The sequence below is a fragment of the Marmota monax genome, unplaced genomic scaffold (genome assembly GCF_021218885.2).
Source record: "Marmota monax isolate L192 unplaced genomic scaffold, Marmota_monax_Labrador192_F-V1.1 WCK01_AAM20220418_F8-fsc00065, whole genome shotgun sequence".
Taxonomy (NCBI): Eukaryota; Metazoa; Chordata; class Mammalia; order Rodentia; family Sciuridae; genus Marmota; species Marmota monax.
Window position 1 is genome coordinate 3,355,715 of NW_026694038.1, and position 288,358 is coordinate 3,644,072.

Sequence of the window (288,358 nt, forward strand, 5' to 3'; positions counted from 1 at the left end):
GTGATCTTTGGATTAAATATTACATGAAGCATAATTTTGAAATCATAAAAGCATCTAAGAAGAAATGAACAATGAATACTATGTGGGCAGTATGACATAAAAATTAATTTCTCAATGCAAATAATTTTGCAGTAATAAATGAAGTAAATAGAAAGAAAATATGATGATAGGAATGCTGGCACTACTGCTATTTAAAAAAAGAAAAAAAAAAGAGGTATGTCACCAAAGGGCTCAGTGAAGGTCACATCAACATAAGTGAAAAAATTGGTTGTGATAAAAAAATGGGACATCCCAGAGTATGTGATATATTCAAAAATCTTCAAGAAAATTGTGAAGATATTTCACAACACTGACAGTGTAAAAGATAAAATGTGGGAAGTTGATCCAAACTAGAAAGAAATAAAAAATTTACCAAGACACAGAAAGGATCTGTGATAAAAGTTATATGATGAAAAGGTTAGAACTATTGAAATTATTTTTCAAAAGATTTTTCATAAACATTTTAATTCTCATTTAAATTACAATGCATCAAATACATATTTTACTGTTTTAAACATTTTTGTTCATTCCTAACCTATAGTAACAGAGTTTTTAATGTTTTGATGCACTTTCTATAAGTACTGCAACTCAGAAAGCAAAGTAAGTTGGCAGTTAATATGCTCCAGTGATTATCTCCCCACAGACACACAGATGTGAAAGACTCTCAGGACCAAATCACCTTCACAACAGCTAAGGAAATCAGGTCAGAGACTATAGTGCCTGCTTTTAGAATAATGAATTCAAAAGGTGCATTGAATAAGGTAAGAAGAAAAGAGTGATCATGCCAAGTAGTCCTGTGGAGAGACACCTGTTGCTGGGAAGGGAAGAGAGAATGAAGTCAGGTTTTAGACTTGAAACCCAGGACCAGACCTCCCATGGTGAAATCTGGTACTGGGAAAACTCCAGACCCCTGCTGGAAGTACTGGATGGACCAGTGCCACTGAAACCCAGACAACACTGAGTGCATTCCGCGACTTTGGGTGGCAAAGTGGGAAGAAAGACTGTACTTGCTGGGATCTACCACAAGGTTTTATCTTGGAGTCCAGTGCCCAGCCCACACTATTTCTGGCACAAATAATTTAACATTAACGTTTTTTTATTTATTTTCTTTCTTCCTTTCTTGTGGTTCTGGGGATCTAACCCAGGTCCTATGCATGGTAGGCAAGTGTTCTACCTCTGCACTATATCCTCAGTCCCTCATGGGTATATAAGGTTCACATAAGTTCCCCTGACAAGAGTAATCTTTAAAAAAACAAAACAAAACAAACAAAACAAAACTATTCTACTTGTAGAGCACCTTCTACTAGGTCAATAAGGATTAAAGAACAAATCACCCGAACTTCTTGCCAAAAATTCTCCATAGTATACACCATATCAACTCTCAAGACACAAATTAAATTGTTATTTAGTGATCCTAGCTTTGCTGAGATAATCTCATCAGATTTATATGGGAAGCAGACATAGAAGTTGTAATATGACCTATGTGCATAATCACTCAATTAAATAAAATTAAATGACTGGCTTCCATGTTGAGTAACAACTTGTTGACCTGATGGCTTAATTTGTGTAAAGACTGAATTTGTATATAAATAGCCACACATTTGTTGATGGTATTGCCATGGGCATTAGGGAGCTGGTCTAAATATGAATATCTTCAAGATTTTATTGGTATATACAGGTTTGTTTAGATTTGATGTTTTTTTTCTTTTAATAAATGCAAGTTTAAGTGCTAGTTTAGAAATTTGTTGAGATCCATTTAATTTATTGAATATTTTGTTCTTGTGTGTGTGTGTGTGTGTGTGTGTGAGAGAGAGAGAGAGAGAGAGAGAGAGAGAGAGAGAGAGAGAGATTAAAAGAACAAAGACTCAAAATAATCTGGAATTATTTCAAATAGGCATCTACTTTTAGTGTTTTTGTTTTTCTTTAGGGTCCTCTTTTTGTAGCTTAATTTTCTTTTTAAAAATCTTCTATTTTATAACAAGTAGTCATGAAATATGTATACATTTATGACTATTTTTAATATTAGGCTATTGTTGGATATCTTATGTAACTGTGTGTGTGTGTGTGTGTGTGTGTGTGTGTGTGTGTTTATCCTTTTAATCATACCACATTGTCTGGGAGTAAGTTTCAGGATGTGTTTATTTCTGGTTTTCACTCTAGGGGTGCAATATAGTGCAATTTATAAGTTACAACTAAATCAAAATTAATCTCTTTTCTTTCTTAAAAAATGAAAATAAGTCAATTAAAACAAAGGCATTGAGTTTTTTCAAATAGCATTTAATATTGAAAAACAGCAGGCTTTAAAAACTTTAAAAACATAACAAGTGAACATGAAAAATTGACTGAAATGATCTATAAACTGAATAAGGAAGTGAGTGAAACTACCATCTTGACTGGAGAAATCATTCTGTATGGTAATAAGTATGCATGTTGAATGAAAAAATAAAGATAGTAAATTTGGGATCTCAACTTGTTCTTTCAAGTTTGTTGTGTATAGCCCAACATAGAAACATAATACTAAATGCAGTTTAGAGAAACAAACAAACAAACATTGACTCAGTTTTAGAAGAATTTTTTTCCCAAATATAATTTCAGCTATGTATGTAATTTAGGGGATAAATATCTAGAATGATTATTGGTAAAAATTTTCATTTGTGTATTTTCTTGGTATTACTTAAGAAGTATCTCTGTGTTATCTTTTCAGTGTTTTCCTACATTGGAGCAGAAATTCAGATATTAATTAACCCTGTGAATTTGCCTGAAAACATGGCCCCTGGAACACAACTCAGTCGGGCTTATGATAAAGATGTGGCAGGAAAAGCAGATGCATATCGCTTTCTGAATAAAACAAAGGATTTTGTCATTGATGCAAGTAAATGAATATTAGCATTTGTATATTTTTATTTATTTTATATTTATTATTTAAGATTTAGGCTTAAAAGAAAATGACTTAGTTATACTCAAATGACATATTGAGTTTTTTGGCATACTTTGCTTTAGTTAATATCTCTAAAGAGATTTCAGATTCTTGCTTTGCCCCTAACTCATGGTGTTCTACAGTGTTTCCAGAAAGAAGTCAAAGTTTTGTTCATTGTTAACCTGAGAGTCACCTCCTTCTTTTCAGGGAAAACAAAAACAAACAAACAAACAAAAAAAAACCAGCCTTTGAATAATAGAAAAGATGATCCAGTATATATACTACTTTCTAGAAAAACAATTTAAAATATACTTTGGCTAAGTGAATTGCAAACCTCCCCTCCGCCTCCGAAGTGAATGAACTAGCCAAGACAGGGAGAACTCATACCTGGTCAGGTAGCTGGCAGGGTAGACTATCAGTGGGTGGGTGAAAAAATAGATCCGTTTCCCTTACTTATAATTAAGCAGATGATAACTCTAAAGTGAGATGTATGCTAGAACAACTGTTTTATTTATATTTCCTATACCTGTTATGTATACATTGATTTTTGTACCATGCTCAGGAAATGTCAAAATATTGCCTGCTATGATTTTTATAAATTTAACATTTTTGAAAATAGCACTATGTCTCACTGGCCATCAGCCAGTGTCACTTCCCTAGAATGCTTTACTGGTGGCTGAGCACAGTAAGAATAAGGCCCCTGGTTCCATTTTCTGCAGAGATTAATTCTAACGTTTGCCAACTTGGCTGTTTCCCTTCCTCTCCGTCACTCTAAACCTCAAATTCAGAATAAACCTGAACAACCCTGCTTCCTTGACTAGTGATACTGAAAACCTTCCCCGGGGCACAGGATTTCTGATTCCTGGTGGTCAGACTGCAATAAGACTCACCTCCCTAGAAGCTGATTGCCTGCCCTCTAGATCCAAGTCTTTTTTTTTTTTTCATTTCTTTTTGACCTTGGCTAGAAGTGATAAACCATGGCCTGGTTCCCAGATGAATCACCCTCCTCTTTGCACACCACTTCTTTAATACTAAGGAAATGTCTCAATCTGATTCCGTGGAACTCGGTGCCCCACTCTGCCTCTCATCTTCTGGGTAGTTGCTTAGGATGAAAAGCCACAAATTTGCATGTATCCTCTCCCCTATCCTTATCACCATGCTACTCAAAGCTTCCTTTCCTCTAACTTGGCCCGGTATTCTCTTTGCAATGTTATGCCCTCTGAAGTACCATTTATAAATCGATAAATACAATTTTTAAAAATTCCTTACTTTTGCAATCTATTTCATGACATTCTCTACCTCTTGGCTTTAACCAAAATTGATCATCCCAAGGGACAACTGCAGAGGGCCTTAAGCTGCTATTCTTCCTTCTCCCACACACATCTTGCATCTCTGAGTCAGGAAGTGGGGAGTCAGCATGCTTCTTACCCTGCAAAGCTGATTCCTGACCACTGTTCAGACATTTTTTGGGAAAGATCCCTGCTCATTTGGAGCTCTGGATATTTGGCTCCTCACCACACTAAACTAATCACTCCCCCACAAGCCCTGGGGACTTGAATGCATCCCTCACAGTGTTTCTATTTCAAGTTCTGCCACCATCTCATATGTTACTATGATGTTCACCCTCTGTCCTATCCAGCACCCCACATATAAGACCCTTTACCTTATTCAGTGTAAATCCTGTACCTAAATTCCCATGTCTTTAAAATTAATTACCATTTACTTACTCTTGTGGCTGCATCCAGAACTTCAGCAACCAGAATAACCATTTTTGCACTCTTACTTCAGAATCTCACTCTTAGGCCTCTTTCAGCTCTTTTAATTTTCAGTTATTACTATAATATCATGTTGCCATTATCTCTAAGGTCACCAGTTCATTGATTTATTTTCTTTCTTTCTATCATTCATCTCTTCTCTATCCCCTGATTCTGATCCATCTTTCAACTCCTCCTTAACATTTTATCCTTAGATAACCTGCCCTGTGGTTCCTCTTGCAAATTCTCTTCTGGAAAATTCCAGCATGAGATTAACCAATTGTTAATGTTTCCTGCTATGCTTGAGCTATTGGATATTCTTGGAGAAAATCACATGAATCAACATGTTAACATGTCAACCAAAATGTTTTCTGGACATCCTTCAATTTTTTTTTAAGTCAGAAAAGAATATTTTCTCTTTTTTACTTCTTCCCTTCTCCTAATCTTTAAGTAGTCTTTTAAGCCTTTTGCATTTCAATAAAATCCACTCTTGCCAAGTGTTCCATTCCTTCTCCTGTCTTCTTTTTGACTTTTTATAGAATATCTCACTTCTCATTAGACTAGATAAATATCTTTAAAGAGTTCTGTACAACACTTTCCCCTCCCACACCTCTCATTTATTCTTCTATGATGTTCAGAATGAATTGTGATAGGTTACCTCATGTTACCATACAGAACAATCCCCTTTATTGGTAAACACAATGCCATATTTTGTCCTGATCACATATAATCTCTCTTTAAGATTTGGAAGTGAAAAAAATCACTCCCTACTTTTTGAAACACATTCATATTTAGATTGCTTTTTACATTATTTTATGCAGATTTTCCCTATTTATCACCTTATCTCCTTTTCCTGTTCTTCTTACTTATTCTCCTTCTTCTTATATTTCCTTTGTTTAATCTGTACATGTTTGCAGGGTGTGATTCAGGGCTATTTAGGTTTCTTTGTATTTATACACTGCACATTTCACCTTGCATCTATCTTGACTAAAACCACACCTATGTATACCTTGACTACAATTACAAAAAGATTCATCTGATCATACACACACACACACACACACACACACACGGTTCAAATATTATGACTCAACTCCAGACCAATGTCTCTACTTCATAGATATATTTTCAAACATATTAAATTAAAGTGTTCAAATCTAGACTCAATAATGCTGCTTCTACTTTAAACTTTGTGTGAACTTTATAAAGTTCACCACTTTCCATTAAATATTTTATATTTTAGTCAAAATATATATTTCTTAATGCAAATTTTTCTTCTTTCCCTGGGTCTTTCAATATATTTTCTGCCTCCTTTTCTCCTGACCAAATTTTTCACATCACTATCAATTATTAGTTTGGAAATAATTCCTCCCAAGTAACCACAACATCTACCCTGCTCTCAACACTGCATAAAATATTCCTTTTTGTATTTTTAATCCACTTTATTTAGCAGCTTTATTTCCTTGATTGTACCTCTTGAGCCCAAGGACTGTGCCTGATTCAGTTGTTTTCCCTGTTTTATTAGTGTCTATCCCTATACCAATAAATTCATGTCTGCATTTCCAATTCTTATCCCACCACTTTGAATCTGCATTCCTCCCTTATCTGTCTTAAGAGACTATGTAATGAACTCCTTCAAAACATGTGGCTTTAAACAACACTGAGTTGGCTAAATGATTCTTCCCCTGTTCTTGCTTGGGTTCATTCTTAAGTCTAAGTTCTAAAGATCTGATTAATCTCAGGAAACTACAGGTTTGTTTCTGAAATTAATGTACCCATGTCATCTAAATTAATCTGTTTCCTTTTAGCTTCTCTAAGGTGCTGTGTTACCTAGGTTTCTATCAGTGTGAGAAATATCTGAGATAATTCAACCTGTAGAAAGTTTTATTTTGATATTTGAAAGCTACAATCCATTCTTGGTTGGTCCTGTTGCTTTTAGTCCTGTGGCAAGGTAGTACATCATGGTGGGAGTACACTGGTGAGAAAAACCTCTCGTCTGATGGCTGGTAAAAGAGAGAAAGAAGAAAAGACTGGAATAAAACAGTCCCCTTCAAGGGCATGCCCCAGTGACCCAAAGACCTCTCACTTGGCTGTACTTCTTAAAGATTCCACCATATTCCAATAGTACCAAGATAGAGAACCAATCCTTGAACACATAGGACTTTGGGAGACATTTAAGATACAAACTGGAGTAGAAACCATAGCCTTCTGATGCTATTCCTGGTGGCCCATCTACAATATCCTGAGACTACACTAGCACTGGGAAGATAGGTTCCACTTAATAACATACTGTAGAAATGTCTTCCTTTGATAGTTGGTGCTTCTAGGCCCTAAATGGTTCTAGTTGTTTCTAGTGTGCCACAGCTTATTTGGTACATTGTCAATATGGGTACTGGGACTTTTCCTGTTATATCTTCATACCAAACTATGGAGCAAAAAATCTTTCTTGGGGGTTAAAGGAGAACTATGAGACCATTCAATCAAGTTTTAGTTCCTTTAATCAGTCTAGAGAAGACTCACTAGGAGACACCATGTTAAACATATATCAAATGGTCGATTCTATTAATATTCCCTTGAGGTTTGATTCAATACCTCATTTTGAGATAGTTTCTTGAATTATGTACAAGGAATCTATAAGCTCCATTTCAGTTTGAAAAAAGGTTCAGGTTGGGTTATGCTGGTTTCTTGTTATGTCTTGATTTGACTTGACTCTTATCATTCCATAAAGCGGAAAAGCAAAATTTATATAAATTTGTAGGAAATTTATTTGTTTCAGGGAAACTTGCTTTTTTGTCTTTATTAAATTCATTATAAAAGCATAATTAGTATATATTTTAAACACACATTGCTACTTGATAATAGTGAATTTCTCAAAATACAGAATAATTTTTTTCTAATTCAGTAGATTTTATGACTCGAAGCTTTAAAAAAGCACTACAAATATTTCATCAACTTTTAAAATAATTTATTTACTAATAGTTTATAATTCATTTTAAAATGTCCAGATTTAGGAGGAAGGGAAATGGGAGGTACTGTAGGATGGAATTAACCAAATTATGCTATGGGCATGTGCAACTATATCACAATGAATCACAATGCTATGTGTAATTATAATGCACTCATTCAAAATTAATTTTTAAATTTCATATTTAATAGAATACTTATATTGCTAATAGTAACAAAATAAAAACTTTCATTTTTATCAGTGTCTATATTTTTCTTCCTTTCATATATACCTTTCTTGTCTTAACTGGTTCTTTTACTCTCAGGTGTTAGCCTAGTCCAGTATGGAATTGGTTACTGTTGCAATCAGTAGCACAAATAATCATCTTTTCTGACAGTATGCCTCCTTTGATAACAGAGAATTCTTGCCAAACCTGTGTTATAATTTTATGGTAAACTCATACGACTAAGGAGGTTAGATATAAAATAATATTTTTTGCTCTTTTAATAAAAAGTAGACATGAATGTACTCACAATATGATCGGTCATTGATGGCCCCTGTTGTCTTTGGCAATGATTTTCAATGAAAATATTTGAGGGGAAAATACAGTTGATTAAGAATGTGTGTCTAAATTATAAAACAATTTGAAAAGAAAAGAAAACTCTAGCTTTTGCTATCCTTTTGCATATTTGAATACTTTTTAATGAGGTGGCTAAAAATTAAAAATGCAGACTAATTGCATTCCCAGCTTTTAAAAATTCATTAAAAATTCATATGATGCTTGTTAATTGGGTAATATTGGTTAGATCATGTCATTTCTGATTTACATTCATTATAAAATGTGTAATTATAACACCTTTTAATATGTAAAAGGTATGTTTCTTAGACTGATGATAATTATAATTTTTGGATTATTTCTTTACTAGGTTCTGGTGTAATCACTTCTACCAAAATTTTTAATTACGAAACTGATCCAATAAGGTTTCTATTTATAGTTGATACTGGAGGACTCATGAGACGTGTTCTGATTATTAATATCATTGATGTTCCTGAACCTCCAAACTGTACTGCTGATCCACAGTTTTCTTCAGGCACAGGTATCACACATCATTTTTCTATGTTTACTTTCAGTAGAGGCCAGGGCTACTTTTCATGTAGAGATGATTAGTGAAGTTTTATTATGTATATAATGTGTTTATATAAGTATATGAAAATATGTGCAGACATTCATGTATATAAGAAAACACATTACCCCTATTTCTCCCTATGGAATAGATTGAAAACAGTTTTACTATATAGAAATTTTCACTTTTTGTAAAAAATTAGGGCTTGAATTGAGGGGTGCTTTGCCACTGAGCCATATCCTGGGTCATTTTTATTTTAAGACAGGGTTTCACTTAGTTGCTCAGAGCCTCATTAAAATTGATGAGGCTGGCCTCAACTTGCTATCCTCCTGCCTCAGCCTCCTGAAATGCAGAGATTACAGGCAAGTGCTACCATGCCCAGCAGCCAAGAGATTTTATGTGTGGACTTGCAAAAGAAATAAGTCAGGGGAGACAAAGTAAAAGTTTCACTTTTAGGTAAATTCTAATAAAGGTAGTTTTAAGAATGTCTGTCCTTGTCCAATGGGTAGTGGGAATCCTTTGAAGTATGGTAAGCTGATAGGTATTTTGAGTTGATTTATCTGGTTGGACACAGAGAAAGATTGGAAGGAGACAGAAGTAGGCTGAGTGAGGAAGCATTGCTAAGGGCCAGATAATATATATATATATATATATATATATATATATATATATATATATATATTTTTTTTTTTCTTTTTTATTTGTTATAATTAGTTACCCATGACAGTAGAATGCATTTTGACACATCATACATAAATGGAGTATAACCTCATTCTTCTGGTTGCACATGATGTAGAGTTACATAGGTTGTAGTAAAATATGTAGTATGTTGTGTAGTCATATATGCATATAGGGTAACAATGTCTAAATCATTCGACTATCCTTCCTACTCCTATCCCCCTCCATCCCTTCATTCACCTCTGTCTAACAAAAAGTACCTCTATTCTTCCCTAGCCTCTCCCCCTTACTGTGAATTAGCATCTGCATATTAGAGAAAACAGAGAACTTTGGTTCTTTGGGATTGGCTTATTTTGATTAGCATGATATTTTCCAGCTCTATCCAATAAATATTTTAAGATATGCATATCACCATATCACAAAGCAAAATTGAATACATTATTTATACAGTATTTAAATAATAAGAAAGAACACAAATAGCTAGACAGTTTTCCTGATAAAATTTTCATAGTATAATAGTAGTAACCACAACAAGTATAAATTTTCTTTGCTATTGGTCTATTAATAAGAAGAATGGATTTTCTTTTTGAGGTATATAGAAAATTCCTTTATAGGGTAGGATTTTTAAATAACTCACTATCAGTGAATGACTTTCCTTGCTTGATTAAACAAATGAACTACTCAGAATCTTATTTTGGTTGTAGTCTTAATTTTGTGAATAAAATTTGTCATGAAACATTTAGATTAAAATTTTCTACTTTTTCTGACCATTGATTTCCATGTAAGTGAAGACATTGGGATGAGAGCTTAGTCAAACACATGCCTGATTCAACTGGGACCCTCAACTCACATGACATGCATTATATTCTTTTAGCAGAGTTATAGAGCCATTGTATAAAATACACTTCTTCACCACATAATTCAACAGCATATTTCACACTCCATCATGACTTAAAATCGTATTATTCAAAGTCCTCTTTTCTCTTCCTGTTTTCCCGTGATGGGTAGGCATGGTGATTAGGAACAGTATGGTACTGAGAATGCTATTATGACTGGATTACTCAAATTCATATTTGAAGTGAAGAGAGCACCATGCACGGTGTCATTCCTGTCACTCAATGTGCAATGCAGCAAAAATGCAGCAAGAGACATTCTGCAACAAGGGGGTATATATGTTGCCTGTTAGTATTTTATTTATAAACACTGAAATTCGATTTCATATAGATTTCATGCATCACAAAATATTAGTATTCTGTGGTTTTTAAAAAACATTTATATTTAAAAACCATTTAAAAACTTTTAACTATTTATATTTAAAACTTTAAAACCTCCTCTCAGCTCATAGAGCACATACAGTCATCAGTCTTGATTTGGCTCAGAAAGACTAGCAGAGTAGAAAGAGGAAGAGAAGTTATCAGGTTATTTCAATAATCTAGGGAAGGAATGATAGAGTTTGGCCTAAGGAGGTGACAGAGATAAAGAGAAAAGGGCAGTCTTGAGATATTCAGATAAGAAATTAATCTGATGAGGAATTAAAAAGAAAGCAAGGGAGGACAAATCTCAGAATTGTGATTTGCATGACTGTTGTAGTAAGCCTCAGGTAAGGTAGGATAGCATAGAAGTAAACCAAATTTGAACAGAGAATCCTGAGTTCCCCCTTGAATGTCATATTTGATATGCCTTTGTTATGTCAAAGGAGAGATTTAAGTTAGCAGTTGAGCTCAGAGGTCTTGCTTAGGACTATAAATGTTTTGTAATTGAAACCATGGATTTGGATGAAATCACTCAGACACAATAGAGAATTAGAATAAAAGCAGGCCTAAGGCCAAACCTTGAAAAACTCCTACACTTAATGACGTGGGGAAGAAACTGAGCTTGCCAAAGACACTAACAAAGAGTGACTGGGGTTGTAGTAGAAGATGGAGAGAGTTACGCCATGAATGGCAAAGGGACAGGTTTCAAAAGAGTGCCAGGTGGTTAGCTGGCTGAATTCAAGTCAACCAAGATGGGGGATTACAGAGTTCACTGCATTTAACTGGTGATGAAAGAGAAATGATAACTCATGAGTCTGGGAACGATGTTATGGGTAATAGAAGGTGGAAGACAGAATGGAGCAGATTGGTGAGATTGTAAAGAGAAAACACTTCTGTAGAAATTTGAATGTGAAATTAGAGAGAAAGCAGATCTGTATAAGAATTTCAAGACTGGTGTCTGGTTTACCTCTTTAAAAAAAAAGAATTGTTGCATTATACACACTAGTGGAATTCTTTGCTATGTATTTGCACATCACATAATACAACAATGAAATCTGTTCATTTCTGTTCCCCAGTACTTTCCCTTTCCCTCCCTGATTTACTTCTTTTTTAAAGGAGATGTCTGGGTTATTTTACAAAGGAGAAGAATTGATTTTACTGGGAGAAGTTGAAAACACATGAAAAAGATAGTAGAAAAGAGATGGAATCAAGGTGTAGTGGAAATTAATGAATCATCTATCAATCTAGCTGACCCATCCGTCTTGTAAACTTTTACATGCCCACATTTACAATTTTATTTTATTTTGATGTTTAACAACTGTAAAAAGTCTCAAAAATTTAAATCTCAAAGATTACACTTGAAACACAATTTTCAAAAAAAGTGCTTCAGAGTTGTGGGTCCCAGTTCATTTGGGTGTGTGCCTGACAGAAATTTTCTTGATTATTGCATTTAAAATATAGTACTTCAAAAATATGATCTATTATTCTAAATAATATTTATTATCTCTAGATTTGAAAAATCATAACTGTGAACTGTAAACTTCTTTTAGAAACACAAAAGAAGCAAAATAGGGGCTGGGTTGTGGCTCTGTGGTAAAGCACTCACCTAGCACGTGCAAGGCCCTGGGTTCTATCCTCAGGACCACATAAAAATAAATAAATAAAATAGAGGTATTGTGTCAAGTACAACTAAAAAAATATTTTAAGAAAAGAAACAAAATATTTACCTTTTTGAAGTTTGGACCCCATAAAACAAAATTATTCATTTTATTAAGTGAGCCATATCAAATCTGTTTAAAGTTGACTGTAAAACTAATATAGGATTTTTGTAGATGCAACTCTATTATACTGTGTTCAAATATCACATCCAGGGGCTGGGGCTGGGGCTCAGTGGTAGAGCGCTTGCCTGGCATGTGAGGCACTAGGTTCAATTCTCACCACTACTAATAAATAAATAAGATAAAGGTCTGTCAACAACTAAAATAAATTTAAAAAAACCCACATCTAGTTCCTAAATTAAAAAAAAAAACCCACATCTAGTTCCTAAAGAACTAGAGAAGGAAACAAATTACATTTAAAAATATAACATTTATTCCATTATGTTGCTACAAAAGCATTTTTAATCAAATTTTACTATGATCCATATGTTTTCTGATAACATGTGTAGTTATTTTTCAAAACAAACACAGACATAGCAACCTACTTTCAATAATGATATTTATATATACATTTGAATAAGTAACAAGAATCCTTTCTTCTTTTCTTCCTATCTTAGTTAAATGGTAAGACACCAGATCATCTCACCTGAGTCCTCCTGGTCTTTTAGACCCCTGGATCTCAAGGGCCACTAAAAGCACTTGAGTCTTATAACCACCTACTTTATGTTTTCTGTTCCCTTCTGTCCCTGACCAGGATATGAGGGGATAGAAGGTGTACACTCAAGGATGACAGAACTCCTACAAGAGATTATGGATTATTAAGACTTTGCTGGTTAAGATTTGGAATCTGTATATGGGATTTCACCTGCTTTGAGAACTTAATGGCTGTTCAGGAATCTTGCCAACTTTGATTTTCCCAGACAATTCTTCCAGAAGTACTTAGAAATCTTAGTGTAATTCCTACAGATGTGCAGTGCTCTTTTTTTTTTTTTTTTGCCAAGAGAAGGAAGGTTAACTGTGTAAATGTTGAAGAAAAGTCAAGTAAGATGGACAGTTAGCATCCACTTGGGGTCCATTGGTCTGGCATCATGGAGGCAATGAATAACATTTGGGGAGCAGTTTCTATTTGTAGAGAGAAGCAAAGACTGATGAGGAGATGAAGAAGAATATAAACTGTGGCCCTGAGGGGTAGGAAAAAGACAGGAACATAGCTAGGGTATGCTTAGAATAAAGGATATTTTTGTTTTCTTTTTTTCTTTCCTTCTTTCTTTCCTTCCTTCCTTCCTTCCTTCCTTCCTTCCTTCCTTCCTTCCTTCCTTCCTTTCTTTCTTTCTTTCTTTCTTTCTTTCTTTCTTGGTATTGAAAGGGACTTGAACAGTTTAAATGAGAGGTAACGTTAAGAGTCAAGTACTACAGAAAGAACAGGTGAGACAGCTCGCCACGAACAAGGTGTATTTTTAATGATGAAATTTTCTCCTTTACAACAAAAATGGGGAAGAATATACACATATAAGTAAATTGGTATATCCTGTGGGAAAACATCAGCTATCACTAGTCTAATTGTTTCTTTTTATTCTGTGTGATAAGATGAGAGCTCCCTTGTGAACAGCAAGATAGAAGACAGGGGAAGGGGTAAGAGGTTTAGGGTAAAAGATAAGATTTGAAATAATGGTTGTAAAAAGTTGAAGAGTAACAGAATAGAGATTTGCTTAAGAGATCAGAGTCAAATATAGTCAATCCTCTAATAATTCTCTTTATAACCAGTATATTAGGCTTATTCTGCAAAGTACAGCAAAATCTGATATTTAACCAACTTTTAAAAAAGTTAAAAAAACATTAAGCTCTGTTCTATTTGAGTCAAAAAAGGGGGTTCTGGATACAAGCATATTACTAACACATGATTTACTTCATTCTTTTAAAAAATTTGTATTATCTTAAAATCAATTTTTTTATTGTTGATTTTTTCTTTAAGTAAAATGAGTTTGGGGATGTTTTATTCATTTATGTATCTATCTAACATAAAGCAATTATGGTACACATAACAGAATAGAATTTTCTGTTTTTTAAAAATATAAATATATAAATATAAATATAAATACATATATATTATATATATAATATATATAATATATATTTTATATATATATATATATATATTAGACTCAATTTTTCTGGTAATAACAACAAAAAATAATAAAGCTAACAACAAGCCCAATATTAATATTTTATTTTTTTGCCTTAACTTCAGTTTTTCTGGGTTCTTTCTTGTTTAATACAAGGCCTCACAGTAATATGGAAACTTGAGATTTTGTTAGGATTTGTTGAAATTATTTCTTTATTATTTTTTAATTTACTTAAAGTTTTGAAATTTGGTCATACTCTGTCTTCAGGTTATGCTGAGGGCATGGCATTGGTGTAATGTTATCTCTTCTTTTTTCTATATTGTTTTTGTAGATAATATTGGAAAACATGGTTCTAGGTGGCCACCATCATACTCAGTTACCCCAAAATCTGGTCACTCATTTCAAACATAACTATGTTAGAAAAATTAAATTTTGTTGGGCAGCTTGTTACAATTTAATTTTATTACAACATATAAATTTGGTTCAACAATTTACGTAAGAAATATAAAAATTTTAAAAGTCTTGTTACTCAACTTGAGTTAAACTTTATTTCCAGTTTATATTCCAAATAGGGTATAATGACACACACACACACACACACATACACACATATATTCACAAATAATAAGCCAGAAATCAGAGAAATAATTAATTTAACCTGAATCCTTTATTCTATCTATGTGTATTGTGGGTTGGGATTTTTTTACTCATGGTCAAGGATGTAAAGAGATGTTAAATGTGTGTGAGAGTTGGAGGTAAATCAGTTATCTATGTATCATGTGCTTCTGTTAGAAACAGAGTTCCTCATTGCATGACCCCATTAATCTAGAAATTGGAGCAGTGAGATCTTGTGTGACACTCCCCTGTTGGCTCAGTAAACACAGTAAAGATTGTCAGCCCATATGTGATACTCTTTCTCATGAACCTATAGTTTCTACAGATAGTGCTAAGAAGTGCGGGTGGCTTAAAATTCTGAGATTTTATAGACCCACACCAGGCACATCATTGGTCAGGAACATTGTTGTCAGAGATGGCTCTGAGTAAATTAATGCACAAAAGAAATAGATACAAGGATATACCTCCTGGTTTTGCATATCTGACATCCAAATACCCAGATTTTAAGCAGCATGTTCAGATAAATCTGAATGCAAGACTAAGTGTTAATTTTAAAGACCCTGAAGCAGTCAGAGCTCTAACTTGTACTCTCCTAAAGGAGGATTTTGGACTTTCTATTGATATCCCATTGGAGAGATTACTTCCCACAGATTTATTGAGACTCAACTATATTCATTGGGTGGAAGACCTGATTGATCATCAAGACTCTGACAAAAGTACTCTCCAAAGAGGAATTGACATAGGTATAGGGGTATCCTGCATCTATCCCTTACCTTACTTGGAGCAACCTTAAATGGCTGGCATTTCCTTGCTACAGAAGTATTTGATATGTATTTCAACTATGCAAAGAAAAATGTGGAACAGAGTAAATTATCTGATCTCATAAAAGTGGTAAAAGTGCCACAAGACACTCCTGATGGATGGTCTTAAAGAAAAATCTGAGATAATCTATAACTTTTGTATGTGCAGCACCCTCCCCACTCCTTTTTGCCAAACAATTAGAAGCCTAGGGAGTAAACTCTCGAAACCCTCAAAGACCTCCACCTAGTTCTGAAAATACAGGAGGTATCACAGAGCTTATGGCAGAAGGAGTTGAATTAGCGTTTGTTAAATGATCATCTATGACAGTTTACAGCTTTAAAAAAGGCGAAGGTGGTAGAGCTGTATGCTGGGAAAGAAATGTAGCCTGGCTCCACTGAAGGAAGAACTTCACATCCAAGGGGTTCCCAAAGTTACATTCACTGAGTTTTGTCAAGGTTTTGTCAATGAGATGGGCCTTAGCTTGGAGTTTTTATGATGATATCACAGTACCATTCCCATCACGTAAGCAAAGAAAATTAGAGAAGCCAAGAAAACCCATTACATTGTGGTGTTGGAGTCTGTGATGGAAGAATTATCCCTCAAAGAATCATCTTTGGGGTCTGAGACAGTGGAGGGCATAGTGGTTTTAACAATATAGAAAAAATTCTCACTGATTTAAAGGTCTAGCATAAATGAGTTCCCTGTGGAAAAGAGGGAGCTAGTCTTTCCCTGACAACCACGGAAAATTCCTGAATTCATTTAAGGCGAAAGAAAAGAAAGCGAGTAAGACAACTGAGGGAAGTGCCTCGAGCTCCTGAGGATGTCATACAGGCCTTGGAGGAGAGAAAAGCCATCCCCAGAGAATTGGGAAGTAGCCAGAATTTGGCCCCATGCCCCCAGGAAGGTACCCTGAGGGGTCTGATCTGCAGAGGGTGAGTCTGCCATTGTTGGGGGCCACTGCCCAAGAGGAAATCCCAGAACCCATGGAGGATGAAAGGAGTGAGGAAAGGGGAGGGGAGAGGTTATAGAGAGTTGTAAAGTCTTTTGCAATGAAGCCCAGGATCCAGAGGCTTCTGAGAAGTTTAGCAACCCAGGGGCTGAAAGGTAGGGTAAGTCCCTCCAAGGAGTAGCTTGATATTACCTATTTAAGTGTTTGATAAACATTAAGAAGGAAATGGATGATGCCTTAGTTGAAATGCAGTGGATTGGGGGACAGAACAGAGATTTGATGAACCAGCTTTGTACCTGTATACATAACCAGATTTTTAGGCTTTTTGCTAATTAACTCCAAACTTCTTGCAGTTCGAAGAGTGTCTACAGAGACTGGGGGTAGTGGCTCAGCTTACCATGTGGAAGGACCCGAGTTCTATCCCCAGTCCTCCTCTGACCCCCCTAAAAAAACAAAGAGAGAGAGAAAAAAAAATACTATTAAGCAGATTGTTTGGAGTAGCCTGTATGGTGGCAAGAGGAATTTCACCACTGGCCCATTAGTAGTAGTATTGTGTGAAATTATCTTAAAAAGCAGAAATCAATTAATTCATTTTAAAGTTATAGGGAATTATAGTACAGTGGTTCAGGAAGAAGAATTATGGTTATCAGCAAGAACAAAAACCTGTTTGTAAACTCAGGAGGGACATAAAGCTGACTCGAGCTGGTCATCTCAGCTTTGGACTGAATTTATGAGGTCAAAGATCTTTTTTGGTGTCTGGTCTGGGTCAGCACTTCCCAGAACATCATGGTCTCAAGTCCCCCAGTGTCTTCATAAGAGGAGACACTCTTGTCCTCCAAAGGAGAACAGAAAGGCCCCAGTGCCCACTTCGAGAGTCACCTTTAAGACTAAGCCTCAGACCCTGCGTACATGATTGGTTAATGTGCTTCAGTGCCCAGACATGAGCTGACCTGATGGTAGGTGGTGGAAGAGTTTGGAGGAGAAACCTTAGTAAGATCAGGAAGAAGGGCCCCTCTGCAGTATGCCTGGAAAATGGAACATTGCTGACTCCTGGCTATTTTGATGTTGCTTATTTCAGAAGCAGAATTAAGTGAACAAAACTCCTACATATGACTGAGACAACAAAATACACTCATAACCTGACTTCCAACCTGTTAGAAGTAACATTTTGTAGCCATTTTGCTGCTGTTTGATTTCTGTTAAACATATGAAGCTGAATGTGTTTTATTTTTAATATAAGGCAGAATTAAACTGTCAATACTGTTTGAATCCTGGGATTGGGGAAAATACTTTCACAGGTAAATGATGATCAAAATGTGAAAGAGAAAAAGGCACTATGTGCAGTCATAGCTTCAGAAAACCTCACCTATTGGCAGGTAATTTGTTGCTGATCAAGTGCTGCTTCTTGTGTCTTCCCTTATAATCCCTTCTGTGCATTGGAGCATTCTGATGATAGCACTGGAGCATTCTGGGGAAAAGCTAACTGTGTCATCAGAATAGGTTTCCAATTGAAATGCCAGGGTTCAGCAGGTACCTCTGGAAAGGATTCTTGGTTTTTGTTCTCTTCGTGTCTCAGTAAACCATCTCGGTGCTTGACTCTCAACAATTCGATTTTGCATCACTACCCTAGTATTCTGTTTAGAGTAAAATCTTTGAGTTAATACCAGAGCTCCTTGCCCATTCCAATGAAGATGGCTTAGTTAAGCCTCCCTGTTGAGAGGTGGCTATTAGGGCAGAAAGCCAGTGACTGTGGCATATTTTGGTGGCGGCTAGATTAGACCCTCTGTAAAGGCATAAAGGAAAGAAAATATTTTGTCTCACTTTGGCAGTAGAACTGGGGAAAGAAGTTGTTTTAAACCCAGGGCTCTTTGCATACTAGACAAATGTTAATACCACTGAATTCTATCCTGTGTCCTTTAGTTTTTTTGGTACAGGGTCTTGCCTCATTGCCCAGGCTGGCCTCAGACTTGTGATCCTCTTGCTTCAGCCTCTTGAATAGCTGGGACTACAGGTGTGCACCACTGTGCCCAGCTGGGAAAAGAGCATTTTAACCAATAACCAGTATTTGGAACCTAGTCTATGAACCTCCAGAGAATCCATAGGCCTCCTGGAAGTTCTGTTATGGCAAGACTTCAGTGAGATAAGAACTTGAGCATATGGGGGAGTGGGCTTTTCAACTTCCTTTTCTCTCCTTATTCTGCTGGAGTTTTCAATTTCCGGTCAGAAAATCTACCAGTGGACTCAAATGAAAAGGCTGAGACCTCAAATGTATAACTGATAAGCTTGTGTATGAGTTGCTGACGCATAGGATAGGCCTCTTTTAAAGACTCCTCCTTGTATATTGCTGATTTGTCCACTAAAAAGTCTGTGCTAGTTTACATTTCCATGAGTGCCTGCTGTTATCACACTTGATAGCACTAAGAGGCAGGGAGGAACTCACTCCTCATCTTCACCAGTTTCTGTAAGACTTTCAAGACTCTGCACTCCACACTGACAGCACTTCTTCAGGCTGGACTAGCCCAGACAGTCCAAGAAGAGGACCAGGCTACTACTACTCAACTTGCCATCTTGATGACCTTCAATAAGATACCTTCTCTTGGGAGGTCCTAAGCATCTATTAGCCATAAAACAAAACATTAGGACCAACTCTTTGGAGATAGCTGACCTTGGGATCATTCCCCAAACCTGCTAAGCTTTTTATTGAGACATCAAAAAGACTTCCCTTGTTGGGTATGGTGGAGCATGCTTATAATCCCAGCGGCTCAGGAGGCTAAGAAAGGAGGATCACAAGTTCAAGACCTATCTCAGAGGCTTTGCCAGACCCTGTCTCAAAATAAAAATGGAAAGAACTGGAGATATAGATATATCCAGGTAAAACACCCCTGGATTTAATCAATGTTGGCTAAATAAATAAATAATGAAAGCACAATATACTTTAATTTTTAATACACTATGTTGATTTTTTTTTCTCACAGCTACCTTGGAAATTGCTGAAGACTATCCATTATTTCAATCAATTTATAGAGTGATTGCCACAGATGAGGACTCTGCAAATGGTGATCAGCTGATGGTACGTGGCTTCCATTGTGTGAGATGCATATATTGCTTCAGCAGACAGAGCAATGCACTGGAGATGTTTCTTGGGAGTAGTTGATACAATTTGATAATTAAAGAGCATATAATGAAGTTAGAAATCACTAAAATGCAATTTTAGTGTTAATATTTGTGTTAATGTTGGAAATGGTATTTTTAGTTTCTTGAAATTTATATGAAAATGATAAAGTAACTTATCCTGGAGGTATGGGCTAAGAGGAAAACATCCATGGTGAGGGAAAACTAGCGCTTTGGTTTTTGAAAGCCAATCAGAATGGTTTTACTTTTCTATGTCAATAACACATGTGAAATATAAATTAATATTTATATGTATAGACACATACATACATGTTTCAGTATCCTAATTACTAAGTATTTAACCCAAAGAAACTTGCTTTTCTCATAAATGATTTATGGTTGTAATGTCTCTTAAAGAGTTGGCAAAATAAAAAGAACTCATAACCCATAAAGTTCTTATCTGGAGAGTTTAGTTGTGCACTGAACTGCAAAAGTCAGCACGCTGGCTCTGCAGCTGTTCTTTTTGAACACGTATTGAAGTAGTTTACTACTTCTAATTTAGTAACTCACAGTATGAAGTAATGAAAGCACAATATACAAATGGCAGTGGGACTGTCAGCTGGGACTGTCAGTGGGACTGTCAGCTGGCTGACTGGGCTGTTATGGATTTACCACTATTAGTGATAAGATCCAGGGGAAGTCACTTAATCTCTCCTGCCCTTGGATTCCACAATTGTAAGAGATTTTTTTCTCTCTTTCCCTAACCTTCAGTAATGTATTTGCTGTCAGTCAAAGTATTCAAAATCCCTGTGGAATGCTCCAAAAAATTATTTTGTTGTAGACTAGCTGATATAAAATTGTTAAGAAACATGAGATCCTTTCCATTAGATGATATATTTTCAAAAGATTAAAAAAATAACTTATAGTTCAGTTGAAAATAGTTATTTCTAGCTCTGCCATTTGCAGGAACATGAGAAGTACCAGAAGGTGATTGTTTTAAAATTTAGTGTTTTGAAAAATAATTATATTGTTAAGGATAGAATGCAAATTAAATTGAAAAGAAATACACAGAAGTAATTGAGCTTCTTTTTTATTGAATTTTTATCTCATTTGTAGCTAAAATTTACTATGTTAAATTAAGGAAAGATTTATCTGCCTCTCCCTCACCTCAAAGGTGGTGTCAAATAAATTGAAAGTAAAATGAAGAACATAAAATATATCACAAATTGCATATTCAAGTGTATGAATACTTGAAATTCATTTATACTCATAATTCTTGTTTCGTTTTGTAAAATTTAAAGTGATGAGTTTAATTATGTGTTATTCAATCAAAGGTGCATTAGTTTGAAAAATCAGAATTATGTATATTTTTAAAATTTTCTTAGAAAAATGTAGAGTGTTGGGCAGCTCTATTAAAAAGTAGCAGATGTTTCCGTTGTGCTTATAGGCTAAACAACTGAATTATTTTTTCAGTACTGTGGATTACAACTTATCAGTGATTCTGATACTAACTATATCATGAAGAAAAATTGAAATTAATTATATTTGCTATATTATTGTATGCTAATAATCTTCTATTTCCTTGGTATATTTTATTTTTCTAGTACACCATTGAGACACAGTTATCTGGACCAAAGGAAGGAGCAAATTCTTTTGGAATGGATCCTATAAGTGGTGTTGTTAGCTTGAAAGGTGGAGACCCCCTGGACTTTGAAGCTGGATATCATGTAATTAATATATTTATTTATTTTTCTATAGAGAGTGAAAGGGATTTTTAAAAATAATTTTGAATCCTTCATGAAAAACTAAGTACATTTTTATTTTAAAGAAGGGTAGTGTTTTCTGAGATTCACTTGAATTTTTACAGCTAACTAAAAGTCTAGATCTGAACCTTATTGTTAGCAAAACATACTGATTGTGTCTTGACCTTTTAGATTAAAATTTAAATCCTTTTGCATATCAAAGGAAATGGAGGAAACTTAAAATGGTCAAGTTTTCATATTGAAACTGACTATTCATACCCTGCCTCACTTAGAATATTAGCCAAGGTAGGACCAAGTATAAGCCTTATGATGAACTTGAGACTAACACGGTGGGAAAGAATATTTCTGGTAGTTCTATGAGAAACATAATGTAAAGAAAGCATTTTGAGGATGATTTTTTTTTTTGAGTGAAAAAGGATATGTAAGTAGGAACAGCTGATTGGAAAGAAACCAGCTAAATGGCTATTGAGATAGTCTCTCCACATTAAAATTAGGTGTGAAATTTGAGAAATAGAAGATGTTATTATCATTATCACCATTGTTATTATTATTGTAAAAACATTTCTGTTCTCAGAAATGCCTCCATATGTAATGATTCAATAAGGTGACAGAAGAAAAAGGGACAAAAGGCAAGATGCAAAACATTACAGTAAACATAGAGAATGTATTGCTGATTAGTTTTTTGGGAGAAGGAAGAGATAATATTTAAAGATGATCTCAACATTTTTGTCTGAAAGACATAAATGGAAGAAAGCAGATAAATTGTATTTAAAGATAATTTGGTTTTGTTGAATGTTGGAGTATAACGGAGAGGCCAATTTGACATAGCTTTTAAATAATTTGAGTACTAGGAATACAATATGAGATTAGAATGAGGTGGAAAAGAAATGGAGGTTATGCCTAAGAGCTATGTATTTATGTATTTTTTAGATGTATACTTCTAACCCTCCCCTACCTCAGTTCCACTGCTGCCTTTACTTCAGTCAATTTTCTGTTTAGTCCTTCTTCAACTTTCCACTATGTACCCTAATGAGACCTGAATTACCCACCCAAGAAACTGAAGTTTGGTACAATCACTGTAGGGTTTACCCAACAGAGTCTCGGACATTGTGGGCGGTTACTTAATGTTTGCTCAGGAAGGGCTCATACTGGAACTCTTAATGCCTCAGTGGTGTATTGTTTTTGTTTTCAAAGGGACAGCTGATGATCAGAATAAATTGCTAGGGACTGAGATGTATGATAGGCTGACATGAAATGTATTTGAGATCTGTTAAGCTTCTCAACTCTTCAGAAGTTATAGCAAGTCCTGGAACCCAGAGTAGCTCCTTGTCCTGTGTAGGGTTTACCATCAAATGCATTAGATTTGGGGTTTATTATTGAATCTAAAACTTGTTCATAGTTTTGGTTTAGTTGCTCCTATATTTAGACATATAGTCAAACTATACAGTCCTCTGAGTAAATTTAATGCCATATAAATTGCAGCTATTTTGAAATTTACTACTAACCTAACTAAGTAAGAGAGCCCTTATATTTATTTTAACTACCTGGAAGAAAAATAAAAAGCTATATCTAATTGGAGAGAAAAAGGACAACCTAACAGGAGACACACTGTAAAAATACATGTGTATTTCCAATTACCAAATAGTATATTACAAAGTTTCTAAAAACTCTTTTCCAGGTTTTCCAGCTTGCCCTGAGAGCAACAGATAAAACAGGTCTGTTCTGCCAAGGGACACTAATTATCAAGATTATAGACATAAATGACGAGAAGCCTCAATTTGAGTAAGCATATTTATTATTACTTTTACTAAATAACTAGAATTTAATGCTAGATAAAAGCAATACCAATATTACCAAATTGTCATCCCTGAACACATTTTTCATCTCTTTAGAGACATAATACATTAAATAACAGCTAAGGAAATAGAAAACGAAATTATTGAAAGTGGTTCAGAATGTCAATATGAGGAGTCACATTATGCTGAGGTATAAAGGAAGAACCACATTGGATTTGGTGATGAAGTACGTAGTGTGATAGTAGGAGCAAATGTGACTCCATTTTGTTTTATGACTTCGTCCTGTAAAACAACCATGCCAAGTAGAAGAGTCATGACTGGAGCAAGATGTTCTTTTCCTTTTGCTATAGAAACCTTTAAGAACACGGAACTACCTAATGGGGCATTGTTTCTGTAACTAGGGTAACCAGGCTCTGTTTCTGTAACTGGGGTGACTGGGCTAACTGTAACTGGTTAGGCTTCCCTCCACTTGACTGCACTGTCCTGCTTCTGTAACCTGGCTTGCTTGCATTGGCTAGACCCCCCGAATATCCCTTTTGCGGTTTTCAGGCTTATAAGGAGTGCCCTTGCAATTGTTCGGGGCTGATCAGGGGAACAGCTTTATGTTCTGGTCAGCCACCACCAGTGTGCTTCAATAAAGGCTTGATTCGATTATACATGAGTGGTCTGGAAGTCAGTTCATGAAACCCTGGGACAAAGCTTTAACTATAACAGTAGCATCACTCACTCACTTCCCTTTACTTAGACATTACATTCCTTTAAAGACTTCCTTGAAAAATCTCTCCAATCCCCAGAATCAGTCTTCCCTTTTCTGTAAACTTTCAGCAAACTTAGCATCTCACCAATTACATAGCATAGTAGGTATTTATAACTGTATTGCCTATTAGCAGTGAGATTTTTGAATGTTAGGAGACAAGGCTTAGTCAGGCTTAGTCATCTGTGCATAAACTAGCATAACATATGGTAGATTATCAATAAGTATTTGATGCCTTGAATGAAGGCAGAATGAGAAAAAGATGTAAGTTTCAAAAATGTCCTGGAATGATCAGGGACTTTAAGTATGACTCAAAAAGGTGTGCAATAAAGTTCCCAAAATCAGGGCTGGAGTTGTGGTTCAGTGGTAGTGTGCTTGCCTAGCATGCATGAGGCACTGGGTTCAATTTTCAGCACCACATAAATTAAAGACAATAAAGTCTATCAACAACTATTTAAAAAAAACAGAAAAAATTAGAAGTATTTAAAAAAAATAAAGTTCCCAAAATCATCTCCATGGTTGCTCTAATAAGTTGCAACTTTGGCTACCATTTCATCATACCAGATAATAAGATGAAAATGGCCATATTTATTACCTTATGTTCAACTGGCAACTATTCCATACGTTGGATATCTGGAATAACAGAATTATATAATTCCATTCTGCTTTTCATTTTTCATCTATTTTATGTCATGGTATCTTTGATGCCTGGCAAGGGACCAGAGACTATATTATTGAAAATTAATGCTTTTGCAGAAACTAAGTAACTTTGTGCCACAAATGAATTTTCTCGACATTTGGATAGCTCCGTGACACTTCAATTCTTGACAAGAGGAAGTAGTATTATCACAAATCTAAAACTTTCTTCAAAGTTTGTCACAACTTGCATTTATGTGTGTAAGAATTTGTAAATTTGTAAATCTCCAACTGTTTTTTTCAACTCTGTCTTTAACTTTCTTTAAGGCCATTTCCTCTGGATTCTATTAATGTGACTGAAAAGAAACCTGTAGGAGAAATTATAGCAAGAGTAAAAGCAACAGATCGAGATGAAGATAACAGCATCACTTATTCCTTTAAAACTCAGCAGGAAATGTTTGGTTTGGACCCTCGTGAGTTTTAGATACATTTCTTGGAGCCTACTTTGGTTAAACATTCATTATATATCTCTATACATTTATAGAACTTGGCCTGGTTCAACTACACTTTCAAAATTAAATGTGGAGAAGCACACATACCAAAAACATGGCATTTATAATTGCTATTTTCCTACTGGTTAAAATGGCATTCTTATGAAATAATGGGTGATATAAACTAATTTTTTTATAAGTGGCCATCATTTTTTTTAAAGAGAGAGAGGGAGAGATATTTTTTCAATATCCATTTTTCAGTTTTTGTTGGACACAACATCTTTTTTTTATTTGTATATGGTGCTGAGGATCGAACCCAGCGCCCTGCACATGCCAGGCGAGCGCGCTACCGCTTGAGCCACATCCCCAGCCCAGTGGCCATCAGTTTTTAGAGATAATTAGTACAAAGGCATCTGTGAAATCCTTGCAAACTATATGACACATAAGTCATAGTTATTATCTCAATTTTATTTGTAGAGATTGGGACTTTTCATGGATAATTTGATTAGCATATTTGGTTATGGATAGATTTCTATGTGGAGAAGATTCCGTTTCTGAAATTTTCTTATAGGCTGTTGAGATAACTGATTTTATTAGTAAAACATTCACTATATATCTCTATATAGTGGGTTCAAGCAGACAATCAGAAGTACCAGGGGTACACTGAGGGAGCTTCTTTAATACTCTCTGAAAGGCTGTTCTAACATAATGCTAGAACTTGAAGTTCACAAGGAAAGAAATCAGGAAGAGAAGACAAGTATAAAGTGTGGTAAGTTAAGGGTAGACTAGAACATAGAAGCATCTGATAGACCCTACAAGTAGGGACTGAGACCCACATTGGTTTTTATTGTCTCTGACCTGGGTGTTGTTGGTAGCTCATGAAAGCTGGGGCATTTCATCACAGGGCTGAGCACACATACCTGTTCAGCAAGTCAGAGAAACTGGAAGAACTACAGCAGGTCAGGTAGTTGCAGACTCAGCTAGCTGGTTTACACCAACAGTGATGAAGGGGACCAGCCAAAACATATGTAAGGAACGAAAGGGCTGATGCTATCCTCATCCTTCACATTGGCCAAGAAGCTCCCTTATGACCCACATGAGCCAAAACACACACAATAATTAGAATTGTGGAAAATAAAATTTGGCTTAGAAGAGTTGACATACTTTAGAATCATCATACTGATCAACCAACATTTGAGATCATTCATTTAAGTTCTTAGAGTTATTACCAATTTATGCATCTGTCTTTAAAATGCAAATGTCAGGCTGGGATTGTGGCTCAGGGGTAGAGTGCTCTCCTAGCACACGTGAGGCACTGGGTTCAATTCTCAGCACCACATAAAATAAATAAATAAAATAAAGGTATTGTGTCTACCTACAACTAAAAAAATATTTTTTTAAAAGATGCAAATGTCATTGGGAGAAGAAACTAGCTAAGGACAATTTTGGCAAGACTAAAGCTTTTGAGAGTTAGGAAGACACTCAGGATTAAGCCAGATGATTCCAGAGCAAAAAGAAGGAATTCTGGGAAGGAAGGTAAGTAGGTGGTGGCAGCAGGGATAGTCTCTTATGCTTTGCAAACTTTCTTTAGTTTGATCTTTAAACTCATTTTTCATTTTTTATGCAATGAGATTAATTTGAAAGGCAAAAGCAATGAATGATTAGGATTTCGAAATGTTTTTACTAATTTTTAAGGTTCAATAGCATTAGCAACAATTTATTATTGTAATTAAAATGAAATACAATGGTCTGTGTTTGCTTTTTTTTACAAGTAGTTGTAAACAAATAAATGACAATTTACAAACTTGGAGGAAAATTTGATGAAACAATTTTTAAATATGATTATTTTAAAATATAAGCATACAGTAAGCAGAAGCATACTATAAAATAAAGAAATATTTCCAATGAATGTATAATTGCTAACAATTGTTTTTCTCATTCACAGAAAAATATATCATTAAATAAATTTAAAAATTGTCAATATAAATAAACTAACATAAGCTTACTGATTTGGTAATTCTTTACTTTATTTCTTTCATTAGTTAAAGGTATAATCACTCTTCTCCAGCCTTTGAATCTTGACAACCCAAATAACTCCAAAACCTACCCTTTGGAAATTGAGGCCAGAGATAACGGAAATAATACCAACACTTACATGTTTACAGTTTTTGTGGAGAACATAGATGATCCTATTTCCTGTGACTCAAGTTTTTCAACAGGAGCAGGTATATTACAGGTTAATTTTATTTTAAAAAATATATGAAATGATACAGCAGTAAAATTTAAAAATAAAACCTAGAATTGTAGTTCAAATTTACTTAGTTTTATTAAAAATAATTTAAATCCTGAATACAAGATATAACATGCTTTGGAAAAGAAAACACTATATTCAAATTGTTGTTTTTTTTCTTTGTGTGGTAGATAGAGGATAGGAGAAATGACAAAATTATTCTAAGCTTATCTGTCACATACAAATTAATGTGTAGCTTTAAAAGATGCCAAATACCAGAAAATATAAATAACAAAATATATTTTTCACCTACTATATTGTTTAAGACATAAATATAACAGGAAAAAAAGGTAATGTTATATAGACATTGAAAAATTAGCAATTTTAAGTTCGGATTTTTTAATAACCACACAGAATATTATGGTAGTAAATATTTGTTTTAAAAACTGATTACAATCTTTCTCCCAGAATGTTTCTTAGAGTTTATCTTTGCCAAAATATTAAAACATGGTCAAGATTTATTGCAAAATTTGTAATAAGAATAACTTGAAATAACCAAAATGTCTAACTATAGGAAATTGACCAAAAGTTGATATATATTTTAATGAATTACTGCCTAGTCTTTAAAAATTGCCTTTTAAAAAATAATAGGCATGAGATGACAATGATATACACTTTAGTTTGCTTAATTTTGTGTACAATGATGTCATTGTACATTGTCCCCCCAATAATTATAAACATATGCTATTTTATTTAATCATTTCTTTTTGTATGAGTACAGTAAATTAGTCTGAACATGCCTGATTTTTTTGTTGTTGTTGTTGTTATTGTTTCTGTCTGTTTTGGGTGCTGGGGATTGAACCCAGAGGCACTTTACATTTAGCTATATCCCAAGCTCTTTTCACTTTTTATTTTGAGATAGATTCTTACTAAGTTGCCAAGATTGGCCTCCAACTTGCAATCATCCTGCTTCAGCCTACAAAGTCACACAGTGCCTGGCTCTACTGTTAATTTTTAATGTCTCTTATATTAAAAAACTCTAGCTTTAATTATAAAATTTCAGTGTATTAAGAATATAATAGTGTCATTACATCTGATAGCCTTACTCCTCCAAAGAGAATTACTGGAATCTGTATACCTTTATATATAAAATAATGAAACATGTTCTTATACTTTGTGCTACATAATTCAGAGCCTCATATACTGTTCATTAACCTCACCCTTATGTGTGTTGTTTTTTTTTTTTTCATGAAGGCTTTTTAAAAATAAACTCTTTTAAACATTTGACTGTATTTAGACAATGCACATAACTGGAGCTCTGAAACAGATTGGCTTGATTTAATTTTAGTTGGGTCAGCTGGATCTCAATAATTATATCTGTTCTGCTTGTTCTCCTTTTCTCTTCTGTTTTTTCCTAAACTTAGCCACTTCGTTATTTGTCATATTAAACTTAGCCACTTTGTTATTTGTCTCCTTTTACCTTTTCTGTTTGAGTGCTTGTCTTCCTCTCCCTATTTCTATTAGGAGAAACTGAAAGTTGAAGTCAAGAGGAACAAGGCAAATTTCATTAAAACACTCCTCCCTCTCCCCCGGACCAGTGCCTGTCTATTGCAGCTGTGTAGCGACTTCTCACAGTGTTCCCTCTTCTGTCCACAGAAGCATCACCTTTTGAAAATTCAAAATTTCTAACACACACACACACACACACACACACACTTCTTGCTTTGAGCAAAAACATACCTTCTGCTATGGATACTAATAAATATCTCTGAAATAGGAATTTATGTCAAAGGGATTGTTCTCAGGCTGAAAGAGAAGTCCCCTAGGTGAGCTCTGGCAATGAGCCAGCTTTCCATTTGATGTTTGTGAAGATAGTATCTTTTGGATCACTTTGAAACAATAGGATGTTCTCTGTAATTTCCATTCAGTCTCCCCAAATTATAGTAAGCTTTAAAAAGATACACATGGATCCCATGAAGGTCATTTTGACCTGTTTTCTACCAGACTTGGCTGAACCAACACAAACTGCTCAAGCACTATCAAGATCATGATGCCCTCTTTTCCATTACGTGGGCTGTGTCCTTGGGATGGATGGATAGTAGGGGAAAATTACTTTCTATGAAACACAGGGTAACTAAGTGCCTCTCTGAAAAGGTGTTGATCTGATTTTTAAGTTGTTGGTTTGATACACATGTTCACCTCACTGTGGTTTGTTATCTCTCTATAATTAACACAGAGCAAACCATTAAGTTAGAGAATCTGTTTATATGTGTTCAATTTGAAACAAAAGTTCAAAAAAAAGCTAGTTCCATTTACACAAAAATTATTCCTTAACATCCTTAGAAATAGTCAAATAATATGAGGCTTTTGCAGAACCACCTAATTTATATCCAAGACTGAGACTTTTTGAGAATCCTAGATGAAGAAACTACCAATGATTTAAGTGTGCATGCATCTGTGTTATTTGATTTTGGGGTGAGAGAATCACAATGGTAACATTGGACGTAAAATAAGAAATGTTTGGGGAAATGAGAGTAGCAGTTGTGAAATATTTATGTAAGGTATTTTATTTAGTCCTCAAAACTACTCTGAAGTTGGAAATGTACTTTATCTGCATTGTCCAGATGAGAATACTGATGAAGCAGGAATTCAAGCTCATTTCTTCTGACTTTGCTACCTGGCTCCACATTGTGAACATTATTGGGGAACAGAACAAAAACTTCAATCTTCTAACATATAAGAATCCCAAATGAAATATCTTAGAGACTATCGAGGTTGTACAAGCACTGAGCAATTATATCCCATTCCACACACTAGTCCTAAATTTAAATTTAGAAATATGAATTGGAACTATGTTGATTTAAAAAATACAGATGTTTATGTGAATAAATATTTTTAGTTTTCCGAAAATGTATTAAGAAAACTGCTTGAAAGCCAGACATGGGAGCATAAACCTATAGTGTCAGCACTCAGGAGGTTGAGACAGGAGCATCAGTTGAGCCCAGGGGTTCAAGCTCAGCCTGAGCAACATAAAAAGACTCTGTGAGCCACAAAAAACAAACAAACAAAAACCTGAAGTTGAAATTTTTACAGCATGAAGACATATCACACCCATATGAGGCAAAGAATGTTTGAATTTAAAATTTTGTTCATGATTTTGGTAATTTTATAGGTGTTTCAGTGTCTGTTCCTGAAAATATTCCTGCATCTGCTTTTATATATATGATTCTTTCAAGGGACCCAGATATAGGACAAGAAGTTGAAGTAAGTTTTTAACTGTCAGTTATTATTTTTTAAAAAAATTGATTTAAAAGTGTCTAATTTTTAATCAGCAAAAAGTTATTTCATCAGCTTTTTAACTAAAGTAGTCACCTAATGACAGATTTACACACTAATGAAATGTCCTTTCATTATTTTTTTTTATTCATTTCAATCATGTCATTTCATTGTTATTTTCTTTTATTCACTCCAGTCAGGCATATTTTCTTCTTATACATGTAATTTGAATAATGGACATTTTAGATCTCCCCCTTATTTCTGGTTTCAGCAATAATTCCTAAAGAATAGAAAATTCATAAGTAATAGATGACAACATGGTTACAGCTTAAGAGGAGGTAAAGAAAAAACTTAAGATAATTTATTCATAACTGCATTTTCTCAGAAATTTCTAATGGTGCAATATGACCTAAATGTAATTATATTTTTTAAGAAAACAACTGGATTCTTGATTATACATTATAAATCATATTAATATATTAGAACATTCTGCCTTAAATTTAGCAACTCTAATTCTCCATAGAAGAGACTTACATTGTTTCCCATTTGTTCATAATTGTTGCAAAAATACTGGCTTATAAACATGACTTGAGAATTCAGTTGAAACTAAAGTTTAGAGGAGCAGATCTCTGGAGAATTAAGCCTATATATAATTTTTATGGTGACCCGATTTCAATTGAGGCATTGATTAGCATACTCGATTACATGTTTTGTTCATATGAATTTAGACGGAGAATAGACGACAACACAGGAAAAAAATGAAATTCCTTGTTTACAGGTTCAGATCCTCCATTGTGTGAGTGTGTGTCTCAGGAGGGAAAAAGACAGAAGATGGGGGTCTTATGCGTTTGAAATATGTGGGTTTATGTGGGGGTTTTGGCTATGTGTAGAATTGGTGTTTCCATAAATATAAATTGTAATTATGTGTTTACACGTATATTCCATAAGTAAAATTTATAACATTTGGATTTTATTGCAAAAGTCATTAGGAAAGAGAAACAAAGACTTGGAAGATGATAATTTTTTTAATAATTCAAAACCATAATAGTAAGGGGAGAAACAAAAAAATTCCACAAGAATATTTAGTGGAGTTTATTCTAAAATAAGCCAACTTTAGTTGTTCACTTACAGACAATAAAATGTAAGCCGTTATGCCTGTCAAAATGGCCATTGTGACTTTTTAGAAATGGCATTGGATATCACATCTCCAAGTTTTATTCTTTTTCTTTAAGCCAGAATCTGGATGTAAATTTTTTGTAATTTCGTTTCTCTATGAAATTCTTTTCAAAATCTTTAATATTCATCTTGAACCTGGGCCCAGTTATAGGCATGGGTGACATCAATGTACAGGAACATGCCTATGCCCATAAAATCTTTGTCTCCAAAGCAATATTTCATTTTTTTCCATATAGAAAATCAATACAGAGATGACATCAAATGGTTTCTTCCAAGTATTTTAGTGCATGTACCTCCTTTAGATACACTTCCTGAGTATACAAGAGGGAGTGACATTTTTTTTTAAATTGGAAAAAGCTGCATATGTGAAACTACAAAGTAATTATGAAAACAGTGACAAATATTTACAAAAATGCTCTAGTACTTAAGCACATGAACCAATGGAAAAAGTACAGTTAAAATGCGAAAAGAATGTTCAAATTGTTTTTGAAGTCTGGAACTGAGAGTAGGTTCAGATTTAATTTATGGGCACTGTTTTTACAAACCTAATTTTTATATAGGTCTGGCCAAATATCTGCATCAAAACTGTCAGCTCAAAATTCACGCTTTTTCAATAATGTATTTACCATGTTTGTGTTTTTTCTTTAAGTTTCTAATATTAAATTCTTCAACTAACGCCACTGCCTACTTTGCTTTGGATTCACGTAATGGTGTCATTTCTAAAACCATTGAACCTCTTTTGGACTATGAAACAAATCCTAAGGTGAGACTAAATATAAAATAGAGAATTAAAATAACAAATGCCTTTAAATACTTTTTCAATGAAAAATAATTATTGGAACTTATCTAAATTGAAATAAAAATATACCAAATTTTATGTAATTGCCTTTTCATATTCACATAGATCATGTAGAAATTCTCATTAAGAAAACTGATGAAAAACTTAATTGATTCATCTTACTTTTTACTTAGACCTTTTAAAAATATCTCTATTGTTGTATGTGCTTCTATGGGTGTGTGTAAATGTTGGAAGAGGGATCCTCTCTATATTCAAAAGCCTAGAACTGAGACAATGTCCTGTGTAATTTAATGAGATCATACTTCTTAGTTTTGAATTATCTGGAGAACTGCATCTGTCTGACTTTACTTGATTGTAGAGACCTAACCTCTTTTTTTCCTCATTGTCCTGGTCAAATTTCAAATTTAAAAAGATTGAGAAAGAAAAGTATAAGGAGATGGAGAAACATAATAAATCACTTCTCCCTACCAACTTGTTCTGAGAAATGGAATCATTTAAATTTCAAATGTTTTCCAGTTTCTTAAATAATTCTCAATGATGCTTCCACTAAAACTATCAAGTTTTTTCCCCCCTTTATTCTCTAATCTTACCTAGATACTGACTTCCTAAACTGCAAAAATTTTGGCCAGAACTTTTCTCATCAGGTAGGAATAAAAGAAAAACAAAACAAAACAAAAAAACCCCAAACAAACAAACAAATCCAGCCATTTCTCTAAGACCAAAACATCTGGTTAGCCATTTATAAAATTACTTTTCATTCTGGTATTATGGGCTCTCGTGTCATATAGTCAACTTTGCTGTTTTTCACTCACTCCTAAAGACACAAATTGCCTTGATTATTTTTGTTCTTTTATTGACATTCTGATTTTAATTGCATTGAATTTATAAAGTATAATGGCATCTCATCATCTTTAAACCATCATTGAGAATTATTTAAAATTTGTTTAAATTTTTAATGACTTTATATTTATCCAGATTTTTCATACTATTTGTATAGCATTCTTAGCCACCCTTCATTTTATTGTTAAATATCCATTTTCTAATTGTTCTTTATAGTTGTATAGAAAACTATTGGTTTTTGTTTCCTGATCTCAAAGACAGCAAATCTCAAAATCCTTTTATTGATTCTAATACTATCTTGGTGATTTTTCATTTTTTATGTGTCAACATTCATAAAGGGCTTGTGAAAAATAAAAGTTACTACTTTCTCTATAATCCTTACAATTTTAATTTATTTGTTTTAAGCCTTCCTGTTCTGATAAGAACTTCCAGGGGGGAAAAATGTTCACTAGAAATGGTATAAGAAAGAATCCTTATCTTGTCATGATTTTCAAAAACATTGTTTAAATGGTTCAAATTAGAATGCTATTTGTTGTAGGATATAGTTAATCTTTATTTAATTTTCTTTTATTAAGAGGGTTTTTTTTAAAATCAGGAGTTTGATTTTGACTTATATACCTTTTTTCTCAATTTATTCTAATGATTACATTTTCCTTTTTTCTTTCATCTATTAAAGTTTTAAGCTACTTAAACATATTTTCTACTATTACACCATCCTGTGTTTTAGCATATAACCAACCCCATTTGATATCGTTTTCAATATTGACTGCTAATTCACTTAATTAATATTTTAGTTTCATTTGATGCTTGAATTCTGGCTAGCCCTCCTACCCCCATTCCCCACAGCTGTTTGGACAGTGTTGAAGAGCTGTTCTTCCAAAGGGTATTTACCATTTGACTCTGTGAGACATGCCTCTGGCATAACTGGCCTTTGGGAAATCCATATGTTATTTTCATGCCTTGGCAATTCTCAGAGGAGATGGTTAATGTGGTTACTATTCACCTGTAATATCCCACCCCTACCCCCACTTTTTCTTTCCCCTTACAATATCATTTCAGTAGTATTTTTGAAGGATTACAGAAAACTATTTTATTCTGTACTTCAATCTGATTTAAAAGCAAAATTTCACTTGATCAACTTTCACCTTCCTTTGATTTACATGTCAATCTTCCCGATTAGACATGCTTTCCTACACACTTAAGGTTATTTCTAATCTTAATAAGATAATTCTTATCTCTAGTATATACACTTGCATCAAATAGTCAGTACTTGAGAAATAATTTTTGAATGAAAACATTTAACTTTAGCTACCAATTTCCAATGTTTTGTTAAGATTCAAAACATATAGAGACAACAGATTCATTTGTTCAAAAATACTATTTTTGTTTTCCAAGTACTGTGTTGCAACTCTTACCTTTACTTCTAAGTACCACACATTTAGTTTTCTCCTACTTTTTTCCTAATTGTGTATTTTATCTCTATTTTATACATTTTTCTACCTTATTTCTAAACAAATAGTTTAAACGTGCTTTTTTCTGAAGAATAATTTGCTTAAATGTAATATATTGTTGTTCATACAAATTTTAGAATATCCATATCTGTGATCTTCAATTTCTTCTCACTTATTTAAAATATTCCTGAAGTAGAAAGCTCAAAAAGTTATAATTTTGTGGATTAAATGTATTTTAAAGTACTTTTTGTGTATACATAGAACTTATTATAAAATTAAATTTTAAAATGAAACAAAAAATTACAATCATTCTTTGACTTCATCAAAATTATGTATTACCTCTTTAGACTACACTTCTTTGTTGTTTATGGCATTGGAATGTTACCTCTTTAAATAAAATTTCTATTCTGAAGTTTCTAAAATATTTGAGGCTTTTCAGTCAGTATTTTCTAAAAGTTAGTTGTTGAGCTTCAGAGATTTTTCCCTAAACAATAAAGTTACTTTTATTTTGATATTTTATTTATTTTTAAAATGTATTTATTTACTCTAATTTGTTATAGTATTTTGATATTTTAACAAATTTAAATTTGACGTATTTCCTTATAGTGGTATGCTGAAAAACCATCAAAAATTTAACCTCAGTATCATAACAACTGGGAAGTTTGCATTAATTGCAGAATCTGCATGAGAATACAAGAGATGTTCTTTTCTAGAAATGATTTTAAAGTGTTTTTGGGATGCTACATTTTTATGCTAAGAATTTTTTAGAGTGTTTTTTTTTCTGTTTTATTTTTAAAGAACTTTTTATGAAGGGGTAGATGCATATTTTAAGTACCCAAGAAAAAAAAATAAAGATGTACTCTCTTCTCTTGTTTATTTTAGCATTTCCAGTTTGTAATTGCTGTTAGTAATAAGGAGAACCTCCCTGTGGAGTCATGTATTGGCACCATCACTATAAACATCCAGAATGTTAATGATGAGAGTCCTGTTCTTAAGTAAGCAATGAGTTATCTAAATATTTAAGTGCTAAGATTAAATCACTGAAACTTTTTAAATAGCAGTTAAAATATCAATGTTTTACTATTTCTATTATAATTTTCTTAAAATTATTAGAAATCAAAATTTTATGAACTCTTTGTTATTGATTTTTTTAAATAAGGATTAAAAATCAACTCCATTTCTACTTTGCTTTCAACACTACAAAGAGAAATAATACTTTGGTGGAAAAGATTCTAACATTTGCTATTTTCTTGCTGATTAACTTTAATATGTAAAATATTACAGAAAACTCAGAGATATGTTCATGTTGTGGATCAATGTGGCAGTTCAAGAGAATTTGGGCAATAAGTTCTTGCTGATATTAAAATATTTCCAAACATATGAAATGAAAATGTGATTGCCAGAGTGTTTGTAGAATTTTATCATATGGAAAACAGTATAATTTACTAGTCATTGGAAGGACTGGAGAAAGAGTTTAGGTAAAAAAAAATTGAAAAAAAAAAAGAAAAGAAGAAGAAAAAATATTATAAGATCATTTATGATATGTAAGCATTCCCTACATACATAATAATCTACAAATTATTTAAGACCAGTGGCTTTAAAATGTTACAAAATATGTATCACAAGAAATTTAAAATATTTGTTGTATGACATAGATGAAAAGAGACATTTGTTTATACTGAATGATAGAAAAAAATCTCTTTTGTCCCACAGATACATACCAGATGCACCTATAAATATTTATGAAAATCTGCCTGTTGGAACAATGCTGGTCAAGTTGACAGCAACTGATAGAGACATAGGGGACTCAGTACACTATGAATTTATAGGTACACAAAAAGAATTTTCTATAAATGAAGGTAAAAAAGTTTTGTGGCTAATCATTTCAGAAAGTATAATATAATGTATTTTTCACTAGCTAAATATAAGCCTGATTATCATTCTATTAGGATGAAAACATCTTCAAAATATTTAGCAGTGTATTTACATATTTCTATGAAGTAACAAGTAATCATTTCTTCCTTCTCAGAAGTATGGAAACTCTCAGACAATTCAGATCCATAACAGTATTCCCTAGGATTTTATTGTATAGTTTTCCTCTGAGAAGTAAACTTTCCCATGGAAACCAGAATACTAGTTAACATAAATTGAATATTTATTTTTATATCATACATTCTTCTAGGACTTTGCATGCATAATAACCCCTTTGGGGTTTTACTGTCCTAACCCCCATCTATCATATAACTCCTGGAGAGGAGTTTTAATTTAGCCAAATTCATATGATTAATTTCTTTAGAAGACCTGTAGTGAATTTAATCTGCTTGATTGTGACACTTGTAACTCTGAGTACATCTCACATGACTGAAAGTTAGAAGTTCATGCCTCTAACAATTTAGGTATAAAGTGAGGAGGAGGAAGAAAGAAAAATTTCTCATCTTTTAAAGAGGGTATACACATAATTGGATTAAATATAAATGGTCTACCGTATCAATAGAAAGACCACCATGTAGGGGATCAGAATCTGAGGTTAGGGAAGAAGATGACCCATGGAGGGGTGGCTAGGTATGGCAAGTCACAGTTTAAATGGAGGGGAAGAAGGGTCCTTGAACTGGGTATGAGGGAGATGGCAGCAGAGAAAGGACAGTAGTTTACATACAGGGGGATTGATAACTACATTAAGGAAAGGCTGACACTCCTATAGGAGAGATGAATTATCAAGATAGAAAATGAAAACCATGTGGGTGGGGATGAACCATGTGGGTGGGGATGAATTAAAATTTGAAGGTATCAGAGTGAATATATGCATTTCAATATACATATTTGTATATATGTGTCTATACATAATATACACAAATACACAAAAAGTATTGACATAACTACATGTGTATACACACATACATACATTCTGTACCTGTGTCTACAATAAGATTGAAAGAGTTTAAGAACTCCAATGTCACAATAGCAAAAGTATACTTTGTGTGCAGATACTGACCTCTAAGTCCCATTTCCCTACAAGAGCTCCTTAGAGGAATGGTTCCTTTTGAGACTAGAGCAGTTAAAATATAGTATGAACAAACATGCAAGAACCTACTCATACAATAACAAGGAATGTCAATAAGGTGAAGAAATTAGACAAAATTGGTTATATTTTGGAAATGCTAGGTCCATTGGAATATCAAAATAAATAATCATGCATAGAATCAACCAAGGTGTCCACCAATGGGTGAAAAGATGAGGTACGTGCAGTATATTTTCACAATGGAATACTATTCCATTCTAAAAGAGTTTGCAATCTTGTCATTTGCAACAGCATATACAGAACTAGATATCATTTTGTTAAGTGAAATAAGCCAGAGAGATAAAAGATAGATAATACATGTTCTCAGGTCATAGAGACTTGGAAGGACACAGGATGGGAGATGAAAAGGAGATTAAGAGGTACCAAAAGGTAGGTAGTAGGAAGAATTAGTTCTGGCTCTCTACAGCACAGTAGAACAATCACTGGTCATAACAGTGAGATTTATCACCAAATAATGAGAACATAGGAGTATTAAAGTTCCCCAAACATAAAAATGATTAAGATTTTAGTAGATAAAAATATTTATTACTCTGATTTGGTTGTTATACATTGTATACATATATCAAATTATCATAATGTACTCATAAAGATCTATGAATATTATATATCAATAAAAATAAATAGGGCTGGGGTTGTAGCTCAGTGGAAGAGTGCTTGCCTAGCATGTGTGATGCACTGGGTTTGATTCTCAGTACCACATACAAATATATAAAATAAAGGCCCATCAACAACTAAAAAAAACATATTTAATAAATAAATAAACATAAATAAGTTTATTGTACATTAAAACCCATAAATAAAATGGGACACCATGAGTCCACAGAGACATAAATATGCAAATAAACATGACAGTTTGATGAGGTAGAGGATACTTATGTAGTTTCAAATACTTCTCCACAAAATATATTTTGCACAAGGCAAAACAGTAACTTTGGAATGGAGTAAACTGGCAGATGCCTGCTTAGTCAAGTAATTAAGATGGACATGATTAGTAATGAAACAAACTGACAGAATAAAGTATAACTTCTGTGGTATTTAATCAAAAGCTTTAAAACCTTAATCAATTGAGAAAACATCAGGCTCATCTAATCTGAGGGAAATTCTCCAAAATTGCTATTTTTAAAAATCTTAACCCACTTGAATCAAAGTGTGAAATATGATATATCAAGAACTATATAATCACATGGGGGAAGATGGCGGCGAAGGGAGTGCATTACCCCCGTGTACAATGTCACTGTGCGGGAGAATGACAAGTTAGAAAGGCTAAAAGCTATCTTGTTAGGAATTTCCAGCAAAATTGGGGTGCTCCAAAACCTAAAGGAAGGATTTCCATCGCACGAGGATCAGCTACGGGGGCTCAAACGCGAGAGATTTGTTCGCACGGAGGGTCACGCTGCTTATTCAGCAAATCGACCCATGGCTAGAGTCTGCGGCGCGCTCTGGGAAACGAGGAGAAAGCAACGCAAAGATTCAGCGCTGCAGTTTCCGCAGGCTTCTGCCAGCTGTGCAATCACAGTACTAAGTGCTGAATTCTGGGTTTGAGACAGGGGAAGGAAGCGGTCCAATTCGGTTCTCCACACCGGTCAGACCACAGAGGAAGCCAGCGGCCAACATCTTGGAGAGCTGACGTCACCATCCCTGTTTTCGACTGATCGCAGCTCATTCAGCCATAGAACAGGTAATTTCAGGCTGCCATTTGCCTGCGGCTCGCAGACAAATTACTCAGGCTCAGTGCTGATTAACCCGCAGAAACTGCTTCTTGGAGCCTGCTCCTATCAGAACATACACCGAGCACGGAGCGGCCGAATTCCGGTTCCCGGAACTGCTCTGGCCCAGGGCTAAAGAATCCGCGGAAACTGCTTCTCGGTCTGGGTCCTGCTGAACACTGTGGAGGTAAATACCAACCGAGTCTTCATAGGCAGTGGCAACAGGACTGAGACGGGGCTTGTGAGGGCCGGTCAGGACTCACCCGTTGCTTTGGTCACCCGGCAAAGGGAACGAAATGCTGCCATTCGCATGGGATACCAACATGGCAGAGATCTGATGTCATCAGAAAGCGGCGGAGGAGAGAACTTCATCGATACCAGCGGCGACAGAAACAGTTGGTCTCCTGGTAAAGAAAGTGAGTCACAAACACCCGAGTCTCTCTCACTTTGTCATCAAGCCAGAGGGGCAGAGCAGAGCAGCCGCCCGCTCCTGGAACAGGCCCAGCGGCCCGCCAGCATGACCCCAATTGGAGTAGGGGCAGAGCAGAGCCGCCACCTGCACCCGCAAGGTAGGCAGACCTGCGACTGACCGGCAGAACAGGACCAGTGGTCGGCGGGCGTGGTACACACGTCACCCCAGGTGAAGTAGGGGCAGAGCAGAGCCGCCACCCGTGCCTGAAAGGTAGGCAGACCTGTGACCGACCAGCGGAAAAGGCCCAGTGGCCTGCCAGCGTGACACACACGTCACCCCATTTGGAGTAGGGGCAGAGCAGAGCCGTCGCCCATTCCTGCAAGGTAGGCAGACCTGCGACCGACTGGTGGAACAGGCCCAGCGGCCGGCTGGGGTGGTAGGCATGTCACCCCAATTGGAGTAGGAGCAGAGCAGAGCCTTCGCCCATGCCCGGAACAGGCCCAGGGGTCCGCGGGCATGGTAGACAAGTCACATCAATTGGAGGAGGGGCAGAGCAGAGCCGCCGCCCGTGCCTGCAAGGTAGGCAGACCGCCACCTAACCCTGCAAGAGAGACTTTTCAACTATACAAGAGCAATATAAATATATAGGGGGAAAATTTTTTCAAAAACACAACAGTTTCACCAAGCAGAAAGAAACGCAAGCAATATGAAAAGACAAGGAAAGAAAGGACCACAAGCAATGTAGGTCAGCTCAACTTTAGAAGAGGTAACAGCTGCAGCAGATGGAATGTCAGATAAAGAATTCAGGATATACATGCTTCAGATGATCTGGAGTATCAAGGAAGACATTAGACAGCAAAATCAGACAATGAAAGATCACTTCAACAATGAATTACACAAACAAATCCAGGCAGCAAAAGATCAACTATACAGGGAGATAGAGGATATAAAAAGCAAACAAACAGAAATCCTAGAAATGCAGGAAGCAATAAACCAACTTAAAAACTCAATTGAGAATACTACCAGCAGAGTAGAACACTCAGAAGATAGAACATCAGACAATGAAGACAAAGTATTTCAACTTGAAAAGAACATAGACAGCTCAGCAAGACTGTTAAGAAATCATGAGCAGAACATCCAAGAAATATGGGATAACATAAAGAGACCATACTTAAGAGTCATTGGGATACAGGAAGGTATAGAGGTCCAAACCAAAGGAATGAGCAATCTATTCAATGAAATAATACAAGAAAACTTCCCAGACTTGAAGAATGAGACAGAATCCCAAATCCTAGAAGCCTACAGGACGCCGAATGTGCAAAATCATAAGAGATCCACACCTAGACACATTATAATGAAGATGCCCAACATACAGAATAAGGAGAGAATTTTAAAAGCTACAAGAGAAAGGAAGCAGATTACATTTAGGGGTAAGCCAATCAGGATAACAGCTGATCTTTCAACACAGACTCTGAAAGCTAGAAGATCCTGGAATAACATATTTCAAACACTGAAAGAAAATGGGTTCCAACCAAGAATTGTGTATCCAGCGAAATTAAGCTTCAGGATGGAAGATGAAATTAAAACCTTCCACGATAAACAAAAGTTTAAAGAATTCGCAGCTAGAAAACCATCTCTTCAAAACATCCTGCCAAAGCATTACACGAAGAGGAAATGGAAAATAACAATGAAAACCAACAGTGGGAGGTAGGACAGTAAAGGGGGGGAAAATAATCAAAGAGGAAAACAAACCATGTTTAGTAACAGAAATAAACAAATATGGATGGAAGAACAACCTATATCTCAATAATAACCCTAAATGTTAATGGCTTAAACTCACCAATTAAGAGACACAGGATAGCAGAATGGATCACAAAACAAGACCCAACAATATGCTGCCTACAGGAGACGCATTTGATAGGAAAAGACATACATAGGCTGAAGGTGAAAGGTTGGGAAAAATCATATCACTCATATGGACTTCAGAAACAAGCAGGAGTATCCATACTCATATCAAATAAAATAGATTTCAAGCCAAAGTTAAACAAAAGGGATAAAGAGGGACACTACATACTGCTCAAGGGAACCATACACCAAGAAGACATAACAATCATAAATATTTATGCCCCAAACAATGGTGCAGCTATGTTCATCAAACAAACTCTTCTCAAGTTCAAGAGTCTAATAGACCACCATACAATAATCATGGGAGATTCAACACACCTCTCTCGCCACTGGACAGATCTTCCAAACAAAAGTTGAATAAGGAAACTATAGAACTCAATAACACAATTAATAACCTAGACTTAATTGACATATATAGAATATACCACCCAACATCAAGCAGTTACACTTTTTTATCAGCAGCACATGGATCCTTCTCAAAAATAGATCATATATTATGTCACAGGGCAACTCTTAGACAATATAAAGGAGTAGAGATAATACCATGAATCTTATCTGATCATAATGGAATGAAACTGAAAATCAACGATAAAAGAAGGAAGGAAAAATCATGCATCACTTGGAGAATGAACAATAGGTTACTGAATGATCAATGGGTTATAGAAGACATCAAGGAGGAAATTAAAAAAATTCTTAGAGATAAATGAAAACACAGACACAACATATCAGAATCTATGGGACACATTGAAAGCAGTTCTAAGAGGAAAATTCATTGCTTGGAGTTCATTCCTTAAAAAAAGAAAAAACCAACAAATAAATGATCTCATACTTCATCTCAAAATCATAGAAAAAGAAGAGCAAAACAACAGCAAAAGAAGTAGAAGGCAAGAAATAATTAAAATCAGAGCTGAAATTAATGAAATCGAAACAAAATAAACAATTGAAAAAATTGACAAAACTAAAAGTTGGTTCTTTGAAAAAATAAATAAAATCGACAGACCCTTAGCCATGCTAACGAAGAGCAGAGAGAACTCAAATTACTAGCATACGGGATGAAAAAGGCAATATCTCAACAGACACTTCAGAAATACAGAAGATAATCAGAGATTATTTTGAATCCTTATACTCCAATAAATTAGAAGATAGTGAAGGCATCAATAAATTTCTTAAGTCATATGATCTGCCCAGATTGAGTCAGGAGGATATAGACAACCTAAACAGACCAATATCAATTGAGGAAATAGAGGAAACCATCAAAAGACTACCAACTAAGAAAAGCCCAGGACCGGATGGGTATACAGCAGAGTTTTACAAAACCTTTAAAGAGGAACTAATACCAATACTTTTCAAGCTACTTCAGGAAATAGAAAAAGAGGGAGAACTTCCAAATTCATTCTACGAGGTCAACATCACCCTGACACCTAAACCAGACAAAGACACTTCAAAGAAAGAAAACTACAGACCAATATCTCTAATGAACCTAGATGCAAAAATCCTCAATAAAATTCTGGCGAATCGGATACAAAAACATACCAAAAAAATTGTGCACCATGATCAAGTAGGATTCATCCCTGGGATGCAAGGCTGGTTCAATATACGGAAATCAATAAATGTTATTCACCACATCAATAGACTTAAAAATAAGAACCATATGATCATCTCGATAGATGCGGAAAAAGCATTCGACAAAGTACAGCATCCCTTTATGTTCAAAACTCTAGAAAAACTAGGGATAACAGGAACATACCTCAATATTGTAAAAGCAATCTATGCTAAGCCTCAGGCTAGCATCATTCTGAATGGAGAAAAATTGAAGGCATTCCCTCTAAAATCTGGAACAAGACAGGGATGCCCTCTCTCTCCACTTCTGTTCAACATAGTTCTCGAAACACTGGCCAGAGCAATTAGACAGAAGGAAGAAATTAAAGGCATCAAAATAGGAAAAGAAGAACTTAAATTATCACTATTTGCAGTTGACATGATTCTATACCTAGCAGACCCAAAAGGCTCTACAAAGAAACTATTAGAGCTAATAAATGAATTCAGCAAAGTGGCAGGATATAAAATCAACACGCATAAATCAAAGGCATTCCTGTATATCAGCGACAAATCCTCTGAAATGGAAATGAGGACAACCACTCCATTCACAATATCCTCAAAAAAAAAAAAAATAAATAAAATACTTGGGAATCAACCTAACAAAAGAGGTGAAAGAGTTATACAATGAAAACTACAGAACCCTAAAGAGAGAAATAGAAGAAGATCTTAGAAGATGGAAAAATATACCCTGTTCATGGATAGGCAGAACTAACATCATCAAAATGGCGATATTACCAAAAGTTCTCTATAGGTTTAATGCAATGCCAATCAAAATCCCAACGGCATTTCTTGTAGAAATAGAGAAAGCAATCATGAAATTCATATGGAAAAATAAAAGACCCAGAATAGCAAAAGCAACTCTATGCAGGAAGTGTGAATCAGGCGGTATAGCGATACCAGACTTCAAACTATACTACAGAGCAATAGTAACAAAAACAGCATGGTACTGGTACCAAAACAGGCGGGTGGACCAATGGTACAGAATAGAGGACACAGAAACCAATCCACAAAACTACAACTATCTTATATTTGATAAAGGGGCTAAAAGCATGCAATGGAGGAAGGATAGCATCTTCAAGAAATGGTGCTGGGAAAACTGGAAATCCATATGCAACAAAATGAAACTGAATCCCTTTCTCTTGCCATGCACAAAAGTTAATTCAAAATGGATCAAGGAGATTGATATCAAATCAGAGACACGCCGTCTGATAGAAGAAAAAGTTGGCTACGATCTACATACTGTGGGGTTGGGCTCCAAATTCCTCAATAGGACACCCATAGCACAAAAGTTAATAACTAGAATCAACAAATGGGACTTACTTAAACTAAAAAGTTTTTTATCAGCAAAAGAAACAATAAGAGAGGTAAATAGGGAGCCTACATTCTGGGAACAAATCTTTACTCCTCACACTTCAGATAGAGCCCTAATATCCAGAGTATACAAAGAGCTCAAAAAATTAGACAATAAGAGAACAAATAACCCAATCAACAAATGGGCCAAGGACCTGAACAGACACTTCTCAGAGGAGGACATACAATCAATCAACAAGTACATGAAAAAGTGCTCACCATCTCTAGCAGTCAGAGAAATGCAAATCAAAACCACCCTAAGATACCATCTCACTCCAGTAAGATTGGCAGCCATTATGAAGTCAAACAGCAACAAGTGCTGGCCAGGATGTTGGGAAAAGGGTACACTTGTACATTGCTGGTGGGACTGCAAATTGGTGCAGCCAATTTGGAAAGCAGTATGGAGATTTCTTGGAAAGCTGGGAATGGAGCCACCATTTGACCCAGCTATTCCCCTTCTCGGTCTATTCCCTAAAGACCTAATAAGAGCATGCTACAGGGACACTGCTACATCGATGTTCATAGCAGCACAATTCACAATAGCTAGACTGTGGAACCCACCTAGATGCCCTTCAATTGACGAATGGATAAAAAAAATGTGGCATTTATACACAATGGAGTATTACTCTGCATTAAAAATGACAAAATCATAGAATTTGCAGGGAAATGGATGGCATTAGAGCAGATTATGCTAAGTGAAGCTAGCCAATCCCTAAAAAACAAATGCCAAATGTCTTCTTTGATATAAGGAGAGTAACTAAGATCAGAGTAGGGACGAAGAGCAGGAGAAGAAGATTAACATTTAACAGGGATGAGAGGTGGGAGGGAAAGGGAGAGAGAAGGGAAATTGCATGGAAATAGAAGGAGACCCTCAGGGTTATACAAAATTACATACAAGAGGAAGTGAGGGGAAAGGGAAAAAATAATACAAGGGGGAGAAATGAATGACAGTAGAGGGGGTAGAGAGAGAAGAGGGGAGGGGAGGGGAGGGGATGGGGGATAGTAGAGGATAGGAAAGGCAGCAGAATACAACAGACACTAGTATGGCAACATGTAAATCAATGGATGTGTAACTGATATGATTCTGCAATCTGTATAAGGGGTAAAAATGGGAGTTCATAACCCACTTGAATCAAAGTGTGAAATATGATATATCAAGAACTATGTAATGTTTTGAACAACCAACAATAAAAAATTTTAAAAAAAGAAAAAAAAAGAACTATGTAATGTTTTGAACAACCAACAATAAAAAAATAAAAAAAAAATCTTTCAAAGGGTTAAGGTGGTAAAACTCAAGGGAAGATTTAACAACTTTTTTTAGTTGAAAAAGTTGAAACTGACTAACAACACATGACAATATGAACTGGATCTTCTTTTTATTAGAAAATAGAGACAATCAGTGAAATTTGAATGAGACTCTCAGTATTAAATGTATTGATATTAACTTCCTGATTTTGATGCTTGTATCATGTATATTTTGGGAAATGTACATCAAATTTTCAGAAGATGAGGCATTATGTTAGCAACTTACTCTCAGATTATTCAGGAACAAAAGCCTTCTACACAGGTTTATTTTTATTTAAAATATTATATTATATTTAAAATAAAAATGAAAAAAAATTATAGCTGTTGATGATAGGCAGAGAAAAGCCAACACTTTAAATCATGTTCTACAAATTCCTGAGGAAGAAAACAAAGCAACCGACCCAAGAAATAAAAGTGTCATTCAAGAATACATTCCTAGACTATACCGAAATTTCATCTCACTCCAATCAGAATGGCAGTCATCAAGAATAGAAATAATAATAAATGCTAGAGAGGAGGCGGGAAAAAGGAACACTTTTACACTGTTGGTAGGCTGTAAATTAGCACAACAACTATGGAAATCGATATAGACGTTCCTTAAAACTCAGCATGGAACCACCAAAAGACCCAGCTATAACAATTTTTGGTCTAAAGGATTTAAATCATCACACTATAATAATACATGTATACTCATATTTATATTAGCACACTTTGTAATAGCCAAATTATGAAGCCAAACTAGGTGTCCGTCAATGGATAAATGGATAAAGTAGGTTTTCATGGCTATGAATTTTGAAATTGTTCTTCTATCAGTGTATCAGTTTTTAAAATTTTAAATTAACTATGGAAAGCACCTAGGTTTTCATTTTCTTATATGAAGATTAATTATAATGGTAAGATAGAACAAATTAAAAATTTGATATAAGTAGTACAAAAATCTATTATTTTTTTAAAAAATTGACTCTTTAAGGAAGAAATTTATGTGTCTTTCTTTCAATTTTTGTTTCATCACTGTCATAAAACTTTTAACCAGATCAAAAGCCTATGCCTGAGGGCCAAGAATAACATTCAGAAAAGCTTTATCAAAGAAATATGAAAAAATCTATGTAATAATCATTCATTTACTTTGCATACAGGAGGGAGTAAGATATTTAATTAAACTTAATTTCTCATATTCATGATATTTACTATTTTGAGTAGTAAACCTAATAAACTTTTCTCCCATTCTCCTTTAAAAAATAATAATAAAAAATAAAATTCTACATGAACCAAAAATTTTTAAAAAAGAAAATGTGACATATTTACAATAATGGAGTTTTATTCAGCCATAAAATAATGGAAATTATGTAATTTGCAGGAAAGTACATAAAACTTGAGAACATTATGTTAAGGGAAATAAGCCAACTCAGAAGGTCAAAAGTCCTGTGTTTTCTCTCATATGTGGAAGCTAGAGAGGATAAAGAAAAAAAAAAAGCAAGAAAAAAGATCAATATAATAAAGGGGACTGAGCAAGGAAGAAGGGGAGGGAAAGGGGAAATACTGGGGAATGACTTTGACCAAATATTGTTATCTTTTGTGCATATATGAATATGTAGCAACAGATCTCACTATTATGTGTAATTATACTGCAACTTTAAGAAAACAGGGGAAAAGAATACATTTCCTATAATAAGAGATTTGAAGCTGCATATTACGAGAAATGTGAGGTTCTTGGGAAAATCAACCCAGAATGACTAAATTCGAAACACATTCCAGTATATTATTAGATGTTAACTTAGAAAAGTGTTTGAGTCTTTAGGCAAAAAGACTAAGTCACTTATAAGAGAATGATAATCATACTGTAAACAAACTTTTTTACAATATTTTTTCCATCAATTAATGAAGTAACATACTTAGGAAACATGAAAACACAAAATGAGAGTTGAAAATTTATATCCAGCAAAATGATTTCACAGATAAAGACAGCAGATAAAATTTTCAGAAGGTGAAAGTAATAAAGAAATATTATGCCTATAGTTTTTCCTCAAGAATTCATTAGGGAATGTACTCTAGACAACCAAAATGCTTGGAGAGCTATCAATGTAAGAAATGACATCAAGCATCAAGTATGTGTTTACATTTAGCATAAAAAAACACAGTTTATAAAGGAGACAGTGTATTGTACATGTTACATGCTCTGAAAATGTAGATACAATAAAAATGATTTAAAAAACAGTTCCTAATTAATATCAATTTTTCTTTTTGTTCTTTTTCTCAGTGTACTATCCACAGTTTCACACACATCCACTTAGCCACATCCAAGCCACCCCAATCTACTCTCCGATTTCTGTGCTCATTTTTCCATTCTCAGCCTAAGCTTCACAGTGTACTGCTCACAACCCTCCCGCGAAATACCATCTGATCTACACAGCTCAGGAGGCTTCTCTCTTCCCCTGTCACTTACCTGACTCCCATTCTTCAGAAATCCAAAGTTGTATGTAACTCACTTGGGAGCTACAACAGGTCAACAACTGACCTTTATTTTGTTCCTAGAACTATTTTATCCATGCCATTATTTTAAATCATAAATTATTCATCTTGTGAATGCTGAATACATTTTCATTTGCTTGCCTTTTAGATTCAGGAGAGATCACAATTGCCTATCCTTTGGATTATGAGGATGTAGCCACCCCAAAGTCTTGGGTATTATATATTAGAGCTTATGACAACAAACGGATGCATTCAACAACTGGGTCACTCACAGTGATACTACAAGATGTGAATGACAATCCACCTCAGTGCTCACAGGATATTTACACGTAAGTTACAGGAGCAATTATGTGAGTTTCGGATTTTGTCAAAGATAAAAGAAAGAAATAAAGAGTAACCATCATGCCATCCCTGGTGGAAGCAGAAGCCCTTCATTCTTTCCTCATCTTATTTTCAGATAATATGCAGCTTCTCTTTCTTTTTCCTCACTGAAACAAGTGGATCTGCTTTTATTTGCTCTCAAAAAACAATGTATAAAAACAAGTCTCAAATGCTCTAAAATCTGAAATTCTTTGAGTGCTCACATGATATCAGATTTTGGATTTTTGGATTACAAATGATTAACTCGTATATAGAAAACCTGAGGAAACCATAGAAATGTGTGCTTCCAGCATCAAAAGGTCACCAGGATGGGATTAATGTCAACTACATGCAATAAAATTTAGATAGTTCTGCAAGTGTTGAAAGGGAAGCTCCTGATTCATCAGAATTTTTACTTTAATAGCAGAAATAATATTTTATATGTTATGAAAGGTTTGGGGTAGTTTGCCCTCAAATTACTTATCTTCTATTTTAAACAATATTTTGTGGAAAAAAACGCAGAATATGTACTTGATCATTTTATAGTAATAAAACAGTAAAAAAAATCCAAATATGAAAAAAGTGTCTTTGCTCTGCTGTACTTCAAGATTCAACTTTTATGATCTCATAGAAGTCAGTAGTCAAATGGTGGCTATTAGAGGCTGGTGCAGCAGTGGGAAGGACAGAAAGTACCTGATCGACAGGTACTAAGTTTCAGTTAAATTAGTAAGTACTGGTGTGCTATTGCATAACAGGGTGACTATAGATAATGGTAACATGTGGTGAATTTCAAAAGCTGAAAGAAAGGATTTCAAAAGCTTTCACCATAAAAATGATAAATGTTTGAAGTGACAGATATGTTTAAACATTGCACAGGGTATGCATATATTAAAACATCACACAGTACTCATGAATATGTATCATTTTCATGTTTTTATGTACCAGGTAAAAAATAAATTTAAGGTTCAAAAAGAATCAAGTTTTACTTTGTAAACTTTTTGTCCCTGTTGTTTTGCTAAAAAAAAAAAAAGGCTGAAATAACAAACAATATTTCTGCACACTCTGTAGTAGTTCCCTTTCACTTTTTTTTTTTTTTTTTTTTTTTTTTTGGCAGGGGGTGAGGATACCAGGGATTAAACTCTGGGGTACTTGACCACAGAGCCACATCCCCAGACCTATTTTCTATTTTTATTTAGAGATGGGGTCTCACTGAGTTGCTTAGCATCTCACTTTTGCTGAGGCTGGCTTTGAACTTGAGATCTTCCTGTCTCACCCTGCAGAGTCGCTAGGATTACAGGCTTGTGCCACTGTGCCTGGCTTCCCTTCTCTTTCTATTCCAGCTAGTAGCCTATAGATTCTTATTGAAGGAATATTATAAAATTTAGTTTCCAGAACATTCTTCACGTTAACAAATTAAAAAATTCATCTTTTATTTCATTATTTTTTAGTACTAAGGCATTTTCAATGATTAAATTAATAATACCTTTTGACAACTGAGGAAAACATACAATTATAGTCATTTGAACTCATCACAATATTTTCCACTTAATTGCTGTTAATGAATTAAACGTACATATCAACGGCTAAATTTAATAAGCATGTCCTTGCCTCTTATGGGAAGAACAGCACAGGTTTGTTGGCCATACTGTTGGCACTCCTCCACACTGATTCAGGGATCCCAGTTTGTTCAGTAATTTTGCTTTGCAATGTTATTTCCTTTTTCTCCCCACCACATGGACAGAAGGGAGGGAGAACATGTGGAAAGTACTCCAAATTGTAACTATCTTACCTAGAGCTGATGCACAGTCTTCCTTTGCATTTCACTTGCCAGTAGACTCCATATAAGCCAAGTGCAGGAGCTATAAGGAAAGTGGGACATACAGAGGGAAATATGAATATTGGTCAGAATCAACAGTTCCAGCTCACTCTCCTGTAAATTTAATAGCAAGGAATTCTCAGTACCTTATTTTAAAAAATTAAGACAATGATATGGTATCTGCTACAGGGTACAAATTGTCATTTTGTTCAATAATATATATATATATATATATATATATATATATATATATATTTTACTAATTTGCTGCTTATTTATTCAACATAATAATACTTCATTTCCTTTGGCCTCAACAAGAATGCCAGATGATTTATTATACAATTCTTTATCAACACTATGATTTTCTTATTGGCAAAGTGGTTATTTAAACTGTGAACACATTTTAAAACATCTTTTATGCTAAATATTATCATCTGCATAAATCTTGATTAACATGTTATACCACATTTTTTCCTGTGTTTTACTCATTACAGAATTGAACTTCCTGAAAACATCCCATCTGAAACTCTATTAGTCTCTCTAACATGCACAGATAAGGATGCAACTCTTCCTAATAACAACATAGCTTATCATTTGATTATGGATACTTTTTCAAATAAAACCTTTACTCTCACTAACAATGAACTGAGGGTAAGTATTTTAAAGTTGCTCTCTGAATGTGACCCTGTAATTAACCTTAAATAGAAAAACATTTTATTTTTATTATTATTAAATTCTTAATGAACTACAGTAGTTCAAATAGCTGATGGCAGAATTTGTTCCTGAATTTTCAACTGAACCTGAAATTGCCAACAACATATCTTGCTTTGAGATGAACAATGGAATGCAATTTTAATCTTGCGAACTGAACTAGGAAGGTTACAAATTTCCTTCAACAAATGGTTCTGTGATGGAATACTGTCTACTCCTTTGGGTTGTTTTGGATATATTATGTTGGATATATATATTAATAAATATATAATAAATATATTAAATAACTAGTGAGGTTGGTATATAATTAGAATAATTGTGCATACTTATTGCTATATCCTGGAATATGCAGTAGGTAAAATATTTTACCAATTGGGGAAATATAGATTTTATTTCCTGTAAGTTTTGAGGATAAAGTCATTCAACAAGTTGCTATATCATATATTTTTTAAAAAAACAGGAAATTAAATTATGTACTGTGTTCAACACAGTGATAAAAATGTTGCTTATCTGAACAATTAGCTTATGAACAACACAACATGGACTAGATGAGTGAAATATAAGTAAGAAGTACTTTTTCACTTAGTTTTTATACTGATTTAATTGAAATTGAACTTCTACCCAAGATGCATGTCAAACAAACCCCTATATCTTTACCACTTGCTGTCCCACACTGTGATTGAGGCAGAGAATAATTTTCATGACATTAAAATACTGTGATGTCTTTCAGTTCTGCCTTTCAATCTTAATGCTGTTCAAAATCCACCCTAGCTTTTTTTTGTGTCCCCATTTCCCATGTCCCCTTTTGCACAACCTTCATAATTTGCATTAACATTTCTTTTAGGAAGCCATCCCTGATGTTTCTTCTCTTTCATGTTTGGATGAGGTGCCTCTCCTTGGCTTCTCACAGCATTTTATAGCTCTCTAACCTTGGCACTAATCACATATTTCACCTCTGTTTTCCCAATTAGAGTAAAAGAAGAAAGTTTGTTATTAAACTAGGAGTATGACATATTTGGTGCTGGTTGGATACATATTAATCAAGACTGCATTAATGAATCATAAATAAACAAAATTGAAATTTCAAATCATTTTTAAGCCATTGACAGGATTTAGTAACAAATTATTGCCAAGTGCATCAAGGTTACCTTTTCACAATTCTTTGTAGTAAGAAGATATTGCTGATATGACCAGAATATTAAAATAGATTCATATAAACTATATTATATATATATATATATATATATATATATATATATATATATATATATATATACACACACACACACACACACACATACATATACATATACTGATAATAATGAAAAATAATGTGGTATCAAAATATTCTCAATTAGGAAGGTAAAAATCATGGCACTATGTAATATATCTTTGAATTCTTCCTATTTGGACAACTCTAACAAAAATGAAACAAAATAACCAAAATTATACAAATAAACAATAGCAAAATTATTGTATTGGATATACTCTAATTTTGACTAAACATAAATCCAGTCTCAATATTCACAGAATGAAAACCATTGATTCCCCTACCTTTCCCTGGAGATTGTAGAATATGAACTTCAATTAACTTACTGATATGTGATATAACCCCTTTATCTTTTTCTCCCAATTACTATATGACTGGATTGAATATAATTGCAATTCTCTTAAATGGGATATTAAATTCAAAAAGGGTTATTAAGATGGTTACATGCTAATCTTGCTATAGCAGCAAGGGAAGAAAAGCCAGTTTGTAAAAAGAAAGACAATTTTAATGCTTAGTGAATTAAACATTTATTAGCAGAATATAGAAAGAAAACCTATTTAGTTTTCCAAAAATGCTTAAGTTTTAAGATCACGAAAGACTACAATCTAGAACTTGAATTTTTTAAAATGTAAATGTAGAGGTGATTAGTTCTTTTTACCATCCTTTGGCATGTGTATTATATTAAGAGGAGAAACAGCTCTAGCAGTCATTCAAAATGTGGACTTATAATAAACATCAAAACTTTATTTTAAAATAATGATTACAGCTCTAGTAGATTAGTGTATATTAACTTAAAGTTATCTCAATTAATTAAGGAATGATTTTCACCAGGATACCAGGAATAAATGTATAATTTTAATGTTTAACAGTGAATTACTATTTAATTAATCCAAATGATTTCATATGCAATAGATTTAACTTTTAAGTAAGGTAATGAAATGAATATTTCTCTAAGTCAGTATTGTTAGTCTTGTATTTTATTAGGTTATTTCTCTTTAATGGACATTGATGTGAAAAAATCACCCCATCCTATGTATTTTGTTAGTCATTCCATTCTTAATTACTATTGTCTAAGGATGATCTGATATTTTTAAGATAACATAATTAACAGATTTGCAAATTATGCAGCACAGTAATGAAATGAATCACTGAATCCATCCTTGCACTTCAGAATTACAAAATCACTAACACCAATTTACCTGTTCCCACCCTTCTCCTTGTGAAACTGGAGTTTTGAGAGGAAACTCATTCTCTGACAGGTGGTGGATGGGGTCTGCTAAGATTGCGGGCCTCTGCAGCCAAGAAGTGTTGCAGCTCTTAATATCTGGCCATGCCCTCCAATGTTGCAGCAGACCCCAGAGACTTACCTTCAATTTCTTCTTCTTTCTGGGTTCTTGTCTTGTGAAAGCCTCAGACCAGAATGAGTGAGTGTAAGAGCAGGATTTAACTGATAGTTAGGAACAGAACTCTAGCAGTGCTGGAAAGGACCTGAAAGCAGGTTTTCTCCCTCCAACTGTACTAGTTTAGGTGTTTATATAGTTTTTGGGCCACTGCTATTGGTCCAAATTTATGTTAATTATGGTTTGAAAAGAGTACCAATGTAATTGGTCTAAGTTGATGCTAATTAAGGTTTGGAATCACAAATGCTATTGGTCAGCTCTTGAGCCCCGATTTCCATTCAGGTCAGCCTCCCTTCCATTTTCTTGCCACCAGTCAGGAAGCCACAGGTTGAGGTTCTGGGGTGTTCCATGTTTGCAGGTTCTGGGCAGCAGTACTGTGTGGAGTAGGCTCCTGAAGCAGGGTACCAGTATTATGCCCAGGCCTGGCTGAAGGATGATAGTTTGGCAAGCCTTGCCTCACAGTGCCTCAAGCCCACCACGCCTGTGTGGTGGGGGGCAGGGCTTACTCCTTCAGCCCCACCCATCTGGGCTGCCACTTTTCAGCTCCACTACTCCTTTGCCAGTTCTGGGCAGGGACCCATAGGCCGGCAGCATAGCTTAGTAGCCAGGGAGCCCTGTCACTTATCTTCCTGAGAAAATAGGTATATTGAATTTTGTGTTTGTTACTACCTCGAGGAATTTAGTTTTATCAACCATGTATGTATTCCTGAACTATATTGAAAAGCTTTAAAAGAAATTATATAATATATGCAGATTCATAACTTGATATTTATGTTGTGCTTCTAATGACTGTCTCTATACAGGTCATATCAATCAATATGATTATTATAATGTTCCATATTATTCTTTAATATTCTATTGGGTGATTCTAGTCTTTCTCCCAAAAATGCAAGTTTGAAGTTCCTTCTAATTTTTGCTTATTATGTGTAATATTATTATGAATATTATTATGCATTTCCTTTGGTTCTTTCATGCAACATGTACTCTAGGTTATATCATTTAATTACATGAAGTAGTGTCAAGTTGTTTTCCATATTGGTTGGTTGTATCAGCTTGAACTCTCATCAGCAATGTTTAAGCATGGTTCTTCTTCAGTGCCTTATTTCAATATCTGGTATTCTCATACATATTACGATGTTTAGCTTGTTTGGTAATAAGATTGTAGATCTTTTTATATATTCACCATTGTGTGAATAAACAACAAGTCTTTGGACAGGGTACTTGTATGAACAGGATGAACATGTATTTATCCATTATTGCTTTATTTTCCTTATTGATTTGTATGATGTATTCAAGCATAATATGATATAGGATATTTTCCTATAAATATTTTAACCAATGACCTTCATACCTAAATTGTTGGAAAAACAGGCATTAATTTTGTGGTTTGGAAGTTAGCAAGGAGTCAATTAACTTTTTTTTTTTACCATTTGGAATATTAACTCTCCCAGTAACATTTCTGAAGGGCTCTGCCATGTTATATTTATTTATCCATATTTATTTGTGTGTGCCTTTGATTATCTTCTTATAGTAGTTGTAGTTTTTCTCAATGTTCAATTTATTTCTATTTTCCACATTGCCATAGTATAAACAGGGTGAGAAAAAGCATGTAGTAATTTTGGAGGACAATTACCAGGGTGAACTACTAACTTTCTGACTGATACCTGGTTCAGTGCCATTGCCGTTCTTTATGTTACCTTCCTTTGGCCACTTAGAATGCAGACTACAGAATGTTAACATTGAAAAGGACCTTATAGACCACCTAATATTCTTCTTCATGCACAAATAAATTATTTTTTTTTCTCCCACTTGACTTATTTACAGTCCCTCATTTCTCAAATTCTTGAAACCCAGAATCTTAAGAAAACAATGCTCTTCACCTATGCTTTTCTGTCCCAACTAATCACTTAATTGCTACACATAACTCCCCTGCCTAATAATGCTGACTGGTTTGAAAAACAGTTAATGTGGATGTGGCTGACACATGAAAAGGACCTCAGAAAAGCTTGGAGGCACAGAATGCAATCATATTATTTCCACTCTTCCCTTAGATGGTCTCACAACTAGTCTATTCTATGACCACCCAGAGGATTGTGTGATTATGCATGAGCTGTGGAGGGAAGACTCTCAGATTCCCCCTTACATTTAACATTGTTAAAGATCCTGAAAACATCATGCCTGCCCTGCACATCCTTCCCTGGAGAGTAAAGGGAAAGAGCAAAAATATGAGATGCTTTGACCTCTCTCACAGAGTCAGTCTCAAGTTCTGTTTTTGCATGATTTTGAAGCTTGCAATTCAAAGCTTACTTCTGGGAGATTATTCCCACTAATACTAACCCAGATCTAATTCATTTTGAAAGAATGTTAAGAAAGTCATGACAGCTTCTTTTAACAAATCTTAAATACATAACATAGTAACTACAGATGCTTCTCGACTTATAATGGGGTTATGTTCAGATTAAACTCATCATAAATTGTAAATGTTGTAAGTTGAAAATGCATGTAATAACTGACCCTAAGGAACATCACAGCTTATCAACATAGAACACTGCAGAAAATTGATTGGTTCCCCTCATGATGGGTGTAGCTGACAGAGTTATGGTTAACTGCCATTGCCCAGACTCAAAAGAGAATATCATACTACTAATCACTAGCCCAGGAATCAAGATTCAAAACTTGAAGTACATTTCTACTAAATACACATCATTTTGGCACTACTGTAAAACTCTTGTAAGTTTAACCATAGTAATTTGGAGATCATCTGTGTTTATGAAGATATTGTAGGAAATGGGGAAACCTATAGTAAATGAATCAGTGAAAACAAAAGAACATGAAATATAATACCCTAGTTTTGCTATTATTATACTTGACAATATAACTTAAGAATATAAACTACCCAAATATGTAATAATATTAATTTAAATAAATTTATAGAAGCCTATAGCTATGTATGCCTTGGAATTCCAGAAATGTGGTTTATTCAAATGAAAATAAGCTGCATTGTGAAATAAGTCATGGATTTCACAGAGTTAGTACTAACAAACAAATGTCAACATCTCCAATATTTTTGATGTTATTACATGTTGATATGACAGTATTTTGTATATGTTTGATTAAATAAGAATCTTTATTAAAGTTAATTTCACTTGTTTTTAATTTTTAAATGGGATCCTAGAAAAGTTAAAATCACACATGCAACTTGTGCTTGTGGACCATATTCTATTTCTATTGCACAGTACTGTGTACATCCTCATTTTTCACTTATTTGTCACATCTCTTAGCTTTGGATTCATGTAGTTGAAAAATAGATGTTTAATCAAAATTGTTGTTCATATTTTTCACCTACAGATTGGATCTACACATTTAGATTTTGATAATGCTATTTTTGCAGGAATGCACTTCAAATATACATTGTTTGTGAGGGTTTCTGATGAAGGAAGTCCTGCACTCTCAAGTAAGAAGTTAACAAATTGAAATGTTAAATAATTTGAGTTACATAAAATGCCTAGTATTTTTCTTAGTATTTTATATTTAAAATCTTCCTATGATCTGTTGCATTAAAGCATATAGATTGATATTATATTAACTTATTTACTGCATATGTACTACTATTTATAACCCAGAAGACTAAATTAAAACTGGAACCAGGTTAGATAATAATGTTCAAATGTGTCATATAGAAATTTGCAGTTATTTGAAGATGATGTCAAAGATGAACTTTTCTGTAATCTTTGTGTATTTGAAAGATTTCCAAATAATTTTTTAAAATTCTGCATTAGATAAAATACTAATATTCAGATTCTCAGAGTAAATTGCATTTCCTTTATTATTGACTATATTGTCAGGATGGAATAATATAATCATATTCCAATCATTGAACATTATGTTGTCCATGATAAACTGTGATTTTTAATTTAGAATATATGATTAGTATAATCATACTATAGAACACAGTTGTTTTGACAGGTGTTCAAAAGCAGTTAATAAAGTATTTTAATCTAAATTTAGCTTTAAATGCTCTATAATTTAAAAGGTAAAATTTAATAATGAAACATCAACATAAATATGTTTTGTAATCCAAATATTTAATATTTAAGGTATTAGTAAAACAGAAAAGGAAAATAAAGAATATCAGAGACATGATTACCCTAACTATGTTGTTTATGTATTTTTTTCCATAGCTATTCTTACAATCATTGTAAGGGTGAGTCGCATAAATGAACTGAATCCAGTTGGAACTACATCGGTTACCTTCAGTATATTTGAAAATAGTCCAGTTGATGCACTAGTTGGAAAAATTACATTTACAGATGCAGACTGGCCATTTAACAACTTAAAATATACCATTGTTGGAGGCAATGTGGGAACTCCTCCCAAATTTTACATTGAACCAGATACAGGTATTGTAAAAAAACATCAATCAGTAATAAAAATAAAGAGGTCACATGTGCTCATTTGGAATCTATTTTATATAGAAATGGTGAGAATTAGACCATCTTCAATAAACTCTCTCTTGAATTATGCTGTCTTCACCTTGATGTGTGACATGTATCTGTAAATTCTCAGGTACTATAAGGAAAGTATGGATACTCTGATCTTTGAAATATTGAACTCCAGAAAGTCTGTGTGCATGTATGGCCTATATACCTAATAATGTGACTAAAAGACTATGAAATAACATCTGTTGTGATTTGGCTGCAAAATTATGCTTTGGAAGTATGAATGTATAACTACATTGTTTTGTACTAGTTAATTTCCATTTGTTATTGTAATGATTATATTTCATTTATATAGTTCATAATTCAGCATACATTGAGGATGTTTGGTAATACTGGGGTAACAAGTTTCCCATTATTTTCGTGTCAGGCATGATAAAGCTACTAGATTCACTAGACAGGGAAGTGGAATCACAGTATAAGATAACCGTGAGGATTGTAGACTTGGACAACGATGCCATTCCTGACCCCTTCAGACAAAGAAGGGCTACTGCTCAGGTGACCATCAATGTTCTGGTAAGAATGAGTTACTTCTTATGATGCTATTATCCTTTAGTAGGCACATATTCTTGGGAAATAAAATTAAAGGATGGATGCGAATGGTTTTAGTTCAGTGCCCTCAACATGGACCTAAACTCATAGAGTGATGCAATTTTTACTGTAACAAACAATGATAAAATTAACACTATATGCAAACTAATCAATTTGACTTATAAGATAATTTGATTATCCTATAAATCTGAAGTTAGATAAAGAATGCCTGATACCTCTGGTTGTATTTAAGTTGAAGGAAGAATCAGTCTGTGGATAAATATATTTTCATAAACAAAGAAACTTATACTCTTAGAGTTTTTGGAGGTTGCTCTGACACATTTTAATCTGTTTCTCTGTCTCTCCCTCTGGTTTTCACTGAACAAATATCTTAATATTTTCACTAGTAAAGATTCTGAGACATCTGCTACAGAGTTTCAAAAACATGAAGCAGAAAGGAAAGGACTTCTAAGTGTTTTTAAAATATTTAATGCAAGAATAAATTTGACTTGGCTTGTTCAACACTTACATCAATACAGTTCCATACATTAATTGGTGGAACTGTACAGAAAGAAAAAAATGTTACAGAGAGTGCCAGTTTTTCTTTATCTTATGGTGTTGTTTGCATTCTTTTTTGCTACTTGAGAACAGTATGAATTCCAGCCCTGGATCCTTTAGAAAAGGCAATAACATCTAATAAAAGAAGATTTAAAGCCACAGACATAGTTTAGAGACTGTGCATACTCCTGCATGGTGAACACTTTCATATGTGCTCTTGGTGAGCTAAAATAGTCAGCATTGTCCATGACTCAGTGTTATAATTCCCACCATAGGCCCATTATGTCTGGAAAACACAATAAACCAGGCCAAAATCTTTGTGGAGAGAAATTTAATGAAGTGACTCGAATGGTTTCAACCATGACTCAATAATGTTAGAAGCTAATGAACCTCTTTTCCTTACGCAAGATTCCAAAATAATACACCCCAAGTATACTGAGTTATAGCTCGAGTATCAGTATTATGCCCTTGTTGCCTGTACTACTTTAAACTGGTTATTGCCATTTTCATTTTGTGTGTAAACCCCTATGTTCCAGTAGGGATGAGAGAAAAGTATCTCTTTGTTCTTCATCTATCAAACCATTCAGATTTCTTCTTTTATGAAACTAAAAAGAATTTACACAGGAATGAGTACTGAATTTCTTGAGATGCGGCAAAAACTATACATTTCCTACCATCTTATGGGTGGGCTTAACTTATGCCTGAGATGTCATTATTGAATTTAAATATCTTTTTCTAATACTTTCAAACAAACTTGGGGTGGAAAACCATAAAAATATTTCAGAAAAATAAGTTGAGGTCCATATTCCCCAATACAATGCAGTTGTTTATAAAGTAGACCTTGTTCCCAAAAGGGAACATATGAAGAGAAACATAATAATACAACTTCATTCATAGGTAAGTCTGTGAATCTAGATTTCATCCATAGAAATGAACAAACAGCAAAAATCTGTCTTTAATAAAATAAAAGATTACCCCTTTTATGAACTGACTGATTACACTCCATCTCAAAACCATACATTGAAGCTCTAAACCCAGTGTGATGTCTTTGAGAGTTATTTGTATTTGTGTTAGGATTTTAAAAATTCTTTTTAAAATAAAAAAATAGAATAGAAAACATAACAGTATACTTTGACATATTATACATGCACAAAATATAACTTATTCTAATTAGGATTCCACTCTTGCAGTTGTACTTGATGTGGAGTTTCACTGGTCATGTATTCATATATGCACATAGGAAAGTTATGTCCAATTCATTCTACTGTCTTCCTATTCCCATCGTCCCTCCCTTCCCTTATTTCTCTTTGTCTAATCCAGTGAACTTCTATTTTTAGCATCTGCATATCTGAAAGAACATTTGGCCTTTGATTTTGGGGTGATTGGCTTATTTCACTTAGCACGATAGTCTCCAGTTCCATCCCTTTACCAGCAAATGCCATAATTTCATTCTTCTTTTGCTGAGTAATATTCCATTGTGCATTTATACTACATTTTCTTTAGCCATTCTTCTATTGAAGGGTACCAAGGTTGGTTTCATAGTTTAGCTATTGTGAATTGAGCTGCTATAAACATAGATGTGGCTGCATCACTGTAGTATGATAATTTTAAGTCTTTTGGATATATACCGAGGAGGGCATAACTGGGTCAACTGGTGGTTCCATTCTAAGTTTTCTGAGGAATCGCCATACAGATTTCCAGAGTTGTTGCACCAGTTTGCAGTTCCACCCAGCAAAATGTATAAGTTTACCTTTCCCCCCACATCCTCATCAGCACTTATTATTGCTTGTATTGCCATTCTGATTGGAGTGAAATGGAATCTCAGTGTAGTTTTAATTTGCATTTATTTAATTGTTAGATATATTGAACATGTTTTCATGTATTTGTTGACCATTATTATTTCTTCTTCTGTGAGTGCCTGTTCAGTTCCTTTGCTCATTTGTTGATTGGGTTATTTGTTTTTTGGTGTTAAGTTTTCTGAGATCTTTGTATATCCTGGAAATTAATGCTCTATCTGAGGTGCAGCTGGCAAAGATTTTCTCCTATTCTGTAGGCTCTCTCTTCATGTTCTTGATTGTTTGCTTTGTTGTGAAGAAGCTTTTTAGTTTTTAGTTTGATACCATCTCATTTCTCGATTATTGATTTTACTTCTTGTACTTTAGGAGTCTTGTTGAGGCGTGTTAAGATTTAGAGGTAGATGAAGAGATCATGAGGCTCCATCCTGATGGGATTAGTTTTCTTTTAGGTAGAGACAACAGAGAGTTTACTTTCCCCTGCAAGTGAGGGTCACATGAGAATGTGATTGCCTGCACCCTGGAAAATACCCTTACCAGAGACTAAGCACTGCTAGACCTTGATGACTTCCCACTCTCTGGAACAGTGTTATGGTTTAGATGTGAGGTGTCACTCAAAAGTTCATGTGTGAGACAGGCAAGGTTTAGAGGTTAAATGATTGGGTTATGAGAGCCTTCATCCAGTCACTGAATTAATCCCCTGGCAAGGATTAACTGGGTGGTAACTGCAGGAAGGTAGAGTGTGGCTGGAGGAGGTGGGTCCCTAGGGACTGCCTTTGGGGTATATATTTTGTTCTTGTTGAGAACAAGCTCTCTCTGCTTCCTTGCCATGTCCTGAGCCACTTTTCTCCCCCACACTTCTGCCTTGATGTTCTGCCTCACTTTATGGCCCAAGAAATGGAGCCAGCAGTCTATGGACTGAGACCTCTGAAACAATGAACCCCCAAATAAACTTTTCACCCTCTATTTGTTTTTTTGAGGTCTTTTTGGTCACAGCAACAAGAGAGCTGACTAAAACAAACTGTGAGAGAATAAATGTGTTTTTTTAAACCCTTAGTCTATGGTTTTGTGTTATGGCAGTGTAAGAAGACTAAGACAAACGCCAATCTGTTTTAGCAAATATACAAAGGTTAGAAATCTATAATATTTTTAAAAGATCTATTCCTTGTCAATACATATATAGGTCAGTGAAATACAACAGTAGGTCTAGGATCCACAATATAAGATAGTAGGTTCATGATAAATTATTACATAAATGGGATTAGAATGACTAATAACTCACTTTGCAAAACAGTTCATATAAAAGGAGGTCTGTCCTGTGACACAAAGCAAGTAACAAAAAGGCAATGTGGTTTTATCTGGTCAAAGACAAAAAGTTTTGTACCTATAGCACTCAGGTAAGTAAATAAGTCTTCACACTAATAATGTGCCTGCCTGGATCTGAAGAAAACCAAATCAAGAATATCTTTACCAATGTCAAAACAAAACAAACAAACAAAAATCCAAACAAAAACAATTTCATAGCATGATCATATATTGTCTATTACACCATAATGTACTTGCTGACAAGAATTTGCATACAAAATTGAAGGCTGTTTTGTCTCCTGCAAAGAGCATGATAAATTTCCTTAGAGGATAGTTTCTAAATCATCGCTGTCTTTTCTGTAATTCTTTTGAAGAAACTGTTACCAAACACATGCCCTTTATTTCCAAACTGGAGTACAGCGACTCTCCCGTGGCCAGATGCTTACTTCATTTCTGGAACGTGGAAAGCTCTGTGATTTTCTTTACATCTAAAATAGTAATAGAATCAATGACTTAGAAGCTAGTGTTTTTCTTTGAGCGTGTTTTTAAGAGTAGTCACACTCTTAAACTTCATTCCTGTTCTAAGTAACTAGTCTGAAAGTACACAGTGATGTCCATACTAAATTTACCTGTTTTTATATATAAAACAACTAGTTTGAAAGGAAATTTTTATCTGTTTACTTCCTAACAGAAAGGTTTTAGAAAATATAGAAATGACCATCCCAACAGTTTAATATCTTCTGGTGGCTATTTTTCTCTTGGATGACTTTTTCGTGTCAAAGAACTAGACATGAATCTATTTATCCTTTTCCCGGATGCCTGTTAACCACGAGAGCCGCTATATGTACAAGTATTTAGTGAATTGCCAAATTTCTTTCACACCCGTTGCATGGTATTTAGAGAACAGATTCTTTAGCCATAGGCCTGAATAAGAATCCCAGCTTCAGCCCTTACTGTGGTGATGTTGGACAAGTAACTGAATCTTTCTTGCCTTGTTTCCTCATTACAAAATGATGGTAAGAGTAGTGTCTACTCACGAAGTAGAGATGAGGCTTTAAAAGACTGAATATAGTTCTGGGAATATAGCTCAGTTTGTAGAGTGCTTGCCTTCCATCCACAAGGCCCTGGGTTCAATTCCCAGCACTACAAGAATAAATAAACCAACAAATAAATAAATAATTAAAAACTGAATATTTTTAAAGCTCTGAGTGGTACATAGTAAACCTATACAAGTTTTCCATAAATGAATAAGCCACATTCCATTTCCACAGCAGGAGAAGAAACTAATGGAAATTGTTCTCTTGAATCTACATATTGTATTGAGATTGGATTTTCATCATTTCCTCATCAAAACAAAAGCTACAAACCACTTAAGTGTGACTGATAAACACTTGAAAAATGTTCTTATTTTTTTTTTTGCAAATTATGGAATAAATGCTACAGCATAAAAGTCACAAGCTTAGATATTTTTAAAAGCGCAATGTTTCTTGAATTGTTTATGTTAATATGAAACTGAAACTGTAAATCAATTTCTTTCATGCACTAAATATGGCATAGTTTAAGGAATTTGAAAATATAGCATAGAGAACTAACCTACTACAGATTTTATTTATAAGATCACATTTTGAGAAAATATAAAAAAGAATGCAAGATGAAGGAAACAAAAGAAGAAACCCCCCTCAGAGTTCTAGAAGATAGCCAAATGGAATATCAACTGTTCTTTGTCAGTTTCCCAATATTTTTATATCTCTATTTTGTTGTGTAGATCTTTCTGGTTTGTCTTATTAAAATAATTTTTTACTCAATTTAGTTGTTAAGACCTTGAGGTGAAGATTATTTCTTCTTAGGTATATTTAATCTCCAATAAGCATAGAATTTTATAAATTATTTACTGAAATAAAAGTATATATGAGAAGTATATACAGAAACTTTGAGTAGAAAAAAATTCATTAAGACCTAAGAACTATCTTAGAATATGATAATTTTAAAGCTAGAGAAAACCTTACCAAAAAAAAAACTTTTTCCTCTCATTTTACACAGGAGAAACTTAGATTTATCTTATTAGGTGGTCAAAAGGAATATGATTATTGATAGTTCCAAAATATATAGAGACTAATGTTGAAGTCCTGTCAGATGCTATTTTGTGTTTATCCGATCCTATTTTATTTTCTGTGAACATAGAAATATTACATTTTCTGATTATTTTTCAATGATATGAGAGGTTCCTGACTAGAATATGAACAGAAGCACTTTTCTAAACCTGGCAATAAAAACCCCAGTGCAATTGTTCACTTCACCTTTTCAAGGTGCTTCCCAAAGACCTCCTCCTAAAGCTAGAATCAGTACAAAATGAAAGGAAGGAAGATCTCCAAGTTGCTCCTTGATAAAGATCCTCCAAGGAGAGCTTCCTAATATTTATGATTGTGACATGAGCAAAAATTAACCTTGTCCCAAGTGAATCAGATTTCATATTTATTGGTTACTATAACATGATCTTGTCTCTTTTGCTTCATGCAGAATTTTCCTGAGTTGGATTCCTTCAAATAATTGAAATTCTCACAAATTTCTATGTTTTATATGTCCATGTTTGATAGTAACCAACAACTCTGTTCTAACATCAAGAAAAAACTTTTGTGATATTATATTTTTTTAAGTTTATAAATATTTAATCATTTATATATGGGACTTGTTCTTGTAAAAATCACTGGTTTCAATTTTTATCAGCTGAGTTTTTAAAAACTGATTTTCTGATTGACTGATAATTTTCCAGTATTATTGAATGATAAAATACAGGGTTCAGAGACTTCCTAGTAAATTTTAATACTTATTTTAGCAAAAATAACAACAACAAAAAAAACAGCTTCAATAATAAAAGATAATAATGTGTTTTAAAAACCACAAAAATACTAAAATACCTGCACAATTCTAAACTTTGTCTGTTTTGGCATTTCTTTTATTCCAGCATTAAGTGATTTATGAAATCAACTTCTTGGAAGAACATTCTCTATGATTTGTATCTTCTGTTTTTATTTGGAAGACAGTTATTCCAGGGATAGTGACTCAATGCTATAGAAAGCTATTATAGATGCTTATAAGAAACTAAGATATATCTTGGAAAACACACAAAATTCAAATACCCACCTATGCATATATATATTCTGATTATGACATGAGCAAAAATTAACCTTGTCCCAAATGAATCAGATTTCATATTTATTGGTTACTATAACTCTTTTTTCATATTTATTGGTTACTATAACTCTTTTGCTTCATGCAGAATTTTCCTAAGTGAGAGTTGAGATATACACACACACACACACACACATTTAGAGACAAGGAATTTGACGATTACTTCAAACTTAACGAACATTATGGGATTTATTTTGTATACTATACTTTTAACTAAAAAAGTAGGATTTTGTACTAAATTTAAATTTGAGCAGAATTGATAAAGTACAAACACATGTAAAGCATTTTGAAATAACAATAAGTATACATATTTTCTAAATGAGTATAAGTATATATATATTTTCTAAATGAGAATTCAACTAATATTATTTTATATAAATGAACTTGAAAATAATTATTCAAATGACATTGCAGACTTGGGGATGGTATTTATTTTCTATATCAATTATCTCTTAGTAGTATGTGAATGTTTCTATAAATATGAGAGGTTTATGCACCTATTAGCTCTAACTATTAAATTTTGTCACTCGTATTAGTTTTCTAGAGCTACCCTAACAAAGTAACAGAAACTGGGTGGCCTGAAAGAGCAATCATACATTTTCTCAGTTTTACATGCTAGAAATCTAAAATCCAGATGCCAGCAGAGCCATGTTCTCTCTGAATGCTCAAACAATCTATTCCATGCCCTCTCTTAATTTCTACTGCTGCAGGAATCCTCACACATGCTTGGTTTGTAGAAATGTCAATGCAATGTCTGGCTGTGTCTTCATGTGCTGCCCTCCCTGTGTGTCTGTCTCCTCCTTTTAGGATACCACACTGAATTAAGGGCCCAGTTTGTTCCAATATAACTTGTTCTTAACTTCATTTAATATGCAAGGTATCCTTTTCCAAAAAATAATGATGTTCACAAGTATCATAGAAAAGGAAAGTATAGAACATACAATATAAATTTTTAATCCTCTGATCAAATTTTCAGGGTATTTATTATACATGTACTGTGACTCTTTGGGGAGAATAAGAAATTAGTTTAGAGTTGGGACAGACTCATTGTTCATGGAGCAATTTTTGATGGCATATCTTGAAAACATAATGTTCCTTCGAACATACATTGAGAAATATTGTACAAAATTATGATTAAAATAATTAATTTAAGTGCAATAATATGACTTAAATTACACAGATATTATTTATAATCTAACCTCTTAGACATCTATTTATACAGCTAAAACTTTCTTGCTTTAATTATTTACTATGGTATTCTATATGACAACATTATGGATTAGTTTTAGGGATTTTACTGTTATAATTAAACTAAAAATAAAGAAACCAATGTTTTGGTTGGCACTTGCTGATTTATTTTATTTTATTTTTGCCAACAATTTAGAGTTACATTTTAAAATTATTTGATATTTTTATTTTGAAAATAATACCTATTTAGGCTTTTTCCATGGAGAAATTTCAATTACTTTTGAAACCACATATGTCTATTTTCTATGTCATATTTTAGTTCAGACAATTAAGGAGGACAAATAAAATAGTTAGAATTTAATGGACATAACTTTTCCAAATTACATGACACCTATAAAGGTACCATCTCAAGGTAGAGGAGATCATACATCATGCACATGCATATCATGCAAATGGGCCATAAAAGAGACAGGCAAAATTGTTTGAAGGATATAAAAATCGTATTTTTAAAAAATAAAGTTTATAAAATCTATCAACTAGGGGAAAGCTGACATCCTAAAAATGGATGAAGACAGTTCAAATTAATGAAAGGCTTTATTTATATATGTACTGAAGAGGACCTAGATTGAGAGCAAAATTATGGCTTAAATAACAATGCAAGTACTGGAAGTGGATTGGATATTGAAGAATAGGTGCTATGAGCAGGATGTCTGCCTTATCCATCAAGAACTAATGTTAAGATCCTTTACAGTAAGGGATATGGTAAAAATTTGAAGACTTGAAAAAAGAAGAGAAAAAAAAGATAATAGATGAATGACTGTTTCTCATTTTTTGCTTTCCCCCCAAAACAATATTACGAAACACTCAGAATTATTGTGAAACATTCATAATTTAGCTACTGATAGAATGAATAGTGAAGATTTTTTTTTTTACACAGGAAGAACAAACTTCCCCCAAATTTTCAAAATCCAGGCGCAAGTGGTAGACCTATAACCAGGCGCCTTCTTCAGAAGAGCTTTTCTGATCCTTCTTTTAACCTCTTTGAAGCAAAGATGATTAGCAGTGATGCCATCCAACCACAAAAGTGTTCCTTCATCTGAGGCAGGTTTATATGAAGACCCCTCTCACATTAAAGCACATACCTACCATGTGTAAGGCTCTGGGATCATGCTCCAGTATAAATACATACATACATACATACATACATACATACATCATTGCACTTCATCACATCAATAGAATAAATAAGAAAAATATAAAATCAAATAAAAGAAGCAGAAAAAGCATCTTACAAAATCCAACACCAACTCATGATAAATATCTAAGCAAAACTAGAAACAGAGGAGAACTTCTTTGATTGATAAAGAATATCTACAAAAAACTAAACTAATGACTCATACCTAACAATAAGACCATAGATCTTCTAATGAGAATAGAAACAGAGTGAGGATGTCCTCTCTCATCATTTTCAAAATCATAGTTAATGTAATAAGACAAGAATAAAAAATAAAACAGTTACTGATTATAGATGAAGATTAAACAACTGTCTTTATTTGCAAATGACAGACTGCTCTATTTAAAAGATCTGAAAGAATAAACAAAAGTTTCTATAACTAATAATCCATTATAATAAGTTTTTAGGTGCTAGTTTAATATTCTAATATCAGTTCTTTTCCAGTTTCCACAAGGAATAAGTGGAAAGGAAAGTTAAATATGCAACTTATATTAGGACCCCTCAAAATGAAATAGGTAGGTATAAATATTAAAATATATTTGCAAGCTTTAAGTGAGAAATACTGTAAAGCTCATATGAAAGAAATTTTAAGAAGAACTAAATAAATGGGAAGTTATTCCCTGTTTATGAATAGAAGATTCAGTGTCTTTAACATATCATTTCTTCACAATGCTATCTACAGGTTCAGTGCAATCTAATAAAAATTTTAGCCATTTTTTTATGGATATTGGCAAACTGATTCTAAAGTTTATTTAGAGAGGCTGGAGACCCAAAATGGCCAAAACTATATTGAAAGAGAAAAATAATCTTAGAAGACTAAGAAAAAGTACTGGACTTTAAGACAGTATAAATTCATAGGAGTCAAGATAATGTGGTATTGATGAAAGAACAGACAGACAAGGCAATAAAACAGAATACAGAGCCCTGAAGTAGACCTACATAATGTAGTTAATGATATTTGACAAAGGAGAAAAAGTGATACAATGGAGCAAAAGCAGTTGTTTTCTCAATAAATGGTGCTAACAAGAGGGCATCTTCATGCAAAGAGATAATGTAGACAAAGACTTCATAGTTCTGAATGTAAAATGCAAAACTATATTAACATTAATGTTGGAGAAAACCTAGAGAAAGTTTGGTATGGCACTTTTTAGACCCAACATGGAAAGCAAGATACATTAAAAAGAATTGGTGAACTGGGCTTGATTAAACTTATTTTTTCAAAGAAAGACAATGTTCAGAGAATTTAAACACAAATCACACTGAGAAAAAATATTTTCAACAGACATATCTGATAAGGTACACAAATAATGATAAGACCTCAACAATAAGGAAAAAAACAACTTGAGTAAAAAATAGAAAAAAGACCTGAATAGATACTTTACCCACAGAAGACATGTAGAGCAAGAGAGCATATGAAAATATGATCAACATTATATGTCCTTAGAGCATCATGAATTAAAACAATAATGAAATACCATAACAAATTCATTAGAAGGGGTAAAACCCAAAGCTACGATAACACCAACTGCTGGCAGGGATGTGGAGCAACAGGAACACATATTACTTGTTGGAGGGAATGCTCAATGGTACTGCCAGTTTGTAAGAAATCAACAATTTCTTCCAAAATAAAATGTGTTTTTACTATCCTATGCAGCAGTCATGCTCCTTGATGTTCACCCAAATGAATTGAAAACATGTCCATACCAAAACCTGTACACAACTGTTTATAGCAGCTTACTTGTAATTGCCTAAACTAAGGAGCAAATTTCAGTAGTCGAGTAGATAAACTGTACTACATATAGAATATTGAATATTATTCAGCACTAAAAGGAAATAAGTGATTGACCCATACAAAGACATGGAGAAAACTTAAAAGCATATTACGAAGTGAAAAGAACCAGTCTGAAAATACCATACACTATATAGTCTCAATTACACAAGATTCTGGACAAAGAAGGACTGTGGAGACAATAAAATGATCAGAGTGTTATAAGAAGTTAGGGGAAGGAAGGGAAGAAGAGGCAGAACACAGAGAACTGGTCTGCATAAAACTGCAATGGTGGCTACATACTATCATATTTTGTGCAAACCCATAAAAGGTACAACAGGAAGAGTGGGACCTAATGTAACCTGGGTTTTGATTGGTATTTGTGTCAATATAGATTCACTGATCGTAACAAAGTGCCAATGTGATACCATATATTAACAGGTAATGAAACTGTGTATGTATGAAAACAGGAGTATATGGCCTCTCTCTATACTTTCCACATAGTTTTAATCAGAACCTAAATCTTCCTTAGAAAATAAAATTTGATAACTAGAATAAAAGGAGTACACTGCTTACAGAATAACTTACTTCCAAATAATATTTGTAGTAACAATTGTTTTATTTTTTATTTAGTGCTATTATTAAACAACAAAAAGATTATGAAAAGCATTTTGAAGAATTAGAGCTCTATAATGGAAAAAGTTAGGTTCTTTGCAAATACTTGTGAAAGAAGTCAGCTGGGCATACTATTTATGAAGTTTGTAAATATCTATTTATCGGGGTTTTTACATTTAATGTTAAGTTCACAGTATGCTAGAGACAGTTAATATTGGCTTACAAGTGCTCTTTATTAATGTGTCTTCCCTACTTTTCTTTGAGTATTTTCAAGATTGTTATACCATTTTAGCAAACTCTATAAATTGGATTTTTTTTCCCCTTTGGTAATGGATGTCGAGTCTCTTGTTAAATAGCAGCACCCTAGTGTATCACCACAGGATTCATAAGGTCTCTGAGGCTTGGGATTGAACAGATCTTATTCCTTCTAATTCCATACTCAGTGTGTGGCCCAAGGCATGCCTCAAAAGTAGGATTTAAAAGGTATATGTTGAGTTGTTGAATCTGTTTAGAAAATTAATAGCAGTGCTGTTATGATTGAAAGAAAATGAGAAAATTTAGGACCCAAAGGTAGAAGTACAGTGAGAAATGATGCTAAAATGAAAGGTCAGTAGAGCATCTTTCTTAGAAAAAAGAGAGGGGAGAAAAAAGGTACATTTTAAAAGGATAATTAAAAAATGAAGCTCAATGTCATGTGTTGTATTGGAAAGTAGAGATGTAAAGTGTAAACAAGGTTTGGCATGCCAAAGATAGTGAATCCATAGTTACCATTTTTAGAACAGTATTGTAGCAAAAAAAAAAAAAATCTAAAAGGCTGAAAATTGATGAGTAATTGGATGAATAATTGAACAGTGAAGACAAGTGAAGGAGCCCCTCCTCCTTCCACTTGGGAGGACTGACAGACTTCAGGGCCTCCTGCTTCTTGGGTGGGTGCTTGTTTCCTTGCCCAAAGCTCTGTGTGCCTAATCAGTGAAAGGAGGAACAGGAATTAGAGGGTCATTCCAGCTGGAAAGTTAAAAGTTTTGTGGTTCTTTGAAAATATTCAGAGTAACAGAGAGAGAAGAAAAGATGATACTTGAGGAAGGATGATCATTTTTCCATGTAAAAAAGAATCTGGATATATTGGTAAATAGAAAGGAATGATCCAAAGTAGACACTGGATTAGACTGAATAGTTAAAGGTAGAAAGACATACAGACTGGAGTGAGGAAAGAAATACAGGCAAGGGTACAAAGTCTACGGGAAAGTTGAAAAAATATATATATATATATATTTCTCATGAAATAATGACAGAAATGACCTGAAATAAGGTCATACTCTCGTGTTGCTGCTCTAAATATTTTTATATACAGCATATCTTTAAATTCTTTAAAAATCTAAAAGACAGGAAGCTTTTAATTCCTGTTTTAAAAGCGAGGAATTGGGAGGTTCCCTGCTCAAAGAACATGTTTTGGAAACGGGATTTGAACCCAAAATTATGACTCAGAATGTGTAGGGCAGTAGGCAGAATCTGGATCAAGACCTGTTGAATCACTTACCATATAGATACCTCAGCCAAGATATTTGCTACTTTATGTCTCTTTCCTTAGTCATCAAATAGGCACTGTATTTTGTTTCTATACATGTGACCTATAGTGGTATTATGAATTTACTTAAGAAACTGTGTTTTAGAATGTATTAAGTGTGATAGATATGTATAATGTTTTATGCACAATGGGCAAAAAGTTATCAAAATTTTTATTTTAGGGACTAAAAACTAAAACACTTATTTTCAGATGTCCTCAGTGACTTAAAGTGGATAGGGCCATATACTAATAATGAGAAAAAAATTGTATTGGAAGCAAAAGAAACATGGAAAAGATTTGGACAAATTAATACTGAAGAATCCCCAGTAGTACTACTATTTTTACTCCAGTTTGGTAATGGGAAATTTGCCAGACCATAACAAAGGAAATTCCAGATTATGATTGAGCAGATACTCTGATGTTGGCTGCAGTGCCATTTTCCTTTCTGTCAACATTAATACCATCTTATATTGTTACAGTGTGTCAGACATACAATTGCACTTGCTATGGAAACAGAGGTTTCTCTTGAGATTCTGAACATTAAGACAACAAGAGTGTTGGATGCATACACCCATACAAGAGCTTTTCTTTTTGCATTTTCTCTTTTGTCTTTGGCCAAAAGACAAAAATGCCAAAATGAAGCCTGGGGGGCTGAGGAGCTTCTTATTTTTGTGGCTTCCTTGACCCTGGATATGAGTTTGCTTCTATTTTCAGTGTTTAGTCCACTACTTTGTCTTTTTCTAAAATGCAGTAAATTTTAGTAGCCATGATGACATCCAGGGTGGGAAATATTATTATTACTCTTTTGCTGTTTTGGTTCAAGAATAGTCTGTGTGGGGATAAAAAGACAAAGAGAAAAAAAAATGTTCATGCCCACCCACAACTGAAAAGCCCTCCTAAGTTAAAGTAATTAAAGTCCAGCTTGTGGCTGGAGGTTGTGTGTATCTAAACCCCAGAGATAACATAAAAACGGCCTCCAGGCATCCTCTGAGACAGAAGATGTTCAATCAGATTCCAAGAACTCAAGAACATGTGTTTTACAAGGGAGAAAGCCAAAATACAAACTTTTCTGTAAAAACTACAAATACCATATGGAAAATTGATCCCATAAACTAAGAAGAAAAACATAATAAAGGAATGATTTTTGAATCCCATTATGCCAGTTAAGGGATATATTTCAGTCTTCTATCCTAATTTCCAGAAAATAGGACTGAATCAAAAGGAAGATTTGATGAGTAGTTCAAGTGTCATTTCTGGTTCTCTTAGCAAACCTTATACAGCTGGTTACCTTGTCTTGTTACTTGAAAAAATCAACCAGTTTCAGAGAGAAAGAGACAGACAGACACATCATTAATTGCATTGGCTTCCTGTATTTTTTTGGTAGTTTAGATTAGTGTTAGTTTCCCCTGAAGTAAAGTAGTTGGATGTAAGCAAATTTATCTTGTTTAAGTTGTAGATAGCCTCCTGATGTGTAAAGAGATCAGAGATGCCATATTCTCCATTTGGGATGCTATTTTCTGTATTTGTTTATAAATTATTAAAACAAGAGTTCAGTAGTGAGATCATAAACTACAATTAGCATAAGCTCTTCCCTTACATAAAAATATATTTTACATTATTTTTACTATTATTTCAAATCATGAAGTATGAATAATGACATTTTATCAGATCTTGAATTTTTCATGAGAACTTATGCTTTTCCGGTGGTTTTTAATATTTAAAATTTTACTTTATTCAATTCAAATACATTTATTTTATTGTCTGTTTTAGATAATTCTATCATGTTCTGAAGAACTTTTTGCATTACAGTTTTGCATACTTACCTTTTTCAGGATTTTTTAAAAATAGAAAGCCCATTGTCTGGCTCATAAAATTATTTCTCTCTAGAACAGATTTGCTTTTATTTTTGCTTGGCACTCTGAATATTACATAGTCTTGATCAAATTTTATTAATTGCTTAATCCTTTCATTGAGATTCCCACAGTATGAAAAATAGGGCAAATCTGAACCCTATACCAGAAAAAGCACAGTGTTATAGGTTTTATTTATTCCAAGGAATTTTTGCTTTTCCTTTTTAGAGCCTTGGACAGAGAGAGGTTTTCTGCTCTGCACAGAATGTAGGTAGCTACACTCCTAACTAGAGTGCCATCTCTCACAAATGCTGATTCTGCATAGACTTGTCAGTTTTCACTTCTTACTTCTCTGAGTCTTAAAGTCTAATCCCCCATAGTCCCAATGCAGACACTAGTGCCAAGGTTTTCATTCTTTGGATCTGAGCAAATCTGATGGTGCAAAGTGAACTTGCACCCTTGTTCTGGGTTTCAGTTTTCTCTCCAGTAAGACATCAACAAATTTCCATCTCTTGTTTGTAAATTCAATTCAGTAACCTCACATTTTAGTATTCTAGAGATTTTGTAGGAAAATATTGTGACAGTTCTTTGTGTACAATTCAGTGATCCAAGAAATTCCCAGTAAGTTGGGAAAACATGTTTTCTGGGTGTGTCTGTGAAGGTATTTTTAGAAGGGATCAGCATATGAATCATGGAGTGTGTTAAGAAGATCTGTTCTCACCAAATAGGTGAGTATCATCCAGTCCACTAAGAGTCTGGATAGAAAGAAGGAGGGAGGGGGAATCCTTGCTTTCTCTTCTCCTGCTAGGATATCCATCCTCCCCACTTTTAATATTAGAGATCCTGGTTACACCACATCCCCTCCCCAACATTGGTTCTCAGGCCTTTCCTGGGGCTGATTGACACTATCAGCTTTCCTTCTCCCTGGCCTTGAAGTTTTCAGGAATGGATTAGGTTTTAAGACACATTTTAGTAATGGCAAGTTATCTTCTGATGGAGATATAATAGTCTCTTCTTTCTCTGCTCCTCTCTGCTAAACACATCTATAAATCCTGAACATAACATTAGAGACAACCAAATAGAATTCTGAAAGATTTTAGGAAGAAGGGGAGCTGCACTGGAACCCCAAGATTTAAGGAACAGCATATCAGCACATCATCTCTCATTTCCTCACATAGCAGAAAGAGAAGATCCAGACCTTTCATTTTCTGACCCCCTAAGAAAAACAGGAAGCAGTCCAGGTAGTCTCATTCCTCCCCAGGATGGGATGGGAATTCCTCTGGAAACCACAGGGAAGGCCAATCGTGTGGAGGATGGATCAGGATCTGTGCCAACAATTAGCAGCCATTAGAAGCGCTCTCCCAAGATTCTCCCTGTCTTTTGTGGATAGGTACCAAGGAAGGTGAGTTGAACCTGAGAACATTACCCAACCACTGAATACAGCCAGGCCACGGAGGCTGCTCGCATGGGAAGGCCTGGGATTCCTCTCCTGTTTTAGTCAACTTTTACAGTCCAAAAAGATCTGACCAGAAGAATTTTAGGGAAGAAAATTGTATTTGAAGGCTTACGGTTTCAGAAGTCTTAGTCCATAGAAGGCTCCATTTCTCAGGGCTCAAGGTGAGGCTGAACATCATGGCAGAAGAGTGTGGCAGAGGGAAGTAGCTGATTTGATGACCAGAAAGCAGACAGACTCCTCTCTCTAGACATAAAATATATACCTTATAGCTACACCCCCAATGAACCAGCCACACCCAACTGGCCTCCAGTTAACACCCAATTAATCCCATCAGGGATTAACTCACTAATTATTTTGAGACTATAACCCCATCATTTCTCCTCCAAACCTTTTTGCATGGACTTATGTGAGCTTTGGGGGGACACTACATCTAAACCATAACACATCCCCTACCGAGGGACAGTAGGACAGCAGAAGTCACTGTTAGGTGATTTTTACCACAACAAAATATGACCCCGGAGGTAATCTCTGTCCTACAGAAGCAAAAGAGATGACTTCTTGCTAAAATAGTCCCAAGTCAGAGAAGCTAATTCACTCACGTGGGCCTGAGCCTTCTCTTTCTCATCAGGAGAACATGGGAAAGGCAGAAGTAAGGACGTAGACAGAAGCCTTGGACTGAGAAGCCAGTTTGTCCCTATGGGTCTCCGATTTCCCTCTTGATGGAGGGAAAATGTGCCTAGTTGTCTGATTCGGAGAAAGCCTTTTCCTTTTTTTAATTTATTTTTTATTTGCTATTTTTATTTATACATGACAGTAGAATGCATTTTGACATATCATATATACATGGAGTATAACTTCCCATTCTTGTGGATATATGTGATGTGGAGTTACAGTGGTCATATATTCATATATGAACATAGGGAAGTTATGTCCCATTTACTCAGGGAAAGCCATTTTTGGCAGCACCAAAAGTGAGCACTGGTAGTCCCAGTGGTACCACTTAAACCAAGGAGGCCAGAATAACCTACACAGTTCTGCAAATTAAATTGGTAACTGAGAACAGAGCTCACAGAAAAGCAAACCAGGACCTGTGTGTTAAACCTAAACAGAGTCACTGTTGCAGAAACAAACAAACAAACAAAAAGGCCAGGGATGCTGGACATGGTGGCGCACACCTTATATCCGAGCGGTTTAGGAAGCTGAGACAGGCGGATCACAAGTTCAAAGCCAGCCTCATTAAACAGCAAGGTGCTGAACAACTCAGTGAGACTCCGTCTCTAAATAAAATAGAAAAAATTGGCCTGGGGATGTGGCTCAGTGGTTGAGTGCCTCTGAGTTCAACCCCTGTTACTCCCCTGTCCCCTGCCCCCTGTGCACACACACAAAAGGCCAGGGATGGTGGCACACATCATTTGCCTATTGAGGATAGAAAGTTTGAGCCCATTATGGACAATTTAGTAAGGCCCTGTCTCAAAATAAATAAAGAAGGCTGGAAATTTAGCTTAGTGATAGGGTGCTTGTCTCTTATGCATGAGGTCCTCCATTCCATCCCCAGTACTGCAAAAAGGAAAAAAACAAAAAAAAACAACTAAACGTCTCCTTGTATAAGGAATAAAATGTTCACAATGCAATAGGAAATCACCTATTAATACCAAGAACCAGGAAAATCACCCATGGTGAGTTGAATCAGACGTTAGAATTATATGAAAAAAAATTTAAAGCAGCCGTCATAAATACATACACTCCAATGTATAACTATAAATTACATCAGAGTGTGGGATGCAGCTAAAGTGGTATATGGAAACAAATTGTTATGGCTACATACAGAAAAGACTCAGATTAATAATCTAAGCCATTCCCTTAAGATACAAAAATAACACAACCAAAAACAAAACAAAACAAAAATCCCCCCAAAAACAAGATTGTCAAACTTTTTTTCCAGAGTGATTAGACCATTTTACATGTCCATCAATAAAGTATGAGAGATTCAATTTCTCTTCCTCAGCATTTGGTGTGGTTACTAAATTTATTTCAACTATTTTGACAGATACAAAGTGGTTTACATTGTGATTTTAATATTTATTTTCCTAATGACTGATGATATTCTATTCACTTGCTTATTTGCTTTGGACCATATTGCTTTATCTTTTAGTATAAGAATACTGTGTTTATATGTACTGGTAACTTGTCATTCATATTTATCAACTTATTTTTCCATATTCACTTTATCTTTCAACATTTCTATGTCTTATTTTTTTAATATGTAAGCAATTCTGTGTATAATTCTAAGTTCTACTTTTTAAAATTTAATATTATGGTCTGTATTTTTTAAATTGGCAATTCTGATATATTTATGTTCACTGTAGTTGTTGATACATCTAGATTTGTTCTGTAATTTTATTTGTATGTTTTTAAAAACTTTGTTTATAGTTCCTTTTCTTGATTTTTCTTCTTTTTGGTTGACTGAATTTCTTTCTGCTTTTTCTCTCTACTTATTTCAAGGACGATACATTATATTATATAGTGGCTACTCTGAAAATTTCCTTGGAACTAGTCAGAGTTCATCAAGTAGACAGAAATTCAGTCATATGAACAGGCAAAATGTAATAGAAAGAATTATACTTTAAAAGCACAAATAAGATTATAGAAATCAATATAAATATAGAATTTAAAACTGTAGGACAAAATATTGAATATAAACTTTTAATACAGAGACCTTTAAAAAACAAGAACAACCAGTTGTTTAGTTAACCATGGTGGTTAAGTACAAATGTGCTAAAGGACAATGCTAAGTTTTCCTGAGGCAGCAAGTGTAAAAGAGGAGTCACCACCTCAAGGAGAGGACAATGTGAGCACTGAGGAATTAGGATAGGGCCTCCTTCTCCTAAGGCTGAGCTCATCATCTCTGGAAGAGGGTGTGGCTACCACAAGAGGCTGTGGCCTTCCTATGGTAAAGAAAGGTACCCAAAGGCCAGGGCCTAAGCTGATCTATAGAAACAGAGACAGAACCCTGATGGTACCACTGGCATTACCCAGAAAGCAGTTCAGTTCACTGATTACAGAACAAATCTAGATCTAGCTAAGCAAGCAGGGAACTGCTGGGGAGCTCCTCCGCTGACTTGTTTGGGAACAGCTGAGTGGGGAGTATTACTTGAGAGAGAGAGAAAGTAGTCTGTGAGGGTTACTGGAATCCCATACCTAAATAAAATAAATAAATAAAATAAATAAATATAAATAAAATAAAATAAATAAATATAAATAAAATAAAATAAATAAATATAAATAAAATAAAATAAATAAATATAAATAAAATAAAATAAATAAATATAAATAAAATAAAATAAATAAATATAAATAAAATAAAATAAATCCCATACCTAAATAAATAAATAAAAATAACCCACCCACCCCCACTTAAAAGGAGAATTACACCTTGGAAGAGAGACATCTTCCTGTGGATATTCTGACCCCAAAGCTCTTCCATATTCAAAGCCATGTAAAAGTGTGTTAGCTAGCAAAGAGAATGTTTCAAAGTTAGAAGGGACTAGTTAGTTCCAGCTTCACAAAGCCAGACAAAAATAGCAATTAGAACCTTCAAGACAATCTTTAGATAACTGGCATAAGAGCTGTTATAGTTTAGATCTAGAAGGGCCCTCAAATTTTCATGTGTTCAGAAGTAGATTTGGGGGAAGTGATTAGACCTTTAGACCTCTGACCTCACCAGGGGATTAATCCATGGATGACTGACTAGATTACTAGGAGGAAGTAAGTCACTAGGGTTGTGCCCTGGAAGTGTCTGTCTTCTCTCTGGCCTTTGTCTGTCTGTCTGTCTCTCTCTCTCTTTTTTTCCCCCTCTCTCTCCTTCTCTGTTCCATGTCTGCCATGAGCTAAGAAGCATTTTTTCATCATGCTCCTTTCACCATGTTTCTGCCTTGGAGTCAGGCAACCATGGACGAAATCTCTAAAACTGTGAGACAAAAATGAATCTTTCATCCTCTAAGTTGTTCTTGTCAGGTGTTTGGATCACAGCAACAAAGAGCTAACACAAAAATTTAACAAACATTATTACTGGGGCTGGGGTTGTGGCTCAGCAGAAGAGCACTCACCTAGCACATGCAAGGCCCTGGGTTTGATCCTCAGCACCACATATAAATAAATAAAATAAAGGTATTGTGTTCAACTACAACTAAAAAAAATATTTTTAAAATTTTAGAAAAACAATATTACTAATTTGTAGTGAAAGCTACTCCCAATCAACTTCAGAATCTTATGACCCTTATATTTCCTTTGCCTCCTTGATACACAAGCTATCACTATGTAGTTCAGTTTGTATTTTTAATAGCACAGTTTACTTATTTTTTTATTATCAACACTTTAAAATAGCAATAGAAAATGTGTTCACATTTACTTACATACTGCCTGTTCTATTTGTTTTCCATCCTTTCTTCTATTCAGAATTTTTTTCTTGTGATTTCCCCTTCCCTTGAAATTCTTATATAAATGCTTTTAAAATATAGGAATGTTAGTAATGAATCCCCTTTTATCATAACATTTTACTTTAAATAACATTGAAAGATAATTCAATGGAAACAAGTTAATGGCAGTTATGGTGGAGAAGTCTTGAAATATTACTTCTGCTAATGTATGTTCTTCAATATTAGTTATGTGATAATGTGTCCTGATACAGACTTTTTTTTTGTGTACCCTGCTTGAACTATGCTCTGCTTCCTACACCTTCCTGTGGATCAATCTGTTCTTGAAACTACATGCTCATCATGTTGTAAAACGTGGCATTTTTTTCTTTCTTTTTATTTTTCTTATTTTGTATACCAATTATACATTGTGTGAGACAATCCATTCTATTCTACAATTCTCTGAATTACTCCCTTTTATTTTCTATTTCCTATCATATTCTATATTATTTCTTCCTACCTGTGACTTATCTTCTGTTGACATATTGATTGTACATTAAGTTCCATTGATTATTTTTTATTTATTAAAGTTTTATTTATTTCTTTTGCAATATTCTTGGAGTAATTTTTATAGTCTCTGATTTCTTACTTATTTCTAATAGTCTCTTTTTAGATTTTATACATTCACATAATAATTAAAATATATAAAGCACCTAGAGGTCAAAACTCTTGCTAATTGTTATCAACAAATGCTTATATAATGGGCAACTTTCCTCTATTTGATCTTGCATGTTAATTCATATATGAGTGGTTTAATTATGATAGATTTTTTTCTGATTACTTATAATGCCAACAAGTAATATACAATTCTGTAAGATTATGCCATACATACACATCTGAACTGTATTACCCCTCTTCCTTTTTTTAAAAATTGAGGATGTCTTCTTCTAAAGACAAATTACTTTTGCTTCTGCTTGGAGAAAGGGCTGCCTACTTAACAAAACAAATACTATCTTTTTTCAGAAGACTTCTGAGGTTCAGTGCCCTTAACTTCTTGCTGCTTTAAGTTTTAGGATGTATCCAGTCCTGGGCTTTTCTTGGTTGGTAGGCTTCTCATGGTGTCTTCTATTTCATCACTTGATATGAATAGAGAGCCTACATCTTGGAAGCAAATTTTTACACCTCACATATCAGATAGAATACTAATCTCAAGGATATATAAAGAACTCAAATAGCTAAGCATCAAAAAAAAACCCAATAAAAAATGGATCAAGGACATGAACACTTTTCAGAAAAGGATATAAAATCAATCAAATATATGAAAAAATGTTCATCGTCCCTAGCAATTAGAGAAATGCAAATCAGAACTACTCTAAGATACCCTCTCATTCTAGTCAGAATGGCAGCTATTATGAAGACAATAAATGTTGGTGAGGATGTGGGGAAAAAAGCACACTCATACATTGCTGGTAGGACTTCAAATTGGTGCAGCCAATATGGAAAGCAGTATGGAGAATCCTTGGAAAACTAGGATTGGAATCACCATCTGACCCAGCTATTCCACTCTTCTGTCTATGCCCAAAGGACTTAAAAACAGCATACTACAGGGACATAGCCACATCACAATGTTTGTAGCAGCACAATTCACAATAGCTAAACAGTGGAACCAACCTAGATGCCCTTCAGTAGGTGAATGGATTAAAAAATATGGTATATATACAAAACGGAATATTACTCAGCAATAAAAGAGAATAAAATTATGGGATTTGCAGGTAAATGGATGAAGTTGGAGAAGATAATGCTAAGTGAAGTTAGCCAATCCCAAAAATCAAATGCCGAATGTTTTCTCTGATATAAGAAGTCTGATTCATACTGGAGTAGGGAGGGGGGAGCATGAGAGGAATAGAGGAACTCTAGATAGGGCAGAGGTGTTGGAGGGGAAGGGAGGGGGCATGGGGTTAGCAATAATGTGAATGTGAATAATGTGGAATGTGATGGACATCATTATTCAAAGTACATGTGTGAAGACATGAATTGGTGTGAACATACTTTATATACAAACAGAGATATGAAAAATTTTGCTTTATATGTGTCATAAGAATTGCAATGCATTCTGCTGTCATGTAGTTTAGAAATAAAATCAATTAAAAAAAAGAGCCTTACATGCCGCAAAAAAAAAAAAAAAAGTTTTAGGATGTAAGTGACAGTATAGTCACTGGTCATCTTTAGCAATTACTTGTAAATTTGAGTTCCAATTCCCTTCTCTCTCTTTTTTTCCTGACTATACAATATCAAATTTTTAGATTCATTGAATGTATTAATCATGACTTTTAAATTTAGGATTTACTTGTAGCAGTAGAGTCCTTCAGAACAACCAGTCTAACTACTACCAAAATCAAATTCTCAAATAGATTTTTTATTACTTAAACTTAATAAATACTTGACAGTGATTCTGCTGCAACTTGCTACTTGGAAATTACTAGTATACACAGTCAAAGCATGTAAGAATATTCCGAGGTAAAATTTTGGTATTTTTATAAAAACAATTTAAGAATTATCTACCACTTTTATTTTAATTTTGCCTGAATGAACATCATCATTTTTTCCTGAATTTCTATTTGAGATTTTTAGAGGTTATTTTAGAGATATTTTGGAGCTATTTCAGTGCAAGTTCCAGATGATTTATTTAAAAGTTTAGGTTAACTAAACATTTTACCACACAAATAAAATCTTTAGTTCCCATTAAACATAGCAAGAATTGGAACTCAAATTCTTGGGAATAAACTTATACACAAGAATATATTTATGAGGACAGTAAATCACTCATTTTAGAGTTGTCGTGAAATTTCATTTAAATTAAGTGAAAGATGTTATATGAAGTACTGTTATTATAACTTTTACTGATTTAGATTATTAATGAAAAAATTTATTCTTATATCAGATATTGTAAGTCACCCACAGTAGTGCTAGAAAAAATGACAAAACACTCACAAAATATAATTTTTATTAGAAATTTGTCAGTTTACAAGGAACAAAGTACACACATGTAAAATAAAATAGAAAAAAGCCACAAATCTAAAATATAATTGGGAAATTTTTTAGGAATATTTACCTATCATTTTGAATCTCAAACTCTTAGAATTTTCCTCAAATTTCCAACCATTATTTTCTAGAATTTATTGCATAATTCAGTGAATCACTAATCTCATACATTTGAGCACATCATAATCACATGAATGGCTTGCTCAAAACAGAAATTCTTGGAACCATAAAGACTAAGGAAATTAGAATCCTTGGGAAACTGGGTGTCTTTAAATTTTAAGAATTCCAGGTAATTCTAAATCAGTTTTAAGACAGTAGACTGAATGATCTTTGGCTTGATTCTCCCACTCAAATTACATAAATGGACCCTGAATTAACTGACAGTTGGATTTATTCTTATTTTTAATAAAATCAAAACAATTATAATTATTAATAGGATTTTGAGTGTGTGTACATTAGCCATTTATAATGACTTGAGGTGAATTTCTTCACTATATAGTTCATTTGCTTCTGGTAAGAATTCTTTTTAAACTGTTATGTCCCTGTTTTCTGAAAGTCTGTGATGATTGATTTAGCACACTTATTTTCCAAGTTTTTAATACATAAATATTTTGTCTCAGAGTTTGGGATGAGGATAATCCTTGGCATTAGGCACTAATATCATGTAATAGTGTTTTCTTACAGTTTTTAGAACAAATATCTAAAAAGTATATAAAGACATGATTTTGTTAATAACTAGCCCTATATGAATATTTATATGTACAATTATATGCAAATATAACATAGTAATTATATTCAAATTTAAAGTGTTCATTTGGCAGAGATCATGCTACACAAACACAATCACATTGTGTTTTGTCCAGGCTGGGAGTTTATGAATTAGCTTAATTTTTTGTGTACCACTATACCAAAGTTGCATTTTAGTGTCTCCTTTCTGTCCAAATTACAGTTTATCCTCTTTTCAGATATCACATGTATCCTCAGCTACAAGTATAAGTGTAAAGGAGTGTCCTGGATTGCAAAGGATTGTTTTGAAACAAGAGAAAGCAACTCTATCACTTTTATACAAAAGTCTCTCCTCCACTCATTGTCTATTGTCTTAAAAATATAGAATTAATTTTTTTTCCAATTAGTATTTATGTCGTGGGGTATCCATGTCTTCTCTCTTTCAGTGTCTGTATCTCTGTTTCACTGTTTTTCTCTCTCTCTGTATATATATATATATATATATATATATATATATATATATATATACACACACATGATTATGAATATATATATATATATATAATTACATGTATATAAACAGCTATAAATATACAAATATATAGACTATATATAGTAATACATTCAAAGATATAATATTGTATTTGCATAAACATAAATATAAAAATACATTTATCAAAATCTAAATGTAGTATATTATATATATAGATATGTATGTAAATTCATATATGAACATACACACGTTAAAAAAAAGTGAGAAAACTAAAGATACCAGAGCATGAATATCAATTTAATGGGGAGAAGACATGAGGCATTGGATTTTGAGTAGCTATGTTTTAAAAGCCCACCAGGAATTTTTCTGTGTAGAGCTGCTGATGACTTCTAATACAGATAGCTAAATTTCTTCTAACTTTCAAAGTCAATGAAATAGTTTGGGTTTGCATTAACTAATAATTACATATGCATTGATTTTTAAACTTAATGAATGTATATTTAAATCCTAATTTTGAAGATGATTTTCTTTTTATTATTTATAATGCCAACAAGCCACATATATTTCTGTGAGATTGTGCCAAACATGCACATATGAACTGTATTGACCCTCTTCCTTTATTAGAAAGTGTTTTCCAACTGTTATCACTGGGGCTTCTGCAGTTGAACACGAACACATGGTATGGCACCCAGTTTTTCTATTCTGTGCTTCCCAGTTCTGTCTCACCAAATAGTGACAACCACATTTAGTTTATCTACTATGTCACAGAGTGATTTTGATTATTAATGTTCTAGTTAAAATGAATATATATCAATGTAAATAACAGAAGTTGCCCAGCTTAATGATTTCAACAAGAATGAAGGCAGTAATGTGTATTTTAACCAAAATTTTGAAGAATCATTTATATTATTAAGTAGTATACAAATATAAAAATGACTGTAATGTTCATAGGGTGTAACTATTGTTTTGAATACAAACTTGATCTTGAGAGGTTTCATGCAAAATATAATTAAAATAACATGAAATACAGTGTGATTCTTCAATAGAATTAATCATTTTATGTATTCGAACATATGCAAGTCATCTTGCATCATTGGTAAATTCAGAATTCCATTTTTTTTGTTATGAGCAAACGTGTAGGGATTGATGAAAATATAAAATTCAAGAATTCATCACAAACTAGCATGTGATGTAATATTCTACATATTTGTAGAATACTATATTCAAAAACCTTTGCCATTCCCTGGATATTATTATTATTTAGTTTGCCAGTTTGTAAGAACCAAGATCTTCCAAACACAGTAGGCAATAGGAAAGTCCATTTGTTTGCTCATGAATTTTCTGCAGGCACTGAAGATTCAGGCAAATAATTGACAGTCATTTTCAACTAGATATTAGACTCACACCTTCTCTAAACATTTTTGTGAGAGAATGCCCTATCAACTTATAACTAATCCCCTAATATCCTCTTACAGACTTAATTTTGTTTTATTATTTGTTTTTGTACTACTCTGCTTTTTATAATAAGAATCAGTGTACAGTGCCAATGTTAGCATAGCAAATTATTATCAGAAATTGGGTTAACTTTATTAAGTTTCCATTTAGTATTTTTTATTTAACTATAATTTATACAAGGAAATGGTTCATAGCTGCCCAAATTGTCCGTGAATGTAACTTATTTGTAGTTTAAAAATCAATACACTTTCTACCTTTAAAGAAAATCCGTTCTATCTCCAGAATATAAAATTAAAATTATAACTATATTTTAAAATTTTAATTCCTACACTAATAATAATGGTTTATTAATTTAGAATAAAAAACACAGATGGCTTTGGTTTCTTTATTAAAACCTTAGATTAGTGTGCAACAAGACAGAAATTGAAAATGTCTTTTCCTGTTAGTTAAAGATAATCTTAAGTCAATTTATTTCTCTTTAATTGGGAACAGGTTTGAATGAACTTCCCAGATATATTAGCTAAGTTTGCTTTTAGTTATTTAAATTTAGCTAATAAATATATGTAATAAAATTACAGAGTATGAGCATTCTAGGAGTTTAATAGGTTTAAATTTTCATCACACATAACAAGTAAAACTTTAGTTTTTCTTTGGACTTTGTATTGAACAAATTTCCATGAACTAGTTATACTTCTAATATTTTAATTGAGAACACTTAGAGACATGAATATGCTTTGTTATACTGTAATTGGAGATCTAGTTAGTCAAGGAAATGATGGTCTTTTGCCAAAATTAATTCTGGCAAGCAACTCTGGAATAATATATTAAATCCCAAACCATAAAAACAGCACCTCAGTAAAAAGGAACTGATGATTCAAGGTTGGCAGGGTCTCCCTGTGCTTAATTTAAGGACTAGCTTAAAGGCTGGTCAAAACAATATTGGAAAAGGATGAATTTATCTTTCCAACATGTTCCCAGAGTTCAAAAATATAATAGAGATATCAAAAAGATTGTTGAAAATTACAGCTTTAGAAAATTAGGTCACAAGATGAATTTGGAAGCTATCAATAAATAAGAGCCAAAAATTATAATAGAAATGTTTTTTTTTTGAAAGCCTTTATACAATTTCCCTCTGAGGAATATTTGTTTGCCTGTATTCTCCCTCCTTTTTAGCAATATGTTTCCTCTATCTAGACTTGTTAATTAATTCCTCATTAAAGAACTTAATTTTTGAAGGTAACAAGCTTTATCATACAATTCACAAGTGAGTCCAACTCCATGAAGTCATGACCCTCCCATTTAATTCTCATCCTTGTAACTGTAAAGTGCTTATTCTTACACAGTTCTGGTTGTACCTTCCATTCACATTGTCCTTCCAGTGATGGTACGCTAGAACCTCCTTAACAAAGAACTTAGGGGCCATAACTTCCTTTTTAAAAATTAGTTTTTAAATTTATATATGACAGTGGAATGAATTACAATTCATATTACACAGATAGAGCACAATTTTTCATATCTCTGGTTGTATACAAAGTATATTCACAACAATTCATGTCTTCATACATGTACTTTGGATAACGATGACCATCACATTCCACCATAATTTCTAACCCCATGCCCCCTCCCTTCCTCTCCAACACCTTTGCTCTATCTAGAGTTTGTCTATTCCTCCCATGCTCCCTCTCCTTACCCCACTAGGAATCAGTCTCCTTACATCAGAGAAAACATTTGGCATTTGGTTTTTTGGAATTGGCTAACTTCACTTAGCATTATCTCCTCCAGCTCCATCCATTTACCTCCAAATTCCATGATTTTATTCTATTTTATTGCTGAGTAATATTTCATTGTGTATAAATACCACATTTTTTTTTATCCATTCATCTACTGAAGGGCATCTAGGTTGGTTCCACAATTTAGCAGTTGAGAATTGTGCTGCTATAAACACTGATGTGGCTGTGTCCCTGTAGTATGCTATTTTTAAGTCCTTTGGGTATAGACTGAAGAGAGGGATAGCTGGGTCAAGTGGTGGTTCCATTCCCAATTTTCAAATAAATGGATGGATTCAAATTTAAAAGTTTCTTCTCAGCAAAAGAAACAATCTCTGAGGTGAATAGAGAGCCTACATCTTGGGAGCAAATCTTTACACCTCACACATCAGAGAGAGCACTAATCTCAAGGGTATATAAAGAACTCAAAAAGTTAAACACCAAAAAAACCAAAAAAACCCAAAAAACAAATAACCCAATCAATAAATGGGACAAGGACCTGAACAGATACTTCTCAGATGATGATACACAATCAATCAATAAATATATGAAAAAATGTTCATCATCATTAGCAATTAGAGAAATATAAATCAAAACTACTCTAAGATTAGATCTCACTCAAGTCAGAATGGAAGTTATTATGAACACAAGCAACAAGAAGTGTTGGCGAGGATGTGGGGATAAAGGTACACTCATACACTGCTGGTGGGACTGCAAATTGGTGCAGCCAATATGGAAAGCAGTATGGAGATTCTATAAGTGCCTTTTATATATAACTTTTTAGAGTAAGACACTTCAAAACTAAGTAATATACTTTCGTATACATTGTTTGTGAAAGAGCTACGGAATATTCAAACAACCATTGTTAGTAGTCTGGTCTATCTATTTTATTTCACAAATAAATCAATTGAAGAGAGAGGAAAAGGTGAATGAATGAATAAGTCCAATGGTAATTAGATGACAAAATAAATTTTCTGTGAAGTAACACATTGAATAGATATAGAAAAGCAAGGAACTCTGCCAAAATCCAGTTTTGATTTAAACTAGCTTGATCTTTTTTTGCCATCATAGAATCTTAACCACTTGATATGGGTGTGTGGGGGAGTGGGGTGGAGAGGAAAAGAGATCTGTACCTTGTGTGGAAATTATCCACAACATAATTTAGGGATTTCACTCTCCAAAACAAGAGAACTACATGAACAACTTGTTCCAGATCATATATTTCCTGTTAAACTGGGAAAGTTTGCTCCTGGTTAGGTGAGTAGGCACTTGTTACATAAAAGAAAGATCAATGTCCTAGTGATGGATAAGTAAAGAACAGCATTATTGCCCATGAGAGTCCTTGGTATAAATAGTGTATTTTAATTATCTGAATATTAACATGAAATTAACTCCTAAAGGAAAAGAGTTTTTCTGAAACTTACAATATGACAAGGACAAAACAGCATATAAGAACTTACAATAACAGATAATAATGAGAAGAAATTAATTTTAAGCCTAATAGAATCCCACCTATATCTTACTATATCTATCGATTACTATTCTTCAGTGTGTTTTGGCTTATGCCTCCAATACCCATTCTATATCTAGTTTTACACAGGCATTTTCTCCTACATTTTGTATATATTTTCCCTTTATATTAAAATGAAAAAAAATAATAATTAAATTGGATACTGGGCAATTTTCATTTGATAATCATAGATCCCTATATTAGGTTTTTAAATGCTTTATAAGCAACATTTCATTCAAAATGTTTAAAATACATTAGGTCTATATTAAAAATAAAATTTGATTAGTGAGGGAAAAGAGATTTAAATTTTGTTAATATTTAAGGTAAAATAAGAAGAAGTTATAAAACACAAAAAACACAGTTGCCTAGACTAGAAGAGCATAGGAGTACCTATAAGGGACTATCATTTATATGATGAAAAATGTCCTCTTTCAATTAACTTACACTGTTCAGAATGTCTCATAAGGAACAGAGATTTTTTAAAGTGAATATATAAATAGGTTAGTGTGGCAAAAAAAAATTGTGTGAACTTATTAGCATGAAGCAAAAAGTGTAATAATACTTCAAGAAATATTAGTAAGGGGAATAAGGAATGTACAAGTTGATTTAGGCACTTCATTTTCCCAAATCACAGACATAAAGTGATTTCATTTCACATTCCATTCTGTTACAGTACTTTGGAAATACCTCTCAGACTATCTATATTCTTCAGGAGCAATAACTATAGTAAATACTATAGTAATTACTTTGTGAGAAAACATAATTCTAATGCAGTCTGATTTAATCACAAACAGAAAGTGCTTATCATTATGTTTTGGCGATGAAAGATATCAATGAAGCTGTTACTTTAATAGATTAACAATGTCTTCTATAGTTGAGAGAGAAAAGGGAGATGATGGCAAGTAGCTTATTAGTTTGTATCCTGATGATAGTCAAAGAATCTTAGAATTCTGAGATTCAAACATTCCTAAAGATAATAAAATTCCCTTGCCAATCTAATTGCTGAAATCATCCATTTGTTTGAAATGTAAGTCACATTTTATACTAGATCATAAATTTCTGAAAAACAACAAATTGGATGAATTTATAGAAAAAAAAATCATACTTGAGATAAACAAAAGTAAAACTCTCCAAGAGTGAAATGTGCTTCTTCTTAGGTAGAGATTACCCCGTTTTAAACATTACTCAGGAAACTTTTTGACACATATGTCTGCAATAAAGGGAAATGATTACTGTAGATCACATTGAGCTTTCAATCTATTTTTAAAATTTAAAAATAAAATAAATAGTATGAGTACCTGTCCTAGCAATATTACATATGAAATAGACACTTATTAAGTAAAATATGGAATTCACTGCTGGGAAACTCCAAACAAAAAAGTTTTATGGTAAAACATTAAAATATATTCTTCTAATATAACATAATTAAGATGATTTGTAAAAGTGTGTGCAAACAATATTGTTGAAAGCAAAAATAGTGTACTATAAAATTTAAGTAAATAATTGATTAAATATGCCAATACTTTTGAGATAATCTGAAATAGATAATATCCTTGTATTATAGAATATAAATGATGAGCCTCCTGTATGCAATCCACCACATTTGGAAACTCGGATTTACTCCATTGTTAAGGCTCCTTTTGTTCACCTCAACTGTTCAGACAAAGATTCTCCAAAGGAACATCTGAGCTATTCGATTGTAGGAGGTAAGACAGATTATTGCAAATACATCACTTCTTTGCTATTTTATAAGATACTCATGTGAGATATTTTGTAACTGTTGGAAACAAATTAGGGAACTGTAGTAGTAGCTGAAACAAATTGGGGAATACTTTTAAATAAAAACTTAAACTGTAGAAACAATAATACATAATGTAGTTTTTTGTCTGTTTTATTACCTCATCATTTTCAGGAAATACAAATAATCAGTTCACACTTCGGAGACTGGGTGTTGATCCTCCTTCTCTGGTCATCAGGCAGAATTTCCAGTATGATGTATTTCAAGGGATTCAAGACCCAGTGACTTTCCAGTTGTTTATTGAAGTCACTGATGAATTAGGTGGGAATAAAGCTCGTCAGCTGTCAGCTACTACCACAGTCATAATTCATGTGCTTCCCTGGACCACAGCACAGCCAACTTCTTCCACAAAAACATCTACAACTACAGTAAGCATCTAGTGATAAACTGCAATTCTAAAGTAGTCTGAGTTAGTCATGAACATAGAAAGTGCTTGGGTACTCTCACAGGATTATCCTGATGTTTTCGCAATGAAAGACATAAATGAAAGTTACTTTAGTTCTGCTGAATTCTCATCATCAAAATAAGGATAAATCATTGTAGCTGTTAACTATTAAATTTGAATTAAAGTAAATATATTGGGGCTGGCGATGTGGCTCAAGCGGTAGTGCGCTCGCCTGGCATGCGTGCGGCCCGAGTTAGATCCTCAGCACCACATACAAACAAAGATGTTGTGTCCGCCGAAAACTAAAAAATAAATATTAAAAATTCTCTCTCTCTCTCTCTCTCTCTCTCTCTTAAAAAAATAAATATATCAACGTTAATAATTTTTGTAGGCCTTTATGCCATTTAGTTTAGGATACTTAGTAATTTTGTAGATTCTAAATATAGTATACTTTTCTTTATTTAAGTTAATACTCAGAACAGTTATAAACAAAGCACCATAATAGGTTTCTGAAAATATCTGATAACTTGTTTTCTTGAAAAACATAGTCTCACTAGAGACAAGACATATACTTTGTCTTAGTTCGAGCAACGAAAATACCATAGACTGAGTAGCTGAAACAATGAACATTCATGACCTACCATTCTGTAAGCATGGAAACCCAAAATTAACACAATGGCCAATTCAAGGTCTGCTAAGTCCATTCCTAGGTTCATAGATATCCAACTTCTCATTATGTCCTCATGTGGTGGAGAGTTAGAGACCTTTGAGGTCTCTTTTGTAAGTGTACTAATGCTATTTAATAGAGTGTCACACTCATAACCTAATCATATATAAAGACCTTACCTCCCGATTCGGTTATATTGAGGGTTAGGATTTCAATGTGTATATTTTGAGGGAACACATCATTTAGTCCCTAACATGTTTAGAACAATTTATATAAAGAATACACAGTTTTAAATGATACAAATTATAGTACAATGTTATTTAACTTTGAAATTGAAAATAGGCTTTTTGCTCTAGGAAGCCATGAGTTCTTCACAAAGAGAGGACAAAAATTATGATGTAGTTCTTGCCGAACAGATGAGAGAGAGAGAGAGAGAGAGAGAGAGAGAGAGAGAGAGTCCGTGTGTGTGTGTGTGTGTGTTTGTGTTTGTGTTAATGTAAAGAGAAGAAAAAAATTGGATTACCCTGGGAAAAATATGTATTCTGGGAAATGTTGAGAAGGTAGTGAAGCCAGTATTGCCAGAATAAAAAGGGCTGAGGATATATCTCAGTAGTAAAGAAAAAGGAAGCCCATGATAAACATGTAAACTATTAAACATAGGATGTCTTGACTGTAAAGCTGAGAAGTACAAATATCAATGACAGGAAGTTATAACCATTTCAAAGAAGGAAAGACAAATGCTCCCTGTTTGGTAATCTTTAAAATGCAAATAAAGAGAAAAATCAATTATGCAATAGAATTGGTCTTTTTGATTTCAGATAGGAGGGGTTTAAAGCAGTCAACTAGGCATTCATGTCCATGTCCTCACTAACTTTAGTATGATGGTGTCTACATAACTCAGTTAACCCAAAGAGAGACACTGGAATTAAAAAAGCCTTTTTTGAGCAAATTTCTTCCATTTTTTGACTTCATGTCAAGAAATTTTGTATTAGTTATGCAAAATCATTATAATACAAGTTTTAATATCCTTGGTAAAAAGAAAGTAAATTGGATAAAAATGGCATAGAACTGTTAATTCTCTCATATGCCTAAAAGAAGCAAATTAAAATGATCTCTGTGGGAAAGTAACAATATTCTATGCTTCCAATTACTTCTAACAACTTTTGAATCCTGTGGATATACCACAGGATTGAACACAGCCAGGTAAATTAAAACCAAGAAGTAATACAAACATAAATGTAGAAACACAAATGTAGCGATGGATTATCAAACACAAACCATAAATAATTATGTTTATTAAGTTCAAGAACCATAAACCAAGCTTGAAATCTGACCAGGGTATTGGAGACTGTAAATATAACATAGAATATTTAAAAACAGATCAAATATATCTAGGAACTTAATACATGAAATTATGATAATAAATTCACTTAATAGCTAATTATAAATAGCTTAAGAGACCATGAAGAACTGAAGACACATCAGAAGAAACTGTTCAGCATGATGTTTGAAGAAAAAAGTGATAAAAAATACTAGAAAAAAGCAAGGACATAAACACGAGAAGAACAGTTAGTTTATTTTGATTTGAAATACAAAAGTCAGCACAGTGTCTAATTGTTTTTCAAAACTAATAGGAAAAACAAAAAGAAATCTATATTTAAACACACATAGAAAAGCTGCATAAAGTCAAATATAACATGAATATGAAAATCTATCAAGAAAAAGAGATTTCCGTCAAAAGAGTGTCTACGTAACAGATAACTTTACAATGGGAAGCCAGAAAAATGAAAATGTTCAAGTTGCAAAGTAACTGCCAACCTAGTATTCTATACTGAATAAATGTGTATTTAAGAGTATGTTTATGGCTTTTATATATGGTTTTGATATATCTCAGTTTTATTATGTAGTCTTTTCATTCATTCATTTTTAAATATTCCTATTTTCTTAACTTCTAAAGATACGAGACACTTTCTAGTTATATTTTATTTATCACTTATTTATTTACTTATTTTATTTATTCATTTACTTGTGAAACTGGGCGTTGAACTTCTAGCACTCCACCACTGAGCTACAGGGGAAGCCTTTTTTACTTTTATACAGGGTCTCACTAACTTTTAGAGGCTGGCCTTGAACTTGTGATCATCCTGCCTCTGCTTCCTGAGTTGCTGGGATTATAGATATGCACCACTATGCAGGGCTCTAATATAATATTTAAGATCAGAGATAATTTTAGACAGATTTCAATCCATTGAAAATATTTTAAGACTTATCTTACAACCTAATTATTATCAAATTTTGTACAAGTTCATGTGGACATTTGATGTATGTATGCACTACAGAGCAATGATACAAGAATGATAGATTCACAAAGTTATATTGGACAATCGGTATGGGTATATACAAAGTAGGAATAATCCTCTGCCTAAATCAAGTCCAAATGAATTGTAAATTTAAATGACAAAACTAAATAAAATAACTAAACATTAGAAAGACTATAAGAGACTATCATAATAATTTTGGGATAGAAAAGGCTTTTTCAGGACCAAATTTTTTTTTAAAAATCTAGTGATAAAATTTTTAGAATATTAAGTACCTTCAAAGTAAGAACATCTTTTTTAAGAATGAAATAATGGGAAATCTGATGTTTGCTCCAGGATAATCAGAAGTGGGAAGGAGTAAGTAAAACTAAAAATTAAATCCAGCACAATTTGTGGTCATTAAATTGTGTGATGTGTATCTGGTGAGTTACTATGTTTTTTGAACTGTCGTATACATTTTAGATATCACAAGATAGTTTTAAAATGACAGAAAGGGAAATAATATGATGGCTTATGTACTTTGTTAAACTATTACTGTTTTATGTGGTAAATTGTTCTCCAAATATACCTCATAAATTAAGTACTCTCTTATTCATTAAAACTCTGTTATCTACTTTAGAGCTTTTTGTCACACCTCTTATATACTCAAACTCTATAATTTATGCTTTTAAACATGAATAGTCTTCTGGTCATCACTAAATTAGTTCTCAGTCTTTCTGCCTAGGCCAGTATAATGGAACTTTCTTTCACACTCAACAAATATGTGTTCAAATAATTTTATAAGTCAAGTAAAATTTGCCCGAAATATAGTTATATTGTTGGTGATATTGTAAGATGTTAGAAGAACATTCCAAAGGGTTAAAATATATTGTTTTTATTTCTGGCTGAACATGAACCTTAACTCCCTATTATGAGTCAATCTTCTGCGCTGGATCTTACTCCTTTGGGAGAGATTATTTTAGCCTGTACTGCTACGGGGGGAAAAATCTTAACTTACATTAACACATGAATTTCCACCATCCAAATTCCTGATTAAGAAGGCAAAATCTAGCAAAGCAAAAGGCATTGTAATAAAACATAAATAAATTCTTCAGCAAAATGTGAAAGGAGTTTTAAATTTGTAGTTGAGCTAAGTGGAACTGTAATCCATACACTTCCTTTGGCAAAGTACATTAGGCTTACTAAAAGAGGCAGACCAATTAAGGCTGTCTGGAAATGATTACCAACCTGTGACTTATGAATTTATTTCCAAGGAATAAATGCTTTCCTCCATAAGCCATATGAGCTTTAATGTTTATGTGTGTACTTATATAATGCATACATCTCTGCAGGGACATATATGTGCTTCTCTTGCAAAAAGTATTACCAGACCAGAAGAAACCTTAGAAAGTCTATAGTTCAACTTGACCATTGCGCAGGAAGGAGAAATGATACCAAAGTAGGTTATAACTTCCACCTGCTTGAGAGTGAGTAAACAGACACAGAAGCACACCTACATATTTTAAGATAGTTTTCTAAACATCTAATATGTCTAAAAGCTTATTAAATCTATTACTGATTAGCTATTATTTATAATTTGGAATGTAATAAAATTATCATTTATGTCTCCACCTGTCTATTTACCAACTATATAGTTGAATCTTGGTCTGCCTGTTGGTATACAAATTTGAATAAGTTGGAGAAAAGCTTTGCAGGTATAAATAATAGAATATCTAACTTGGTCTAAATAATAAACATTCTTATTCAGCAAATGGGGGGCACTGTAAAGGCAAAAATTTGAAAACATCTGCATACCAATCTAAGAGAGGTGGACTTTATTTTCCAATCAGGGAGGATATAAAGAGGGAGTACAAGATAAGGATGGCAAGATCAGATATTTCTATATGTTTATGATGTTTGAATGAGGATGAAGAAAACATGAAGGGAATATTGGTGGATGGAGTACATGAACACAGATAGCCTTGTTTTAATAATCCAGACTTAAGCCTTGAAATAAGACTTTCATGTTGAAATGAATGCTACATCTCAAATATACATTAGCAATGGAATTTACCATCTTATTTTGTTTGAAATTGGTGTATTATAATGTGTACTTTTATAATATATCATGGGAAAAAGAATTTCTCTTAAAATTTAGTCATTAAAGTTATAGACTGTTTTATTACGATTATTACAAGGCATATCTTTCAATTTAGAATGTTGAATTAGATATGAAAACATAAAAACATTTCTAAGTGGTTAAAGAACACCACCAGAAATTCATCTGCTTTTAAAATATAACTATAAAAGCCCCTTACAAAAATAGAACATTCTTAAACCAGATTTCTAATAGTGCGTGCTTGTAAATTTTAGAGAAAGGCCTGATGATTAAAAGCTCAAAGTAATTAAAAATGGATCAATTGTATTATAAATATTATAGAAGACATCTTCAGCTGGAGGACAAACTTTTCAACAAAAATTTCTTGTAGGTTCTTGAAAAAGAATAGGGTATCTCATATACTACAATTTGCTGAAAGCATTCCATAAAGACCTTTGTATATTTTACAGTGCCAACTATGGTACTTGATAAGTCAAAAGACTCATGCCATATGTTATAAGAAAGGTATGTGATAGCTCTTAATTGGTAGAGGTGGGGGTTCATGAACTGTTGCAGAATCTGATGAAAACTATAGTCCCTCACTGCAGTACATTGCCCACATATATGGGTGTACACAACTTTATATTACACTTTACAGCTTGTGAAATCCATTCATGGAACCTGGATTATGAAACCCCAATTAAAAATGGGTTTATCAACTACATTTGAATTGGTAAAAACTTTTCCATAAGCAAAATATATTTCCATTAGTGTAAACACTGCAAGATAAGCCACTAACACATAGCTTAAGAAAAAAAAATCTATGTGGAATATTCATTAAATATATTGACATTTGTCAGCCTCTTCTTGACACTAGAATTGGTAAAATAATACCTGACACTTAAAAAGAAAAATAGGAGGAAATCATTTCATCTTAAATGTAGAAACAGTTAAACAAGCTAGTAGTAAATAAATAAAAACCTAAACTAGCTTAAATAAACCGAACCATTATCTCCTGGTTCACCTTAGTCTTTGAACCTATACCTGCTTATTCAGAGGTCAGTCTCAGAGCAGGTAGAGAAGAAAAAAGAAACTAAGTCATCTTTCATGAACTGAATGAGATTCTTCCAATTTTAAATCAAGATTGTAGAAAAAGACAATGAGGTAACTGGCTAGACCTGTTTCCTGCAAACATAATCCCTAAGGAATGATGAATCAAAATTCCTGAAATGATCTGTTTGTAGCAAATTGAACCCATAATAAAAATTCCAGGACTAATGTCCATTTTGACAATATGGAAGACGGCAGAAACTCTAAGTCATTCTAATTTATAATTGTTTTTGACCTTTATTTCAACATGAAAAGTAGAAAGGAGAGAGCCTATAAAAAAATGTCTGTCAATCTTTTCATTGGTTCATCCTGATAACACGTTCATATTTCATGATGTGCATAAGTATAATAAAAAGAATTTTGTCCCATCAGTGAAGAACTGAAGAGGCATTAGGTTCACAGAGTGACAAATTTGTGATTTTTCCATGTCTTTTACTTAATCGGAACTTTAAAGATTAATCCCAAAGATATAATGGCAGCTTAGAGACTCATAATGTTATATGCTTGCTCCACTGTTGTGCTCACTGCACAGGTTCACTACTTTTACAAGCTGGCATTGCCTCATCAAAGAGAAGTCCTTACCATTGTATAACTCATAAACCAATTTGCAATCCAATCTTCCTGGTACTTTGTTCTCAGTCAAGAATTTAGCTAGTGGTGTACTGGAGCAGGATCACTCCAACTAATGGGAGCCTAGTAATGAAAGCCTAGTGCTACTCAGAAAGCTTATGGTTTGATTGTTAAATTTTTGGTAGATTAACATAAGTTATGTGCCTGTAATCCCAGCAGCTTGGGAGGCTGATGCAAGAGGATCTGTGAGTTCAAAGCCAGCCTCAGCAAAAGTGAGGCTCTAAGCAACTCAGGAAGACCCTATCTCTAAATTAAATACAAAATAGAGCTTGGGATGTGGCTCAGTGGTGAACTGCCCCTGGGTTCAATTCCTAGTAACCAAGGGCAAAAAAAAAAAAAAAAAAAAAAAAAAAAAAAACAGGTTATGGTAGAAATATTTATACCATGAAACTGACAAATACTAATACCAGGGTTTTTAAAATTGTATTTTAAGAGTTGGTTTACAAGTAGACTAGTGGGCTTGTCCATATTACTCTTTAGAAGACTCGGGAAGGTAGAAAAAACTTAAAGTTAAGACTAACAAATTCTTAAGTTTAATAGGCAAAAATGAAGCCATGGAAACAGAAAGGAATATGTATTCTACATTATTACCCTTTACTTCAAAGAGTAATTCAGTAGTATGGCTATTTTTAAAGGTCAAAGTACCTATTACAAGTCACAGGTACTTTCTGCCAACTTGAATCTAATCTTTTCTTTTGGTAAAACTACAGCAGAGACTACAGCAATATCTTACTTGTGAGCTGTGATTTAATATCCTCTCTGTTTTGTCAGTCTAGAAAGTGAAGTTCATTGTAGCATCGCTGGGATTAACCAACATCTTTTACTCCTGAACTAAACTCCTCTTGTTCTTTGTCTTTTTCAAATATGATGACTAAAATAGCAGCAGAGGCGCAGCGTTAATAATGGTCACAAACTGATAGCTTACAGAATGATACAAACTCCCATAAGGTATGTTTTTTCCTATTAGCAACCCTACTAACTAGGCAGCAGTGTCCCAAACAGAAATTGACTTGTCCAAATTGTGATAAATCATAAGCACAGCTTAGGTCTGTTTCACAGGCCATGTTTGTACTGCAATTCTACTATTTCTGTATTTCCTAAACTAGATTAATTCATGTACCCCTTTTGAAGAAAAATAAATCTCCCAGACACCCAGCATTGATTTACATTATTTTTATAAAAGGTAAAAAAATATATATTTGATTATAATATCTTAAGGTGTGGAGCAGAAGTGTAACAAATCTGCCTCTTTTATCTCAAGTTATTCCTAAAAATAAATCAGTAAAGAAGATTGATGTAATGGCTCAGTGATGATGAAGATAATACCTTTATGGTTGGCCAGAAATTGGAGGCTATAAAGGAGGTATATTCAAGGGAAGCATGTCCATTTTTATCAGTTCTATCAGAGCATGCAGGACTTATGTATGATGGGATATGATGTATATATTATCCTTGTGTGGAACAATAATAACAGGTCCCTTAGACCTAGGGAAGGGGCTTTTGCTGCATATCTGGAGGCATTCCACTATTCACCTCTGTCTGTAAGTTTCAGACATGGGAACTAAGCAGCTAAGTCAGTGTTATGGTTTGGATCTGGAATGTCCACCAGTGGTTCATCTGTTGAAGGCTTGTATCTCAACACAGAAATGTTCAAACGTGGGGCTTTCAGAAACTGATCAGATCATAAGAGCTCTGACCTCATCAATGAGGTCATCATTAATGAATTAATGAGTCTATGGGCAATAGCATTATTGTGGAAACTTTAGAACATGGGGCCTAGCTGGAGAAAGTAGATCACTATGGCTTACACTAAAAGGGTATTTCTTGTTCCTGCCCCACACTCCGTCCTCTCCGGCCGTTTCATAGCTGCCACATGGTAAGCCTGCTTCACCACTAGCTGCCCACCGTCATGGTAAAGCATTACTTACATTAACCAAGTGAACAAGACCTGAAGTCTCTGAAACTGTGAGCCAAAATTAATCTTTCCTCCTCTAATTCATTTTTCTCAGATGGTAACAAAAAGCTAATACAAGTCACCCTTCTTTCTTTAGGTGTGACTTGGAATAAAATCTCTTTATGACCCTTTAGCCATTTCACTTTCTGCTGTGTTAAGAAGTGACATATTATGCAACTGTATGAGCATTTATTTCTATGTGTATTATGCTGCATTTAGCCAATCTATTTTTAAAGGTTCCATGAGTAAATAGAATCACATTTTATATTCATTTACTTCTTGGTCTTTGTGTCCATCTAACTCCCAGTAGGAAATTGATACAGAATAACTTATAAGAATTATGGAAGGAGGCATTTGAAAAGGTGTGGACAACATTAAAGAAAACCAACATTGAGTACATCAGCCTATCATTTTATAAGTGAAATATATTCTGGATATTGCTACATAATTTTCTTTTCTGACTGTTTAACTACTCTTTTGCATAAAAGTAAATATGTATTCCTGGGTTACTCAATAGCAATGCTAGAATTTATTTTTAAGGAAAATAGTGTCTTACCTAACAAAACTGAGAACATTACTTACACGAGTATCTTATTTGGTGGTTTAACTCATTTAGGAAATAAAATTCTTGTAAATAAATCACCATCCTCCCCCAGTAAAATTGAAGATTGTGCTTGGTCACATAAACTGAACTTCTTATAGAAAAGTCCTACAAAGTGTGATACCTTCTCAAGTTGAATACATAAATATTCCATCTACATATGGTTTTCCTTATGTGGGAAGACATCTAACTTTAACAAGTAGCCAGGCATGAAGTGCAAGTATAAAGTAATGCTCAGTGTATGATGCAGATTCTGAATTTGTATCATATTTGTTACATACTTATACATTTTAGTACATTGATATCACATTTAATACTATTTTTTAAATAGATTTTTTTCAGAACCTAGTATAATTTATTTTAAAAAGTAATCTGAGAAGTAAAAGCCAATAATCTATTTAACATTTTACAACAAATAAAAAGGTTCCATGGCCTTCAGAGAATAATAATGTGGGTCATCAAAGTGGGACAAATCACTAGGATTAAAGAGATTTAAAAAATTATTTTAGATCATTTTATTTTCCTTTATTGTGTAATGTCTTTTTGCTAATTGTTCTGCCATTGTAGAAAAATGATAGTTGGACAATAAATTATTTTAAACTTTTGTCTTTATATTTTAAAATAATTTTCCATATTCTTTTTTCTTTTTTGTGTATTATTTTCATTTGATGACATATTAATTGAATTAGGATCTAGGATGTGAAAGTAAATAATAAGTTTTAGGCGTAATATCAGAGTTCAAAAAAAGTAAAGCAGTTGACCTTTTTTTGATATAGTAACAATGCTCACGAAACACTTTAGACATTAATTTCTAAAACTTTTATCATATTTTTTTCATTCACGGTATCACCAAACCTCTTTATTAAATGGAAATAATGTTTTCAACCCAAAGTTTGAAATGAAAGAAATGGTAACAGTCTCATTTCATGCAGACTCTGTTGAACTAGTTTTTACATTTGAGAGTAGATAATCTCAAGTCCCAAGTAGTATAGCAGGGATTGGCCATGAGAATGAAGTGGGTCCTGGCTCAAATCCCAGCTCTCCCAGTTCATAACTGTAAACCTGTGCTGAGCCATCACCACGCTTGAGCCTCCATTTCCAATTATTAACAGCTATTTCATAAGCCCTCTTAGTTAAATGCCCAATAAAGAAGGCCATTAATCCTTACTAGTATTGTATTAATTGTTGTATAAATGTTAATTCATTGATTGAAGACAGTAATCTATTGTTTAAAACTATTCAGGCTTAAGTGATTGCTGAGATAGTCACAAAACCTCTGGTTCTCCTGCATAGTCTGCACTGAGGGGGGGGAAATATGGCCTGTTTTCTTTATATTACTAATTTTTTTCTAAAGCTTATTTTACAATATTTATTAATTTTAAATCATAATTTTTAGTAAGTTGGCAAAACTAGCATTTCTGCTTAAGTTATCAGTGTTTTATTACTAAAAAGCACTTAACATTTCTTATAGAAGTCTGGTCTATATTTAACTTGAAGTTAAATACATAAATGAATTGGAACTTCTTATTGACAATCTTTTAAAGAAAATCTTCAGTGAGAGTTAAATGAAATAATTGGAATGTCAGTAGAAATAACATAAATTGTGTTCTATTAGGTTATAGCCTTGCACATCTGCTGTGACTCTAATATCCACTGACGAAAGCTGTCATGACAGGGAAGATTATCATTATTGTCTTTTCTGTAAAATATAACTAGTTAAGTAATTAAGGTTATGAATCAAACAAAATTAACTGCACACAGCTGTAAGGAGCTTAGTGCGTGACCAAATGACAGACGGGAAATTCTTTTGTTTTCACTGGTGATTTACCTAATGGTGAGATAAATGTCTGATGACATACAAACTCCAGTGTCCCATCAAAATCCTTAGCCATTTATTTCATCACTCCTCATGATCCTAAAGGAGAGGAGTAACTGCTCAATCATCAAAGTGTGTAAGTATCTTTGTACTGTCTGTTTGGGCAAACCTGCAAGCAACAGAAAAAAAAGTTTCAGCCTGAATTTAATAGCATATTTACAACGGGGGAAAAGGTGCAATTTGTACAATAACATACACATGATCTAAAAATGACGTTCAGAAGGTTTAGGATATAATTAAAATGAATTTAAATAGTTTTTCCTTAGGAGAAAATAATAAAATTAATATTTGAACAAAATTTCCTAATTATGAAATTTGTGTGTAAGCCCATCCATACATAAAATTTCTACATTAAATAAACCCATCACTTGATTTAATCAAATTCAAAGTCTTAACTATTTTTTGCTATGCTGTGAAAGAGAGAACTGAGAGTTCAGGAATTTAAATAATTTTCTCAAGCTTGCAGACTTAGTAGAACCAAAGAGACTGTGAAAGAGACAAGAGAAATGCTTCAGATTTGAGGAATCCTCTGACCAGTTTGATGAGTTGGGAGAAAAAGAGTGAGATGAAGTGATGAATAAAGGGGTCATATCCTGAAAAGATTTATAAGCCATAGTAAGTATAGAAATTTATATCCAATGAATGAAATTGCAAGTCATTTTGACCAGTGCTGTAAAGGTGGAGTAAACAGATGTAGGCCAGACAGTGTAGCAAAATCTGGCTTGAAGAATAATAAGAGAAAGTCTAAGAAAAGGATACTTGAATTTGATGTAGGCCTTTGATGAACAGAATAAAAAGCAAAGATATTTATAAATGATGGAAATGGAGGCACAGATGTGAGATCATATGGATAATCCACAAAGATGAACAACCAAGTGTGTCTAGAGTCCATAAAGCAGGGTGGCCAGATGCAGGGCCAGAAAAATAGATTAGGTAAGTAGATTAGGTAGATTGACAAGGACCCAGAGTCAATGCCATGGACTTTGGGCTTCATTTTATAAATAATACATAGCCAATTTAGATAGTTTCGGAACCGAAAGTAGACCAGCAGAGTCAAGGATTAAATAGAGAAAAAAAGACCAGAGGCAGCAAGTCCAGTCAGGTTGAACTACAAGAAGTAACAAAGAACAAATGCCTTTGTCCTTATGATTATTATCCTCTGGGGGCTCCAAAGAGCTTAAAAGCAATTAAAACATAAGGGAATAATAAGCTATGGAAACATCAAGTGTATGAAATGCTAATCCCCAAATTCAGTTTTTTCAAATTGTTTTGAATCACTGATTGAAAGGGTGTACAGAGAGAGAGAGAGCTTTCGAGCACCAAGCCTGCACATAAAACACGTTTAAATATTTATTCAGTGTATATGATTACTAGAGAGATTAGAATAGCTGTATCTATTGTACAAAAGACGTTATAGAGATCAAATGAAACAAGAGATATGAAAGCTCTTGTAATAAACATGTTATGTAAATATAATCCATTAATATTATATTTAATCCCTGCAGAAAGGTTTTGCTCTTTTTATATTATTGCAGCAACAAAGTAATATCCCCACTTGTCTTAGGCTTTGAAATGTTAAAAAAATGTTCCTTTTATAATAAAAGCTTTAGATATGTTTTGTGTAAGTACATGAGAAAAAGATGGGGAATAATAGAGAAACAGGAAAATATAGCCTTGTTTATCAGACAAGCAAAGTACAAGTGAGGATGATTCTTTCATCCAGCTTCTAAGCAATTTTCCAGTGCCTTTAATTGGCTCTATGGAGCTGAATTCTCTTGGACAAAAACTTATATGATGACTTTTATATGAAAACTATGGTGATTTACAGAACAGTACCTCAACCCTTTGATACAGATTTGATTTTTTCTTTTCTTTTTTTTAATTGATTGTTCAAAACATTACAAAAAAACTCTCACAATATCCTCAGTTTGGGGAGAAGGTAGCATAGAAAGCTGGAAAGAACCTGGTGCTTGAAGATATACAAATCTATATGTGAACATCATTTCTGCCCCTTGGAGCTGTAGAACTCCAGGTAACACACCAAGCCTCTCTGGGCCTTCATTTCTCCTTTGTAAACTGCTGGTGGCAAACACCTCTCTTTCAGAATGGGTATTAAGGGAAACAGAAATAGCTTAAAGACTTGGACAAATCCTGGCACATGGTGGGTAATAATGCATGCCAACTCTACCCTTTGGAGTTGTAAGGCTCTATACTCTATTAAGCAATTCTTGGAATATAGTAGGTGTTCAGTAAATATTTTTGGAAGAAACACTGGTACACATTGTAGTCTCTTTCCTTATATTAGTAATAGTATTCTTCCCTCTTGCACTTGGTAGGGGTATTATTTCTTAAGGAGCTGAAAACAGAGCTAGGTGATTAGGTGGTAATCAGGTTGTCTGTCATCCTTTTCATTTTTTTTTTTATTATGTGGAAATGCAATAGAGTATTATTTACTCAGGAAAATTAAAGTACAGTATTTCAACAAACATTGTGGGAGACTAGTCTGGTTTCTTGATCTTTCTTGTCTAGGCACGCCCCTACCATTGTACTGTAAATAGAATGTTTAGTCATACAATACTTAATCTCTACAACTACAGCAATCAAGAAAGTGATCAGGATTCTTCTCATTGAATCATGTAAATAGTACTATTTCTGCTACCACCACTGTTAATCCTTTTTGGAAAGGTCTGTTCCCCACACCTTTTAATTTCATTTACTTATTTATTTTTCATTTCTGTGAAGCCAGTCTCCTGACTTAAGTTACCTTAAGCAATGGCACATGTGATGCATGTGTTCACAGAATTTATCCTATCTTATGCTGCCATCTGCTGGGAACATACTCCTTAGTGAAGGACGCCAAGTTAAAATCTATAGCGAGCTTTGTGTTAATTACTAGCTTCTTAAGTGGTTCCCCCTGAGATGATGCGGGGGATTCACCTAGGAAAAAGAGCCTTTTTGTGCTTTTATGATAGGAAGCAGAAAAGGGAAACAGTGATCTGACTAATTTTTAAAATAATACTTCACCCTGTAAACATCTTGCTGATTCATTCTACCTGTCATTTAGCCAACACTCCCTTAATGTCTTTTCTGTGCCAAGAGCTGCAGAGAAATGGTCCTTCTTTAATAGTTTACTTCTCAGTAGGAAAATTCAGAATTAAAACTAATAAATATGGTAAAATATTCTAGATGTTACAGTAGAAATAGGAGGAAAGAGAGTGGGTAAGGCAATTCTACCCCCAAAGTTAAGGTTCTTGCAAAAGCAAAGGCAGAGGATGACACTGATATGGAACAAATGCTCACCACGAGGGAAAGGCAGGAAAGAGGGTTCTGGCCAGATCCAATATTACGAACAAAGATATTTATTTCTAAAGAGAACTGTTTGTTTGTCTTTAGTGTAGAAAGAGGAGTTAGTTTGATACTCCTTGTATTTTACTGTATGTGGATTTTTAATTTTTCAAATAAATATCAAGTGAAATATTTTCAATTTTTATATGAAAATCTTATTTTATTAATAAAGAGTAAACAGTGATATATGAAAAAACTCAGAGTACACTATATATTTTTTGTCAATGGCATTGTTAATGTTTAGTAAACATTTCCTGTATTACTCAGATTACTACTTCTGTCTTGAAGAAGATTTCATATTACTGGAGCCCTGATAACTGGTTTCCTGCAGTATTAACTCTAACAGGAGCTCTTTTTATGGCGTGCCTCTATGCTGGTGCATGGTGCCTCTTCAAAGAGTAAGATTTTAGTTTTGCTTCCATTTGAATTTGTTTGAATATCATAAAACACATCAAGAATGGCTTTAAAAGACCAGGATGAAAGTGGAAAGAAAAGGTTGAGATAAATTCACCTATTACTTTTAGTGCTTGGTAAATGTTATCTTTGCTGATAATCGCAACAAAGCTGGAGAGAATAGTACTTCTGTTTTAGATTAGATTCAGGATGTTTTGGTTCAAAAGCTAATGCTCTTTCTCTAAGTGATCAATCCAATGATACAAGCATTAAAAAAACAAACAAACGCAACAAAAAAAGGAAAAAGAAATGAAATTTTGAAAGATACTACAAAAAATACATAAAATTTAGTTGGTACATATGTATAAACGATATTTACCTACCTAAGGATAGATAGAGGTCCTCAAAAGATAAAGAATTGTAAGATAAAGGATTGCAATAGTAACTATAGGAGGATCAAATTCATTTAAAACTTATTACCTAAGTTCTTATGGTTTAGATATTGTGACAGGTGGTCAGAATACAGAGATGATAACAGATAATACCTGCCCTCAAGGAGCACCATCTCTGGTAGAAAGGACACAGGAAAATGAATAGTTACATTAGATTATAAAGGAAAGTGATAGGGGTCTAATTAGGATTTAAACATGTTTCTGCAATATACCTAACTCACCTGGAAGGATTCGGTAAGAAATTTTCATGGACAAAGTGCTACTGAAGCTGGCTTTTAAAGAGCCAATGGAAAAATATAAAAGGCACAAAATGTATTTTAAAGTGATTTATTTTTCTTTTGAGAAGGATAGAAATGGAACATGAATAGGTTAATATTAACTCTACAGTTTTACTCATGTTAGAAAGTAATGTTAGTTACTAGTAAGGTTGGTTCTTATCCTGGAGGATGGAGTGTAGATTCCACAAGGTAATATGGGTTAGCCTGAAAGTAAAAGTTTAGGAAGGACCATAAAGAGGTTGTGACCTTTATATGAAGCGGAGATAGTTCAGTGAATTTAAATTTCTGTTTTGAAGGTGACATATACCTTAGAATATTATGTGGATTTGTAATGGTAGTATCAACTGCCTGAATAAATAATTTATTATTTTAAAAAACAAGCAGTTAGTGAATTAAGAAGGCATAATCAGTGTTTTTATTTTTATTTCCACTTCTTCACTATGAGAAATTCCTGGTCTTAAAACTAGCTTATCATGGAGGGGTCTTGTAGATGTGCTACAACCAAGCATGACAGAAATCGAAGTGCTAAAATACAGTATCTATCAAACTAGAAACTTCTCCCCTGATATCTAATGTCATATATATCCCATAGTCCCCCCCTAAATGTAGAAATGTTATTCTGAAATATTTTTAACATCTAAAAAGCTATTTTCTCAGTTTTGAGGATACCACCCAATTCCCAAATAATTATTTTTATGAAAGTTTTATTAAAATGAAGGATAAAATTATAAAACTAATTTATTTATCCTTGTAAAATTAAGTATACTATATTCATTTTAAAATTCAAAAGAAATTCTTATTAACTGGCATATATTTAATAGATTAAATTTTATTTATTTATTTTTTTGCCTGGGAACGGTTAACTGGGAAGCTCAATGCTAGTAAGATTAAAGCAGGTAACTACATTTGATAAAAAAAATAAGCACATTGGTTTCATTTTGTAAATGTCTTCCCTGTCCCCTACCCAACCTCCTTTAACTTCAGTGTTCCTGCCTGTTCAAGATTATTTCCTCATTGTCACAAACATCAGCAGCATCAACCAAGTCTCACTGCCAAGGATCCAGGGCAGGTACCAAGGTAAAAGCAGATTTGATGTTTTAAAGAAAGAAATTTTAGGCTTTATAAACTGGTCCTAAATACTTCAATAGAGATGAAATTTAGAAATATAAGATTTTGATTGACATTTTAAAAAGTTACATTTAACCCTTAAATTCTTTGTCAATTTTTTTAAGTAGCCCAAGCTTAATTCATCAATATTTATTGACTACCTAATATTATTTCAATTATAGAGGCATACTAGAGAGCAGAATTGCATTTACAAATGCTCATTATGACCTAGTATGAGTTTTCTGCTGCCATTGAATTGGATTAATACTGTTTTCAAGTCATTTAATGATAAGAGGCATAAGTGTCCCAGGGATGAGAACAAATATCATGTTTCAAGAAACCAAATGAAATATATAAACTTTTACTTAGAACAGCATCGAGATCCATTACTTTATTTAGAAGAGATAGTATCTGAGATTATTAATAATAAACACTTCTATTAATCTTAAGAACATAAGTGATTCTGATTTATAATGTCTAGGAGGCTATTAAGAGATACTTTATAGTCTATTTAAATATAGCATTATGTAGTGTTGGCTTACCTATTGATTTATAAAAGAAACCATTGCATCATTTATTATTTATGTACATAACCACTAAAATATATCACTTGCATTAAAGATTCAATAAATATTTCAAAAATTTCTTTAACACTTTTTGTAGGCATGGAAACTCTTTGAGTAGTGTTCCCAAACCAAACTCAAAACCAAACTTGCTGCCTGGAAATCATCAGGTAAGGAAAAAGAGAACTCATGTCAGAGATACTAGAAGTTATTCTTGCATTTTTCATGGTGTCCAGACAATAAAGCATTTGCAAATAAACTGTCATAAGTGGTAACTCATAAATCAAAATGGGAGATTGTATGCACTTCAGTTGAGTGTGGAAGTGAAAATTAAGAAAGAGCTAACATTCTATTTTAAGTGCTTGACATTGGTGACAGTGACGAATGAAATTATATAGCAAGAGAAATCTATATTGATGGTGTATTGGTGAAATGGCTTTCAAATTTCCTTCACTATGTTTTCTCCCTTTTGAAGGATGAAAAAAGGTAGGTTAAATTAAATTGCAAACAGCAATGTTTTGTTGAATTACATGATTAATTTTTATGTAAAACCATATTTGATTCAATGTCTTTGGAGAGGTATTTTCCATTTAATACCAAGGTCATTAGCATATATATTATTCTAATCCATAATATTAATTCAATAGGCATTTATGCAACACTTAACTATCATAGGCCACTCTTCTGATTACTTGGGAGAATCTAAGGAAGCATAAAATATGGCTTTTGCTCTTCAAGAACCCATAAACCAGCTGGGTAGAGATATAAGTAAAAAATTGTAGGGAATAATATATGGTAGTTTTTTTTTTTTTTAATTTTTCTTAACATGCACAGTGCATCTAATCAGCTCCATACGAATTCAGAGAACAGCAAGGTCCTTGTGAGGTAGACCAGTAAGAGAAGACTTTGTAAAAGAATGAGCACTGGAGATATGGTGAATAATTGGTGTGTGTTTATAGATGGGGAAGAGTGGGAAAAGGTTGCATAGTCTTGGCATGAAGCATGGTGAACAAATGCCAACACTTTCACAAAGTTTTCTTCCACTTGGGCCAGTATTCCTTTCTCTTTTGCATTTCTCATACCTGTCATCTTCTCCAGTTCTACCACTCAGTCTAAGTTAAATGCATCTACAGGGCCTACATGTATCTCCTCATTGCTCTCCTACCACATTATTGTTTTCACTTTTGTGCACTAATGGAAATGTCCCTGAAGAACACCACCGTGGAATTTAAGCACAAACACTCTGTCAAAGCTGAGGCTGGCACTAAGTGACTTACCTTTTCTACAATTCTTCCTTGCACAGTGTACATCTCTTTCCTCCTTTACAAATTATTGCCCTTTGGGGTGTATATAATTAGATTTTAACAATCCTTACCTATTTTTATTATCATCCCCTAATCCTTCAGTGACTTTAATTCTTGGCTTCCGGGGTTTTTATCCTATAATACTTCCTGGCATCTTATACCATATTTAACCTTCACAGAAATTATCAACTTTTATCATGGCTGATCATTCTTTTAACTCCTATGTTCTTGCTCTTTTGTCCTTCTTCCTATTCCAGACACCCATCCCTATGGTCACACCCAAGACTGTAACATCATCAATAATCATAACACTTCAAAAATCTAGTGTCCAAATATCATATTCTCTATTATCCAACTTAATCCAAAATACTTAGATATTTATTAATTTATTCCACATCATTATGCTAAAGACCGTGTTTCTCTTTCTTTCTCTATTAGTTCTCTAATGTCACTTTACTTGTCATCCTGATGGGATTTCATTGTTCATCACTGTTACTCTGTTCACATAGAGTTCACTCTTTGTCCTACCATCTCCTTCAAATTCAGGTAAAGAACTCAGTCCTGATTAAAGCAATCTGTCATTGAATCTGTCATTGAATCTGTGGCTGCATTTAAGCAGCAGTGTGTTCCTATTGAAAGTAACACAATTATGTGCTCTGGACTCAGTTCGGATTTATGACCATGTTTTCAAATCGTAGCTCAATGTAATCACATCAGACTATAGATCCCAAATAAATTCACTTTTACCACCTTCAGTGATGAAAATTCACAGCTCTCCTGCTTTTCTCAAATCTTCAACACATCCATCTCTTCTCACTCTGAACTGTGATTTCTTTGCACATTTCACAAACAAAAGACATATCTGATTTAAAAACTCTAAGCCTCTAAAAACCAATTTCACTAACATGCCTGCATCAGTACCATACATTCTTACATCCCAAGTCCAGAGAAGTGTTCCTGTTTCTGGGTATATCCATCCACTCCAGTTATAATTTGGGGACCCACATCTCTGGTCTTCTCATGGATACATTTTCTATGTTTCAACTGCTAGGTTATTTGCATTACCTGACATGACTTAAAATCTACTACTTCTGAAGTACTTCCTCTGACCCCGTTCACATTTTCTGTAACCATCTCTTTTCTGTTACTCTGCAGAGTACTATCCTTTAAAATACTTGTATAAGCTGACTATACATAATTTCTCTCCTCCAAGTATCTACTCAACTCAGTGAAAGATCTCCACATATTCGATACTCCACTGAAATAGCCATTATATAAATTTCCAATGACATATGATTTAGGAGAGGTCTGACCTAATTCTGATTTCTCTATACCTATTGTTATCAAGTCGATAGGAAGGTGATAGAGCACAATCTTTCTAGCTGCCTTGAGAACACTGTGTAATGGTGAGCAGTATTTGGATATGACCTCAGTACAGTAAACTGCTCTGAAACTATACAGAGGCTTTCCGTATGTTTTAAGTAATGACTTAATGAATAATTAGATAAACAAGACAATTATGTTATTCAGTTGTCAGATTTCCTGAAGTTTGAATGACTTTAGTATAGCGGGCCTGTGAATTGCAAAGTAGTAATTCTATTAGGGATTATAAGGTCATTGACAATGTCACTGTTGACATTTAGGAAGACAATTTAGAATAAAATAATAATTGTACATGTTTTCTTCCAGCTGTCAACAGTGTGATGGGCATGTAATTGATCCTGGCAAGAAGCAGAATATGGTATCAATATTTCTATGTTTAAAAAAGTACTTTCTAAACAGGATCAATTTCACAATACTAAGGAGCAGCATTATGGAGTGATTAGTGTAATGTTAAATTTTGATTATGTAAAATATGCTTAACTTAAAGAATTATAAATGCTTATTTTTGATTAAAATTACAAGTACATTATAAGTTGTTGTATTGTTTTTTTTAAAAAAAATATTTATTTTTTCTTTATCACAATGATTCATGAATTGTTGACATACTTTTTCTTAAAATCTATATTCTGAAATTCACAAACCCTATTCTTATGTAGTTTCAAATTCTTTCTCCATATCCGCCATAAATCTCCTATTACTACTTAAATAGACTTAATTAATCACTTTTGCCTGCCAAGACCTCCCTGTTTCTTTCCTAAATTTCTTAAATAAATTCAAACACTACTTCCACAATTACTATGTAATGACACAACTATTTATGGACAATATTGTGTGGGCATGTTCTAAGTGCCAGTCTCTGTGGGCAAAAAACACATTATGTTCAGTCCTCATAAAGCCACAGAGAGGTAATAACATTCCAAATTTTCCCACAAGGAAATAGAGACTGGGAGCTAAATTTATATTGTCAAAATTCCAAATCCTTAGCAAATGAAAATGAGCATAGTCTTCACTATCCCTAGAAATATTCAATCCCAAATACATTTTATCAGTTCTATGAGTATAGCACCATTTGTAGCTTAGTAAATTCGTCACAATGTTTCATGCCTTTATTCTTTGTGAAGAACATCATTACATGTATTCTAGTTATATCACTTTTTCATTTTATGCTCTGACTGCCTTTACCCTTCCTCAACCAGCTAAGTTCTATTTGTAAAACAAGACAGCTTAGACATCAAATCACCTGAAGAAACTTCCTTGAATGGGTGTGTCTCCACTTTGTTCCTAAAACACCATCACATATGATATCATTGGCCTCTATCTTTGTTTTTCTTCTTGGAAGAGAGTGTGAGATATTAATTGGATGTTTATCCCCGCTGCCAAGTAAATATTAGGCACTCCACACATATTTTCTTAAGAGGGGATTTGCTATTTAAGAGATTGCTGGTAACCTTTAAGAAGGTAAATATCTGGGTACAAGGGAGTAACGACTGAATGAAATGAGTAATCAGGTGTAAGCTGTTCTTTACTGAGATTTCCTTGCAGAAGGGGAGAAAGAATAGTAGCACAATATAAAGGGATACCTATAGATTATTTTTGTCCTTTAAAAGTCCTTTTTGACTTAAGAGATAATCCAAAGTATTTAGGACAAAATATTCTTTTCTTAGGACAGGTTAAAACTCACTATCTCTCAGGTATATATGTCTGACTCTGTCTCTTACCTGTATATATGTATAATGATAAGAGGGAGATTTTACTGGAATATCAAATGGAGTTAAAATGGATAAAATTTTGTTCGTATTTTAAAGAGATACAGGGACAAAAAGAGGATTGGGAATACGGAGGGCTATCCTGGTACCCTAAATGCATCACTTAGTTTTCATATAATTTGGAGGAAACAGTCTGTTTCAACTTTCAGTTCCCTCACCCATGAGCTGGAGATATCACTCTTATTAAAAGGTGCTGACATCTGTGTCCTAGTCACAGCAGTTCCCCTTGACTGGGGCTGGGAGGTGTGAAAGGCCTACTTATCTCCCAGGTGATTCCAAGTGTGCATTGGGATTGATTGAGACACACTGCCCAAAGTAGAAGGACGGACATTCAATGTCCTTTTCGTTCAATTGCTCTAGCCCCATTTACAATTGGAAATAGGAGGACCCCATCAGGAGGAATAGGCTCTGAAAAATGTAGGAAGAAGTTAAGCAAGAAGTAGAAGCTTATAGATAAGATTGAGAATACAAGAGCCAATAGGAGGAGGGAGTTGTTCCTCCTGTTGGAACTGGGATTGAAGTGGGGCATCCAAAAGTTCATCTATCTGCAGATAGAGAGAAGTATTATGTCAGGTGAGCTTTGAATAACATAAATTAAAACAAAATAAAAACACGTGAACATTTTTACTACCTGTTATTCATCTTATACTTGAATGAAATATGTAAAATAAAAAAATGTCATGTAGATTTTAAATTTCATATACTACCAGATACAGATGATAAACCTCCTGTATGCCATGGAAAACTTGTCAAAATAACAACTTCATGTCTCCATCAAAATTTCAGGAAATTTATTCAGGAGCAAGATTTTCCAAGACTGCCCAATCCTAATAATTTATCTGAGATGCTTAAAATATTATAGAATTATGGGCCCCACCCCAGCTCTTTAAGGAGAGGAATTTAGAAATGTGTATTTTTAACCAATATTCTGGATTATTGTGAAGACATGAGTAGTTAGAAAACCCTAATTTGAATAATTGTCTAGCTTCCAGACTGATTAATGTACCACTTGATAATAGCACGTGATACCACTATCACAAGACAGAACACTCACCTTAAAATCAATTTAAGAAAATAATAAGGTTTTCTTTGAAAGGCCTAAATAATGTAAGAACAGGGTAAAAAATAAAATAATAACAAAGGCTTGTCATGAAAATCAACTGCCTTCCTCATCACCCCATGTCACCCTAGTACACACCTGCCTCTGTGGCAACTGTAATTGTATACTAAAAGTTAATAAATTATAATCCATGCTATATTGTGGTTATGTAAATCCCTTACTGAAAGACAAATAATATTCAAGCATGCCATTTTATTTGCTATATAATCACTCCTATCAGGAAATACATGTTCAGCAACAATCCCAATACATCTTGTCTTTGTTAAAACATTCCATAAGAGTGTTTGTATTTGAAGTACTGTACTGTTTTATGACAAGTTTCAAAAATTTAGACAAAATATATGCTATAATGTGAAAAAAACAGCAATAAATAAAACTCCTAGAAAATGTTCTACATTCTTTAGATTGCTTTGTGCACCTTCTCTCATGTGTGTCCCCAACCTTAGAGGCCACTGCTATAGTCCCAGAATTATAGGCTCTAAACTACATAAAGGAGGATATTGTTATCAGTAAGATTGAGTCATTATTTTTCCTGCTTTCTATCCTCTGTAATCATGGCATGCTTTGGTGGGCTTCATATATGAAATATGGCTTAATGAAATAAATTTTCTTAATGATCCAAAAATATGCTTTTACTAGTTTTTCAAAAGAATTTTATTTCTAGTTGTACCTATTGTATATAGTTCACGTCCAACATCATTAGTTTTTATTCTTCCAAAGATGTTCCTTTCAGAACTTTCTGCTATCCCCCTGTGCAACCTGAAGCAATTGTTATAATAATCTTGTTTCTATCCCAATATTTTTCTTCACCATACATTCAACCTGGACTAATGTGACCCCAGTAAATATCAATGCTTATTTCATGGGTGTTGTGTGTATGCTGGTACTCAAGGGAAGTTTATCTACAGTTTTATAGTATTCAGTAAAGGAGAGCAAGTGTTCTAAGCCAGTGAAGGCCAACTCCATATACTGTGGTTTCTTCAGATAGAAAATAACTCATTCATCTCTGTATTTATTTACCGCAGTATGTCTTCCATTGTTTCATATCCATGTCAATAACTGTGACTTTTTTGTCAAAAAAATAAGGAAAAAAGATTGGATTAAGTATGCCATGTTTGCTATTAAAATGTTTCATTAATTCTCATCTCAAGAGGAAGAAAAAATACAAATGCTCAAGAAATATATGAAAAAATGTTCAGCATCTCTAGCAATTAGAAAAAATACAAATTAAAACTACATGGAGCCAGAATGGCATTTATCAAGAATGCAAGTATAAATAAATGTTGGTGAGGATGTGGGGAAAAGGGAACACTCATACATTGTTGGTGGGACTGAAAATTGATGCAACTACTCAGGAAAGCAGTATGCAGATTCCTCAAAAAACTAGGAATGGAATCACCATTTGACTCAGTTATACCACTCCATGGTATATATCCAAAGGACTTAAAATCAACATACTACAGTAATACAACCACATCAATGTTTATTTCAGCAAAATTCACAATAGCTAAGCTATAGAGCCAGCCTAGGTCCCCTTCAACAGATGAATGGATAAAAAATATGTGATATATATTCACACAATGGAGTATCTCTCAGCCATAAACAAGAATGACTTTAAGACATTAGCCAATAATTGGATTTATCTGAAGACTGCCATGCTAAGTGAACTAAGCCAATCCATAAAACCAAAGTTTGAATGCTTTAGTTGATATGTGGAAGCTAACCCACAATAAGGGGTTGGGGAATAGAAGTTCATTGGATTAGACAAAGGAGAATGAAGGGAAGGGAGAGGAGATAGTAAAAGAAAAGACAGCAGAATGAATCTGACATACTTTCTTATGTACATACATGAATATACCACAGTGACTCTCACCAATATGTGCATTCACAAAAAACTGATTAAAAATATAACTATAGATAAAGGGCAAAAAGATCAATAGAGGAATAGATCAGGGGCTGGGGGAGGGAAAGCTGTAGTACTGGGGTCTGAATGAGAAGAAGATATATTCCATGCTTTTATAATGATTTCAAAACGGATTCTATCTTCATGTATGACAAATATGAACCAATACAATTAAATAAATAAATATGTATTATACATAAAAATTTTACAATAGGTAAAAGTCGGTCTCAGTGTTAAATACCAAAGTACCTTCCATATGGGAACTTAGACATCTTAACCCCACATAGTGCTCTTTCAAGAAGTTTATGAGTTGTCTTCAGGTCTGGGGATGCAGCTACTCTATTAAATGCTAAATTTACTGTTTTCTCAAATCAGTCTTGCTCTTTCTTGATCTCTACCTGCTTTTCTGCTGCTTAACCCATTTCTTTATTGAGGGGCAATATGATTTAAATATAAGTTTTATAAATCAGTGGATACATAAAACATTACAAATAAGAATAATTTCTACTTTATGAGCAGTGGACAAAAATTCCTACACTGTTGTGCAATTTTTATGTACCAGGCATACATGTATAAACTCATTTCATGTTCACAACAACCCTAGGAGCTAAGTACTTTATTTACCAGTCCCACCTTGTATATGATGATACAAGACAGAGAAAAGTCAAATAACTTGAATAAGGTTTGTAGCTGGTAAATGTGAAAAACAGGATTCAAATCCTAGTGGATTAGAGCCAGAGCCTGCAACCCAACCTCTCTAAGGTGACACTCAATATGTTGAATAAAAGAGTGGCTGGCTGTTTTGATTCATAATATTTGGATAACTGTGTACCTGTTGTGTATATGTTCTGTATCACCTTGAAGATTTCTCCTCTTTCTTAATCTTTCCATGACAAAGTTCTTCAGGGTTTTGGGAGATAAATTCAGTAGATGTTAGTGACAGTGAAGAGAAGAGTTTCTCAAAAAGACATGTGAAGCATTCCAGAGTAAGACAAGGAAATTCATTAATAGAATTGAACAATAAGCAGTAGAAATATAATCATTATGGTTTTTAAAGAAGAATAAAATTAATAATCCAAATCTCCAGCCTCTTTCTTTGTTCATACATTATATATAATCTGAGATGTTAACTATTGGTGAACCTGGTGCCATGGGGTTGATTGTGACTTCAATTATACTCAATCACATTTTCTGAAACTTATCTATAGCCATTGAACCAATGATTAATTGTAAAAGTCATCTTAACAAAATAAATATCAAGTATTATATTTAACAAAATATAAAACATTTCCCTTACCTTTATTGGACAGTTCTTATATTTCCATTATCTAGTAGACATTCAAGTTCTTACAAATATTTTTTTTTCTTTTTTATCACTGACAGGAATGCAATATCTATTCAATTTTCAGACAGGAGAAGTCAAGATGTTGAACAATTAAGAAAAGAAAGTGACTCAAATGGGAAACATTTGACTTTAACCAGCATAAAGGTCACCACGTTATCATGTCACTTTCTTTATTTGAAAAGGTTTTTTAAAAACACAACTTTTTAACAATAAAACAGAATCTTTTTTTTCAACATTGCTAGATACTTTTGTGTAGCTTGTCACATATTTTGATAGGTCTAAATTTCACTTCTGCAATTATGTCAAGGCTTATATGCTGTAGAGATGTGGTTGTTTTGAGTAAAAATTTACATTGATATACTTTCTAATAATCAATGGAAAAAAAACTGAGGATTCCAATTGTGTTCAGACTGTGATTGTATTTAAAAATCACAATTAAGGCATTAAAATAGAGATAATTCATAGAAAATAATTTAGAAAATAAAAAGTTTACCATGAAATAATACAAAATTCTTTATTAGGCTACTCAGAAACTTAATTTGATTTTTTTTTTCCAAAATAAAAATCAAATATTTATTTGGTACATAATTTTATAACTTTTCTTGCTTTTTAGTATCAGAGATTGAACCCTGGAGTGCTCTATCACTGAGCTATGTACCAAGTCCCCACCATTTTTATTTCCTTTATTATTATTTTAATTTTGAGACAAGTTGTCTTTAAATTGCCCAGGCTGGCCTTAAACTAGCCATCTTCCTGTCTTAACCTCCTACGGAGCTGAGATTGCAATAGTTGGGTTCACAAGTGTGCACCACTAATGTCCACTATTTGGGGGATTTTCCATAAACTCCCCATGATATCTTTCTTGCCATACAGTCTTCCAGTATAGCCCTGTTGGGTCATGTGGTTCGGAGGAAGGGTTGCTACTCTTCAGCCTAGACCTGCTAAAGATCCCTTTTTTGCTGTAAGTGTCAAATTTGTCACCATTTAATGTCACTGAATAAATAGATCAGTGTATGATTCTGAGGTGTTATGTTTTTATCTTAGTGGATGGGAAATACAAAATGGAATAATTATCCTTTAATTTAGAAGAATTATCCCAACATATCCCAAACCACAGGAGTTGGAGGTAAAAAACAAAGAAAAAAATTGGTAAGGGCGCTGGCCTTTTCATCTGAATCTTCATAGGGTTCATTTCCACCCTTTGTGTGCAGATGTCTTACCCAGGCCTCCAGCTTTCTTACCATGTGTTGCTCATATGTATAATTAATATAATGGGGTAGATAAAAATGGAACCATATGTCATGTCCAGACAACAATGATCCCATGGAACTACCTTGTGATGGTAGGTGAAAGAATTAACCTAAACCTGAGCAAGACCATAAATATATATCATTGTCTACTTCTTGAATGTAAATCCATTTCTCATATGAATAAAAATAACATACCCCTCAAATCAATGCCCTTATACTATTTACCTGAGGCAGAGATGTTCTCCTCTTGTCAAGTCACTATATCTAGGCCAGCCATGAAACTGGGACTCCTTGGTTGAGTTTGAGGTAGTTTCCTTTCCTCCATTAGGAGCCAAATAATTTTTGTAGAGGAAAGAATTATAATTTAAATGGGGCTTGGACAGGGCCACGACTGTCTTTGAAGTCATTAAGGTCAGCCCTAATCTTTGTCATTCCCATCTATCCCCAGATCATGATGCTGTTTTTTATTTACTGTCCTTTCCAGGGGCAGTTTCAAAAGCTTACATTTGATCTTTGTCACAAGAAAAGGCATTAATGTTGTGTTTTCTGCCAAAAATCATCTCTACTCTGATTATATTTTACCATGTACCTGAGCAGCCTGGAAATATTCACCAGAGGGAACATGAGTTGAACAGGTAGACAGTAAGCTGGACTTGGACTCCATATATTTTATCTGCCCCCCATGAGCCCTGAATCTGAGATCACAGTGATATGTTAGGCCTAAGAATCAAACTTGAACCCTGGGACTCATGGTTCTCAAAATGTCTGATATTCCTTTTTTACACAGATCACTTGCCAGAAGTAAATGACCTAAGATTTCCTGGGAGAAAGGGTAATTATTGCTGAAGTGGGAATTTTTGTTTTTGTTTTTGATTTTTTTTTCCTCCTCATAAGGACTCAACTGCTTTTTTAATTAATGAATTCTGGGTCTTCAAATTAGCTCTGGGTACTGGGTATGAGATATGATTTTTATTGGAGGGACTTCCCTAAATCTCAAGATCACAAATCTTTTAATTTGCTTATTTGCATAAATTGTGAAATACTCTAACACGTTATCCACCAATTGTGCATATGGAACAATGTGCCTTAGTAAGAATGCCCATAGCTCTCTTGTTCAGAACGTGTAGCTGCCACTCTGACCATGTTTCTCATTATGAGAGACATCTTCTTTTGGACTCTTATTTAAGAGCAGGGCTTCTCTCTATTTAGTATCCTATTATCCTCATTGCAACTAGTGTGCAAAATTTTGATAACAACTCTCTCAGCTCTGATTTATGGAAAACAGCATCAACTGAGCCTCTTGATGGTGATGTCACTCATCATCAAACTCCTTATTAATTTGATATTGTAGTGTTCTTTGGATCCTCTTATGAAACATAGTTTGGAGGTGGGTTTTCTGATTTCGTGTAGTATACTTATATTACAATGACATTTATGTGAATCATTTCTTTCCTTCCTGACCATTTGCTATAAAAATTCTGCAAGTCTTACTTCATTTTATGTGGTCCTTTCATTTTTTCCCAAGCTCCAAGGAACATATTAGCCCTGTTCCTTATGGTTTATGCCAGTGTTTTAATTGCCACTGTCACACTGATACATTCTTATCAAGTTTTTGCCACAGAACTTTAGATCTTTCAAATTCAGCACCCTCAGGATTTAGTCCCACACATTCTCTCAAGGCTTCTGCTGGTACATTCTAGCTCAGATCTGCAGAATCTTTGGTGCATGATCCTTCTTCCATGACAGAGTCAGCTTTTCCCTGTTGGATTATATTTTGACTTAATCCTAGTTAATAGCCTGGTAAAAGAATTGGAAGTCAGTCCTCAATTACCTGCAGAATAAATGTTAAAGCATCTTCAAACTAAGGGGAAATCTACTCAATGACAAGGAGAAATGGGTCACTTCTGTAGACCCAGAAGGTACAGAGGAGACTGTTTCAAGTTGATCAAGTATAGCATTCCAGATGCCTTGATGCAAAGTTTCACTTCTTTCCAATCAAGGTCCTGACCTTGGTAGAACAGACCTTCCAGAATTGAGCATTGAATTTTTACTGAGCTCCACACCTCATATAATTATGTCCTGGGCCTGAGCCTGGTTATTTTTGACCTCTGTCTGCTAGAGATGAGAGAGGTGATTCTCTTAAAAATTTGGGCTGCTCAATTTCTTCCCTTTTGTCTTCTTGCCTCCTTTCTCAGAATAGGTGAGAATGACCTCAGTTGATGCATGATGTGTTAGTACTCATTATTAAGAGCAGTCCTTCTCAGATAATGTATTTGTATAGTTGTGTTCGTGTAGAGACAAATTTTTCATTCAAAGTTGATAACCATCAAGAAGATTCCTTGCTGACTATGACCCACATGACTATTTTTTGAATTGATCGTCTCAAAAATAAAGCATGTCTTCTTTTACAAAATGTTTATATTGATGCATTGTAATTAAACATAATAGTGTGATTCATTGTGACATGCATACCCTCCCCTCCTGCTTCTCCCTGAGCTCCTTCCTCTACTCTACTGGTCTCCATTATATTTATTTTTAATGACTGCTTTATAATTAAACATAAAAATGAGATTTACATGTCTTCTTTAGAAAAAATATCTATTTAAGTTCTTAGCCCATTTTAAAATAGGGCTTTTAGGTTTTTTTCTTTCTTTTTTTTTGCTATTGGGTTGTAGGAGTTTTTTATGTATTTTGAAGATTAACCCCTTATTTTCTCTATGATTTTTTAGGTCGACTTTTTGTTCTACTATTGCTTTTTGCTATACTTTTTAGTTTAATGTAGGCCCATTTGTCAATTTTTTGCTTCTATTGCTTATTGGCATAAGATCCAAGGTATTATTATTAAGATCAGTGTTCAAGTAGGTTTACCCAATGTTTTCCTCTAGGAGATTTATAGTTTGGGGTTTTAAATTTAAGTCTTCAATCAATTTTGAGTTAGATTTTGTATATGATTTAAAATAAGTCTCCTATTTCCTTCATTGCACATAGATTTCCAATTTCCCAATACCATTTATTGAAGAGATTGTTCCCCTGTTGTGTATAGCTGGCAGTCTTTTTGCAAGATGATTAAACATGAGTATATGCGTTGAAGTCTCAGCTCTCTGTTCTGTTCCATTGGTCTATTTATCTATCTTTGTGTCTAAATATACTCTTAATTACCGTGGTTTTGTAATATGTTTTGAAAAAAATAAAATCTCTAGATTTGTTATACTTCAAGATTAATTTGGTTACCTAAATCTTTTGTAATTCCATATGACTTTTAGGATTTTTTTTCCCCTCACTTTCATAAAAAGATGCTATTGTGAGTTAGATACAAATAGTATTGAATCTGTAGATGACTTTGGGTGATATAGACATTTAACATTGTCAGGTCCTCCAATTCATCAATGTGGTTTGCCTTTCCATGTATTTGAAACTTTTGTCATTTCTCTCATCGTTATTGTATGGAATTTTCAATATTAAGTCTTTTATAATTATGGTTAAGTTTATTCTTAAGTATTTTAGTCTTTTTGATGATATTGTTAATGAGTTGTTTATTTCCCTTTTAGGTAGTTGTTGGTTAGTATATAGAAAATAAATTGATTCTGTATATTGATTTGGTATCTGTAACTTTACTAAATTCACCTATTAGTTCTAACAAATTTTGTGAAGTGTTTTTAGCTTATATTTTTATGGTACTGGGACTGAACCCAGCATCTTGTACATGCTCTACAAGTTCTATGACTGAGCTATATCATGAGCTCTTTTTATTTTATTTACTATTATTATTATTATTATTGCTACTGGGGATTGAATTTAGGGACACTCAACTACTGAGCCAAATCCCCAGCCCTATTTTGTATTTTTATTTAGAGACAGTTCTCACTGAATTGCTTAGTACCTTGCTTTTGCTGAGGCTGGCTTTAAACTTGAGGCTATCTCAGCCTCCCACCTTTTTATTTTATTTTTGAGACAGAATTTCTCTAAGTTCTCCCAGGGTGGGCTCAAACTTGCATTCTTCCTGCCTCAGCCTCCTGAGTAGCTAGAATTATGGGCATGTGAATCTTGTTACTTTAAGGATTTCTACATATAAGATATGCTATTTGAAAATAATAGAAAACCAAATGAAACAGAGTTTTTTTTAAAAGAAAAACAAAATTGACAAAGCTTTGCTAGGACAAAGAAAAATGGAGAGAAGTTTCAAATAATTAAAATCAGAAAGAGAAAACATTATAACTGATGCCACAGAAAATTAAAAAATCCTAAAAGATTATTATGAACAATTATACAGCATAAATTCAATAAACTAGAAGAAGTGGATAAATTCCTAGAAGCTACAATCTAACAAAACTAAATCACCAAAAAAAAAAAAGAAAGAAAATCTATTTGAACCAATAATTAGTAAGGAAATTGAGTCAATAATCAAAAACTTCCTAAACAACAACAAAAAAGAACAGAAAAACCTGAGAGTAAATGGTTTCACCAGTAAATTCTACCAAACTTTTAAAAAAGAATGAATACCAATCCTTTTCAAATTCTTCCAAAAACATATGAGTCCAGAATTACACTGACACTGAAGCCATACAAAGACATTTCAAGAAAATCACAAGATAAATCTCTAGTGAACACTGATGCAAAAGTCCTCAACAAATATTAGTAACGTCATCTGCACATAAAAAAGGACTATTCACCATGTTAAAATGGTATTTATCCTTGGGATTCAAGAATAGTTCAATATGTGGAAAATAATAAACGCTCTAAACTACATTAACAGAATGAGAGATTTTCCATTTCTTTACTCAGAGAGTGTACCCTGAGCACCTTCTTTGTGACAGGCACTGTGCTGCGAGCTTTTGCATGTGCCAAAAAGACCATTACATATAGAGTCACTGTCAAAAATGACTGTTCTATTTTTTAATCTGTTTTAAACATTTGGTTTTATATGTATTATATAATAAATTACACATTAATATTTATAAAATATGATATGATAATGTTATTTTTAATTTAAAACAATAGTTATACACTTTCATGTTCCAAAGTGATATTTTGATATGCATGTATAACAAGAATCATTAAATCTTGAACTCTGTAAAATTTAGTGAGATTCACAGCTAATGTCTGCCATCTAGTGGCATTAAAAGAAGTTTCACTTATAAATTTTTGATAATACATTCCCTGTATTTTAGTGTGCTACTCCTCAGTTTATTCTTCAGGGATATGTGCCATCACTGGAAGTGGGGAATTCTATTGAATTTAAATTTAGTTGTTTTCTTTACCCTAGTTCTCTTGCAAAGCACCCTCAAATGAAGAAAACATAAGAAAAATTTAAAGTTGTCATAAATCAGGAAGTAATCTATTTTAGCCTGCATCTCATTTGATCCCATAGACTCTTAAACTACAAGTTATCAAACAATCATTTTCCTATCACACATTAACATAAATATATTCTTAGGTTGATGCACCAAATATATTGTTTTGAAAATGTCACACTAGAAAAAATTAAAAACTAGTTAAATATATACTATTTATGGTTCTACTTTTAAAATACAAACATTTGAAAGATTCATTTACCTGGAACTTTTTTTGTGCCTTTCTTTACAATCTGTCCAGTTGCCTTAACTGTCTAACACATACCACAACTTTTAATTAAGCCTTGATCATCCCTAGTCTTCATGCCACTTTTGTGATGGAAATGTTGTCTGCTTCACTGACATAATAGAGTCCATCAGAAACTTGGTCCTGTGCTTTGACTTAAGTACCTCCGCCAGAAAGCATAAGGATTGTAGACTTAGCCCTTTTGTGACCAGTTTGCTTACGACAATGGCTAACCATAAGAGGAAAATATCCTTTGCAGAGAAATAATAAAGATAAAAGAAGGGGTTATACCCCCTCGAGTAAAGCTATAGAGAATAGCAATTTCAAAATATTTCTTCATGTTGCCAGTAACTTCTAAAGACTTTTGCTAAATAGTGAATTACTTTTTAGCAGGCAATGGGAAGTATGCTTCTTTTGTAATACCCAGTTTAACTCTGGAATTGCAAATGGAATTTTGATACCTTACTTATTCTGCTATCAAATGAGGTACAGTCAGAAGGTATGCTTTGCGGGTAGTAGACAATTAAGCAATGTTTGCTAATTTTAAACTGATTTAAATGGCAGTGTCAGAGAAGACAAAATTTAGGAAAGCCATGACAGGATTCTCTCCCTAACCAGATTGGGCTGGGCAAATAAATAGAGGTAACAACAACGACAATGATGAAACAACAAAAGACACTCATTCTGATTTGAATGACATGAGTTGTTTTAAAATAATTTTAAAGTACAGAAATAAATGGATAAGATGCCATTCTAGTACTTGGATACTTTAAAATCATAACCCAAACAAATGTTCTAAGTGTAAGCATATTTTTAAATTTATCTTCATTAGAAATTATGACAATGCATATTAGCATCAATAAAATTCTAAAATCACTTATTTCATATAAGAGTACAATAAAATAAATTTAAAATTTTTGTGAAAGTTCATAGAAAAGCAATTTGACCAACAATCTGTATAAGGATTAACAAATTGTTTGCACTGTTGGCAAAATGAGTCCTAGGAGTGTTATTGATAATGCCAAAAAAAAAAAAAAATAGAAACAACCCAAGCATACAACATTACACCTATTAATGGAATATTCTGGATATCAAGGCATTCAGTATCTCCAGAGGTACTTAAAAATAATCTTATGGAATTGAAAGAGTTAATAATGTTAAGTAGCACAAAATGTGATTTGACCTCTATAAAATGACAAGAAAACGAATAACCCAATCAACAAATGGGCCAAGGACCTGAACAGACACTTCTCAGAGGAGGACATACAATCAATCAATAAGTACATGAAAAAATGCTCACCATCTCTAGCAGTCAGAGAAATGCAAATCAAAACCACCCTAAGATACCATCTCACTCCAGTAAGATTGGCAGCCATTATGAAGTCAAACAACAACAAGTGCTGGCAAGGATGTGGGGAAAAGGGTACACTTGTACATTGCTGGTGGGACTGCAAATTGGTGCAGCCAATTTGGAAAGCAGTATGGAGATTTCTTGGAAAGCTGGGAATGGAACCACCATTTGACCCAGCTATTCCCCTTCTCGGTCTATTCCCTAAAGACCTAAAAAGAGCATGCTACAGGGACACTGCTACATCAATGTTCATAGGAGCACACTTCACAATAGCAAGACTGTGGAGCCAACCTAGATGCCCTTCAATAGACGAATGGATAAAAAAAAATGTGGCAGTTATACACAATGGAGTATTACTCTGCATTAAAAAATGACAAAATCATAGAATTTGCAGGGAAATGGATGGCATTAGAACAGATTATGCTAAGTGAAGCTAGCCAATCCCTAAAAAACAAATGCCAAATGTTTTCTTTGATATAAGGAGAGTAACTAAGAACAGAGTTGGGACGAAGAGCATGAGAAGAAAATTAACATTAAACAGGGGTGAGAGGTGGGAGGGAAAAGGAAAGAGAAGGGAAATTGCATGGAAATGGAAGGAGACCCTCATGGTTATACAAAATTACATACAAGAGGTAGTGAGGGGAAAGGGGAAAAAAAACAAGGGGGAGAAATGAATTACAGTAGATGGGGTAGAGAGAGAAGATGGGAGGGGAGGGGATGGGGGATAGTAGAGGATAGGAAAGGCAGCAGAATACAACAGACACTAGTATAGCAATATGTAAAACAGTGGATGTGTAACCAATGTGATGCTGCAATCTGTATACGGGGTAAAAATGGGAGTTCATAACCCACTTGAATCAAAGTGTGAAATATGATTTGTCAAGAACTATGTAATGTTTTGAACAACCAACAATAAAAATTAAAGAAAAAAATTTAAAAAAAATAAAATGAAAAGGAGTATGAAAGATCTATTTAAATGTTTTTAATGATTATAACTCAAAGGTAAAATTGCTAAAAATATTTTATATGTTTTTATTCCCCCTAGTTTGTAAAAGGGACATGTAACATTACATCAAAACATGAAACTGCTCTTTTTGCAGGGCAGATTTATCAATTAAAGGCAACTTCATAGGGTTCAAACTACTGCTTTAAAATCCAAAACTAAAAAATTATCTTTTTGATGGATGACTATAGAAATGATTTCACAAATCAGAAAGAATAGTAAGGAACATTTCATCCAGATCAGTGGGAACAGCATTTCAAGAGCTAGAGACTATATAAACCCCAATCATAGATTTAGATTTACAGTGGGAATCATCATTATTCACAAATCCACCTTTGATAGTCAATGCTCACCAGGTTCCCTTTTCATCCAAGTGAACTTTTAAACATTAAAGTGTTTCCTCTTGTCTTTTCCCCCTCTCCTGGGATATTCACTAATTATCTTCTTCCAACAACAGAATCAATTTTTATGTGCTCTGGGAATGAAACCAATTATCACTTGGCATATAAAAGAATAAAAAATACAGACATTATAAGCAGTTTATATTGAATTCAAGATCAATGTATAAGTGTGATAAGGTCTGTTTCCAAGAAACATCCCAAAGGCAAAAATTTTTCATCACCAATTTTACTACATAGTTATATTTTATATAATATTTATATTTTACATAAAACAGTTATAATTTTACTACATAGCTATATGCAAAACAATATTTGAATCATGTTCTAAAATTCATCTATATACTAAAATTCATATTCTAATATTCTTTTAAGGTTTAACTTTAGACTAATTCAATGAATGGCAAAAATAAAGTCAAAATAAACAAATATAGCTCTGATTTTCCATACTGTTATAGTTAATGTCAGATATCATTTTACTAAACCATTTCAGTAACTATTAAACACTTTCTTATGGATTGTCTTATTTGGAAATCTTTGTAAAAGAAAAAATAAGTGAATTAATCAAGGCATTTTTTTCAAGGCAGTTTCACCTTACATGGAGTGATAGAAATTGAAAACTCTGGAGTACATCCAGAGACAAAAACCTTCAAGAGATGCCCAGGACTCAACAGAGTGAACTAAAGAGATGCCCTGTGATATAGAGACAATTTATTGTTGCTGTTAATCTATGCTTTATTTCTGTATTGTCAACCAGAATCTAGGTTAGAGTTGTGCATATTTAAAGCAATAAAAAATTTTAACTACTAAGATAGACTTAACATATAAAAAGTTGCATATACTTATTGTGTACATTTTTCTGAATTTGAGGATAAGTATACATCTCTGAAACACCAGACCACAAACACATGAAAAGCAATTGAAATCAGGATCTCAAAGAGACATTTGTACCCTCATGCTCTCAGCATTATTCACAATAGCTAAGATATGGAAACAACTTAAAAGTACACTAGCAGATGAAGGGATAAAAAATGTGGATATATGCACACTTATTCAGTCTTATAAATGAAGAAATTCTTGCCGTTGGTGACGAGATGTGTGGAGCAAGAGAACATTATGTTAAGTAACACAGAGAGCCAAATATGGTATGCTCTCACTTATTTGTGGAATCTGAGTCAAACTCAGAACTAGAGTAGAATGGTGCTTGCCAGAGGCTAGAGGGAGAGAGAATTTCAGAGGTGATAAATAAAGCAAGAAAATTGTAGGAGAGAACTCATCAAAAGAGAAGGGTACAGACTAAAGTAGAGTAGAATGGAGCCCCCACAACTGCAACAACATTATCAATTTATCGAAACCCTAGTGTCTGAAAATTCACTGGCGAGGGTGCAGAGGGGGAAGGGTAAGTATGAAAGAGAGGAAAGTGAGGCAAATCAAGGAAAAAAATGGTAAATCTGGAAAAACGGCATTCAGAATTTTCATAACAAATGTCCAGAAAAAAATTAAGAGCACTTTTGTGTACACTGTTCCAACTTTCACATGATAGCACCTGCATGGGTTTACTGAAGCTGTTCTGCTGTCTCCAGTGCGCTCCTCACACAGCAGAGCAGGATTCTGTACCCCTCAGAGTTGTTCTCAACCTGTGACTAGAGGCAATGAGGAATCCAGCTTCCTCAACCCTGGCCAGCTGCTTTAACCTCTATGAGGTGCTGAAGTTTTGCTGAATTCCTAGTTCCCTAAGAGGAAAAGCTCTAGTTAACTAATGTGTAACTTCCCTGACAGGAAGCCCTTCACTGGCTGCCTTTTTTCCCTGTCTCACTTCCCCATTATTAGTGGACATTATCTCCAAAATAAGATAGGTACTCCTGAGTCATTGTCCTCTTCTAGAGTCCCTTACCTAAGGTATTATCCTTTTTCAGATTTTATAAAGAAAAGATATTCCATCTATGTGTTAACTTTTTGCAAATAAAATAGATAATAATACAATTATTATTTGTTTTAAAATTTCAAAGAAACTCTCTGATGTTTTTGTTTTATAAGCCTAAGAATAATAACCCACAAGTCAATGTTGGTTGCCTTTCTAAGTGTTTTATAGCCATTATCTTACTCAATTCTTTAAAAAATGCTTCAAAGCAGGTGATTTTGTTATCTTTATTTGATAAAGAAGAATATAAAGCCCTGAGAGATCAAATAACTTTATCAAATTCATAATATTTTAGACTGAAACTCAGATAAATTGAATCTCCACATTTCAAGCTCTCAATTACTTTGCTGTGTTCCTTGGTTCAATGAGTGAAATCAACCTACTCAGACTACCTATTCCCAATGGGGAAAATATATATTTCTTTAATCTCATATCCCTAGAATTATTCAACCTGAAAGCCCTCTCCTATGCCTCACAGTATTTTTTTTTTCTGTGAATTTTATTTCTGGTTCTCCTGAGACCTTTCTAGGAGTCAGCCTGCCACCTGCATCAAGTTTTCCAATCATAGCTATAACCTTCATTTCACTGAGAAAGTTCCTTAAGCCTGTGTAATTGCACATTTATGAATAGTTTAGTAAATTTTCCATTTCAGTGATTAATTCTTAAATTTTTAGAATCATACTCTATTTCTCATAGTCAGAAAATTGCTAAGCGGAAAAAAAAAAAAAAAACACTGAATTTCTACTGTAACCAGGCCACCTTAACATCATGTTAAGGCCAGGTATAACACAGACACAAAAAATACTTACATGCTTTGTAGCCTCACCAAATGTTTTTGCATGATATTTGAAGAGCAAGTGTGAAGTAGAATTTCAACGAGGTGTAGATGTATATGTACAAAATGTCAAATATCCCAGGCTTTGATTAGAGAACTTGGGCAGCAGTGTCTCTTACTGTTATGGTTTGGATCTAGAATGTCTCCTAAAAGCTCAGGTGTTGAAGGCTTATCCTCTAATCAGCAGTGTTCATATGTAGGTTTTAGGGAAGTGATTGGATCATGAGGGCTCTGACCTTATCAGCAGATTAATTCATTGATTAACGGATTAAGTGGTACAAGATGGAGGCAGATAGGTCACTGGGAACATGCCCTCTGGGACCATACCTTTGTCCAGGCCTTTCCTACTTCTCTGCTTCCCAACTTCCATGAGAGGAGCAGCTTTCCCTTGCTATGCCCTTCTGTCATGTTTGTCTTGGAACCAGTTAACCATGGTCTGAAACCTCTAAAATCATAGGCCAAAATAAGTCTTTCCTCTGTTGTCAAATATTTTTAAAAAAATTTAGTTGTCAATGGATGTTTATTTTATTTATTTTTATGCAGTGCTGAAAATTGAACCCAGTGCCTCACACATGCTAGGCAAGAGCTCTACCACTGAGTCACAACCCCAGCCCTGTCAGATATTTTGATCACATTAACAAAAAGCTGACTAACACATTCACTCTTGTGTCTTCACAGAACTTTCTCTTCCCATTTTTCATTCTGACAATGGTTTCTTCTCCTTCCCTATATTCTGTGTTACCATTGTAGCATATTCATTATTTGTTTTTTAGAACGATTTAACATTCTCTTGGTTTCTACAAGTCATGTTTTCACCCATGACTTCAACAGAACAGAAAAAATGTATTTTTAATTTATGCTTGAATCTTTGTTTCACTTTCTAATTCTGGGACCCTCTACACTATGACACTACTCATAGTCAAATGTTATAAAAGAAAATGTGTATTATAGCTTAGATGCTATAGCAGAATTACAGCTAAGCAATATGGGTAACAAAGGGCATGCCAGCTTCTGGGAAGATTCAAACATACATTTAGTATCCCTTTTTAAGAAAAATATGCAAAAATATGATGTCACAATCATGTACAAAATGAGAAGATGTGGAGTCATGTGGGGGCCCATGAAGCTTAGCATCATTAGCTTTCTGGTAAATCTGTTTCTGAGAATCCCAGAAGAAGAAAGTGAAACAAAGATTTGCAAATACAATGTTACATGTGTTTCAGGGGTTCTTTAGCCTGACTTAGGTTTTTCAACTCATATTGTTCCATGTTAAAATGCTGTTGCTACAATTTCTTGAGCAAAAATGAAGATATTACCTAAGTTGTATTACCTAAGATGATAAAGTATGCAGGAAAAGACCATGAAATCTGAAAACGAGAGAAGTGAGCAGTCTGTTCCAGGATATCCCAGGAATACACCACCAAGCCAGTGAGGCATTGCCCCACCCTGAATGCTTGCACAGCTAATCCTACCCCCAAGGCCCCTCAGGTTTTGGCTCCTGAGAAGCTTCCTCTTCACTGTTCACCTGCTCCAGAGGCTGCAGCTGATGCTTCCAAGGTCAGTTTTCTCCCGCAAATGGTGCTTGTTTCTTCTGAAACTCTTCTAAATGTGAGTTGGTAAACCCTCTGTGAAACCAGGATTTCATGTTTTCCATCACAGTCTATGTACTAGTTATTCAGTTTTTCTATTCTGGGGGATACTTCATCTGGTGTTTTATTAATGACATGTTTAAACCTTTCACTAGCAAAGTATTCATCAAAGTTGAAGGTGGCATCTCAGTTTTGACACCATTAAAGAAGTCTGTAGTTTTGACACCTTTAAAAATCAAAGGGATATATATATATATATATATATATATATATATATATATATATATATATATATATATATATATATTTTCAACAACAACAAAAAAGAACCTGTGTGGAACCTAGAACTCCATTGAGCTGCAGAATGAGAAGTAAATATTCTCTAACAAAGGGCAATTACTAACCACTTCAGGTAAACCCAACATGACACCAGAGCAGTACCATTTCTGTTTCATTAGCAAGATGCATTGGGTCCTTTCCTTGACAGTCATATAGTCTGACTTTAGACTTGCCTTAAACTGGAGATGTTGGTCAGACCTGGAGGTTCCAAACCTTCAAAATGCAGTAGAAAAAAACCCACCTCCCTCTTAAAAGGAATTTACTTGTTTCAGGCAAATACTACCGTGTACTGGAGGCCTCTTCTTCTAGTGTTGCAGTAGCAATTTTCATCTAAACCATTACTACTGCTGTACTTTCATTTTTTTCTCCTGGATCTTGTACTCTTTTTGCTAGACTAAACACGGGAGGAGAGAGGGTTCTTCCCTTTATGTGAAGCTGTAGTATCTAAATGGTAAAATTAACACTAAGCATTATAAGCACTTACAGTACAAGTGTATAATACAATTGATTCCAATTATATGTCTGATATTGGAAGCTACAACAATAATACATGAAATACCCTCAAAGTCTTCACCTACAAATTGTAGCTCCACTGAAACTTGCCCAAACTCAATAGTTGAATGTAAATGCAGTCTTTTTCCTCTGGCATGTGGACCAAGGGGTTTAACACACACTTGTCAAGGGCTATGGCCACAGAGATGATGCCATTCTCAGACTGGAAGCACGCAAATTGCAGGAGATGTTAATTTGTTGGGGACTAAAGTACATGAGGGGATCTATGGGGAAAGTGCTTTTTTCCTGTGGTCCCTATTTCCAGGGTCACCATTTCCTCCTACCAATGTATTTCTACACCTAAGCCCAGGAACCCATTTTACCATCCCTCCCACCAACCTTCCTCTTCATTAATGTTCCTCCTTGTAGTTCTTGGTGCTTTGGCCCCCTCTGTGCTTAGCACCCACTCTCTGATGCACTTAGGTGAAATAAGTAATGTATATACTAAGGTATATATATTCAATAGAAATATTTAAAAAGATTAAGAGTTTCTCCTTCCCAAAGGTCCCTAGTATACTCAGCCTTATTCCTGAAGTAGAAAGGGTGAGTATTTAAAGGTGTGGGAATAGTGAGGGATAAAGTGAGAGGAAGGGGAGAACAGCTATGCCCCATAAACTAGACTTTTCATTTACTTTCCATTTCAAGGGACTGTAGGTTTCTTGTCTCAATTTTTTTAAACCATTGTCCGTACATTTAAAGTTTTATATCCTTCTTGATGAAGTTTCTTGGTTAAAAAAAAATCAAAGCTGGGACGTGATCAGATATGTTTAAGTTGCACAAGTGGGACCATCAACCACCCCTACCACTAAGCTTTGTGCACAAGATAAGAAAACAGAAATGAATCCGGATGTTGCTAATTCAAGAGACTGTAATAAAGCACTGATGTTTTAAATATGCTAAAAGCAAAAATTGGCAAACTTTTTGCCTGATCTCAAAGTTTTACAGTGTTAAGTACTTGTAAGCTCTGTATAAACATATCTACCTTCTGAGTGCTTTGGTGCCTAAAGTAACTACTCATTTTTATAAGATAATATTAGCTAATAAGAAAAGAGAAGAAACAAAAGTTAGTGTTATAATTTGGATCCAAAGTGTACCTTGAAGGCTTATATGTTGAAGGACTTGACCCCATGAGGTCCCCAGCTGATAACTGCTATTGGGAAGTGGTGAGACCTTTAGTGTTTTGGACATAATGGTTGGAAGTTAGGTCACTGGGGACATGCCCTTGAAAAGGATATTGAGAGCCACCCCTGCCAGCTTTCATGAGATGAGCAGTTCAGTTCTACCATGTGCTTCCTGCCATGATGTCATGTCTTCTTACCAGCCCAAAGCAATGGGGCCAAATGGCCTGAAACTGAACCAAAATAAATCTTTCCTCCATGTAAGGTGATTATCTTGGGTATTTTGTCACAGTGCCATAAAGCTGATTAACCCAAGAAGGGTAGTTAATCATATTTAGTTAACAGTAAAGACAAAGTGATCTGATCTCCTCAGACTAGATATTGTGGCAGTCTTTGGAGGTATCATTTAATGACTATGGAAATCTTGCATAAGGGAGACATTAACATTAGCTTTTAGGGAATATAGTAACAAGCGCTGTGATGACAACCATACTTTTACACATGGGAAAGATGTACAAAAAAAAAGGCCAGGACTTCTTCCAAAGACAGTGGTCAGTTATGTAGATGCAGATTCAGCAACTGAGTGTGATTCTAACATTGGAATGAGATTTGTTGTTTAAAAATTCTCCTGAGCATTCAGAGGAGACTGTGTCAAATGATTGAGAGTTGGGAGTTGAACTTAATCTTATTCAGAAGCAGTGTGGACTGTATTAAAATTTGATTCTATCTAGTATTTCTCTGATATATGAAAAGTGTCATTTGACCTTGTCCTTCATCTTAAACTTCTGTGGATTTTTTATGTGGCTTGAGTATTTGCTATATAAATCAAAGAACCATAGTACAGATCATACCCAGAATCACAATATACACAATCTCCAGAATCTATACTGTTTCCAGCACACTCAGAGTTTGTAAAATTATATATATATATATATATATATATATATATATATATATATATATATATATATATATCTCCACAATATGCAATAGCTTGCATTTCTCTGTTCTATGGTAAAAAAAAGTTATTTGATTGTTCCATGTGTATCATAGTGTGTATTGTTGATTTAAAACAAATAATGCATATGATTTTTCTAGAACTTTTCTACAGCATTATTTTTGTCATACTCAATCCTTTTTGCAAAAGCATGTTAATTTATAAGTTAATTTCCTTCCTCTTCTTGACACAATATTTTATGGAAGGGCTCTAATAGGACAGCTGTAGCCATAGGAAGAGATTGTATTTTCTGGGAGAGTGGACATTGTCATCCTGGCCAGGAAAGATAGAAAGAGAAAGGAGCTTGAGCACATGATGACATTGATAAATCATTTCATCAGTCATTTCATGAATTAAAGAGTGAGGGGTCACCATGTCTCAAAGAAGCAAGGAGATTTGAAAAGGCAAGGACTGAACAGTTTCTATTGGATTAGTATAGCAAAGTCATTGGTGAGATTCCAAAGAAGTTATTGTAGGAGAAGATAAACAGAAATGGAAGTGCAATATGAAGAATTTGAGAAAAGAGAGTTGCTTTAGAAAGCTGAGTTGAAACTGGGAACAAAGAGATGGGACCAACATTAGAGGTATGAGCAGTTTCTAAGGAGACTCTATGCTTGGTGTTGGATTAAAAAAAATATGCAGATAAGAGACTTAAACATGCTTATACACTACTTTGGAAAAGACCTAGTCAATATGTCAAATTTAAAGGAAGACCCCCAAGTCAAATTTGTACACTAAAAACAGTTAAGCATTTGACTTTTATATGGAAGTTAAAATTGTTATTGGATAATAATTATGTCAGTTATAAAAATAATATATCCATGTTTTGAGAAACATGGTGTGTTGTCCTACCAAAAATAGGATTTAGGTAAGAACCAAATGTATGGAAGAGAAGAAATGATTGGCACAAGCAAAGGGAGTGTATGGATGGCTCACTCTGAGGGTAAACTTAATCCTCTACCAGCAGCACAGAGCTGTCTGCCAAGTATCCAGGGTGAGTGGGGGAGTCAGGATCTCTGCATTGGAGGAGGGGTGTGAAGGGACATGGTAGAGAGTTAAATCTCCCATGGAAAAGAAACTGGCCCTTAGAGAAATGAGGAACATGCCTGAGCTATATTTAGGATTCAAATTCAGGTCTGCTCAGCTCCAATTCTTTCCAGTTCTTTCTGCCATCAAGTTGTCTGCCAGCATGGAGGATGTAATGCTTCATTCATATGTAATATTCAGTGCAAAACAGATATTCCTTCATTTTTCTCCACAAGTACATAGACAATCAAAGTCTGATCATCTCTGGTACATGAGGGGAAAACAAGTAACAAACTGAGCTTGGGACACTTAAGTGCTTTCCCCAAAAGTCACTGAAAAACAGCAAAGTAGAAACACCTTAAATTCACAACACCCTGTGCGTTTTCTTTGTCCTGACCCTTGTCAAAGTGGTGCTCCCATTCAGATATTATAATTTCATCTTATATTCATTAAATAGCCTAAAAAAGTGGTCTCACTGCCTTCAGAGATCCCACTCCCAATAACATCACACAAACACATCCTCCTTGAAAGCTTTGAGTAATATTTATTCCACATTAAAGTGAAGTAATTCCTAGGTTAGGAAAGTATGACTTCTTCAGTTATACCCTATCACTTCTTTTCTACATTTTGTCCTAAGTTAGAACAGACACATACCTTGGTGGCTGTCAATCATTTGCTGAAATCATATTACATATGCCTATTTTCTGTGTCCTGGGTAATTGATTTTCTTTGTATGGCATGTTTTCCCCTATTTTACCTCTTAGACTATTGTTGGTTCTCAAAAATGGTATAAAGCTTTTAATACCAGAATCCTTCTTCATTCATTGAGCTATTTTCTCATTAAGAATATGACATAAAATATAATGAAAAAAGTGGAAACTATATATTAACTTAGGGGGGAAAATGTGCATGTATTTGTATAAATGTGTACTTATTAAATATATATTTTACCCATATATTGCTAATATTTATAATTTAATTCATAAATATTTTTTTTAAACAAATCATATACTACACATAATCTGGATTATATAAAATATTATGTATAAAACGGTTTTATATTTGAAGATGCTCTGATAAGTAGAGTGCCAAGTTCCAACTCTCTTGTTTGAAGTTTTAAAATTATTTTTAAAAATCTAGACTTAAACTTTGGTTTTTGAGAATATTCATGTAATTCTGTTGCGACTAAACTTAGCATGAAACATTTAGTAAAATTTACTTTCATCTTCCAAAGACTGGAATTGTATTAAATTCATAGTATTTATAAAGAGTAGTATGCAATAATACAACAAAGCAGCAGATGGAGCTAAAGAACTTACTCATTCTCGTTATTCTTCCAGTAACTTTCTTTTGTTGTCTCTGAAGTGATTAAAGATTCTAGATGCATGAGACATACATATTTTTCTTATTCCTTGAAACTTCTATTTATATAAGCACTGTATGCATTCACTATAGTATTTCTGCATTTCCAAAATTAATGGGTAAGTTATATTTATCCAATATTTAAATAAATAACTATGTAGTAATAGAGATTGTTGGTTTTTTTTTTAATAATTTGGCAATGGAAATGTTATTCAGTGGTAGTAAATAAAGCACTGTAAAAACAACTTTATTCATGACCATCACAATAATTATAAAGTATAATGGGATTTTTGTATTTGGGGAAAGATTGAACTCAACTCTGAATATATCCTAGGAAGGTAAGATTTTATAGCTAAGAAGCTGGGTGTGGATCAGAGGATGGAAAAATGGGAAACCCTGGGGGTTGGGGGACTTCAGCTAAACAGATCTAACAGGATACTTACTGAAGACTGGCTGCAGCAGCTAGACATCACCAGGAGGATGAGGAATCCTATCAGAGATGGAGGGTGATCAGATATCAGAGGAAGTGGGTTTTTGCTAAATAAACTTAGCAGGGGTTTTATTCAAAGTGGGTTTTACAAGAAAATGCACAGATTGGTCTAAGAGAAGGTTCAGGATCCTAACTAAAATTTGTTCAAGCAAAGAATCTTTGCCAATTTCAACATTTATGCTTCAATGATATTAACATGCTTATGTTTTATATATTTTTAAATATTTTGAAAAAACATCCAATGTTTTTTTCCCTTTAAAATGTTTCCTTTAAAGCAATAGCTAATATTTACCTGATTAGTTATCACTCAAGAAAAAGTCAATTGCAATTATGAATATTATACCTGAAGGATACAGAAAACAGTAACTTACATTCCTGTTCCTATGACCAGTCCCTAACTCCGGCCTGCCAAAAGGGCCCACCAAAAGTAAGTAACTCCTCCCATGACCTGGCTCTTCTGAGGCTGTGTATGAAACCCAGACCTTCTGGATGGCCCACAGTTCAGCCATTTTCCCCCCAAAGATGTGCCTCTCCAGTGCTAAATAAAACATGGCTGGTCCATGAGTTTGGCCTCCATTTTTCTTTTTCCTTTTGTATTCCCTTCCAAGTGCTTTCAATATCTTCAGCACACATCCCAACTTAGTTCTAGCAATTCATTTCTGAATAATCAACCTCATTAGTCTTTTTTATTTACCCCCCTGCAGGCAAAGTTCGTTGATTTTTCTAAGTGCTCTATTACCAACAATTACAATTAGGTTGCAATTAATAGTTTAATTTTCTCTCCTCCTTCTGACCTATGAACTATAATCCACAGCACCTGGCACAGAGCCTGGCATAGAGTTTGTACTTGGTAAGCATTTAACTTCAGTGAATGAGAAGAGATGAGTATTTGGAGCCTAAGAAAGAGCAATGAGAGAAACAGAATATCTAGATAAACAGGGTATTTTAATCAGTTTTTTTTTTTTCCGCTGCAACTGAAAGATCTGACCAGAACAATTGTAAAGAGGCTCAAAGTTTCAGAGTTCTCAATTCATAGACCCCAGGCTTCATTCCTCTGGGCTTGAGGTGAGGCAAGACACCCAGGCTTCATTCCTCTGGGCTTGAGGTGAGGCAGGACATCCTGGCAGGAGAGTGTGGCAGACGGAAATACTAGCATGATGATCAGGAAGCAGAGAGAGAGAGAGACTCCACTTGCCAGATACAAATATATACCCCAAAGCCATGCCCCAGTCACAGCCCACCTGCCTCCAGTCACCACTGAGTTAAATCCCACCAGGGATCAATTCACTATTAGGCTAAGGCTATAACCCAATGGTTTTTCCTTCAAACCTTCTTGCATTGTCTCACATCTGAGCTTTTGGGGGACACCTCACATCCAAACCATAACACAGAAAATATGTGAAGAAAATAAAACATCGAGGAATGAATGATGGTTTGCAAGTGCTTCATTGAAACCTAAGAGTAACATGATTGTCTTTGGTTAACAGAAATAGCATTGACAGCTTAGAGTAACTCCAGGCCAATTGAGACATCATCATATCATCTTAAAGATATACTTTTATGACATTCAATATCTATTGTTGGACAGTTCACTTAAATGAGTGAAACAGGGCTAAGGACATGGAAAACTCTGAATCCATGCTGTGTCTAAAGGAGATGTCACCTGTTTGGTGCCGGAAGTTAATTGCTATGTGGAATTATAGATCCAGTATTGTAGATCCTCTAATACCAAAGGGAAGCCAAAACAATAAACCTTATCATTATGAACTGATAATTAACTTCAAATTTTAAAAACTCTTTCCAATTTAAACACCTTATGCCCATGCACTCTACAAAGCCCAAAGGCAACCAGGTTACCTTTTCTTAACTCAACAAGGGTAATAACCGCGCTGATGGAGAGGCAATAGTGTTTTCCAGGAACCACTGGGAAGTAGATTGGATAGGAATTAACAACCATGATGAACATATGCCCAGAAGCATAAAGTATACATTTCTATCTTCAATTATACAATATTTGAATGTAGTTATTTGTTAGAGCAATGACAATTTTTCCTTCTTGTTTCATCTTCACCAAACCTAACTTATTTTCAATCATGTTATAAAAGTATACTCCTAAGGTTTTCTATCAATCATTGGGTTTTGGTTTTACTCTATTTATTTAACATATACATATAATTTCATTACAAATTAGCGCATGTTCCTTGAACATCCAAAGATACAAAGAAAATCTACCCTTTTATCAACAATTGATTCCACAGAAACAATCATGATTACCAACTTGGTTTAATTCCCAAATTAAAAATGTAGTTTAAACACAAGAAGGCAAAACAGAGATTCAGAGAATTTTAAATTATTGCTAATTATCTACATAAAAATAGACTGAGCGTAAATTTCTCCAAAGGAAAGTACCAGTTGTATGGCAAGTAACTCAAACCCTCTTTAGAAGCCATGACCAGTTCATCCCAGTATTCTAACGCCCAGTTCCCTCCCACTACCATCAAATAGCAGATGACAAATCAATAAGAGTCCCTCCTAAGAAACAGATGAGACTGAGAACTTTGAAAATACAGTGGCCTCTAGGGGGCATGTTCAGCTCTCTCATAGGCCTGCTGCACTTGATTCTCTCATTCTGAATTGTAAGGGATCCTTGTTGACAGGAGAAGAATTTTAAGATAAGTAATAATTACAAATTTATTAAAATGCTAATACTTATTATTAGAAGGGTATTGCTTTTAATCTATAGTGTACTGGAAAAAGATAAGAGTCAAAATGCAAAAATAATTTTGTATTAATACTTAACAAATTTTATAAAACTCTCATAAAATTATGTTCTTATTGCACAAAAATTTTTGAGTTTGGGTTCATATGTTTAATTTTTTATATCCTAAAACTTTCCATAGTGTAAATATCTGGTTAAATCATTTTAAATCTTTCTTGCATTTCACTGTATAAATATGTTGTATCAAACAATTTCAACTACTTCTTCTTCCCCTTGTCCTTCTCTTCCTCCTCCTCCTCCTCCTTCTTTTTCTCCTTCTTCTTCTTATTGAACGTTTGGACTTCCTCTGATTTTCTATTACATAAATCATACTCTGAAATGTTCCCTAGTCAGAATCAAAGTGCAGGCAGACCTAGCTTCACACCTCAGTTGAGGCATTTACTATTATTGTTAGCTATGAACACCTGTAATTCTCAGAGATTTTTTTTCCCCTTAAAATGGTGGCTAGTATCTGTAAGACATCTGCTATTAGGACTAAGTGACTTAAGACATGAAAAGAAAGAGTTCAGCATATATGAAATATGTGCTAGCTGGTATTGTATCATCATGAATCTGCATTTAAGATCATTTTTCTAAAACACTTCTCAAAGCACACTATCTCATTCAAAAGTCATTGATCAGTACTTTCAGATTACTTTCCAAAGGACTTGATCCCAGCTTTAAAGTTCTTTTATAATGTTACTTTTCTTCATTGATACAAAACCAGAAAATAACTCATTCAGAGAATAGCATGACTTTAAGGATTTTAGGAATTCACATTGTATTTAGATGCGGATTCAAAGACCATGCCTCAGAAAGTACCAAGTGCATCTGATTCTGATTTCATTAATTTTTTTCCTAAACCAGATTATCTGAGCTTCACAAGGTCTGTCAAGTATTTTATGTGCACTTAAATCTGTCCCTTTCTCCTGAATAGGGAAAACAACACTCAGTATATTTCAGGAAACTCTGGATCTCAATAAAACTGAAGAACCGCAGGCATAAGTCCAGCCTTCCTAAAATGTGAGACCTGCCCCTCTGCTTGAAGAACTTCAAATCTGTCTTGTTTCTCCCAGCCAGTTATGTTAATCAGTGTAAATGTATGGTACTAGCTTTTGTCCTACTTTTTGGCTGATCTTGTCTACAAGCTTTTCTAAAAATGAAAGAATTAGTGTCAGTTGAGTAATATGTTGTATAATTACCATATTGCTGTTTTGAAGTTTGCATTATATATAACTAATTGGGGGCTTTAAAATAAGTTTCAGCTGCCTACTATTGGTCCACATACATTTAATTCATGAATTGTTTTATTCATTCATGTTGGAGACATGCCTGATTTTTTTGACTAATTACATCTAATTAGAAGATGCATTGAAGTACATAGCAAAACAGCTTACATTTATTTTTCTCTATTTGAGGGACTGCCAACTATATATTTGCAGAGAACTAATCAAGGACCAATTATTTTTAGCTTCAATATTCTTGACTCTTCTACTTCTTGGTACATCCATATGTACAGAAAGCAGAAATCCTTGAAAGAGAAATATATTTGGGGCATTTAGACAGTGAAAATAAACAAGTAAACAAAAATAAATAAACAAAATGAAGTTAATCTTACATTTATGCCTAAAAAAATGTCTCCAATAGATGAGTTCTTTTTTTTTTTTCCTTTTTGGTACTGGGGATTGATCTCAGGGTAACTTTACCATTGAGCTACATCCCCAATCCTTTTTCTTTCTTTCTTTTTTTTCTTTTGAGAAAGGGGCTCACTGAATTAGTGAGGGTCTCACTACATTGCTCAGGCTGGCCTCTATCTTGCCACCCTCCTACCTTAGCCTCCCCTGGGATTACAGGCATGCACCTGGCTCTGGGTTCGACTTTGATTGAGCTATTTATAGAAAACCACTAAGCAGTCTGATTACTTTTAAGAGAAAAGATGTGGTTTCCCTTAAAATGGTTTTCTTTAAACTTCACTCTCCCAGGGGCTTTCTGGAATTTAGATAAGAATCTCAGCTATGTTGAGATGAAAGCTGCTTATGAAAGGATCAAAGTTCTGAAATACAAATAACCATTAAAAAGTAAATTGCAGAACATATATCAACTTTTCTGTCCCAATTTTATGTTGGGCACCAACTTCATTGATAGGAGAAAGCAAACTCTTATCTATTCAATTTGTAGTTCTTGCTGAATTTGATATAATATTTCTAATCTCCTTTAGTTGATACTATAAAAATCCTGTTCAAGAAAATAGATTGTATGTGGAAAGCACAACATGCCTCTCAGAGGGTTACGGTAAGCCAGACTGACAAAACATGCATATGTCTCAATTCCTGTTTTCCACTAAAGTGGGAAAATATATTGAACTAGTTGAACCAAAGTCATTTCCATGAAACCTGCAACAAGTTGCTCATCATTTTGGAGTCCTTCCATCAGTCCAAGAGTTTAGAGGAAATACTCTGACTCTCTAGGCAGTGGCTCAACAGTGAACTTGAACTGTAATGGGTAGAAATTTACTATAATTTGGAGTTTTTAAAAAACAAAAATTATTTCCTATTCTGATTTGTTAGGATTTTTAAATTTTCATAAAAATATACCACCATATTACTGGAAAAATACAGAGTAATACTCTTGCCAATGTTTTGGATTCCTCCCACTCCTTCCATGGAGAGTGGAGGTAAGTTTCTTATGAAAGGTGCTCAGTGAGTCAGGAGCCGTCCTTTGGATGCTGTCAGATACCTTTTTGGAGATGAACCCAATAGGATTTAAAAGAAAGCATCTATTCAGGATTTCCCCATAACTTCCTCTATTTTTTTCTCCACATGAATGTCCCTTTACTACTGAGCAGAAGATATCCCAGAGTCTTAGAAATGAATCACCTAAATGTAAGCAAAATAATTTGCTCAAAGCAGTATCATTAGCCTAGTCCTATTGCACTCCTAAAATCTAGTCCTACTGAAGTCCTAAAATCTAAGCTTTTTGTTTGTTTGTTTCAGAACCATGACTGTCTTATGATATTCTCAGTGCTAGGGCTATTCAATAAAATGGATGAGTGAATGTGCACAAATATAAAATACATAAAGCCTGCTCAAGTTGAGTAACCACATTTTGGTTTCTTAATTCTAATTAAAAATTAATTACTGCAAAGTTTTCTTAAGTAATTCTTATCAAGTTTAAATGCTTCCATAGTTTTGAATACCCATAATATCATGTCAGTCATGGGAATTTGTCCCCTCATGGTTTGGACTTGGAAAATATTCTTGGAAGAATATTTGGAAATTTTTAATATTTCAGTGTTCTATGTAATATTCATAAATAATAACAATTTTAACACAATTCAATAAAGTTTATTTTCCCTCTCTATTAGAACCTAATTTCTTAAAACCTTATCCAAACACCATTCCCACACACAGTATTGGAAGAAATATGTCCCTTCTATGAGGAAAATTTAAAAATTAAGTCTGCCTTCAAAGAAAGAGAAATCTGGGTTTGGACATTTGCATACACATTGACCAAGGCATTCTAATAAATGTGCACTTGCTTTGGATACCTTGCGTGATCTAGAAAGAGGTTAGGAGATCTCATCCTGGTTAAAAGCAGAGCTTCACGAGCTTTGTCACATTTTGTAAGGGTTCCTAATCCTATTTACTCATGTTCACCATACCATAAAACTCCGAAGATAAGAGTTATCTGGGATGAATGTTGGTTCATGATTATAGGGATGGAGTTGTGCAAGGCATGAAACACAAATGCTAACCCACATTTAATTAAAGGATATCAAATGTTATGTACAGCAATAACATCAAGAACTTAAATAATTTTCAGTCTTCTTTCTTTTTTTTTTTTTTAAGTGGAGAAAGACTAAACATAAAGGAAAGTTTTCAATTGTTAGAGAATGACAAGTCCTTCAGAATGATTGGTCAGATTAGAAATTTAGCAGAGTGTAAGTACAGAACATTAATCAACCTCTTTTAATTCAACATGTAAACATATGTGAGACATGATAATTCAGTATGAATTGGAGAAACTTAAAAAGGTTACTCCACAGCTAAAAAGCAAAACTAACAAACAATAACAACAACAACAATAACAAAAACCCCTTCTGTCTACAGTTTATCTTATCAGTCATGGTTGTATGTCAGACTCTAACTACATATTTTCATTAAAAAAAAAAAAAAAACTTTTTAGTTGAGGATGTCTGAGACATTTTTTTTTCTTTTTTTGTACAGAGGCCAGATCTACTGCGTTTTTTATTGGTGCAGTCTTGAGTTTCATTCAATTATCCTGTCATTATTGTCACAAAATCACCATGAAGTCCTCATAATGTACTTCCACACATTCCAAAAAGAATTAACCTCAGCAAAGAGGTTTCTTTTCTTAGGGGATTTAATCATTGGGTAGGTTGAGAAAAATGCATGTCTTTGTAGATATTGTTCTAAGAAAATTTAACTTCTGATTTCCCCCCTAGCTAGAGTGCTTTCTTAAAAATCTCTTTAAATTAACATCTGAAAAATGACATTTCATATTCAAAGATGAAAAGATTTTTTATATCATATAAACTTCTTTTAAAGCTCTTTTTTTAAATTTTTTTTTTGTTTTTTTAAGAGCAGTTTTATGTTCACAGGAAAATTGAGAGAGAGGTTTAGAGATTTCCCATATGCCCCTTTCCCCACACAGGCCCAGCCATTCCAGCCATCAACATGGTCCATTTGTTACAACTGATGAACCTGCATGACATATCATTGTCCCCCAAAGTTCATAGTTCATGTGAGGATTCACTCTTGGCACTGTACAAATGAGGGTTTGAATGAATATATAAAGACATGTATGTGCCATTATAGTATCAGAATATTTTCATTGCCCTAAAAATCTTCTTGTTCCTCCTGTTTGTCTCTATCTCTCACCTAAAACCCAAGCAACTAATCTTTTCACAGTCACCATAATTTTGTGTTTTCCCCAATGTCATAGTGTTGGAGCCTTACAGTATGTTGCCTATCCACATGGCTTCATAGCTCATTTTGTTTTTTCAAGGTTGAATAACATTCCATTATCTGGATGTATCACAATTTAATTTTTCATTCACATACTGAAGGAAATCTTGATTTCTTACATGTTGTGACAATTATATATAAAGCTACTACAAACACTATGTGCAGGTTCAGTTTTTTCTTCCTTTTTTTTTTGGTAAAGTTTTCACCTGTATTCAAAAAGATAGCAGATTAATATAATATTTATAATATTTATAATATTTAGGGATCAAGTCAATCAATCCTGAGTACAAAGAGTCAAGTCCAAGAGTCCCTCCATTCTCCAACTGCCCTTTACCCTTAGTTCCTCAGCCCTGAAGTTAACTACTATTAAAATTTGTATTATTCACAAATCAAACCTGAGTTTAGATATTTTTAGTGTGACAGAGAAATTCAAGAAAAATAGAGAGAAATCTACTGGAATCTTAAGAATTTATTTTCATGTAGAAAAGAAATGCATTTAAACTATTTGAAGCAAGGATGACTATCTAAATTGTCCAAGTTTACTGTGTAGATGTATCTAGTGTGTCTTTCTATATTCCAGTTTATAATGGATATATACACTTCAATGAATATCTGAGTTATTGAGATATTTTCTGGATATAATCTGGTTTGTCTATTCTAGTTTTTAAAGATATGTTCTAAAAATATTTATGAGAATATTAGACTGGAAAGGTTAACTATAGATTTAAAATGCCTAGATGCTAACAAATTTTTTTAATTTTAAAGTCTCATTTATCGTATACTTTTTAATAACAATGTGTTTTATAACCCAATATAATGTTTCTAGAAAATAAAAGTCCATAAAAATATATCTTAAAGTAGTTTTAAGAGGTAAATTTCAAGAAATATTTTAAAAGAACAAAATGTAAAAAGGCTCCATTATTCAATGACCAAATCAATTCACAATTTTTGTTTTATCTTGGAATATATTTATTTTCCAGTAACTGAAACATTCCCTCCTTGATTTATCAGTTTGTGGGTTCTAAACTTCAACAACTTTCTAGGTCTGAAGAGAATTCTTAGTTCTTTTTCTACAGTCTGCCTCATCTTTGCTAACCATGCTTCAACATGTCTACTGTGTTTACTTTTCATCTCTAGCTTCAAAATTTTCTGTGGTTTCCCTTCCTTCCTTGTTGAAGTTTTACAAATAAATCTTGAGGGTGTAAGAGAATAATGCCTTCTTTTGAAACCTCAGAAAAAGTTATATACAGTAAAGGATTGGCTTTCTTACTACATCTGGGCAAAAAATATCAAATAAAGGAGAACTTTTAAGCCTCAGAAAAGTAAATTTAGCTTAAGAAAAAAAAAATTGAGAGAGCCCATTTTATTTCAGAAGTGAGGAAAGACATATGTCAAAAATAAAAGCCTTAACTAGAAAACAGTAATTATGCCTAAGCTTCATCGTGGCTACAAGTGTGTTATTAAAGTTATATAGTTGTCCAAATAAAGTGTTTTGTAGAGTTTCTTGGTATTTTTCCTAAATGCAAAAAACAATCATCCAAAAGTAAAGAGATGCCAAGGCCGACCTCCTTGACCCCATTTCATGTCCCCTGCTTCTGCCACAGGCATTCTCCTAGCACTTCAAATAGATCAAGCTACTCTCAGGTACTTTGTGTTCTTCCCATCCTTTCTTCCTGTGATTCTTTCAAGATATTTGCACTGGTGACATCTACTCCTCATTCAGGATTTACATCAATTTTCTTCTCCTGATCACACTATCTAGATAGTTTCACTACTTAATTGCTCTTTCTCCGTTGGGACAGTGATTATATCTCCTGAAATTATCATGCTCCTTTAATTGTCTGTTGCCTATCTTTTCCCTCACTTCAGCTTTCATGAGTAGGAATCTTCAGTCTTATTCCCTTTCCATAGCTGGATTCCCAAAGAGTGTATGACACCTAATAGTTTTGAATAAATATGAATGTAATCATTTTATTCTATTAATGCTTTTAGCATCTTCACAACATTAGCTCTCTTTGGATAACAGGATTATAACATTTTACAAATGGGAATACTTTACTGTCACAGAGCCCAATTATCTGTTTAAGGTTAGTGCCACCAAAATTCATGTCTAACTTGAATAAGCTACTTGGATTGAATTATCATAGGAATTCACTATGCCCTAGAGAATCTATCTCAATCCTATTGAAGTTATTTTACAGAATAAATCTAATTTAATGTACCAACTTAGCAAGTGCTTATTACTGTGTCAGGGAATACTGTAGAGGTTTACAATACATCATTAAACAAACAACAAAACAAAAATCTTTGTTTTGTAGGCCTTACATTCTAGACAGAAGAGGTAAAGCATTAAATATAAGTTTATAAAAATCACAGTACATTAGATGATATGGGCAACAGGGTGAGGGTGGTCAGTTGTTATAGGCTGAGGGAGGTCGAAATTTTAAAGGTGTTTGAAATTCACATTTAAGGTGAAAATAAAATAGAGATACATGGGTATATTCCCAGCAGAGAGCAAGACAGCATACATGTGGAGAGAAGGCCTGGTTCTATCGGATGACTGTGGAACACAGGCAAGGAAGAGAGAAAAATAAATTGTGTGTGTGTGTGTGTGTGTGTGTGTGGGGGGTGATCAGGATGTTATTGGCTATTGAAAGAACTGAAGTCTTTTCTGTGAGTGAAAAGGAGAGTTTTTGCCCTGTGCTAAATAACAGTATCATCCCACTTATGTTCTGAAAAGATTCTTCCGGATGATGTGTTGAAAATAGAGCATGGGAGCCAAGATTGAAGCAGGGAGGTCAGTTGGGAACTTACAAAGGAATTCTCCTGAGAGGAGGTAGTTCTGGCCCAGACCATCACCAGATGGTGGAGCTGGTGAGAGAGAATTCCATTCCAGAAGTTCTTTGAAAATAGGATCAGAAGAAGTCTTTTGCACATAGGGCATGGAGTGAGAAAGATAAAGAGAAATTGAGGATGCCACCACAATCTTGGCCTCAGACTCTTGTGTGGAAGATGGACTGAAAGTTCAAGTTCAGACCTGAGAGAACTGGCAGGGAGGCTAGTGTACTAGTGCTTCTGAAAGGTGATGAGAACTGCAGCTGAGACCCTGGTAGTAGGAATAGGGGAGAGGATAGACCTAAGCTTTATTTTAGGGATAGAATAATAAGAAAAATGCTAGTGGATGTTGGTAATAATAATAGAAATTACTATATGAGAGTCCTTGTTGAAAAAAATTACACAATAATTTCTTTAAACCTAATGTAAATGACATAAGTGAGGTAATGCCTTAGACAGTTTGTTCATAAAAAGAAATACCAAAAATTGGTAAATAATTTGCTTCATTTATGTAGATGGATAAAGGGATGGTGCTATTGTCTGATTTACAATATGCCCCTGAGGAAAACTGAGGGGCAGAAACATGTGGTGTATAAAAAAATTGCACCCCTTCTTGGATAGTTCTATTCATGTTACTTAGCACTACTAGATAAATATTCCTAGGATGCAACTCTGAAACGTAATTTTTTTCTCCCTGTTGTACTGAGGATTGAACCCGGGCTTCACACATGCTAGGCAAATGCTCTGCTCCTGATCTACAGAGTACAACTCTTGGTCCCCTCTTTCCTCTTGCATGAAACACTTAAGAATCATTGTCACCTACAAGATGACAGTCAACAATATTAAACTAGAACTCACAGCTTTGGATTTAGACAACTTTTCACAATTCATTTCCTTTACTTTTCCCTTCATCTAATTATTCAATGAAAATAATCTCATTCTATAAATCCAGTTTCCCGTTTCCCTGCATTTTTCTCTGATTGGTGAGCTCAGCATCCTTTACTCTCACTGTCTACCTTCCTTTTTTCAGCCTGCCTGGCCCCTTTTTTCCTGAAGCTTTCTCTACCCCCCCATGTCTTTACACAACCACTCTATTTTTGGTAAAGTAGTTTTATGTCTTTTGTTATTTCTCATATTGTATTATCGGTATTCAGGGACCAAATTGTCAAGTGATGCTGTAAAGTATTTAGATGTCATCCTGACATTGGATGGAGAGAAATAGACAGTTAGCTTAAAAACCTGGTCTAGGGACAGATGTGCAGGTCAGACTCTGCATAAGGACCTCAGAATTCTGTGGATGTTTGTCTGTAGGCACCTGCTCAGAACATGGACCCATTGATTCATTGGCAAAATCAAAATAACCCAGCTATTCCCTGTCCCTATTGTGCTCCAGGAATCCCTGAGGGCACTTTGGTTTTATGCATGTTGCAAGGATGATATGGTTCAAGTAGGGACCGCAGGCAGAGTGCACTCATTCTCCATGGCCTGTGTGATTTTGGGAGAGCAGGGCATTGTAAGTGGTCAAGTGCAGGCACATGTGGACCTACAGGCTCTGGAACACTGCCTAGCAGCAAAATATTATGTTGTACATTGATTTTCTAAATTTATTTTATTATTTTTTGTGTGTTTATTTGTATTTATTTACTTTTTTAAAGAAGGGGATTTTTTTTTCTAATTTTTACAAAGTGTCCATATAAACTAGAGATATTTCTGGTAATATAATTCATTTAATTTATTCAAGTTTTTTATTCTTTCTGCAAGTATGCATTGAACATCTAAAATGAGTCTGAAAAATAAATTTGGAGTCTGTGTGAAAGGGGGAGTAGATGGCTTTTGTGACATGGGAAGACAAGCTGAAGTCTATCACAGTCTAATCAGAAGAGAGACACAAAGGGAATAAAGAAGAGAATCAGATTGCCCAGATATCCCAGAGATAAACTTGGGAATCAACTTAATGATTATTGAATAAATGTGTGGTTGGTATGGGGCATGAGGAGGGTAGGGGTGAAATAAAGAAGTTAAGGATTACTAATATTTTAATTTCCTATTGACATTCTTTGGGAAGATGATAAAGGAAAATCCAGAATAGCAATGTTATGCCTTTATCTGTTGAAGGACAAGGTGAGTTCACACCCTAGGCATGTATTACCTCTGTAAGCGCTTAGTAGTAAGTCTAAATAGTGCTAGCCCACACAGTTGACTCACTGCGCATGAATCCTTCCCTCTCTAACTCCATGGGGCACACAGCCACATACAGAGCCCTTAGATCTGCAGGTGTGCAAACATGCCCACTCATAATGTCTTGCTCCTGTATCCTTTAGTGGCTAAAGATATATCATAACTTTATTTTTAGAAATATTAAGCTTACATTTATGCACTAAGTATATATTGCATATGTAAGTATTTGTGTGCATAATCAAGGCATGAGCTTTTCATGTTTTAAATGCTATATTTTGTGTTATGTTTCTAATCTGGAATGTCCCCCCAAAGCTCATGTGTTGAAGGTAACATGCTTTGTATGCAAAAGCTATTCAATCAATACTGCTAATTTTTTTTTAAATTTTTTAAATTTAAATATTTGTGTTATATGTTGGTATGACTATTTTGTTGGCATTTCTTTTGCTATTTTTGTTTGTTTTTAATAAAGAAGTTCTGTATACTGGGTACAATAACTCTGATGTCTTTTTAGAAATAATATTCAAAACAATGTTTCATAATAATAGAAATGCTGAAATCTCATAAAAATAGAACTGCTAAAGTTCCCACTCACTGCTACTGCTGGCCTGGAAAGATGATTGAGAATTACAAGGAAAGGCTTCATGCAGCTGCATTCAGTGCACAAGCAGTTCCTTCGGGGGCTCAGCAGCATACAAATATGTTGGTACTGGATTGTTACTGAGTATTGGAGAGCTGTTGTTGGAATTGCTGTTACTGACACTGCATCTGCTAAATCCCCTGATTCTGGGATCAGGGCTGGACCTGAGCAGAGCCACCAGTTGCTGCTGCTGTTGTTATTCTATTGCTTCTGTTATAGCCACTCCACTGTTGTTACTCCTGCCAACATGGTCCTACTTCTTGGTGCTGCTGCTGCTGAAGCAGGATGGAAGTTTATTGAAGGCCTGACAGAATGCCCTGGGCACTCAGAGGACTTGTGATAACTCTGATGGGTGTTTGCTGCTGTATCTGGTGTGAAAATGTCTAAGTGGAAGACAATCCATGTGCATAAACTGGGGCCTACTGGTGCACAAAGCCACTGAGCTGCAGTTGCAGGTTCAAGTAGACTCTGTGAGAACAGGCTTGGTGGAAGGGTGGCTGCTCTGTAACTCTGTAGCTGGGGGCAAGGAACTTCATGGGACTTGTGCCTATATGTTGTAAAATCTCTGACTCTCTATCTTTGCTAGATGTTGGGCTCTGTGCATCTGCAGAAAGTTAACAAATTTCATTTGAGAAGAAAGTGAAAATTTAGCATAAAAATATTAAAAATGGGGCTACGGTTGTGGCTCAGTGGTAGAGTGCTCCTCTAGCATGTTGGAGGCTATGTGTTCGATCCTCAGCACCACATATAAATAAATAAATAAATTAATTAATTAATTAATTAATTAAAGGTAAAAAAATGAACGTGACAATAAAAAGGAATTGAGCATTCATCATTTAGAGATATTTGGTTAGCACCTATGTACGTGTTCCCCGTTGATTTTTACATGTCATTTTAAAGATGAGAAAGTTGAGACATAGGAACTTCAAAAAGTTATCAGAGTTGAGATTCTGAAACAAGTTTGAGTCATGTTTTTAAATTTAGAAAATTGACTTAGACACCTGGCTCTTTAACACATAACACTGAACACAAAAAGAAAAGTTGTAGTATTGCCAAATCCATGGTAATTAGCACAGATCCTGTTTAAATTAGGGGGAGGAAATGGATTCAATACAGTCTAGGTAGACTTCTCAGAATATGTTAATTGAAAGGTCAGTTTTACATAAGTGGTAGGACTGGGGTTACTTTCCAAATTGAGGAAAAACATGAAAAAGTAGTGAAATACAAATATAATGAGATTTAGATAAAAAGAACAGTTGTTTGTTGTTGGTATTGTCGATCTGGTTGATATTAGTTGGGCATAATTTTTTGTTAGAAGTAGTTTGAAGCCAATGATAAAGAGCTTTGTAACTTATGATAAGAGATTGAATTTTCTCCTGTCAGCACAGGAGAAATGATGAAAGTTTTAGCAAAGGGAATGACAAGTTGAAGCACTGTTTTAATAATCTGTCAGGAGATGTTGGGAGAAGAAGGGAGATTGCTAAGATCAAGCAGAAGGCTTTTTCTAATGACAGAGGACTTTTATTGATCAAGGATGTAATGCTAATATGGCACAAGGGAAATGAACAATGAATTGTAAGACATAGAGAAAGAAAAAATTCATGGGGCTGGTAACTTCCTGAATGGGGTTGTCATGCAGAAGGAGTAGACTCAAAGTGAGAAAAGGAAGCTATGGGGGGAAAAAAAAGAAAAGAAAGAAAAAAAAATCAATGCTAGAAACCCCCAAAAATTAAAATATTATTGACAGAGAGGAGAAGAAACTGATTAAAGTAAAAGATTTTGGTTTTAGAAAATTTTAGATGATAAAATTTTTTAAAATTTTAGATGATTTTGGTACTGGTATTACCAATGAGTTACATCCCCCAAAGATTTTTTTTTTTTTGGTGTGTGTGTGTGTGTGTTTTGGAAGGAGGGACAGGGCCTTGCTAATTTGCTGACTGGCCTTGAACTTGTGATCCTTCTGCCCCAGCCTCCTCCAGAAGCTGGGCTGGACTTCTCATATTCTCTTATTGAAATTCTCATATTCTCTTATTGAAATTCTGAATACCTGCTGTGCAGTGTGAATGTGATTCGTGCACCCTTAGCTCACGGATATCAGTATTGCTTCTACCACTACTTCAAATTGCTCCAAAACAGCTTCCTAGGATTGCCTAGCTCTCAACTCTGTGGGAGACTTTTCAGTTCATATCTCAATTCATATTAATTCACATCTCTTAGGTATATGAAATTGTTGATCTGCTTCTCTTTTTAAAATAGCTTCTTTAAAATCTTTTGAAACCACCATTTCTTGCATTGCATTTCCCCCATGGTCTTCTCAACCTCTATGTCTTAAACACTTGTGATATTTGGGCATAGTCCTCTGCACCCCTTTCTTCTTCTTCTGCCTGTTCTCCTTCATTATTGTGTCCACTGCTTTGGGGTAAGCTACCATCTTCTTGACGTTGATAAATTCAATATCATTCTATCTCATATCCCTCATCTAAGCTCCAAAACTTTAGATATTCAGTGATTCCATGGAAACAAGTCCTTGACTGCATGCATGACCATATTCTATCCCATTGCACAAGTCAAAAAATTTTGACCTTATCACATTATACCTGTACTAAATTAAGTATCAAGTTTCCCTAAAAAATTCTACATTGCCAGGTAACGTGCAAATTAGATAAATTTTTTAAGCTTTAAATTGCAATTTAAAATATTTGAAATTTTTCTGTCTAACAAGAATATAGCAATTAAAATTTAGAATAAATCAGTATATCTTGGGGAAAACCCAAGAATTATTTTTTATATTACAAAAATGTAAGGAAATGTATTACTTGTCCTTGGAGGAACTGAAGTCTCAACTAACTTCAAATTTAATTAGTGATTAAGACTTAAAACTTATTGAAACTGATTAATTTCCAATGTTTCATATTTCTTTAGTGGGAATAACCCTTTATAGAGTGAAAAGAATATTTACTGGTTTGGGTTAATAGAAAATTTTCCTAATTCTAGATAAATATTTTGATGGTACTGTCTCTGAAAAGTACAATTCGCAGAAGATATAAAAGGGTGCTGAAACAAAACACAAAAGATTAGGAACTTGAACAAGAAAAAATTATTTGTTATAGTTCTGGAGGCTAGAAGTCCAAGTATTAACATGAAATACAAGTTAATATGATGTGTGTGTGTTTGTGTATGTGTGTGTATGCACATGTATGTGTGTGCACACATACACAGGTGCTGGTGTATGCACATACTAGTTCATATGGGTTACTTAGAAGTGGTAGGAAGCTAAGATATAATGACAGCAAGTGGAGAAATATCTTCATCCCAAGTGGATGTTGGAACCTTGTATGAAAGAACCATATTCCTTCCTAAAATCCTCACATCTTCTTTTACCAAAAAAAATCTCCTACTCTCTTAGCAAGTTTGGCTGCTGAAACAAAATGCAAAAGATTAGGAACTTCAGCAACAAACATCTATTTGTCATAGTTCTGGAGGCTAGAAGTCCAAAGTCAGGTTGCCAACATGGTGGAGTTCTTGATGAGGAGTCTCTTGAGTCCCAGGCTGCTAGGTGTCACTGCACCCTGACATGGCAGACAGGAAAAGCTCTGATCCCGTTGTCTTCTTCTAAGGGTACTAATCCTGTCACAGGGCTTCACTCTCCTAGTCTAATTTAACACTCTTTGCTTGCCAAAATCCAACCTCCAAATATCACATTGGGGATGAGAGTTATAATATACTTACTTGGAGGACAAACAGGGGAGGTCCATACCACCTACCATTTCAAATAGCAGGAAAAAGAAATCTATCTTAATTATCTTTTCTTAGATGATGTTATATTGAAATTTCCACTGAACTGTTGTGAAAAGTCCATTAGTGAACTTTGTTGTTATGGACAGAAGATCTAAGCTCCAATGCAGGCTCTATCACTAAGAAGAAATGAGCCACTGAGTAAGCCATTCATCTTTCTGATGCTTTACTTCCTTTCTCTAGGAAATGAAAATATTTAGCTGGATGACTTCTAATAAATAATTCATTGTAAAGTTCTGATTATATAAATAAAAAGTATAAAGTATAACATCTTCACCGAATAGTTTAATCAATCAGTATTTAGCTGTGCATAGTGGCACATACCTGTAGTTCCAGTGACTTGGGAGACTGAGGCAGGAGGATCCCAAGTTTGAAGCTAGACTTAGCAACTTAGCTGAGACCCTATCTCATTTTTTAAACCAACAACTTTTTTGAAATAGTAATATATTTAAAGAAATTTTGAAAAAAAGACCTTAAATAATAGAGGTAGAGATGTAAAATTTTCCACCTCTACTAATTGTGTTTCATGATATTGCAAACCCTTTTGCCAAAGATCCAGGAATTCTGCAGGCTACGACATTAGCCCAGTCTGTGCTGTGAAATCATACTGGGAAGCACAGGGCTGGTGTGAGCCTTGTGTGCCTCTTTGTGTTGTGGCTCTGGAAATCTTGTAGGGTTCTAAGACTGAGAAATAATTGCCTTTTAATGCCAGTGCAGTCTTTGGCAGGAATGCCAAATAGAGAAAACAGCACAAGGCAATTTGATAAGGATGAATATTCTCTCAGGCAGGGACATATGATCACTTGAGATTTTCCTTTCTCCAAATGACTTCCAGCCAAAGCATAGAAACTCCTTCAAACAGTAGTGCATCCGGGTAAATCAACAATTCATACTCATCTCAGAAATACATGAAATACAAGTTAATATGATATCGTGTACTGTATGTGTTCTCAGCTGTGCATCAAAATAATGGAACATTTCTTTCTGGTTGAAAAGAAGTCCTTCAGCATACAGCCTATAAACCTGACAAGGAGCAAAGCCAGACACTTTCTGCTTGTAAGCCACCTTTTCCCCTCTAAGATAACCAAGTCATGCTTTCCAAAGCACTTTATAAACATTTCACAATGAAAACTGACAAAGATATTAAGATGTCTTAGTGGCTTTGCTAAACGCTTTCACATGAATATGTAGACTACACAAAAACCAAGTGAAATCCATGATTATAGCATTAATCTAAACTGTCTACTTTGTTAGAGACTATCTAATTTGCTTTGTGGCCTAGTGGTATGGTATATAGTGGTTCATAAAAAGCTGAAAAAAATTAAAAATACTAATTTCATGGTTATATATGCAAAATGGAAATACAAACACTGATTTTTCACATTTTAAATTAACAAATCCTGGATGTCATCCTAGATATACAGGGAAAAAAGTATTGAATATATGTATCCAGAGCTCGTACTAGGGGGGGATTAGTGAGGCAGAAATCTTGGTGCAGGATTTGAGGGGGTGGAAAAAAAACCCTTCAATCATATTTTTTTTAAATCAAAATTAAGCCATGACAAAACCTACAAAAATTAAATAAATCAGTATCAGTATTACTGAAGTTTCCTTTAACCACAGTCTCCAGTGTGGCTTGGCTTGGCACTATAACTATTCTTACTTTTTATCATATTATACTTCAGAACTTAGAAACAAATGCAGAATTTAAGATAAAATAACATTATGTGATTGTAGCATTTGAATATTGTTCTATTTGAACAGTAAATCAATTTGACAAATAGAGATCATAATGCACAAAATTTATACTCTGAACATATTTTATCTCTACTAGTATATATTAAGATCTTTAAGGTAATCATATCTTACTTTTATTTCCCAATTTCCCATATTGGCTAACAGTACCATACAGGAATGCTTTGATTTGTCCTTATTACTAAGGTGATTAAGTGAATGATGGTAATATATATGGCTTTCCCCACTAACTCTTAAGCTTTCTTTTGGTAATAAGGTGCCATAAAAAGAAACACAGAAGAAATGAGAAACACATTGAGAGATAAGAATTTATTTTGGTTATATGTTTTGAATGAATTGGAATTGAATGCCTTTCATCTGTTTTGAAAAAACAGTTACTGTCAAGTTACATGGAAGTAATAAACTTCTTTGGAAATATCAAAAACTGATTCTTTATTTCTGGCTTATTATGTAGCTGAGGTATATTACTTTTGGAGAAAATACTTTAATGTGCATTATAGAAGAAAGAGAATAGAGAGGAAAGAGGAGAATAAAATTATGGGATATTTCACTTAATTGAATATTTTAAATAATAATTTCCTGTCAATAGAAAATAGGAATGTGATTAGAATATGTACATAAATAAATATTTTAATTTTTATCAAGGACAAAATCAACATAAGAGTAGAAAGATACCTCTGAAAACTATAGGTATGGACTATGTCGGTCAGTGTGTCTGTTATTTAGAACCTTTAATTTTTTTTTTGCCCATTACTTTTTATCATGTTTTACTTATGTGTGGTTAAACAATTACTGAATTAGCAATTAATTTACAAAAATCTATTATTTTGTACCATGCAGGAAAAAACTCATACTTTCAATTTTTACATACTCAAGTCTTCTACATGTTTTATATTTAGCCTCTGTCAAATAGGCATGCCATTTGCCTGTTTGCATTCTTAAGCTTAATGTTATGGTTTGAATTTGGTTTGCCCCACTGAATTCATGTGGGAGTTTAATCCCCTTCGTCTATGGTAATGGTATTAATAGGGATGAAAATCTGACTATGATGTTTAGAGGTGGGGCCTCTGTTGAAGTGATTAGATTTGATTTGGTCATTAGGATGCAGCACCCATAATTGAATCCTGGTGGCTTAAGGAAAGGAAAAGACCACACAGACAGAGATACACATGATGTTATGCAGCCCAAGGGGTCCCTTGCAAAAGCTGAGCCATGCTTTTTGGACCTTGTACCTTCAGAACTATGAGCTAAAACAAATCCCTTTACTTTATAAAGTAGCCTGCCCCTGATATTTTGTTATACTAATGAAAACATGAACAATGCATTCACCAATACTAAATTCTTCTTACTTGCCTATTCTTGGTTTATTATATGGTTAACAGTTATGGGTTAAATTGTGTCCTTCTCCCCTTCACCCAGATTCATATGTTTAAGTTCTAAGTTACAGTATCCTAGCATGTGACTTTATTTGGAAATAGGCTCTTTACAGAAGCAAACCTATTAACATGAGGATATCAGGATAGGTTCTAATAAAATAAAACTGATATCCTTATTAGAAGGCAAATTTAGAGACAGATACCTATAGGGATTATGTCAAGTGAAGATGAAGGCAGGGTAATGCTTCCATAAGGCAAGAAATATCACAGATGTCCAGTGAAGCACCAGAAACTACAAGGAAGCACAGAACAGATTCTCTCTCACACCTCCTGGAAGGAACCAAATCCTCTGACACCTTGAGCCTACACTTCCAAACTCCAGAACTGTTAGACAATAGATATTCAGTGCTTAAGCCACCCAATTGCAGTAGTAAACTCATGAAATAATCAAACCAACTTCAAATTTAGACTTCAAACATCTAAGAAATTAGGAATTGTTTAGTTAATTGGTTTAGCAAATTGCATGACTTTTGAAAAAGCATTATTTTGTATGTTGGTTTTATCTCTCACATTTATATGCAAACAGATACACAGACCTATATCTGTATATTTAATAGGTAGGTAAAGGGTATGATTTCAAGAGCAACAAAGCAACTATTGTTACTTATGCTTATACTCTGGCAGCATAGGTTGATTTTCATTCAAACAAATTTCCCTTAATCTTGAAATAGATATTATGAGAGATTGTAAAGCTCAGAAGTCAGATGATTTTATTAAAAAAAAATTCCTTCAAGAAATCATTCTATTTTAGGATTTTATTATATGTACAATTTGCTTCAATAAAAATTGGTATGTAGCTCTAGATAATGTATTGTGATGGGGAACATTTCACTTTTGGATGAAAATTAAATGTATATACCCTTACGTCAGGAAATTGACTTTCCAATGAGAGAAGTGGCTGCATTTTTTCAAGTAATTAAAATAAAATATAGTGTGAATATTAGTTAAATTATGTTAGAGAAGTCAAATAGGCATAGAGAAAAGAGTGATTGATTTTATTTAGTATGAGGGCAGAACAGTAAATGCCTACAGAATGAAAACCAAGTACTTTTTCGGTGAACAAGAGTGAAATGACATTTCTGGCATAGTAACTGCAACAGAGGCAAAAAAACCAACATAGCCCATTCAGAGAACTTTAATAGTTTGTTAAGGCCACAGCATGAGATCCTTCCGGGGAACCAGACTGGCCAACCAACAAGTGGTGGTAAAAGTTATCTTGTTTAAAAGAGACATTGAGAGACATACTAGAGGAATTATGAATCCGAATTTGACTTTTAAAAAAAATCTAGTGGAGGATTAAAGCATAGCTTGGGATTTAAGAGGAAAGTAGAAGCACCAGGAATTACTGTTGCAATTAAGATCATCTTGTGTGTTTGTCTAGCTTATGCCTGTACAGCTCCGGGGGCACGTTCTCATGGGTCATTGTGAACACTGCTGCAGCCATACAGAGCAGAGGAAATGAGCCTGTGAAACAGTAGTAAGGCTGTAGTAAGGCTGTACTGACAGATGACTAGGAAACATGATAAAAATAAGATAGAGAACTATTGGTTACTGAGGGTTAGGTAGAAGCATCTAAATGATTTTTGTTAGGTTTTTTTTTTTGTTGTTGTTGTTGTTTGTTTGTTTTGATCACTAGGTAGATCTCCAACAAGGCAGGAAATGTAGTAGAAAACATTTTTGGTAAGAGACTGCAGAAGACCAACATATTCTATTTTAGTTCCTTTTATCCTCAGTATGCAAAAGTTAATATTTAAATGGCCATGCACACACACACACATACACACACACAAACACCAACACACACACTGACACCAACACACACACTGTGTTGAAACTGATTTTGAACTGAAATACTGCTCCATTTGCAAAAGACTCCTGGCATATGGCATGCAACTGTCAGCTCTAAAATGTTTGCACCATTGGCTCTTGTCTCTTCCCAAAATTTTGGAGTGGTGAACTTTTTAGAACAAAGAAAAATAAAGTTTAGTAGCCTACTCAACAAATTTCTGGTTTTGAACATTTCTGATACTGAAGTCAATGCATTTCACTGTGAAGATCAATTCTATAACCATGGATTGTTGGTGAACATTTGTCTATTTATTTTTCCATTTAATATTACATTCAACTAATTGGTTTCAAGCATGCTTTTATTAAAAGGGTGAAATAATAAATAAAGGGAATATTTGACTCTATGGCAACAGCATATTTATACATAAATGCAAACCCAGAAGCCAAGGGCTTTGTTAAAAAAAAGCATATATATATATATATATATATAAATTGAAATAAAATATATCTGGCCATATTTTCATAAAGACAGTGTTAAAATATATTCAGATTAAAAGAGCTTCTTGCTATAAAGTATTTAAAGAATTGTTCAAGGGAAAAATGACACATAGAGGAAATCAGGTAGGCAGAGAGATGTAGGTTTAACACAAAAAGAGAACATGAAGTTATACTAATGGTAAAAACATTGACAAAATAGTTTGATCCTTCTCTCATTCGTGCAAACCTATTTAAAAAGTGTGGTTTTCTGAAAGATTGGTAGGCTGGTGGGATTGAGTGCTACACTTGGAACAGTTCTCTGACCACAGTGCCAGATGAGAAAATGGCCCTGGGTTTCAGGAACCTATCCAGTTTAATGGAAATCTTTTTCAAGCTTAACATAAAACATTTTACTCATTCTTGTTTCTACTGGATCAGATCTGAGTGAGTTTACTTTGTTGTCTTATTTAGTAGGTTTGAGTCTTGTTGATATGGCACACAAACAAAATCTCTTTCCCTCATATAGGAAAACAGATTAAAAAGATAGTCTTTAATTTGTAAAACAGCTGGGCTGCTGTTACTACTTCTTTCCTTCACTTCTATGATAGATTTCATTGTAAAAGTAAACATACCTTTTTCCAGGATTGGAATATAGCTCAAGATTATAATTATTTACATGGAAATAGCATTCATAAATATTTTCTGGAGTTTCTATTACACTCTATTTTTAGTTTATGGTGTCAGAGAAAACTCATTTAGACCCATGTTGTGTTTTTGCATTTAAATTGCAGTTGACACCAAACAGCATAAACAAAAGGTACCAACATTGTTCCTATGATTCATCTAGACAATGATGACTTTTTCTTAACGTATCTAAAACTCTTTAACATTCTTATCATATGAAACATTTTCACAGCTGTTTGTCCAATATTGGATAGAGAATTTAAAATACTGACAAAATTTTTTTAAGGCCTAGACGAATGAAGGCCATATTTTATAAATCTATAAAGTTCAAAACTTTTCATCTTGCATCGTCTTAATGGCCATGGCTTTAAAAAATGTTCATGTGAGTTTGAACCAAAGGAACTATCAAAGCACTATCTGTATTGTCTACCTCACTGCCATGGATGAGTGGGGGCTAACTTTTGACACATGGAACAAGTCACAATAAATCAAATGGAAAGAATCTCATCTCATATCACTCTTTCATGTCTCACCACAATTTTCTGACTCCAGTAAGAGAGTCAATAATATAAAACTTATGATGCAATGAAAAATATTTCATCCATAATTAACTTTTATTGATAAATTTCAAGTTTACTTTTTTTTTGCTAGTCTCAGGAATCAGATATAATTTCTAAATTTGAAGTTGTACAGATACCATATCAGCTCTACTACTCTTTGGCCTAAAGACATATTGCAACTCCAAGAGCATGTTGCACAGCAGCTGGTGCAGGAAGAAAGCTGGCAGAGCAGACTTGGAATGACAATAAAACAAGAATTTGCTAGTTGCCACTGTATGCTTCCTTGTCTTGAATACAAATTATTGCTAGAACTTTGGTGTTAACAATTATCTCCATTATGATGTTATGAATGTCTATTTTTAAATAAAAAGCAAAGCTTCTTTAAATATTTTAATATGTCTACGTCATTTATTTATTTACTCTTAGTTAGCAGGTCAGATTTGTTTATGTTTATGGCATACAACATGATGTTTTGTTATGTGTATATATATCTTGGGATAACTAAGTCAAGCTATTTAACATATCCAGCATCTTACATACTTCTCACATTTTTTTGTGTGTGTGTGGAAAGAACTCTTAAAAACTACTCTCTTACCTATGCTCAGATAATTTTTATTTAAAAATGTATTTATTTTTAAATAAAGTCAATTGAGTTGACTTTTGTATTTGGAAGAATATGTGGTCAGATCTCAACATCACATGAATGCCTACTTTTCTCAACATCACTTATTGAAGAGATTGCCTTTTCTCTATTGTGTACTCTTGACACCTTTGCTTTTTTTTTCACCTATATTCTTCAATTTTACTGAATTCCTTTATATTTGTGTAAATGCTTTTTTCTATTTGATGCAATCTTCCACATAACCACATATACCTTATAGGAAGCTCTACTAAAACTTTCAGACACATATTGAAACTCTTGAGAAAAAAAAAAAGATCATTTAAAATCATATAATTTGTTAAATAACAGCCATCTGATGTTCAGTTTAATGCTGAAAATTTCTAATCTTCAAATAAATTCATATTAAGTTCACATAACTTTACTTACTTAGTGATATATTTAAAAATCTATTGAGTTGTTTGAAATTCAAGTACCTCAGATTAATGAATTCAAAAGGAGGATTTTAACTAATATCAATATGGTCTTCCCATTAATTTCACAGAATTTATGTGTTATATTAGAAATAGCAAAAAAATAAGATTTCTCATATTGATTTATACTTAAATACCTTAAGTAATATGTATTGAATGGTCTGTTTCAAAATTTTAACTTTTAAATTAATCTCCTTTCAAGTCTATTAAAATTATTTGCTATGAATTAATCTGCCTTGTTGTGTCTGAATTTTCTGAGGCTATACAGGCTTTACACTGCTCTTGCTGATCTGGCTAGATATAGAGGAAGCTCTTTATTTCTATAATTAATTGTGTTACTGCATCTTTATTTTCTATTAAATAAAAATTAAATATAAAATAATTTCATTAAATATAAAATTATTTTATGGGAAAACCATATATTTTTAAATTTCAAGTTCCTAGTATTATGAGCATTAAGTAAATATTACAGAATGACTATTTTATTAAAATATTTCCTGCCCCCAAATCCCCTCTTTCCTGTCATAGCCTTCTCCAATGGCCAAGTGGAATCAACAGAAATTGCTCCACATGTGAAATCACAAACACATACACATCTTGGACTTCACCTCTGGTCCTTGAGACACCACTTTTAGTCAGCTTTTTTCACTGCTGTGACCCAAAGACATGAAGAGATTAATTAGAGGAGGAAAGTTTATTTTGGGGCTCATAGTTTCAAAAGTCTCAGTCCATACAAGACTGGCTCCATTCCTTGTAGAACATCATGGCAGAAGAGTATGGTGGAAGAATGTGTTTCAGATCATTGTACCAAGAAGCAGAGAAAGAGAGACTGAGCTCTATTCCATATGGACAAAATATTTTCCCCAAAGGCACAACCCAAAGGGTATACCTCTGGCAATCCCATCCTACCTGCTTATAGTTACCACCTAGTAATCCTTATCAGAGGATTAATGCACTGATTAGGTTAAGACTCTCATAATCCAACCATTTCACCTCTAAACTCTCTTGCATTGTCCTACATATGAACTTTTGGGGGACACCTTATGTATAAATCATAACAACACCAGTCAATTCCAAATTATGGTTACCTCACTTTATTGGATCATTTATCAGCCTCAAATTCCTTATTCTGCATATGACTTCTCTAATTTACATATGTCTCCCTATCCAGCTTGCAATCCTGTGATTAGCAATTTATTTATTAATTCCCTAATATCCTTTACTGCTGTCTTTTCCTTTCTAAAATTTCTCACACTGATTAAAATTATTTTTTAAGCCATTGACCATTTTCTCTAAACCTTTCAATGACTAGTCCCCTGGTTCCTACTCTTACTCTACAGAGAAAATTAAAAGTAACTTAGGAAATTCCATGATTATCTGTTTCTAAATTTTAACTTTTAACCATATTCTTCACCTCCTATTATGAAGGAAGATGATTCACTAGCTAAAGATAAAAAAAAAAGTGTTGGAATATACACATTTGAATGTTGTCTTTTCAGATACCTTATCAATTATCTCATTTTTTCACCCATGAACCTCTTAAATGACAGCAATTAATGGTTTTCTTGCCCATGAAATGCTTATATTACATGGAAGATAATAGGTAATGAATGCATAATTTTGATACATCTGAACATTACTCACTGAGAAAATAATATTTATTGAATACATTTTAATTGTTCAACAATATTTATTTACAGGAAATACAGCAACCCAAGCAGACAACAAATCCTTTTATTTATAGAGGTACATTCTTGTGGGAGGTGGAAAAATGAAAAGGAAATTAGTAGAATATATAGCATGTCAAAAAAGTGATAAGTACTAAGCAGGATAATAGCCAGATAGAAAAGTGAATGGGCAGTCCAGCAGTGAGATAGCACAGTTTGAATAATCATGTCTGAAGGTCACTCGAAAAATGTTACCATTTTAGTCAAGTCCTGAAGGTGGTAAAGAAGAAAGTCAATGGAGCTATGCAGAAATGCCTCCAGACAGATAGGATGGTCAATGAAAGCCCTGAAGCAGGAGAGGGCTTGGCGTACTCAGGCACCAGAAAGCATGGGCTGTGAAAAGAATGAGAGGCGAGATAGCAGTGAGAGGGAACAGTGAGATAGAGAAGGAATGGGATCCGTTGTAGGAGAAGAGTGACATGATCTGACTTGGGTTTTAAAAAAGACAGCTGTATTGTGTGTTGAGAAAACACTGACAGGAGGAGCAAGGGCAGAAACAGGCAGTAGGTGTTAGCAATTACTGCTGTCATACAGGTAAGAGAGATGGCTTGGACCAGGAGAGGAACTGTGTGAGCATGGGATGTTGCTGAGTTCTGGGTGTCCTATAAGGACATCATCACTATTAATATGTGGAATAAAAAAAAATTTAGGTGTGACCCTAAAATTGTGAACACACAGATTTGCCATTTACTTTGTGAGGAAACTCCAAAAAGAATGGGTTTTGAGATGGGGTTTATTTTGGGCTTATTAATTAATAGATGCTTATGCAATGTCCACGTGAAAATATCATAGGAAGCAGTAGATGTGATTCTGCAGTTCAAGGACGTGGTTTAAACTCCAAAATGAAGGGTAGAAAAGATGCCTAAAACTTGTGGATTAAATTTGTGTAAGTATTTAGGGTGGTCTTCCTAGAGGAACTGATTTTAAAGGTAAAAAAATAAAAAATAAACACAAGTTAATTAGATGAAGAGGAAACTGGAGACTAAGATCCTTCTAAGGAGAAAGAATTCGTGGTACATGTGATAACCTCACAATAAAAAATAAATAAATAAAAGATTGGTATCATTGAGGATCTGAAACGGATGGAGAATCAAGAACTCACTTTAGAGAACTCTGATATAAGTTGGAAAATTTACCGAGACACTTCAAAGATGTTTATACAGGCAAATATACACTTCAGATTTGCACGTTTTGAAACTATGCTAGCTTGCATTTTTGGAAATGGAATGGAGGAACAATACTAGAAGCAAAATGGCTAGTGAGAAGGGTTATACAGGAGTCTAGGAGAAGATAATGGCTAGTAAAGAGGGCCAGTACTAATACAAAGGAATTGATGAACCTGAAAAAAAAATTAGAAACTCTTTTTAAGCTGTAGAACTAGGGCTGGGATTGTGGCTCAGTGGTAGAGCACTTGCCTAGCATGTGTGAGGTCCTGGGTTCCATCCTTAGCACCACATAAAAATAAATAAAGTAAAAAATCCATTGACAACTTAAGTTGTAGAACTAGTAGATGATTGAATTCATTTGGTCATGAAGAATAGGGAAGAGTGAAGGTTGATGCCAAGATGTTTGACCTGGACAACTAGTTATGGATGGTTCTATTTATTCACCTGGCACACACTTTTATTGGTTGGAAAGATGAGGTCAGAGCTGGACAGGATGCCATTTAAGAATATTGTATAGACTTTATATGCTTACTCTAGAAATCAGAAGAGTTTTCTAGGGGGTATAGACAAAATTTATGAAGAGTTAGATCTATAACTGACATTTCAAAGCTTAAGAGAACATTTAAAGTAAGAGGAGGATCTAAAATAGAAGCCTGAAGAAATACAGTACTAAATAGCATGTCGGGAAAACACAGGTTGTAAAGGAGATTAAAAAGGAACATCTCAATTTCTGGGAATGAAAGCATAGAATCATGCTGGTGGAGAACTTAGGGGAAGACAGCATCTCTGGAGAAAATCAGAGACAAGCAGTGCCCACTGCTGCTTGTCCAAGAGAGGCCACACAGCATGAACACTGAAGAGGCTCTTGGCACTTAGATACAAGGAGGGAGGGAATTATTTTGGAAAGCATAATTCTCAGTGGAGTGGTGGACATGGAAAGTAGTTATTGTTAGGTTGAACAATGACAAGTAGGTGAGGATATGTAGAAAACATATAGAATCAAATCTGTCAAGAAGTTTGTGTTGTGGAAAAGTGTTCTGGCATGCAGTTACATGCTATGTGGTAAAGCGAACCCATCAGTTATTTTTAGTATTAAAGACAATTAACCATAGTAAAATGGAAATGACAAGATAGTAGGGAGGGAGAAGTGCAGATATAAAAAAAGAAAGAACAGTTTGCATATCTAAAGACTCTGAGAAGAGAGGAAAATACAAATGGACTTCAAGGCCCATGTTTGGGAAGAGAAACCTTGTATAGAAGTGAAAACACTAGATTCTTAGATTTTTGTAAAAGAAGGATGATACCTCTGGTAATGAACACCTATTTCTCTATAAGATGCAATCAACAGGTAAAAAACAAAAAAATTACTGGAAGGTTGTTTGACTTTGAGGTGAAGGAAGAATTTCTGAAATAATAATTGGGGGATGTTATGATGGCTTTCCTCTACTGCAAATTCACCTCTTGAAGCCTTAATGCCAGTTTTACAGTATTAGGAGGAGGGTGTCTTTCAGAAATAATTGGGTTTAGACAAGTTCATGAGGTTGGTGCCCAAATTGAATTAGTATACTTATAAGAAAAGAAAAAAAACAAAAGGGCTCTCTCTGCCATGTGAGGTCACTATGAAAAGACTGCCACCTGCAAGCCAGGAAGAGAGAGTCCTGTACAAGAACCTGACATCCTGACAGCCTGGTCTTGGACTGCCCAGCTTCCAGAGGTCTGAGAAATAAATGTCTGTAATTTAAGAACCCTGTCTATAGTATTTTGTTATAGCAGTCCTGGGTGACTGAGAGAGATGGGTGGGGCGGGGAGGGAGAGAAAATATCTTATTAAATGACCATTAGAGAGTTGCTGAATTGCAGGGCACGTGAAGGACCCAGCTGAGATTGGTAAGCATCAGTTTGCTTATCAGGCTTCCTGCAGGTTGCAAGCTGCATTATCAAGTGTTGTGCTTTAAAATGCAAGTAATTTAATCTGTTTGCCAGAAAGTATGGAAATACATGTTGAAATTTTCTCCCAGAAACTCAAATATTTGTAATTATAATTAAAAAAAGAGAGAATCACCCTATGGTATCTTATTTGAATACTAATTCAGATTAAAAATTTGAAGAAATACTTTTCAATATACTATTTTTAGTTGTTTTTATTCAAGATTTTTGGTTTTCTTCTTTATGTTTTGGTCACTGGGAGGAGGATTTCTATAGTTGAAAGTAGGAAAGTGAAATTGATCATTTTTTTATAATATTTATGAGTAAAATGTCTCTAATTAAAGACATGCATAGCCAATTATTTCTGACTGGGAAAACTTTTTTTTTACAACTGTAATTTAATAAGGTTTTTTGGGGGTTTAATAATGATGTTTTACTTGCACAATAGAAAATGTTATACTGTCAATTGTTCCATTCCTAACTATCATGTTTGAAAGAAAAGACTATTTTATTTGTTTGATGTGATTTTATTCACATAAAGTTTTTAAGGATTTCAGACACATGCACACACACACACACAACTTGAAAACTTTTAATTCTGTATATTATGGAAGATGGTATCTCTCTCTTATAAGGAAGAAGAAGCTTATAATGTGTAGAGTTTTGCTCATAAAGTGAGCTATTTCACATACTGACAATGACCTTAGGAGTGTAAAAGACTCATGGAAACTATGAGAGTTTTCTGTGTAAAAAAAAAATATACAACATCAGCACACTTGCACAGTTTTTATGATATTATGGATTTCTAAATTTTCAATCTGAATTTCTTTTAAAGGATAACACTCGAAAATTGATATTGCTATTGCTTTTCTCTATGAGTTTAATCCTATAGCTATAAGGATTCAAATAGAAAGAAACAGTTCAAAGAACATTAACTGAATTATTTTGAGGAAAAGAAAGAGCATTAAGATATCTATAATCAGTATAACATTACAATGTGTCATTTCTGTTGTTTAAATTAGTCTCTTTGATAATAGGTGAAAATAATATTATCTTTGTGTTTGGTGGAAAATTTAAAATGCAACTTTTTATAAAGCTAGAAGAGATATCTCTAAATAATTGAAGTGGGCAGAGATCAAATACTTTAAGAGTTCTAATATTAGTCGATTATAGCAAAAGTATCACCTTCAATTTTTTTTTGCAAATGATATGTGAAATTATTTTTATGCAAAAGTTCTTGTTGAGTAAAGAGAGTTAGGCACATATTTCCATAAAATGCATATTGGATATGTAACAAATTAACACTGTCAGGTTATTGGTGAATGGAACAACTGCTTCTAATATTGTCAGAAAGTTGCAGTAATCTTCATTGTCATGCTGCATAATATAGTTTCATTTAAATACTTAATGTATAAAGGCTTGCAGTATTTTAGTCATCTGATAAAATTCCTAAAATCAAATTCACTAGAAAAGGGGCTATAGGATATAAATCTTCATTATATTAAACTAAGAAACATTGTATCTCCCTAAATGAATACAAATCTCCAACTATTAATAATTCCATACTAATACTACATTGAAAGTTATCCAATTAACACATTATTTAGGCCAAGAACTCTGAAAACATAATGCAATTTGACAGTGAACCAAACCATCCTTTTTTGTACTTTACATTTCACTTAATGGTGAAAATTATTCATAATGACTGTGAGTTTATTGTTTGAAGTCCTTAGAATTATGCCTCTGTCCTTAGAATTATGCCTTTATGTTAAAGAATTTAAATTTGATGCTCTAAATTATTGAGACAACAGCACATACACTGGTACCAACTAGTCCAATACAGTCTATTTGATGGTGTTCCCAGTAGTCTATCATTATAAAATGCCATGCTTTGACAATATATTTTTCTAAATCTCATATGAATAATCTGTCATTTTGTATTACTGTTTCTAGTTAGAACTATAAAAATAGTAGAATAAATATTTAGTATAATTTCTGAACCAAAATATTTTTGAAAACTAGTTAGATTCTTTCATTTTAATGATAGTAAACTGAATTTCTGTGGGAAAATAACTTTAGTAAAATTTTCTAATAATGAAAAATAATATGTTGATAACTTCTTATGTTTCAAAAATTGTATTATAGGCTTACTTTTATTATTTATTTGTTATTCAGAACCCTCTGTGGTATTCTGGTGTTACAAATGGTTGCCTCTGTTTTTCACATGAGAAATCTGAGATTTATAGATATTAGGTAATTTTAGGAGTACACAACAATAAGTGTTAGACATTTTGAAATACTTAAATTTAGTAAATTCCTAATTGAATCACCAAAAATTTCAAAAGGCAACTCCCTGAAATATGTCTTTAATCACCAGATAATAAAATGAGTAAAAATAAATATAACATTTTTTTCTTTGATTTTTGTGAATGTGGTTTAGAGCCTGAATCACACATTTTCAAAAGTATTAATAAAAATTAAATTTTAATATTTTCAGTGGTGAATTTTCTTAACATATGCATGTCTTTTGAGTATGATACTTAGGACAATATAACAATGAACCTTAAATAAAACAGAAGATTAATTGAAAATAAATTAATTATTGAACATGCAAAAATTAAACTTGGTAAATCTGTTTTAAAAATCTAACTAGGATATATTTTCTTACAACTTGCCTGCATAAATTTTCCTTTTCAAAATTATTTTTTTAAAACATTGAAAGTATTACATTTCAATACTTTGTTAAAGAATCAAATTAAATTTAAAATGTCAAAGAATCAAGTTTTTGTTTTGTCAATTTTTTCAATTGTTTTTTTTTTTGTTTTAATTTTATTGATTTCAGCTCTAATTTTAATTATTTCTTGTCGTCTACTGCTTTTGGTGTTGATTTGTTCTTCTCTTTCTAGGGCTTTGAGATGTAATGTTATGTGATTGATTTGTTGACTTTTTCTTCTTTTAAGGAATGAAATCCATGCAATAAACTTTCCTCTTACTACTGCTTTCATAGTGTCCCAAAGATTTCCATATGTTGTGTCTATATTCTCATTTACCTCTAGGAATTTTTTAATCTCCTCCTTGATGTCTTCTGCAACCCATTGTTCATTCAATAACATATTGTTTAGTCTTCAGGTGTTGAAATAATTTTTATTTTTTATTTTGTCATTGACTTCCAATTTCATTCCATTATGATCTGATAAAATTCAGGGTAGTACCTCTACTTTTCTGTATTTGTGAAGAGTTGCTTTGTGGCATATTATATGGTCTATTTTAGAGAAGGATCCATATGCTGCTGAGAAGAAAGTGTATCCGCTTGATGCAGGTTGAAAAATTCAGTTAAGTCAGTTAAGTCAAAGTTATTAATTGTGTAATTGAGATCTATAGTTTCTTTATTCAACTTTTGTTTGGAAGATCTATCCAGTGGTGAGAGAGTTGTGTTAAAGTCACCCAAGAATATTGTGTTGTGGTCAATTTGACTCTTGAACTTGAGAAGAATTTGTTTAATGAACATAGCTGCTCCATTGTTTGGGGCATATATTTATGACTGTTATGTTTTATTGGTGTGTGTTTCCTTGTCATGTGCCAAAAGTAGTCATTAAAATGATTTATTGTCATACTGGGAAATTTACATGAACATGTTTTCTTGTTTTTTTTTCAAAAAATAAAAATTTATAATATTGAAGTGAAGCTCTATTGGTAAAAACAGGGAATTAAAAGAATACTTTGAAGTACACATTTATACTTCATTTATAAAATCAAAATGTAAAATAAAATCATAAGATTTTATACATTACTCTATGCAATCTGTGACTTAACTAACATTTTAAAAAACATTATCCTGCATTCCAAAGTAAACAATGATATGTAGATAAAATAGAGGAGACAAATATTATCTGTCTTTTCTACCAGTTTTAAAATTCTGGGACCAGTGGGGAAAAAAATGGACAGTCATTTAAAATACAATGAGAAAAAAATTCCGTGAGAGCAAAAATGCTTGATACCTAGGGAATAAATCAAAATATGACAAGAATGAATGGGAAAAATTGGAAAATCATCCTGCAATCAATGCTGATGGAGGTGAAACCAGAAGTGTTTGTGGCATTATAGGAAGAGAAAGAAACAATGGAACAAAGATCTAGACCTACACAGATAATCATGGAAATGAAAGTAATTCTAGATATTTAGGTGAACTGGGAGGAATTTTGGAAATCCTAACTTTTACTTTGACTTTCCTCTTTCTTTTAATGTGAAATTAGACATAGGCTAATATTAATTATATCCCACTATACCAATAATGGGGCAGGTCACCAACAGTACTGTGTTCAGAGCTAGGACAAATTGCCATGACCACGACATAACATGAAAGAACAAAATGTAGTTTCTCATGTCCTTCCTAAATAAAGTGAGTCAGCTAAAAGCCCAAAGCCCACCTGATTTGCCCAATTTACTCAGAGAAACTAAACTACACTAAAGGCAGTTCTGTCAGAATAAGAGGGAAGTGTCAACCAAATTTGCTCTTAAATAGTTCAAGATATGGGCAAAGAATGTTTACAAAAGAGTGTAGCCTGTGCAGGGCTCTGTATATTCTAGGCAAAATATAGTGAGTTAGTAATTACTTTTTCAGTGGAAATGAGTCAGAAAGTTTTTCCTGGAATGACAATGTTTCAGGGTGTGGCAACAGGAGGAGGTGACTTAAGTGGATTACATGGAAGTAATTTGGCTAGAGGTCATCAAAGATAGGCCATAGGAATGTCGAAGTTCTCCAAGGGGACATGTGAGATTTAAAGAGAAGGGTGATCAGTCTCTAGAGTCTTGTAGAACAAGAACAGATGACCAAAAACTTGAGAACACAAATACAATTAAAGGCTGATAGCAACATAGAACATAAAAATTATTTTATAATAGAGTTGAAGAGAAATATTCTGAGAAATGACAGTGTGGATTCCAGGATTTGTGGAGGAAATTTTTAGAAGAAATGGAAGTAGGATTTAGAACAGTGACAGAGAGAGGAAGCAGAAATCCACATGAAGATGAGACTATAACAGAACATAAACAACTAAAGAGGATTTGATAAGGCAGAGAAATGAGGGTGGTGGTGAGGTAGAGGGAGTGGTAGCTGCAAGGAACAAAACTTCCTTATGTGGATTCAACTGCTTTCAAGATTATTGAGAGGCTCAGGCTTGTTTGGGTCTTGAGAAAAGCTCTGTCATTAGAGGTTCTCGCAACATGAGTCTAAGGGAATGACAGAGTATATGTATCCTAAGGTTTGAAAAGGAAAATTTTCCATTGGTCATGGTCTCTTCTCTCAGACCTGAGGCTGTGTGCAGTCTAGCTGTATGTTTAATGCCTGTGCAGTGTACTCCCTTAAATTAAGACTCAAAGAAGCATATTTTTTCCAATATGATAAATTACATGAAATGGAAATAACAAGAATATATTTCTTTCCATTTTATAGCCATTTAAGTTAAATTAGTTTAATTTACTCACTTGTTCTTCTGATTTTCTACTTACTCCTTGCCTTTGAGTTATAAATAGTGAAAGAAAAGAGGAAAGAAAATGGATGATAAAATCTTGGGAATATTATGAGCAAATTCTTCAGCACAGGTATGTGGTCATTCACTACCACAACTGGAGTTTGAGGTGAAACTCAATTCATTGCTTCTGTTGGCTGGTGGAGTCTGTGTAAGCTGCAGGCTCCCACAGCAGAGAGAACCCATTTTGGTGTTAGTAGCTAATCACAGCAAGGAAAGTCCACTGGCTTCAGCTCTGAGGGTGGCAGCAGCCAGCAATCTATTCTTCTCTACTGTCATTGAGTGGCATGTTGTCTCTCAAATCTGAAGAATGAATTTCATGTGACAATGGAAGGCAAGAGTGAAAAGAGTAGGATTTACTAAAGTGTGAAGAATAGAAACACAACACTTATAGGGGCAGGAGGAGAGCCTTGGAGTGGTTACCCCCTGAGTGTTCTAGTATAGGAGTTCATACAGCACTGAAGTCAAGGCTATTGGTCTAGATTTATGCTATTCAGGGTTTGGAAAAGTACTAACACTATTGATTCACTGAATTTCCATTCACATCTGCCTCACTTCTGTTTTCTTCCCACTCTTTGAGAAGCAGATGGTTGAGATTATGGAATTGTGGATGCCCAGAGGTGCTCTGGTGCTATGTGGAGCAGCCTTCTGCACTGGGCCTGGGCTAGGCTGCCATGGTGCATGGATCAGTGAGCCCAGGCTTGCCTGAGCCCTGGCTTGCTGTACCTCAGGCCTCACCTGCAAGACAGGCTCCTCAGAACTGCAGCCCACTCTCCAGACCACCCAGACAGCTCCTCAGCAGCTCTGGGAGAAGTTCTTGGCTTCACCACCACACACAATTGCTGCTGGGGAATGGACTTCCCAGCCCTCTTTTTAATCAGTGGCACTAGTGAATCTACTTTGAATGAGATTTTCCACCAGTGAGGTGAGCACAGGAAACTCAACATAGGCAAATCGCTTATTTTTGTTTAAGGTCTCATGGCTTAGCAGTTGGCTTGGAATCATTCCACATCTCCTGTTTCCCAAAGAACAGAGCCATTGAGCTGGATGTTATACTTGGTTTATTGCTATATTCATTTGGGATTAATGAAGAAATAACAAAGTATTTTGAACAGGTACAGAAAGTCAACATAAATAAATGCCTGAGAAAATCTGCAAGGCAATGATTTCAAAAAGATAAAAAATAAGATCAAATACTTGTGATTTTCTAAAATCCAAATTTGAGCCCTAACAACATCTAATTTAATATAGTCAAAAGTAACTTTTGTTGACCAAAAAGTATAGCCTTTTGTGAAATATTTATGTCCATGCTAGATACTGATAATAATAATAAATCAATAAAATATAAATTTTACATTCTAAGATAAACAAAATTTTCATTAGGTAAACATGGCTTCAAAGAGGAATATAGAAAGTCATGTAGAAAAGGAATGTAGAAACTCCACTACTAAGTATAAATTATTATACAAAAATTAAAAAAAAAATTTATGCCATCATGGAAAAAGCCCTTTGTTAGAATTTAGAAATTATTTATCTGTTGTAAATTTTCAGTAAGTTACAAATATTTGTATCCTCTGATAAATTTTAAAAACCATAGCTTTTAAATATTAATAGTACAAAATAATATGATTTTTATGAGGCTAAGTTTTTATAACAATATGGGCTCCATTATTCTTTAGTAAATGTGCTTAATATTTTTGATGTTAGTTAAAGTTCCAGTTTCTTAAATTTCATGTTGATCTTGTAATAAATTTGTGTTTTTAGAATGCAAGGGTTCATTGACTTATATTGTTTATATAAGATAATCACCATAAGTTTACTTTATTTCCATCCTTACTGCTTTTATTATCATTAAAAAGGCACAATTAGTTAATGAACATGTTTATTCAGTACCTGCCATATCTCTACCAATGTATTGGTCCCATGAGTTAAGTCAGGAAAAATATAAGCAAACAATAAAAAGAATGAAAAAGGAATTAACATCAAATTTTGTGGCACTGGTTTTTTTGAGCCACCAGATTCAGTCAAAGAGACTCAGTGTTTGCTGGCAAACAGGGAAAGTTTCATGAATGAGATGGATACAAATAATAGAAATGAAGATATAGGATAATTGCATGATCCACTATGAAGAACAATATAAAACTGATTAAAAACAGGATTAATCTTGACCAAATTATAAAAATATGAATGGAACATCTACATATCCCTAAGATTTTAGTGTCCAGTTTTTCATCTTGCAAATGTGTGTGTGTGTACACACACACACACACACACACACACACATATATATATATATATATATACTCATTTATAAACTACTGTGTAGCATACACACACTTACACACAAATTCAAAATGTCTTAAAAACCGAACTGCTTCTCTTTATAAGACCAACACATCCAGACCTCTCAATCTAGGAAATAGCTAGCTGATTTTAGAGAAGATCTTGCTTTTGCCCAGTTCCTGCAGCCCCCAGTCTCCTCCCTGCATCATTTTCTATGTTTCATTTGGAAAAAAAAAAAAGCTTTAAAATATGATGCCAACTTTGTCTTATAAAATAATTCCCTGTCCTTGGTGCCACGTTGAAATTGCTGTGGAAAGAATTTGTCTCAAAGTGTAGTAAAAGGTTACAACAAATATCAATTACTAAGGACTGCAAGTCCCATTGCGTGAATGGGTATTACAGTGAATTAAGTAAGCCTTTCCAAACCCATTTTGGAATAATTGCATGTGTGCTAGTGATCCCTGGAGGTGGACTTGGATCTGCTGTGATGTGGTTTTCATTTTGTTGCTTTCATTTTTGAAAGTGAATAGTAAAGATCAGATAAAGACACCTTGACCTTGAGGCTTCCCACTTGACGTTGAATCAATACATAAAGTATATATTCCCAAAGATTCACACACAGGAAAATTAAATAGAATACTAAAATTTCTGAGGTAAATGGAAGAGGCAGCATCTTTCTCAGTCTCAGAAGGAAACAGAGATGTCGTGAGAGAGAGAAGAGGGAGACAGAACTATTTCCTGAGGACAGTAGTTGAATTGCTATTTTTCATATACGAGTGTTTTACAATAAATGCAAGTAATGTGAAACTCCCCCATCACCAGACCAGTGTTTTGTGTTTCCTGAAACAACTGGAACCGCAGTCATAAATGGTGTTTCCCCCTCTCCTGGCATGCCTCCATTCAGAGACACAGACAGGTATTCATAAGAGTCTGAGATCTGGAAAAACTGAGCAGAAACCTGCTTGGCAGAATCTCAAATTCGCTTTTTATTGTTTTTTGAGGAACAAAACCTCAATTTTAAAGCCATATTTGTGGCAAGGCGAATTTACAATCTATACCATGCAGGATTGTTTATTCTAGTCTCAACTAAAAAGAATTTTATAGTTAAGATATTTTATGTTCTGAAAATGTCAAACATTTCATCTTAATAAGATGGCTTTATTTTTGTGAATAACAAAATTGTTTCTTTATTTTTTGTAAGAAATTTTGACATTGTATATTTGGAAACCAAAGATGTATTTTCTAAAATAATAATAATAATAATTTAAAAAATAGAATATGCATTTTGGTCACACTTCTTTTTTTTTTCCCTCTGGTACCATGAATTGAAGCCAGGGGTACTTTATCACTGAGCCACATCCCAGCCCTTTTTGTTTTTGCATATTGAGACAGGATCTCCCTAAATTGCTGAGTATGGCCTTGAAATTTAGATCCTCCTACCTCAGCCTCCCTAGTCTCTGCAATTATAGGAGTGTATCACCATGTCTGGTTCTAGTCACACTTTTTAATATACCTGATGAAGGTCATGGCATATGTAATCAAGAACCTACATTATCTAGTGACTATTAATGGAGCTTAAAAATGATATTATTCAACAACATAAAAAAAAAAACACTGAAGTTTCTTCTTTCCCAGTGGGGGCAAAGTTGATATTAAATCTAAGATTTAATCTAGATGAGTGAGAATACAGGTTTTTCAAAAATATTTTTGTCCCATTTTCTCAACTTTTGTGAAGCAAATTATATTGAAAATCTGAAAAAATATCACGAATCTCCTTCAGGAGGTATAATTGAAGTTGAGGCACCTTTAAAGTTTCCTTTGCTAATTTTTAAAAGTGGGTTATATACATTGTATACTTCAAGAGTAAAAGAGAAATTTACAACTTTGTTTTAATTTAAAATTTAATTTTTGTATCCCTTTTCTCAGCCTAACATTTTGTAAATACTGAAACTATTGAATCTTGCTTAAATATTGCATCTTTCTTTGTGCAACTTTACTAGAACCTGCTTTTGATGTCCTCTTAAACTTTCTTGGCATTTAACTTTTCCATTCCTAACTTTTATTCCTAAGTATCAGTTGGCTGCTTTACCTGGTAAGGAACTGCTAAAGTTTACCAGAATTTTTAGCCAAATTCATCTCCATCATTTATTAGTGCTTGGAAATGTTTAGGCCCAAATCAAATTAGTTGAATAATGTTTTTAATATTACAAGCTTTAAAGACTCTATCATAAGCATAGAGTTACAGCTGATATTTGAATGAGGAAATGATAAAGAAAATGTGAAATAATCTGTTAAACAGATAATAAGATTTATATTTCATGGCTGTTAATTTTAGGTTTAAATACTATTTTGGGAATCCCTGGCAATCAAATGCTCTCTCTCTCTCTCTCTCTCTGTCTCTAGAGGAATAGATTAACACCATGATTTTGGTTTATTTATTTATTTAGACTCAAAATTAACAAGTTTACTATAGAAATGTAATCATGAGAGGCCCAGGATAACAACATGTTTTGATCAGAAACTCTAGAAAGATCATTTTCCCTTTAGCAGAACACTTAGTGTAGACTTTACATAATCAATGTTCTCATAACAGGGATTTAGGAAATCTGATTATTTCCTTACCATAATGTGCATTTCTGCTCAGTTTTTCTTTTTCACAATGTACTCCTCAATTCATTGATTAATCTTCTGTGGTCTCTGCTTTCTCTCTTGCTTATGCCTATAATAAAAGTTTGGCCTTAAGCTGTGTTGAAAGATAAACTAAGGCACATTAAAATTTTAAAGCATTGATTTGTACAGAAAGTGATTCATAAATGAGGCAGTGCCAAACCATGAGTGGTTGGGGCTCCACCAAAGGGGTGTGAAGGGAAATCTTTTATAAGGTGTTCGCGGAAGTAAGAAAAGTAAAATATTTGATTGGATGAAGTGGAGCTGTGGCCTTGGCAGTTTCTGACCAGTTAAGCTTAAATTTCATTTTTTAAGTAGATGACCATCTACTCTGAGTTGGATTTTAGTTTGCTTACAAAGGAGCTGAGGGTGTTGGAGCTACCCCCTTATATAATGGCCTCCCATTTGATTATTGATTATTTTACCAACTGTTTTAGTCTGTTTTTTTTTTTTTAATATTGAGACCATTTGTTAACCACTTGACTTCTAACTACCCATAGGTTCTAAACTCCCAAATCCCAACATCCAGCATAAATTGGAGCCCTCCTAAGACTTTTCTGTATTTTTGTGTCTTCAATCATTCCTAACTGAATTCCCGCATTAGTCATTTTCATACTGTAACAAACATGGGAAATAAATCAGCTTACATAGAGAAAAATTTTGTGTTGACTCAGTTTTTGGAGGTTTCAATCCATGACCAATTGGCTACATTGCTTTGAACCTGTGATGTGCCTGCACATAATAGTGGGAACTTGCAGAGGTGCCAACTGCTTACCTTATGGCCATGAAACAAAAGAGTGAAGAAGAAAGGGTCACGATCCCATCATTTGATTCTAGACATGTCTCAATGACCTAAAACCTCTCACTTGTCTCAATCTCCTAAAGGCTCTCTCCCGTCCAAGTAGTGCCCTGAGCTAGCAAACAAGCCTTTGATATATGGACCTTTTGGGGACATTCTACACCCAAACTATAGCAACTTCTCTCTCAATTTCTCTTATCTTTGGAATGCTTTGAAACCCATTATGCTTTGTGATCACCAGACCCAATGGTTAATTCTTTTATGAAGTGAAAGTGGGGATATAAATAAAGACAGAAAAATAACTAAAAATGTTAAAAAATATTTGGGAGAAATATTTGGCTCTTAGTAATGATATAAGTTTTTTTTTGTACTTTTTTTGCTGGAATATTATCAGATAATTTACATCACACTGATTGCAGGATATAAAGAGTACATGTAAAAGCATTCTCTCTACTTTTTAGTCTTCTTTTTAAAACCTGCAAAATACATTGTTACTAATTATAAGATGAATTACTAATAATTTCCATTTTTTAAAAAAAGTGATTTTATACTGGAAATCTTCACTGAAACAATTATGTGAAATGTTCAGATGAAAATCAAATATTTGATTTGTATTTGGGGTAAAAAATGGGAGTTCATAACCCACTTGAATCAAATGTATGGAAGATGATATGTCATGAGCTTTGTAATGTTTTGAACAACCAATTAAAAAAAAAAGAAAATCAAATATTCAAAATAAACACCTTTCAAATTTACCTAATTTTCCATATTCAAAGAACTGAAAGAATAAAATAAATTTTGCTATGTTTCATCATTAGAAACAGACAAAATAATTTTGATGGTATATAATATTTGGGATAGTAATCTATGCATTTAAAATTTTCATTAGGGGCTGGGATTGTGGCTCAGTGGTAGAGCACTCACCTAGCACAGGCGGGACCCGGGTTTGATCTTCAACACCACATAAAAATAAAGGCATTTTGTTGTGTCCATCTACACCTAAAAAATAAGTATTTAAAAAAATAAAAATAAATAAAATTTTTATTAGTAAATTTTTATGAATAAAACATAAATTCACTAGATTGCATTAAAAGAATTTTAATCACCCAGTTGGGAACATTCTTGTATAACTCTATTGAGACACACATGCATGCAATTCTATTGACTATATACCCAGGAATAAAATTTCTGAGTCAGAGTACATGTATATTCAACTTTAATAGATATTACAAAACAGTTTTACCAGCCTGGTTGTGACAGTTATAAACTGTTGAACAACCAGTCCCTGTCTATACTCGAGGACTCTGAAATTCAGGGGAGAAGTAGAAAAGACAACAACAATTTGAAAATATGTTTTTAATTCCCTGTATATAGGTTTACAACAAAGTACTAAGAATATATATATATATATATATATATATATATATATATATATCTCCACATATACTAGAAATACAGCTAAAACTTGTAAAATAGTAATATATTATTATTACCATAACATAGACTATTATGCTTCTCTACTGTGAAAGAACTGAAATTTGAAACTTATTTCTAACAGTTATCTCCCATGGGAATAAGTTTGGTTTTATTTAGGAATTTGCCAAACAATGCTGTAAATGCTTGAAGTCTAGAATAGTAGGGTTCAGTTCAAGTTGGTTCCAGATGTTCAGACTTACTGAATTACTTTAAGTTTTCTTAAAGTGATAAGCTGTTTTCTGTTCCTCCATCTGATTTGGAGACTCCACAATTACTGATCACACTTACTAGAAGAATAAACTGAATCAGGAATCAGCAGACGATTTCTCCAGAATCTAGCCTTCTGGATCACTGACAGACCTTGGGACAAATGGCTTAGAATGTAAGTTTGAAAAGGTGGATCCCTGACACAACAATGCTCAGAACACAGCAGTTTTTGCAGTGTGATATTTCTTAATGACAGTTATATTTGAAAAATTGTCTCAATTATATGTTAGCAAATCACCACAATGTGAAGAATCAGCAAGATCGAAATGTTACTCATGGGGCTTCTGGGCAACAGGCAACAGCCTTGGTTGTAAAAAACCAAGAAACTGTATTTCTTCCAACTGTCTTGACTAGATCCCAGCCAGGGACATCAGGCCTCTGTTTTAGCACAGTAACAAGGACAGAGTAGATGTATCCCTGTCTTAAGAGAGGGGTTGCTGTGAGGTCAGTAGTTCCTGGGATTCTCCACAAAGGACATATCTGAGAATAACCAGTAAACAGAGGACTGATGATTCAAGGAACAATGTCAGCAGCCTTCATCATGAAGAAAGAGACTCTATTTTTCTTGGCATTTTATTACAATTCCTTTCATTGCACACATGGCAGCCTCTTGACAAATATTTGATGCATAAAAGTGAATGCATTGCCTAGTGAAAGAACAATTTTTAAAGAAAACGATAAAATAAATATCTACTTGAATGAACTAAAGTGGATGAAGGAAAAGTACACTAGAGTAGAATGAAAGGATGCATTCCAGGGTGGAGGAAGGTGTGTGTGTGTGTGTGTGTGTGTGTGTGTGTCTATGCAAAAATCACTCTGCAAATAAACTCATAATGTGTTAGAGATGGAATTTCTTTTGAAGTCTTACAGCTCATGCCATAGATCTGAGACCCAGAAAAGAATGGGTTAGGCCGCAAATAACATACCTAACTAGTGATGGAATGGCAAGTTTCAACTAGACCATGATGTTTCTCTGGGGTTATTATAAAAAGTATTGACAAATATAATACTCTAGTATTTTAATAATATGTCTATATCTCAATATATACTTGTAGAAATTAGGGAAGAAATAAAAAATATTTAGAGAAGAAAGCAAGCATTCATTAAGATAGTGAAAATTCAATTATAATAGCAATTAAAAGTTGTTTGAATTATTGGGCCTAAAAAATAGCAGATTGTATATAACTATATTCTTTATAAAGAGATTAAGAATAAATTATGAAAGTTTTATATTTAAAATGCAATCTCATACCTAAATAAAATATATTACTATGCCTCGCCGTACGTTTATCATATATATGCTATTAAAATATAATTTACATTTTTATAATGCAATAGGTTTTTTCTTAAGTATGTAATTTACTACACTGCAGACATTTTTCTAAGTGTTTTTTTACATATCTGGGTTTCTTCGAAAATTCAGAAGGTACTAGAAGGTATACTTCTAAAGCAGCAAGACTAAAGCAGGAATGAAAATGAGACATTGAGGGAGGGAAAGCAAATGTGCTGGTTCTTGTTACTGACCTGTTCAAAGCTTCACAAGAAAACTAACTGACTAGTCAGTCTTGATGGCTATCTTCCTGACAGGCCATTCCCTCCTTGTTGAAAAACAGTCTTGTGAATAAAGAAAGGGAAAGGACTTTTCTATGAAGTTCTTTCTACCCTTTACTTCATTGGTCAAATTTCCCCTTCGAGATAGTCTCCCACCTCCCTTTAAGATAAATCCCAGACCCAAGGCAGTTCTTCATCTGAGTCAGAAGGTGGTGGGAGGAGTCCAGACCTCCTCCACAGCTCCTGCAAAGATGACCCTGGGTGTTGGGTAAACTGTAATTTCAAATAGCAGAAATAATGGGGGCAATAATGGGAGCAGATTTATACCTTTCATGATTACTTATTGAAGGGATTAGGGGAGGAAGAGCCAGCTGTATTAACTGACAAAGGGACACTAAGGCAATGAGGGTAAATGAGAAGAAGGAGAAAACTGGTCTAGTCAGTTCAGAGAATAAGGAAACAGTGGCAACCATAAGTTGAGTACCAAGTCCAAGATGATTGCGCCAGAAAATGGCAGAGCCAGGACCTTGAACTGCTGCTTACACCAATGCCAGAGCTCTAAATTGAACAGTAGTTCCAATGGTCTAAAGGAATACCTAGTTTAGTTTAAATGACATACCATACAAAACAATAAATATCTATGGAGCACTTTCCATATGTGCAATAAATCATGAGATATCATGAAGAAAATTTATAGGAGAACAAATAAAAGTAATTCTAAAGTATTTTAGGAAATAAACATACAAGAAGTCAAACAAACATTAACATGATTTCACATTATAGGTAAGAGAGATTAATATAACTCTACTTATCTCTAATAATAGTTATTAAAGCAATGGATGAAAATATATGTGCGCCTGTAAAACAAAGGGTCTCTGTGCTTTCAAAATGAGAAATGTAACATCATTTTTAGTAAAATATGCTAAAGAACTACTGTAAGGCACAGAAACCAGTCAGATTGAATAACATGGAAGAGAAAATATGGTTATTTCTGCCCTAGGATGAATGAAGGAGGAGCTTCTCTTTTTAAGTTGTACATTGTAGTTATTTTTTAAAAAATAAAAACTATTTAAAATAGTTTCAAATTTTAGACATTTATATTGTGATTTAAAAATAAATATACATTACTTAATATTAAAAAAAATTTTATTCAATTTCGTAAAAAAGGCATTGAGTTATTTGTAAATTTGTTTACTGGGAGATTTATAAAGAAATGATGGTATTTTATTTCTCTCTTCCAATTCTGACATAGATTTTTAAAAGGAAGAGTAATGGCCTAGATATATTCTTATCTTTCTTCAATTTAAGCCCTTTCAACTTAATCCAGTAAGACTATCATTAAATATTTAGCATTCCTAAATCTAGAAAGCCTAAGTGTGTTTGAGGAATATAAAAGATTTTGAAAATCCAGGAAATGTTTTGGCTACACGTGTTAAATAATTATTAAGTGCTAATCATTTTTCCCCATGACCTTAGATGCAGTAAAGCAAAACAAACACAGTCTCTTCCAAGGAAAGTTTGCTTTTGTGACACCTGAGTTGTATATCGGAGGCTAAATCCATTGGGTAGCACAACAAAGGCATATTATCCCTAAAAAAACCAAAATCTTTTAAAGTCCCCTTAGCCAAATTTGCAAAATCTTAACACTCCTCAAATCCCTCCAGGCTCAAGAATGAATTCAGTTTCTTAGGATTTTTCAAACAAGCTTGCACATTCCATGCTCCTGCAAACCATAAATATGCCTTTCTCTTACTATAAAAAATAGTCACTCAGGTCCCGGCTGGCTATGAGGAGAGATTTGGAGTTCTAAAAATGGTGCCAGCTAAATTTCGGAATTTCCATTGACCAAGTGACTCCTGGGTGCCTCCCATCTTCTCTCTTCTCAATCAGGATGAGACTTTGTGGTTTTGCTGTCTGTATCATCCTGTGTGTTCAGTATGTGGGGACCAGATAACCAGGCCCCTTTAGTTCACAGACCTTCAGATCAGGAAGAACAGGCCCCAAGGGTCCAAATACTTGGAGTACTTTAGAAGATAATACACTTGAGATGATACTTGATAGTGGGGAGACTTTAGGGTTCTCTACTCTGGGACAGGGTGAACATGAACATTTGGAGATGAGAGGGATGACTACAGTCAGCCTGACTATCAGAGATAGGCCAGGGCTGGAGTCTAGCTCTGGTCAGGCCTTCCCATCACTGCACTCTCACCCAATATCTAATTAACTTTGTGAGAGACTCCAAGCCAGAACAACCCAATTGAGAAGCTCTTGAATTCCTGTTTTAGCCTGAGGCTTAGAAATTGGCCTTGCCAGAAATAAAATATGGGACCATATTACATGATTCTTCAAGGAGAGCAGACCATTTCTTACTTTAAAAGTTTATGAGTAAAGGTCCCACTGAAGATTTTGTTCTCAGAAAATAAGTTAGATTCTGTAATAAAGTAGCTTCTAGAACTTCCTTAGGAAATAGATTCAGCTAAAAGTGATGTAAAACAGTGAACTTCTTTTTTTGTTTTTTCCTGATACCAAGTGAGATGTTTCACCTGAGCATGTGTAATTTAAACAAGGCAGGAAAGTTCATCTTAAACTCCAACTTTACTAAGAATAAAAGACAAATTAGGCCAGAGGAGCTGAATAACAGTAAAATAAAACTCTCTCTGTATGGATCTGAATTTGTATTTACCTCAATAGTTTTTCTTAATTCTAGAAAGAAAGAATAAAAAAGTAATGTCAATTTAGCTCAAGTTTCCTGCTTTCTTGTAATATCTCTCTCTCTCTCTCTCTCTCTCTCTCTCTCTCGATTAACTAAGTAAAGTACTTTGGAAATAGCAATACAAGGAATAACATAACTAAAGAACACATATTTTAAAATATCTCTTTACCTACATAACAAATATTCTAAATAATGATTTAACCAATGTCTCTTGACATTGACAGATTTACCATCTATATAAAATTCAAATGAAAAATTGGAAATGTTTTGTCATTGAAATGAATAACAACATGCAATAATCTTAAAAAGTTGCTGAGTTTACTAATTTGATGTAAATTTATTCATGTGGATATGGAAATTTTTAGTATTAATGTGATCAATGTTGATATACAGTCAATTCAAAAATATCCTTGGTGCTTTCAGTTTCTGTCATCTGTAACCTTTAAGAAACTCAAGGGTCATAATTCCAGAAGAAAATAACTAGTAGGTAATGGAAGTAGAGGCCAACCTATTATACGATTCAAATGAGTCTTAATTAATCACTCTTTTTGATAAGGTTAAAAAAAACACATTAGAATGAAAATTAGTAAATCTCTTCCTATGCACATTTTTAACACTAAATAGGTGGCCTTGAGCAAATCACACAGATAATCTTAGTGTATGCTCTCACTAGTGACATGTACATATTGACCAGAACTCTGTCCCTTTATCAGTCTTGGATTCTTTTCCTTTAGCATTGGAGCCCCATCTTAATGTTTTACAGGGACTTGGTTGCTGTTTTGCAGTTTGATATGTGTATATATATATATATATATATATATATATATATATATGTGTGTGTGTGTGTGTGTGTGTGTGTGTGTTTATCAATGGGTATCAATGTGTGCACTGATACAAACATAAAGGTGTTTTCTTCATTCTTTTTTTTCCTCTTTGTCTTTTCTCCCTCCCTTTCTTTCTCTTTCTCCCATTACTCAGTCCTTTCTTTTACTTACACATGCATGTTAGCATAATGGACTCTAGCATTTTACTTATTGTGGGATATAAGCTGTTAGCAATTTGTGAAATCAATTAAATGATCATTACCATTTTTATCTGAAAAAACTAAATGTTAAACAATAAGAATTGGATTGGATAGAAAATATTAGAGTGCACCAACAATAACAAATTGTAGGAAGAGTATTTTATTTCATCAAAATTTTATTTGCATTTATCTATATATTTAAATATGTGTTTATGTATCTGAGATTACATACACATGCAGAGATATGTTCTTGATGTGAGTGTGCATGTGAATAAGTATGCTTGTGAGTACTGGGTCTGGATCATTCCATAAAATGAATTTTTCTCAGTGTGCAATTATAGGAGAATGGTTGAAAGCCTTCCTTGGTAAAAATGTCTAATTTTTTCTGGTTTACACACAAATTGAAATCAAGTTGTTTAGCACATGAAGCATTCATTGCACCTAATTCATAGAGCACAGATAAATTAGCTGTATGAACCAGCAGTAAAGTTGTTCCTTGTACCATGGTGCATCATATTAATTAAATGATTTGTAAAGTGACTTTCATCTCTAGAATGCAAATGTTTCTAGCCTGTGCTGAATATTTGTCTTGAGGGTTTTACCAACCATAGTCCTGATGAGTATTATTCTAAGAGTAGCACAGGCAAGAAGATAGGGCAGGAGAAATAATGGAGGAATTAAAAATATAACATTAATATGATTTTTAATTTCACTTTGCTACCGTCAGTGTCTAATCCCCATAGTTTTATAAATTTTGCTTTAAAAGGTATTCAGATTTCAACACTTTAAGTTACCCACTAATAAGCTGTGATAAAGGACTTTACAGGAATGCACTTTGTGAATGAGAAAATATCTCAATCCATTTATTCATCAGGCTCTTATCTTTCATTATATATACTAAAAATCATGCTTATTGACCCTATAATAACAGTGTAGACACAAACTTTGGTTTGGTTACAGTCATCTTTTTTTTTTACATCACCAAATGCATAGTAGGAACAAAAAAAAATACTTTTCCTTATTTATACCTTAAACCATTGGAAAACTATAGAGCTTTTACAAGGTATTTTTGAAAAGAGAACAAATTCTATAGAAAGAAATTGGCAGTGTGCTCTGGTCTTAATACAAATATAATGTTAAACTTTCACCTGTAGGGAAGTGATTGGGAGAGAAGAGAAATGACTGATTTCTGTATTTCTGAGACTCAACATTCTTGGAATAGAAGAAATGAGGATCCATCTCTAGGGATCAAGATTCAGATGAAATGTGTCTAGAACAGCATGAAAAGTTTGGAAAAGGAAGTTACCAGTAATACTCTAACAAAAAACAAAAGACCTCCTGCCAGCTGCACTGTTTGTAAAATTTGGCTTAGTGAGTGATGAAAAGTAGCTCCCTGGTTGCATGGTGAAAAAATAATAAGAAAGTAACATTAAGACAGACACACAAATTAGAACCATCCCCCAAAGCCCAGGATATGCATACAATTAGGCCAAAGGTAATAGAAATACCATTCATTCATCTCCTCACTTCTCCCAAGTCTTGGCCCACTTGTCATGATTCAATGAGTCCTCCTCTTTCTCTTTTGAAACCCTTTCCTACATTCCATCCTTTTACTTTATGTCCCTTTGCAAGACCACATTTGCTTGTGTGATTACTATTGGTCTCCTTTGGTAGAATAAAATTTCGATTAAGAAAGGGGCTTCATCTGTCTAGTTTACTACATTATTAGCAGCATCTGGAACAGTCTTGGCACACAGCTGATGGTTGATAAATATTTGAAGAATAAAAGGCACTCATTTTTTAATTCCAAAACCAGAAACTGTGAGTTGAGATTCCTCAACTTCCCTTTTCTCATTTTGTGCATCAAATCGGTCACTACTGATTCTATCAGCTGAAGAGCGCCTGCCTTATATTTGTCTCTACTCTAGCTCTCCTTTACTGTCTTGGTTCTAACTCTTCATGTGAAGCAACACAATTCTGCTGCTAATTTGAAGCTATCATTCAGCAGTCAACATGGTGATATCTAAATATGAAGATATTAAGTTGTTGCTTTAACTGTGCAGCAGAACTCCAGACTGTTCCAGGAGCCTAAGCACTCTGCTCCCCTATGCTTTTCCTGGATGCTCTTCTTTATCACTCATTGAAAGTAAGCAAACTGCATGCAATTACATCAGTACTAATAAAATTCACCACTCTCTTTTATTATTATTTAATTTAATTTTTATTTTTCTTTCTTTGGTATTAGGTATTAAACGTAGGGGTTCTTAACCACTGAGCCACATCCCCAGCTCTTTTTTATTTTTATTTTTTTTATTTTGAGACAGGGTCTCACTTAGTTACTTATAGCCTCAATAAATTGCTAAGGCTGACTTCGAACTTGCGATCCTCCTGTCTTAGCTGCCCAAACCACTGGAGTTACAAGCACGCACCACCACACCTGACTCAACATTCTTTTAAACAGAGGTATATTTTTTTCTTTCCAATCTAAAAACTTCTGAGGAGACTGTTCCATTTTATGTAGGCTCAAACTTTTGGTATTGTTTGGAATGAACTCACAGGGCCCAATAATTAAAAGTTCAAGTACTTCTATAGTTAGCATTCAGAAGCCTATTTTTAATTGGTGACTACCTAAATCATGTTTGTTCTTTTCTTTGCTCCTTCATTCTTTTCTTCCTTTTTATATTTTTGCCAATGTAAATCATTGTTCTCTTATAGTTGCCACGTGTAAAATGGAAGTGAAAGGGTTTGACTATGAGCTTGTGATCTCAATCATTTGTTTGAGCCATATATGTTTAAAATGTACTTCAATTCTGAGAGTTATTTTTTTTTCATTGTTTTTGTTAAGTTTTCAAAAGTAATAACATCATCATAAAGCCTAAATTTTCTTCTCTAGCTTCATCTCTGAGTGTTTCCCTAGTCAAATGGTCTAGCCATAAAAGGAAATTTCCTATTTTCTGAATTGACTGTGGTATTTTAAGCTTTCAAATCGGTGGCATAGTCAGCTTACTATTAGGGGTTGCAGAAGACTGAACAATAAAAACTCAAGCTGCAGAAAGTGGTTCTGTTTAATGGGCAGCACAATGACATCCATATTTATTCACATTTGGGGATCTGTTTTCAGCTCACTATCTGAAAATTACTGTTTTTATCCCCCAAACTAGGAATAACAGCTCTCTCCCAACTGTAGCAAAGCATAAAGCAGACCAGAAAGGGAATCAGTTAACAGACAATGTTCAAAGGAGACATACAGCTATGGGTCCATATAAAAAGACAGAAACCATTTCTAGGATAATGAATAACAGGTGGCAGTATTTAACACAATGTACTTGAGGAAAAACAACATGTTTTAAATGCATTAGAAGATGTCTCTCTCTATAAAAATCCACACATTTAATGGTAACCTGTAAAAACAACAAGAGTCTTCTAAAATTAGGAATAAAGTTTCTAATATGAGAAAATGACCATTTCAGAATAGAGCTGATTGTACAGAGAAAGGACTGAGACTCAAGGAAATGGAGCAGCAGCATGAAAATAATGCAGGATGAAAAATTTGTGGACGAGAATATAGAAATTCTTACAGTTGAATTTGAGAATAGGTTTCCATTAATTCTGGTAGAGAAAAACTGTGAAGGCCATTGATTACAACTCATAGCTGTTAAACACAGCTGTTTAGTAATCTCTCTTATAATCATACAGTTGATGTACTTCAATAAAGAGATATTGTTTTTCCATTAATTCTTGTTTGTTTTTAGTCTTCAAAAATTCTTAGCTAAAAATATTAACTCCTTGTCTACTCCACTCATATTGTTTCACTAAGTACTCTAGAACTTTGAGTTACAAAGATCAGTGAGAGAATACTTTCTGCAAAATGTGTTATCAGAGTTTATTTTTATCTCTTTATGCTACCTGACACTTCTACACGTGTTATTTGCTGAAAATCGGATGTTGTTATTTACTTGGTGAATCTTTCTTCTTTTAAATCGTATCAAACAACATTTCCTCATCGGTGAAGTTTTATCTGACAACCACCCTCAAAGCTCTTTTCCAATGAATGCTATGACACTTCATCTACACCCACATTATAGGACTTAATTTATCATGATAGTATCTTGCATGGAATTTCTTTCACTGAATAGAGCACATTGAAGTTAGAATGATGTGGTCATTCTGTAACCTCCAACCCTCAGAACAGTAACTTACAGTAAGCACACAAAACATGGATATATAATAAATTGATGCAAGGAAGAAAGGAAGTAAGAAAAGATGGGGAAAAGAGAAAAGGAGAAGGAAGGAAAAAATGGAGAAAAAAGAATGGAGTAGGGAGGGAAATAAGACAAGACTCAGTGTTCCAAATCACAAAATCCTTTAAAGTTCTTTTTGTTTTCATTCACAAAACTACTGCCATAGTAAACATTAAGGTGAATATGGAAGTTCAATAATTTTCAATTTGAATCAACTTCTTTTTTTCAAAATCAAACAAGATACAAAAGTATTGTCCTTTTTTAATACCTTTATTTTGTTTATTTATTTTTATGTGGTGCTGAGGATTGAACCCAGTGCCTCACATGTGTGAGTGTTAATTTTGTTATGTTTTCAAAAGTAGTAACATCATCATAAAGCCTAAATTTTCCTCTCTAGCTTCATCCCTGAGTGTTTCCCTAGTCAGATGTGTGAGGCAAGCGCTCTACCACTGAGCCAGAACCCCAGCCCCCATAAGTATTATCTTCATGTTTAATTTTGTTTTATTAGTTTGTAACTTCTATGATATATCAACATAAAATACTCAAAAACATTGAATAGTTAGTTTTCCATGCTTTAATATGTATTGTACCATGTCCAATGCCTTTTCAAACACTTGATTACTAATTGTAATAACATGCCATAAATATTCTTCATATATTTTCAAGTCTGACTAACTTTATAAAAAAGTAGATAATACATCCATAAATACTCTTTATAATGTCTTTTGAAGTTTTACTACAGTCACAAATAAAAGCAGATTAATTTTCACAAAGATATTAAAATAATCATCATTTGTGGGTTGCTTTCTATTAACCTTCTCTGAAATGTATTTCTCTCCTTCAAGTTACCATAATGATGCAGTCATTGTGATAAATCCTTTCTGCTTTTTTATTATAAATTTGTTTATTTCAGAGACACTGATTTATTTAGGAAAGCAGATGCACATTCAAGGAAGAATTAACACTATGTCAAGGGAGAAACATTTTTTGTGATGAAGTAAGAAATACACATTCAAGGGAAAATGCAGGCCATCTCCCGAGGCAGAGACAGTTTTTGATTATAAGTTTAAAATACACAAAATCTATTTAAATTATTATTGGAATGCAGCTTAAGTAATTTATTAAATCCTTGGTAAGTTTTATTACTATAGATTTAATCCCAACCTAACTTACAGAAGCCTTTGGGAGCAGGGGAAGGCATTAATAGCAGCATACATTTCAACAAGACTCTTTCTTCTAATGCAGAGATTTTAGAAACCTGGACTCTATCTAGAAGCATTTAACTAGAACTCTGCACAGATCTCTTAGATAGTTTGCCAATGTCCATATTAATTATCTGCTTGTTTTCACTGAAGGAATCTGTTGGAACAGCCATGGTAAGATGTTTACCAAGGTTTATATTCAATCCAACCACTTATAATATATGTGCCTTTGTCAAATCCATCCTGTTAATATGGCTTAGTAGGTACCAAAAATGAATTGAAGCATCTTTTGTCTCTAGTACAAATAACATGTCAAGACTGGAAAAAAAATAAAAGTATAATTCATCAAGAAGTACATTAAGTTAAAAATTTTCAGGGTGAAAAAATTTATCAAAGCAATAATAAGATATATCATAAAAGTTTTAAAAACCCAATATAGAAACAGGAGATTAAAAGAATTAAAGGACCTAAGAGTTTAAAGTATTTTGTACACAGGTAACTTAAATACTTGATTTTACCTAATTTTTAGAGACATAGGGAAGAAGCTGATTGAAGTGGTTAAGTACTTACTCCAATTCAGAACATTACAAAATGTGGCAAAGCTAGAACTGATTTTATGTAATTAACATTCCTTTTGTTTCTCCAAATGTTCCTTAAAGTTCAAAGGAAAAAGGTCTGTAGTCAGGAAAGGGGAAGGCACACTTGTAAAAATAGTGAATAGTTCACTTATGGGTATATACTTTGGAGATAACTTCAGAAATTTATCTTCAGATACTGAAGAGCCAAGAATGACACTAGATTTTATTTAGAACTTTAAGAAAATTAGTGAATATTGTGCAGTAGTAAAATAATTAAATTAATATCATGCATTCAACACATCAAACTAGAACCAATGTTCAGGGATGAGATTGAATATAGCTAGAGACCAGTACAAAAGATTATAAAATATTATATATCACAATAAGCACCTGGAAGTTAGAGTAACAAAGGAATTAAACCCAATGGTGAATTTACATGTGAAAGACATGTTATAAATAATATATTGTCAGTAATAACTCAATATTTTATCTGGGTAACAGAATCTGGCTATGCTCAGAAAAACAGAAGTCACGAGGAAGAAATCTCAAATAGTAAATGATAATTTTAGCTTTGGAAGTTTTCAGCTTGTTATGTAAGAAGAAAAATACATGGATAAATATTTTCCACATCAATATCTTTAGGCAGAGTGGAACTGTTATATAAATTACAGTACCAATATATATGAATATTAATGAAATTATCATAGAAATTGTGAGGGGTGATAACAGTGACCAAACTGAGTATTTGAAAATAGAAGAAAATGAGAAAAGCACTTTATAGAGGAGGAAGGAAAAGATAGACAACATTTGATAGAAATGAAGAGCTGGGTAAGCAGGGATCATGGATATGATAGACAAGCTAATGAGCACAACAACATTAAAGCCAAAGGGTGGTATGGACTGAATTGGGCCTCCTTTAGATTTATATGTTGAAACCCTAATCCCAATTGACTGTTTGTGAAGATAGGGCCTCACTGAAATAATTAAGATAAAAATAGGTATAAAGGCTGGCCCCTAATCCAGTAGGATTGATGACATTATAAGAAAAGGCAGTGACATCAAGGGTGCACACACAGAGAAAGTGCCATGTGGGAATATAGCAAGAAGGTGGCCATCTGCAAACCAAGGAGAGAACTCCCCATAGAAACTAAAGCTGGCTAACATCTTGAACTAGGACTTCCAATCTCTAGAATTGTAAAAAATTAATTTCTGTTGTTTAAGCCACCCAGTCATGATATTTGCTATGGTAGTCCTAGAAAATAATCCAGTGGGAAAAGATACATAATTTTAAGCTGTGCTTTTCTTCTTCATGTTGATAAATTTACTAAATGTAAACATAGTAAAACTATTGTCATAAAAATTATGAAAGACTAAGAAATGCACCTTTAAAGTACTGGATGTCTCCACTAGAAACCTTTAAGTGGACTAAAATACACCCTATGTGAATTTCTGGCCCCACAAGGATATCCATGTGCTAATTCCTGGAACATCTCCTGGCAAATAGTACTTAGCAGATGGATTATGGTTGGGGATATTATCCTTGTGTGTCTCTTGCTTTTATTAAAGCAAAAGTGTGCCCTTAACAGAGGAAGGCAGAAGGGTCACAGTCAGAGAAGGTGGAAGCACAGTTAAAGAGGGAAAATTTATAAGATGCTATACTGCTCATTTTGAAACTGTAGAAAGGAGCCACAAGCTAAGTATAAGCCACGAGTTAATATAAGCAGACTCTAGATGTTAGCACAAGGAATAGGTTTTCCCCTGAAGCCTCCACAAGGACTGCTGTTAATCACCACCTTGAATTTTAGCTTGTAAAACTCATTTCAGAATTCCAACCTTCAGAAATGTAATTAGTATTGTAAACATGTGATAATTTTTAAACTTTGTGATATCTTTTTACATCATCATTGAGAAACAATAGAAAGCATTAGAAATTAAAATAAAGGCCCAATTATGTTATTTTTTTTTTATGTGAGCACTGAAGTTATTAAAATAATACATTAATTTGCAAGCAATACTTCTTGAATACTGACTTTAGAAAATGTTTATAAAAGACTCATAAAATGTTTTGTTATTTACAAGGGTTATAGAATTCAGTGTTAATTCATATGTATTCTAATTGTTAAAATGTGTAAGTCCTTTTTTTCCAGCGTTGTGTTTTATTTTTTAAATTGTGGTAAAAGATATAACATAAAATTCAACATTTTAACTACTTTCAGGTGTACAATTTGGTGGATTTAGTACAATCACAATGTTTGTGCAACAGTTGCCACTATGTAGCTCCAAATATTTTTATCACCCCACAAGGAATGGTTAGTTTTATATGTGGATTTGGTTAATGCACATAGTTATGTAATCAAATATTAAACAGATTATTCCTGGGAAGGTATACTATAGATGTTGTTAATATCTACAATTGGTTAATTTTAAGTATGTATGTCTTTTAAAGGCCAGAAGAACAGAAACTGAGATTTCCTGGAGAAGAAATTCTGCCTCAAAACTTTAGTGCTAACTCATTCCTGCCTGAATGTTCAGGCTACTGACTCACCTTTGAGATTTCAGACTCACTATCCACTACGATGCCAAAATGAAGATAATCATCCATGTTCTTAAGAGGACAATATCCTTATCTGTTCCTACCATATATCCCTCACTCAATAGTGTCAAAATTTTCAATGTAAATTCATAGATTTTCAGGTAAAGAACAGAAAGTCAAATTAAGCAGTACTTGCTGAAATTCATCGCTACTGTTGTATATCCTGCCTGATTTTTCTTCTTGTATTCTCTAATATCATAAAAGTTAAGCAGATTTTACTGAACTTTTGATGCAATATCTGATACAATCCAACTTGATTTATGAATTGTCTGAGATGACTAGAAATATATTTTTAACTAATAAAGCATTGCCAAATACAAATGTATTGCTGAAGACATGTATTTTTAAATATTTTTATCGTTTCTAGAAATTTATCTGAAGGAAACAGCGTACATATGTGTTGATATTTATCTCTAAGGTTGCTTATCAAAACATTATATATTTTATATATATATATATATATATATATATATATATATATATATATAAATGTCCAGCATTAGTGAATGGGTTAACAAATTATGATAAGCTATCTGATGGGATATTTTGCAGCCCAAAACATGAATTTATAGTAAAATGTCTAATAATGTGGATATATGTCAAAGCCTCATGCCTGGGCCATTAATTCAGGGGATACAGGATGAGGGACAATAGGGGATGAAGAAAAGACAAACAGACACACATGGAGAGTAAAAGGTGGGGCCAGATGGGTAGCCAAGTCCTGGTGAGGCTTGACTGGCACCAGAGCTAGCTCAGCACATTTATTATAAAGGTTTCATCATCAAAAGGTTATTTGTGGGAGAGTTTCAGCAAAGTAGGCAATCTGAAGGACACAGGACTGGTGAGACTTTAGGGTCGATTTGTTTTGCTCAGAATCCTTTATCCCTGGGAGTTGGTATCTGAACTCAAGGCCTTAACTAAAACTCTGGCCTTTGAACAGATATTTCATAGGCTGGCATCACCATATCAACTGGGGCATCTTGACCTGCATCTTTGCACAGGCAGCTCCCAGCACAAATGCAACCAGGAGAGAGTCAGAGCCTATGATTTGATTCATCGCTTCCCCACACATATATATTTATAACATAGTGCTAATGAGTAAAATTAGCTTATAAAATTAATACATATATTTTCTATGAAAATTAACACAGTTCAAAGTAACACAATTTAAAAGCAATAGTGAAAGGATCCTCTCTAAAATGTCAAACTTTGGTATCTCTCATTGGTGAAGTAATAGAACATCTTTTATTGTTATGTTTTTAACTATTAAAGCATTTTTTAAAAAGTATGATTTTAAACTAAAAGTAATTAATCAATATTTGATGAGTTAGTACTATTTTGAGACATGAATTTTTTATATTTCCAGAGATTTTACACCTTCAAAATCTCCTTTCATATCCTGTAATAGCTATGGAACTTTCTGGGAAAGAAATGTCTTCATGAACAAATGACTAGTAATTAAGTAAAATAAGCAGAGTAGCTAAATGTTCCTTAACCACATGTTGTATTTCTGTTTGCTCAGGATACCCACACCCCTCTCTCCTTATCATGGTTCCCTCTTGCCTGCATCACAGCAGATTGTTCATGGACAGTACCTAATAAAGACTGAATGAATCCGTGCCCTCCTCAGAACAAATTCTATGTGGAGATAGTGTGTGTGTGTGTGTGTGTGTGTGAGAGAGAGAGAGAGAGAGAGAGAGAGAGAGAGAGAGAGATTCACTCTGTACTGACCTCAAAGAGAATTCAGCACTGCCTGCCAACGTGATTTTACGATAATAAAGACATCTATGAGCTAGAAGAGAAAGAGGATAGCATACCAGCAGCAGAGGCAAGAGACGGAGCAAGGAAGAACATGCAGCTGAAATTCAACCAGGTCAACCTAGTCACTGAGGTACCTATGGAACTGTGTCAGTGAGGTGACAAATAGTTTTCAGTAAATCCTGTTTTTGAATAAACAGTTCTAGTAGTTATCACATATTAAATATACGTTAAATTAAGAAGAAAACCTAGTCAATAATATTTGTTAATCAAAGTAATATATAATCATTGCAAATTACCTATTAAATTAAAAAATAGCTGCTTGATTGTGCAGCACATGTAAACTTTTGCTTCATTTTTATTCTACAAAATTGGAAATTGAGAAGTAGCAAGAAAATTTGACATTTGCCTCTTTCCTCTTCGAATTCTACTGTCTAGCCAAACACCTGAGAAAACTTCCTTTGTACCAACAATTTAGTCACTGATTTTGGCAAGATACTTATACAGAGTCAATGATACCTAATTCCAATTTCAAATATTACAGTTAAAAAACACCATTTAAAAATCCTCACGTAAAATAAAGCAAGATGATTTTTTTCCAGGATACAAAAACAAGCCCCTTTAGAGGCAACATACATTGATTAACTTGTTAGTGAACAAGCAGAAATAAGATGGCAATTTGTTTGATTTTTGGTTTCTATTAGACAACAGCTGCTGCAAATCTATTTTCTTCATTAAAATTCAGTTTCTAGCATAGTAAAATTAGAACATAAAATATTTCCAAATCATATACAAGTAAGTTTGCATTCTATTATACCAGATCCCCTTTAGAATATTCTGAGGTTTCACTGTGAACACTTCCAAATAAGAATGTGCACTTGTGTAGAGTCTCAATTTATCCAGAGAGATGGTCTGGACAGAATGTACTATGTTCTTGAAAAACAGAAAGAAAATAACAAACAAACAAAAAGCCCTAAACCTCAAAACTGAAGAAGTAAGACATCAGAAATGGAGAGAAAACTAAGTCAAATTACTGCAGTGTGAAAAGGCAACATCTGAAGACATATTACATGTTTATCTGGCCTAACTCTCATTATAGTGCTCTTTCTGGATTGTCTTAAACCTATGGCCACTTTATAATGAGTGCTGTAGTTTATTTAAGGAAAAATCAGCATACACAATCAAGTACCTCTCCTTCCCTATTTAGAAGTTGTAGCTCATAAATATGTCAGTCATATTCCTGAAGCTTCATTGATAAGCAAACTTTCTCATTAACTGCACAGAAATAAAGCCATCCAAGTACATGTATATCTACAGGACATCTCATTAAAGAACTAGATTAGAAGATGAATATTAGTGAACATGTGGAATGAGACAAGAATTAGCTCAAATGAGAGCACCAGGTTCAGGGGTTGAAAGACCTGAATATTTAACTAAAGTCTGAAAAGCTAAAAAATATACATGGGGCAAGAAGGTACGCACATGACAATGACCTGCTTAAGACTGAGTGAGAGTGTGGAAGTAAAATGAGCTCTATATCATGGACCTCATTTTCTGCAGATTCTATCACACCAAGAAAATTACCTTCTATTTCCAGTTTGTGAAAATTCTAATATGAGTGTGTCAATTTTTAACCATCTTTTCTGTAATTATTAAAACTTCATAATATTTTATTTTAATGTACTAAATTTTGAATGTTAAGCCAATTTTAATTCCTGAGATAAACATTGTAATGTAATTTTATGTTTCTGAAATCAACTTCCTAATGTTTTATGGATTTTAGCTCATGGGAAATATTTGTCAAAGTGTTCTTAAAATGACTTTTTCCAGCTTATATATTAAAATTGTCTGGATTCATGAAGAGTTGGAATGTACTCACTTTTTCCACGGGCTGATGAAATTGATATTGATTATTGATACTGGTATCAACTGAAACTAATAATCATGTGATAGAGGTCAAGAAGGAAGTTACCTGAGCATGAGGCTGTTTTGGAATAATTTTTAATCGCAATTTCACATTTGCTAATTTCAAATTTCTCAGATATAATTCAGATTATCTTTTTCTTCTTTCCTTAGTTTTAATAAATTGCATTTTCAAAGATCTGTTCATAAGTTATGAAGTATGTCATAAATTACCCTATATTTTTGATATTTTAAATTTTTATATTATTAGTGGTGATTCTACTTTATTAACGGGTAATGATAATTTCTAATTTTGGATCAATATATATCAACAGATAAATGTTTATCAATTTTCTTAATAATTCTAGTTAGTTGAATTTTGATCTCATTGCATTTTTTTTCTATTCATTGATTTCTGTTCTTGCATTTCTACTTCCTTTGATTTAATCTGAACTTTTCATTTTCTACATACTATGGGCAACATTAGATGCATCCTATATATTTAGCTATGTTGGGTTTTCATTTTAATTCAGTTCAAAATATTTTTAAAAATTTCTTACCTAATTTTCTTCGAACCTTATGTTATTTGATATTCTGCTGCCTACTTTCTGAATATTCATAGATATTTCAGATGTTATTTTTGTTAATGATACCTAAATTAATTCTATTGTATTCAGAGACTGTTCTCTGAAGGATCTCAGTTATATTTTTCTTGGTATTTTTGCTTTCACTCAGTAATTGGTATATTTTATTGAATATTCAGTATACGTTTGAAAAAGAATGTATGTTTTTGTATTCTGTGATGCAGTGTCCCATTATTGGTCAAACAGGTTGATAAAACTTTTCAGGTCTTCAATATTCTGGTTAATGTTTTACTCACTTACTGCAATAATTACTGAAATGACTATTATACTCTGCAAGGAAAGTTTCAGATTTCTCTATTTGTCTATTTGTCTTTTTTAGCTTTTTCAGTTTTTCCTTAAGACTTTTTGAAACTATTAGTACAGGACATGAATACTTTGGAATGTTATACATTATTGATAAATTTACTTTTTTGTGTTATAAAATCCTATTTCTGGAAACTTTTCTTCTATAATGTACTTCAATATTACTATAACTTTCAACTCTCTTATTATCAACATTTGCATCATATTTATTTTTCTATTTTATCGTTTTTAAGTCAATTTCTTAACATAGTATTAATCTTCTTTATTTACTTTTTAGACACAGTGAAAGTTGCAGATTTTAAACATTTCATAGTCAATGTAATTATTGATATGTCTGAGTTTACTAATATACCTATCCACATATTTATTCATGCATTCAAAATTATTTTCTCCTATTATATTCTATCTATGATTTCTGGTTCTATTTTTATTTACTGATTTTTTTCCTCTTGGTTTTAAGTCAAATTCCCCTACTTTTTTGCATGTCTAACAATTTTTAATTCATATGATCAAATACAGTTATGTATACTGTATTGCTAAATGTTTGGGTTTCATTGTCTTAATAGAAAACTGAATTTTTATTCTAGAAAGAAGTTGATTTACCTGTGAATCAACTTAATCTCTGAAGACTGTTTTAAATTTGCTTATTATAGGTCTTTGCAGTTTTTGCCTAAGGAAAAATTGGCCCTACTCCTAGAGAATAGACTTTCTTAGATCACTGCTTAATGCTCTGAGTTGTCTATGGAGTCTATCTCCTCTGGAAGATCAGTTCAGACATTTTTGAGTAATTTAAGTTCAGGTAGTTGTGCAGCATACAGTTCCACATATGTAGTTTATTTTCATTAAAAACAAACTTAAAAGAATAAGTTTCCCAGCAGTTGTTCTTTACCAAACCTCTAGACGTTTCTTCCTGTGCACATTAGTCATCTACTATTCAGCAAATTACTCCAGGGAAAACTTATGTATAATTTTGAATTCCATCTCTGCACAGCTCCTAATTTTTGTTACCTTGCCAAGTAAATTCTAGTTGCTCAGTAGCTGTTATCTCCTTGTCTCCTTAGGAGGAAGATCATTTGCATTGGGGGCCACCCCTCCTTATACTGTATCTGGAATGTAAACTCATTCAGAAGGCCAAGGGAAAACATGGCTGCACTCATGTGCTTAACTTCTCTCAGGGAGTAAAATTCTGCACTACCCCTTTTTCTTATTCCAGCCCAACTTCATCATATGTGAGATCCAATTTCATTTCATAGACCAGTTAATGCAGAAAAATTATTATGCCTTTCAAAATAATGCTTTCACAGCCTAACCTATTTAAAATTTTTAAAATAAATTACTGAATTATGCCCAAAAGTTACAATGTAAAAAGTCTATTTTTATAACATAAATTTCTATGGCAAAATATTAAAGAAAATCCAGGGAATAACAAGTCAAAAAATTCCAGATATTAATTTTACCTGATGTATTTTTCTCTTAAAATATGTCATATGGATTCAATATAGTTCGTGTTCTCAAAGGTTCATTTGTTGAAATTCAATTCCTATTGTTAGGTATTAAGAGTAGAAAGAATTAATTTGACAATGCTATTTTGAGATGACCTCTGGATAGTGATTAAGATTAGACAAAGGTATTAGAATGTAGCCCCCGCCCCATGACTGAGTAGTGATGTCTACATAAGGGGGGAGGGAGAGAGAGAGAGAGAGAGAGTAAGTACACACATGGACACACATAAACCCCCTGTCTCTTGCCATGTGATGCTTTGAACCACCTTGGAACTCTGTCAACAAGAAGGTCATCACCAAATATAGGCCCTTGAACTACTTCTAGAATTATAAGCTTAATAAAACTCTTTTCTTCATAAAGTTAATCAGTTTCAGGTATTATATTTTACTTATGGAAAATGGGCTAATGCAGATGGTGAGCATATAACTTTTTATTATGCAATAACTTTTAAATTTTTCACATATTTCATTAAAAATCCTTTATTTCCACTCAATATTTAGTAAAAACAAATTAAAAAGGGAATATATAGAGTTTACAATGACCAAATTTATATTAGTGATAGTCAATTATTTAATTAGTTCTGTCCCATATATTTGAAATGGACCTGAGGCAAAGAACTAATTTTGTCATTGAATTTATTGTTATAATACCTATTTTTTCCAAGCCTTCTTCATTTCATGTATTTTTTATTTTGTGTTACCTTGGAACATATCTTACAAATTAAAAACACATTGGTTTTTATTTTTTGTTTGATTTTATCAAACTGAAAAATTAAAATAAATAGCATACATCTAATGATGAACTATCATTAGGTCATGACACAGATTAGTCTCTGATTGAATATCTTAAAATATGTGTGCATTTGATAACATATTGAGAGCAAAAAATATCTTATTTGACTCACTGAATTGATACTAAACATTCAAAATAGGCAGTTTACATGTATAGATGCACTCTGTCACCACACAGATTTACCTTCATTCAGTCATCCTTGTAATATGTATTTCAACTGTTGAAGTAGATAGTTCTTAAAATGAAGACTATTGTAGATTTTTGTTTTCAGTTTACAACCTGTTCCTTATGCCAGGGGGCACTGTGGTTCAGTGTTTCTATTCTTCTGATAGCTTGTTAGAATTAAATTGCTTACGGATTTTAGAAATACTCTGAGGGTTTTTTTTTTGTTGTTGTTGTTGTTTTGTTTTGCTTTGCTTTGCTTTTTCTTCTCTTTCTTCATGAAAAAATTCCTGAATGAAGTTAAGGCAATACAACATCATTAATAATAGATTGCTTTTGATTTGCCAGTTTATTGATGCTAGGCAGTAAGTACTTTAATACTGAGAATGTTTTCCTGGTTAAAAAAATAATATGAAAAATTCCTTTTTTTTAAAAGAGAGAGTGAGACAGAGAATTTTTTAATATTTATTTTTTAGTTATTGGTGGACACAACATCTTTGTTTGTATGTGGTGCTGAGGATCAAACCCGGGCCGCACGCATGCCAGGCGAGTGAGCTACTGCTTGAGCCACATCCCCAGCCCATGAAAAATTCCTTATACCTCACTATAAATTTTCTTTAGGAAGCTAATACAACTTTTTCTTTTTTACTCTGACACATATACAGGCTCTTTGACAAGGATAAACATTAAGAATCATTTTGAAGAGCTTGAGGTCTGAGAACTTCTTAATATTCATATGGTAGAGACTCTTGTCTCATTATTTAATATAATAAATTAAGAGTCATGAATGATATAAACCTGATTGTAAGCCCAAAAGAAGTCACCTCTCTGGTTTTCATACTTTCTTATAACAAATACCCCACAGATACAAAAACAAGAGAAAAATTAAATAGGAACATTAAAAATTGCATTTTAGATCTTTACCATCATAACATTGCTAATTTGCCTTTTTGTGAGAAGTAAAATTTAATTTTGATGCAACATTTCAGAACTTTCATATTTTCCTTCCACACAAAAAAAAATTCTAACTTTCTGAGTTATTACTATTTGGTGCCTGGCACTTAGAAACATTTTTGCAATGCAAAATGTGTAGTTTTCAACTTGTGAGCCTTCACTAATGACTGCAATGATAATCATGTCTAACAAATCTTAATTTGGGGTATAGAATTAGCTAATAGACACCAAGTACTCAAGTGAAAAGTGCAAATGATTTGATCTGTCTCTATACTACTCTAGTTTAGATTGCCAGCCTGTTCCAGAGATGCTACCAAACTGAAAATTTATGTCCCATTAATCTCTTACAGTTAGAATTCTGGAGAAATATTACTTCAATTAAGTGTATTCTTACATGATTGCTAAGTCAGTTAAAAATATCTGTTGACATCTTTTTCTACATTCTGTTGTCCAGCAGGTATTTGATTAGATAATGATATGTGGAAATTGCCTGGCCCCAGCCATGATTATAGCAACATAGCATTGAAATTAAATTATGGGTACATTCCTCCAAAATAATCATATTTATTTTTAACTTCATGTCAAAAAGTAGCTTTAATAATTTCCTTGTAAATGTGCAGCCAATACTGTTCTGTGGGTCTTATTCTTTCCAAGTAGTAAAGACCTGCATTAATCAAAGCCACGGTTTTCAATCTCATCTGAGGGTATGGTGTCAGTGCCATATGGAACCCTGAATGAAGCAGGGTCAAAATGCAATAACTTTGTTGATGATATTTAACCTTATTCTTCTAGAGTAGTTCTCTAATCTCAATACCATTACAACACATATTTTCTTAAAGTTATAAGGCATGAATTTTTGGATATTGCCTGCTGAGTTTTCATCAGTCACCATGAAATAGTCCAATATTTAGTGCTCTTTTTAAAAATTTAATTAATTTTTTTTTCTAAAATTGGAATGAAAAAGATGAAACTTTGGGAAGGAGAACTGCTTTACTAAGATCTATTAGGTAAAGACTTAAGGAAGGTCATATATACTGTGATGATCATTGGAGAAAATTTGGGGGGAACTGTCATGTGCTATTGGTCTCTGCGTCCTTTAGAAGACCCTCACATATGTGCTATGGTATTTTTAGGATAGTTTCAACCCTCCTCTAACTTTGCAATGATGAAATATCTTGTCAAAGGTCAACACTTTCATTACTTAGTTACTGGTGCTATAAAATATAACCTGGCCATAGCTACAATAGGATTAGGTTGTTTGATAGATTTTTTTGTTCACTAAAAAACAGAAATATTTGCTGTTTATTAATATCTGACCCTGGAAAAGAAACAGAATCATCAAGTACAAGGGATACCTGGATGTAATCATGGCTCTTACCAAGAGTGGCCATAAATTCATGGAAAATGTGCTTACATGCTGATAACTTGAAAATCTTTATGATAACATTGGTAGGTAAGGGCTAATTACATCTTTTCAACTACAGTAAGAGTTTTGTCTTGCCTGGAGAAAACAGGTCCCAGAGGAAGTAAATTTCTCTAGGCACTTTAAGTCTATACTGAGTTAAACAAAATCAAAATCAGGTATTTGGTCTATGATTAGCAGTAAATTTGATAATAATTCTCTGGGAGATTCCACCATTTGAGTAGACTGAAAGCCTATGATTTCAAAATTTGTCTTGTCAGGTTAAATGTCATTGAAAGACGTATGTGCCTATATGTAACTAAGGTTGAACCCAGACAGGGCAGCTTTCAATGGGTAAGGCCACCTAAATCCAGATAATCCCATAAGACTTTAGAGTTGGGGGGGGGGAAGCTTTCTTTTATATTTACTTATTTTTCTACTTTTTTTTATTAGAGCATTATATTTATACAGAGTAGCTGGGTACATTTTGACAGTATCACACATGCATAGAATTTAATTTCCATCCCCTTTCCCTCTCCTCTTCTCTCCCCATATTCTCTACTAATCTTCCTTTCATTCACTTACTTATTTTTGATTGGTACTTTCTACATATACATAAAGGTGAAATTTCCTGTGGCCTATTCGCATATGAATATAATGTGATCTTATTTAATTCATTCCATGTTTTCTCCCCTTTCCCGATGTTTCTTCCTTTCACCCTCTATGCCACTGATCTTATGGCATTTGATGCCCATTCCCTTATCACGACCTGAGTAATGTTTACTCAGTTTCCCCAACTAGGGTGGCAAGTCAGATAGAAAGTATTAAAGATATGAGAAATTTAAGAAATAAAGAAAAGACACAGAAATAAGTGAAAATCGGGGGTACAGTGGGATGATCCATCTCTGATGGAGACTGGATTTAACAACAACATGGAGTCCATACAGTTTATTTAAATGGGTAGGAACACCAGATACATTCAGAGTGAAGGACTTCCTGAGGAAAGCAGGAAGATAGCGGCAAGGACATCTTCTATTGGGGCTTCTATTGGCAGGTTATGCCCACCTTTTCTACTTCTGGACTGCTGCATTTGAAGCTAAGGCTGTCTGAGCCAATGGACAGAGTGTCTGCATAATCTGAGCAGTCTCCAATCATCAGAATTTCACCAAAAGTTCTCAAAAAAGCAACCCCCTGCCTTGAGATGGCTCAAATAAACCCACGATTCATTCATGACTCTGATATGCCCCTCTATTGCCTGCCTTCTAATCAATGAGACATATTGGAGAGAAAACCATTAACCCTTGTTTTTCTGAACCTGTTTTTCATTTAGTGTGATATTCTACATCTTCATCCATTTCACTGCTGAATGCTATAATTTCATTCTTCTTTATGGCTGAGGAAAACTCTATTGTGTGTATATGCTACATATTCCCAATTCATTCATCTGTTGATGAGCATTGGGGCTGTTCCATAATTTGGCTATTGTGAATTGTGTTGTATAAACATTAAAGAGGATCTAATACTATAGTATGCTGATTTTAGATCTTTCGGATAAATAAGTGGAAGATCTGAATCATATGGTAGATCTATTCCTTGTTTTTTAAGGAATCTCCATATTGTTTTCCAGAGTAGTTGTACTAATTTACAGTCCCATCAACAATGTATACCTATTTCCTCATATTCTTGTCAGCATTTATTATTATTTGTGTTCTTGTAATTGCCATTCTGATTGAAGTGAGATGAAATCTTAGTGTAATTTTGATTTGCATTTTGGTGGGAAAGGTTTTGCTGGCAACAGAAATGCAAATCCATCTAGTGTGTTTCAGAGCAATCCTACTGGTATCCAGTAGGATTATACTTTAGGAACTTCCCCAGTTCCTAAAGTATAAACGAGGACTGGATACCCAAATGGCTTTAAGGGTCTTTTTGGTTAGGGTTTTGAAATGTTGACAACAGAATCCATTTTAACTATTTTAAGCAGAAAAATTTACTAGGGGCTATTTTGTGGATTATAGAATCCTTGGAGGAATTAGAGGTGGGTGGGGTAGCTAGATGCAGCCCAGAAAAGGCAGCCAAGGGAAACTCTTAAGTGCAAGACTCTTATGGGAGAAACCCTAAAACACTGGCTGATGCCATTTGGCACCTACAGCAACAGGAACCAGATGCTAGAATCTCTGCCAGGACCATCTCAGAAAACAAAACACCTCCTCCTAAGTGTTTACATTATGCGCCTATCTCCTCCTGCAGCTTCAAGTCTTGTTCTCTCTCTTAAATATCTGCCAGAGTTTATACCTGGATGATTCTGGAACCCTGGCGGCAAATGAATTTCTTAAAATTTACGTTTTAGTTTTTAAATATTGCCATTTAGGATGGTATGCTGAAGGGGGGTTAGAATTCACAATATCTTCTGGAAAATTTAAGTCTATATCAGCCTTTCTTCTTATGAAGAGTCACCTAAGGAGGGAGAAAATAATCAGAGTGATCCAAATACCTAAATATTAAAAATAATTTGAGTGGTGATATGAATATAGTCACATAAGCTGATAAATAATTAAAGCCCAGTGAAATTTGTGTTTTAATATTAAAGTTTAATAATTATTTTAGGGGGCGTTGGGTTATAGCTATGTGAAGATATACTTTGTAAATTGAGCTGTTAAAATTTTCAAGTGAAAATATGAATAATCCAAACCTTAGGGAAAAACATGAGAAGCAGAGATTACTTTTAATTGTTTTATTTAAAGTTATAAATCAGAGTAGAGATTATTTAAATCCAGTGCATTAATATTTTTTACTTTTTTCTACTGACAATAGTCTATTTTGGTTTAATTTTATAACTTTTAATCTATTCTTTTTTACCTTTCATTTTTAAATTTTAAAGGCTTTATTAAATAAAATAATCAAAAGGCTAATATCTACAAAATCCAAGTGGGACACTTGATAAACTGTGAGGAATGCTAAAAACTACAAGGAATGCAGCTACACCCAAAAAACCACTTAACACTGTAGAAATAACTTTCAGTTTATATAAAGAGAATTTCATAAAGATGAGTAATATGCTTTTTCTTACTTGATAGTGATTATCTTTTCCCTTGCTGGATAATTCTAACATGAACCCACTGTAAAAATAATTTTTCAAATGTTTGTAGTATACAACACACTGTGCTAGATGGTGAGAATAAGTTTAGAAGTATTCATATGAAATTTTCACAAAATTTTAATTACATCACTAAGTACTGGGCCATAATAAATTCTAGAATACATCATTATACTCACTATACAAAAACTGTTAAATTTTTGGTACAATATAAAGCTTTTATATTTATATCAGACGATTTTTAGCAGATCATACTTTATTAATGATGTACCAAAACCTTTAATTTTTTCCAAAGTTATTAATTTAAAGAAAGTTTCTTCCAAAGTGTAATGTTTTTTGTCTAAACAAAAGCATGAATTAGTCCATCCCCAATAAGAATTTTAATCTCTAAAAGCTATTCTCAGATGAACCTTCTTTGTGATCATAAAAGGCTAGTCTTTAATTTGTAATCTGATTTGTTCTTTATTTAACTTTTAAAAATGTTACTATTATGCAGATAATCTGTTTTTTTCCAAATAGAGTTGTGCAAGACAAATATTCAGTATGATCAAAATCACAGTTAAACCCTTTTCTTCTTTTCAATTTTTTTAAAAATTTATTTGTTTATTTTCATTTGCTGTGTTTAGATATACGTGGCAGTTGGGTATATTAGACATGTGTTGTCTTTGGAAGTCATTCCCAGAGGGTATGAAATGTATGCAAATCTTTTCTCCTATGTCCTAAGCAGGAATGTTATGTTTTAGTTTCCTAAATCTGAAACTTCCTTTATTTCTATTATATTTTTGCTGAGGTACTACAAGCCAAAATGGATGCACATCTTGTTTTGTTGTTGTTTTGTTTTTTATACCACACAACTCTATTATACTATATTATACTATAATGCCTCTCACCCCTAAGGCATTAAGTCAGAATGGGTGAAGCAAGAAGTGAAACTTGACAAAAATCATGTCTTCAGATAACAAGTGATTGAGATTTTTTTTTGACCCTGGCTTTGATCATAGCCTACCTTTTTGATAAATTGTTTTGGGAGTTTTATCAATCATTCTTTATGAAAAGACCATGACAGCTATCTACTCTTGTAATCCAAAGCACATTTGGCCTGAAATTCAGTTTTTAACTCTAGATTTGATTCATCAGACCAGGTCTCTGGTAAGATAGGTCAACAGATAAGATCCCAGGAGAAGTGGTTAGAGATACAGAATAATGATACCAATGATGGCATTCTGGGGAAGTCAACTGGCACTAATTGGACAAGTACTTGAGCTCCACATCCTAAGCTGAGGATAAAGCAGCCCATCACTGCCAGGAATACCCGATGGTGGATTCTAGATTCAGGAAATAAAAATACAGAATCTCCAGTTACATCCAGCTTTCAGGTAAATAACTAATATTGTAGAGTACAGTTGGCTCTTGCGGGGTTATAGTGTTGACCTCCATACAGTCAAAAATTTGCTTGTAATTTGTGATTCTCTCAAAACTCGGCTACTAATAGCCTGATATAAATAGAAACTTTATTGATAACATAAATTGTTAATTAACACTCATTTTGTATTTTATGTGTGTGTATATATTTATAATTATATATTATAGTAAGTGATGTCTTGCAAATCCCATACATTTTCACTATTATATAATGGTGAAAATGCATGGGATTTGCAAGACATCACTTTTTACTATAATATATAATTTACCAGGGAGGTAAAGTGACGGCTCACATTGAGATGATCAGTAGAAATTTTTAGCCTCGTATGATGTCTTAAATGGATAGAACACCAGAGCTCAGTGCCATCACAATGGGGGAGGGTGGTGCCTAAGAAATTATTATAGTGTGTCATTATGTACTACAGTTAAATTTAGATAGTTATGATTAAATACTGGATTTTTACATTTGTTCACATTTCTATAGACCACAAAAGGCACTGTGTACCTTTTAAAAATGTTACTATTTATGCAGATAATTTGGGTTTTTTTCCCCAAATAAAGTGTGTGTATAAGTTTAATAAAAAATTTGGGAGGGGGCAGGTACTTGGGATTTAACATAGGGGCACTCCGCCACTGAGCCACATACCCAGCCCTATTTTGTATTTTATTTAGAGACAGGGTCTCACTGAGTTGCTTAGCACCTTGCCATTGATGAGACTGGTTTTGAACTCACGATCCTCCTGTCTCAGCCTCAGGAGCCACTGGCATTAGAAGCATATGCCATCATGCCTGGCAAATTTGATAAAATTTAACCTTTCTTAGTAGATGTTTGTATGTTTTATGGTACTAAATGACAAAATGGAGCATTATCTACATACATTTTATGAATTCATGACTTACTTTTACATATTTTTACTTTTTTTAGGCAGTAATGCTCATCTGCAAGTTTATTTAGAGTTGTCACAAATCTCCAAAGAAAGAAACAAAGAAACAAAGAAAAGACAGACAGATCTGTATATAAGTGGAACAGTGCAATGAAAAAATATGTTGTTCAAGGGTCAACTGTTCAGTGACATTTGGAGTGCAATACGTGGGGAATAATTACACTAAAAAAAATCTGTTGTTTATCTGAATTCAAATTTAACTAGATATGCACTGTATGTTATCTGACAACTTGCAATAAACAAATCCTAAGGACCAGAATCAGATTCCATGTTCCATCTCTGAAGGAAACAAAGCGGGGATGCTGTTCTATAGAAAATGTAAGTAATCATCAGAGTTTCAAAACTAAGGCTAATTATTTTGAATCCAATCTCAAAATGGGCATGTGTTCTTAAGCAAGGCAATAAGAATCCATATGTTAAAACTGGGCTTTGCGTTATAAGAGGAACAGAAGACCCTGGCATGATGGTATGCCACTGAGAGTCTGATTTCTTATTCAGCCTTCGCTAAAATCAATTTTAAAACGTAGCACTAGAATAAAACTTATGAAAATCAGAGTGTTGTCACTGGGGAAATTTGGCTAATGATAAAAGCAGAGAACCAGGCCACCCATGACATTTGAAAATTGCTGAAACTTAACTACACACTTGGATTTTATCTGTTGCCTTTTACTGGGCTCCATTTTCTCAGGGTACCCTGGAAAATTACTGTTCCTTGACTGTTCTGATTTGTTATTTTCACTCTGTCTTGCTGAGTCTAACCCTGGATTTTAACCTTTCTTACTTGCTATTATTAGCTGCCTGGTTTGTCATCCAGAATGCATCTGAGAAATCAAAGCCCATTATAAATACAGAATTTCCATTTGTTAAAATTGAACTATTTTTTGCCATTTTCAACCCCAAAGCTCATTTACCACGTTACCACCTTTCTCCACTCATATATAGAGTTTTGAAAGATTCTGGGTAATACATCTTTCTGAACTACATTTAAGAACATTTGACACTAGGGCTTCATTTTTCACTTCATCTTATGCATCATTTATAAGACTTGTGAATTAAACTATGACAAATAAGACTATTGTTAACCGCAGACTGTGGGGATTTTGATGCTTTCATACTGCTTTGTTCATAACAGTGCTTTGATTGTGGCCATTGTCCTCTGTTCATTTCTGATTCTGCATTTAAAATGATTTGAAAGCAGTAGAGGTTTGCTAAAATTTTTGGAAGTCTGAATGGATTTTCTCTTTCCCTATAATATTTTTTCTTTTAAAAATGAAGTCTTTTATTCAAATTAATCTGGATCAAGAAAAAAGAAATACAAGTTTTATTTCCATATAATATCCATGAAGGCAAGAATTTTTTTGCCTTTGCAATCGTAAGCTGAAAGTATGTTTCTTTTGGATAAAATATATATGTGGCAAATGAATGTGTCATTAAAAAACTAAGCAGTTTTCAGATCTTTAATTACTCTCCCAATAATTCCAATAATCTATCACCAATTTATATCTCCCTTCTTACTTCTAGATTTATATATCAAGCTCTTAGACATAGTTTTTGGGATTATAACAGGTACCTCAGATATGATATGTCTAAAATTGAGTTCTTGATGTTGAGTTCTTCATATCTTTTCAAGTTGCTCAAAGCTAAAACCTAGCAAATGGATTTTCCCTTCTTCTAAATCCCACCTATAACCGTGTCCTCTTGCTTGTTCATTTTCAAAGAATTTATCAAATCTACCCACATCATTCTGCTGTGACCCCAGCATGGATTATTTGCCATTCCTTTCTTATCCCCTTCAGTCTATTCTGTATTTATCATTGCATCAGTCAACTGTTTATCACTGTGACAAAATATCTGATAAGAAGAATTTCATAAACAAAATGTACATTTGGGGATCACAGTTTCCGTGGTCTCAGTCCATGTTTGACTGACTCCATTGCTCTAGGTCTGAGGTAAGGCAGGACATCATGACAGAAGTACATTGCAGAAGAAAATTTCTCAGCTCATAGCAGCCAGAAAGCCGAGGATGGGGGAGAGGGGAGGAGAGGGAGAGAGGAAGGGATGGGGAGGGGAAAGGGGGGGGGGGAGAGAGAGAGAGGCCAGAGACAAACTACAAACTGTAGTTCCCAGGGCATGTCCCTAGTGATATACTGCCTCCAGGCTTGGCCCACCTCCACACAGAAATCCATTCAGCTATCAGTAGATTAATCCTGCAAATAGATTAATCCATTGATGAAGTCAGAGCCCTAATTATTACCTAAAAGCCATACCTCTGAACCTGCTGCATTGGGCACTGTGCTTACAAAAGATGAATTATTGGGGGGACATTCCACATCTCAAGTGTAATAATCATCCTTAATATTTAAAAAAAAACATGAAATGAGTTCATGACAATTCCCCTCACCACAAAGGCTCCGTTGACTTCCATTGAATTTAACCACCTTATTAAAACTGTGGATGAGCTCCCTCTGGTCTCTTCTCCATTGTCAACACATATATTTTATGTTTATTCACTGAAACAATTTTAGCCACATTGGCCTCATTGTGGTCTTTAAACATGTGAATTTGCTTACCATCTGCCAGTTTTCAAACTTAGTATCCCTTAATTTCAGGACACTCTTTTCCCACATCTTTGTATAGATTTCTGACTCAACTTTCCTATCTTAAAACAAATATTCTTCCTTAAAAAGTTGACTCTGGTTACATTGTTTTTCATCACCATTTGTTTCTTCAACTGCCTGAATTAAAACCTGAAATTACCTTGTTTATCTATTTTGTTGGTTATTATTGCTCATGCTGAGAGAATATATTTTTATGTAGACAGGAAATCCCATCTGTATACTTTATAGTGGTGTGTGTAGCTTCTAGAATGTGCTCTGTAAATCAATAAATTATTTTCAGGAAATGAATAATTTCTAAATATTAGATTACTTTAATGAGTTCAGTACTCAAATGATTCATATATTTTCTTGAAAATTTGGTCAAATAGAATATATCAACATTGATACACTTACAATAAATAGATTACCAACAATTTGATTGAAATTATATGCATATAAATTGTTTATTTTCATGACTGAGAAAATGATAATTTGAAAACATAAAGAAAAATAATTTCAATAAATTATTTTCATTTTGAAACATCAAATTTGGTAGTGTAGCTTTAGAAGTATGCTTTGCTTTTCCAAAAGTTCAGCAACAAATGACATCCTTTCTCCATTTTTTAAATGGAACAATTTGAATTTAACGTGATATTTTAAATAACTACATCTGTGGTGGACTAGAAGGGATCAGTTCAAATTTTGTATGATTTCCTTAGACTTTTGTTTATTAGATTTTGTAATAATATGAACCTGGTGTCATATGTTCTTAGGTATCATTTTGTTGAGGCTCAAAACATCATGGTTAATTATTCCTGGTATTTTTTTCTTCAGCTTTAAAATTAAATAATTTGTATTTAGTAAGTAAAAAGGTTCTAGTATCTCAAACTAACTGTACAATTTTAAGAAAATATGAACAGGTACTACTAAAGAATCACAGTCCCACTATTTGATGCAAACAGTACTCTTTGTGTAAATCAAAGTTAAATATAGTTATTAACTTATTGATCTTGAAAAATTATTCTATATTAGCCATATTTAAAAAGCTATAATATTATTTTTTCACAAAAATGTCTATGAAATGAATTTTTATTTATTTTATTATTATTTTACATTAAATAATTTAAAAGATTTGTAAAGTAAACTTCTAAAGTAATAAATGGATATATGATAGATGTAAAATAGTGGACAAAATACTTTTTAAAACATTCATTTAGCATACTAGCTTTAAAATACAAGTAGTGATGTTGACATCCACTTCCTTTTAAATATAGGAAAAATTGCAAAAATAATTTGTGAAGATATAAGAAAAAAATAAAGTACTTATGATTAATTTGTCCTAAAGCCCTTAAAATAATGTATTTTGATTGCCAGTATGGACTTAAACTTGAAATGAAAGTTACAAATGCAAAATGTAATATATTTTGTAGAATAATATGGATTATATTGTTGTTGAAAAAAAACTTGGGATAGTTAAATTCCATGTTGACAGTTTACAATTTGGAGCAAAGTAAAAGAATTTGCAGATATCACTCAGCAGTTGATTAATTTTCAGTTTTAACAGATTTCAGTGATCACACTTCCATTAGTAGCAGTTACTCCTCAGGAGAATGATTCTTTATGAATGGAATATAAACAAGTTTATTATATGGAATTGTAGCCAAGTCTTCAGGTCAAAAAGTAAGATGACAAAAGCTAGCCAAGCTACCTATGGAATCAGCATTTCTTTCTTCTATTAAATGTGACTCTATTTAACAGTGAGAGACTTTCTTGTTTTAAAATTGAACTATGATATACCCAAGAAGTAGATTTGAATACAATAATTTATATTTGGATTGTCCTGAAAATGACTTCTGGTTTCATGCAGAGATTAATAGGTTTACTATACCTATGAGTGGGAGGCACTGAAAAGCAAAATTTAAGATGTGGCTATTGTTATAGTTTGGATCTGAGGCATCCCCCAAAAGCTCAAGTGTGAGACAATGCAAGAAAGTTTAGAGGAGAAATTATTGGGTTGTGAGAGCCTTAACCCAATCTCTGAATGAATCCCCTGATAGGGATTAACTGAGTGGTAACTGAAGGCTGGTAAGATGTGGCTAGAAGAGGTGGGATAATAGAGGTGTGGCTTTGGGATACATATATTTGTATCTGATAAGTGAAGCCTCTCTCTCTCTCTCTCTCTCTCTCTCTCTCTCTCTCTCTCTCTCTCCTTCCTGATCATCTTGTGAGCTGCGTCCCTCTGCCACATTGTTCTGCCATGTTGGTCTGCCTCACCTTGAGACCTGAGGAATAAAGCCCCAAACTGTGAGCCCTCAAATAAGCTTTTCCTTCTCTGTAGTTGTTCTGGTTGAGTCCTTTAGCAGTGAAAAAGCTGACTAAAACAGAAATTGGTACCAGAAGTAGGGTCTTTGCTGTGATTAACCTGAGCATGTGGTTCAGATGCTTTTTGATCTTTTTGGAATTGGTTGGAGGAATTTTGAGATGTGCAGCAATGCAAGCTGAAAATACTTTAGATTTCTGCAAGCTGAAAATGCATTAGATTGTTGTAAGTGGAGCTCAATGGCTGATTCATTTGGTAACTCAGATAGGACTCTGGATAGTGAAGGCAGGGCCTAAAAGGGTTTACAGGAGAAGGAGGACCCCATTGGAATTTGGAGTAGAGGCCATTCATGTTTAGTTCAGGCTGAGAAGTTGTCTGTATTTTGCCCATGTCCTGAGACTTTCTGTGAGGATGATTGTAAAAGTGATGGAATTCTTAATCTGGTGAAAGAAATTACTGAGCATCATAGAATTCAGGAGGTGGCATGGATATTGATGGTGGGTTTTACCCAAGTTAACTTTGATATTCAGGAGCAGAAAACTGAGCAAAAAGGTTTGAAAAGCTTGAACTTTAAAGGAAGGAGTAAAACTAGGCTAAGGAAGTTGTAGTTGTCAAAGACATTCTGCCACTGGAAAAATGCTAAAATTTTTGCCCAGAGACTAATAAGAAAGATGGCCTGAGAGCATCTCAGGAACTGGAAAGATCATATCCATCTCAGACTCAGTTTCGAAAGAACTTTGAACCAGTGGGGTACTCTTCTTATACAAGGGGATCTAGGAAGTTTTTTCAACATGTTCAGCTACTTAGGCACTCAGAGGCTGCTACAACAAGGGTCCCTGGAGGGTTGCTACTGCTTAAGATGGTAGCAGACCATGGCATCAACCACATGGTGCTACTTCTGCAGTAATGCAGGGTACTAGAGCAAGGAGGTCATTAAGGCTTTCACCAAGACTTTAAAGGAAGGCCTTGGAAGCCAGGCAAAGTGCAGCAAGGTTAGTAAGTGCAGGCAGTCCCGAGAAGGCAAGGTGCAGAGGTGTGAGGAGTAAGCCGAAGCTGCAGTGTAGATACCTGAGATTAAGAAATGCTAGTAATCTGGGACATTGTCCCAGGAAGGTTGGAGGAATTGAGCAGAGACAAGCCAACAAAAAGGCCACTTACACTAAATCAACAAGGCCAAATGGGCAGAGCTACACAAACCCTTTGGAGAGAACGTGATGTTGTGGTGCTCCTCATGGCAGACACAAAACTACAGGACTTATTTGCCCAGCTAGACTTTAATCTTTATTTGGTCCCATCCCTTTTTATATGCCTTTATTTTTATGAATGGAAATGTTTACTCTGTAATTTTATTTATTGGATACTTGTAAATTGCTGTTAATTTTACAGAAGCTCACAATGCAAGATTGCCTTGAGCCTAGAGAAGACTTTGGAGTTGAACTTTGAGCAATCTCAGTACTGTTGAGACTATGCATTGTGAGGTGGTTTTGAGATTTTGTTATGGTTTGGATGTGAGGTTTCCCCAAAAGTTCATATGTGAGACAATGCAAGAAGGTTCAGGGGAGAAATAGTTGGGTCGTGAAACTCTTAACGCAATTTGTGAATTAACCCCCTCATAGGAATTAACTGAGTGGTAACTGAAGGCTGGTAGGGTGTGACTGCAGGATTTGGGACATCAGGGATATAGCTTTGGGGTATATATATTTGTATCTGGTGAGCAGCATCTCTCTATCTCTGCTTACTGATCATCGTATGAGCTGCTTCCCTCTGCCACACTCTTCTGCCATGATGTTCAGCATAGCCTGGATCCCCAGGGGGGGGAAGGAGCTGGCCTGTTTATGGACTGATTTCTCAGAAACCATGATCCCTCAAATAAACTTTTCTAATTCACCATTGTTCTGATTGGATACTTTAGTCACAGCAGCAAAAAATCTGAGCAAAACATCTATGATTGTAGTGAGAAATGGTTAGAACTAAGAGACTTTTAGGTTTGTCTATGAGTGGGTTTCCAGAGATGATTGATACATGGGACAGCAAACTAAATAGGAACTTCAAACCTGAATGTGGACAGAAACATCCAATAGGCTAGGAGCCCAAAAAGAACAAAGGCCCCCAAAGTAGGAAGCCATTGGAGATGCAAGCTCAATTCTTGAATGATTTCATCTGTTGCTGCTGCCATCACCCAAGGACATTAGACTCCATCCAGTTCCTTCACTAATCTAACGTGAACACTCACCAGTGATTCTCCATGAAGCTCCCAGGCCTTCAGCCTTAGGCTGGGTCTATATCATTTGACCCTCTTGCTCTGAGGCTCCAGCTTCTTGGAAGGCATGCTACTGGTTCTTTCAGCATTCTTGGGTTCATAGCCACTGTGGAACTATCTAGCTTCTGATCATGTAAGACAATCTAATAACTCACCTCTTATAATCATGCATATACACATCCTATTGGTTCTGTTACTCTAGAGAACCCTGACTAATTCAGAGGCCTTCATGGGATGAAGCATATGCAGGAATGATGAAATTCCTTCAGAAAAATCTATTGGAAAAGAGGGACTCCTGTCTGATGTGTTGTACTTGACAACAATCTGAGATATAGAGGAGAACATATTTTTAGGTTCAGTGTGGATACAACTTTTGTCAGTCTTTGAAAGGAAATAAATTTATATAAAATAAAAATATATTAAAAGTTAAACATAACAATAGCAACAATAATAATGATGATACTATGTTTTTAAAGATTGATGCATCCAAACAAATCTTTAGTGGAATATCCACAAAGAAATGAATTTAAAAGATTAGCATAGTATTGGTGTGAGGTGAGACTGGTAACCTAAAACAATGGAACAAATCACAGTGGTCTGGACAGTGGGCTCAAGAAACAGTTGGGACAAATAGTTTCTGGCTTACATAGAACCATAAAAGGGTGGCATTCATATGGGGGCCTTTGGGGAGCATAAGGGTGAAAAAATGGAGAAAAATAAAAGGGAAGTCCAGCAGGGACCCAGCTGGGTGTCAGAGAAGATATAAAGATAGGATGTATCTGAAAGAAAGCAAGAAGATCTGGCCCAGGCTATTAAATTACAGGCCTTCAAACTGACTGAAAAGGTAGCATCATTTTTATCCCAGGCAATAAAAGCATATGGTATATTGATTTTAGAGTTCACATTTTTTTTTCTTCCTTCAGTTCTAGAAATCAAACCTACAGCCTTGCAAATTCTAGGTCTGTGCTATACCACCGAGCCATACCCCCAACTCCATTTATTTTTAAATTTTTGAGTAATAGTGGATTAAGTGTTCACATATGGTTCATTGCATATGAAGAACAAATTAGGATGATTAAATAGCTGTATTTGTATTTTGGCTCCTTATTTCTTAGCTACTCTAACATGACAAGTATGCAATTCTTCATTTAAAATTTCAAAATCCATGGTGTTCTGCAAACCTGTTTTCTGATAAATCGCATGGGTAGCAAAAATGGAATGATCTAGTTTATTAGAAAAAAGAGGGAGGTTTTGAGGGGGAGGAGAAGACATAAAGAGGAGAATAAAAAGAGAAGGAAGGAAGGAAGAAAAGTAAAAAAGGAAGGTGCTACAGATTTTAGGTAATTTCAAGCTTTCCTAAAGGGGGAAATGGGACCCTGGTCTCTTTCTCTCTTTTTCACATTTCGACTATGAGATAAACAGTTTGTCATTACACACTCCAGCCATAATGTGCTGCCCCCAACTAAGGCCTAAAAGCAATAGGTCCATCTGATCTTCTAGAACCTCCAAAATCCTGAACCTAGATAAACCTTTGCTCTTTTTAAGTTGATTTATCTCTGATATTTGTTGCAGTAACAGAAAGATAAACACAGAAAGAAGGATGGAAAAGACCTTATTTGAAATAATATGAGGTTATTTATAATCCTAATATAAATATCCATATAGTTCATTGTTCTAATCTTTTGGTTATTATTTGATATTATTTTAGTATCTCCATATGGAGTTGTTACATAAAATATAGCAAAGAAAATTCTTAAAGTTCAGAAACAAAAAAGAATTAAAAATGGTATTTTGTAATACATATAACCTTGAAAGTGAAGAACAAAGGTATTTGTACCCATGGTTCAAGATTATAGAAAATTAAAGTGACAAATGAACTAATAACTGGAGTAGTCTGCCTGTCTGCCTTGTTCTCTTTCTTACCCAAATATTTAGTGAGTTAAACAAAAAACGTAGAATTACATTTGAAATATAAAATCTCTAATGTGGTTCATAATAGATGATACTATTTTAATTTTATTCTAATAAAATCAATAACAAAACAATACTCAAATGACTAAATAGATTAATGCACTGAAAATCAAATTAAGGCTCTGACATATCCAATCTCAACACTGTATTTGATTGCTCTACTAAAGATCTAGGATACAATATACTTATTGAGTTTTGTGAAAAATCCTTAAATATTTTAAATTATATCTAAATAAATTCAAATTATATTTAATTTTGAATATTTAAATATTTTAAAATATTTAAATATTTTAAATATTTGATTTAAATATTCTGCATTATATTTAACTGTACTTAAATTATATTTATAGTGATCAGTGCTAACCACTTTATACACAACTGTGATGAAGAGTTATACTTTATGTCTTAGTAGGTCTTATAGTCTATCAGTTTATAAGGGAACTTTAGTAGAGTATAAGCATTGTATTGAAAAATGGCTAGAATACTATTGGAACAAATAAGAACATACACACCTAGATGTTAGTGTCTGGAGAGTTTAATTAGTTTTCATAATAGAATGAGAAGAATTTGAGTTCCTAGGAATAATCAGAGGGGAAAATAGAGAAATAGGCAATAGCAATAGTTGTTAATGTATACATAGCACTAACTTATGGGAAGCAGGCCCTGTTCATGGCAACCATATGAAACAGATACTGTTAATATCCCAAGTTTACAGAGACTTTATATATGAAAAAATAGGCAAGATACATTTCTTATAATAGTTCATAAACAGATTGGTTCTGGCAATAGCTCTTTCACATTGTCTGTTTCTTTGCAAGGTTAAAAGAGCCTTCTCCCACTCTTCATTTGTCTTACCTGAACAGGATTACAGTCTGAATGTCTGAAATGCTGAAGAAATATTATCAGTATGATGTCTATCAAGCTGATATTATCTTATCTGTTAAAAAAAAAAAAAAAGTTCTGTGCTCAATTGCCAGAAATCCAGAACCACCTGTCTCCAATTACAATGCTGTGTAGAATGGCTGGAGCTGATTTAAAGGCATGAAAGTTACAATTCTAACACAAATTTGAAGGCAAAATAAATTTTTGTTTCTAGGAATAGTAGTTAGTCAAATACACCATTCTTAGAAATTGATTTTGAAAGTGTAACCCTACATTAATTAATTAATTAATTTATGTTAAATATAAGCAGAATGCGTTTGAAATCTTTTATTTTCCCCTATACAAGCCATTTTTTTAAAAAATGCCAACTGTATGTATTATAAAAATGCTTGAAATTCTTTTTTTTTGACCAGTACATAAAATGTTTTTGTGAGAAACAAAATATTTTATTAAACTTTCTGAGCATAAATTTAAAATAAAACTGTTTAGGGGCTGGGGTTGTGGCTCAGTGGCAGAGCGCCAGCCTAGCATGTGGGAGGCGATCTGGGTTCAATCCTTAGCACCACATTAAAAATAAATAAAATAAAGGCATGATGCCCTAAAATAGTTTAAATAACATTTAAACAAATAATGACTGATATTATAAATGCTTTTTCTTGAAACAAAACGTAGAATTACATTTGAAATATAAAATCTCTAGTGTGGTTCATAATAGATGATACTGTTTTAATTTTATTCTAATGAAATCAATAACAAGACAATACTCATTATAACTATATAGATTAATGCACTGAAAATCAAATTAAGGCTCTGACATATCCAATCTCAATACTGTATTTGATTGCTCTACTCAAGATCTGGGATAAAATATAGTTATTGAGTTTTGTGAAAACAGAAAGAATATTTTAAAAGTGTCATATACTTATGTTTCCATGAAAACCATTTTATAGGTAATTCATTTGAAATAACTTTTGAAGACTTTCTAAGTTAATTTTAGATTTCTACAGAGAGAATTTTTATATATGTGAAAAATGAAATACAATCCTTCTTTGAAATAAAAGAAGGATTTTAAGAGAAGCTTTCTCTTAAGTATTTATTATGAAAAACTTGGCTGCTTTCTCCTTAAATTTTATTGTATTATATCATAGGTGTGGTTTTGAGAAATCACTTATTCTGTAACCATTTTTTGAAAACAATTTCTAATAAAATCCCAAGGGAACCATTATCCCTGACATGAGAGAAATGCCATATGATTATAAAGTATGTTGTCAGTGTTCTTTCTAGTGAATTAAGGGAATGCTAACAAAATGTAACCTGGCATTAAAAAAAAAAAAAACAGAATATGTTCCAGTGAATACATTTTTCATGACCTATAGCAAAATGGATATTATGGAAGATAACTATTAAGTTCCACTTTATAGTTTGTCAGTGACCTTTGAGACAAATTTAGGGAACATTGCTAAGAACTATATAATACTCTCCAGTTTTATTAGATATTTGAAGATAATGCTAAGTGAAGTTAGCCAATCCCAAAAAAAAAACAAATGCCGAATGTTTTCTTTGATATAAGGAGGCTGATTCATAGTGGGATAGGGAGAGGGAGCATGGGAGGAAGAGACAAACTCTAGATAGGGAAGAGGGTTTGGAGGGGAAGGGGGGGCATGGGGTTATTAATGGTGGTGGAATGTGATAATCATTATTATTGAAAGTACATGTATAAAGACACTAATTGGTGTGAATATACTATGTATACAACCAGGGATATAAAAAATTGTGCTCTATATGTGTAATAACAATTGTAATGCATTCCTCTGTCATATAAATAAAATAATTAAATTTGCTTTAATTAGTTATACATGACATTAGACTGCATTTTTGCACTTTGATATATCATATATAGATGGGATATAATTTCTCATTTTTCTGAGTGTACATGTTGTGGAGTCACATTAATGGTCATGCAGATATATATATATATATATATATATATATATATATATATATATATATATATGTCAATAATGCCTGTTTTATTCTGTTATCCTTCCTATCCCCACATCCACTACCCTTCCCTCCCTTCACTTCCCTCTACATAATCTAAGGTAACTCTATTCTTCTGTACTTCCCCTCCCCTTACTAAATGTTTTCTCAAATATTTTTAACATTTAAATAAAACTATTAGAAATGAGTGAAAAAATAAGAAGCATAGGGAATTAATTCCATTTTGAATTAAATTCTGTCCTTGTATGGAGTTGCTTCTCTTATGCCAAACCTGAATACGTACTTCTTTTTTTCTTCATTGATAAGCTAAATTGCAATTTAGTAATTGTTTGCAAATCTCTAGTATTAAATTGTATATTGAGGACCAATGACATGAATTTCTACTTATGTCATGCATTGCACCTAGCGTATAGAAAGCAATCAACAAATGTTTGTTGAGTAGATCTAAATGTAAATCCTTAATAATGAAAAATTGTGCAAATAGAAAAAATATACTTTTCCTTCTCTTTCTTGCTATTTTGTGTTTTTTCAGGCAGTTGTTCACATCAGGAGTCTATCATGAATCTCTAAAACTAGGCATAATTGTTGGAATCTTGAAAAAAACAGATAAGGACTATATTGGGTCAATGGCATGATTTGAAGTGAGTGTAAAGATACAGAATAAAAACACAATGATGGCTCTGGGTGTGGTGCAGAACTGAGAAAAAACAGAAGACATATGAATATGACATTCTAGAAAATCACTGTACATATGAATGAAGGGAAGGAAGAATGGAAGAATGAAGGCAGGAAGAATGAAGCAAAAAAAAAAAAAAAAACATAGAGTGAAAAGGGTCCTGGCTGGAAATGGAAAATGCACAGAAAGATGTGAAAAATAAATTCTTAGGAGCAGAGCTTTTAATGATAGTTAATCTAGAATTCTTCCTGAACTCAACATTTGTGTTTCAATTTTCTTCTAGAAATTTCCCCCTGAATGTTTTATAGGTTCCTCAACCTAAATCTCAATATTTTGAAAACTAAATCTCCACATATATACCAATTTCAATCCTCCTGTTATATTGTGTGTTTGAGAAATACAACTACCACTTAAGAATTTTGTTCCCAACCAAATACAGGAATCATCTTTTTTTTTGCAGGGTGGGGCACCGGGGATTGAACTCAGGGGTGCTCAAACACTGCACCACATCCCTAGCCCTATTTTGTATTTTATTTAGAAACAGGATCTCACTGAGTTGCTGAGCTGGCTTTGAACTCACAATCCTCCTGTCTCAGTTTCCTGAGCTGTTGGGGTTACACATGTGTATCACCACGCCTGGCTCACTAGGAATAATCTTTAATAGTTCAGTTCACTTTATATCCTTAAGATCTCTTTGAACTCTTCTTTTTCAGTATTTCTTCTATTTGCCTTAATTTCAGGTGCTTATCATTTCTTGTTTCATTTTCTACAAAATCCTTCTAAACTGTCTTCTTGCCTCAAGTTATAAATCCTTAATCCATGGGATCAGCACAAGTTCAAATGTAACTCTCTGCTTAAAACTTCTGCCACATTCAGTAAATTCATTAACTCTAGAGGATGACACACGTAACCTGTCACAGCAAAACCTCTGCACCTACTCCATTCTCATGATACATTCACGTATGTACTCTTTGCTGCAGTCATTACTCAGAGCACATTTTCACCTTAGAACATTCTGTTCATGTTCTGTGACAACAGAAACTCCACAGACTTCCCTACACCCAATGCAACAAAAAGCTCTCTGGAACAGCTCCTCAGCTTCTAAAGACACATTCCCCTCGACCCCCACCTTGCATATTTGTATAGAACTTTATGGATGTCATTATTGCATTTATAATTTATTTAATATTTGTTCAAATGTATTGGTCTTCTCACTAGAGCAAGCCTTTCAACAAATATAAATGGATGTGATCCTGGCATCCACAGTTTATAGCAGTGTCCGCTACTCCTTAGTACAACCGCAGTCAATTCAACATACAACATCTTTTTCTTTGGACCCTAAAAAATTAAGATGACAGTGGAAACTTATTTTCCTAGAAAAAAAAATCCTGGTCTACTCCTGATGCCAAAAAGTATTTGTCATCTATCCTTTGTACTCTCCAAATTGTTCAAGCTTACATAAAATAATTTGGCAACACAACAACATACATTCCTCTGTTCTTATGTTACTTAATTTTGCACATGCATATCTATAAAATAAATCAAGAAATACCAAGTTTATTGATCTCAACATGATTCACACTATGAATTCCAGAGCAAAAAGGCCCACAGAAGAAATGGATATTAAATGAAATGAGCTGGAAGTATGAATTGTAGATAAATTAATGTTTTTTTTTTTAAGTTGAAGTAACAGGTTGGTAAAATAATTCGGAAGGAAAGAAGTGCTATAGGAACAGCCTATAATGTTGAAAATTTCAAATTTTGTCAATTTTTCTGACTTAATTGTCTAATTAGATGTCTACGATTATATGGAAAAACTTAAATTACCTCTATTTAAATCAGAGATAATAATACACTAATAGTACAAAAGTAATGGTCTTGCATAAAGAAAATAAATCTGAGACTCAGAATGTGGTCTTTAGATTACATCTAGACTGTGTGAATTGAATACTCATTTATCACTTCTGGGTCTTTTCCACATTATAGAATTTTTGACATAAAAACTTTGTAATAAAGAATAGAAGTTACACAAACTCAACACTGAGCAAAAGAAAATAATAACATTATGTAATAATATTTTTATGAAAGGTGTAAAGGATATAGCATATAATATTGCCTTTACTTGGTTTCTATATTGCTAACAAAATAGTTTGAGACTTTTAAACTGAATAACTCTATAGATCAGAGCTTTATAGCAAACCAGAACCAGCTGATTCATCAGAAAAATCTGTTAACTACAGGGTGGATATTTATTTTTAAATAAACTATTTTTTATGGATCTAAGCCATAAAATAAAGCAAAATTGTGGCTCAGATTGTAACTTCCTTTTAGTATAGCCTCATGTCCTGGATTCAGTAGGTATATTTTTCTTTCCAGTTCTCTGAAATTTTTTAAAAGTTTTCTTCTAACTTAAGGAATTCACAAATATATAAAACTATAAATTTTGAAAATATAATGTTACATTTTGAGAAAAATATCTGCATTTCCCCTGTCACATGCACTCATGCTTCTACACACACCAGTGTTTGTATGCTGGAGGGCAGACACAATCTAGCAGTTCACCAGCCCCTGGAAGTCTGAGAAGAAATCTGCAGAGACCTGCCCTTTTCTTCACAATCAAGACTGTTATCTCAAAGCCCTGAAGTTCTCATTCTAAATTCAAGAGGATGTGTATTCCTGGTGTTTCTTGGCACTTAGAACTTCTTTCCTGGAATATATGCAATTGTTCTTATGGATCAATATTTTAACTTGACATAAATTTTTTCAAAAAAATGAGATGAAGTTTTAATCTGAAGATTTAATCAGTTCTTCTCACTATGGGAAAAATGTTGTACCTTACTATTCTAACATGATAAATACAATTCTCAAATTTCTTAATTCAAATTAATAAAGCTTGTTTACTCTCATATCACTTAAGGAAATTTCATGAGCACAAACCATTTGTAATGAGACAAATATCTTAATTTTGATATTAGATGTATTAAGATATTAGATGTATAAGGCTACTCTCCACCTGGAGGAATCAACTGCAGTGATAAAACTTTGTGAAGTGTCATTGAGGGTGACTAGGTTTTTATACTGACATTCTTCTCCTATCTCTTAATCACTACTATGGGTCTATCTGTGGGACAGCATAAGTTTGAAATTTAGGTTTAAAAAATATCTATGGAGAATTAATTCTCAGACTTGTTCCTTAAAATTTAAACTTGTTCTGTTCAGTGTCCAATTCCACAGGAAAATTATATAGTATTTCCTCCTACTCATTTTTTAAGCTAAACAGTTTTGTATTACTGATTTTATAAAAAATCTAACATATAAGTTATCATATTCACAATGCAACCTGCATCAATCTCACAGAACACAAGGGTTCAGTTATTTAGTTTCCTGCATACAAGGGTGTAGACATTAGTACTGAGCGAATTTTAGAGTGAATCAACATTCCTGTAAACTCTTTTAGGATGTTCTAGTGGAAATCATATGATTAAAATGATTAAGTGTTATGAGTCATCTAGTCAATATGAAGAAGATCCAGATACAGAGGCATCACTTAATTTAGACCAAGTATTCCTGTCCAAATTTAATTACAGTGGAAATATTCCATATGTCTAAAGATATACAAGTCATTTTCAAATAAATTTAGGACATCTAGCCATTTGAAATTCTAGGTACACACTTCTGCAGATAGCTTCTACTCTTCAATATTCTCATCATTTATTTTTTCCCCTTTTTTACTGAAGGTATTGTACCATGAAACTTTGAGGTTAAACTTGGCTTGAATGTCTTTTTACATTAATAATTATCACATTAAACATGAATTTAATTCACCCTGAAGTGAAAAAGAAATCCACAGTCCTTGAAACTATGACATCTTGCAAAATCTGGCAAACTGTGTTAATGTTTTTTTTAATTAATTCAGTTTTATGCAAGTTGTACCAAGTGGCTACTATTTTCCAGTAATTGTGGAAGGCACAAACACTTAGAGCTCTGTCCTCACATTATTTACATTATTTAGATGTCATCCTATCCCTACCATTAACAATAACATCATTATAAAAAATCATTATGTAAGCAAAATAATTTCTCTGGCAAATAAAAAACATTTATTCATTGACATTTAATTTTATGAAATCACTGTGCCAGGCTTATATGTGTATTGTCTTCTTTAACAATCCCTATAATACTCTCAGTTCTATTAGCAAAAGAAAAGCTGAGTCTCCCAAGAAGTAAAAAATCTTGCCCAGGATCATATAACTATCTGGTGGCCGATTCAAGGATGAATAACAGGTTGTCTAGCTTGAAGAGGTATAATCTTTGTACAGTATTATATGTAGGTATCTTTCTGAGAAATAAAATTGCAGATTGGTTATTGAATGTGAAAATTCTGATATCTGATAAATGAGTCAATCCCAAATCAAGAAATATATTCTACAATTAATTTGATTTCTAATGTAAATTGCCTCCCAATGATATACAAAACACAACACTTTAAAATGTGTGTGGGTGTGAAGGCGGGGGCAAGTGGGGAGGGGAGAGAGAGAGAGAGAAAGAGAGAGAAAGAGATCTATGAAGACATGAAATATCACCTTCTATGCTACTCTATGGATTCAAGTCACTCAGGAATCCAATAGACAAAGCCAGACCCTTCCTTCACCATAACTACTAGAATTATCATGACAACTCTGGTACAGAGAGAGAATAATGTCTATGCCAACTTTTAATTTATCTTCAGAATCCTCAGGGATGTGACATTTCATTGTATGACAGTAGGGAGAGGAGCAGAGAGCTCATAAAGAGCAAAATGCAATGTGTCAATAACGTATTTCATCATATTTGCAATGAAAATGTCCTAACCATAAAACACGTGCTCATTTTAGGTGAAGTTTTAATGAAAAGGCATCCAAAGGCACTATCAGGCAGGTGATGCCAAAAGTTTCTTAATTTATTCTTCATGATTTCAATTTGTTATCAGAAAATGTTCTTCAAAAGAAAAAGAAATATGACTTCTGAGCTGGGATTAGCCTAAGATCCTGGTAGAATGCATGAGTCAGACCATCTATGTGACTAAGATTAATTTTGTTTTCTTGGTGCTTTATAACCAAGTGGAATACTCCCTCCATGTGAGCTTTTCAGCCTGTCTCCACAAATTATAATTGTAAGAATTAAGAGAAAATGTTAGAGCTTTTAGATGTCTGTCTCCACCTTTTATACATTTACTACCCTCTAACTGAATATACTATATATCTTTACTGTGATCTTTCATTGATGGTGAGAACACACACGCATATAATCACACATACAGACATCATATATACACTTCAGAAGAAAAATTAAAAGCTTATTAAGCATATATTTCTAAAACTCTTTTTTATCTTCAAATAAGTTTGGACAGTATTGAAGATGGGAATTTAATATTTTTAATTAACTGCAATATGATTTAAAGTTTGGTAAAATTTTAAATAAATTTCCTGAAATAGTAAGTATACATAATCTAGGGAATTTGGGGTTAATCCCCCTTAAAAGAACTAAGACTACTTTTGAAACTATCAGTGAAAAGTTACTAGGGGGCCTGATATTTTGTGAAGGAAATCTATCAACTATAGATTTTTGTGTATATGTAATGTAAGAATGACATATTCCAAATCACACACAAAATAGAACATATATAAATTTGGAAGCTATGTCAAGAATGTATTTGTATTTCTGTTCTAGGAATTAAAGTACATGACTATAAATATGGAATTGACATCTGTGTAAGTTATTTCCAAACAGCATTATGAAAAAACATCACAGCTGTTGCTGTGTGATACTTGTGTGTATGTGTTTCTCTCTGTGTGTGTGTGTGTGTGTGTGTGTGTGTGACAGAGGGAAGGAGAGAGAGAATGTAAATCAGAGAGAGAGAGAAAAATTTTAATACTCTACAAATTACTTAGAAATAATGCAAATGTTCAGGAAAAGCATTGGACCAGGAATTAAAACCATGTTCAGACCTTGCAGCTGTGTGAATTTGGGCAGCCATGTAATCTCTCTGAGATTCTATTCTCTATTTTATAAATCAGGAATTGAAATAAATTATGTCTGAGATCCTTTTGTCTCTTAGAAGTCCAACTATGTTTTAGACTCTGACCTTTTTCCCCTAGTTGATTTTGAAGTCATTGCTAATGAGATAAAAAATAAAAAACAAAAACAAACCGTGAGACAAGAACTTCCAGCAAAGTATAAACAACAAAAAGAGCAAGAGGAAATAAACAAATAAATTTTAAAAAGTATTATCCACAACCTACAGAATGGTTACACAGTAATTTCAATTGTGTGTCCCAATAAAGTTAAATTGTCTCTTAAAAATGCAACCCCTATTCTAAAATTAAATTATTTAAAAATTTCCTTCATGACTACTTAAGATTTATTCTGGCTGGATTTGTTGGCTCACACCTATAATCCCAACCATTCAGGAGACAGAGGCAGGAGGACCACAAGTTCAAGGCCGGCCTCAATAATTTAAAGTGAGGCCATAAGCAATTTAGAGAGATCCTCTCTCAAAATAAAAATAAATAAATAAATAAAAGACAGCTGGGATGTGGTTCAGTGATTTAGTGCCCCAGGGTTCAATCCTTGGTACCAAAAAAAAAAAAAAAAACAGCAATTAATCTAATTGATTGGGAATCAGTCATGAAGAATTTGGGCAAATATTTTGTCCATTACTAGTAACATAAGCAATAAAAATTAACAGGAAATTTAAGTATTTCATAGAGTGATATGAATTCAAATCAGAACTTATTAGAAAAATGTGTACAACATTTACTAATACTTTTCTATTTAACATCAATGCAGAGATTAACAATGTTCCTTGGATCTGTGAGATGGAATGGACAGAGCATGGAACAGTGAATCAAGAAAGACTGAGCTGTCCTCTCAGTTCAGCTTACCTGAATACATCTATCCTCTGCTGCACTATTTTTTTTTTTTTAATTTGGATAATAAAGTAATCGGAGCAGTTACTCTCTAAGTTTTCTTATTTGCTATAATTTTGTAACTATGCTGTTAGGAAAAACATGATATTTGGAATTGCAAGAATTATACACATATGATATATGTATATTCATTCATTTAACATTATCACGCAAAGTCACTAAATGCTAGAGTACTTAACTTTTAAGAAGATACTACTACTTTTTTTTTCAAATTATGAACCTGTTTAACATTTGAGAAAGAATTTAAATTTTGTAATATTTATAAGAAATAATTTAGAAATGTCCTTGTGCATGGTCCTCTGATTTTTAAGAAATATCTTTTTAATAAACAAAGAATGTACTTTGGGATTATTTTTTGCAAGAATTAATAATCATAGTATTACAAAATTCCCAGTTGTATCTAGACTATTTTAAAAACTCTAAGATATTATCAGATACTGCACATATGTTCATTGCTGAAAAAAATTTATTCAACTTGTAGCTTAATTATAAAATTTGTCATAAAAAAATCTTTGCTATTTTTTAAACCAGAAAATCAAATTGGATCAATAAATTAAATAATGAATACAAATAATTTATTTTGAATTTTTCAACTTCTTTCATAAAAGAAATAGGATACTCATAACTTCTTAAACTTTATAATAGCATGAATTATGGAAACAAATTTAAAATATCTTGTACTTTTCACCCCAAAGTATTTGCAATAAACTTTTAAATTTTATATTTACAGAATTAAAGTGAAAGCACTATACAGAGTTCCCATAACCCCACACTCAATTTCTCCTATTATTAATATCTTAAAAATTAGTGCTATAGTTTGGACCTGAAATGTCCCCCAAAGGCCCCTGAAGAAGGCTTGCTACTTAGCCTGACCATAGTGGAAAGTCTTAGAAACCTTAAAAAGGTGGGGCATAATGGGAGGTTAGAGCATTAATGATATGGCCTCAAAGGGGATTATGGAACTCTGGTCTCTTCCTATTGTCTTCCTGTGCTTCCTGGCTACCATGAGGTGAGTAGGTTACTCAACCATGCACACCCAAACATGATGTGCAACCTCATCACAGGCCCAAGCAACAGAGACAAATGCACAGGGAATCACACCTCTAAAAATGTGAGCCAAAATAAACCTTTTCTCTTTTTAAGTTGGTTATTCCAGGTATTTTGTCACAATAACAGAAAGCTGACTAGCCAATTACTATGATGCATTTGGCACAATTAATATACCATTGCTGAGTTTACATAAAATAAAGTCCATCTTTTCTTTATATATATTTTTTCTCAGTAGTTATTACTCTCATATTTTTAGTTACAGTATCTTATCTAGGATCCTAATTACATTTACTAGTCATGTCTCCTTAGTCTGTGATATTTTCTCAAACTCTGTTTTTGATGACCTTGAAAGTTTTGAGAAGTACTGATCTGGTACTTGTTGGATGTCCCTCAGCTTGGATCTCTCATGTTTTCTCATGATTACACAGGACTAATGTATTTGATGGAGGAAGACCAGAAAGACAATTACCATTCTCATCACATCATAACAAATTACATTCTATAGGTATGACTTCTCATTTATCACTTGTTAACCTTGATAATCTATCTTGACAATATTTTTTCAGTACATCCATTGTAAAGTTACTCTCTTGTTTTCTTATATACTGTACTCTTTGGTTTAAAAAAAATCACTAAGAACTTTAGGAATAAAAGATTTTCTTTCCCTTCCTTTAGGGTGAAGTAACTATAAAATTATTTAGAATTCTCTTAAATAGTAGATTTATTCATTCTCCCTTATCTATTTACATTAGTATGGATTTTTAAATACTCATTTTGTAATCTGGGGTTATTATAATCTAATTGTAGTTATCCTGTTGCTTAAATTTTCCAACTTTGGTCATTGGAACCTCCTTTGGTTAGCAATGTTACCTCTTTAATACACCTCCCATAGTTATAGATTTTAAAATATTATTTCTATGTGCATTTTATTAGTCCCTGGGACTAAAATATGTTCAGACTCATCTTGTATATTTCCTGTCCCAGTCCTAGTTTTAGTCATTTTTCCAAGGCAGGAAAAATGCCCCTTTTATTGAAAAGGGGCATTATAAACCATGAAGTAAGAATGAGATATAAATAAAATTTAATAGGCAGCTTATATTTTTTTCAAATGTTCTAATAAAAAATCAAAAGTAAAATTTTAGTTTGTATTCATAAGATGCATATATAAACAACATATTCCATAATTATTTAATTATGAAAATCCTATAGTTTTCACCTGTTCCCAAATGTCTGGAGCAAATCCACTAGTAAGGTGAAGAATATTAAAGACCTTTAACTGTTGGAAGGTCTTTTCAGTTACTGACAAGCACCCAATTCACTTGGACATTCCCCACGAAGTGGTTCTTTCAGACCACATTCCAGAGGACCGGTACCTTTACATCACAGATCCTGGGAGACTACTTGTGACCTCTTGTGGACATTGCAGTTTGTCACTGAGGAAAAGACTGGCAATTCAGTAGTTATATTATTACATCTTTTGAGAATTTATGTTTAATTATCTTAGTTCTTTTAAACTACTCAGTATTCCAGGATATGAGACAATGGATTTAAAGTAAATCAAAGCCAAATTCAAACAAATATTTTCATAAAGCCTCATGATGAGGCATGAAAATGTTAATGTTTGATGAAGTGTTTTATCAGAAATATCACATAACTAAGAGTTTTGTCATAGACATGTGAATTCATCAACTTAGTTTTTTGGCAGGTATTTCTGAATAGATTTCATAATAATTACATAGGGCTAGAAAGAGTACTAACTCTAAATTGAAAGCTTCAAATTTGGGCCTGGACATCTGAGCATTTTCTAGTGGGGTGATCCTCTTTAACAAGTTCCGGGAAAATCTCCAGGACTTTATGTTTTTGTATAAAGTGAAGGGGTTGAGTCAGATGGTCTCAAAGTCCATTTTCAGTTCTTGGATCCTATGATATCATTTTCCTGTAACTTTGCTACATGCTGAATATGCCATGTAATTAGTTAGCAACATGGCATTCACAGATTTTGCACATACACACACACACACACATATACGTCATGTCATATGGTTTTCTGACTTATAACAGTTGACCAGGGATTGACCCCAAGGGCACTTAACCACTGAGTCAAATCCCTAGCTCTTTGTTTTTTGAGGACAGATCTCACTATGTTACTTGGGGCCTTGCTAAATTTCCAAGGCTGGCTTTGAATTTGTGGTCTTCCTGCCTCAGCCTCCTGAGCAGATGGAATTACAGGCATGTGTTACCATGCCTGACTTGACTGCCTATTCTATTTTATTCCAAATAAGAGCCCAAAGGGAAACAGAAAGCTAAGTCACATTACATACATAATATTTTTCTGATCCTAGAATGCTATTTCTTGGGGACAGGAGAAATGCTGGTATCTAATTAGTTTTCATTTTCTTAAAACCAAAGGGATTGAATTGTACTAAATATTGAGCAATGCTATGGATTCACTATAACTTTGATAAACAAAATATAGTCAATATGATTAAAAGCTTCACACAATAATTTGTACTGTCATGGTTCGCATAAAACATTGATGCCTAGCTCTCGAGTCAAAACTAGAAAATAGAAACAGCAGAAGCCTTATAGAAATTCTTGTTAAATTCCACAAAGAAAATAGAATGAAGTTAATTAAAGATAACATAAATGAAATTTATATGTACCCTGAATTACAAAGTCAGGGAAAATTGAAAATTGACAAGCTTTGATGATGGGCAGTTGAAGTATGACATTGTATGAGAGTATCTCTCCCAGTTCATTTGCAAAAACATGTGGTGAAACTGTTTTCATGTGTAGTTAAAATGCTAAAATTTACATAGCTAATTTGTGTTGTTGCATAAGCATTGTTATTATGATACTTAGATTATAGTACAGATTGTAAATTTAGCATATTAATATGTGACTAGTGTCATGTTACATAATTTTTTTCAGTTCACTACTATGATTATTTCATTATTCAACCAAAGCATAACTGCTTTATGGAAGCTACTTTCTTTTTTTTTTTTAATTTTTTATTGTTGGCTGTTCAAAACATTACATAGTTCTTGATATATCATATTTCACAATTTGATTCAAGTGGGTTATGAGCTCCCATTTTTACCCCATATACAGATTGCAGAATCACATCAGTTACACATCCATTGATTTACATATTGCCATACTAGTGTCTGTTGTATTCTGCTGCCTTTCCTTTCCTCTACTATCCCCCCTCCCCTCCCCTCCCCCCCTCCCCTCCCCTCTTCTCTCTCTGCCCCCTCTACTGACATTCGTTTGTCCCCCTTATATTATTTTCCCCTTCCCCTCAATTCCTCTTGTATGTACTTTTGTATAACTCTGAGGGTCTCCTTCCATTTCCATGCATTTTCCCTTCTCTCTCCCTTTCCCTCCCACCTCTCATCCCTGTTTAATGTTAATCTTTTTCTCATGCTCTTCGACCCTACTCTTTTCTTAGTTACTCTCCTTATATCAAAGAAGACATTTGGCATTTGTTTTTTAGGGATTGGCTAGCTTCACTTAGCATAATCTGCTCTAATGCCATCCATTTCCCTGTAAATTCTATGATTTTGTCATTTTTTAATGCAGAGTAATACTCCATTGTGTATAAATGCCACATTTTTTTTATCCATTCATCCATTGAAGGGCATCTAGGTTGGTTCCACAGTCTAGCTATTGTGAATTGTGCTGCTATGAACATCGATGTAGCAGTGTCCCTGTAGCATGCTCTTTTTAGGTCTTTAGGGAATAGACCGAGAAGGGGAATAGCTGGGTCAAATGGTGGCTCCATTCCCAGCTTTCCAAGAAATCTCCATACTGCTTTCCAAATTGGCTGCACCAATTTGCAGTCCCACCAGCAATGTACAAGTGTACCCTTTTCCCCACATCCTTGCCAGCACTTGTTGTTGTTTGACTTCCTAATGGCTGCCAATCTTACTGGAGTGAGATGGTATCTTAGGGTGGTTTTGATTTGCATTTCTCTGACTGCTAGAGATGGTGAGCATTTTTTCATGTACTTGTTGATTGATTGTATGTCCTCCTCTGAGAAGTGTCTGTTCAGGTCCTTGGCCCATTTGTTGATTGGGTTGTTTGTTCTCTTATTGTCTAATTTTTTGAGTTCTTTGTATACTCTGGATATTAGGGCTCTATCTGAACTGTGAGGAGTAAAGATTTGTTCCCAGGAGGCTCTCTATTTACCTCTCTTATTGTATCTTTTGCTGAGAAAAAACTTTTTAGTTTGAGTAAGTCCCATTTGTTGATTCTAGTTATTAACTTTTGTGCTATGGGTGTCCTATTGAGGAATTTGGAGCCCGACCCCACAGTATGTAGATCGTAGCCAACTTTTTCTTCTATCAGACGGCGTGTCTCTGATTTCATATCAAGCTCCTTGATCCATTTTGAATTAACTTTTGTGCATGGCGAGAGAAAGGGATTCAGTTTCATTTTGTTGCATATGGATTTCCAGTTTTCCCAGCACCATTTGTTGAAGATGCTATCCTTCCTCCATTGCATGCTTTTAGCCCCTTTATCAAATATAAGGTAGTTGTAGTTTTGTGGATTGGTTTCTGTGTCCTCTATTCTGTACCATTGGTCCACCCGCCTGTTTTGGTACCAGTACCATGCTGTTTTTGTTACTATTGCTCTGTAGTATAGTTTGAAGTCTGGTATCGCTATACCGCCTGATTCACACTTCCTGCTTAGCATTGTTTTTGCTATTCTGGGTCTTTTATTTTTCCATATGAATTTCATGATTGCTTTCTCTATTTCTACAAGAAATGCCGTTGGGATTTTGATTGGCATTGCATTAAACCTATAGAGAACTTTTGGTAATATCGCCATTTTGATGATGTTAGTTCTGCCTATCCATGAACAGGGTATATTTTTCCATCTTCTAAGATCTTCTTCTATTTCTCTCTTTAGGGTTCTGTAGTTTTCGTTGTATAAGTCTTTCACCTCTTTTGTTAGGTTGATTCCCAAGTATCTTATTGTTTTTAAAGATATTGTGAATGGAGTGGTTGTCCTCATTTATGGAAGCTACTTTGAAAATTTTGGTTTTGAGTCCTTGGGAGAGTAATCCACCCAAGAGTCTCATAAATAATGTACTTAAATTGATTTTTTAAGTTCAGTTCTCTAGTTTATATTCTTATAACCAAATTTCAAGATATATTTTCTGATTTTTCTCTTTATGCCCTATTCTGTTTCAATTTATTCCTTAAGCCTCTCTTACCTCACATAGTCATATAACCTTACAACCAGTTGCCCCTTACAAATTCCAGCTGTCACCATGGCAACATTATCTGACTTTCTTTAAGATTTAAAACTCAGGGTCTTTAAGCACCTCCAAATGTTTACTCCCACTTTAGTTTTTTTATGTTTCCAAGGAATGGAGGAAAAATAAAACATGCACAAAAGATGTTTTATGTGGAAATCACTGCAAATGTTCATTTGGGTTCTGTCTACTGTGACCAATATACTGCAGAAGAAAAATTGGGATTAATTAAATCTCTCATTCTTTCCCTTGTGTTCCATTGGTTCTTGTTTTTATATTGGATGGGTTTACAGATCAGCCCTTAGTGTCCTTATGCTTGGTACTTACACTGACCTGAGGATTTTCTTACATCATATCCTAAATCCCATGGCTGGGTTCCAAAATAATTTAAAATATATAAATTGAGTGCTGACTTTAAATGCTATTTTTTTAAAAATGTCAATGAATGAATGATCTCTCCTCTCTAAGTTTATAAGCTGGAAAAGATAAATAAGATAAAAGCAACAAAAGCAGGTAAATAAGACATAAGTAGATATTCATTCTCAGGTTTGGAGCAGGCCTGGTGTAAAGGGGAGATTATATTGCATTACTATCTTCTAGCATAGGTTTAAAAATAATTCATTCAACAAATGCCCTCATATAATTTAACAAGATTTTTTAAAGACTTTCAAAACCCCAGAAGAAAATAGAAAGCTTATTTGAAAAATACCCAAAATCATTGAAAAGAAAAGAGAAAAATCAAAGGAAATACAGCTTTATAGTAAAAAGAGAAACAAAAGCACCTTTTCAATAGAGAGTGGTAAATACATTATGACTTCTACCCATGGACCTGTCCCAGGCCAAATAGCCTACATCAATAAATTGTAATTAAAGATTGTGTCAAAGTAGTTTTTTGTGTTTCAGTGTTGCATATGAATTGTGTGAGGCAGCCCTGAGTGAATATAAAATAAAGCTCAAAGAATTTGGACCTGCCATTGGAGCAACTTGGCTGGAATTCTGAGGAAAAACAAATAAAGTAGACAAAAAAAAAGTTTTAGCTTTAAAATTAGTGTTCTTTCCTACCATATTAAATGCTCCCCAAATTGTTTTAATTATGTTAGACATATTCTTACCTTTAGCCTTCTATAGAAAAACATGTTACACTAGATTTACATAAAATTTGCTTCATGAACATATAAAGGTCAATAAATCCAACTGATAACAATGTCTGTGGTTTTAATTGAACTTATAGGGTCCAGTTACATGATAACCAGGAAACAAATAATTTCTTCAAACTGTTTAGTGATGTAAATTATGATAAAGCATAAGATAGTAGCAATAAAGATTGATTATGGAATTTTTTTCAAATTATGAAGGACCCTATTCTGACACCAGTTCTCAAGAAAATGTTCTAAAATGTTAGTGGGAATGTTCAGATTATTCATGGTAGTAGATTTAAAGGAAGATTTTAGAAAAAGAAACACATTTTCTCACTCACAGTCAGTATTGCTCACAAATAAATACATTTTTATATTATTAAAATAGTTATAATAAATTATTAATGAATATCATCACTAAATTGGGCATCTGAGCAATGAACTTTTCCAAAGTAGTAAGCCACTCAGTTGATTTGATACTAGTTTGCAATTCATTTTTTACTATGAGGCCAATGACTTCCATATAGCCTATGTCTCATTCTCAGAGAACTATCCCATGTATATGGGCTATAATAGAATAAGTTAGACTGGAATACTGCAAACTCCTGTATCAACTTCTCCTTCTAGCAGCAATGCCCAGTTCCTCTAGATTCAGATGATTAGTTTTATATATATATATATATATATATATATATATATATATATATATATATATATACCAGAGACTGAACCCAGGGGCATTTAACCACTGAGCCACATCTACAACACCACCCCCCACCCCAGCCTTTTTTTTTTTTTTTGAGACAGGGTTTCACTAAATTTCTGAGTCTTGCTTTGAACTTGCAATCTTCTTGTCTCAAGCCTCCTGAGGTGCTGGGATTACAGGCAAGCACCATAATCCCCAGTTAAGATTTTCTAATATAAGTAAGTAGTTGGCAGCAGTAAGTTTACTGTGAAGAGAATCAGAGATGAGGGTTGCCATTCTCTAGCTGCAATAATGAATTCATCTGACAATAAAAAGGGAGAATGGGCATAAAGATACAGAGGTCACTTCACTAAATGAGTTTTTATTCCCTGTAACCACCCTAAGACCAAAATACAAAGATAGCTTCATAGTAAATAAAATACAAAGATAGCTTCATTAAGCTGTTTAGCTGTTGTGAGGCTCATTTGTAGATTGACTGTTGTCTGATATGAGTTATATAATTCATAGAAAATGGAAATTTACCTTTGACTGTTTGAAAATGATTTTTACAGCTTTTCGTTTTCTGATTAGATGTATATAAATAATTATACATTTGATTTAATGAGGGATTCCTAGCAAGCAAGAAATTTTGTGGAAATAGAATGATATAGTAAAACTTACAGTGTACATCAATCTATATAAAAATATTTATATAAGTATTAAAATCCATTATAATTTAAATGGTTCTACATGAATGTCCAATCTCTCAATGTCACCCTCTCACAGACCTCAGATCTCCCTTTGGAATGTTACTGAAGCACAGACCCTCCAAGCCCTTCCCTGTCTTGGAAAGCCCTTGCCAACACCCACGTCTTTAACTCAATGATTTTTTTTTTTATTATTTTTTTATTTTCTCTCTTAACCAGTTCTAGAAATGTTCTTAATGGTCCGTGCTTACATGGAAGTGATGCGATGCTTCCAGGCATGTCACATCACCATTTGCTGACTCCTGTCTGCTAATGACTTCATCCCTAATCCTTCCTTGGGTATTCACACCCATAATCATAAAACAGATTTTGCTCTGACTCTTCCAGGACCTAGAGACATTTCACTGTTTTCCACTGTTTTGCTCTTAAGCACTTCAGACATGGCTTAGATTCTGTGGCTCACTTTTCTAATTACATTGATATATGTCTCTACAACGCCCTAACCAATCTCTTTTTCCATACCATCATGTTGGAAAAGTCATGACTACCTAACTATAATTTAGCTCTTACAGTTACCAGCAATCCAAAGAAGTTTCCTTACTCTTTTCGCTCTATGATTCTCTGGGATTTAAATACACAGCTTCAACTTTTCCTTCAAACATTTGATAATCTTTCCCTCCTTTTTGCCCTCGGCACATGAACTATCCTCAGAGGCAATCAAAAGATAAGTGTTCCCTACTCCCCACCACACTTCCACTAGTTGAGGATTTTTCAGTTCCATCTATGGCTAATCTGTCCAATTAGGTCTCACTCCTTTCCTAAATACCTAATGATATTAGTCTCACAGGTGTCTTCTCCATCTATTGAAACATCAGGTGTGTGGTTGTTTCTTAAAATTTTTTTACTGGTTGTTTTCCATCAGCATAAAAAAAGTACTGTACTATTGTCCATCTTAAATTTAAAACTAAAAGCAAAAAGTATCCCCCAAAACAGGTGCACATGACATAGCCTGAAGTCAATGTAATACTTTCAGAGAGAGAGAGAGAGATTAAATGAATTATTCAAATAATTAAAAAGAAATAGTTCCAGGGGAATAAAGAGTAGCAGGCTATGAAATTATTCACATCTCATCTCATCCCATAAACATATGCTTTACATTTCATTCATATTTCAGTAAAATTGTTGCTGAAAGTAGGAGAGAATGAGTTAAAAAAATCGGAAAAGGGTACACTTGTACATTGCTGGTGGGACTGCAAATTGGTGTGGCCAATTTGGAAAGCAGTATGGAGATTCCTGGGAAAGCTGGGAATGGAACCACCATTTGACCCAGCTATTCCCCTTCTCGGACTATTCCCTGAAGACCTTAAAAGAGCGTACTACAGGGATACTGCTACATTGATGTTCATAGCAGCGTAATTCACAATAACTAGACTGTGGAACCAACCTAGATGCCCTTCAATAGATGAATGGATTAAAAAAAATGTGGCATTTATACACCATGGAGTATTACTCAGCAATAAAAAATGACAAAATCATGGCATTTGTAGGGAAATGGATGGCATTAGAGCAGATTATGCTAAGTGAAGCTAGCCAATCCCTAAAAAACAAATGCCAAATGTCTTCTTTGATATAAGGAGGGCAACTAAGAACAGAGCAGGGAGGAAGAGCATGAGAAGAAGATCACCATTAAACAGGGACGAGATCGGGGAGGAAAGGGAGAGAGAAGGGAAATTGCATGGTAAAGGAAGGAGACCTTCATCATTATTCAAAATTACATATAAGAGGAAGTGAGGGGAAAGGGGGAAAAAAACAAGAGAGAGAAATGAATTACAGTAGATGGGGTAGAGAGAGAAGATGGGAGGGGAGGGGAGGAGGGGGGATAGTAGAGGATAGGAAGGGCAGCAGAATACAACATACACTAGTATGGCAGTATGTAAAAACGTGGATGTGTAACCGATGTGATTCTGCAATCTGTATTTGGGGTAAAAATGGGAGTTCATAATCTGCTTGAGTCAAATGTATGAAATATGATACGTCAAGAGCTTTGTAATGTTTTGAACAACTAATAATTATAAAAAAATAGAACAGGATAACAGAAAAGTGAGGCACCAATGAGGTGTGCAAAATTTACTGGTCAGAAAAGGGAAGCATGGATTCTATGCCAATGCCTCTCTTCTGACCTTGTGTTTCACAAATATTAATACAGTTTACCATCATTTTATTTAGGACCTTTATATACATTTAGAGTGATATGGTATTGGTCCAGTCTACCTACACCCTGTAAAGAAGTCTTTATTTTGGAAAGCCAGAGATGAGTGTTAAGTAGCCTATTTTTGCACTGTCTGATAAGTCTTGATACATAACATTTTAATAATGCATTATAAAAATAAAAAGATAAAATACATAGGGAATACAATTTAGATTCTAGAAATTGAACCCAGAATTAACATCTTGTCTTTGATCTTATATTTATTATTTTATTCACATATATAATCTTTCTGTACCAAGCATAGTTAAGAGAAAAGATAATAAGCTTAGCAATTATGCAGATTAAATCTTGTTAGGATAAATCATATGCCTTTTAAGGAATTTGAGCTTTAAATAAAGAATGTAGGCAATTCTCCTCACTCATTTACAGAAACTCTCCTGTTCCTGAAAATGCTCTTGATTTCAAAATTCTGTTTAGTGAACAGAATATGTAAAAATATTCAATATCCTGTCACTTTCTTTGGGGCATAGATTACTATTAGACACAACACAAAATAAGCAAAGAAACACCTATTTGTGAAACATCAATTTGTATATTCATATAATCCTCCTCTTCCTCCTTCTCTTGTTCCTTTTCTTCAACCCACCATATATATGCAAAATTTAGTATTAAAGTCTGTTATTTTTAAATGTATAAAAACATTTCCTCATGAAATTTAATTACTATATCTTTAAGTAACACACTATGTAAGCTAAACAGTATAAAATTTAACACATCAGGAGACAAAATATTTTGCAGCAGAATATTAAAATAATAATAATAATAATAATAATAATAAAAGCAACCTAGGGCTGGGGTTATGGCTCAGCGGTAGAACACTCACCTCGTACATGCGAGGCCCTGGGTTCCATCCTCAGCACCACATAAAAATAAATAAATAAAATAAAGGTATAAAAAAAGTTTTAAAAAAACCCTAAACATATAAAACTCAACATGAACAACATTTTAAAAACCATTAATCAGACTCTAATTTAAAACTTTAAATCTCTATTTGAAGGAAAACTTTATTATTTGTATTTTAATATAGCATTTTTTTAAATGCTGTCATTTGTTTTATGTTTTTTTTTCCTTCTCTTATAGCCTTTTTGAAATTGTAGTGAGATAAGGTAATATATCTTCATATCTGCATTATCAAGTACATATTAGGACTTCATATATGTTAAATAATTACTTAGGACTTGTTGCCAGCTATCACGGCTGTGACTAAAAGACCCAACCATAACAATTATAGAGAAGGAAAAGTTTATTTGAGAGCTCACAGTTTAAGAGGTCTTAGTCCATAGAAGGCCAGCCTCATTCCTCTGGGCTAGAGGTGAGGCAGAACATCATCACAGAAAAGTATGGCCGAGGGAAGCAGCTCACATAATGATCAGAAAGCAGAAAGAGAGAAACTCCACCCTCCAGATACAAAATATGTACCCCATAGCCACGCCCCCAATGAACAACTTCCTTCAGCCACACCCCACCTGCCTCCAGTTACCACTCAGTTAATCTCTAGTGGGATTAATTCACTAATTAGGTTAAGGCTGTCATACCCCTGTCGTTTCTCTCCTGCAGACCTTCTTGCATTGTCTCACACATGAGCTTTAGGGGGATAATTCACATCCAAACCATAAAGGACTAATTAATTTATCTGTGTTCTAATGAATTCAATTTATAATAGACAATATTCCATGTGATTTTACTTGTTACTAGTAATATAGTCACCTAAACATTTTCATTTTCTAAAAAATACTTTAATCAGTAAAATACATTATAAAATTGAGATGCTCTAGCTTCTTATATAAACTCTTGGTTATTATAAGATAAAGACAATTATTTGTATCCATCATTCATTACAACTGAAAACAATAAACAAATTTTAATTATAAAAAGGACTTCATATATGTTAAATAATTACTTAGGATTGTTGTAGGTCTTCAACAATTTGTCAAAGTTGGACAAGTTTCACCAAAAGCAAACTGAATTTAAATGCATCTCATGTGTCTTGATTCTAACAAAATGAAAAGAATTCCCCAAAAATTAACAAAAAGCCAAGTTTTATGCAGGTTTCATGGTATAACACTGTTATCCCTTGAGAATGTGCTGTGATATTGAATAATTATTTGAAATGGGCATGAAATCAATACACTACACAAAAGTTGTTACTGAGAAGCTATTGAATTTCTTGAGTGTTTATTTTAAAAATTATTATCAATTCAATCTAATTCATAATTAACTCCATTCTGGTTTTAAAAACAGGACTCATTCATCTATAAAAAAGGATAAAGAAGAAAGAGAAAAATCCACTTCAAATGCTCAATCATTTCCATTGCTTAAGGGCTTGCTATATGGACTCTTTATCCTATGCCAGTTTTGCATTTATGGTTTTGAGATTGATTTTGCTTTAAAATTTTTGGTAATTGTCTATTCTTGTCAAAACCACTGAAAAGTTATTTAGTTATAAACATAATATCTATTATTTGGGTATTTGCTTAGTGGCTATATGATAGTACATCTGAGGCCATACTGTCTTACAGCCATATATTTCTTTACATTAAATATTGAAACTAAGAGTTTTTTCCCCCCAGAATGCAGGAAACCATTATACAATGAATGTCAGGCCAGTGCACATTTCACAGAAGTACCAGGCAATGTAATGATGCAAACTAACCCATTTAAAACTATATGTTCCTTCTTTGATTTCATTCTATTTTTAATTTTCTTTGATGATGGGTTCAATGGCTTTCTAAGACAGGAGAACCATGTATAGCTACAGCATCATGTAAACATTTCACCAGGGGATCTTTAACTTCCCATATCCTCATCCCCTGTCATTGTTCAAATAGGACTGTTGATATGAACATGTGTCCCCAGAATATGATGAATAAGTAATTAGAGCAATAAGTTCTGCTTAAGCTTGTTTAATTCCACAGGCACTTCTTTACCTATGGGAATTCAGAATAGTCTTATGTCCAAAGGTACAATATAAAAACATATAATATATTTTATTAAGATATAGAGTGACCAGTTAATTATCTTATTTGTCCTGGACAATCTTAGTAAATCCTGTGTCCTGTGAAGCCTGTCAGTTATGGGCAAATTAAGTCACTATTCAACGTATTTTACTGAAAAAAAATTGTTTTGTTTGAATTTAAAACAATATTTAAAAAGAAGATAATTCAACATTTTTGAAAAATCAGGTTTTCAGTTTTTCTTGAAAAAGTAGACTCAGAACTGTAAGGGTGAGTTTCCTGTTTCAGAGGAGCTAGCTTGTCAATCTCAAATCTTGGTGTTGCTGTGGAGTTATTTGGTAAAGTTTATTAACATCAATAATCAGTTGACTTTCAGTAAAAGAGATTATCCCATATAATTTTAAAGGATCTGGTTCAATTATTTGAAAATATTAAAAAGAAGAACTAAGGTTTTCCTGGGGGAGAAGAGAATTTGGCTCATGATGGATGCATCTACTGCAGTCTGTCTCTCTGACAGCTTGCCCAAGGAATATCCAACTGATCCATCAGATCCCTACAACTGTATGAGTCAATCATTGCAATGAATTCTCTCTCATTCCAGATAGATAATAGATAGTGAATAGATAGATAAATAGATAATCAGATAAAAATGACAATATTTTTTGTTGATATCATAATGCCTCTATTTTAAAAAGGCCAGTTCCTTCAAACTTTGTTAACTAGAAATTAAAATAGTACAAGAGATATAGATAAGGAATGGTGAAACATGAACTCAAATTGTTAAATGCTAGAGTAGTAAATTAATATCACAACTCTCCTGGCAATATTACAACACAGTGTTTAGTGAGCTGAGCCATTATTGATTAAGTGTAGAATTAGCTAAATGAAGAAAAGCAAAGAACAAAAATATTTATATATAAACATTGTTGATAGATCATTTAAAAATGTAGTAAATACAGGTTGAATCATTGCACAAATATTAACAAAAAATAAAGTTAGTAAATGTAATAGATGATTATAAATTATTGTTACCTCTGAAGGAAAAAGAAGATACTAATGAGAACTTAGTATTTCATTGTAAATCATGTCACCAAACATCTAGTTATAAGCAATCTCACCTTCAAGGAATAGGTTTTGTTATTTTTTTTTTCCTAGATGTTTTGTATTTTTCCTGTCTGCCCATTTTTCATTCCTTTACTAAATATATTATTCCATGCTGGTTCAGATTTAACAATGTAGCTTTTACATTTCATTTGTGGAGGGTGGAAGAGGTTTGGGAATTTTTTGTGATAATTATAAGAATTTCTTTAGAAACTGTGATATGCTTCTTCATGCTAAGTAATTTCAAAAATATTACTTTCCAGGTTGCTATCATTATTTCACTTCCTATTTGTTTAGAAAATTTTAATTATATGCACACCACTGCTTTGGAAAATACCAAGATATGTCCTGAGTGTTTTTATTCCTTGTTAAATACCTACCATTCCTCTTTCTCTTTACTTATGTCCCTCAGAGGCAGCACATAGTTCTACTCATTCACACTGTAGATTGCTCAAGTTTCTTCCCATGGTCCCAATGGTCAATTAAACAAATGAACTATTCCACTCTTTGATAGCCCAGGTTCTAGGTTGCACTGTTTCTTAAAAAGAAGAGATGAGAAAAGTCAACAAAGCTTTACCTAATCATATTACATATTCTTTTTTTTTTTTAGAGAGAGAGAGAGAGAGAGAAGGATGTGAGGTGAGCGTGCTACCGCTTGAGCCACATCCCCAGTGTATTTTTCTCACAAATAATGAATAAAATTTTTTACATACAAAATGAGATTGACGCTTTAAAGTGATAAAATATGCATCTTTTACATAATTTTCATAGGTAAATAATCGTGTATATGCATTTGGAGGATAATTTTTAAAAATCTTACAAAATTTAATATACAAATTTTAATTTAGCAATCCCATTTCTAAAAATTTACTATACAAAAGTTATACAAATACATGGTTGACTTTATGTTAAGTAGTTTTGAATTGTTAAAAAATTAAAATGCCTAAGAAACCACCAAAAAGGAAATGGTTCAATAAATTCCACTACACTCACATTTTAAAACACAACACTCTGAATCAAAGAAGACAGAGATATAAAATAAGTGAATCAAAAAAGAGAATTAATTAAATGGTTATATAGTAACAAGGATAATCAACCCTACCTATTAAAAGTACATGAATTTGTGAGTATGAAAAATGTATTGAAAAAATAAAATTTATATTAAATTGTTAACAAAAATTAATTTAAGGAACAGTGTGGATTTGTGATCAAGTAGAGTTATGTAGAACTTTAGTATACTTTATACTTCTATATCATTTGAATAGTCTTAAAATATTCATAAGTAGATTATGAAATTAGATTAATAATAAAATATTTTGAAGGAATAAATATGCTGATAGGTGACATTAAATTCTGCTAGAGAAGTCTTTTATAGGCTAATATATGTAAGGCATTTAGTGATTCAAGCTAAAAATTCAGTTGTTAATCATCACCCTATCTATCTAAATTTAGAACAAATGACTGATTCAGGTGCTTTTCAAAGCCAAGTCAACATTTGTGACTTCATGTTGCCATGCCGTCAGACTGACTACACCTTTTCAAATAGGTGTTTTGTTCTAGTGCCAAGGAAATGTTTCTCCACATTTCCAATTAATGATCCATATAATTCAGATTGAGTATAGACTGGAATTCATATGCACAATAAGCCCATTGTTTCAATCTCCACAGTTTACAAAAAAGAATGTTCTATGCCAATGGAAGGAAAAAAGATCCAGCAGAGCATCAAGAAGGAATAAAATCATTACACATACACCTGACTACACAAAGGTTCTATTTCCATAGTTACTGACTCTCAGGAGCATCTCTGAAGAGTTCAGCTCTCACTTGACATTTTGATGAAGTAGAGGCAGGAAGGTCTAGAAAAGGAAGGAAGGTAGAGAAAAGGAGGGGGAAAGTGGTAAAAGGAAAAGTGTCCCACACAAGTTAGAATTTACCAAGGGCACAAGATACCTATCCCAATTTTAGGCCTGGGCCTCTCGTGAGGTACAAGGGAGACAACTGTAAACACTCATCCAGAGAGAATGGTGATTTTAAGCAAAACAAGCTAAAATATAAAACTCTTCCCCAAAAGATGGGAAGGCAAATCTGGAACGTAAGCTCCCCCAATTAGGTTTTGGACAGAAACTACCTGATAAAGCAGACCTCAGACTAACTTTATTAGAGAGCAGAATCCTCCTGAAATTCAATGGCCCTGGTAGGGACTCAGCGTGTGGACTGACATAAATATCCCATTATGCCTCATTTTAAAGTACCAATAAGTTATCACAATTTTATACATTCCTGAAAATTTTAGCATAAGTTTTTACAGACCAAGATGAACTGGATACAACATACCATTGAAAGGTCCTATATATCCAAATGACCTAGGTCAAATGTATTGTTGAAGTTGGAATTCACTGATGAAAATGCACAAAGCTGTGCCTTTTATTGGTTGTGTAGACAAAAACCCAGTTTCAGTTCTGCTAGAATGGAAGTGTGATATGCAACTATTTACTCTGTTAATTTCCTTAATGCTCCAGAGGACAGAATATGCCTATGCACACTGGGGGCTAAGTGGAAATAGTTGTTATGGGGCTGTGTTGGCATCAAGGAGCAACAACCACAGCTCTGAGAGGGGTCAGAAAAACATGTAGAAAAATTTCTAGGTACCACTAAAGTAATGTGAATATGGGGATGCTTTGGATATACCATATAAATTGGTAGCATATAAAAAATTTATTTCAAATAGTACATATTTTACCCTCTATGGTTAAACACTGAATATAAATATTTAAACCATATAGAAGCTTTTATTTTGCACATAGGTGCCACAGCACCAAATCAATGTAGATGTCTAGTACCTTCTTAAGTCAATGACTACGTTTCTCTTTCACTGCTGTTATGATTTGATTATAAACCATTCCACAAACTCCTGTTTAAATGCACGTCTATTCAGAAGTGAGATGATTGGATTGTTAGAGCTGTAGCCTCACCAATACCTCCTAGTTTGAATGAACTGACTGGGTGGTAACTTCAGGAAGGTGTGGCATGGCTGGATGTGGTGGGTCTCTGAGGTTGTGTCCTGGAAGGGTTCATCTTCCCTGTGGCCTCTCCTTCCTTTCTTCTCTTTCTGCACTATCATAAACTGAGCAATTTTTGTCCACTGTGCCTTCCAGCTATGATATTCTGCCTCACCTTGGGAACAAAGCTAAGGAGTTGGCCAATCATGAGCTGAACTTCTGAAACTATGAGTCAAAATAAACTTGTCCTTCTCTAAGTTGTTCTCGTCAAGTATTTTGTTCACACTGACAAAAAGCTGACTAAGGAACCTTGCTTTAAAAAGGTCCCTTACCGAAGGTCCAGCAACCAACTTCAGGTTTCCTCCAGTCTCATATCCAGCCTGAGTAACTCAGCATGAGAACCCTTTCTTTTGAATTAATAAAGACTAGGATTATTTCTGGCCTTGGTTCAGACCCCTTTCTCAATCCTGTGACTCAGCTGAAATATTACATTAAGTTCCCCTTTTCCCTTTGGTTTTTCTAATATTATATGCGATTAGTTTTCCTTCTCTAATGTTCTGGAGCTCTTGCTTCCTAGTTTCTATGTTCTGAGAGGCTTTTCTTTGCTACATCCTTCTACTACACCTTGGGGCCAGAGCAACAGAGTCAGCTGACTGTGGACTGAACTTATAAAACTGTGAGCCAAAATAAATTTTTCCTTCTCTAAGTTCTTGTCACAGCAATGCAAAGCTGATAAATGTACGTATATAGACTTCTGAGTTAACAGTAAAATGTGAAATGTGACTATAATTGCAGAATTATAAAAATGTATGGAAGATTTTTGTTGGAGATTTTAATTTCCACAAAAATTATAGGTATCAAATATTCTGAAAATGGTTATTTTGATTGAGGGACAGAGAAAAGATTTTTTGAAATGAAAAAAATCACCTCAATCAAAAGGGTTTGATTTATATCTAATGAAAAATATTTTTCAAGGCTAGATTTTTAATGCAGCAATATTTTTATATTTCATTTACACAGGGAATGTTTGTTAGGCTGTTATAGTACAGATTCATTATTCTCCATAGTTACCTTATCTGAAGGTATGAATTATGACATGAAAGACAAAAAAAAGACAACTCAGTGGTTCTAACCTATGTCTAAAACTTCTTTGATATTCCATCCTTCAACAGGCGGAAATTAATTCCTATAAACTTGAGGAGGGGTTGGCATAGTGACTTGATTCTAACAGAATTCATGGGGTGAGTCACAGCTGAGATTAAATTAAAAAAAAAAAAAGACTGAAGCTTCTCTCTTCAGTGTACTCTCTCAGATGGCTCCTTCTGAGCGACAACAGCCACAGGCTTGTGAAGTTATCCAGGCAAGGATGTGTGGAGAAATTTGAGGCCTCTAGTCATCAGCCAAGAGGTTCTGACGCTGGCCAACAATCATGTGAGTAAGCTTGGAAGGGTTTTCTCCAGACCCAGCAACGCCTTGACCATGGCCTCCGCTGACAGCCTCACGGCAATCTCAGGAGGGGCCCTGAACCAGAACCACCCAGCTGAGCTGCTCCAAGATTCCTGATCCCCTGAAACCATGAGATAGTGTTGTCTCTTAAGCAGCCAAATTTTGGGAAATGAAGAAATACACATTCAAGGTCATTAGGGATGGAAGCAAAACATTGTTACAAAGTATTGTTTGAAGTTGATGGATCACATTTGATGGGCTAGTGTGAAGAACCACATTGTTTTTGTGTTTGTTTTGGTCATTTGTGTCAATTACTGGTTACTTACCCAGGCTTTATCAAGCAAATAACAAAAGCAAATAATAGGAGTTAAATAAATTCATGGCAATGTTTTATTTATATGAGCTTTAGGGCAAAATATTTATGAAACTATAAATCATTATTCAAAACAAAGAGAAAGCAGAAATGAGTCCCATAATAAAATTCTTATCTTGAATTAGACTCATGATGACAAATTGTAGAACAATCGAAGTCCAAGGATAACAGATTGGATTAGACTGCAGAAGGTGATTATTTATGTGAAAAATGTAGATAAAGCCCTTGAATGTATCATGTGCTCAGAAAGAAAAAAAGGGGGCGGGGGCAGCACTATCACATAAGGCGTGAGGCCTTGGGTTGATCCCAGCACTGCAAAGCAAAACAAAACAAAACATAATAAAACCATCCACATTATTCCAAACATTAGTTTGTCTAAATTTAAAAGTCTTAAAAATCTTTGTTCTCAGCAATGTAAGTATTCCTACTCTGAAACAGCAGCAAAATATTTAATCATAAAAATGCAGTAGTTTTATTTAACCAATATCCTACTGTTAAATATTTTGGTTTATTTTGTTCCTAGTAGTTTGATATTACAAACTGTACTGTGAGGATCCTTCTTGAAAATGTGTCATTTAGGAATATATTCAACATGCAAATTCCCAGCTATGATATTGCTGTGACCAAATGTACAAGCATGTTTCATAAAATTTGATGCATGTTGTCAAAATGCCATACAGAGAATACCAATTCACATTATCTCACATTATGAATGATCATTATCCCTCATACTTTTGCTTTAACTTATTTTCAAAATCTTTTAACATATATGCCAATCTGACATATGACTACTGTTTAGTCATATTTATGAGTATTTTTTTTACAAAATGTGTGTATTAGCCAATTAAATTCATTTTTTTCTGTTAAGTACTTGCCAACTACCTTGCACATTTATGCTACTAGATTATGTGCTTTTGCTGTATCAAGTTTTATTAGGTTTTTGGTGAAATAGTGATTAACTTAATTGTAAGTGCATTTCCAAAAATCTCAAATGTCTTTATCTTTTTTTTTTCAAAGTCACTTTCCTCTACTTTATTGAGGTTTCAAATTATCTGACAATTGGATATAATTGTTTTACATTGGTTATTATATCAGTTTTAATTTTTTATTGGTTGCTCAAAACATTATAATCATCTTGACATATCATATTTCATACATTTGGTTCAAGTGGGTTATGAATTCTTATTTTTACCACGTCTATAGATTGCAGGATCACATTGGTTATATATCTTTTTGTTGGTGTTTTTTTTTTTGTTTGTTTGTTTTGTTTTTCACACACATTTTTCTTTGTTGATTTGTTTTATGTTTTAATAGAATTGACAAATCTTTCCAAAATGTTTCCTTGTTTTTCTGTGTTATTTTTAATAAATTTCCAGACCACAAGATTATAAATAAATGAGTAGAGAGAAGAGATAAAGTTATATAACACTAGCAAACCAGACCTGAATACATTGCATGACTAGAAGTGGAGTCGACATTAAGAAAGTCTCTAATCTTGATCCAAGTACATTTTATGGTCCTCAAGCACAGGAAGCCTTAAGGGAACTTTTCTGAGCCTGCCAACTATGCCTCAAGCAGCCAAGTGAGCACCCTGCATCCCCAGTGCCTCTGTGTGTCTTACTGGTCCTGGAGCTACCAGTGCAGGATTGCGCAGCAACCATTGCCCAGTGATTGATTGTCTGATAAGACTTGGGGTTGCTATTGGCTCAAGTTTTTTTTTTTTTTTTTAACTCAGATTTAAAAAATTATTCTTTGTAGAAAGCCATTATTTTGAATAGCTCAAGAACCTTGAATTTCCCTCAAAGTTATGAGAAGCACTGGAAGGTACTTCTAGAAACAATGAAAGTATTATGAACAAAAAAAAGAAAAGAAAAAGAAACCATGCCTGCATGTTTTTGGATTGAATAAAACCAGCACATGATGCAACTCATTAAGTCAGGGTGTGGTGTAACACACAATCTTTTCATAACTCTGACAAAATATTGAATGCATAAAAAATATTTATCTGCCCATATTTTGTTTTATTTTCTTTTGTTTTCTTGGGTACCAGGGATTGAACTCAGGAGCGCTTGGCTACTGAGCCACATCCCCAATCCTATTTTGTATTTGATTTAGAGACAGGGTCTCACTGAGTTGCTTAGCGCCTCGCTTTCGCTGAGACTGGCTTTGAACTCACTATCCTTCTGTCTCAGCCTCCCAAGCTGCTGGGATTATAAGCATGCACCACCATACTCAGCTTGTTAGTTCTTTCATAGCCTTTTGTCATCTGCCTTCTTTCATTTTATCTTAAAATAATCATGTGTTTTTCCACAGTGCTTTCCAGCTCTGACTGCTGTGTCTTGAAGTCTCAAACTTCTTTCCTCCCACCCTCCTTTCACTTCTTTCTGCCTGCCTGTCTGCCTGCTTTCCTTCCTTACTACCTTCCTTCCTCCCTTTCTTCCTGTGTTTAGTGTTTAATATGAGGCAAGATGGTACAATAGAAGAATTAGAAGTGACACACACACACTCTTCGTATTCTATTAGTTTTGGTGCTTGCCAGTGCTCGTATTTATATATTTTTTAAAGGAAGACTATGTCATTCATATATTTTCTAATATTGTACCAATTATTTTGCTGTGTTTGAAAAAGGAGTGGTCAAACATATGTGAACTTAATTAAAATGCCAATCTAAAAAACTCTATACATACAATACAGAAATCTTAGCTCACAAGTAGATGCACAGGCTGGAGGTATAACTTAAATGTATAATGTTTGTCTAGGAAGCATGAGGCCATGGGTTTGATAGTCCCAAAATAAACAACAACAACAACAACCAAAAATCATAAGCTAATGGAAATGGCTGCAGATGTTTATTATTTCTACAAGACAGCTATGGACTTAGGGATGTAAGTAGGTTATAGAATCAGAAGTATTTTTCAGGACTATTTTTGATTCAAAGTCAACAAATTATATATTTGAAATATCAAAATTGAGTTTTTCAACATGGTAAATAGAGACAAATAGAACTCATATCACCTTTTTTTTTCAGTTTTTCTCAGCACCAACAAATATTTTATCATGTTTTCTAGTAGTATTTGATGTAGTTTTAACATATGATTTCATACTTATCATAAATATCTTTTTTCTCCAAAGTGAACAAAATCGAGTGTTGAGAAAGAGTGTGCTATTTATACAGAAAACATCTGAGGTCTCTAGACAATCCATTATTTTAAGATAAAGTGCAATCTGTAGATCATTGTTTACAATACTGTCTAGGTTACCAAACAAAATATATCAGTCTAATAAATTCTCCAAATTGCTCAAATGCTGTAGTGTTTTTGTCCCCAAACAATTGTGTTAGTCTTTACTCATTGATAAGGCATTCCTTTGCAAAAGCACAAGAGGACACAAGAAATGTATTTGTAAAAGTAAAATAACAATAATGATAGCTAACATTTTTGAGAACTCAAATGCCATCTACCATTCTGAATAGTTTATATGTATTATCTCTTACTTCACTTTATTATTTTTCAGCTTTATTGAGGTTTAATTGTAAAATAAAAAATGTATGTTACAAAGTTATACAACATGCTGTTTTGATGTACATGTACATGTGAAATGATTATCATAATCCAGTTAATTAACCTATGCATCACCCCAAATAGTAAACTTTTTAAACTTTTTTGTGGTGATAACATTTAAAAACTACTCTCAGCAAATTTCAAGTATGCAATATATTCAATATTGTATTACTATCTATTGTAACATGATATAAACTAGACCTCTAAATTTATTCTTCCCACACGACTAAAACCAACATTTCCCCAGTTCTCCCCACATCCCAGCTCCCAGCCCTGTGACAGCCACTATTCTATCTCCAATGCTGTGGGATAGAAATTTTTAGAATCTACATATACATGAAATCATGCAGTATTTTTATTTCTGTGCTTGTCTTATTTCACTTATTCAATGGTCTCAAAGTTTATCCATGTTCTCTCAAATATATTAGTGTGGGTTTTTTTGGAGCAGGTAGATGAAATAGGAGTTTGCTGTGTCCATGTGAAATGTCAACCTGGTATTGAAGTCTATTGTCACATTTAATCTTCATGATCACCCTATGAGGTAAATGCTATCTGTAAATCTATTTTTCAGCTTAGTTGACTAATTCAATGACAAGTTTTGTTACTTGCATGGGGTCACATGTAGAGAAAAGTATGAAATCTTAACCTCAACCTCTATTTATATTGCTTTCTGATGGGTACTAATGGAATAAAAGTATAAATGTCTTAAGATATATATGGTAGTAGATTGAAAAAAAGGAGACTCAATCAAAAGTAAGATTCAGAATTAGAGTAGATTGTAAATTAACTATTAGTTTAACCAGTTTATTTTACACTAAACTGAGACATTTATTAAGGCAATGGAAATAGCAACTAAATCATGCATAAACAATATGCTTGAATGTTTTATAGATGATCCATATTCTTTTTAATACAGATGGGTATTAACATTCACCTGACCTTTTATATACTCTGTCACAAGTGCCAAATAAAACCAGATGTAGGAAAACAATATGATCAAAGTTTAAAGAAATAGAATTCTTAAGTAATACACACAAGAAAAGATAGAACCCAGCTGTATGCTATTGCAAAAGACATGAGCACACAAGGAAAAATTTTTTTCACTCTACTTTATTATTATTATTAATTCTGTAAAATGAGATTCAGTACTCCACCTTAGTATTTATTTTTTTTGCCAGAATTATACCAGATGGAAGAATTTTGTATAATTGAAAACATTGCTTGGTATGTCCTTCTGTTAAGATGTATTATCACCAATATAATTCTACTTTCTTTTGTATCTCAGAAAATATTATTTTTTCTTTTTATGTCATGGCATGTAACCTTTTCCCTCTTTGTGTCATTACTATGTCACACTACATAAACTTATCAAAAGAGCCTTTTCATATACTTGGCACCTCTTTTAAAAACCAAGCCCCTTATAAGTCATATGTCATTGCTGAATATCAAAAATATTAACCCAAAATGCAACCACGTAACCTAACCAATCTACCAAGCAAGAACCAAGAAAATAGTAGGCTGGGAATAACTTGCTACTGAATTCTTAAGTAAACGTTTATGGAAAGCAAGTAAGGGAAAGAAGAACCCATAGGCTTAAAAGAAATGCTCTAAGAAGACATCTTAACTTCTCTCTATTATAGACCAATGAAATATAGACCCAGGGGTGCAGAGAGTAGAAGTGGGCTTACATATGGAAACATCTCCTAAAACAACAATGTAGAATCACAAACCACAGCTTCTGTAAACTTAGATGCAAAAAAAAAGAACAACCCTTGGATGTTTAACAATGCTGAAAGAACTGTTGGGCACACAGCCTCTTTTAGATAATCCCTCTGTACAAGAATAGCAGGGGGAAAAGGATTCATGTATTTGTTTATAATTATGAAAGACTGCAGATATATTTATTACAATATTTAACAAAAAATGTTTCACCAATGTTTTCCAGCATACAAAACCATACTATATTTAATATCAGCAAACAGAAGAATCTGAATGAGCCAATGATGGCCAGTGCTCAGGTGTTCAGAATTTATGATATAAATTCATTGACAATGCTTTTCCTTTGTTTGTATCTTTCTTCTTTTCTGTCACTACCTCACTAAAACAAGAGGAAATACAACAAATTAAGAAAATATTAAAGCCATCTATTCAACCACTCAGAGATAATTATTGGTTAAAAACCTATTGTTCAAGCGCAAACATCCATATTATATTGTTTCCTTTTGTATGTATGTGTGAATGTGGGCCAATGTGTATTATCTTATCTTGTACAATGAAATTATTGTCAAATATTGTTGGTAGGCGTTCATATATTTCCATGGTAACAGAATGCAAATATAAAGCTTTATAATTCAATAGTTATTATGAGTAAAAATGAATAAACTGTTCTTATTGTTAAACATAGTCTAAGTATATGCATAAAGTTGGAATAGTGAATTAGGTGGCAATTTTGTGACTTTTTAGCACCCTTTTTGTGTGTGTGTTTTTGAAAGACTTCAATTATCAGGGCATCCCCTCTCTGGATGTATAGGAGGAGGCTCTGCTTGCATCCTTGGTTACATTTTAACATATTTACCAATATAATATAGGTAAACATGTTTGTCTTAAGTTGTATTTTTATTTTGTTTTATATGTATATCTTCTTTTTGTCATTCTTTTGGAATATTTATTAGTGTCTTTCCCTCATTTCAAAAGCTTTTTTGTTTTGTGAGTGTTTACAGAGTCATAGGGGTTTATTTTTTGGAATAAATTGAGCAAATATGTTTTCTGGTTAATTATTTTGATTTTCTAGCATTTGTGACCTTTTTAAAACATAGGCAAGCAATCTTAATTTTTATGCAATTAAAAGCATTAGCATTTTCCTCAACTTTTTCTACTTGTGTAGTTAACCATATGCTTTAAAAGAGTCTGTAAGATGTGTATATATTTGCTTAATCATTAATACTCAATCATTTGCCTTTGTCAAGGTTAACTAAGGTTTTACATATACAATGTTGTCACTCTCTGTTTCTTTTTTAGTTCTAATATAAAAAAATTTTCTAGATACTGATTATAATATTATTTCAATTTTGATTTGTTGAACACTTTATAACACGTTCAAAACTGCTAATGATCTAAATTCAATGGAAACTTCCCTTTAACTATGTAGTATATACTAAAAGCCCTTTATTCAGATAAAATACTTAGAACTAGATTTAAATCTTAAGTTGTTGAATGAAGTTTTATAATACAACTATCTAATTTTGTTTTAACACTGTGAAATATTTCCTTTTAAGCTTTTTTATGTATTTTTGAAAAATACATAAACATACGAATAAATAAGTAAAATAATCATAAAAATGTATGCTATATTTTATCAGAAAAGTCATGATGTTTTTGTTGTCTGACACTAGTCCTCTGCACCAAACATAAGAAATTTCTTGGAATACCAGAGACCTAAAATTAAGGCTAATTTTCAATACTAATTATATAAATCTGCCAATTTAATTAGAAATTATTCTCCCATTTTTTGATAATTTGTAAAATAACATATCCAATTATTTAAAAAGTAGGAGTTGGGAGACAAATTTTGAATATAGCCTAATAAGCAGGAGTGCAGAGTCACAAAGCAAAGGACAATCATTAAATCAGTGAAGATAGAAACACTGATGGCTTTATTGATCCACCTGGAAGACACCATTCAGGGAAAACCAAAATCAATTTTGGCTCACTACTTTAAATGCACATAAGCAATTTTAAATAGATAAATTAAAATAACTCGAGGTTAAATATCAGGAAATCACTTATTTATTAACGACCATTGATCTGATTCCTTTCTTGTTTGTATCTGCAAAACACCATTTCAGTCCCTTTTAAAGTTCACATTAAAGTGAGCTGTCCACGTGGCAGGGATCTGCAGTAATGTGAAGCAGATGAAAACCAGTCCTGTGGGAATTCACAGTGAGTGAAAGAGGCTTTCATTTTCTCTTCAGACAACTGTGCAGTATTAATGTCAAAGTACTTGATTTGAGGATCATCAATGAGGAAAACTAAGTAAACAACTTTATCCTCTAACTCTTTCCAATGGTGGAGTGAACTCAAAACAATTTTATAGATTTCATATTAGTTGCCTAAAATTGGAAAAAAAAAACAAAAATGTCTTTGGTTAAAAATGTTAGAATAGAAGCAAAGAGAACTAAAAACCCAGTAATGACCATATGTTTTTGTCAGATTTTTCGCTGGTGTGACTAATGGACCCGAGCAGCACAACTGTTGAGGAGAAAAGGTTTATTTGAGGGCTCAAGGTTTCAGAGGTCTTGGTCCATAGAAGATGGCTCCATTTCTCTGGGCTCCAGGTGAAGCTGAACATCATGGCGGGAGAGGGTGGCAGGGGGAATTAGGGGTAGTGGCTTTTTGTATCTGGAGAGTGTAATCTCTTTCTCTGCTTTCTGATCATCATGTGAGCTGCTTCCTTCTGTCACACTCTCCCACTATGATGCTCAACCTCATCTGGAGCCCAGAGAAATGGAGCCGCCTTCTATGGACTAAGACCTCAGATACCGTGAGTCCTCAAATAAACTTTTCCTCCTCTACAATTGTGCTGGTCAGGTCATATAGTCACAGTGGTGAAAAAAGCTGACTAAAACATCACATGAATTTCTTAAATAGAAATCTTGTAAGAACAAGCCAAGAAGCGTCTGAAAGAAGGCCAGGTAGAACAAGAGGAATGTCAAATTGTAATCGGCATACTTGCTTGAGAATGGTTGGCTTCTACTACTTTGATTATTACCTAAAGACGAAAGAGGCGTGGAACAGGAAGCTTAAGAAGTTTTAAAATTTTTATTATTTATTTATAAAGAAAACATTTTATAATCTGAACATAAGATTATAACCAGTGGTTCTGCAATTCTAAGGTGTTGATATTTTTTTCTATTATTTTAATAGCAAAAAAAAAAAAAAACAGTGAATTTTAAAGTAAAACAGACATTAAGGGCAATATTTCAGCACACATCCTTGTTTGTTTATTTTTTTTTCTTCCAGCAGACTATAAAAACATTTAATTAAAATTTCACTAAAAAAACTATGAATAATATGTAATAAATTATTTATTAGCTAAATAATGCTAATTTTAATACATTACAAAATGTACATTACAAAATGTACAAAAGGTGGAATGAGATGAAATATGTCCCGTACTCCAAGTGGCTCAGAAGGCTGAGCAGCAGAATTGTAAGTTCATGGCTAGCTTCAGCAACTTAGTGAGGCACTAAGCAATTTAGCAAGACTCAGCTCAAAATTAAGAATTTAAAAAAAAGGGCTCAGAATATGGCTCAGTGACTAAGTGCCCCTGGGTTCAATCCCTGGTACCAATATATATATATATATATATATATTCATTTATATAATGTCTTCAAATACATTAAAATATATATTGAGTAATTTTTATCAAATTATGTTATATGCATATATTAATATGCCACAATGAAACCCAATATTCTGTATAATTAATATGCAACAATAAAATGAAGATTAAAAAACATCAAATAATTACTACAATTTGCAGAATTTGTAGTACTTCAAAGCTTGCATGTAACTATTATTTCCTGCTAACTGCTAGATTTACTAATACATCTCTAGATGCCAAGAACAAAAAAAAAAGCAGTGGTTGAATGTGAAACTTTTACATAAATACATACAAATTATACCAGGTGTTAAGATTTGTCTTGATCATTTAACTAGAGTTTTTTTAGACTTTAAAAAAGAAATGAGCACAAAATTAATCAATTAGGGGATGTTTTGAGATTTTAAAGTATCACTTGTAGTTTTGACCTGTTGGCTTTATGTTATGCAATTTTTATATGGTCACATGTTTATGAAGGTCACAGTCAAGGAGGACATAGATTAAGTAAGTATGTGCTGCATAACTCTCAGAACCTTGATGTACAGGATAGAAAATGTAATTATGATTGAACTTTATCTTTGTCTATCCTTTTCTCCTTCAAATGAATTCAATTGATAAAACTTTCTGTTCTACTCCGTGAAATTTGGGCAGACCTGAGTTTTTTTGTTCATTTTTTGATAATTGAGGCTCCTGTGATCACTTTTAGTTGAAATAGAAAGTTATGAATCAATGGAGAGTGTTGAATCAGAAATTAAAATGCCAAGTCCAGTAGGTTATTTAATACTTGATCTTTATTACAAGAATACAAACACACACACATATATACATATACATAATATATATGTATATATTTGTGTGCTAGCTATTGTTATCTCCTTATATTTAGAAAAAGAAGTATGTGTGTGTTTTTCTTCTACTTTGCTCACTTCCTAGTAGTATGGGAGAGAAAAGAATAAAGGAAAAAAGGAAGACTTTACCTAGACTAATAATTAACACTAGACAGCAATGTTGAAAATCATTTTTTTCTTTTTCAAATGGTACATTTCAAAGGTTTTTCAGAAATTTTCTTGGGGTTCTCTCACTTGTAATTCCCCTGAGGCAGACAAAGAAGTCTCTGTTTCAGAAGGTGCTTTGCAAATCCAGGAATCTATTGTATATCTGTGGTTTCTTGCTGCTTGAGTCTCTTTGCTTCCATATGTGAGTGACTTCATTGGTCAAGGATCCAAAAGATTCCATACCACCACCAGCACTCTATAGCACCTAACCCACTTCCTGTTTAAGGTTTAGAGGAAACCACTCATGTGTCCCTTTCTCTGTAAAAACTTGAAAAACTGTCTGATCCCAGTCTTGCTCTAACTTTGCTGATTCTGGAACCATTGTATTATTTTGCCTGTTTATCTTCAAAATTTCTATGATCAGATATTTTCCAAATTAGATCACAGGGTCATAGGCTAAGTTCTTAAGTGGTCCAGATGAAACACACACCTTCTAAGCTTCTTGTGACACAGCTGGCAACTACTCCAATGAATGAAGGGGAAATATAGCTTAGAGGAAAAACTTTTTCAGAACATTTATTTTCTTCTGTTTGCACTCCCCTGGGTTTTACATGGTTTATTTCACTAAATGGTCAATAATTCAAGAACCAGTTCTAGAATATGCACTTCTCTTTTGATCCAGCCCCTTACCCTGGTGTGCAGAACCTATTTTTTTGTGTGTGTGACAGGTAGAAATTATTTTATAAGCCTGTTGTAGAAAAGGCTCCAAACTTTGAAATAGGCAGTAATCCTTAATAAGTGAAGGAAACACAAACATTGTTTTTTGATAAATAAGGAACATCAAACAAAATAAATAGTTATACTTTGTAATTATTTGGTTATCTAGCTATATAGACAGGCTGTATTCATAAAATCCATATCTACTCTTTATATAAGATATTAATAGTGAAAAATTTAAAGAACCACACAGAATCAGCATTGATGCATTCAATAGGCATATTACAGGTGAGAACAGATTAAAAACAAACAGCTAAAATATAAACTCCTAAATTCTAAGCAGCTTTAAGAATAACACAAAGACAGATATGCACTTCTCTTTTGATCCAGCCCCTTACTCTGACATGCAGAACCGATTTTTTTTTTCTTTTTTGGTGCCAGTAGACAATAAAAACATTTAATGAAAATTTCATTAAAACAGGAAAATGCCCATGGACTGAAATAGCTCCAAACTAGAGCTCCAAAATGCTGCTTCAGACAGGCTGTGCATGTCTACTAGTGTCGGTGGACAGGTAAAGGCAGGGTTTGTTGAGTCTGCTAGATGCAATTCTCTCCAATAGTGAGAGGATGATTAGCTAAGCAAGACTGAAGAATCAACACGTTCCTTTTCCATATTTTCATTCCACCTTAGATTTGTTTTGTTTTGGGATCTAGAATGCAAATAATTTTTCATTTAATGAGGCTCCGAAGTCTTTAGTAAAATTTGTTATTTTTATTCTTTTCATCTTCATATGGGACTCAGAAACATGGTGGATATCATGAATTAATTGCCTCTCTCTTTTCTGTCTCTGATTGTCTTTTCTTCTCTCTTCTCATCTGAACACAAACATCTCTGTGGTAATTTTTTACTGACTTTTAAAAATGAGCTTATAAATGTTTATGTATTCTTAGATAAATTTGCATTTGGCATGTTTTGTCAGTAGGCCGATTTTGAAGTTTAATGGTGAAAGGATGATTGAGAGGGATGGCAAAGATGATGTGTGGTGATTGATCTGATAAAAAGCAAGCAATTAGAAACTAAACAGGGGTGTGATTTGAGTTACTAGGACTTGTGAAAATTATGCCAGTCAGGAAATAGTGTAATAGCAATTATTCCATTCATTGACATGAACACTTTAATGTGTATCTTACCTATATTGGTTACTCTCTGGAACAATCTAACAGAGTTTCTTGGTCTTAGCATGAAATAAGTATTGTTAAATTTTCTTATGCACAGCACAGTATATTTTCATTTATTCACTAAATATTCTTTTATAACTGATTTTTACCAATTATTTCTAGGTTCTAAAGAACATAACACTGAATTATCTGAGGTAGAGGTAAAGTCCGAGGCCTGAAAGTGAGAATCATACCAACGTTTCTGGTTTACAAAATCAAGAAAAGCATAGACTTGCCATTTATTGAGATGAAGCAGAAAATCAGGAGGAACAAGTTTGGGGAGTAATTATATTTTGTTTTGTTTTGTTTTGTTTTGCTATAGGTGCATTAAGCCTGCCATATCAGAAATTTACAAAGAATGTAAAGTCAGCAGTAGGATATCTGAATCCAGAATGAATGAATGAGATTAAGCAGGAAAGATTTGAGATTTCAGTTTAACTGCACTCTCCCACTGAACTGCTAAAATTTAGTGCCATGATACTAGATAAGATGTGGTAATGAGTGAATGAAGATAAAAAACAGTTGAGTTTCAAGGATGATGACCTATCAACCTTTGGAGACTGGGAAAAAGAGGAGAAAAGGAGAGATCTGGGGAAAACAGGGGAATATATTGAAACTAGATTAGAATTTTGTACCAAAAGCCATGTGAAAAAATATTTTCAAGCACATCATTGAATGCTCTTTGAGAAAAAGTATGATGAGAATAGGAAATTGACCACTGGATTTATAAACATAGAAATCAATCTTCATTAGAACAGGTTGAGTGAAGTGCTGGGGTGTGGAGTGGAAGTCTGATTCCAATAGGTTTAAGAGAGGATGGTAAGAAAGAAAGTAGAGAAAGCCAATGTAGGCAATTCTTTCAAAGAATTTTAATATGAAAGGGAACATAAAAATGAGTTCTGAAGACCACTGCTCAATACTCTTCCTTCTCTATTTTGAGGGCTAACTATGCCTGGAATTCATCTAGATGACCTGGGGAGAAGTTGGTGTGATTTCTCTTCTAGTACCCATTTCATCACGACTAATATTCAGGTCGCTCCTATATCTAGTTGTTTTGAGGTCACTCCAGAAGTAAACAGTAGTGAGAAACTTGAAAAAAAAATTTAAATCTTTGGATTAAGTAGCATTTAGAAATTGATCTAAACCAATGATTTTCACATAGATAAAATAAGTTGCATATTTAAGAGTCACCTCTTTCTCCCACTCAGGAGAATAGAAAGTAATCACACTGAATATGTATTTATGCAATTTGAGAATTACTGGTATTAGTTACTATATTTGGGGTTTAGAAAAATGTAATCATAGAGAAAACAACTCACTAGAGCTAGTTTGAGCTTAAATTAGAACCAATTCTTGTAGAGGACACAGAGTAGAAGTTGTGGGTAGATAAATCCTGAAGGAAATGAAAAGACCTCAGGAGTCCTTTCCCAGCTGGAAATTCTTTTTCTCAAAAGAAACTGAAGCCAATAAGGCAAGAAAGTTTTTTTTTTTTTCTGTGATCTTTAACTCTTTAAAATAAAAGAACTAGAAAAACATTGTTATACCTGGGAAATAAAATCAGGCCAAAGTTGCATGCTGAAGTCATGCTAAAAACTGGAAATACAGGAAGCTAATATAACTCTATAGAACTTTTAAGTCCCAAGGGAGGATGAATATAAAATTATAATATTTCACAGATTAATAATAACAAATTGCCTAGGGCTTTCATATAACAGACTTAATTTACCCCAATTACAAAACTGTGAAAGAAGCAAAGTTTTATATTCTCCATTTTAACAATGAGAAAATGAGACATAGACAATATGTTTGTTAAAAATCACAAAACCAGAAAATTGTAAAACTGGGTTTAAGGCAGTTAGAAATGGTTACAAATCTAGTATTGTTTGCTCTAAATGAAGTTGTATGTCATAAAAGAGAAATAGAAGGCTGCCAAGAGATTATGTGATTTATGTCCCAATTGGTAAAAGTGATCTAGGACACTATTTATGTTTCAAATGTAATTTTGTTAAACTTGTAGCTATTCATCTTACCAACAAACTAGACTACAATATCAATTGAAATTACTCTTGTTCCTCCAGAGGACAGTGTATACTGCTTGAATAGTTATCTGAGCATCATGGTTTTCCTGGATCAATAATATATACTTGAAAGATCTCTCCACCACCTTTATTTTACAATTCTCCAAATTATTTTACAATTTAATAGCTGTGTAGTCTTGGATGCATTAACTAATCTTAACTTAAATTTTGAATCTTCAAATTAGACTATGCATTATCTACTACATAATGTGGATGTGGATAACAAGGAGTAATTGTAAACTGTTCATAACCCTAGCAACACTGCAATGATCACACTGGTGTAGCCTTAACTTACATTTTTTGAAAATGCTGCCTAATTCATTCTTGAAAGTGATAAATAAATTGAGAAAATATAGAGATAATATAGAATAATGGGAATTTTAAATTGAGAATTTGAGAAGTTAATTAAAAATAAAATTTAAGAGCATGTTAGAAAAGACAAACTATTATTAGTTCATCAGAATTTTCAGTAATTCAGAGATAATGAAAATGTGCAGAGAACTAGATCTCAATTGTATAAACCTTATCTCAGCTTTAATTTTTCTTTTCCTGCAAAGATGTGAAGTTCTGTGAAGGCAGGAGTTTGGGCCCATTTTTTAATTGCTGTGTCCCTGGGGCATGGCATAGCACATTTTGTATAGTAGATGAAGAGTAAGTATTTTTTAAAATAAATAGTCCTTCTAAAATAATTGAAAAAATATGGAATAAAATAGATATCTACACATCCAATGGTTGTTTCTTTGATTCATTTCCAATTGAAAGGAATGTCCTACCATTAGTCATTTTTTGGAAATAATTTTAAAAGGACCTGTATGAAATTTAAAATAAGGATTTAGCTAAAATATTTTTCTCAATATGTGGGGTATATTTATAATTCTATGTTCTCTAACATAGAACTAGCCTTAGATGATAGATGGCACCTTTTTATTTCTGCTTTGCTTGGACTTTGGAAAGAATTTTCATCTTATCTCAACATTGCATATTCGTCCTGAACTAATAAACACTGTCTAAACCATGAAACTACTAGGTTAGTCTAAAAGTATCTGTGGGGAATACAACAAAAAGTAAATATCAATGAATCAATGCCTCAACTTGAGGGCATAAATAATATTTAATTGAGACTCTTTGATGTTGTCTTCAATGATAGATGATATATCATATGCAATTAGGTTTCAGAGCTACAAACAATGTTTGGAAGAAAACATATTATAAATTCAAATTGGTCTTGGTCATCTAGAAATGGATCATAAATAAAAGTGATGTAATTAAATTACAAGGTTATTGTAAGAGAGAGAGAGAGAAAGACAGAGAGAGAGAGAGAGAGAGGAGAGAGAGAGAGAGAGAGAGAGAGAGAGAGAGAGAGAGAGAGAGAGAAAGAAAAGAGGAAGTGAACCAAACAGGACACAAATGGAATTCAACAAAAGCAACAAATACTATGCTATTTACAAAGCACTATCCTAGACACAGAGTAGAATTTGAAATGAATAAGCTATGGCACCAACCCTCAAGATTTTCTTTTTCATCTTCAGGGAGGAAGAACTAAACAACAAAATGAAATGCAAAATGCAACATAAAATGTTCTTAAGTGCAGAACCAGAGGCCGGCAAACCCAGTGGGGAACAGTTGTTGTAACTGAGAATGGTAACATGTGACCTTCCTCTCAACATCAGTGCACATAGCCATGTAATTATTATGCCTATGTCCTTACTCCAAACATATCCTATCCACTGATCCAAAGGCTTGGATATGCCCTTCTATCTCCACGCCAGTTATCAATGGGCAGATGTGATGAATGTTTATAATTTCACATTTCTTGAGCATTCAATTTGAATACAGTTTGAACTTGCTCATACCAAAAGGACAGCTTGGTTATCCTTAATACAATCTCCAGTTCTAGAACATCCCTCCCCAGTGCATTCAATCCAGGTATCTGCTGTATACTACTGCTCTCTGGTGACTGCTTTCCCATGGGACACCTGGATATAGCTTGCCTCACTGTCCCTAACAGCCTGCATGGACTGTGAGGATATGCCACAGAGATCACCTCTCCATTACTTCATGACCTCTACCACTGATGCCTGCTTGCCTTAAGCCCATTAATTAAAACTTCCTGCCAGAAAGTTGTCTGGATAGCACCCTACACTAAATGAAGGCAGTGGCCACAGTCCTTTTCTCTCCATAACTATACCTCCCTGACCACAGTGTATGTGGCCTCTGCAACCTGTACACCACTCAGGACCTGTAAATATAGAACCTGTTGAACTTCCATATTGTGTTCCTGTCATTGAAGCCAAGCCTGCCATTGATCAGACTTCTGATAATGAGGCTTCCCTGGAGGAACCTGTGCAGGTGGATCTTCTATGGCGCTCTTCTGACCAGACCTGGGGCAGCTGTTGGGGACAGTAGCTACAAGCTGAGTTAATGGAGACACTCCCAGAGTTTCATTTATAACAGCAAATAAGGGAAGAATAACATAATAAAGTGTGCTTACAGGTGTGTGTTCCTGGTGAATGGGTATGCAGTTACCCCAGCATGCAATTTGAACAAAGCTAACTCTCAAGAAGATTGAGATGGAAAAATGCTACTAAATATTATCTAAGAAGGAGAAAGAAAAGAGGTGAGGAAGCAAAGAACCTCAAGTCACTTGCTTTTTCTCCATTAATATACATTTTAATATTTTGTATGTGCTACTTATTAAATCACCATAGTTCAACTCTGCTACTCACCCCCATCATCATCAGATGCCTGAGAATATTCTCAGCCCCTCTGAGTCCTTGAGCATGGAATGAGGATTGATGGGCTTTGAACCATAGAGAGATCCAAAAGAGGAAAGCAAATTTGAAATGTCAACAACTTGAAAGTGAAAACAACTTCAGTTCAATTACTGGCCTAAGTTGGTGGAGAAACTCTCAGACTTTCATTCAAAACAGGGAGGAAGGAAAGAATTACACAAAAGAGTCCAATTCAGTTCTCAGTATGAGAAGCTCAAGGTGATATTTCCTATTTTTATGAGAATTTCACTGTTATCTGTAATAAGTAGATTTAACCTGAAACAGATATATTTCTTATAAGACAGAATTCGAGAGATAGCCATAATACCTAGTAGAAATAACAGAAAATGGAACAAGGAGAAAATGTTAGATAAGCATATCACACAAAGAGGTCTGGAGTCCATAGCTGTTAATAGTCATAAGAGAGATTTGGGGAAGAGATTGTTTGCCACTTTGCTCAGGCATGAGGAAATGACTAGATGATACCTCGAAGTCTCTAGCAAAACCATTATCTCTATGAGGAAAATATAGATGTGTTAAATAAGTTTTTACAGTAACAATTTATTCTTTATTATTGTTTCAGTTTTGACTTTACAATAACAAAATTCATTCCTTGGTTCCAAAAAATCTTACAAGTGTATTTTCCCTAAGTCACTTATGTTTGGACACTTAACAAGTCACTAGGGAGTTTGTGGATGAGAAAAGCAAAACCCTGACAGCCAGCCCATGTTTTTATAAAGAATGCCTACTGCCTTAAGGTCATAGGCTGTGAAGCTGTGGTTAGTAAAAGAAATTAGTCATGAAAACACAGCATAGCCCAGCAGGGATTTATTATCCATGAACCACTTCCATTTTTTTGTTTATTTAAAATGAGCTAGATTGTGAAAGTGTTGAAATTTTCTCCTGGCACATGACTTTAGGGGAGTACCCTCCTCTCCTCTTCAACACACCATGCTAATTAAGATTACTTGGAAGATGTGATCACTGTCCAAGGATTTCAACACTTGGAAAATTCCAACTGTGTGAATGAGAAAGTTACCACACCTGTAACTGAATATTCAGTTCTGTTTTCTGGAAATCAGAACATGTATTCTGAGTTTTAGATAAAAGTAGATCTGCCTTCCCAAACATGAATAAGAGATAGTCCATTTTGTCAAAACAGGCTTATTCTTAATTATGAATCCTAAACGGGAGAACTTAGAAAACATGCTCAGAATTCTTCAAATATATAATATTGAAATTCCTGCAATACACTTAACATAGTAATAAGTTTTGAAGGAACTTAATAAAAAGGCTTTCAGAATAAGTTTAAAATAACTTGAATTTGTAGTCCATTTATTTCTTTCCCATTTAATACTTTCTATGGTTCAAGCACATCTTGTTTCCCAAAGTGCACATGTGTCTCTGTATATTTGTCACTTCAAAACATTTCAAAGGCATACTTAGGGAATGAGCACCTGACTTCAGAGTGTTTTGTTAAGGAGCTGATATGTTATCACCTTAAATCAGAGATCCATTTGCTATTCTGTAAAAGAAACTATCAACTGTAACTACAATAAGAAATTTGAAGGTCTAATTTATCTTGACATTAGACAGAGTAATTTTGTTTTATTTTTATCAGAAGGCATCTCCCATTACCAAATTGCTCTCTCACTTGGGAGGTATGTTCTGCTAAAGTCCAGAGATTATTATAGATTCTATTAAGGTGATAATATTAAATCAGGAACACCTGTGGGAATAAGTTCATATGAAATCTCCATTTGAACTAAGGCTAGGATGCCTGAGGTCATGAAAAAACTAAAAGAAAAGGGGAATTAAAGTGAAGAAAAAACCTTTTGCAGAGGAAATTGAGATGTATAAATGTATAATTCAAGATGATTTATTCTAACATTCTTTCAGACACGGTAGAATACATCAATAAATCCAGATATATTAATATAGTACACTAAATACTCTATACAATGGAGAATAACCTGATGATATACGTGCAATGTGTATGACTCTCAGAGACAAAACCTTGAATTAAAGAAACTAGAGACAAAAGAGAGTAGTCTATTATTTCACTCATATGAAGACCAAAAAGAGATGAAAGCAATTAAATAACAGAATTCAGAAATAGTGATTTCTTTGAGAGAATGATGACTAGATGGAAGCCATCCTGATAACCTCTCCCCCTACACACACACACACACACACACACACACACACACACGTCTATCTTAAAACTATCTGAGAGCCAAGTTTGGCAGGCGAACTTTAATGTGGCCTCCTTTGGTTCCCATTTATCACTATTTTTGTTCTTGCATATTTCTCTCCTGGAGTGCAATCTAGTGACTTTATTTGCAATGAACAGAATACAGCAAATCATTTCCATGGCTTGATTACATAAGATGGTGACTGCTATCTTATGAGGAGTCTCAATGTCTTGCTAGCTTTCTTTGATAAAACAAATTGCTATACTGTAGAAGCTCGTTTGACAAGGCACTGAAGTCAGCCTCCACCTCCTTTCAATGAAGGAAATAAGGCATTTAAGTCCATGCCCAGATTCTTATCCCTTAGAAACTGTGAGATAATAAATAAGTTGTTTTGAGATAACATATATTGGGGTATTAAATATGTACCAATAGATAATACAAGTAAAGTATGTCCATAGGCCAAGTTAGCTAATGAACTGTCAGTTCCAGATAATTCAAAAATACTTTGCAGTATGAAGTTGGCCATTTAAAGTTCCTTTTTTTTTTCTGGAATTGTTACAGTTTGCATGTGTGGTGTCCCCAAAAACTCATGTGCAAGACAATGCAAAAATGTTAAAAGTGATATGATTGGATTATGAGTGTTGTGATAAAATTGGTGGGTTAATCCACTGATATGGATTAACTGGGTGGTAACTGTAGGCAGATCAGGTGTGGCTGGAGGAGGTAGGTCACTGGGGGGTTTCTTTGGGCTTTGTATTTTGTTCCTGGTGAGCAGAACTCTCTTGTTGCTTCCTGATTGCCATGTTCTGAGCTGATTTTTCTCTGCCATTCTTTCTTTCATGATGTTCTGCCTCACTTTGGTCCCAAGAACAATGGACCTGAAACTGTCTGTGTAGTGAAACCTCTGAAAAAACTTCATTTTTCAATTGTTATTGTCAGGTCTTTTGGTTACAGTGACAAAAAAATGATGACTTAAAGAGAAATTGGTATGAAAAAGTAGGGTCTTTGCTATGACTAACTTGAATATATGGATCAGAAGCTTTTGGAGCTTTTTGGAATTTGTGGGACTCATTTTGAAACATTTTGAGATATGAGATAGAAAATCTTTGTAATACTGTAAACAGAGCTAAATGAATGATTGTATTGCATGTTCAGAGTACCAGATCATCAGGAATGTCAACAGTAAAGACTATGTTCATGAGGTTTCAGAAGATGAGGATTCTATTTGAAATTGGGTTAGAGGTCATTCATGTTATATTATGGTAAAAAGTTGTCTAAATTTTATCTATGTATTGAGACTTTCTGCAAGGTTAATTTACAGGTCATGAACTGATTAATCAGGTGGAAGAAATTTCAAGGGATCAGCATTCATGTGGTCGCATGGATATTGCTGGCATCTTTTAGCCAAGTTTACTGTGATAAACAATAGCAGGGAAAAGAGAAGAAAGTTTTGACAAACCTGAAATTTGGCCATAAAATATCCAGTAAAACTGGGATTAAGGAAGGTTAAAGAGATTATAGCTACTAAAGAAATGCTAAATACTTTACACAGAAATGATAGGAAATATTACCTGAGGACATATTATGAATTGACAACATCATACCCATCTCAGACTCAAGGGTAGAATATAAAAATTCCTTGAGAAGAGACCATAGCAGCACACTGCTTTAAGGAGTTTTTCACCATGTTCAGCTGTCTAGGAATTCAGGGGCTGCTGCAGCTGTAGTCCAGGATAATTGGTTACTACTTGAAGTGACAACAGACCTTGGCAGTAACCATGTTATGTTGATTTTGTAGGAATGCAACATGCTGGAGTTAGGGGTCATGGAGGCTTCCACCAAGATTTCAAAAGGAGGCCTGAGAGGTCAAAGTGCAGCAGGGTCAGAGTCCCTGGTGGCAAACCCTGAGAGATGTGGAGCAAAGATGTGGAGCATCATATGGAGATGTGAGGAGGAAGCTGAAACTGCAATAGAGACCCACCAAGATTAAGAGATGCCAGTAACACGGGACATCTGCTGAGGGAAGCTGCAAGAACTGAGCAGAGGTAAACCAAGAGAAAAGCCATGTAGGCTGCAACTAACAAGATCATGAGGTGAAGCTATACAAGCCCTTTGGAGAGAACATATCAATACCATGGAATTCCAGATGCTGAACATGAAGCCACAAGACTTGTTTGTCCAGCTGGATTTTGGTGTTATGTTGGTCCCATATACTCTTTCTATGTCCCTATTTTTCCCTTGTGAAATGGAAATGTTTATTCTTTGCCATTCTATTGTATATATGTAACTTGCTTTTGATTTTTATGGAGGGTCATGCTGAGACTTTGTTTTGTGTCTCAGGAGACATTGAACTTGGACATTTGGATAATGATAAAACTGTAAAGACTATGGGCTCTTGGAAATGGACTAGAAATATTTTGAATTGTGAAATGGGCATGAGCTTTTAGGGGACAGGGTGTGTGATATCCTCAAAAGGTCATGTGTGACATAATGCCAGAACATTCAGAGGTAAGGTCATTAGATTATGAGAATTGAAACTTAATTGGTACAAATTAACTCTGTGGTTATTACAGGCAGTAAGCATGTTGGTGGAGGAGGTAAGTCATTGGGAGGGTGACTTTAGGATTTATAGTTTGTCTCTGATGGGAGAATGTCTCCTCTCTGATTCTTGTTGCCATGTCCTGAACTGCTTTCCTCTGCCATGCCTTCCTGTCACGACAGCTGTCCCACCTCGGGCACAGAGCTTGGAGAAAACCCATCTGTGGACTGAGACCTCTGGAACCATGAGCACCAAATTAAACTTTTCTTCTGCTAATTGTTCCTGTCAGATCTTTTGGTTACAGTGATGAAAAATCTGACCAAAACAGGGATAATGTTCTATTAGCAATAGGTGTGCAAATATTCATATGTTGGGTTTACCTTGGACAATGGAATTTCCCAGTTTGAGGGACTTTCAGTTCCAAAACCTGGACAGAGCAGCAACCAGGAGAGTTGGTCCTTCTAACTATTGGCTCTGAAATAATTTTAACTATGTATTTTGTTCTTTAAACTTAACAGGGCCTGAATATTTGTTATATGAATGCATATTTCAAATAAACATTTCTAAAAAACATTTCTGATATAATCTTGAGATTTAGTAGAGAAAACTATACAGATTCTTATTCTTTATTCTCTGTTTTATCTGTCTTTTGCTCTTCACAAAACCAATGTTTGAGAAATAAGTTGTGATGTTTTAGTAAAATAAATTCCCCAGGCTCTATTTTAGAGGATCTGTCTGAACATAATGCTGTTGATGGTGGAGCCTTGCTGAGACTTCATGAGTTAAGGGAAGGTCAGTTTTCACTCACACTGTCATCAGGAGTCAGTCTCACTGAAACAATTCCCATGACAATGACAGTTAAAGAGGAAGGAAGAAAACAATTTTATCTCAGAATGATTGGCCTTATACAGGAAGTGGTATCTTTTAACTATAAAACTTTTGGGACCAAGAGGTAGTCACTTCCTCAGAATCACTCTCCTTTAACATTCAACCTAATGTGCTCTCTCTCTCTCTCTCTCTCTCTCTCTCACACACACACACACACACACACACACACACACACAAACACACAGATACCTCTCTTTAACTCCACCTATCTCTTTTCTGCATGTTACAAATATTGCACATGTATTCTTGAAAATGAACAGCAAAAGTTAATCATTCAATGAATGGCTTACATATTTCTTTATATTTAAAGGAAATACAAGGTGAAATCATAAATTAATGATTTGGAATTTGTTTTAACCTTTTATACATATATGAGTTCCTCTATTTTTCAAAACGTGTAGTATGTGTAATTAAGTACATTGAAGCTGATATATGTCTGGGAGAATAAAGTTGAAGTCTCCATGAATCAGGTAATTAGATAGTCCTTAGGCTTTATTTTCTGAAGTTATTCATCCCATTATCCTGAAGACTAATAACTACTGCTTTTATCTCAATACTTTGGGTTATGTTACTATAAACCCTAGAAAATTAGAAAACTCTGTTAAAATGCAATTAGATCACTCAGAAGAGAATTCACATTTAGCAATTAGCATTCATTCACCCAATAGCATGGAGAAATTAATCATGAATTTCCTATTCATACCCTAGAAGGGAGCAATACTGGAAGATAAGAGCAGCGCAATTGCTGAGAAGAAAAAATGTGAAGCGTATGTGGCTTTGTTGCTGGAGTAGTAAATGAGAAACCTAAAGCGCCTGGGAACTGTTGTGGATGGGGGGAAGTCGTGAATATCAAAAATGAGCTGCTTGCATTGTTTTGTAACTGAGTTTTAAGCTTTATTAATACTATTCCTCAGATTAATTTTCTATGACTTTGGAGACATTGCAGCATGGTTTAGAAAGCAGAGATATAAATGAGTTCACACATAGGGGTTGAGGTCTCCTTAAATATGGTTTAATATTTCACCACATGTTCATAACACCTTTTAAATATGCATACACCCTCTGCTTTTCCTTGCTTTTAACCAAGCACCCCTTTCTCTAATCTTTACAGAATCTGGTGAAAGAAAATCACTTCCCTGTCTGGACTACATTTTTAGAGCCCTGAAGTGCTGAGAGTTAACATAGCTTTAAACTACTTGGAACTGAAGAAATTAAAAAGCAAAGTGACAGCTTCACTCCAGCAGGAACATGTCTAGAATAACTTAAAATATAATGATAATAGCTTCTGAGTAACTTCTGTTACAGACTGCTTAACTGTATCTAGCATAAAGACATCCACATAGCTCACATCTGTCCTGCTTGATGATGGTAAACCATTACCATCACTGTTAAAGATGCAATGGATAATGCTCAATTGTGCAGTGTCTGGTGTCATTGAAGCTTCAATGTCCATATCTGTCACTGTGTAACTTTGTAATCTTAGGAAAATCAGCTAACTTCTCAATCTCCTCAGCTATCAAAATAACCCCATCCATTGTGAAAACTAAATTGAATAAGATGGCACCTGGAAGGAGCTTTCAGTTGGAAAAAAATGACTGGTTAGAGGGTGGTTTGTGGGAAATAAATGTGCTCTTCTCAAAGCCTGACAGATATAATCTTGACTAGAAAGATAAAGAAGAGACAAAGAAATGTGTTACATTAGAAATTATAATGCCAAAAGAATAATGAGTACAGTTATGGTACATGGAGCTGAAAATTAAACAGATAAATCTACTAATTTTTCTGGAGAACTAAACTACCAATCGTACCACCAGCTGAGGCCATCAGAAACTGTGATTGAAAATATTTAAAATTTAAAACAACCACTGGGCCACCAATTTTTTAAGAGCAGGAATCTGGCTTTGAAAACTGATCAGTCCCCAAGGAGCATGTTACTTGCATAGACACTTCATATGTGGCAAATATGAGGATGGAAAGGAAAATATCACCAAAACTGAACAAGGAACTAAGAAACTACTGCTAGGGCCTGGAGGCAGATGCTTAGCAGAAGCATTTCCCAGGCCCAGGATGCTAGTATGGGTCTACCTTTCAGGACTTCAAAGTTTGGAAGAACAAGTGTCTTACTGTATTTCTCTGATTCTTCCCCATTCCCACTCAGAGTACTTGTTATATTTCTCTGCTCCTGTTACATCATTATATTTCAGGTATGCTGAGGGCAGCGTTACTAGCCTTTCTAGTCCAGAGCTCTCGGGCTTGAGATAACCCCTATCTGAGCCTAAATTTCACATACTGACCATTACTTCCTTCAACAGAGAATGCCATAAGTTACCCAAAGATCCTGAAATTTGATCTTGATACTGTGCCTAAATGGAGCCTTTGTCTTTCCTTTGATAAGACAATAGTTGCCTTAATCCCCCCCAAAGAAAACAAAGCAATGATCAGTAGGGAAATATTAGTTCAATTAGTTATGCAGATCTTCCAAATTTCTTTATATAGTATCTTAACATATTCTTTAATATCCTCACCCAGCTCATTGGATAAGTGTGTATTGAGACACTGTCCAGATCTCAATGGCAATATAAGTGATTTAAAGTTTCAATTTTTGCTTAGAAGCTCGAGCTCAGTCATTGAAAACAATCACTGACAGCTATTTCTCTTGAAATAGTAGACTTGGATCATTTATTTTCAAGAAAATATCTGCCAAATACACAAGTCTAAATAACCATAGTTCATCCTTTCAGGAAAAAAAAATGAAGTTTCCTGAAAAAGTTATCTGCTTGACTTCACAGCTCAATCACACAGATGCTTTTTGACAAGATAACTTTTGAGATTAAACATGTAACAGAAATTATCCATGTGGTTTTTGTTTTCAATTTCATCAAAATAATACTGAAAAGATAAAATCAAGGATCAAGATTCAATGGAATTTAAACGTCTTGATACTTGATGAAGTGAAATTGGCTTCTTTATTGTCCTGTATACTGAATTATCAAAAATCAAGTGTTAGACCAAACTGGGAATTCTAAAGGATACCAGCCAGCCAGACAGTTAAAATGGGGCACTATCTTGCCTCCTTTCTCAAGACATGGAATTGTTTGCCTATTAGAGATGGTCATAAAGACCAAGCTGTCCACAGCTCTGTTCCTAAGGTGACTAAGCTACTCTGGGTTACTAGGGAAAGCTGCTGATGGGATAGTTGCTTGTTACTTGCTCTGTGGGTGGTTATACACATCTCCATTATGAGAATTTTTCAGTTAGAATATGTACATAAAATTTGTCCCTAATTTTAGCTTCTGTGATCAGAAATACTACCTTAGACATGGAAGACATTCAGGTCAGTTTCAACTCACTGGACAGGGTTATTTTTGATGATGGAATTAGCCCAAACTTCTTTTCAGACTGATCAGCATTTTGTGCAATTATTAACACATCCTGTTGTTTCTGGATTAGGAATCAACCAAGTGGTGCACAGTGGCACACACCTGTAATCCCAGGAGCTCAGGAGGCTGAGGAAAGAGAATTTCAAGTACAAAGCCAGCCTTAGTAACTGAGCAAGGCCCTAAGCAACTTAGTGAGACCCAGTGTCTAAATAAAAAAATTTAAAAGGGCTAATAATGTGGCTCAGTAGTTAAGCTCCCCTGGGTTCAATTCCTGGTACCAAAAAAATATGTGTGTATATTTATATCATTCTTATATATATACCATCTGGCTTTCTAAGGCAGGCTCTGAAAGTTTATGGCATTTGTTCAGCTGAGTGGGTTTATGATCCTGGAGGCCATGATCCAGGTCAACTCTGCAAATTGGTTGCATTTTGCTGCTTGGTGTCATGTTGGTGGAAGCTTTAATTAAATGCTGTATGAACAATGCTAAATAAGTTTTGTCCCATATCTTTGTCAATCAGATTAATTATTATGGCCAGTAGAACTGCAGATTTATAGGGAAATTAACCATAGAAACAATGGGTATTGCAACAAGGGAAATAATTGGTAGTAATTGTATTATTCTCTCTTTGAAGCTTTGCTTCAGATTTTCTGAGTGAGCACTAATGTCCCTTTGTTCCAGACTATCTTTTCAAGTATGTTTTTGTAGTGCAAGATCTTGAAGGACAGAGTCAGTGACTCCCTTTGGAAATAAAAGAATCAGGTTTCTTAAGCTCAGTATTTCTCTCCTGTAATGTAAACAGTGTGCAAGTGTCAGCCGGCCTTCTTTGCATTATAAATAGAGACAACAGAAACCAGTCCAAAGGAAGGCTATTACTGCTATTACTGCACTTACTGCTATTGCTCAGAGTTTGTTTCTGATCCATTACTTTTATATCTCTCATCATTAAAACTACAATGGGCTAACATGTTAGGCTGTTCGTGTTGGATGAGTATCTGACTTGTCACGGGTTGTGACTGCTATTTGATGGGGCAAAATTGGTGTTAGTTGGTAGGGCAAATCATAATCACCTCAAAATAAGTCATGTAACATGAAATAATGTTTGTTGATTTTTATCACATTTTTATTACAATTGGATGAATTCACATACACATGCATTGAAACAAAATCATCTCCATATGTTATATATGTATAATCATTCACACTTTATCAGTTATTATAGCCTTCTTTGGTCTTTCCTGACCTTTTTAAAAATTCTTCATCAATGAACTATTAAAGAAAATGTTAAAATCTCCCAAAGTCAGTGTACTTACATAGTACAATTTATAATTATGACTATCTTGTTTCATTTTTGACCTGATATAATATGCATATAAGACTTTAAAACTTCCACATTTCACTAGTGAATGGAAACTTTTGTCCTTATGTAGTGACTATATTTATTTCTTGCTTTTAACTCTAAACTTTGTATGAAAAATTATTGCTAGTGAATATAAAAAACAATAGGCATATATGTTTGTACATTTCTGTGTATAAAATAGTTTTACTTTCAAAATTAATTTATCCTCATAGATATGTTTGTGTAATCATCATATTGTATCCTTGTTGTTATATTTAATTATCATCAGACATATTTGCTTCTGGAGTCATTTAGTTGATATTATTACAAATTTGTTTGGAATTATTTCTAAATTTTTTTTCTGTACTTTTAATATTTGGTCTTTTTCTCCAGTTTTTTTTAATTGTGCCTTACTTTCTTTGTAGTTGGTTAAACATTTATTTCTATGTTTATTATTTTCTCTCCTAGTTTATGTGCTCACATTTATTTCTATTTTTTAAACTTGGTTGTACTAAACATTTAAAATACATACTTCATTTATCAATATTTAATAATAATAATAATATTTTTACCCTTTATCTTATCACTTCAAGAATGTTAGAGCACCTCAATGTTATTCAAATCCCAAATCACATTTTCTTTTTACAGTTATTTCCTATTGAAAGCTTATAGGACTTATTTTAACTGTTTTGTACAGAAATGCTTGCATATCCCTTATTTTTTTATTTCTATGTTCCTTTCTTAGCACTGTTTTCTGTACCTTATATATCATACTGACATACCCCTCTTTCTTTTCTCTTTCTTCCTTTTTTCTGAATTATATCTCTTAGTATTTTCATTATTCAGGTTCTATTGCTGACAATTCTGGTTATTTTTTAGTTTCTTCAATTTTTTTTTATTTTTTGCTGTTGTGAACTTTATAGGTTGAATATTTTTCCTTTTTAAATTTTAATTTGTTATATATGACAGCAGAATGCATTATAATTCATATTACACATAAAAAGTACATTTTTTCATATCTATGGTTGTATATAAAGTATATTCACACCATTCGTGTCTTCATACATGTACTCAGGGTAATGATATCCATCTCATTTCACCATCTTTTTCACTCCTTTGCCACCCTTTGGTTTAATTCCATTAGAGTTCATCTAATCTTCCCATGCTCCCTCTCTCAAACCCACTGTGAATCAGCCTCCTTATATCAGAGAAAATGTTCGGCATTTGGTTTTTTGGTATTGGTTAAATTCACTTAACATTATATTCTCCAACTCCATCCATTTACCTGCAAATACTATGATTTTATTCTCTTTTAATGCTGAGTAATATTCTATTGTGTATATCTACCACATTTTCTTTATCTGTTCATCTACTGAGGGGCATCTAGGTTGGTTCCACAGTTTAGCTATTGTGAATTGTGCTGCTATAAACACTGATGTGGCTGTGTCCTTGTAGTATGCTGTTTTTAAGTCCTTTGGGTATAGACCAAGGAGTGGGATAATTAGGTTAAATGGTGGTTCCATTCCAAGCTTTCCAAGGAATCTCCACACTGCTTTCCATATTGGCTTCACCAATTTGCTGTCCTGCTAGCAATGCATGAAAGTGCTATTTTCTCTACATCCTCACCAACACTTGTTGTTTTGGTTCTTAATAGTTGCAATTCTGACTGGAGTGAGATTAAATCTTAGTTTTGATTTACCTTTCTCTAATTGCTAGAGAGGTTAAACATTTTTGAGAGGTGTCTGTTCAAGTCCTTGACCCATTTGTTGATTGGGCTATTTTTTTTTATTGATTTTTAGCTTTTTGAGTTCTTTATATACCTCTATCTGCTGTGCAAGTGGCAAAAATTTGCTCCCAAGAAGTAGGCTCTCTATTCACCTGATTTTTTTTCTGAGATTTTTTTTTATTTGAATCCATTCCATTTATTGATTCTTGATTTTAATTCTTGTGCTATAGGAGTCATATTAAGAAATTTGGGGCCTAATCTGAAAATGATGGAGATTTGGGCCTACTTTTTCTTCTAATAGGCACAATGTCTCTGGTTTAATTCCGAGGTCCTTGATCGACTTTGAGTTGAGTTTTGTGCCTGGTGAGAGATAGGGGTTTAATTTCATTTTGTTGCATAAGGATTTTCAGTTTTCCCAGCACTATTTGTTAAAGAGGCTATCTTTTCTCCAATGTATGTTTTTGGCGCCTTTGTCTAATATAAGATAACTGTAATTATGTGGGTTATTCTCTGTGTCCTATACTCTGTACCACTGGTCTACCAGTCTATTTTGGTGCCAATACCATGCTGTTTTGTTACTATTGCTCTGTAGTATAGTTTAAGTTCTGGTATAGTGATGACACCTGCTTCACTCTACTTGCTGAGCATTAGTTTAGCTATTCTGAGTCTCCTATTTTCCCAGATGAATTTCATGACTTCTTTTTCTATTTCTATGAGGAATGTCATTGGGATTTTGATTGAAATTGCATTAAATTGTATAGTGCTTTTGGTACTATGATCATTTTGACAATATTAATTCTGCCTATCTAAGAACAAGGGAGATCTTTCCATCCTCTAAGGTTTTCTTTAATTTCTTTCTTTAGTGTTCTGTAGATTTAGTTGTAAGAGGTCTTTCACATCTTTTGCTAAATTGATTCCCAAGTATTTTATTTTATTTTTCGAGGCTATTGTAAATGGGTTAGTTTTACTGATTTCCCTTTCAGAGAATTTGTCACTGATATACAGAAATGCCTTTGATTTATGGGTGTTGATTTTATATCCTGTTACTTTGCTGAATTCATTTACTAGTTCTAGAAGTTTTCTGGTGGAATTTTTTGGGTCTTCAAGGTATAGAATCCTATCATCAGGAAATAGTGTTAATTTGAGTTCTTCTTTTCCTATCTGCATCACTTTAATTTTTTCATCTGTCTAATTGCTCTGGCCAGTGTTTCAAGAAATATGTTAAATAAAGGTGATGAAAGAGGCCAACTCTGCCTTCAGTTTTTCTCCATTTAGAATAATGTTGGTCTGGGGCTTAGCATAGATAGCCTTTATGATATTGAGATATGTTCCTGTTATACCTAGTTTCTCTTGTGTTTTGAACATGTATGGCTGCTGTATTTTGTTAAAATTTTTCTGCATAACTCACTTGAAGCAAAGTGTGAAAGATGATATATCAAGAACTATGTAATGTTTTGAACAACCAACAATAAAAAAAAAAAAAAAATCTAATATAAAAAAAAAATTTTTCTGCATCTTTTGAGACAATCATATGATTCTTTTCTTTAAGTGATGATGTGATGAATTACATTTATTGATTTTCGTATGTTGAACCAACCTTGCATCCCTGGGATGAATCCAAGTTGATCATAGTGCACGATCTTTTTGATATGTTTTTGTATTCGATTTGCCAGAATTTTATTGAGAATTTTTGCATCTATGTTCATTAGACATATTGGTCTGAAGTGTTCTTCTTTGATGTGTCTTTGCCTTGTTTTGGAATCAGATTGATATTGGCCTCATAGAATGAGTTTGAAACTGCTCCCTCTTTTTTCTATTTCATGAAATAATCTATAGAGTATAGGTATTAGCTCTTCTTTATAGGTCTTGCAGAACTCTGCTGTATATCCATCTCATACTGGGCTTTTCTTGGTTTGTAGGCTTCTGATAGCATCTTCTGTTTCATCACTTGAAATTGATCTGTTTAAATTTTGGCTATCATCCTGATTCAATATGGGCAAATCATGTGACTCTAGAAATTTGTCAATGCCTTTGATACTCTATTTTATTGGAGTACAAGTTTTCAAAATGATTTCTAATTATCTTCTGTATCTCTGTAGTGTCTGTTGTGATATTTCCTTTTTCATCATGTATGTTAGTTATTTGAGTTTTCACTCTCCTTCTTTGGCATGGCTGAGAGTCTGTCAATTTTATTTATTTATTTATTTTTGAAGAATCAACTTTTTGTTTTGTCAATTTTTTAATTGTTTCCTTTGTTTCAATTTCATTGATTTTAACTCTGATTTTAATTATTTCCTGTCTTCTACTGCTTTTGGTATTGATTTGTTCTAATTTTTCTAGGGATTTGAGATGTAATATTAAGGCATTTATTTGTAGACCTTTTCTTGTTTTAAGGAGTAAACTCCATGCAATCAACTTTCCTCTCAGTACTGCCTTCATAGTGTCCCAGAGATTTCGATATGTTGTACTAGTGTTCTTATTTACCTCTAAGAATTTTTAATCTCCTCCTTGATGTCTTTTGAAACTCATTGTTCATTCAGTAGCATATTATTTAGCCTCCAGGTGTTGAAGTAGTTTATATTTTTTTATTTTATCATTGATTTCTAATTTCATTCTATTGTGATCTGACAGAATGCAAGGTAGTATCTCTACTTTTTTTTAAATTTGTTGAGTTGCTTTGTAACATAATATATACTCTATTTTAGAGAAAGACCCATGTGCTGCTGAAAAGAAAGGGTATTTGCTTTTTGAAGGATGATATATTCTATATATGTCAGTTAAGTCTAAGTTATTGATTGTATTATTGAGTTCTGTAGTTTCTTTGTTCAGCTTTTGTTTGGAAGATCTATCCAGTGGTGAAAGAGATGTATTAAAGTCACTCAAATTATTGTGTTCTGGTCTATTTGACTCTTGAACTTCAGAAGAGTTTGTTTGATGAACATAGATGCTCCATCATTTGGGGCATATATATTTATAATTGTTATGTCGTTTTGTTGTATGGTTCCCTTGAGCAGTATAAAATGTCCTTCTTTGTTCCTTTTGATTGACTTTAGCTTAAAAACTACCTTATTTGATATGAAGATGTAAAACCCTGCTTATTTCTGCAGTCCATGTGAATGGTATGATTTTTCCCAACGTTTACCTTCAGTTCTATGAAAGTCGTTTCCTATGAGATGAGTCTCTTGGAGCAGCATATTGTTGAGTCTTTTTTTTTTTTCTTTTTTATCCAATCATCTAGACTAAGTCTTTGGTGAGTTTAGGCCATTAACATTCATGATTATTATTGAGACATGATTTATATTCCCAGCCATTATTTTTTATTTTAGTTATTTAACTTGACTTGGTTTCTCCTTTGATTAGTTTTCCTTTAGTATAATACCTCCCTCTGATGATTTTCACTGTTGATTCTTATTTCTTCATAGAATATTTTACTAAGGATGTTCTGTAGTTCATGTTTCCTAGCTGTAAATTCTTTTAACTTTTGCTTATCATTGAAAGTTTTTATTTCATAAACAAATCTAAAGCTTGATTTTGATGGATACAAAATTCTTGGTTGGCATCCATTTTCTTTCAGTGCTTGATATATGTTGTTCCAGGAACTTCTAGCTTCCAAAATTTTATTGCTATATGTTAAGGGCAAAATATTAAATGATTTAAATTATAGTAAAATTGTACTTAAATATGATCTTTATGAATAAAATGAAAGTGACTACACTTAATATTAAAGTCCTTCAGAAATATTTGCCTAATCACTCTGTAAACCTTATTTTAAATTTGGAATGTAGAAGAAATGTAGGCAATATATTAACACAAGATTTTAGGGCATTCATTCAGTCAGCCATAGCTTAGCATTTATTGTTTATTCTAGGATACTGCTAAGTTGATTTAGTTATTACATGTAAGATAGTGTTATTTTCATTGCTATGGCTGTGGTCTCCAATTTGTAGATGATTAGAATAAATACATATATATTTTGAAAAACTAATAATTAAGATATAAAATTAACCAAAATATAATGGTTCCTATGTGTTAGTAACTTTTGAAAAAGTACTGTTTGCATAGTCTCCATCAAGTGACTGATCTTGTTACTTATAGATGATGACTCCATTGTAAAATCTGAGACAATTTGGGAAGATGGGTAATTAACATTTTAATCAGTAATTAATATATGAAACTTTGGTTAAAACACAAGGATCCTACTCTTACCTAATTTGTATGAAAATCGTCTTCTATAAATGGTTATAAAAATATCTATTTTCATTGAGGATTTCACAGATGATATTAAATTCCCTCCAAACTACAGACCCACTTGTATCAAGGTAATTACTTGTACGTGGGAAATTTCAATATTCCATTTTAATTTCTTATGTGCATACAGCCTGTGTAGATTTCAGATAAAAGATACATGATGGAAGAAACACAGATGGATATATCAATATAATAGATAAATTATACATATGCACATTTATATATAGATAGAAAAAGTTGAAAGATTAGAAGGATTTCTGTGTCCTCTATTCTGTACCATTGGTCCACCCACCTGTTTTGGTACCAGTACCATGCTGTTTTTGTTACTATTGCTCTGTAGTATAGTTTGAAGTCTGGTATATGTTATATATACCGCCTGATTCACACTTCCTGCTTAGCATTGTTTTTGCTATTCTGGGTCTTTTGTTTTTCCATATGAATTTCATGATTGCTTTCTCTATTTCTACAAGAAATGCCGTTGGGATTTTGATTGGCATTGCATTAAACCTATAGAGAACTTTTGGTAATATCGCCATTTTGATGATGTTAGTTCTGCCTATCCATGAACAGGGTCTATTTTTCCATCTTCTAAGATCTTCTTCTATTTCTCTCTTTAGGGTTCTGTAGTTTTCATTGTATAAGTCTTTCACCTCTTTTGTTAGGTTGATTCCCAAGTATTTTATTTTTTTTGAAGATATTGTGAATGGAGTGGTTGTCCTCATTTCCATTTCAGAGGATTTGTAGCTGATATACAGGAATGCCTTTGATTTATGCGTGTTGATTTTATATCCTGCCACTTTGCTGAATTCATTTATTAGCTCTAATAGTTTCTTTGTAGAGCCTTTTGGGTCTGCTAGGTATAGAATCATGTCATCTGCAAATAGTGATAATTTAAGTTCTTCTTTTCCTATTTTGATGCCTTTAATTTCTTCCGTCTGTCTAATTGCTCTGGCCAGTGTTTCGAGAACTATGGTACAGAATAGAGGACACAGAAACCAATCCACAAAACTACAACTACCTTATATTTGATAAAGGGGCTAAAAGCATGCAATGGAGGAAGGATAGCATCTTCAACAAATGGTGCTGGGAAAACTGGAAATCCATATGCAACAAAATGAAACTGAATCCCTTTCTCTCGCCATGCACAAAAGTTAATTCAAAATGGATCAAGGAGCTTGATATCAAATCAGAGACACGCCGTCTGATAGAAGAAAAAGTTGGCTACGATCTACATACTGTGGGGTCGGGCTCCAAATTCCTCAATAGGACACCCATAGCACAAAAGTTAATAACTAGAATCAACAAATGGGACTTACTCAAACTAAAAAGTTTTTTCTCAGCAAAAGATACAATAAGAGAGGTAAATAGAGAGCCTACATCCTGGGAATAAATCTTTACTCCTCACACTTCAGATAGAGCCCTAATATCCAGAGTATACAAAGAACTCAAAAAATTAGACAATAAGAGAACAAACAACCCAATCAACAAATGGGCCAAGGACCTGAACAGACACTTCTCAGAGGAGGACATACAATCAATCAACAAGTACATGAAAATATGCTCACCATCTCTAGCAGTCAGAGAAATGCAAATCAAAACCACCCTAAGATACCATCTCACTTCAGTAAGATTGGCAGCCATTCTGAAGTCAAACAACAACAAGTGCTGGCGAGGATGTGGGGAAAAGGGTACACTTGTACATTGCTGGTGGGTCTGCAAATTGGTGCAGCCAATTTGGAAAGCAGTATGGAGATTTCTTGGAAAGCTGGGAATGGAGCCACCATTTGACCCAGCTATTCCCTTTCTCGGTCTATTCCCTAGAGACCTAAAAAGAGCATGCTACAGGGACACTGCTACATCGATGTTCATAGCAGCACAATTCACAATAGCTAGACTGTGGAACCAACCTAGATGCCCTTCAATGGATGAATGGATAAAAAAAATGTGGCATTTATACACAATGGAGTATTACTCTGCATTAAAAAATGACAAAATCATAGAATTTGCAGGGAAATGGATGGCATTAGAGCAGGTTATGCTAAGTGAAGCTAGCCAATCCCTAAAAAACAAATGCCAAATGTCTTCTTTGATATAAGGAGAGTAACTAAGAACAGAGTAGGGTCGAAGAGCATGAGAAGAAGATTAACATTAAACAGGGGTGAGAGGTGGGAGGGAAAGGGAGAGAGAAGGGAAAATGCATGGAAATGGAAGGAGACCCTCAGAGTTATACAAAAGTACATACAAGAGGAAGTGAGGGGAAGGGGAAAAATAATATAAGGGGGACAAACGAATGTCAGTAGAGGGAGCAGAGAGAGAAGAGGGGAGGGGAGGGGAGGGGAGGGGAGGGGGGATAGTAGAGGATAGGAAAGGCAGCAGAATACAACAGACACTAGTATGGCAATATGTAAATCAATGGATGTGTAACTGATGTGATTCTTCAATCTGTATATGGGGTAAAAATGGGAGCTCATAACCCACTTGAATCAAGTTGTGAAATATGATATATCAAGAACTATGTAATGTTTTGAACAGCCAACAATAAAAAATTAAAAAAAAAAGAAAGATTAGAAGGAGATTTAAGAGAGCCCTATGATAACATTATAATCTCAAAAGGAAATGAAATAAAATGCCAAGAACTTAAGCTTTCAAAGTTATAGAACAAATTCCATTTTTAATATTAAATGCCATCTGTCTCTTCCTTCCCACTCCTTTTCTGGGCAGTGAATCTTTCACATATGAAAACTGTGGACTCAAGCAGCATATCTGCAACTTATTTCCTCATGGTCTATTGGTTTAAATGCACTCTGATATCCTGCAGATGAATTTCACAACATAAAATGAATCTATTTCCTGAATTACTTATCCACAATTATTTAACTAATGCCATGTAATTTATGGCTATTCAGCAGGTTTAATTCAAAAATATTGTAATTTTTTTTTTTTTAAAAAATGAAGAAACTCCTGTCATCATATGTATTGCCATCTAATTGAAGTCTTGGGAAACAATGACATCAGAGGATAGTTTTCATGTCAGTATTTTGGAAATATCAGTACAGTATTAGCATTAGCATTCCAAAGCTGCATATCAAAAGAAAGGCAACAACTACCTAAGGACATTTAAATACCTAACCAAATAGCTAAAGTTATAATGTTGTATTCACATGGTGCTTCCATGGTCTTTTGGCTTTGTCTATGGCTAAGAATGGTTTTCAGATGCCATCGTTATTGTTATAAATCCGTTTCAACTTTTAGCCTACCCAAGGTAAGGAGAAAAAAAATTAAAATCAAAAGTCTAAGGTATGAGCAAATCCTTTGAGGTTAAAATTTAAGAGATTGTCATGCTTTATTCCATACTTTATACTGATATGTAAAAGACAAATGCATTATTTGCTTTAATGAATTTTTATGAGGCTGTATTGTTTTCATTTTTTACCACTGAAAATAATTTAATGGAAACAAAACAAAAAAATTAGTTTCCTTAAATCATCTAGGTGAAGAATAATAAAATGTCATTTTCCTATAAAATTGAAAATAGGGTAAAGAGAACATTATGTTAGTATTTTACAGAACAGAATGTCAAAGATTTACCATTACTTCATGTTATCCACTATAAACCATGGTTGAATTTATTAGAATTTACTTGTGATAAAAGTTTGTGAGTTGATACTATGATTCCTTGGATGACAAAATATAAGCCTTTTGAATGTAGAAAAGACTTAATATTACAGTTATAATAAATATGCTAATATTTGTTTTTTATTTAAACTCTGAATCATATTCCTCATATGTGTTTGGAATATACCCAATTCTAATATAAAAAAATGTGTGCAAATTACTTTATATTTATTAGGGAATATTTGTTTTAAAGAATTATTTGAAATATTCAATAAAAATTACAAACTAAAGTTAATTTCACTTTATAACTGGCTCATTCAAAGATGTTTTGACTATATATTTACAAAATACCTGGTACTACAAAAGCTTGTACCTGAGTGTGAAATATAATCATTGTTCCAGATTTTCTTTATTGAACACACAATATTTCCCAGATCTCAGACCAAGGCCTTTACATGTACATTATATGTACTAACTCATGTAATTATCATAATAATCTTAGGAAGTAAAAAATATAATTTTTTCAACATTACTGACAAAAAATTATCATTTAACTTTTTGTAAAAAATTAAATGATACAAATTAAAGTGGCAAAATTATACAAATTAAAGTAGCAAATATTTTATATAAAATATATGTCTAGTATTAAATATGGCAATATGGAAAGCTAAAGAAATATGGAAAACATATATTCCCTGCCTTGAATATATGATGGTTATGTAATATATGATGGTGGAAAGAAATCTGATAAATAGAACAGGAGTTGTGATTTTGAGTGGTCTTGTCAGACAGCAACTTTAAGAATTCTTTAGCATTGGGGTGTCTGCATAGGTAACCTGGCTACTAACAGGAAGTGCAAGAACAGACCCTATGTTATGACACAGAAATGTAAACAGCATGCCTTATGAAGAACAGGTGGCATTGAAGCATTGTGATTTCAGCTCCTTAGAGCCTGGGAAAAGTAAGGCAAGGCCCCCAAATTGAAAGAACAGAATAAAGGGTCATTACTAAGGCAGGAAGTAAAACACTAGTATATAGAAAAAGAGAATTCAGACACAAATACTGTAGGAAGGGACTGGATCACCAGAGAATCAATATCAATATTAGACATGAAGTCTAGGCTCAGATTTGGGTTCAATGTGGTAGATTTTATTTAAGTGACCCGAGCTCCCTCATTTCCCATAAAGTAAGAACAGTGATGGTGTGTTGTGATTTTCAGGTGATCCCAGATATGGGAAGTCAATTTTATATTTATTGTTTGGGTATATAGGAACTATAAATATTAAGCTAGGAGAGAAATATATTTTTAAATAAAATACTTTTCTTTCTCATAATCTGATATGAAACAAAATTATGTTCTTATGTAACCAACCACTCTCTCGAATGGAATTTAAAAAGAATGTAGTAATGGTAAGAGATGACATTCACATACATGTAATGAGATTACCCTCCTAATTTTTTATGTTATCTTCCCACAGTTCTGCAGGCTTAACCAGAGACTGTGTTAATGTATGGCACGTGATTATTTAAGCTACCATTCATTCTTTCCATTTTCATTTCCGTATTAAATAGTCAATTCACTTGAACACTCATTTACCAGTTGCCAAATATATTTTTGAAATACACATTCAGTAGAAAAAGCATGTGATATAAAATCATAGAGAAATGGGATTAAATCCTGATTCCGTCACATAATAATTAGGGAATTTAGGACAAAGTTATGTAAGATCCAGCTTTCTTATCTGTTTAATGTTAATACCAGCTATCTTATTTATAGTTATTTTTGAGGGCTAAATGACACAATGTGCCACAAGCCCAAAACATGTTGTATTAGTCATTTTTCTGTCATTGTGATAGAATATCTGAGATAATTAATTTTTAAGGATAAAATGTTTATAGTCACTCACAGTTTCAGAGGTTTTAGTCCATGGTGGCACAGCCTGTGGGCTTGTATTATCAGAGCATACCATGGCAGAATCATATGAAGGAGTACTCTTGTTTACCGAATGACAGCCAGGAAGAGAAGAGAAAGAAAATCAGGGGCCAGAGTTCCAATATCCCTTTCAAGGCCATACCCCCAATGAGGTAACTTTCTTTCACTAGGCCCCACATCCTAAGATTCCACCACCTGCCAGAGGACCATAGGTTGGCAAACAAGCCTTTAACTCATGGGTCTTTGGAGGATACTCCCCATCTAAATTATAGCACTAGCTTTTTATGAATAAATGGTCTTATCATTGCAGAGAGCAGTGATGTTGGGTTTTCAATTAGATCTTACCTTTTTTCCCTCTTATTTGACAGAGAAAATTATCATATTCACTCCTTTATTTAAAATATCTACTCCATCTCAATAAAAAATACTCTTTGAACATCCTGCCACTCTCTTATCAAAACCCAACACATTCAGTTAGTCACCAAATACTGTTAAGTGCCATTTTTACTTAACTAGTATTTTGGGGTTGAATAAGTCTCCTTCTCCCTCTTTTCCTTTCTATTGTTTCCATGAGTGAGTCCAGCTCATTCAGCCCAAACAAGTGGATAATCTTCAACTTTTATATCTCCAGTCTCTCCTGGTTTCACTTTTTAAAAACATAGCTCAAATCATTCCATTCTTATACACAAGAAACCTCAATTCTGCCTATTGTCGAAAGAATAAATCTCAGACTCTTTGGAAATTTATTTCTGGTTATTCAAATTATCTTTTATTCTTACTTTCTGTATATCCTCCTCTTGGCCTATATTTTCTAAAGCAC

At 33.7% G+C, this 288,358-nt stretch overlaps 1 protein-coding gene and 1 pseudogene across 1 annotated transcript; both read left to right on the forward strand.

Moving 5' to 3' along the window:
* The first annotated feature begins 1,683 nt into the window (after window positions 1-1,683).
* Window positions 1,684-151,430, forward strand: LOC124106515 (protocadherin Fat 1-like). Its single transcript, XM_046464165.1, has 23 exons — window positions 1,684-1,717; window positions 2,744-2,911; window positions 8,581-8,751; window positions 19,831-19,925; window positions 21,571-21,693; window positions 23,408-23,511; window positions 25,243-25,388; window positions 27,449-27,631; window positions 30,809-30,900; window positions 36,061-36,173; window positions 36,892-37,037; window positions 49,152-49,332; window positions 51,674-51,830; window positions 57,909-58,014; window positions 58,742-58,960; window positions 59,427-59,572; window positions 91,076-91,217; window positions 91,424-91,677; window positions 106,540-106,670; window positions 108,380-108,472; window positions 109,166-109,235; window positions 109,541-109,551; window positions 151,310-151,430. Exons 1-23 carry the CDS (start codon window positions 1,684-1,686, stop codon window positions 151,428-151,430), a joined length of 3,006 nt encoding a protein of 1,001 aa, XP_046320121.1.
* On the forward strand, window positions 15,521-17,191 carry LOC124106487 (RNA N6-adenosine-methyltransferase METTL16-like; annotated as a pseudogene).
* Window positions 151,431-288,358: the final 136,928 nt, after the last annotated feature.

Excerpts from the sequence above, each read along its gene's own strand:
- LOC124106515 (XM_046464165.1), top strand. The coding sequence starts at position 1,684 with ATGAATATCTTCAAGATTTTATTGGTATATACAG. Across the intron at positions 36,174-36,891 it reads GATGAGAGTCCTGTTCTTAA|ATACATACCAGATGCACCTA; the intron begins GTAAGCAATGAG and ends TTTGTCCCACAG. Across the intron at positions 58,961-59,426 it reads TTACATTGAACCAGATACAG|GCATGATAAAGCTACTAGAT; the intron begins GTATTGTAAAAA and ends TTTTCGTGTCAG.